The 243,747-nt window shown below is 54.0% G+C and overlaps 4 protein-coding genes across 7 annotated transcripts; 1 reads left to right on the top strand and 3 right to left on the bottom strand.

The window, feature by feature from the left end:
- Nucleotides 1–55,438: 55,438 nt before the first annotated feature.
- CD40 (CD40 molecule) lies at nt 55,439–64,689 on the bottom strand. The gene is made up of 9 exons (XM_020807036.3): nt 64,533–64,689; nt 62,663–62,756; nt 62,067–62,192; nt 61,822–61,968; nt 61,284–61,377; nt 60,621–60,682; nt 60,040–60,189; nt 57,442–57,467; nt 55,439–57,232 (listed from the first exon to the last, which is right to left on the bottom strand). Exons 1-9 carry the CDS (start codon nt 64,590–64,592, stop codon nt 57,077–57,079), a joined length of 915 nt encoding a protein of 304 aa, XP_020662695.2. The 5' UTR covers nt 64,593–64,689; the 3' UTR covers nt 55,439–57,076.
- A 10,731-nt stretch (nt 64,690–75,420) lies between these two features.
- Nucleotides 75,421–94,592, top strand: NCOA5 (nuclear receptor coactivator 5). Of its 2 annotated transcripts, none has more exons than XM_072996544.2 (8): nt 75,421–75,574; nt 86,675–86,741; nt 88,837–89,067; nt 89,195–89,310; nt 89,429–89,555; nt 90,285–90,484; nt 92,708–93,031; nt 93,229–94,592. In XM_072996544.2, the coding sequence occupies exons 2-8, from the start codon at nt 86,704–86,706 to the stop codon at nt 93,846–93,848; spliced, it is 1,656 nt and encodes a 551-aa protein (XP_072852645.1). In that variant the 5' UTR covers nt 75,421–75,574; nt 86,675–86,703; the 3' UTR covers nt 93,849–94,592. The 2 variants fall into 2 exon arrangements, with proteins under 2 accessions (XP_072852645.1, XP_078248353.1); XM_078392227.1 differs by lacking the exon at nt 75,421–75,574 and adding an exon at nt 86,007–86,157.
- A 4,864-nt stretch (nt 94,593–99,456) lies between these two features.
- On the bottom strand, nt 99,457–210,596 carry SLC12A5 (solute carrier family 12 member 5). Of its 3 annotated transcripts, none has more exons than XM_072996545.2 (26): nt 210,280–210,596; nt 134,570–134,664; nt 133,583–133,714; nt 132,986–133,132; nt 131,547–131,601; nt 130,935–131,065; nt 130,356–130,597; nt 127,689–127,900; nt 120,730–120,897; nt 120,020–120,118; nt 119,001–119,058; nt 117,924–118,098; nt 113,355–113,473; nt 112,733–112,831; nt 112,391–112,510; nt 111,530–111,634; nt 109,673–109,841; nt 109,004–109,199; nt 107,830–107,999; nt 107,458–107,589; nt 106,393–106,500; nt 105,484–105,606; nt 104,416–104,609; nt 104,192–104,206; nt 103,858–103,991; nt 99,457–103,097 (listed from the first exon to the last, which is right to left on the bottom strand). In XM_072996545.2, the coding sequence occupies exons 1-26, from the start codon at nt 210,446–210,448 to the stop codon at nt 103,006–103,008; spliced, it is 3,459 nt and encodes a 1,152-aa protein (XP_072852646.2). In that variant the 5' UTR covers nt 210,449–210,596; the 3' UTR covers nt 99,457–103,005. The 3 variants fall into 3 exon arrangements, with proteins under 3 accessions (XP_072852646.2, XP_072852648.2, XP_072852647.2); XM_072996547.2 differs by lacking the exon at nt 210,280–210,596 and adding an exon at nt 164,686–165,146; XM_072996546.2 differs by lacking the exon at nt 104,192–104,206.
- A 3,706-nt stretch (nt 210,597–214,302) lies between these two features.
- MMP9 (matrix metallopeptidase 9) lies at nt 214,303–224,328 on the bottom strand. Its single transcript, XM_072996548.2, has 13 exons — nt 224,076–224,328; nt 222,623–222,855; nt 222,170–222,318; nt 221,765–221,896; nt 221,501–221,674; nt 220,165–220,338; nt 219,772–219,945; nt 219,266–219,421; nt 218,690–218,933; nt 218,074–218,213; nt 217,116–217,266; nt 216,503–216,606; nt 214,303–214,939 (listed from the first exon to the last, which is right to left on the bottom strand). The coding sequence occupies exons 1-13, from the start codon at nt 224,223–224,225 to the stop codon at nt 214,830–214,832; spliced, it is 2,091 nt and encodes a 696-aa protein (XP_072852649.2). The 5' UTR covers nt 224,226–224,328; the 3' UTR covers nt 214,303–214,829.
- Between the last annotated feature and the right edge of the window lie 19,419 nt (nt 224,329–243,747).

Consider the following 243,747-nt stretch of genomic DNA (forward strand, 5'->3'; position numbering starts at 1 on the left):
TTACGGAGCAGAGAGGAGCCCATTCATTTGAATAGAAAACATTTCATCTTATCTGGTGCCTCTCCCCAGCGCGAGCCCTCGCTTTTTAACCTTGGACAACCAGGCGCTCATAATTTCCTCCCTGACACCCGATAAGAAACTTACTTCTGAATCCGGCTTTCTTTGGCATTTTAAGCACCTGCGCAAGGAAAACCTCAGCAGCCACTCTATACTAGGCAGCCCCGGCCTGGCTCTGCTCCCTGGGTGGGGTGGGGTGGAGTGGAGTGGGGGGGGGGTTTCCTCTTCCTTTCTGCTGGCCCACTTTTCAGGCTTTGGAACCGACCTTCGCCCTCCGCCCCGTCCACACACCCGCAACAGAAACCTGGAAGGCTCCACCCCGGCTGAAATCTCGAAGGTGAGAAGGATCAGTATCTGGGGAGGCTGGAACGAAGGAAAGAGATTTGCCTCAGATCAGAGCGGGGAGCGCCCGTCCTTGCCCTGGGCCAGATCGGAACCCGCTCGGCCCCCGCAATGGGGCTGGCCCTCCACCCCTCCTGGCATGCAGGCACTCACACTGACCCCCCTCCCAAACCTTTCCAAGGCCCACAGGGTTTTGCAGCAACGTGGCCGTTCTGGCCCGCCTTCACATTCCACTTGACGAAGAGTCCTGTGTCGTTCAGAAGTTCGCCAAGGCAGCAGCAAGCTCCCTCCCTCCCTCCCTCCCTCCGCCCCACCCGGGCCGAGCCCCGCGGCTCCTCCCGTCCGGGCACCCGAGACCACCTCCTTCGGCGCTTCCAGGCGGCGGGCAGAGCGCGCCCATCCGAAGCCGCCCCGGCCCTTGGACGCAATTGCCGGCCCGGCTGGCGCTAGGAGGCCGTCCGGAGGCTTTCCCCCCGGAGATGGCTTTCCGATCCGACGGAAGGCCCTGGTGGAGATAAGACGCTCCTTTCCAAGGCCCCGGCTGGAAATGCGGGGGCTCGGCGGGGAGGCGCAAATGGAGATAAATGAGCGGCCGGCGGCGACAGGCGGCAGCGGCGGCCTTTTCCCTGGCTGCCCAGAGGCCGGGTGTGTGTGTGGGGGGGGGAGCAGGCCCTGGAGGCACGGGGGTTCACAGAAGAGAGGTCTGGGAAAGTTGCGGGGCCGGGGGGAAGTCGGGCGGAGAGGAGAAGCCCTCTCCCAAGGGGGCGGGCATCAGCAGATCCCCCTCCTGTCGGAGGCGCCCTTCTCCTTCTCCTCCTCTAGCAGGCCCGGCTCAGAGCCTGCGAGGAACCCGGACGCCGAAGACATCGCCGCCCGGGAAGTCGGCCCGCATGCCCGCTTTGCCAGACCTGGAGGAGCCAGGCTCTGCGGCAGGCGCCCGGAAGGAAGGGCGCCGGACCTTCCCCGCTCGGCGTGGCTCTCTTCAGACGACCACAGACGCGTCTGATTTCACCTCAGGACAACGAAAGGCGCACGTGCGCAGTTTCCTTTCAGTGTCTGTCCTCCTTCATCCCTCTTTCGGGTGGAGAAGCAGTGGCCCCTTCGCTCCCCGCACAACCGCCTCTGGGGGTGACTGGGCGGGACTCCTGGGGCAGGAACAAGCCCTCCCCCGGGCGTGCGGGGGGGGCGGCGGCTGCTGAGTCCTGGCTAGCCGGAGCCTTCTCCCTTCCTTCTGCTTCCCCCCCCCCCCCAATCTCCCCATTGGGAGCAACCTCAGGCGCCTATTCCGCCCGCCCGTCCGCCTGCCTTTAGCCTGGCTCCCTCTCGCCCCTGGCTCTGCCTGGCAGGAATTGATGACCCCTTCTGCTCCCTGGTGCCCCCCTCCCGCCACCATTGTTGCCTGCCTGCCTGCCTGCCTCCCTCTTCTCCTTCCCCCCCCCACCCCGCTTCTTGGAGCCAGGGACCAGGGAGACTTAACACAGAAAAGTGGAGGGAGGAGGGGCTGCCTTTTCCTCCCCGGCTTGCCCAGGCCCTGCACACCAACACTCCAGGTCACCCCGGTGTATCACTCAATTCCTGAAGGGGTCTGACTTGGCCACCTGACACAGGCCTTAGTTACATCCCAGCTGCACTACTGTAACGCCCTTCACATGGGGCTGCCTTTGGAAAGGATAGGAAAACCTCAGCAGATCCAAACTGCCGCAGCTGACTGGGGCTGATTACAGGAATCACATGACCCACCCACCCTTTGTTACAGCAGCTCCACTGGCTGCCAACCGACTCCCAGGCGCAGTCTGAAGTGATGGTTCTAACTTATAAAGTCCTAAACAGCTTGGGTCCAAGCTATCTCAAGGACCATGTCTCCCATTATGAGCCTCCTCGGGGGCTAAGAAACTCAAGAGTGGCCTTCCTCTCAGTCCCATCATCCCCACAGGTGGGGACGCAGGAGATGGAGTCTCTGTGGCTGCTCCCAGACTCCGGAACTGCCTCCCACTGGAGGCCAGGAAGGCAACTTTTCCCTGAGTGGCTTCCATGAGTTCGATTTTTAAATGGATTTTTGTACTTTAGTGCTTTGAATGTGTTTTGGTTTTGCCTCTATTTTTTGTATGGTATTTGTTTGATCCTTTTCAGTATTTGTATACACACCGTTGTTATCTTTTATATTATGTTTTAATGATGTAAGCCGCCTTGGGTCCTTTTAAAGCCAAAAGGTAGGGTAAACATATTTAAAATAAATACTGTATAAATAAAATGAATTGTCTACCCAGAAACAAGAGGCTGCTGCAAATCCTTCTACATCAGGCTGTTTCTAAAGATGTTTTGGAAGCATTGGCTTCCCAGTGGCCCTGTTGGTTCCCGTTGCACCTGAACTGTGCCAGGTGGACTAAAGCCAGCATAAAGTCTCTCTCTCCCCTCCCTCCCTCCCCTCCCCTCCCCCTCCTTCCCTCCTTCCCCCCCCCCTCTCTCTGTCTGTGTGTGCATGTGTGTGTGTGTGTTGGGGAGCCAAATGACCTCCAGATATGCCTCCACCCAGGCCAGGCGGGCTGCTCTTTAAGAGCCTTCTGAGAGCAGTCATGTTGGATGTGTGTGTGTGTGTGTGTGCAAAGGTTCCCAGAGGGGCCCCTCATCGCTGGGAAGGGTTTTGAATGGAAGTCATTGAGAAACACCCCCATCACCCCCCACAGGCTGTCAGGAAAACTCTCCAGAGACTTGTTTTCCGCCAGGATGTCTTGAGTTGTGGGTTTCGCAGAAGCACTCCTGGCTCCGGGTGCAGTGTCGCCATTTATGTTTCCTGTTCTGTCCTGGTTGTTAGCTTCCTTCCGTGCATGGCTATGTTTATTGTTGTTTTTTCCATGAAAGTCCTTGAGAGGATGTTCTGTTCTGAAAGTTGGCCTGACAATTAAACAAATAAACAGATGACACACCTTCATCCTCTCGGGCACTAGATGGAAATGGAGCCCTGGCACATGTTCCCCCACCAAAGCAGGGGATTCGATATATGTATATTTCCCTCCCTGTACACATGCACCCACAGAGACAATCCCACTAGACTTGGAGACTTGCCGCTGGGCCGTGAAGAGGAGCTTCTCTGCTGTCAGTTTGTGGGCCAGGCCTGAGCCCTTCCTGGGAGGGAAACAGGGCTCTCCTGGGAAGAGCAGGTAGAATGCCAGCCCACCACTAAGGGAGGCCCACCAAGGGCGGCCTGGCCTGCCAGTGTATGCTTGGATTGGGATAGGGAAGGTTTCCTGGGCATATGGAGGATGTTGATCAGTCTCAGGCACTCGCCCTTTTTAAAGGAGCCAGCCAGTGTCAGGGCAGACCCTCCCCTCCATTCTTCCAGGCCCCTCAAACTGGGTACCACTATGCAGAGCGAGTGGGTGGGCTCTGCAGCACCGTCCGTCCCTTCTCCCCCTTCTCCCCCTCCCGCTCCTCTCTGTCTTGTCAGCATGACTTTGAAGCCCCACTTCTAGAGGATCCCAGTGACCAGCATGGCGGAATCAGTGGAGAGGGCTCTTCAGAGGCTGATCCAGCTTCAGGGCTCTTCTGATGGATGGCCCTCCTCCATGCCCACGCATTCTTAATGGGATCCTTCCAGCTTCGTGAACACCCTGCAGAGGCTCGGCTGGCAGGGTTCGGGGCATGTCTGCCCTGTCCTTGGGAGTCCCGCTGAACCCCTCGAGCGAGCTGGCCGGCCGAGAAAGGGGACACAAAGAACCCATTTCCTTGGGCCTCTGCCGAGGAGGGAGGGGGCTGTGCCGGCCTCTGGAAAGCCCGGCCCCTCTCCTCGGTCCGCAGCCTCTGTGGAAAGAAGGCAAAGCCCTTTCCTTCCATCGCCCTTCACAGCAAGGAAAAGCAGATCTGATTCGGAATTAGCCTGCAAGGGCCGTGTTCCCTTCCCTCTTATCTGAGTCGCTGTAACAAGTGCTTTGCATTTATTCCACCCAATGTGCTGCAGAACTGCGTTACAGCTCATGGCTGCGAGCCATCTGCGGAGAGAAATCCAGTTATACCTTGTATAATAAGTTCCTGACAATCTTGCGGAAGACTCCGGGTCATAAAAGTCTCCTGGTTTTATCGCCAGTAACAGACACGGAGAGAAATTAAGTTGTCTTATCAAATTTAGATAATATATATCCCTCTGGAGTGGAAGGTTCCTGATGGATCTTTTTCAGCCTGGGGGGAGAGAGGGAGGGAGGGAGGGAGAGAGGAAGAGGGGGAATACCCCCCCCGCGCACCACAACCTTAGGGGTTCTGAGGTATCCAGCCTCAAAGAGTAGCTCTGAGTGGAGAAGCAAGGGGCTTTCTGGCCATGGAAAGAGGCAGAGACCACGTTTCCAGTGAGGAATGAATGAGCAGGCCTGGCACTTCCCCCCTAACCCTCCAGCCATGGCTTCATCCCTCCGTATGATGAGCATCTGAGCCTCCAACCTCATTCTCTGATGCACAAGCTCTTTCTTTTTTCCTCCCGGGGCCTTTGTGAGCTTGGCTAATCCGAGAGTTTTGCAGCCAAGGTGGCCGGATGGCTTTCTGTGCTGGTGCCCAGCTCTGGAGCGGAGAGTGATGGATGCCCTGAGAGTAGACAAGTGAGGGATGGAGGGAGAAAGTGTGTGTGTGTGTGAGAGAGAGGGGGGGGGGGTTGAGATAGCACAGCTCTTGCTGGTAACTGGGGTGGGATTTGCGAGAGAATAACCAAGGCCGTCGGCTGGATTTTGCTCCCCAACAGAGCTTTGATCCTTGCCACCACTCATGACCCGGATTTAGGTCCCTGGCCTGCAAGGCCCCTGCCTGTTGGGGAGAGAGGGAGAGGCTGCCAAAATGCACCCCACACATGCCTGGCCCGGAGGAATGCTCTTTCTGGCCAAGAAGGCTGCTACGGCTCGGCTCGCTGGGACAGAACAGGCACCTGCCCGGTCAAGGTCTGGTGGCCCTGCAAGCCCTCTGTCACTGCGAGGAGGTGAGCACTAGAGCCCTAATTAGATGCGTTAGGGGGTGGTTAAACAGAGGCGTGATTAACAGAATTTAGGAGGCCAGATTGGATGATTGAAAAAGGCAGGTGGGCAGGTCACGTGGGGCCAAAGCAGAAGAACGTTGTCTTTGCTATTTCTTCTTTCTGTATCTATCTGAAACCTTCTGAATGATTATCCATGTGAGCAGAATATAGAATTCTTTAATACAATAATAATAATAATAATAATAATAATAAAAAAGGCCTCCTGGGTGTTATTTTTAAGTGCTAGTGTTTGGTGAGGGGCGGGTACAAAAGGGAACTTCTAGCTAATTCTATCCAACCGGCTGGCACTTCTTGCTGTGCATTTTTGTGGAATTCAAATGAGTTTCCATAACTCTCAACAGTTCTGACTATGTTCAGGTGCCTCCAGGTCCTGTCCTGAATGAGGGGAGGCCAAGGGCTAGCTGTGAGCTGGGCAGGTCTGCTGGAGACCACAAGTTATTGGGAGGGGGCTAGAATAAAAATGGCTTTTGTAAAACAAAGGATCTCTTGAAATGATGGCATTAAAAGGCCAAATGAGGTCCTGCATAAGCAAGTGTAAGCCTTGATCCCAGCATTGCTGTTCCCCAGTCCCTGAGGCCGAGGGCCACCCTCCCTGTTGCTGGGGAGCGCAAGATGGAGGGCGCACAGCTGCACCGCCTCTGTTCTGGCCTCTGGACCTCCTGGAGGCATCTGTCCAGCGGCTCTGGGAAAAACATGGGAGACAAGGAAGGCCCAGGGACTCTGGCCCAGCTTCAGGACTGTTCTGACCTTTGCCTGTTCAGACCAGGGAGAAGGAAATGTGTCAGGCCTCAGCAAGGACAAGGGCTGTGGGAGAAGGCCAAGGAGCCAGCCACGCTGTCAGGAAAAAGGCCCCTCTCCTCCTCCTGGCAGCCCCAGGACACTCAGTCAGGGTGGGGAGACAAAGGGGGTCCTTCCACTTTGTCTCCTTCCACTTCTACTTGTAGCCCATTATTAGAACTCAGCAAAAGTATTCAGAAAAAGTGAAACCAGGGCATTCTGTCCTCCACTCAGAATGCATCCCCCCAAACTGTGTGTGTGTGTGTGTGTGTGTGCGCGCGCACACACACACACGAGAGAGCGAGAGCAAGCAGTTGAGATTTCGATGGTTGCTGTACGTTTTTCGGGCTGTCCCAAGAGCCGAGGTCTCCAGTCTTTCGGGCAGTGGCCATTTCACACAATCTGCAAGCAAAGCATCTGAAAGGTCCGTGGGTTTGTTTGTGTCAGGGGTTTTTTTTTGCCAGGCAGGCAGTGGTGGGGTGGAGGACTTAATCCCTGGTACCGGGGGGGGGGGGGGGGGGGAGGGGGTAATATTTGCCGGAAGAATCTACATGGGAGAGTGAAGCCCTCTCCTCCTTCCTCCACTGATTCTCCCCTGAAGATGCTGCCTTGTTACATGATTGTATGATTTCAGCAGATTTGCATGTGAGAATGTGCCTTAACATGCCTCAGACATGGCATGGGGCAATGTTTGTGAGGAAGAATCAGCAGGTGTCCAGTGAACCCGTTCACCTTTGGTAACCTGGCAGGTAGTGCAAGGATGGGTCTCTGGCAGGCTCTGGCCGGGTTCAGTGGCCCTTCAGCCCTGAAACTGACCAAGTCCCCTTCGGCCGCTTGGAGTGGCATCTTCCCTCTGGAGAATCAAGTTTATAATCTGGGTGTGTTTCTGGATCAAGCCGTCTCGATCTTGGGTTGTGACCAGGTCTAACTTTTTGCAACTTAGGTTGATGGCACACCGTCATCCCTATCTTGACTGGAAGTCCCTAATAACGCCAGTTCATGTGCTGGTAATCCTTTCGGATGACCACTGAAATGCTCTCTATGTGGGGCTACCCTGGAAGGCGGTTCGTAAGCCGCAGCAGGTGCAAAACACGTCAGCCAGGATTGTATTGGGAATCTCGAAATAGGATCATGTTTCATTATCATCCTCTTAGAACTGCAGAGCTGGAAGGGACCCCATGGATGATTGAGACCCGCTCCTGTCTACCTGGCAGAGCAGCTCTCCCTCCCAACAACCATCCTCCCACGCTCCCTGATGGAGGGAGGCCTCGATGCCTCCCAGGAGCAACAAGGCCTTCTCAGGGGTGGCCCCCTTTCCTGTGGAATTCTCTGCCCGTGGAAGTGCACCAAGCCCCCACCCTCCTAGTGTTTAGAGGGAAATTAAAAAACTTTGCTCTTCAGTCAGGCTTTGAGAATCTTCTCCCTGTTTAATTATCTGACTGTGTGATTTTGCTTAATTTAACACTATTGTTGCTATTTTGAGATTTGTGTTTTTGATGCGGGTGGGCTATAGGTGGTTGCCCCCCCCTTTTTCTCTTTGATGCTTTTATTCTGTGTACATATTTTCTTCTAAGCCACCCCTGCTTTCTCTTCCTGGCTTTCCTCCTCCTCCTCCTCCTCCTCCTCCTCCTCCTCCTCCTCCTCCTCGTGTGCCAGGGAAGGAGGAAGAGCCTCGTGGGTGGGTGGGTGGCCTTCCAGCACCTGCTTTTTGTTTTTTCTCCGTGCAGGAACTGCCGTTGTCATAGAAATGGGGGAGCCGTCAGAGCTGGCCGAGTCGCACGGGAGCCTGCCTGCCTGCCAGCCTGCCTTTCGAAGAGCCGGCCGGGCTCCCTGCCTCGCCTCGCCTCGCCTTCGCTTGCAGGCGCTGGAAGCTGCCCTGCCGCTCCGGACCCCGCTCCCCCCCCCCCACAAACACCTCTCCCCCCCCCCCCGCGCTGCCCTCGACCTTCCCCTCCCCCACCCCGTCGGGGCTGCAGGGCTCGGCTCAGACCTCCTCTTTTCTCTGGGGAGGGCTCCGAGGGAGGGAGGGAGGGAGGGGGTGAAGGGGAATGGGCCCAGAGGGGTCGGCCGGGGAGGCGCCCCTTCGCAGACCCACAGACCTGACAATGCCATTCCTGGGCAAACCCTCGAGATCTCCGGCTCAGGCAGGCAAGGGCTGGTTGGCTGGCTGGATACACACACACACGTGTGTGTGTGTGTGTGTGTGTGTATTGGCTGGCTGGACGCGCGTGTGTGTGTGCGTGGGCGTGGGCGCGCGCGCCTGGCGGGAGAAGATGAGACTTCCCAAAATAATTGGGGGGGGGGGAGAGGCCAGGTGGCGGCTGCGCCTTTGCGCGCTCCCTGCCCGCCGCGCCTCCTGTGGTCACCCAGGAGTGTGGGTGAGGAGCAAAGGGGACGGGGGGGGCTGGCTTGAAAGGGGTCACTTTGGCAGCAGGCTGGAAAAGGCAGGGAGGGGCGCCTCCGGAGGGCTAAGTTGGAGGGGGCAGGTGGCCTTTAAAGCGGGGCCTTTTGCGAAGGGGGAAGGGGCTGGGGCTGGCCCTTGAAGGCCACCCACCGCCTTCCCGGGGGGGGGGGAATGCTCAGGCTGTGCCTTGTGTGCCTCGTGAAACAACCCCAGGTATTCCGGCGCGCAAGTGGGGCAGGGTTAGGCCTCTGGCGACTTCTTTTCATCCGTTTCCTCCTTCCCTCGGGCAAGCGGATCCATCTCTCTGAGAGGTAATGAGGCTTGCAGGGAAGGCGCTTAGGGGGACACTCTGCCCTTCGGGAAGCGCCCGGAGATGCTGAGGGATGGAGAGGGGTGTGCCTGAGCGCCTGCGGGTGCCCACATCGACTTTTCGCCCTGGTCCTTGTCCCTCTGCCTTTCACTCCCTCCCCTGCAACCACCCCTTGCCAAGAGGACCCCAGCCTCCGAGGAGAGGCAAAGGGTTCTTCTCTTGGGCTCCGCGGCGCTAGAAAGGTGATGTCTTCAGAAACTTTAGAGGGAGGGACAGTATTTTTCTGAATTTTTTTTTCAAACAGTAGAAATTGAAGGGATAAAAGGCTAAGCAACCCATATTTTTAGGATCTTTACATGTCTGAAGTTGTGTTCTTATTTTCCAAGATATCACATTTTAGAACCTGGGTCCTTTTTGAAATCATGCAGCACATGCCCGGTCAGAGCAGGAGGAGAACAGACAGGCGGGTGGAGCCCTGCGATTATCTCAGACCTCTCAGGGGTAGGGAGGTGGGGGGTGGTTGTGGTTTCCCTCATGAAACACTCTGCTCGGAACCAGGAGGCACCCTCAGGAGGCTGATATGCCTCCTGCCAGGTCTCCTCATTTATTTATTTATTTATTTATTTATTTATTTATTTATTTATTTATTTATTTATTTATTTATTTATTTATTTATTTACACTTCTATACCACCTCACTAGAGTTATCACTCTCTGGGCGGTTCACAACACACAATAAAACCACACAATAAAAAGCTCAGTGCAACAAATACAATAAAAATACAATAAAGTACTGTACTGCAAAAATCACTTCAGAATCACTTGCACAGCAGTTCATTAACAATCATGAATTCTGCCAACAAGATTCTAGCCACTGTATACAGCCTGCTTTGCTCATCAAATGACAGTGTGTTCCAGTATATTAGATTTGGAAATGAGGTGTTTCCAGACAATGAATTGTTTATTTATAAAATTTACAATATGTTAAAACTACCTGGTCCAGGAGGCAAGAGAGGCACCTGTGCCGTCAGGACCGGACTGGGATTATGTGGCTGAATATGTTCACTCTGGTAATTAACTGAGCCACGGCATTCGGTGCCTTCTGCAGTCGCTGGGCCAGCTTCAAGAGAAGCCCCACATGGAGAACAGGGCGGTAGCTGATCTGTGAGAGAACCAAAGATGAACCGGTGTGGTCAGAGACTCCCCATCGAGTGGGAGGGGGGAGATGCCACTGTGCCATCTGCTGCCACTGACCAAAGGCAGATCTAACTATGGCTGAAATGTGACGCTCTGTTGGTAAGAGCCAGGTGTAGGTTGACTCCCGATTTGCACACATGGACCCTACTAGGGTGGAGGGATGACCTCATCCAGCCTAGCGACCCTTTCACCTAACGGTTCAGGGGATCCTCCCAACAGAAGGATCTCCCTCTTGCCCAGGTTCTGTTTCAGCCCGCTAGACTTTGTCTACTCCAGAACTGTGGGCCACACAACACTCCAGGGGCCGGAAGGGTCCATGGTGTCACACCATCTTCCCCAAGCTGCACCCGTGAACACAGCTGTCGAGGAAGGAACAGGAGCCAGCCCAGCGCGGAGCCTCTGATCCCTAACCTGGAGGTCCTGTTCACGAGGAGACCAATGCCAACGGTCTGAAAGGCCACCGAGAGATCCAGGAGGGCCAAGAGCGTCGATGCCCCCGTCAGCCTTCCTTAAAAGGTCAGGGCTATCGTGGTGTCATGGCACAGCCAGAACCCTGAATGGAATGGATTAAGGCAGTTTGTCTCATCCACGAATGCCTGTATTTGCTCCACCACCACCAGATTAGATTTACTTGCCAATTTGACTTTTCATTAGCTGGTGTCCTACTGCAAGTTCCCACCAGAGTAGACTCATTGGGGAACTGGGATTCACAGAAGTACCAACTGACCCTTGAAGAGTTGGTTGGCTGGATCAACTCTTTATGATGTGTCCATACGGTACAGTTATGGTGGTGTGATTGCACTCAAACTCTCCTGGGATCCGTCACCATTTGGTGAGCAGCTTAGAATTCTCTGCCAGGAGAGGCTCCGTGGCCCTTTCCTGAAAGGCCAGGTCCCCGGATCCCACAGGATTGGGCCAAGATATTGTTAAGGCAGAATCAATGTGTAGTGGAGATGAACACTTAGTAGAGATCAGCAACAGGAGGAGATTGACCAAGTTGTTTCTAGTTACTTTACAGTTACTAACTGAGCTAATCACAGCTTCCAACAAATCTACCCTCTGTACATTTTCTACTGTTTGTACGAACCCTAAGAAACCACCAACATGAAAGGAAACACAGATAGTTGTTTTTCTGCACTTCAAACAAATAGTGCACTCCTAACTCAAAGTGCAGCCACTGCAGGGGTTTTGGACTGGACACAAGACCATCCCACCCTCGGAACCCACCACCACCAGCACCATGGAGCAATCCAGAGGCAGAAAGGACCTAAGGCCACAGACACCCCCCCCCAAAAAAAAGTGAATTAGAGGAGTTGAGCTATGCCTGTCTAACCCTCCTCCTCCAGCCCAGGGATGTAGCCAGTGAGTAAGGTGGGGGGGAGGGGGAGAGGGATGGGCTGTCCCTAATGGAATTCCAGCAGCCTAACTTGTTGGAGTTTTGAATCAGCAGCACCTCATCTGGCATGGTGTCAGGTTGATGGGGTTCTGCTCTTAATCATCTGGCACAGGGTCAGACAGGCATGGAAAGCACTCCCTTGCAGACAAAGAGCTAGGGAGGAAGGCTGGCTGTGTGCACACGCTCCACTCATCTTCCACCAAACCTGCTTGCCATCCCCTCCCCAGCTGGAAGAGGGGAGTTGTTGCTTTGAGGACAAGCCAGGAATCTGGTCTTGTCCTCCTTGGAGGAAAGGTGGGGAAGGTTAGGGTAAGTAATCAAGGCACCTCCGTTGCTGAAAAGCCGCAATCCACTGCCCTTCCTCACATCTTTCTTCTTTACTTTCCAGACCCTTCATCCAGACCCTCTGCCTTATAGGTGGGTCCACACTGACCACTCAGCCCCTGCTGGGTGAGGAGTCGCAGAGGGAGGGGGAACCAGGATGGCCACCCCTGAGCTGGGGTTTGAAGAGGAGGGAGACCTATGTCTCTGCCCCCCCCCCCGGTATTCCAGCCTCCCCCAGAAAACACCCTGTTCAGCAGCCTCTTTATTTATTTTTTGTGCAGGAATTGTGTCTAATGAATTAGCCATGAATTGGAGCCAGGCACAAGGGGTAATTTAAACTGAACACTCATTCAGAATCATCCATCAGTTTCTTAGCACATTACCGTCGACAATCAGCTCTGTCGGCATGACATGCCTGAGAATGCAGCAGCAGCAGCAGCAGCAGCTGGGGGAGGGGGCCCCCCGCAAGTGCTTCCCTCCTGCCCAACACAGACCTTGCGGGAGCAACCGGGTGGTCCGAAACGGGGCACAAGGCACAGACCAGGCTGAGCATCTCCACCCCTCAAGGGCTTCCTATGTGGACCCCTGCCTGGTGCGTCTCCGGACAGCGATCTCAGGGGAGTGACCTGCTTGGCCAGGGTTCGGCCTTTGCCACCCCTCTCTCCCTGCTTTGGTCCAGACAGACCTCCGAGCTAGCCCGGGGACGACGGGAGGCCTCAGTGGATTCTCCAGGTGGTTTCTGAATGGGTTATTGCTGCCCCTGTGTTTCCTCTGCTGCTTCCTTGACATTTGAATGCTGCCGTGTTCCTGTATTTTGATGTCCAAAACCAAATGTGAGCAATATCTCTGTGTTCACCCCGCTTCTGCCCCACGTTCCTGGGGTGTAGCCTTTTTCCTTGGAGAAAGGTCATGAGGGGCATCTGAGAAAGAAGCGGGCACTGCCTGCAGGCTGCCCTGAGCTCTTCAACCCCCCTCCCTCCCATGGCCTTCACTCCCAGCAGCAACCTCGCTCTGACCCACCAGGTACATCTCCTAAACTAACACAGGGTCTGAATCCCTCCGGGGTGCTTTTAGGACGAACTGATGTATTGTAAGCTATGGTGCTTCCACGGACACCCAGCCCACTCCTTCAGGCCTCTTGTGCCAGCTTCTTTCCCTCCTCAGTCGCCTCCGTCCTTTCTGGGAAGGAGAAAACATGGACCGACCCCCTTCTAAGCACATCTGCAAGCTTCCTTCTAGGGAGACGGTTCAGCCCTTTGTGCTCTTCCCATAGCATTTGCAACAGGTATTGCTGCCCTTCATTTGTTTGCTTCTGAAGCACCTGCTTGTAAATTGGTTTGTAAAATGAACAGTGGGGTGAAAATCATAAACTAAACTCAGACTAACAGTTCTGTCAAGTCAGTTCCAAACTGGCTGGGTGGGCTGGAGCTCTGGATACCGTAGCAGCATTCAGGTGTTCAGTTCCTCACTAGGTCTCCCAGAAGAAAAAAGCCAGCCTGGGTGGCCTTGGGCAAGCTGCACGGTGGTCCCAGGGCACCCTTGGAAGAAGGGAAAGGGAAATTACCTCTAATTTAAAAACCCTGGAAAGGGTTGCCATAAGTCAAAATCAACCTGATGGCATGCACTTACTACTACTATTAAAACCAAACTAAACAGCATTCTGGGATCCCAGCTGAGGTGCAGGGTTGCTCATACGTTCTGATCCCTGACATGAAAGCTGAGATAGCCCAGTGGTCCAGACCTATAACCTGGGTCCAGGCAGAAAACCAGCATCTCAATGAGAGTTCTGGGCGAGAACCCCTTTCATGTGGCATGCTGGGTTTTTGCAGGCAAAGACTGATTTCATTTCATTTCATTTCGTCTCTCCTTTCCTTTCCACTTTGTGATGATGGACCACCCTGTGAGTCCCCCCCCCACCTGTGGTCTGGAGAAGCATAGACACAGCTTGCCCACTCACCAATTACTTGCCAGACCGCCCTTTGTGCCCAGTGGGTCAGGAGTGGAATGTGGCCATCAATGGCTGTCCGGGCCAGAAGGTGCTCCCTGACCACCGGCCCATCCCGCCGGACCACCCTGGGCTAGCTGTGTGAGCCGCAAACCCAGTGTAGATCTGAACACGTCCTTGCAGAGATAGCCATGGTGTGGGTCCATCGCTGGTCCCATCTCATTCCTGATTCACTGGGTGCTTGTCTCTGACCAGCGTTCCCACACCCCTTCCCACTCAGCGGCAGGCGGGGCCTGAGCAAAACCAAGATTCAGCTGCTGGGGATCCCAGTCTATGCCCTGGGAAGTCATCCTGATGTGGGGAGCACCCACTCCACAGAGCCCCTTCCTCCTGGCTGTGCTGTGACTCAGGCATCCTGCTTCTGTGCTCCAGAGACAATAAAAGAAGGAAGCGGAGGGTCCACCTGGAAGAGTGAGGGCGGTGTTTCCACAGCCATGCACAGCCGTACATCAGGGGAATTAATGAGGGCACCGATCTGCTGACTCCAGGAAGCGGCCGCTGAGTGTGTTCGCCTGGGGAGCAAGCGCTGACTCGGCGCAAGAGCTTCTGCGCTTGGGTCTCCTCAGCCGGCAGATTCCTCTGCAGCAGGGCATGCATGAACCTCATCTGGGCTTTAGCCTGAGGGATGCTCACAGGGGAAGGATTAGGGAGGAGGAGGAAAGTATCCGAGCCAGCGTAATTGCGGCACTCGCTGCTGAATGTTCAGTTTGCAGAGACAAAGAAGAATGGCTGGGGTCAGTCACAACGGGTAAATATTTGTCTATCTAATCAAAAGGCCTTTTAATTAACACATTTGTCCCTTGCAACTGGTTTCCTTTCAAGTCTGCAGGAAGTCAATTACACCCCAGCAGATGGCCAGCAGCATTCCCACGTCAGCTTGGCCAGACATCTGCCTTGGTCCATGTGGGCTGCCTTTGGTGGGACGGGGGCTCCAGATTAGACAAGCCACCACTGGTCACCAGGAATACCTCACGAGAAGAGCAGCAGCCCTGCCGGAAGTGCCCATCGGCGCCCCCTCTCGGGGGGGGGAGGAGAGAGAGGAGTCCTGGAATCCCCCAGAATGGATGCCTAGGCAGCTGGGAGGACAGGGGTGCAGGTGGCGGGTGCGAGGCAGCCATAATAGGACAGCCCAAGAGTGTATGTTGGCCCCACAGGAAGCAGAGAGAATGTGGGCAGTGGCAGCCACAAATCTGGTTCTGGTCCCAGAGAACGGACCTCAGTGCTTGGCACCTACTGGTGCCAAGCAGGGCTGGTTCACCAAGCATGGCTGGGCTCCCTCCCACCCCTCCCGGATCCAGGTGAAGATGGGAAGAGGAGCCTCAACAGAGAAACACCTCGGCATCCCCCCACCTCTTCACAGACACACACCAGGAAGGCCGAAGGCTGCCCTTTCCCACGGCCTCTGGAGACCCCGGGGTCTTTGCTACCTTGGCCCCCAGTTGGCAATGCTAATACCTTTGGGCTCTTCCTTTCCTGTCCAGCCTGGGGACACAGCTAGAGATTGAAGCTGGAATCTTTTAGGTGGCAGGATCAGTCTTTGTCCCTTCCTCCAGATGAAAGAGAACCACCCTGGCTGGTGGACCCATGAGCGCCAGGTGCAGGGAACGCCAGTCCCCATCCAGTCAGACTTTATTGTGCCTTAAACAGGAGGATCTCTGGCCGCCCGCCTGCCCGGCTTACCTGCCTTCCCCTTCTCACCTGCCCCTCCTGCTGCTTAATGAAGCCACGCGGCCCCTTAAGGAGGCTGCACCCAGGAGGAGAACTGCCTCTTCCTCAATCAGGGCCTCTTCACACCCAGCTCCGCGCCACTCACTGCTGATTGCCCCTTTGTCTCCTCTTCAGCAACCTCAGCACTTCCCACAGCAGGCAGGCAGCCAGGCAGGTGACTCTCTCCTGGGCTCAGGCAAGGGAGCAGCTTAAAACTCCTCCATCGCTCCCAGGGCCCTTTGGCAGGCAGGCTCACCCTCAGCTCCATGCAGGAGAAGAAGCCGGAGTGGTGGGGACATCTTCCTCCCCTCCCCTTCCACAGCACCAAAAGGTAGATAGCTGGTGGCAATGGACAGAGGCCACCATGCCTCCTCCAGGTGTTGCCAGGTGGTGCCAGGGACTGCTGCAGGAGCAGAGGCTCCACCCCGGATGGGTCTCCTGGGCACTGATCCAGAGGTTCCAGGTGGAAGGAAGAAGGGTGGTTGGGTGCTACTAGGCAAGGGCCTTCTGGTGAGGCAAGGGAGTGGCCGTTATGGGGCAAGATCCTGGGAAGAAGGCTTTCCTTCTCGTGCAGAAGGAGCTGGGCTGTCCTCCTCAATGTGACCACTGGTCATGTGCTACGTCGTGCTGAGTCCCAGCTTTGAACGCAGGGTCCCGGCTCACACTGAACCCTGCTCAGCCTGCCTTTTCGCAGCATCTTTTAGCTTTTCTCCTGTGGATTGTGCTGAGCAGGACATGACCCTGTGGTGCTGAGTGCCACTCTCAGCCAGCCAGCCTGACAAATGATGAGCAGCACTGCCCCACAGATCAGGGACCCAGTTCTCCCAAACCCCCACAACCCCAGTCACCAGGAAGCAATGCCCAGGGAGGCTCTCCCTCCACTTGCCCTTTGGGGTCCTGGAGGGCTGGGTTGGGGAGTTGTGCTGGGGGGGGCTCCCTTCTGCCAGAGAAAACCAACCAGGTGGCCCCCGCCTGCTGGAAGACAAACCCACCCCAGGCTCTCCTTGCAGCAGGAGGCTGGATGTTCCCACTCCCGGTCCCTGCTTCCCCTCCTCTTCCTCCTTCCTTGGCAACAGCAGAGAGCAGGCATCCCAGGGAAATCTCCCCCCAACACCTAGGGGTGGCACTGGTTGATTCCCTCCCACAAGCGCAAGCGGAGGGAGCGTACAAGTGGCGGGCTCTCCTCGGTTTGCTTAACTGAGCACCCCAAAACAGGTGCTCTGCGTGTGGAGCTGAGCTGCGTTGAGGCCGTGCCAGGCCCTGCTGCTCCAGCCAGGAAGAGGGACAGAGACTGGCAGGGAGGGAAGAGCTGCTGCAAACCAGCAACAGATTTGGTCTTGTGCCCCTTCGACCTCGGCCTTCTGGCCCCAAGACACCTGAGCTCTCCATCGTGTTCCTGTGGCTCCATGACACTCTGCATCCTCATCTCTTGCCCCCCCACCTGCACACCCATGCAGGTGTGCCCCAAAGAGCCCATGAGACTTTGGGGGAGACCCCTGATCTACATGCCTGATGTTTGGGTGGGGGGGAGGAAGGGGAGGCACTGCAGCCCATCAGATCCATCTGGAAGGGTTTTGCTGAATTATACTTCCCTACACACAGAGAGAGGGAACTTTGTGGGTCCAGAGGGGATCCATAGCTGGGCAGTGGTGGCAGGGAAGAGGCAAACCAGGGCTCAGAGGCTGGACGAAGGTCTGGGCCTTCCCTCCTGCCCAGAGTTTCCCCACACCATGGACTTCTCCCCCAACACCCAGGCTGTCTCTCTGGGAGGCGATGCACTAGGAGGCTGCACCAAGAGAGTTAACTTTGCTCCTTCAGAGTCTCTCTCTCTCCCTCTCCCTCTCTCTTTCTCAGGTTGCTCCTTTTATGATCATTCCAGGGGATGGGAAGGAAAGCAGCCGCAGCAAGAAGCAAAACCAGGTTTCCACTTGGCTGAGCACAAATAAAACCCTGAAACTTCCTATTTTCAGAACAAAGTGGAAGGTTCCCAAACGCCCCAGTCTGGTTTAAAAATACCCATTGCCAGCTGGCACGTGTTCCCCGCCCAATCGATTCCAGGAGACAAGATTTCATGCTTGTCTGAGACCCCCTTCTTTCAGCAGGGAAGAAGAGGTGCCCCCCAAGGGTGCCCAGCTCTTAGATGACCAGCCAGAGGGACATCCAGTTCCACCACAGCCTCCACCCTGGAATTGAGTGAAGGGAGCTGGAAGCAAAGGCCGCCAGAGGGGCAGGTGGGAGAGCTGGTGGGCCAGTCAGCGGGCTGGATGCCCTCTGCAGCTCTGGGCTGGCGTAGCTCCTTGCCAAGAGGATGCCACCTCCGACCGTGGTGGCAGTGGGGAGGCCTCTCCACTGAGCCTCAGACTGAGACTAGGAAGGAGGTCTGTGCTCTCCGCCATTTTCCTGGAGGCTGCAGGAGATGGGTCTCATCCTGCTGGGGCTGGAACCAAGTGTGAGAACTGCAGATTTCAGTGCAGATGCTGCAGATGAAAGACTGGATGGGAGCTGTTCTCCTTCAGTCTGAGTTTTAGCTCTGTAAAATGGGGATAAGAACACACCACCTGGCCATCGAAGACCACGGGGAGGAAGCAAGCAAGCTGGGGTGCGGTGGGAGCTCCACTGGCATTCATAGAAGGCCAGGGCAGAAAGGGATTCCAGGGGCCTTCCAGCCCAGCCCCCTGGTGCCAGTGCAGGTGAGCCCCACCTGAAGCCTCTCTGACAGGTGCTTCCACACCCCTCCCGAAACTCTGCTTAAGAACCTCCAGCAAAGGAAGAGCTCGCCAGCCTCCAAAGGAGTCCTTTCCTTTGTCAAACCTCCCTTGGTCAGGTTGAGGCGAAATCTCCTTCCCTGTGATTTCAACCTATTATCTGGGGTCCTGTCTTGTGGATGATGGAGCCGCGCAAGACATGCTGGCTCCATCATCCACGTGACAACCCTACAAATATTTGAAGATGGCTGTGATCTTCATTCTCTTTACCAGACTAAGCATACCCAGCTGCAACAGCCCTTCCTCAAAGGGCTTGGTCTCCAAACCCTTCAACCTCCTGGCCAACCTCCCCCCCCCTCCTCCTCCAGACACATTCCAGCATCCTACCAGCTCCTCTGCTATCTCACCCCACTTCCTTGACCCGTTTCTGGGCAGGATGGGTGCCCCGTTCCTTTCTCCACTGCCCTGCTCGCATCTCTCCTGGGAGGCCTGACTTCCTGCCGGCAGAACCTCAAAGGGAGACCTGCTTAGCAAAGCCACGGGACCTGCATGGGGTGGTTGCCCTGTGGCTGATGGCCTCTTGAGGCCCCACAGCAAGGCCACAAATCACGGCTTCTTCAGACATTCTTTGGCATTCCCTGGATTTGGCAGCCACTCGTAACCTGAGACCCCAAACTAGAGCTCTCTTTGCTTGTGCTGAAATCTGGCCCTTTGGCTGAGACAGCTCCTGAGCATGCGCAGAAGGGTGCATGCACATGTGGTTGCATACATGCTCATGGACGTGTCCACCATTGACATCTCACAGGCAGGCAGGAAGCCCTACCACTTTCCTTGGTTCATAGTGCCAACTGGATGCGGACAATCACAGCTTGTGCTCAGCCAGCTGCTGGGCCCTGCCAGGTATGCCCCAAGAGAGCCTCATGGTGGCACAAGGGTGAGTGAAAACTCTGCTCGCAGCCTGAGTTCGATCCTGACAGGCTCAGGTAGCTGGCTCGAAGCTGACTCAGCTGCCAATCCTTCTGGGGCTGGTAAATTGAGTACCCAGCTCAATGTCAGGGGGAGAGGGGGATGTGTGGCCTGCATAATTACATTCTGAATGCCCAGAGAGAACTTTAAGCACTATAGGGTGGTATATAAGCAGAGCACACTTTGTTCATCATCATCATCATCATCATCTTCTTCTTCTTCTTCTTCTTCTTCTTCTTCTTCTTCTTCTTCTTCTTCTTCTTCTTCTTCTTGGCTTCCTCTTTGGGAGTCATGAGCAGAGTCAGAGTCAGAGAGAGAGAGAGAGAGAGAGAGACTGTGGGGAACAGTGGCCTCCCTCTGCTCTCGTGGGTGGGGATCCCTGATGCCAACGATTTCTGGTGCCAACCACTTGGCAAAGCAGAGGCTTGCTCTTCCACAGGGGCCAGCTTGCCTTCTTCCCAGCCTTGAGGGGGCTTGGGTCCCATCCAGGAGAGGACAGAGACCAACCCTCCTCCTGCACAGGCACTACCAAGGCCTTGCTGCCCGCTCCCACCACCGGCTGCCAAGCACAGCTGTGGTCAGCCAGCTGCTGAGCTTTGCCAGGCATGCCCAAGGAGTGCTGAGTCAAGAAATCTCTCCCTCTCCCTTTCTCTGTGCCGCCCTGCACTCTGACTGGGGCTGAGCAATGCTCGGCAACACCCGGGACTAACCATTGTATATGACAAAACTGCCCTGCCTGAGTTTTGCCCCTATTCTTCCCCACCCCATCAAGCCAGAGCCCAGGCGCCCTCAGAAGGCCAGTCCATGTGTGAATGATGGGACAGCCGCATGGCGAAGGTGTCAAAGAGGCGACTCCGGGAGATCAGGCCTGATGTTCCACTGAGCCAGGCACCTAGGCTCTTGGAGGGAAGGCTCGCTCTGTAAGGCAGACTCCCCGGGGGACCCACCCCACTTGGGCTGCTCCTCGTCCCTCCCCCCCCCCCCAAGGTCAGTCCTGACCCTGCCATGATGAGCGATTTCAGCAGAGCCAGACAGGGCTAGGTTGCCTAGTCTTGTGGGGAAGGAGGGAAGGAGGGAGCGGGAGCCAGGCCTGGGGCTGGACCCATAATGACCACAGCATTTCTACCCTGACCCTGCTGGTTGTCTCTTTAGTTCTCCTGAGGGGAGGAGAGCAGCTGGAGCTGGTGCCTGCATCCATCCTTGGGGTGGGCAGCCCCCAGAGGCTATCCAGGTCCAGGTGGTGCAGGACCCCCCCCTCCTGCCCTTGTAGGGGTTCCTTGAATGGAGAAACCTCTGCTCTGAAACAAGAATGAATGGGAGGGTTGAATTGCCAAAGAATCTTTTCTTGTGGTTATTGTGGGTCTTTCGGGCTCTTTGGCCGTGTTCTAAAGGTTATTCTTCCTGACGTTTCACTAGTCTCTGTGGCCGGCATCTTCAGAGGACTGGAATAGGAACTCTGTCCATGCTCTGTTGCTGTTTGTTGGATAGTTGAGTATTTATAGCTGTGGGAACAGCTTTTGTCCTTTTCAGGAGATAGGGTGATGATGGTGATCAGTGTGTTTTTGTTGTGGATGTATTGTTGTGATAAGGGGGAGAGATTATCTGTCACTGTGATTTATGGGTATCTTTAGCTGGTCTTTTGTGTGCAATGATCCCCGGTCCTTGTGGCTGGGTAGAGTTTATTGACCTTTTGCAGGCTGTATTTTTCAGTGCTGGAAGGCGGGCCTTGTTAAGTTTTAGACTTTCCTCTTTTTTGTTGAAGCTCTGCTGGTGTTTATGGATTTTAATGGCTTCCCTGTGCAGTCTAACGTAATGATTGCTGGTGCTGTCCAGTACTTCAGTATTTTGAAATAGAATTTCATGTCCAGCTTGTTTTAGGGCATGTTCAGCTACTGCTGATTTTTCCGGTTCTTTTAGTCTGCAATGTCTCTCATGGTCTTTGATTCTGATGTGAATGCTGCATTTTGTGGTTCCAATATATACCTGTCCACAACTGCAGGATATCCGGTATACTCCTGCGGTGGTGAGGGGGTCCTTTTTGTCCTTTGCTGACTGTAACATTTGTTGTATTTTTGTGGTGGGTCTGAATACTGTTTGTAGGTTCTTTTCTTGGTTTGAGGGAAAGAAAGTCAAGGGCCTCTTAATGGCTCCAGAGGGGCACATTGGGAGGCCAGTTCACCCCTGGAGGAGCCTGTGGGTCTTGGGGTGGGGAGTGAGCAGGACAGAGTCCTTGCACTGGAGCATGGAAGGAGGGGCAGAGACCATTGGGGGAGGATGGATGGAAGGTGAAACCCCCTCTCTTGGGGAGGGAACTCCCCCCCCCTTTGCTTTCCTGGCTGAGCCAGCGCCCTCCGGCTCTCCTCAATTGCTTCTCAGAAGCCTCCAGCTACTGCTGCCCCCGTGGCTGAGGGGCCTCTGGCTGGACACCGGCTCCCTCCCTCTCTCTTGCAGGAGCTTCCTGCTGAGCCAGCCTCCCCTCCTCCTGCTTCTGGGCCTCTCCAGCCAGGATTAGCATCTTCATTGACAGGATCTCACCAGAGCAGGAGCAGCAAAACAGCACTTAGCATGGCCAGCCTAGCAATCATCAGCTTAACAGTCTGGATCGATGGACCGCTTGGCCTCCTGGAGAACGGAAGGCCAGGGCCGCTCCTTCTGGCACGCTGCTTGCCTCTGTCCCAAGCAGGCTCCTAGCCAAGGGAGCAGCCGGGCAGGGCAGGGCAGGGCAGGGCAGGGCAGGGCAGGGCAGGGCAGGGCAGGGCAGGGCAGGGCAGGGCGGCAGGGGGAGGGCATGGCGCCGCTCTGCCAAGACCCGCCAGGAGGGGACCCTCCAGGGGTAGTTGTCCCTCAAATGGCCAAGCTGGCTGTTCCTCGCTAGCCTCGGCACCCCTTTGATGCTGAGAGCTGCCCTCAGCCTCCTGAGGTTCACAGAACCCCCTCGTAGTGGAACTGGGGCCCTAGCCCGGGTGGGGCCACCGGGGTTTTGATGCAAGGGGCCAAAACTTAAAAGAATGCACAATTATACTGACCCCCGAGGGGGGCATCTCCCTGTGTCTCCCTCCCCTTCCTGCCTTCGCAACTTGTCGGCGACTCCAGCGCATGCCCTGGGTGTCAGAATTGCTAGTTCCAGACCCGTTCCCTGCTTGACCTCCCACCCCCACGCCCCACCCCCGCCAGCCCTGATCCCAGCGTTGTGGGCGTTTTTGTGACGACGGGGGGGGGGACTCTGGGCTCCGCCTGCCTCCGCTCTTCCCACTGCTTTGCGGATCCTGAGGGAAGTCCAGGCAAGAAAACAAGTTGGGGGGGGGGGCGGCAGGGTTGTCTCGTGAGCTCTGGCCAGGAAGGGAGCATGGCTGCTTCCTCAGGGAGGGAGGGGGCACACGGCTGAAGGCCGTTTCTCTTCGTGACTGGAGTCTTGATCCCCCCAGCCACGCCCGCCCACCTTCCAGATTGACTCATATTGATGTCCGTCGGCCCCCTTCCCCGGCCCACGTGTTCCCAGGCGGGCAGGGTCTTCCTCCCTTTAACTTACTCTGAGCTGCTCCTGCACACACACACACACACACACACACACGCCTAGTAGCTGGAGGGGGGGGACGTGTGGAGGGCTTCCCGAGCCACGGTGCCTGATGCGGCCGCAAGTCCATCTGTCAGCCCCCCCTCGTGCTGCCCGACACTCTTTCCATCATTTTTACAGATTTATTTTACAATAATTTAATTCCATCCTCAGCGCCAAGAAGACGGATTGGCCCGCGATGGGACTGGGGATTCAGAGCTGGCCTCATAAATTTCCTGTATCTCCGCGCCTTGTTCTCCGCGAAGTCCGCCGCCGCCGCCGCCGCCGCGCAGCCCCGGCCGAGAGTCTTTAAAGGCGGAGAGAAGGGCCGTAAATCTCCCCGCCCGTCTCCCGCGGCGGCGGCGGCGGCGGCAGTGGAAGGGGCCGCGAGCAGCCCGGAGCCGGCAAGGAGCGCTTCTGCCCCGGCTCTTCCCTCCGCCGGCCTCCGCCGCCGCCTCCATCCCGGCCCTTCCGAGCCTCCCGGAGCTGCACGTGCGCCGTCAGCCCAGCCCAGCCCAGGGGGCCACGGGGCCCGGCCGGATCAGCCCCTGGGAGGCTTGGAGGCGGTCCCGGGAGGGGGGAGACGGGGACAGGGAGGGGGCGCCGCCGCGGGGCACCCGGCAGGCAGGCGTTTGGGGGGGGGCTGCCGGCTGCTTCCTCTGAGGGCTTCCCGGGGGGAGGGGGACCCACAGCAACCTCAGCTCCCCCCCCCCCCCGCTGCAGCTCTTCCTCTGGAGAAGGCGGGGAAAGTGCGATGAAAAGTTTCAAAGGAAGTGAGCTTTCGAGTTCCTCGGCAGGAAGACTTCTTCCGACTTCAGAGGGAGAAGAATGCTGGAGAGCAGCTGTGGCCAGGGCTTAAGGAGGAGAGGGTTTCCCCCTCCCCGCTCGGGGAGAAGGAGCAGGGGAGGAGAGGAAGCGCAGGGCAGCGGGGAGATCGCCCAACGGCGGGGTCACGGGAAAGGGGCGTGGGTGTGCCGGCAAGCCCAGAGGACCCCTCTAGCAGCTCTCTAGGCAAGCCGGGTTGCGCCCCGGGCCCCCAGGTTCGGTAGCCAAGCCAGGCCGCCCAACAGCAAGAGGCGGTGAGGAGGAACATCCAACGGGGCCCCGTCTCGCCTGCCTCGCGTTGGGAGGCCGGAGGCCCATTTCAGCCTTGGGAGACCCCAGGCAGAGGGGGAGCAGCCACGGGCGGGACTGCTCCGGGGTGAGGGCAGGGCAAGGCAGGGCAGGCAGCTCATGCTGGCTGCTCTCCTGGCGGGCCGGAGCCCCACGACGGGCCGGAACCTCGAGCATCCTTTTCTTCTCCTGGAGGTCAGCCCTCCTGACCGTTATCGCCGGAAATGGCTCCGGTCTCGCCAGCAGCCCAAGGCACCGGAGAATGGGCTGGGCTCCGACGGGGCAGCAGGAGGCGTGGAGAGAGAGGCTGCCTTCTTTCCTTCCTCCTCTTGGCCCCAATCCTCGAGAGCCTTCGAGGCCCGCGGTGAAGAGAGCAGCCGGCGCCGCCCGCCCCCAGCCCCATCCTCGATCCTCAGAAGAGCCGGGATTTGCGCGCCTTTGTCCAGCTTCGCCCCTCTGTGCCCGCGCAGGCCTGGGAGCTGCTTCCTCGGTCTCTGCCCGGGATGGGGAGTCGCGGAGAGGCCTGCTTCTCTTCCAGGGCGAAGCTGTTCAGCTCCTTCCCTTCTAACCCCTGCCCAGCCTTCGCAGAGTTTGAACCCCCGGCAGGAGTGGGAGGGCGGCGGCCCCCCCCCCCCGGTGGTGTCTCTTTCTTTCCCCGCGGCATTTCCTTCGCAGCAGCAGAAGAGGAGGAGAAGGAGGAGGCAGCGGCGGGTCGGACGGGGAGGGAGCCTTGGCCGCCCCCACCCCGGTGACACCAGCTGGGCTGAAAAGCCTGCGGGCAGGACAGCCATTGCCCCCACCCCTCCGCACTTCAGGGAAGCTGCCATTCCCAGGGCCGGAGGCCGAGAGGCCCCCGTCCGCTCTTCCAAGGTCACTGCCTCCTTCCCCGGCTCCTCCAACCGCCAGGCCGGTGATGGATCGCTTTCCGCTGGAGGGCCGGCAGTTCAGGGCCGCGCCGCGGGGCTCCGGCCGCAGCAGCACGCCCTTCGCTCCTCTGCTTCAGGGACTCGGCGGATCTCCCGCCACCAAACACCCTCCCCCCCTCAAACACAGGGAAGGCGAGAGGGAGCTACGAAACGCCACGGGAGGGGGGGTGAAATGGGAGGGGGCGGCCGATGGTCAAGAGGCGCCTCTTTGGCACCAGGAGACAAAGAAAGAGATTTCCCCCCCCAAGGCATTTAGCTGCCGGAGGCGAGACAACACGTGGTGACCCTCCCCTCTCAAAATGCCTGGGATTCCAAGACAGTCCGCCGCCTCTTTGCCTCTCAGCCGACCTTCCGCAGGTCCTCTGGCGTCTGTGGTGCCCCCTAGGCCACCATGGGGCAAGCGAAGAAGACCACAAAGGCCGTGGGGACAGGGGGTGGGGTGAGGTGAGGTGGGGGAGGACCTGTTTTGCGCTTTTTCCTGTGTGGAGGTGGGTGGGGCTGCTGCCCTCCCACAGGCCTCCTTGAAGGGGAAGGCGTGCGAGGGCTCTGGATGGGGAGAAGGGGTGGGGAGTGGCAAGGAGAGGGCCATGTGCTTAAAGGAATGGGGGGCGGTTGGGGGGCTAGTTAGTAGTCCTCACCTGCCCCCTGGACCCTGGCCACTCCTCCCCCCTCCTGGAGGTGTTGGCACTGCCCCTCTTCTACCCCTTCCACCTCCAGGATCCACCCCCCCCCACCTGTGCAAATCCACAAGGCAGAACTGCTGCGTTAGGTCGGCTGCTTCAGCCCACCCCCATGACAGGCACACCCCGCCAATGCCCGAAGGGGGGGGGAGGTCCTGCTGTCAAGGCTGAGACTGGGACAATTTATTTGGCCAAGTGAAGAAAAAGGGCAGCAAAGGTGATTGGGGAGGGGTGGGGTATGGGGGGGGTGGAGAGACAAGAGGAGGGAATTGCTGCACTTGTTCCACAAAGGGAGGAAGGAGAGGAAGGCGGGGAGATTCTGGGCACCAGGAGCAGATGGGCCGCAGAGATCATGGCTAGGAAGAGCAGGAGGGGGGCAGAGTCACGGCAGAGTCACCCCTTGGTCCCAGTGATGCCAGCCAGCCCCTGGCAGCAGAGCCCCCCCCCTTGCAGAGCAGGGGCTCTACTGTTGTGCCACGTGCCGTGCGAAGCAAAAAAACAGTAACGACTGTTCCCACAGGACGCTGAAGGCTGGTCCCTTTGGCTGGGCACAAGTTTTCACGGATGGCATCGCCTTCATCCAGGGCGCCAAGCGTTGATGCCTTGGTTGGCAGAGAGCAACTCCCACAGCTTCAGAGTGGCTGATGCCACGGAAACCATCAGACTATAAAAACCCCAACAGTCGAGATGGTAAAAGCTTGCTTCTGGGAGGCTACAAGGTCAATAATCTTCAGGCCAAAAAGAACTTTTCCCATCTCTGCCTTATTTAACCAGCAGGATTGGGATTGGGCAGGAGGGCTCAATCCTGCACTATGGGGAATGCATCCCACTCATGCTGGTGCTAAGGTGGTCAAAGAGCCAAGCCACAGGGGTGGAGGGCGGGTCTGTTCACCTCAAACCTGGCGCCAGATGCCAATACAGCAAGGTTCAAGTGTTGGAGGTGAGGACACTTCCCCAAGTGAGAGAACATGCGCGCGCACACCCCTGGCATGTATATGGAGGAGGAGGGGAGGGAGCGGTCCAGCGACGTGGGGTTTGTCTTGTCTAGGCTTTGGCTCTGGATGGGAAGGGGGGGGGAAGGGGAGGCACAAAACCCAGCAGGAAATAGCTGATAATGGCCAATCTTCGAAGGCACGGCCTCTCCCCTGAGGCTCACTTGGAAAAGGGGACGGCCTTCCCCATAGATCCCACCAGGTCTTGATTCCAGGTCACCCAGGTTTAAGGTTCATGGCCAGAAGGGGCCCCATTCTGGTCAGTGACCCCCATCCCTGTGTGTGTAAGAAAGGGAAAGGTTTCATACCTGTCTGGGGTGGTGATGGCAAAAACACTAGAAGACAGGACTGGATATTCAGGATGACCCAAAGTGGTGTAAGAAATGGACCAAAACAAAGCAAGATTCAATTGGAGGTGGTGGTGGGGATTCTGCACTGAGGCAGAAAATCCCTCACAGATACATAGACATAAATAGCATAGCAGGCTTGGCAGTCGGACCTGTGAAAATGATACAGAGGTCTTGGTAGATCACAAGCTAAACAGGAGGCAAGAGTGTGACCCGGCTCCAGGCCCCCCCAAAAAACCCCCCACAAACAAAAAAAGGGTGGGCGGGGGACCATGTCAGAGTCGGCTGCATCGAGAGAAGTCCAGCGTCCAGATCCAGAGGTGGGATAGTATCGATGGCTTTGCTCTGCTTTGGTCAGGCCTCCCCTGGAATCCTGAGTCCAGTTCGGAGTGTCCGGAGGAGGACGAGGAAGAGGAGGAGGAAGGTGGCGGCCAGGAGGAGGATGGGTCTGGAGACCAAGCCCCGTGAGGAAGGGCTGAGGGAGCTTGGAGTGCTTAGCGGGGTGAAGGGGAGACAGAGATGACAGCCGGCTTCAAATATCTGAAGGGCCCTCACCTGGAAGAGGGAGCAGGCCTGTCTCCAGAGGGAAAGGAGGGCTTTTGTTTGTTTGTTTGTTTGCTTTTTCCCTAAATGTTAGGAAGAACGTCTGACCAGGAGAGATGTCCTTGGACAGAGGAAAGGATGGCCTCAGGGCTGGGGTGGCTTTTCCTTACTTTTAGAGTTTTTTTTTATGGAGGTTAATGAGCCACTTGTCAGGGAGGCTTTTGGGGGGGGGTCCCTGCTTCATCAGGCGGCTTGGGTTGGATGCTGCTTGGGGCCCCTTCCAGCCTTAGATGCACCTCTTGCCATCGTATTGTGGCAAGATATGTGAATGTGTGAACACTTTCTGAATGTGCCCAGTTCAGGACACACAACACATGCCTACATCCTCCAGAATGGTGCAGGGCCTGGCATCTGAGGTTACTTGGCAGGACCCTCTGGGGCTTCCCCGGCCCTGAGTCAGCTCTAAACATGCCATGCTCCTAGACACCCCTGTGGTGCTGCGTGAGTGGGTCTGGACATGAGTGGGCATTGGACATGATGAAGAAAGGGGTTCGGGGGGGGGGGAGATAGTCTTCTTCATGTTGCCCTAAATTGGTTCTCTTTCCTTAGACAGGGAGAACAGATGGAACCCAATGGAAGTGGCTCGTCAGCAGCAGGATTTATTTATTTCTTGAGGCACATTGTGCAGGGCTGGGAAGTTGCCCTGCGCAGATTTAGACTGAGGCCTTTCTGAACTCGAATGCAGGCTAGAAATGAAATTGCTTTTAAATCTACAAGGCGCCCAGATTAGCTGCATTCTGCTCTTGCAGAAGAGATTGCCAGCGTAACCGGATAAAGCGCCGTCTTAATCGGAGCAAGAGGGAAAAGTGGGGAGCTCACCAGGAATGGGGAGGGGTGGGAATTGCAGAAGAAATCTGTCTGGCCTGGAAAAGCTCTCAGGGGTAAGAAGCCTGGGAGAGGGAGTCCCATCCCGTGGCCAAGAAGAGGTGGGTTCTAGCCCTCTCCTCCCGGTTTCAAATGCGAACTTTGGCAGGGCCTGGGCTAGAGTTTTCCAGGACACCTGGCATGCTGAAGGGTGTGTGTATGTATGAAAGGGACCCAGGTCAGCAGCCTGACCTCACACCATCACCAGAAAATTCTCTACACCTTGTGGCCATCCTGCCAGGGCTCCGGGAACACAGGGCTGAGCCCAGCAGGATGGTGCGGAGGGGCAGGATGGAGGCCCAAAGATAACAAAGATGAATAGGGCACCTCTGGTCTTGAAGGCAGCAGAGGCAGCCATCTTCCACAGGCCTGCCAGGGAGGGAGCCCCTCCCAGCAGTCGCTTCGGGGTCCATATCCATACATAAGACGCACGGTGAAGCCCGCCTGCCCTACCTGCTTGCGCAGCCCCCCAACCCCGCGCCCGCCCGGAGGAGCGGCTCTCCTGTGCCTCCTCCTGGCAACATATCCAAGGAAAGGGCAGCCGTTCTTCTTTGTCATTTACAGTAAATGCAATCCTGGGGGGGGGGGGGGGACGGGAAAGAAAAGAGCCATTCAAGCGAGGGAGGAAAGAGGCTGGCGGTGGAGCCCCGGGGCTCGGTGGACTCCGGGAAAGTCGGCTCTGACAGCTGGAGAGGGGCGACGCCTTTAAGCGGTGGAAGGAAACTCCTTCCCGGACAAAAGTGATCTCGTCGGTTCGGATGTCAGCAAAGCATTTGATACAGTCCCACCTGGGAAATTACTCCTGAAATTGGAAAAGATGAGCTTTTAATGTAGCTCCTGCACAGCGGATAAAGGAGCGGGTGGGGAGGGACAGCACTGAAGGGCCGGCCTGGAGGGAGGGGCGCGCGGAAAGGAGGCGGGGAGGGGAGAGAGGGGGGAAAAGAGCGGGGGGGGGAGAGATGTCGGGGTGCTCCGCTATTAAGCCCCCACCCTCCGCGCGCATGCCTTGGGAAGGTGGGCCTGCCTGAGCTCCTGCTTCCCAACCCAAAGACCTGGCCAGCCGCCCTCTTTGGACTTGCTGCTCCCTCCCTTTCCTCCACCCGCTCCCACGTCCCGCACCTGCGGACCTTCCTGGGCGGCGGCGGGGGTGTTTTTTCACGACGGGGGTGTCTCTGGGCAGAGGTTGTAAAAGGAGAGCAAATGCCGGCGGAGCGCCTCCTCTCTGGCTCAAGGGCGCCCTCCAGCGTCCATCCACACCAAAAACACCGGGGCTGGCCTAGCGGAAGGCTGACTGCGCCGGGCGACTCTGGCTCGGAGCCCCTAACTTCTTGCTGACCCCCACCTCACCCCGCCCCCGGTTCCACCCCGCCCGGCTTTCTTCACAGCTGCCAGGACACGAGCTTCTTCCTGCAAAAGAGGTCTCTCTGCCAGGAGGTTCCAGCACAGCAGTCCGTTTGACGGAGAGCAGCCGGGGTGCTTGGTCCTGGGGGGAGTGCGTGTGTTTGTGTGTCCGACCGTGCGTGGCCATAACAGGTGTGGAGCTGGAGCTGATAAGGCTTCCTGGCTGGCAGGGCTGCTGAGCTTGGTACGAACGCTCTTGATAAATCCATGGAGGGGTGCAGCCTTTTAAAAATGGCTGAGTTGGAGGCGGTAGACCACCCCTCTTATTCTGAAAGGGGAAAAGGAGGAAGAGACCCCTTTGGCAGCACCCCCCTCCCCAGGCGACAGAAGCCGCCTTCCACCAAAGGGCACCCCGTGGGCGCTGCTCCCTCCGCCTCAGGGCCTCCGCCAAGCCTTCCTTCTGCTCTGGCCCTTGGTGAGCCGTCGAACGTGGGACGCCTTCTCCAAGAGCACAGCCCGGCGGAGGAAGCAGGGGCGCGACTGGCACTCTCCCACTTGGCTCGAACTGGGCCTCTTTCCGGGCCCGGCTGTCCATGACCGACCCACCCCGGTCCCAGCCACAGCGCCCTCCCCTCCCCTCCTCTCCCCGCCTCGGCGTGGCGCAAAGGGTTCTTCCCCACCAGTGGGGGGCGGGCGAACCGCCGCCCTCCTCCGCCCGGCTGGGATTCCCAGGGCCCCGGCAGCTTCGGCAGTCTTCAGCCGCTTCACACGCGCGCGCCGCCGCCGCCGCCGCTGCCTCTGCTCGCCCCCTCCCCCTTCCTCCCCCCTCCCCTCCCCCCTCGAGACCTGGATTAGAGGCGGCTCTAATTTGCTGATGACAAATATCCCCAGCAGTAAATATTTCCCCCCTCCCGCTCCGCCTCCTCCCGGCAGATAAGGCGGCAATTCAGGGAGCAACTCTTCGGCGGCCCTAAAAGCCTTTTGTGTCCCGCCAATTATTTACAGATAAACAGAAGAAAGCCAATAAGCAAAGAATGAGCCGCCGCGGCTGCTCGTGTTATAGCTTACGAGGCGGCGATGCTATCGCCGGAGCCGCGCCAGCGCTCGGGAAATCGGGACTCACTGGCGCGGCGGCCAACAATGGCGCTCCATTGTCCCGGCGCGGAGCCGGCGAGGCGAAGTCGGCAGCCTGAGCTCCCGCCGCCGGGCCCAGCCACGCTCCGGCCCCCCCCCCCCTCGCTGCGCCGGCGAAGAAAGGCCCTGACGTTCGGCGGGCGAGGGACACACACACACACACACACCCCCGGCGCCCCTCCACCCCCGGCCGGCTCTGGTCCCTGCAGCCGGCGGGACCCTCTCCCTGCTCTACACACACGCACAAAGTGAGCGCAGCGCTGGCGAGGCAAGGCTTTGGATCGGGCCGGGGTAGGGTGGGGGGGTCAGTCCTGGCTGATTCACAGCTGTCCTTCGGTGAAACCTCTCCTGGTGGGGAGAGGCGCACACACACACACACACGGAGAGAGAGAGAGAGAGAGAGACTGCGCTCACAGTCACTTTCCCAAAACATCGCCCCCCCCCCCGATTCTGGTTCGCCCTGAAGCCTAAGGCGTCTGCTCGGGAAAGGCGGGCACTACTCGAGGGAGGACTCTTTCCCAGATGGCCCTTGGCTGGCCTGCCTCAGGATCAGGGGAAGCGATAGGATTTCTCTCTTTCACTTCCACCCGACCTCACCTGGAACCCTGCTTCGAATTTCGAGGTATGGACAAGGTGGAACCTGTCCGTAGAAGGGCAGCCAGGAGGGAAACCAACCCCCCCCCCCGGAAGGACGACCAACGCCTACCGGGCAAGGCCGAAGAGGGGGCGATGGTCCTCTTTGGATATCGGGGGGGGGCGGGGGGGGGCGGGGCCCAGGGGCTGCCAAGGAGGTGATGCGGAAAGGTTGCCTTCTGTAGCTCCGGAGCAAGGCCCGAAGTCAAGGATTCGAACGAGTAGAAAAAGGGGAGGAGAACCTTCCCTCAACCTGAGGAAAAACGGTCTGGTCGGAAAAGCGGTTTGACCGCCCGGAGTGGACTCCCCAGGTGGCCCCTTCCTTCCTGGGAGGTTTTCAAGCAGGGGGGGGAGGGGGGGCACCGGTCGGGGTGGCTTCCCTGTGGGTTTCCTGCTTCACCAGAGGGTTTGACTTGGATAATCCATGGCATTCCTTCTGGCTCTAAAATTCTGTATTTCTTTGGTCATTCAGGCCCCAAGACTGTCAGCTCCAGGACCCCAAGCATTTTAGAGAGGCCGGATGACAGGAACTAATATGGCTGTCCTGTAATGCCATGGCAACCACCACGGCTGCTCCCTTCTGAGTATTAGTCCTGGAGGTGGAGGGAAAGCCCTCCTTGTCTTTACATTTGTTGTTGTTGTTTAGTCGTTAAGTCGTGTCTGACTCTTCTTTACCTCATGGAGAAGAGCAAGCCAGGCCCTCCTGTCTTCCACTGCCTCCCAGAGTTGGGTCAGATTCATGTTGGTCCCTTCGGTGACACCGTCCAGCCATCTACTCCTCGGTCGTCCCCTTCTCCTCCTGCCTTCACACTTTCCTAACATCAAGGTCTTTTCCAAGGAGTCTTCTCTTCTCATGAGATGGCCAAAGGACTGGAGCCTCAGCTTCAGGATCTGTCCTTCCAGTGAGCACTCAGGGTTGATTTCCTTTAGAACTGATAGGTTTGTTCTCCTTGCAGTCCAGGGGATTCTCAAGAGCCTCCTCCAGCACCACAATTCAAAAGCGTCAATTCTTTGATGGTCAGCCTTCTTTATGGTCCAGCTCTCACTTCCATACATCGCTACTGGAAAAACCATAGCTTTGACTATGCGGAACTTTGTTGGCAAGGTGATGTCTCTGCTTTTTAAGATGCTGTCGAGGTTTGTCATTACTTTCCTCCCAAGAAGCAGGCGTCTTTTAATTTCATGGCTGCTGTCACCATCTGCAGTGATCATGGAGCCCAGGAAAATAAAATCTGTCACTGCCTCCATATCTTCCCCTTCTATTTCCCAGGAGGTGATGGGACCAGTGGCCATGATCTTAGTTTTTTTGATGTTGAGCTTTAGACCATTTTTTGCGCTCTCCTCTTTCACCCTCATTAAGAGGTTCTTTAATTCCTCCTCACTTTCTGCCATCAGAGTGGTATCATCTGCATATCTGAGGTTCTTGATATTTTTTCTGGCAATCTTAATTCCGGCTTGGGATTCCTCCAGTCCAGCCTTTCACATGATGTATTCTGCATATAAGTTAAATAAGCAGGGGGACAATATACAGCCTTGTCAATACTCCTTTCCCAATTTTGAACCAATCAGTTATTCCATATCCAGTTCTCACTGTTGCTTCCTATCCCACATATAAATTTCTCAGGAGAAAGATAAGGTGGTCAGGCACTCCCATTTCTTTAAGGACATGCCATAGTTTGCTGTGGTCCACACAGTCAAAGGCTTTTGCATAGTCAATGAAGCAGAAGTCGATGTTTTTTCTGGAACTCTCTGGGTTTCTCCATAATCCAGCACATGTTAGCAATTTGGTCTCGAGTTCCTCTGCCCCTTCACAATGCAGCTTGTACTTCTGGGAGTTCTCAGTCCACATACTGCTGAAGCCTACCTTGGAGGATTTTGAGCATAACCTTGCAAGTGTGTGAAATCAGTTGCTTTACGATACCTGCTGCCAGATCATCTCTGCAGCCTACCCACCCCAGCAGCCTGAGAAACCAAACAAACCTACCTTGAGTCAGTCCCTTTCCCACTGAGGTTGCCATCTTGTGCCCTGGACCGGGACAGCCAGGGTGGCCTTCTCTCTGCCTTCCCTAGCAGCCTCTTAAATGCCGAGGTGGAAATGGGCACAAGCTGTAGCTGCAGCTCCCTGGACCTGGTTTGCACCCGCCGGGAAGTGTGGGCAGAAAACATCCTGAGATGCCCTGCTCTGCACCAGGCTCCCAACCGAAAGTGCAATTTCCAGGCTCCCTGTTTTTGAAACAGTTGACACTCCCTCCCCACCAGTGACTGGGCACAACAACAGCTCCTGCTGGGTGCATGTGCCAGCAGGGATTTTCCCTCTGCTGGTCTCTGGTTGGATTTAAGCCTTTTGGCAGAGTTTTCCTTTAACTCGTGTTTGATTGATCACATAATAGTAGCCATGTTACTTGCTTGTATTGATTATGGATTATATTTATTATGCATTTCCTTGTTACACTGAAGGCTGATTCTTGTCAGCTCTCCCCACACCCAGTGACTCTGAAGCTTCCTTGGTAGAGGGAAGCAGCAGGTAAATTTAATGGATGAAGGGATGACGACCTGCCCAGAAACAGAGGTGGTGGCTCCACCAGCTAAAGCTACAAAAGACAAAGGGGGACCCCCCCCACAAACCCCCAGGATGTGCGCCTGGTCTTTTAGGGGGAGGGCAATCCCTCTGCATTTAAGGTGGCACATCCATCCCCTGGGTTGGCCGGGTGGGGCCCTCACCCCCCCCCCCGAAGTGCCTCCTTCTTCTCAGCTTTCTCAGCTTTAGTTTATTGGCCAGGCCTCTGCCCTCCCCCTTTACTGAATCCAGGCACCGGTTTGGGGTCTTGCGTGGGGCTCCTAAAGCGCCCCCTTTGTGCTTCCGAGTTCTTTTTCTGACCCAGGCCAAGGCAGAGCCCCCTCCCCACAAGCCCCCTTTCATGGCCAAGGTGGGGGGGACTGGCCTGTGAGCCAAGGACGGAGGAGAACAGGGCTAGGGTCTCTCTCTCTCTGACGTGGGGAGGGAAGGAGGGGGGGGCTTTCCCCTCTCCCTCCACCTGTCCCTCTGTTCCTGGCTCTCTTGGAGATTTCTCCCCAAAGGCCGAGTCCTGGCTCTGGCCCTCCTCTGCAGGAAGCTACCTCGCCACCTTCATCGCGATGGGAGCAGCGAGGCCTGGGGGGGGGGCTGGGGAGGACCATGCAAGGCCTGCCCTGCCTCTCCCTCCCCCCCCTCCAGAGGTGAACGAAGATGGCTTTGAAAAGCAGTTCTTTTTTTTTTTTAAGAGGAAAGCATTTGGTTTAAGAAAAACAAGGTGTTTTTCTGGAAGAGCGGTTGGGTAGAAGCCCCCCCCCGCACGCGCCCCCACCCGTCTTGCTCTAGTTGACCTTCCCCCCCCCAGCATCCGTTTTTTTATGGTCCAAGAGGCGCTTCTTATTTTCTGCTGCCATAAAATCGCGCTGCTCTGTCTGCTTCCTTCGTCTGAGGACTTCTTCTCTCCCCTCAGCTCTTGGCAGAACCTCACCGAGCATAGTGTTACGAGTTCTGGTACTGTACTGAATTCCAGTACAAATGCACAGCAGAAGCGCCAGCCGGTTCAGGCAGAATTAGCTAGAAGTTTCCCTTTGTACCCGCCCCTCACCAAACACTAGCACTCAAGAATAACACTCAGGAGGCCTTTTTGTATAAAAGAAAGAAATCTATATTGTACTCACGAAGATAAGCATTTAGAAGGTTTCAGGTAGATACAAGAATAAAAATAGCGAATACAATGTTCTTCTGTTCTGGCCCCACGTGGCTGGAGGGGTCTCCAGGCTCAGTGGGCCGGCATGGAACCTTTACATCTTTCCAGGTGAAGAGCGTGTGCAGGAATGGTGACCAACAATGGTGGTTGAATCACCTCATGGCCAGGAGGGCCGGAAACAGGGGTGGGGCCTCCCTACCCGGGAACAACAAACTTTCTAATTGGTCAGCATGTAAACAAACAAGCAAACAAGTTAGTTTGTGTTGCAGGCCCTTCCCCTTTGAAATTTACATCTAGATTGCTTGACCATCCAACACCCCTTCTCAATCTAGCATGCTAAATTTCAACAAGTCCCATCATGCTTCGCAGGTTCTGGAAGCGATCTCTTGGTAGAGGTTTTGTCAGGATGTCTGCTGTCATCTCCGTGGACGGACAGTAGGTCATCTGAATGGTACCCCTCTGGACCAGGTCTCGCGCTAACTCATGTCTCACACTAATGTGCTTGGTGCGCGCGTTCATCTTTTCTGCATGCGATAGCCTGATGCAGCTTTGATTGTCCTCCATCATCTGGAACGGTGTTCCTCCTTCTATCTCGAAGTCCGTCAGCAGCTTCTCCAGCCATAGCAGTTCTCTGCATGCTTCTGCCGCTGCAATGAACTCTGCTTCTGTGGAAGACAAAGCTACAACATCCTGTTTACGACTGCCCCATGAGATAGGACCATCCCCATACATAAAGAGGAAACCACTAGTGGATTTACGATCTTCTGGATCCTCAGCCCAGTCCGAATCTACCATTCCCACAAGTTTTGGGGTGTCACTAGCTGGCAGTCTTAGCTTAAAGTCCATGGTCCCTTTCAAGTATCTAACTACTCTTTTTACTGCTGTCCAATCACTCTGTGTCGGTGAGCTGACTTTTCTGCTCAATATTCCTACTGCAGTGGCAATATCAGGTCTTGCAGTAGTTGTCAAGTATAAGAGCTTCCCTATAGCTGCTCTATACTGGTTATTGTCGGGCAAAGGTTCTCCTTCCTCTTTACTTTTGTAAAAATCTGTAGTCATTGGTGTAGCAGCACCATGGGCATCCTGCATACCTAGCATATCTAACAGTTCAAGTATCTTTTGTTTCTGACTCAGTAAATATGAGCCATCTGCTGCTTTCTCAATTTGAATACCCAAATAATATGTCGCATTTCCCAGCTCCTTTATTTCTACCTCTTTGCTCAGATTCTGTACTATACCTCTGTACTCCCCTTCTTCATGGGTTGCTACTATGAGGTCATCAACATAGGCTAGAATATATGTGTAGTGTCCATTCCTGTTCCTAGTATACAGGCACTGATCTGCTCTTCCTTGCGTGAAGCCTTGCTGAAGTAGCATTTTGTTCAACTTCTCATTCCAGGCTCTGGCTGCCTGTTTCAGTCCATAAAGGCCTTTCTTCAGTTTGCAGACAAAGTCGGGGTGCTTCTTGTCAATGAAGCCTGGTGGTTGTCGCATGTAGAGGTCTTCTTCAATTTCGCCATGAAGAAATGCAGTTTTGACATCTAGATGCTTGACTAGCATCTGTCTGGATGCTGCAATACTCAGGAGCATTCTTATAGTGCTGTGTTTCACAACTGGAGCAAAGGTTTCATCAAAGTCTTCTCCATACTTTTGAAGAAATCCTTTGGCAACTAATCTTGCTTTGTAGCGTTCCACTTGTCCATCTGCTCCCTTTTTCTCTTTGAATACCCATTTGCATCCGATTGCTTTCTTTCCTGCTGGTAACTTTGTCAATGTCCATGTTTCATTCTTGTGTAGGGCTTCTATCTCCTCTTTCGCAGCTTGTTTCCATTTGGCACCTTCTTGTGCTGGCATTTGTTCAACTTCTTCCCAGGTCGCTGGCTCATCTGTCTGCGACGCCCTTGCAAGGTAGGACAGGCGAAGCGACGGCACACCTCTGTTGGACCGTGATGAGCGTCTGACCTCTGGTTCTGGAACCTCTGGTAGTGTGGTGCCATCCTCTGGTTCTGCAGAGTTGTCAACTGCTCCATCCGTATCCCCTTCTGTTGGTGTACTGCTCTCATTCTTCATCTCATCGTCATCTTCCTCTTCCTCTGGTTCGTTTTGTGAGGGCACTGGGATAGGTATGTCTAGGAGAGGTTGGCTGTATTGATTCTGTTCATCAGAGTTGTCTAGCACAGTCCCTCTCTTGTCAGCCTTCCTTTGTTCATCAAAGTGAACCACGTGCCTTGTACTGACCTCACCAGTTCTCAGATTCATGACTCTGTAACCCTTGACACCTGAATCATACCCAATAAGAATTGTTTGTTCAGTTCTAGAGTCCAACTTATGCCTTTTCTCTTTGGGAATGTAAGAGTATGCAATGCTTCCAAAAACTCTAATGTGTGAGATGTTTGGGACTCTACCATGCCAAAGTTCAAAGGGTGTTTTTGTGGTAGCTTTTGTTGGTAGTCTGTTCTGAAGGTAAGTAGCAGTTATAATAGCTTTACCCCACATCCTGGTGGGTAGCTCTGCATCTGCAAGCATGCATCTAGTCATCTCCAGAAGAGACCTTAGTTTTCTCTCAGCTACTCCATTTTGTTCTGGTGTGTATGGAACGGTCCTTCTGTGTAGGATACCTTGTTCCTCAAAGAATGTCTGTGTGTGGTTTGAAATGTACTCACCACCATTATCTGACTGAAAAACCTTAGGTTTTCTTTCAAATTTGTTGCTCACCATGGCCACGTATTTCCTCAGAAGGTTGTGGGTTTCACTCTTGTCCTTCAGTAGGTAGGTGACACAGTACCTTGAAAAATCATCCAGAAAAAATAGAATATATCTGTTGCCTCCCATCGATGGTACATTAATTGGTCCACATAAGTCAGTGTGAATCAAGTCTAACACTTTTGTGCTTCTTTGTTCAGTACTTGATTGAAATGAGGGTCTGACCCCTTTTTCTGTAAGGCAACTTACGCACCTGGATGTCTTGTTTGTGTCATGTGGCTTTACCTCAAGTCCTTTGACCAGGTTCCTTTTGTGCAGTTCCAGGATTGCACTTGTGTCTCTATGAGCAAATCTGCGATGCCACAGGTCCAGGCTGCTCACTTCTTCTTGCACCGTCTGCGCTGTGTTGATCTGCACCTGTTCATCTAAGAGACTGACTTTATATATGCCATTAGATTCATAAGCTTCCAAATATATTTCATTGTCCTTTTCAACTGTGCATTTTTCACCATAAAAATGTACATCAAAACCCTTTTTCGCGAGACTTGACACACTGAGCATATTGCAGTCAAGGTTGGGAACATAGACCACGTCACTTACAGTAGTTTCATAGACTGCATTTGGTGTTAGACACATCAAAGTTCCAGACCCCTTGCCTTGCACCTCCACACAGTTCCCATCAGCCACCTTAATTTGCCCATTGGCTGATGAATCAAAAGTTTTAAAAAATGTTTTGTCATGAGTGGCATGCTGTGAACATCCACTGTCAATAATCCATGAGTCTCTATTTCTCTGGTAGCTCGGTGTAACTTCATAAGCTATAAATGCACTCTGTTTAGTTTCTTTCTTTGGCCTTTCTGTAGCTCTGTCCCTCTTGTGACCAGAAGCTGCATTCTTGCCTTTGCTAGCTCTTTGTTCAACTTGGTGAGAGCTCCCATTGGCTGGAGCCTCCTTGTGGGCGTCACAGTCCCTTGATTTATGTCCTTTCCTCCCACAAGACCAGCAGCTGATACGTGATTGGTCGTGGGGCGGAGCCTTTCTATGGCTCCTGTTTTGAATCAGGTAATTTGATCCACTTGCCTCTTGGGAACTGAAATAGCCTCCTGCCTGGTTTCTGCATTCATCTCTCAGAGCCTTAACACTGGCATCAAAAGACAACTGTTGTGTATTTACAACTGAGGCAAAAGCATCAAAACGTTCTCCTAGGGATGCTAGCAGAAATCCCCTTTTCATCCTATCAGGCATTTGATGACCAGATGCAATCAGATTATCTGTAATATTTAAAAATTCAGATATGTGTTTTTCACAATCCTTCTTATTATTTAAGCGGATCCTGGTTAAATCCTTAATTAATGCTGCCTCAGTTTGGTGGCTTGCAATCCCAAAAGATTCCTCCAGATTTTTAAGCATTTCTTTTGCTGTTTCACAATTTGCAACATAGGCCAATTGTTCATCAGTTAAGTTGCGAAAAATTATTGTTTGTGCAGTTATATCTTTCTTTTCCCATTCTACTTTAGCTTTGCTTTCTTCTGGTTTGTCTGAATTTAAGCAATCATTGAGCTCCATGCCCTTAAATTCCAGTAATAGTCTTTGTTTCCATCTCACAAAATTAAATGAGGTTAAGGCTGGCAATTTAACTTCCTTCTTTTCTGCCATTCCTGCCTCCTTTTCAGCACAAAATCAACAAGCAAACAATAGCAAACTCTCTTCAGCTAGTTTGGTATATTGAGGGGGGGGGGAGAAAAAGAAACGCAAGATACACTTGGAAAACAACAAACGCCCGAAAAATACTTCTTAGCTAATCTTTTCCTTTTTGCTGGCTGTTTAGTCACTCTGGGCCCATAACCTGTTACGAGTTCTGGTACTGTACTGAATTCCAGTACAAATGCACAGCAGAAGTGCCAGCCGGTTCAGGCAGAATTAGCTAGAAGTTTCCCTTTGTACCCGCCCCTCACCAAACACTAGCACTCAAGAATAACACTCAGGAGGCCTTTTTGTATAAAAGAAAGAAATCTATATTGTACTCACGAAGATAAGCATTTAGAAGGTTTCAGGTAGATACAAGAATAAAAATAGCGAATACAATGTTCTTCTGTTCTGGCCCCACGTGGCTGGAGGGGTCTCCAGGCTCAGTGGGCCGGCATGGAACCTTTACATCTTTCCAGGTGAAGAGCGTGTGCAGGAATGGTGACCAACAATGGTGGTTGAATCACCTCATGGCCAGGAGGGCCGGAAACAGGGGTGGGGCCTCCCTACCCGGGAACAACAAACTTTCTAATTGGTCAGCATGTAAACAAACAAGCAAACAAGTTAGTTTGTGTTGCAGGCCCTTCCCCTTTGAAATTTACATCTAGATTGCTTGACCATCCAACACATAGAAGAGCAAAGAGTCTGGGAGCACCTGCAACACCACACGGCGAAGGCTTCCACGGACCGGAACCCACCTCCTCAGATTCCTAACTCTGCAGGTCTGTATGGCTCTTGTGCGATATGCAGGTTGTGTGGGTGGGTGGGTGGGTGGGGGCGAGATTGGACGGTAAACTGCAAGGCCAGAGGCCAAAGGAAGTCCGGATCCTGGCCATTACGTGGGGCACACACCACTCAAAAAGGAGGCAGGCGGACCACACCCGCCCTCTGGCGCCGGAGAGGCCCCACAGCCCGCCGCCCAGTTCAGTCCGCGGGTAAGACAGCTGGAGGCCCTCAGCGCCCAGCAGGTTCCCGCTGGAGCCTCCCAATGAGGTCCCTTTCTTAAAGTAGGGCCACCAGAAGCACGTAGACGAGGCGTCCCCCCCCCAATTTCGAGGTTGCCACTTGGGGTGGTGCCTTCCTCTCCGTTGACCAGTGACCTGCCCTCCCCCGCCCCCTCCCCTCGGAGAGCACAGAAGGGCACCTGCCGGCGAAGCAACGGGCCTCTGCGGCCCTGAAAGAGGGGCGGGTGCGTGAAGACGGTGGGGCCGCGCTGCCCCGGCAGGGCCAGAGCCACAGGGGGCGGGGGAGAGGGCGAGAGTGGGGGGGGGCGCCCGGCTTTGGGGTGAGCCTCGGCCCCTGCCTTTTTGCCTCCATCACAGAACCGTGGAGAACCTGGAGGGCAGGGGCCGCACACAGCCCTTCCCTCTTCCACGGACAGCTGCCCGCTGGACGGGAGTGGCAAGAGGGAAGCAGCCCCGCGCGCAACAGCCAGGGCAGACCAGGAGCTGAGCGGAGCGGAGCGGAGCGCAGAAGTGATGGAGGAGCAAGGGTCCCGGCTGGGCTCGCCCTTGGCGCTGGCTTACAGCCACTCTTCCCTCCAGGGCAGTTGGGAGGAGAAGCAGGCATGGCTGCGGGGCGGGGGGGGGGAGTGAGGATCCCCTTGGAGAAAGAGACCAAGGCAACCAACGAGCGAACCAGCACGCCCATGGGGAGTCCGCCCTGCCGCCCCTATTAGAGCGCCCGTGGACGGGCGGCTAACGGGGCTGGGAGGTAGCAGCCGGTCCCAAGGCCCGCGGGTGGGGAGGAGGCGGCTGGCAGGCAGCCCGGAGGTTCGGAAGCCGGGGGGGCGGGTGGGGGCGGGTGGAGGGAAGCAAGGGCGGCCGCCTTCTCATCAGTCTCCTGCAGTTGGCGGCGGGGCGGGGGCGGACGAGTGGCCCTTGACCTTGCGTCCGTCTTTACCGCTGGCTGACTCGTCTAGCACTCCTTGACGCACCAGGCGCTCCACCCGGGCCTCGAGGTGTCCCCGATGGGACTGAGAGGGCAGCGGGCCCGTTGCGCCTCCGGAACGCCTTTGGGCCAGGATCAGTCGCCTCCCGCCAGCCCCCGCCGGCCGTGGCCCCCTGCTTTCTGGCCGCCCTGCCGCCCGGCCCTCCCTCTTGACTCCACGCCCGGGAGCCCAGCTGCGGAGGGTGAGGGTGGGGAAGTGGACGGACGGAGGGAGGCACGGGGGGGCCTCATCTTTCGTCGCCCCCTAATCCGAGCCGGACAGTCGGAGGCGCCGGGCGCGGCCCCTTCTTTCCGCTAAGACTTCTCCAATCCTTTTATCCGGCAATTGGCATTCCGGGGAGCGGCAGCGCCGCCGCGGCACGATCCGGCTCTATTTGTTTTCTCCCCGCCTGCCCCTTTCTCGGAATGAGCGGCCCGGTCCCCTGCAATCCCATTTAAACTGAGCGTTCGCGGAGCGAATAATTAGTGACATTCTATTAGGGCTTCCGGCGGCTTGCCGGCTTCGAGGGAGGTGCGCACTAACGAGGCCCTGCCCGCAGCAGCCGCCCCAGCCGCCTGGCCGAGCCCGAGGCCGCCCCCGCCCGCCCTGCTCTCCCATGCGGGTGTGTGTGTGTGTGTGTGTGTGTGGACGCGGGCCGCCGGCTCCCTTCTTGCTCCCCCTCCTCCGGCCGAAGAGGAGGGGGAGGGGAGGCCGGAGTGGCGCTGCCCAGTGTAACTGTCCCGGGCAAACCGGGCTGGCTGCTGCTCCGTGGGCTGCCCGGCTGCGGTAGCGGACGGAGATGACGCCTTGCCAGCCCGGCCCCGCGGGTGTTGCTCCGGGCCTTCAGCGAAGCAAGGCAATACGTCTTCCAGGGTTGGTCCCCAATGGGAGAGGAAGGAAGCGGAGATCCCTTCCGGCCTCCAAGAGAGCAGTTGGTGGGGCTGGAGCTCAGCTCTGGGACTTGGAAGCCCCCCTCAACTCAGCCGAACGGGTCGTGCAGGAGAGCAGCATTTGCACCCGTCTCCAGCCACCGGCCAGCCACAGAGTCTCGGCTGAAGGAGCGCCTGGAAACAGGACCTGTGCTTATAATACCCGTCCCCACACCGGGGGGGGGGGCCCTTCAACCGCCGCCACCTGCTGGACCAGCGAAAGGGCTGGTAGGGTTCTGACACACTTTCATGGCGCCCAGAGTTTGTCCAGGGAGGACCCTCTGGCCTGTCCTAAGGTCCGGACAGTGGCGAGGGGATGATGAGTCCAGCAGAGTCTTCCAATGAGGCATCCGTCCGCTGGAGACCCCTGGCTGACCCCTTGAGCAGGGTGCGTCCCACCAGAGAGGCTGGTCTGATTCAGCACCCATCCTTTCCCCTTTTCTTGAGATCCCCCCACCTTAAGAAAAGCCCATTTCAAGCTGGAGAAAGAGCACCAGGATCCCCGCCTTCTCAGCCCAGGCCTTGGGCTTCTCTCTGGGGCGGATGGCGTCGCAAAGCACACCCAGCCGCCCTTCTGCCCCTGGAGCCGAGGCCTCAGGATGGGCTCCTGCTGGCTGAGGGGCTTCAGAAGCGGGAGGGGCAGGGGATGCTTATTTTAGGTATTATTAATCCATTGTCCTGCCCATCTAGTGGCCCCGCACTACAACGGAAATAAAAGGTGATGTGCTTTTAATTTTTGCGGTGCATGCGGAAAGAGACTCTCAAGGCTGCCTCGTGGGAAATGTCCTTCTGTTGCTTGCAGCACAAGATTTAGTTTGTTTTCTTCTAAAACCAGGAAGGGTATTATTTCTGCTAAACTGTCGTTTGAGGCTTGGCTTTTCTGTCTGGATATTTTATTATACCGTGAGGTAGTTTGCATGTTACCATTTTATTGGTTTTACCTGTATTTCCTCCATAAATCTTCATGTTTAAGCCCTAATGTGTTATGACCTAAGGTTGTCATAAGGAGTAGCTACATAACAGTCATGAGTCCAAAGGGATGCCAGCACGGCTAACGAGAAGAGTCAAGGAAGGAGCCACAACCATTGGCTCAGGGAGGAGGAGGAGGAGGAGAAAACGTCGGCCACAAGAGAAAAGCTAGGGAGCATGAAAGTGCAGGCAGAGAACCTGTGGAAGGTATTCCTGTTTAGCCATTTAGCCCAGTAAGGAAATGTTTATGCTGTCCTCGGAAGAGGCCCATGGCCACAGAGACTTGAGAAATGTTAGGAAGAACCACCTTCAGAACAAAGAGCCAAAGAGCCTGGAAAACCCACAACAACCAAATGTTTATGCTCATCAGTCGTGGAGAGCCAGGTGGGCAAGACGAGGTGAGCTTGGGTGGGTGACGAGGCATCTCCGAAGGAAGGTGGTGGAGGAAGAGGAGGAGGTCACAACGGCGCTGTTGCCATTGTACTGGGCTTCACTGCAGACAGTGGAAGGCAGACACGGCGTTTTGGAAACAGGCTTCTATAGAACTGAAGCAAAAAATTGTGACAAGGATACTTTTTAAAAATCAACACATGATCTGATCCCTTCTTGACATCCTCCGAGAACTAAAACATGAAGCTGCTGATGTTCTAAAAAGAAAATATAGCAAGCCTGTAACACAAGAGCCTTTGCACTTGAACACAAAACATAGCCGATATAATTTCATATTTAAAAAAATAGAACAACCCAGGAACTGCACCAGGGAGCCACTACTCACAAGGACTGGATGCAGAGACAGCTCTCTCTCTCTCTCTCTCTCTCTCTCTCTCTCTCTCTCTCTCTCTCTCTCTCTCTCTCTCTGTGAGTGTGTGAGACCCTCTGTGGGGGGTGGGTGGGAGGGAACTGCCCTGGGACTGTGGGGCTCCCCTTTCCCAGCAGAGGCTGGGGTAGGGGTGCTGGGTGGAACACCTGAGGCCAGGAGGGGGCCTCCAGACTGGTGGTGGCTGGAAAGAGCAAGCCGGCCACCCAGGTGAGTGTGTACAGATGCTTTGCACCTTCAACATGCCGGCACTGTCCGGACTTTCTAGATTCTACAACAGGCACTGACAACACCCAAAGAGTTCACATCTACAAGATCTTGCTCTCTCTCTTGTGATGATTTGTGTTTTTATGTGTATTAGAATGGGATATGTAGTCCTAAGATTGTCCCAATAGCATCCATTTTGATTTAAAGTCTGTTCTGTAGTAGGAAAGTTTTACATGCTGTTTCAGAGAAGCTTCGCTCTCTGGTTATCTCGTTGCTAAGCTGAGTAGAGAGCAGAGACTTTCGTAGTCAAAATAATTCTGCCACAAAGAATGATAACAACTGAAGCTCCATGAGAAAGTTAGGCGGGACAACAAGACCCAGGAGGCATTCTGGGAAGAAGAAGAGTGAGGAGAAGAGGAGGAAAGATGGAGTTTGCCTGAGAAAGGGGCAGACACGTGCTCTTCCCTAAATGGACTATTTTTCCTACCTTGGACTGGTTTTCATCTAGCATCAGCCTTTGAAGACTCAAGACACGTGAGATGGACTATGTTATCCTTTATATTAGTTAGCATAGTTTCATTTCTTTATTTTTTCAGCTGGAGTGGGGGGAGTGGAGTGTTCCGTTGGTCTTGAATGAAAATGTACCTACTAAACTATTTTACTATCAACTGAAATCTTTTCTAAAACAAATCTTTTCAATAAAGCAGTAATGTTTGAAACTGCAGGTGTTAGTCCTTGCACAGACGGGCTGAATGTCTAATTGGCCACGTGTGTTTGCTACCCTAAGTTCTAGAGCCAGATTGTTCTGAGTATGTGTCTGTGTGTGTTGCTTTCTTAATAAGGAGATTGGCCTCTGAGGAAGAAAATTTAGACAGAACCCGGCTGAGTTTCAAGTGGCTCTGCTCAGCAGTTAGAGGTTTGTCTGGTTTTCGTACTCGTCCCAATTTCCGGCACCCCCATAAATCTTCTTGGAGATACGGGGCTGCTTACATGTTTGGCAGCGGTGTCACGAAACACGGGCTTTGATTTATTGTGTTTACTTTGGCTTAAGTTGAAAGCAGCAAGCATCTCGATGCATGTGCTTTTCACAGAGGAAACTTCCAAGCTTTGGCAAAGGGGTTTCTTCCACGCTATTTACTTTGAAGAGCTATAAACTAGCCAAATTGCATTTTTCTTTTAAGCTAAGGGTCTTAATGGAAAGACTTAGCTTTAAGCCAAGTCTGTAAGAACTAATACTTTGTTTATGTAATTGGGCTGTTTAATGAGTGGACATTTTCATGCAAGTAAACGGTCGCCCTTCTTAAGCTCCAGTTTAGGGCTGTTTCCTGCCAGAATGTTTTATGGCTTGCCCACACCCTACAGTTTAGGCTGCAGGAGTGGGGAGAAGATTTTTCCTTTTGGGTCGGATTGGCGTTTGCGTTAGTTGCGGCTTATATGGAGCAACAATTAGCAGGAGAAGAATTTTTGGAATTGCCTGGAGAGCTGTTTGTGACTCAGAGGAAAGTTAAGATTGGTAGTGCATCTGCTAAGCTGCCTTTGGTTAGTACAGATACGAAGCCCTGGCACCAAGAGCTTTTGGAGGCTCTTGAGCACGACGTCTTGACTCCAAGTGGAGCTAAGCAAAGGATTACTTATGATTCTTCACAACTGAGAAGGGAATTACAAAAGGGAGATATAATGGCTAAACTCCCAGAACAGGACGTCCAGGATCTACTTAGATCTGATTCAGATCAGACTTGGACTAAGTTGCAACAGATGGATCAGGCAGAGGAAATGGCGGGTGCCAGCACTCCAGTAGGGAGGGGAGTGCCAGGCAGAGGCATTTCTGATGGGACAGCAGGAGCAGCAGCAGCAGCAGCAGCCGGTGCTGAGCGCCCTGATCCTAACAAGAGTTTATCACCAGTGGATAAGTTAGCAATGATGTTTGCTGATTTTGTTGCTTGTCACACTCAAACTATTCGTAATCAGAGCATGGCTGATGAGTTATTGAAGCAGTACAGAGAGGCAAAGGTGGAGCGTTTGGTTAATGAGCTGAAGGAAAAAGAGGAGTTTAAGAACTCAATAGCCAGTGTTGATAGAAGCAATCTACCTTACTACCATGATGGCGATGATATCTTATCATTTTTATCGATATTTGAACAAGCGTGTCGAGATCTTAAGATACCGGAGGCCTGGCACCTCAAGCTACTGCGTACTCAGTGTTCTGGGCAACTTGCCAACTTGGTAGCCAAATTATCTGATGAGGACCCTGACTGGCCTACTTTTAAAGAGGTGGTAAAGAGAAAATTTGGTTTCACTTCGGAAATACTGAGGCAGAACTTTAGAAAACTGAAAAAGCAGCCTAATGAGTGTTATTCTGCACTAGCTGACAAAATAGAACATCTAGGTGATCAGTGGTTGAGCTCCTTGGGCGCCAGTACTTTTGAGGATTTAAGAACTGTGTTGTACATGGAGCATTTTCTTAATTTAGTGCCTTCAGAAATAAGGAGTACTTTGTTGGAGAGAGGATACAAAGACTTGCAAACCCTTGCTTTAAAGACTGATGAAATTCTCTCCTTTAAAACGCATGAACCTGCTGTTAGACCAAAAACTGCACCAGTAGCGCCTAAGAGACAGAGTCAGCCTGAATTTAGAAAGTCTTTTCCTCAAGAGCCCAGGCAAAGTTCATTTGAGCAACGCAGGAGTCTAGCTCCTAGCCAGAGTAAAACGCCTCTTAAATGTTTTGAATGTGGTGGCTCTCATCTGCGACGAGATTGCCCAAAGTTGAATGTGCCAGCTAGCCAAGTTAAGGAGCCAGCTAGGAAAACACCTGTGCCAGCTCCACGCAGATCTAAAGCAGGCACACCCAAGATGGCGTATGTAAGTTCTGTGCCAGCAGGAACTCAGCAAGTGCCAGCTGCCAGTAATGCAGTTTCTGTGCCTCACCAGTCAAGCATTGTGCCTTCACAGAGTCATGAAGGAGTTAACCTAACTGTAACCCCTTCGCAAGCCAGTGGAATGCAGGCAGCAGTAAACCAATATGTGCCTAGAGTTTTGGACTTACAAATTGCTTCAATTTCCTCAGAAATTGTAAAAGAGACTGCATCAGGAGAGAGGTTTTCTGTTATGGATCCTGATTGCATAGTACCAACTGCGCAAAGGGACTGGGCAACCCGCACATTTTCTGAGGTGGTTTTTCTTCACACACCTGGAGGTGATATGGCTTTAAGTGCTTTTCGTGACTCGGGTGCCGACATTTCTTCGATAAGCAAACGTTTTCTAGACCCCACCTTAATCTTGAACAACCTGAGGTGTCCAGTAAAAACTTATGGATCTATAGAGACTGATCAGCGTTTCATTCCCCTAGCTTATGTCAAAATTTCCTATAAGAGCTGGTCAGGTGCAAAACATATTTTAACCCATGAGGGAAAACCTGATTTTCTTCTTGGAAATGATCTTGCTTTTTTGGATCACATGCAGAGTCAAAATGCAACTTCAATGTCGGTAGTTACGCGTTCTCAAAGTAGGGAGATGCATGATCCTGAACGGGAGCAGGAATCCACTGAGGATAGCTCAGATGGAGACCTTACCCAACAGCAGCCTCTTGTGACCGAACCTGATAATGCAGAGACAACAGAAACTAAAATGGAGGAGGTGATACCTAAGGGATCAGAGGACTTTAGACTGAAGCAACTTAATGATCCCTCTCTAGCTTCTTTGAGGTCACAAGCAGACAACTATGCTGAACGTCCTGCGCATCAGCAAGTTAGTTTCCTGTGGGGAGAAAATGGACTTTTGTACAGAGAATATTTCCCCAAATCCAACTTGGATGCCCAACCTGTTCAACAGTTAGTCGTGCCTACTGAATATAGACTGAGAATACTAGAAATGGCTCATGACCATCCAAGTAGTGGGCACCAGGGAATACAAAAAACCCTAAAGAGGATTTCTCAACATTTTTACTGGCCTGGTATTTCAAAAACTGTAAAGGACTATGTCAGTTCTTGTGACTATTGCCAACGCACAGGCCATCAAACTGACAAGGTAAAGGCCGAAATGCAGATTATGGAAATTCCTGACCAAGTGTTCCAGTGTTTGCAAATGGATGTGCTAGGACCTTTTGTTCCTACTAAATCTAAGAAGAAATACATCATTTCTTTCATCTGTTCTGCCAGTAGGTGGATCGAGGCTTACGCTATTAGCAACCTGACAGCTACCACCATAGCTAGAATTATTGTGGACTTGTGCTCGCGTATTGGAGTACCATCCAAAATAATTTGTGATCAAGCAGGAGCCTTTACAAGTGAACTTATGCGTAAGATCTGCGAGATAAGTGGAATAACCATCAGTTTTAGCACGGCTCATCATCCTCAATCTCATGGTATGGTGGAAAGAGGTCAACAAACTTTGCTTAGGATGATTAAAACTTTGACCCAAGAATATGGAAACATTTGGGATGAGCTTTTGCCTTTTGCTTTGTTTGCTTACCGTAGCTCAGCTCATTCTTCACTAGGTGGCTTTTCTCCAAGTGAGGTGGTGTTTGGAAGAAATCTACAAGGACCATTGGACTTCCTGAAATCCGATTGGGAAGGTGTGGTTAAAAGTAGTACTGTGCCAGTTGCTGATTTTGTTAGAAAACTTCAAGAGAAACTCTTGGCTGTCCAGGAGTTAGCCAGAGACAATTTGTTGGACGCTCAAGCAAGTCAGAAGTTCTTCCACGACAAGAGATCCAGACACAGGGAATTTTCTGTGGGTGATTTGGTACTTGTTCTGAACCCACTCAGACCTTCTAAGCTAGAAGTTGTCTGGGAAGGTCCAGGTGAAATTGTTCAAAAATTGGGAAATGTCAATTATCTTGTCAAAATGTTGGATTCTAATAAGAAACCTGTTCTTTACCATGTCAATAGTTTGAAACTGTACAAAGATAGATCTGCAATGGTTTTTCAATGTCATGCTGAATATTTTCATGCTGCAAATGAACCTATTGATATGTTATCTGAATTGCAAGATGCAGGTACATGGTCTGATAATCTTGTTTTAACAGGTACCGTTGATCAGAAAGAAAGGTTGTTTCAAATTTTAGAACAATACCAAGATGTGTTTTCAGATAAACCAGGTTACACCAAATTGATCAGTCATGTGATAACTACTGAGAACAACGCCCAGCCCATACGGTCTAGCCCATATAGAGCAATTGGTAATCATGCTATCCAAATTGAACAAGAGATACAAAAGATGTTATCTTTGGGGGTGATTGAACCGTCATTCTCCCCTTGGGCTTCTCCGGTGGTTCTGGTGCCAAAACGTAACGCTTTGGGTGAAATTCTCGAGGAAGTAAGATTTTGTGTTGATTACAGAAAGTTAAACAGTGTTACTGTTCCAGATCCATACCCATTGCCTAGAATGGATGATTTAATTGAACATCTTTCAAAGGCTAAGTTTATCAGCATTCTCGATCTAAAGAATGCTTATTGGCAGCTTGATTTAGCTGAAGATTCACGAGATAAGACCGCTTTCATCACTCACGTGGGAACTTTCCGTTTCCGCAGATTGCCATTTGGTTTGAAGAATGCAGGTGCGTCATTTCAAAGGATGATAGACAAACTTTTACAAGGTTTACCTTTTGCAAGTGCTTATCTTGATGATGTTGCCATTTTCAGTTCTGATTTTGATTCTCACATGTCTCACATTGAAACTGTTTTGTCCAGACTTCAACAAGCAGGACTGACAGTCAAAGCCAGCAAGTGTCAGTGGATGCAAGGAAAAGTCATGTACTTAGGTCATTTGATTGGGCAAGGAGAAATTCAGACTTTGCAAGCTAAAGTACAATCTATTAATGATTGGCCTATTCCAAAAACTAAGAAACAGGTACGCTCGTTTTTGGGCCTAGTTGGCTACTACAGAAAATTCATTCCTGATTTCAGTCATTTGGCTTCACCTCTGACAGAGCTCACTAGGAAGAGACAGCCTGTCAAGGTAAAGTGGACACCAGAGTGTCAAGGTGCCTTTGAAGCTTTAAAAGCTAAGATTATGGATGCACCTATACTGAAATCCCCTGATTTTGACAAACCATTCATTTTACAAACTGATGCTTCTGAATTAGGACTGGGAGCTGTTTTGTTACAGCAAGGAGAAGATGGGAACCTTTACCCTATCTCATACTTCTCTAGAAAACTCTTGGATAGAGAGAGAAGTTACGCAGTACCTGAAAAAGAAGCTCTTTCTATATTTTGGTCTCTCAATTTACTTAGACCTTACCTATGGGGTCGTAAGTTTACACTCCAAACAGATCACAGAGCTTTAGTTTGGTTGCAGAAGATGAAATCTCACAACCAAAAATTGTTGAGATGGAGTCTAGCATTGCAAGATTTTGATTTTGAAGTTCAACACATTCCTGGAAAATTGAATGTAGTGGCAGATGGTCTTTCTAGAATGTACTGTGAAGATTCTTATGAACCTGAACGTTGAAACGATGTATTCAACAGTGTGCTATGTTTCAGTATTGTAATAGTTAATCTGTAGTTGAATTTTGAGATATAACCAGTTGAATTACTTTTTAGTTACTTTTACTTGATTTCTTAAAATTAGATCAGATTTACTGCTCTGAATTTTAACGATAATCAGGGGGGGCATGTGATGATTTGTGTTTTTATGTGTATTAGAATGGGATATGTAGTCCTAAGATTGTCCCAATAGCATCCATTTTGATTTAAAGTCTGTTCTGTAGTAGGAAAGTTTTACATGCTGTTTCAGAGAAGCTTCGCTCTCTGGTTATCTCGTTGCTAAGCTGAGTAGAGAGCAGAGACTTTCGTAGTCAAAATAATTCTGCCACAAAGAATGATAACAACTGAAGCTCCATGAGAAAGTTAGGCGGGACAACAAGACCCAGGAGGCATTCTGGGAAGAAGAAGAGTGAAGAGAAGAGGAGGAAAGATGGAGTTTGCCTGAGAAAGGGGCAGACACGTGCTCTTCCCTAAATGGACTATTTTTCCTACCTTGGACTGGTTTTCATCTAGCATCAGCCTTTGAAGACTCAAGACACGTGAGATGGACTATGTTATCCTTTATATTAGTTAGCATAGTTTCATTTCTTTATTTTTTCAGCTGGAGTGGGGGGAGTGGAGTGTTCCGTTGGTCTTGAATGAAAATGTACCTACTAAACTATTTTACTATCAACTGAAATCTTTTCTAAAACAAATCTTTTCAATAAAGCAGTAATGTTTGAAACTGCAGGTGTTAGTCCTTGCACAGACGGGCTGAATGTCTAATTGGCCACGTGTGTTTGCTACCCTAAGTTCTAGAGCCAGATTGTTCTGAGTATGTGTCTGTGTGTGTTGCTTTCTTAATAAGGAGATTGGCCTCTGAGGAAGAAAATTTAGACAGAACCCGGCTGAGTTTCAAGTGGCTCTGCTCAGCAGTTAGAGGTTTGTCTGGTTTTCGTACTCGTCCCAATTTCCGGCACCCCCATAAATCTTCTTGGAGATACGGGGCTGCTTACATCTCTCTCTCTCTCTTTATATATATGTGTGGGGGGGGGGGCGTGAGCCATAGCTCAGCCCCAAGGAATGCAAGAGCCAAGGATGCACTTCTAGAGGGGGGAGGGGGGCACCAATGACCTCAGCGACTTTGTGGGGCTAGTCAGCTGCAGTTGGTGTGTGTGTGTGTGGGGGGGGGAAGGATTGTGTTCTAATTGTCCTGCCTGTTGAGCCTGGGGGCGGGAAAAGCCTGCAGGCCTGGAGCCATCAAGGCTTAAGGACCAAGTATTGTTGCCAAGCAGGGCAGAACGAGGCCGCTCTTGGGCCCCTTATTGATGATGGACAAAAGCAGGAAAGGGCGGGGGGGGCTCACTTGCCAAGGGGCAGTGAGTGCATCTCTTTCCTCCTCTCCCTCAGATCCCCAAGGGGCAGGGAGGCTCAGCTCAGCTCCCTGAGCCAGGCATATGCCCTTCCTTGGCCTCTCCTGACCACAGATTGGAGCCTGTCCTGGGCTCCCAGCCATGACTTGCTTTGCCCCCCCCCCTTTATGGAAAATGCCACCTTGGCAAGGAGGGTTTTCGGTCCCGTGGCCGTGACCTCGGGGCCCCATGAAGCTCCTACTGGCGCCTGCACTGCGTTCCTCCCGCCAAGAGTTCAGCCCCTCCAACCCCGAAGCCTTGGAACCGGAGGGGAAGGCCCGCCGATGTCCGACTGGCTTCCCAGCGCGCTGCTCCCGCACTTGCGAATTGTCTTGGGGTCAACCGGGTCCGGGACGGAGGGAGGTTTAAAACGGCTTTAAGGAACTCAATAAAGGAACGGCGAAAGAAGCGCCGCACCACTGAAGGGTTTCCCTCCTTGCGGCACGGAGGGAGATGCTTAAGGATGCGCGCTCGCATCCACACGCACGCGTAAGACGAACCCTCAGGTGGGTGCCCAATTCACATCGCCCCGTCCCTCGCCCGCCACGGCTGCGCAGGTTTGACGATCCGCTCCCGCAGGAAAACCTGGGGAAATTCAGACAGGCGGCCAGGCGAGGCGTTCTTAAAAGCTGGCCGAGTTCCGGGCCCCTCATGGCCACCGGTTGCCGGGGGTGGGGGAGCGCTCCCTCCTTTCCTTTCCAACCCTCCCCTGCCAAAGGGCCTGGGCCGTCTCTTCTCTCCCCCCCCCCTCCACGCCATCCCAGCACCTTGCAAGGCGCGGAAGGAAGAGAAAGGAGGACGTTCGCGCAGCGTAGCGGAAAACTCCGCGCCCTGAGCATCGCCGATCCTTGCGCGTGGCTGGGGCGCCACCTGGTGGGAGGAAGGAGTCTTGGCGCCTGGCGGTCGACACGGAAAACGCCCTGTACGTCAGGAAGGTGTCGCGAGGCGCCTGCCCAGAAGTGGGCCTTTTGTTGGGCTGGATGTACGAGCAGGCATTGCGCGCCCGCCCCGTCCCAGCCCGCCAAAGAAGCGCTCACGAAGCGCCTTCTGCGCTAGCTGTCCTGTTAGTCGGAGACGCGGGATCGCTCCCACAGGGAAGCAGGAGGGGCTCCGAGGCTGCCGCGCCAAAGCCCTTCCTATGCAACAGCCCTGAAAGGTAGGACGAGGTTACATCTGGCTACTCAAGAGGAGCCGGATGCCTGTGGCTGGCGGGAAAGGGGGTCTGGGGGATCCCCCGGAGGGTGGAACGGAAGGGGGCAGAGTTAAAGCCCCCCCGTGCTTCTCTTAAGAATTTATTATTATTATTATTATTATTATTATTATTATTATTATTATTATTATTATTATTATTATTATTATTATTATTATTATTATTATTATTATTATTATTATTATTACTACTACTACTACTACTACTACTACTACTACTACTACTATAGGGGAGCGCTTCGATTGATGTCTCGTCCTGGTTCCCTTTCTAGAATTAGTTTTGTTTCTATTTCAGTTCTTTCTCCCCCCCCTCCTTGGGCGAAATCCACCCCCCCCCCGGGAAAGTCTGCGGAGGGGCGGGACGGAAGAGGGTGACGGGCGGGTGGCCGGGTGGGGTGGCCAGAACCTCTTTCAGCCGAATTCCGTTTCAGAGAAAGGGAGGTGGGGGAGCAGCAGGAGGGAGGAGGAAAGGGAACGTCTTTTAACTGCAAGCTCTTCCTGGGAGGGGAATTTCGGCCGTTTGCAACGGGGGAAGCCCCCCCCCAGGGGCGAGCCACGGAGGAGCGGGAAGGGCTGGGGAAAGTCCAGCGGAGCAGACGGGTCTTCCAGGAAGGCGAAAGGAGGGAAGAGCCGGAGACGCGGGGAAAGCCCGGAGAACGGTCCTTCTCCCCAGGCGCCCCCCCACCGCCCCCCCCACTGGACATGTTTTGCCCCTCAAGAAAGAGAGTTCGTCAATTGGCCAAAGAGGGGTGGGGTGGGGGAATTCGGCCTAGCTATCCATCATCAGCGTGTTAGTAAAGGAACACTCCCTTCCTCCCAGGCGATCAGGCACTAATTTGCATGTTGAGTTGTTAGTTAGTTACCGCAGAGGCAGGATGATGCCCCCCCCCCCAATCCTGTGGGCTCCTCTTGGTGCATGCCTTTCTTTCTTTCTTTCTTTCAGCGTCTCTTCACAGGGGCCAGGAGTGTCTCCTTTCCCCCCCGACCAACATTCACCATCTTCATGCACTCCCACCTCCATCCTGGCTTTCCCTTAAAGCAGGGGCCGGGGGGGGGCGGGGGGGGAGGTTCCTTCCTTCCTTCCTTCCCAGGCGGGGAGGGCCTTTTGCCCGGATAATTCAGGGATGTGGCCACGCAGGCAGTGGTGGCTCAGAGGTGCTAGCAGGACCCGGCTGCTCTTCTGCTTGCCAAGGCACAGGGCAACACCGGTTGACCCTCCAGCCCCTCCTCACAGCCCCCCCCCTCCCTGGGAAGAGCAGCCTGGCCCGATCCAGCCAGGGGTTCATTCGTTCAGGAGCTCCTCCTCACATCCACTGTGCTGTGTCGGAAGTGGCTCCCCGGATCAGCTTCGGCATAAATCAAGTCAAGCAGCAGGCCGGCCATTTCCATGCTTCTGACTAGGGACCCCCAGGGAGTCCCACACACAATGGGCTGATACCTCTAAATGTTGAAGGCAAAGAAGTCGGATTTCTCAGCAAAAGGGTGTCACCAACGGCAAGCTGCAGAGCCTCTGGACACCCCCAGAAGAAAAGGATCAAGTGCTTCTTCTGGGCATCCTCAGGATGCACCTAGAAGATTCTGGAAATGGACTCCGTGGGGCACAATTATTATTGTGATGAATTGTTGTTATTATTGTTCCCAGTAAGTTAAGGACTGTGGAGAAGAGCTCTGTCCCAGGGCACGCCTCCCCAGCCCCCCCAGCCCCCCCCCCCCTTAGGAGGCTTCCAGACAAGGCCTCCTGGGCTGGTCTTCCTGCTTTGTCCCCTAGCTGTGTTTTCCCCCTTTCAAGGGAGAAAGTGTCAGAGGGTTAGGGTTAGAAGCTGAGCGAAGGCCACGATGTGGGCACCCCGGTGCCTTTGTCTCCTCAGCCCCAGGCCTCCAGGAGCTATTTGGCTAGTGGGAGGGCTTAGCTCTGAGTTACCAAAAGCAAAACGCACCAGATAACTTCACCAAAGTACAAAAATAATTTATTTAATACACAACACAAAAGACACAGAGGCGTGGATAAATAACCAGGCACTGCCAGAAAGAACATGGAAAAGGCTGCATGGCCCCCAAGATTACACAAATGTAAGGGTGATACTTTTTATCGGACCACTAGAAAACCAAACACATTGCAAGCTTTCGTGGAGAAAATTCCACTCTGTCACACGTAGCACCTTTCATGGACAGCACAGAAAAATTGTACACAAGGGTCCAAAAACGGGCGGTACATGTCCGGAAGAACTGAGATCTGTGAGGCTGCGACCCGAAGCCTCTTGGCAGCAGAGGAACCGTGGAATTTCAGCTCCCCTCTCTTAAAAAGGCTCCGAGACCCTGCCAGAAGCTCCTCCCGAGAGCCAGTCTTTGCCCCCTGGGCTCAACAGGCACACGGACTCCTCTTTCGCTGAGGTACGGGCAGGATCCACAGGCAAAAACACTGGGTTGGTTTTCCTTGGGCTCAGGATGGAAAAGTGGCGGCTCTGGGTCCTGTGGCCTCTCACGGGTTAGGTTTAGGGCGAGATCCTCTGGGCCTCACTCGTGGGAGGGGGATACGGAGCCCGACCCCTCAGTCCTCCTGCTACCCTACTTGTGGGCCTCCCAGGGCATCATTTTGGCCACTGTTGGGGGTCGTACTAGACTGGCCTTTGGCTTGATGGCCTAAGGCACCCTCCCTCTTGCTCTCTGACAGTCCCGGAGCCCCGACTGCCCCGTGACCAGAAACCTGGCAGGGCTGTGAGCCAGAGGGGGGGGCAGCCCCAGGACGGATGAGCCAGCCCCCTGCTGCAGTGCAAGGCAGACTTCGGCTCATCCTCACCCAGAGATGCACGTCCTCCCTCGCGGCCCATCCACAGCCGGGGATGAGGCATGAATGACAGAGACATCCCCCCCACACACACACACGTCCCTTCCCACTTGGAAGGCTTCCTACTTTTTGCCCTGGCCAAGCCCTCCCTGTGTGCACACTTTAACGGCTCTCAGATCCTGCCAGTCTGGCATGTGTTCTGGGGTGCAGGAAAAAAGGCCAGTACATCAAGGCCAAGCTGGGTAGGACTCTGGGCCATGCAATGGTGGTGGTGGTGGGAGGCTTGATAGGAGAAGAGATAGCCCCCCCCCCCCGTGTGCAAAGAGAGAGAGAGAGAGAGATTGCTCCAGGAGAGCCCCCAAAGGGTGGGAGAAAGTGGGGTGGAGGGGTGGGGAATCTTCCTCCCCCTGCCCACGTGCAAGGGGGCCTTCCTTGCAATTCCTTTGCCACTCTCCAGGCCTGCTGCCTGACGGGGAGGTCCAACACGACTAGGGCAGAAGGGAGCAGATCAGAACAGCCCTCCCTCCCCCCTAGCAGCTGCCCAGCTCCCCCTCGATGTGGGTCAGACCACAGTACGAGGCCGTACTGCAGGGGAGAGACAGCAACAGCAACTCTCTCTTTCTCTGGCAGCTTTGCAAGAGAAATCCCCAGGTTGGCAGAGGGGGGGGGAATGGAGAGAGAAAAAGATCCAGCCTTAGAAACAGTTGTAGTAGCTGCACGAGTGAGGGGGGGCATGGGATGGGACAGGAAGGGGGCGGCAGGAGACCTGGGACGGGTGGCCCTCCCTGCAGCCCATCGTCGCTTCAGACTTGCTCCTGTGCCGCAAAGCCACTCTCCTTGCTGTCTTCCGGGGTGAGGTGCTGCTCCCCTCGCAGCGTCTCTTGGATGGGTAAGGCCGGGCACAGCTGATCATCAAAGGCCATCTCAGCCGGCTGCTGCCTCCCGTTGGGGCGGTGGCCCTGCAGAGGCAACAGGCACAAAGAGGTCACTGCCTGGCAGAGATGGGCCAGAGGCCGGTGGGAGCCCCTGTTCAGCCTCAGCCCCACCAGGAGCAGAGAAGGGGGGCTTCCCCTGCCAGAGGCAGACCCTCGACTGTGTCTGGCACCCCCCACGGCCACCACCTCCCCTCTCCCGGCCCCAAAGAGAGACAGACGTCTGCAGCACCTACCTGGTCATGGGGCTCCTTCTGGCCACCTGGGCAGAAAGAAAAGGAAGAGTCAATCTGGGAGAAACCCCTGGGCTTCCTGGCCCTTTCTTCAGGGGTGCCTCCACTCTGACCCACAGATGAAAGAGGTGGAGGGCCAGGGAAAGGAAGGGGGAGCGGGTTCTGCAGGGCACCAGGGGAGGCCGGAGCAAGGCTTCCTCCTTGTGCCGCAGCCGAATGACCAAGGGAGCCTTCGGGGACTGCCGAAGCCCCGGTGGCTGGGAGAGGAGACCAGAAGCCCCTGGTGAAACCTGTGTCGGGGCTAGAAGGGAACGCCTTCATGGATGACATGGCAGGGTGGCAAAGGACTCCTGTGGGGCTAATGGTGCCACAGCTAAAAGTGAGGAAACGGTGCCTGCAGGCCTCTCCCCCACCCCACCCTAAAAGAGAGAGAGAAAGAGAAAAAATACCCATCCTGGCCCCGAGACAAGCAGGGAGGGGGGCAACAACCCCGGGGCCAGAAGCGTTCCTGGGCCTTCTCCCTAGCAACCCCCAAGGAGACCTTCTCCTGCCCTTTCTTCTGTCCATGTTTGTCAAGAGATGTTTGGATTAATTAAACAGACTGTCATTCCTCTGAAAGGAAGGGAAGAAGTGGGCCAGTTCAGCAGAAGGCATCCGTCCTTTTCATCTTGGGACTTTGATGAAAAGGGCCCTTTGAAGTCAAGGAAGCCTCTCTTGCATAAACCAAGGTTACCTTCCAGGTGCATCTTGAAGAGAATCTGCTTTTTGTTAGGTGTTGTGCAGGTTCTCCCCTCCAAGCTGGGTTCAAAAGGGGATTACAAGTAATTACTGAAATGGCCCATTCTTTTTAGGGACTGAGGGATCCATATTCTCTCTGGTTCTCCTGGTCTCTCAGAGGATGAGCTGGGGGGGGGGGGCGGTGCGAAGGGGAAATCCAGGCTTGTTCAGACAACCAGGGAAAACCTTATTTCTCTAAGACAGTGTAATGTGTAATCTGTAGGGTTTTCTTTCCTGTACAGAAATCTATAACCACAACATTGTGATTCTGGAACTATTCTTTTTAATTGGCATCAACCAGTTTTGATCTTTTATTTTTCTTTCAATATTTCTTTAGTTAAACCTCAGGAAGTAAATGAAAACATGGCTTTTTACTCTGGCCTTTTAAAGCCTTAACACTACTTAAATACTTACTTATTTGTATTGAAACCCCATGTCTATTGTTACTGTAATTGATACTGCTGTTACCACCATCCTACAAGTTAGTTAGTGTCTTTTACCTAGATATAGTTAGGTTTGGGAGGATTTCTTTTCTGTTATTTTATGTTTATTGCTTAAATTTTGTGCTTATATTTATTTATATTGTAAGTGGTCCAAAGCTGTGGCTTGCCACTAGGTGGGCAAGGTAGAAGTGCAATAAATAAAACAAAAAAAACTTGCAAGCCTGGTCTGCAAGGTAACAATGGGAGGGGGCACAATTCTGTCCATATTTTTTTTAAAATGAGTTTAAGATGTTAAGAAATGATTAAGGAAAGTGCCTGAAAGAAGGGATTTTAAAATGCTTTAAAGTGAAAGTACGGTTGAAAGAGTGCCTTGTGAAGCGATCGCTTACGTTAGTTCTAACTGTTTTCTGAATACTTCCGTTAACTTCCAAAACAACTAGCATGTTTGGGAACAGAGTCGCTGCTGCTAAGAGAGCGTGACAGAAGTGTCTCATTCACAGTGTGCCGGCTCCCATGAGAAAGAGTAGACCATGCTGTAATGGGATCAAGGGGTAAAAATGGAGCATATTTTAAAATGAGGCTTAGGTTGTGTTTTTCTTACTTAAGCAATTTTTGAAGCCCCCCCCCCCCAATAAAATAAAACAGAATAAAGAGGGATGGTGACAATGAAACAGGGTACAGTCTGTCTGAGACTCTTCCGCAATTCGGCCCTTAGGCAGAACTTCATATCCTCCTGAGACCGGGTGGGCAATCAGGAGTCATCACCCACTTCGGCCTCGCCCTCGGCCCCTGCCATCTCCTCCTGCCTTTTAACCCACCCGCCTCAGCTGGGAAGAGCCCCTCCTCCCTTGCACGCTTCTTCCCCTGCAGCAGCCACAGAAGGAGAACTAAGCCTGGGTGTCCGTAGAAGAGCCCTTAGCCTTTGGGGCCCGTGCAGGGGCAAAAGGCAGGCGGTCAGGCGGGCGGGCGGGCAAGCAGGCAAGCAGGCAGGCAGGCTTGCCTGCCCACCTGCCCTCCTTCCTTCTGCTTTGAGCTCAGGGCAACCGCCACCTGGGAGAGGCCCAGGTGGGCCAGCTTCCCTGTGTTTGCTTGGCCGGGGGAGGCCCTGACACACTCTCTGAGGCCCAGTGGGATACTCCCAGTGCGATACGACCAGCCTGCGAGGGCTGGCTTCCCCCCCCCCATGAGCAAGTGGCGGATGGGCCCAGTTCCAGGGTCTCTTGCGTTGGCCCTGCCACAGCTGCTAGAAGGGCAGCCAGAGATGCCCAGGATGCCCCACCCCCAAAGAGGATGGAGCTGGCACCTTCCTCCCCTCTGCAAAGACCTCAGGGGCCGGGCCAACCCCTCCCCCCGGCCAACGACAGGACCCCAGCCAACTCACCCTTGCACTTCTGATGCCGGATAACAAAGGCGGCCCCCATCGTCACCAGCGCGCCAAGTGGGAGCAGCACCAGGGCGAGCAAATGGGTGCGCCCAGCTTCCCTGTTGGGGGCAGATGTCGGGGGAGGGCGTGTGGCGGCCCGGACCTCTTCTGGGTGGGGAAGGAAGCCAAGAAGGATGCGACCGGGAAAAAGAAACCACCACCACCACCACCCCCTCCCAGGGTGCCCAGCACAAGCAGGATGTGTGCCTTTCGCCCTCGGACAGTGTCCCCCTTCCAAAGGACAGCGACAGCAGCAACCCTGCTTTCCCTTCCACTCATCAACCATCCAGGGCTAAGTCTTCTCCTTGGGTGGCCCCCACAAGACCCCCTTAACCCCCCCCCCACTGCCCCCCCACTCTGTAAGGATGCCACCAGGCAGCTCTCGGGGGGGGGGCACCACAAAAGCCAAAGCTTAGGTCACACCAGGCACGGCATTCCCCTCCCATTCCCCCCTCCCACCCTGTGCCCCAGAAAGGACTCATTGAGCCTCTCCCCCTCACTTTACGGGTTTCATATTGTTCTCGGGAGCTCAGACTTACCACAGGTGACATCCGAATGGCGGGTTCCATTTGCCTTCTGGACAAGGTTTCTGTCTACACATCTGGAGGGAGAGAAAGGGAGGGAAAGAGGCTAGAAGAGCAGCTGCTTCCTCCTGTTTTACCCCCACACACACACATGTCAGCGAGGCCACAAAGTACTTGGGACAGAGAAACAGCTGCCAGAGAGCTGACAACGGGGTGGGAGGGGCACCAGCCTTGGCGGCAGCGGAGTTCCAGACGAGTAGCTTTTGCTGCAAATCCACCCCCACCAAACACACCCCCTCCACACACACACACCCCCTCCACACACACACACACACACACACACACACACACACACACACACACACACACACACACACACACACACACACACACACACACACTCCCTGCCACCAGCTGCTTTGCTCAGGAGGGCACCTGGGCTCAGCTGCACACATTTGCATGTCCTGTGTGGTTCGTCTTGCAGCCTGCACATGTGTAGGACCCCTGACAAGCCCTTCTCAAAACCCCCAGCAGCAGCAGCAGCAGCAGCAGCAGCCAAGCTGGGCCTTCCAGCTCTGCAGCCCTAAAAATGATTGTTTGTGTGTGTAGGTGTGCATGCACGCATAGATACATAACATTACATACACACGCGCACACAGCCAAGCTGTCTTGCTTTACCTGCTCCAGGGCTGGCAGGGAGCTGTAGCAGAGACGACACTGGAGAAGAAGCCTTCCGGGCACTCCACACAGACGGTGTCCTCCAGGTGGCTGGCTGCAAGACGGGAGAGAGCAGCTGTGTCAGGCACCAGTGGTTCCCAGAACCCACATCCTCTGGGGCAGTAGCTGGATTCTAGGCCCTGGGAGTGGGGACCCCTCTGTGGGGCTGCCTGCTGGAAGGAAGAGTCCCACTGGCCAGGAAGGGCTGGCTGATCCTAACCCCTTCCTCCCCCTCCAACCCTGTTCTGCAGCAGGTGGTGGGTGCAGGTCTCCTTCGTCATGACTAACACCCAGCACGGATCCATCAGAACCAGGCTGCTGCCTGGGCCCTAGACACAGCGACCAGATAGTTTCTGTACATGTGCAGAGAACCCATTTGGCTGCTGTGGGGGAAGGGCAGCTCAAAGCAAGCCACGGGAGGCTGGCGCTCCACTGCCCTTCGCCTCCCTTCTTCAAAGGACCCTCGCTCGCCTCCCAGGGAGCAGACACCACTCCCCACCTTCCTTCTGGACACCTTCGCCCGGCCCACACGGCTTGCTGGGCCGGCAGACCTGGCACTCGGGACTGGAGCAATGGGTGCCATTACGGCACCGGCACTCGGCGTCCCTCGTGGCAGTCCCCGGGACGTGAAGCAGGAAGCCGGCATCTGGAAGGGGAAGAGAGGGCAATGAGGCTGGGGGCCAGCCCGCCCACCGTCACAGCTCCCCGCCCGTCACAAGCAGACCAGGTAGTCCCCTGGCTTACTCGGGTCACAGTAGGTGTGTGGCGTGCAGTGCTTCTCCTTGGTCCAGCCGGCCTGGAAGTGCTCAGTCTCGCATGGCTGACAAACGGTGTCGGACTCCCCGTCGCAGGGCGTTTTGACCTTCTGGCCTGGAAGACCGCATGGAAACCAGTGAGGCTGCCCTGCGGGCGGGGGAGTGCCCTGAAGGGGCTGGTCCCCCACAAGGTGCCTCTGGCCAAGGGCCCACTTTGGGACAGGCAGGAGGGAGAGACCTGCTGGGACCGGCTGGCCCTTCCACAGTCCCCCCCTGCCCCCGTCCAAGGAGGTGATGATCCCCAAGAGGTCAGAGGGGTGGGAGGGGGGGGACTCTTGCCCCAGCGGGCTCTTCTGGAGCTCTTTTTGGGTCACTGTCTTTGGTCAAGGTGGCGCAGCATCAGAGAGGAGCTTCCAGCAGCCAGCAGGGCAGCCCACGGGACCCGGGCGACCTGAGCAAGCCTGGAAGGGACTTTCTTCCTCCCCTGTGGGCCGCTCAGGAGTCACGCCCACAGAGAGGTGTTCTGCTCTCACACAAACAGGGCAGGGACCAGATGGATCCCGGAGTGCCAGGCTGGGTTCCTACCTGGCGGGCATCTGCTACAACACCAGTCCCCACTGGGCATTTGCTGCAGGTACTGCGTGGCGTTGCAGTTCGGCCCCTGCTCCAGAGCCAGGCACTGGGGGGGGGGGGAAGAGAGAGAGTGTTTGAGGGAGGGGTGGGGAGAAGTTTAGCACAGCCAGATCACCACAGCCTCCCTCCGCCATACAAACCGCAAAGCCACGGTAGAGCTGCGTCTGGGGCCCCCAACTTCCTTCCTGGGGTTTTGGGTGAGATGATAAGCAGGCGCTTATCTGGCACCATCTCGTTTTCTTCGGGGCTGTCCTTCTGCCTGAAGTGGAAGCACAGCCGTTCCCACCGGCCCCAGAATTCCGGCAAGGCTCTCCTCTGAATGGTCCCAAAGAGCCTGAAGACTCTCAGCACACATCCAGCTGGTGGCAGAAAGACCCCAGCCCTAATTCTGCAGCAGAGGCAGACCACGTGCTCAGGAACAACGGAAACTGTAGAGCAACACGGTGGTGATCTATCGGCTCTTCTGCACTGGGCGGCTGATACTACAAAGCAACCCTGAATTCTTGCCAGTGGTCCCTCTCTTTCCCTCTCTCTCCCCTCTTGCCTCTGACTCAAGCCCACCTCCCCCATCAGCTCACCTGCAGAGACCCCAGCGGAGCCCTTTGCAGGCTGGGTGGCAAAGGCTGGTCTAGGGAGACTGGGAGGCCAGAGAGCTCGCTGCAGGTGAAGGTGCGATGGGGAGGGGCCACCCCACCCCCACCCCCACCCCCACCCCCACGCTGGATTGGAGCTCTCAGCTGGGGACCTGTTGGGGGCGTTGCAGACGCCGACCATCCTGCCTGCTGTATGTCCAGCACGGAATCTCCTTTCTACCACAAGGAAACTCCCGAAGCCAAGAGACCAACAGACTCGCCCAAGGTCCCCTTAGGGGCCCATCAGCCCCCAATGCTTGGCACTGCTGTGGCTCCGAGAAATGGGGGAAAGGAACTTCTGAGGTTGGTTTGTTTGTTGAAGGCGCCTGAGTGGGGCAATCCTGACAGAGGCTCCAGAGGGGCCTTGGGGAGGCCAGGAGGTCACCTGAGGAAATGAAGAGGGTGGTTGGCTTGTCCGGTGCTTGGCTGGAGCTTCCCTTGGCAGCTGAACTCTGGAGCATGTCCTCTTCTCCACCCATTTACCCCCCCCCAAGTCGGCAAGGCAGCTGCAGGGGTACGGGGGGGGAGGAGGGGGGAGGGAGGGAGGGACAACCTCTGGGGCACCCTCTTGTGTAAGCCCAATTGTAGTTTGGGAGTGCCCGAACTGGACAGAGGGTCAAAACTCCTGTAGGTCTCAGACCTGTTTGTGAAAACTGGGAAAGACCCCCAGTGGAACCCAAACCGGGCCAGACAAGGGGGGGGGTGCAGCTCATTGAAGCAAGGGCGGGGGGTGGTGGTGGCTAGCCTTGCCTGCGATTAAAGAAGTCCCCGAAGGAGCAAGGGGGGCGGGGAAAGAGACCGGCAGGGGCTCTCCTGGATGGGGCTTCCGTCCGAGCGCTCAGCGCGCCTCTTCTCGGCCCCCCTCCCGGATTTGCCCGCACCTCCCTTCGCAGCTCGGACGTCGGGGCAGAGGTGGGGGATTCCTGGGCCCGAAAGAGGAACCAGAGCCCTTCGCGGGGGCGGGCGGCGCCTGGGGCGAGCGGCGGGGGGGGGAGGGAGAAGGCAGCGGGCGAGGCCCTCCAGCGGCGAGTCGGCTCTCCGGGAGGGGCCGCTTGCCCCGCGATCCCCTTTGAGCGCCGGCCGAGACCGCGAGGGGGGCGGCCGGGCCAGGCTGACCCCCGGGGGGCCGTCAGTCGAGGGGGGCCGCCCTCCCCCGCCCCAAGCCTCCGGGAATCGAAAGCAAAACTCACCGCGAGGAGGGCCCCGCTGCCCCACGCCGCCGCCAGCCAGATGGCCAACAGCCGCCCCATCGCCGCTTTCCCTACGGCCGGGCGCCGTCGGCGGCTCGCCTTATAGGCCGCGAGCGGAGGCGGGAAGGAGGGCGACGCGCCTAGTGGGGCGAGCAGCCAATCCAGCGGTGCAAAGCCCCTCCGAGGGGGCGGCCCGTGGTCAAGCCAGCCCCCCGGAGGCCGGGCTTAGGCGGGGCGCTTCGGCCCGCCCGCGATCGCGTGACAGGGCGAGCGGCGGCCGCGGCAGCAGGTAAGCAGCGGCGCGGATGCCTCTGAGCGTGGGCAGAGCGCCCTTCTGCCGCGCCTCTGGGAGTCTCCCCTCCTTTCCAGAGGGTTTCGGTTCTGGGCGGCCACAAAAACCCCTCCTTGGGCTTTGGGGGGCCGCTGGGGAGGTCTGCCCGCTCCCCCGAGGGCGGAGGCGCCGCCTGGACGGAACGCGCCCCGCTGGCTGGTCCTTCTCGGCGCCTTCGTCTCTCCCAGGGCAGGACAGGGCCTTTCCCGGCCGAGCTCCGGGTGCTCCTGGGAAGAGCCGCGCCTGGCTCCTCGGAGGAACTCCCCCCCCCCCGGCCTTGGCACTGCCTGGCCCTCGTGCGGGGCGGCGGGGCCTCCGCGGGACTCGCGGCCGTCGACGCGGGGCAGGGGCGGTTTCCAGAGCAGTCGCCCCGGCCGTCGGTCTCAGCAGGCGGTGGAATTAACGCGGGGCGGCGGTGGGCGGGGGGGGGGAGCCGGAGGGAAGGGGGCGGCGTGTCTTGGCCCCTTAGGGACTCCCGGGTGGCCTTCGGCGGGAGCCTTTTCGCCTCGGAGCCCGCTTTGTCCGGCCCCAGGAGCGCCAGCGCTCAGTCCCGGGCTTGTGAGGAGAGAGCGAGCGGTGGGGGGGGGGACTCCGGGTGCTTCCGTCAGTGAGCGGAGAGGCCCCCGCCTGGGGCAGCCGGAGCAAGTCCCGCGGATGGATGGCGAGCCGCTCGCTCAGGGTGTTCGGGAGCCCCAGGGAAGGGCGGCTTCCTCACGGCCCCATCGCGCCAAGTCTCCCCTAGGACGTGAAGGGGCCGAAGGCCTGCCGGTGGACCGTTTGAAGCGCGGGGGTCGGGGGGTCGGGGGGGCGCCGCCCGCGGTGCTTCTCTGCCGCGGGGGGGGGGAGGCGTGCCTCTGTTTCTGGCGAGGCCCCAAATAAGGGCTGGTCCCGCAGGGCAGCCAAGGAAGCAGGTGCGGCCCCAGGGGTGAAGCCAGGGATAAGGGGGCGGGGGGGGGGGCGCCGGCAAGAGACAGCTCCTCTCCTGGAAGCAGCCCCCAGGCCCCGCGGCATCTGCCCCAGAGACCGGCGCCTCTCCTCCCGCGCCGGGTCCGCTCCGGGGACCCCTCTGGCGGAGGAGCTGAGCACCGGCCCGCCGGCCCGAGATTCAAGAAAGACGAAAGGACCCTGCCAGCTCTCTCCCTGCGCTCTGGATTGCAGGCGAGGGGGGTATCCCGCCTGGCACCGCGGGTCCCCTTGTGCCCAAGGTCTGGGTGGAAGGCAGGCATGCTTTTTCCCATGGGGAGGTGAGCCTTGTCAGGCAGCCTCGGCCAGACAGGGCAGGAGGAGGCTGGAAGGCCCGGCCCGGCCCGGCTGCTTGGCAGGAGGCAGGCGTGCTTGCCAGCGCTCCTTCAGCCCAGGACCTAGGAGGGGCTACCTCCCGCTCTGCCTTTCTCATTCCCCCCCCACACACACACATGCACTCCAAAACAAGGATGGCCTCAGCTGATGAGGATTAGTCCGTGGCTGCTTGGGCTACCTCAGAAAGGGGGCTGGTTCTGGGACACCCCCCCCCCCCGTCGCCTGCGTCCTCCAGCTGTCCTTCCTCAGCCAGACTGGGCTCCCCCATTTGGAAGGCTGGCAGTCCCTTCCTCCTGCCTGCTGCAGCTCCTGCTTTTCACAGCCGCCACCCCCCTCCCCGCATCTGATTTCAGTATTTAAGCTCAGCTGGTCCTCGTAATTAGGCAGCTCAGAGAAAAGACACAGAAGGATTTCCCACTATACATTTTAATTGGCTTGGCTGGGTAAGAATATGATTAAGCAATTTTATATGTATGTGTAATAATATGTTTAGAGGCTAAGGAAGTAGTTTTCTTTAATATCTGTTAGCAACTTTGATTTTTTTTCTTTTAAAATAAGGCTTTTAAAGGCCTTTAAAGTCAAAACTTTAAAGTTAAAACTCATAAAGACAGGAGGGCCTGGCGTGCTCTGGTCCATGGGGTCACGAAGAGTCGGACACGACTTAACAATTAAACAACAACAGAGTACAGTAGTTGAATGACTAGATGGGCAAGATATAAATATAATAAATAAATAAACAACAAAAAGTTAAAACATGTGTTTTGATCTTTTATTGTACTTTTGTGCCTGTATTTTATATTCAGTTATGCTTACCACTTAAGTTCTAACACCTGAATCTTTTCATAAGTTGCAAAGATGTATTTTTAAGTATTTGTGCGTCATTTTTCTCACAACTGTAAGACTGTATTCAATATATTTTAAACTTTTCATGTGGCTCTGTGCATGTGGAACAGAAATGTAAAAACAGGCAAGCTAATGTTGTCTGAAATTGTTGTAGCAAAGACTGATTGATACTCAGGCAAATTTTGATGTGATTGTCTGTGATTGTTTTCTTTCTGAAATTATATAAGAACATCAGAAGAGCCCTGCTGGAAATAGGCCAAGGGCCCATCTAGTCCAGCTCCCTGTATCTCAGATGCCTCTGGGAGCACACGAGGCCACGAGAGACCCATCTCCTGATACCCCTTCCCCTTCCCCTGCATCTGTCATTTGGAGGTACCTTCCTTTGAAGCCTGGACAACCCCATCGTGGCTTGTCACCTGCAATGGACTTTTCTTCCAGGAATCCCCTTTTAAAGGCATCTAGATGCCAGATGCCATCACCACATCCTGTGGCAAAGAGTTCCACAGACTAACAATACACTGGGGGAAGAAATATTTTCTTTTGTCTGTTCTCAGTCTCCCAACATTCTGTCTGAGTGGATGTCCCCTGATTAAATTAATCTTTTGTTAGGGGAAATGCCTGCTGTGATGAACACAGGCTTCTAGTGTTGTTTTTGCTTTTCCTGGGAGGTCTTTGAAAATTTTGTATGCCCCCTGGGGGTGTTCAGGCATTAGCTGAACTAATATGGCAATGTCTACAGAATACTTTCCTTTTGGGGGGGGGGGATATCCAGGCCATTAAAGGAAGCCACAGACTAAAATGTTGCACAGGGCTGATAATAATAAGCAGCAGCACCTTGGAGATCCCTCATGCATAGGGTGGCTGTGGGTCAGAAGTGGCGTGGGCTGCCCCATTGTCTGAGAAGGGCTCTTTCTTGCCTTCCCACTTGGCTCAGAGAGAAGCTGCCCTGAGAGCCTCAGAAGTCCTGCAAAGGGGGGGGGGCTCTTCCCCTCCCTTTGTCAGCCTCTTCCCTGCTGAAGGTGCCTGCCCATGAGACCCAGAGGCCACCCCCCCGACCCTCGCATGGGGAAGGTTGCCCTGGCCGGACCCTGTTCAGGCTGTGTGGTGTGACGCGGGACTTGGATTTACCCAGAGAGACGAACCTTAGGAATCCCCCGCTGGCTGCCCCCCCCCCGGGTCTCTGAGGAAGGGAAACCAAAACCTCTTGGGAGAGCCCCCCCCCCGCCCCAGGCTGGGATATTCCGTGTGATGACCTCTCAGGCTGGAGGCCTACCTGGCCGCTCCATCAGACGCAACAGCTGTTCAGGGGAAACACCTCTTAGGAATAACCCTCTTTCCTGCCCCAGAGAGCAGCATTAGCAGGGTGCTGAGTTCCACTTCCCCATGTGCGGCATGGCCTGTTGGGGCTAGAAGGGGAGGGGTGACCCTGCCCCAGAGGGGCCTGCCCGAAGGAGGCGTTTGCTCCCTGGCACTTCAGGAGACAACAACTGCACAGGGAAGGAGTTGATTCCTCCTAGCAGGCTGCTTTATGGCCAGGGCCTTCCCGGCAGGTGAAAATCTCCCTCTGTGTAGGTGGGGGGGGGGGGCGCGCGCGCACACACACACGGATTGCACAAGGAGCAAAGAGTTTTTGGAGGGCGTGCTTTGCCTCCCCCCCCCCCCAAGTAGAACAACAAGCTTCTTCAAGGCTTCTAGGCTGGAACTCTAGGTTGGTGCCAGCTGAGTTGATGATCAACAGCGCCGGGAAGAGGCATCTGCCTGTCAGGAGGAGATCTCCCCAAACCGGCCTCCCCAAACCAAATCTCCCCTCCCCTCTCCCCCCCTTCCAACAGCCGCCTTGGCACGAAGAGACAGGGAGGCCCTTTGCAAGGTCTGATGATGAGGATCCCTCCGTGCACGCGCATCCCCGCCTCAAGGCGCCTCAGGCTGCCGGCGGCCGGAGCACGAGGAGAGCCGCCGGAGACGGCAGAGGCTGGGGCCGGCCGGCGGGCCAGCTGGGAGGGGGCGAGGACGAGAGCCCCGGCCTCCAGAGGAGCCACCCGTGGGCAAGCGTGACCGGCTGCTGCCTGGCTTCTGCCTGGCCTCGAGGGAGGCGGCAGCGGGGGCGGCTTCCTGCCTTTCCGCGGGGACTGGAGTGCCTCGAACAAGCGCTAGGAAGGCGGGGGCGGCAAGCGAGCCCTCGCTTTCCAGCTGGCGGGGGCTTGGGTGCAAGAAGCCAGCGCCCGCCCCCCCGGCTCGTCCGAAGCCGCCCGGCAGACCGAGGGCCGGACGGCCGCCGCCACCAGCAGCAGCCCCCCTCCTCGAGAAAGGCTGCGGACGGCCAGCGCGGCTCCGCTCCGGTGCCTCGCGCCTGAATAACAACGGATTTGCCGTTCAGGCAACCGAATGCAAAAAAAAGGCGTTTACCCCACCAGGAGCAAGGAAGGCCGGGCGTCCTGTTGGCCTGGAATCTTGCAAGCATCCTCCCTTCCCACCGCTGCGTCCCAAGTACCAGGACGTGGGGTTTGGGAGCTGGTATCCATCTCTCTATCCGCTGCTACACCACACGGGTAGCAGCCTGCCTTCTCTATAGCCAGGGAGAGGAATCAAAGCAAAAAGTGACGGAAAAGCTAAAGTAGGGAAGCTCTGGTATTTGAGGGGGAGAAATACAGCTCAGCTGGCTAGACCGTGTTCAAGTTTAGCCACCTTTGCACGCTGCCTTTAAGTGGTTTCGGCTGGGAGCCGCCTCTCTGGGCTGCAGTGACTGGCCATCAGCTCAGCAGGCGACCGATTGTTCCCTCTCTGACTCAGATTTCCCAGAGAGCCACCAACCACCCCTTGGCCAAGCTGGGCAGTAGTCGCAGAGCCCCCCCCCCCGAAGAAGGAACGGGCGAACACCTCTGAATACTTTATACCTAGGAGACCTTGAAAAGGGAATCAAATTGATGGCATGTTATTAATTAAATAGGGTTTTTATATTCTGTGAAATATTTAAGGAGCTGCTTCACCAGTTATGCTCCCCTGGTGAGCTTCCATAGCTGACTTGAAACACCTCCCGGTAAAGATAAAAGTGCAAAAGTAGGATTGTTGTTGTTATGTGCTGTCAAGTCACCTCTGCTGCATGGCGACTCTTATGGATGAGTCATTTTCCAAAATCTCCTGTCCTCAACACCCCCTGCTCAGCTCTTGCAAACTAAAAGCCTGTGGCTTCCTTGAGGGAGTCAGTCCATCTTGTACGTATTTGGCCCTTTTCCTTTCCTGCTGCCTTCCACCTTTCCCAGCATTTGTGTATTTTCCAGAGAGTCCTGCCTTCTCATGCTGTGTCCAAAATGGAACAGTCTCAGTTTCAACATTTTTGCCTCCAGAGATAATTCAGGCTGGATTTGACCTAGAATCTACTTGTTGGTCTTCCCATTGGCCCAAGGTGTCCACAAAGCTTTCCTCCAGCACTGTTTTTCAAACCATTGTTTTCTTCCTGCCAGCTTTCTTCACTGTCCAGCTTTCACATTCACACACACAAAGTGGAGACATAATAGTGTGGACGATCTTGGTCTTGGCCTCCAGTGAGACGTCCTTGCACTTGATGATATTTTCTAGCACCTTCATTGCTGCCCTTAATGGGTCTTCTCAGTTTTTCCAATTTCTTGACTGCCGTCTCCCTTTGGATTGATGGCTGAGTGAAGATATACAAAACCTTTACCAATTTCCGTTTCTTCTGAGATCTGAATATTTTTGTCTTCCTACCGTTGAGCTGCAGTTCTGCTTTCACAAGTTCCTCCTTCACTTTCATCAGAAGTCACTTCAAGAGGTAGGCAAGATGTAGCTTAGTCTATGAGACTGGAATGTAACAATCACACCCAGGAGAAAGAAGAAATAACCAAATTATTTATTTCGACGTGCCAACACTACAATTAATCCTGAATACAGTACTGAGGTTTTTAGAAAAAAACAACTCATACAGTTGTCTGAACTAATCAACACCTTTTGTCTTAAAAGAAAAACACAATAACAGAGAATTCCAATGATGCAAACACTTTTTTATTGAAAAATAACCATCAACTCTAGTAAATGTAAAAAATTATTACACATAGCCTGAAGCCAGGTAATGTATACAAACTTTTTAAAATAATTATGTGCATGTATTTTTTTGATAAGGGATACTCAACTTGTAATATGATTATATGCCAGACTGTAATTGTATGTGGCAGGCCTTACTCCAGGTCCTTTCCCTGCTTCTACAGGTGTTGGATTAGTAAAAGTAAAAATCAACCTGTATTAGGATGAGCAAGATAAGCAAGAAAACTAAACTTGCTTAACACACTTTAAAAAATTCCTAAACCAGTGTCCTGGACTGCATACACTGCATTAAGTAAAATTTTGAATTTGGCATGCTTTTGCACAATTAATGTGATTCTTGATGTTGCATGCATGCTGATAATTTGTCAAACCTTGGCTCATACGCCGTTAGTTTGAGAGCAACACATGCAGCACTCAGGTCATATGTCAGTCTGTTTCTGGTATCAGATTTGATATACTGTAATTCAAAGCAGAAATCAGCTGCTCACATGCATAAGATGATCCAAACAAAGTAAGAAGAGCAATCACAAGTGCTTTCATTGACTTAAAATTATTTGGCAGAGAATTCCACACTTTAAGGATTTAGTTTTCAGAACTACCAACTGTGCTGTCCTTTGTCATCCCTTCGCACTCTATTTTCTCCAGTGTTGCACGCAGGTCATAGAATTAATTTTTCCAGATAGAACTATCTTGAAATTCCAATAGCTCCATTTCCAGATTTCCAAAATCTAACCAGTGTAAGCAGGAAAGATCAAATTCTTCAAATTTGGCTTTATCTGGAGAAGTAAGAAAACACAGGGTTGTCTCCATCTTACAGAACTGTAAAAATCTGTTAGTAAAATTCTCCTTTGCAGCTGCTACAATGCTAGAAAATTCCTTGCAGATTTCCTGGTGGCTTGTAGGATTGTCCATAAATGTTGTAGAATTTTTCAGCTACCCACTTTCAAGGTCTCTCTCAAAAACCTGCAGTTTTCTCTCAAATGTTCTGATCTCACAAAACATCCTTTCTACTGTTTTCCCTAAACCTTGCAGTATTTTGTTCAGTACCTGTACATTGAAGTGTGCTGTAAAATCTGTAAAAAACATGAGGTTGGCCATATCAGTGAGCTGTGGACATTCTTGCTCCATTTCATTCATAGGTAAAGGGTAAAAGTTCCCCTTGGCAAATTGTCCAGTCCTGTCCAACTCTAGGGGGCAGTGCTCATCCCTGTTTTCAAGCCATAGAGCCAGCAATTGTCTGTAGACAGTTTGCGTGGTCACATGGCTAGCAAGACTAGACACTGAATGCTGTGACCTTCCCACCAAGGTGGTATGTATTTATCTACTTGCATTTTTACATGCTTTCAAACTGCCAGGTTGGCAAGAGCTGGGACAAGCAATGGGAGCTCACTCCATCATGTGGATTCGATCTTACGACTGCTGGTCTTCTGACCTTGCAGCACAGAGGCTTCTGCGGTTTGACCCAGAGTGCCACCACATGCCCCTTTTCAGTCATAAACAGCCTAATTTCATCCAACCAGGCTACAAATCTCTCCAGGACTCGTCCTCTGCTCAGCCACCGGACATTACTGTACAAAAGTAAAGTACAGTATTATCCTCTGCCTGAACGTCACTGAGGAGGGCTTGAAACTGTTGAAAATTAAGAGCATGATTCACAATTTTTCTGACATCTTTGAGGATGTTGTCTAATGTTTTGCTACTTTCCCTGGCACAAAGAGCTTCTTGATGTATAATACAATGAAACTGAATGACCAGATGTTTTGCTTCTTTAAGAAAGTCTGAAACCAGATGTTACCCACACCGTGCAAGGTGCCCCATCACTAGTAACTGAAACTGCTTTTTCTGCTCTTATGTCTTGTGCCAAAAAAGCCTCAATCACAGCAATGACCAGATAGGCGGGGTATAAATAAAATAAATAATAAACAAATAAATTGTAGATATCTCTCCCTTGTGTTCTTCCGCGCAACAGTTTCACCAGCTCTTCTCCTCTGATGTAATTTGCACATTTTGTCTGTTTGGTTCTTTATTGATTCCTCCAACTGACAGCTCTTTTAGAAAAAAGTCAAGTGCAAAATGCTACACTGAATTAAATGCACGGTATTTAAAAGGCTTATTAAGTACATTGAAATCCTGGACCTGTTTCCTCCAAAGTAAGCCACTCTCAGAGAAGCAGCTATATACATAAGGTGTATACACACATTTCACTTATTTGAAATGTAATGTTGGAAAAGGGTTTTACAGATATCATGACATGTAAGCAAAGCAAATTAAGTTTGGACTCTCACTAGAAGCTAAAATAACCAAACGAAGGGTATTGTATTACAGTGACATCATGAGAAGACAAGCTCACTGGAAAAGGCAGCAATGCAGGAAAAAGTGCAATGCAGTAGGAAAAGAGGAAGACAGCACATGAGATGGATTGATTCAATAAAGAAAACCACAGTATTTTGTTTGTAAGTCGCAATCTGGCGACTTCTGGCTCTTGTGCCCACGGAGAGGTCTCTGCATGCCTGCTCTGTGTGGCATGCGTGCCATAGGTTCACCATGGTTTAGGCTGAAGAATCTCATCGGGTTTGTGTAGGAGGAGCCCTGGATGGCTGAATCCACCTTGGGATTCCATGTCGTATTTTGTGAGGCTTCAAAGAAATCAAGAGATTTTTGTTGTTTGGAAACAGGTGAAATATTTATTGGAGTGTTTAACAAATAGCCAGCGCCCATAACATGATTCCATCACCTTTCTCCTTCCGCCAACGGGTCTTGAAGGGGTTTCCAATTGTCTACCAAGAATGGGTTTCTCTCACTGGAATTCTAGGGACCCGGCCAGTTTGTAAAGATATTGGTGGCTATCGCCTGTCCCGCTTCTCTTTCCAACAAGGGCACGGTCTCATCATGCCGGCCGTCATTCCACACGGGACATTCTTCTGATGTAGGATCCTTCCAGGGTCCTCTCTGAACCCTTCCTCCTCATCTGGCTTATCCCCCATTCCAATCTCTCTCTCTCCTCCTTCTCCTCTCTAAGCTTCCTTCTCCACTCTTTTTAGCCTCCGCCTCTCCCCAGTAGGATGGTCTGGGTGGAATCTCCCTTCTTCTCCTATAATTGGCTTCTTCCTTGGGTACTCTCAGCCTCTCCCAAGCCCCATTCTGGGGTGTGTGTGTGTGTGTTCCATCCATACCCAATCCCAGCCTGGTGGGAACTGGCCTTCCCTTCTTTTGATCCCTGCCCTTCCCACCTCTATCTCCACCCTCTTCTTCCCCTCCTTTCCCACCCTTTCTCCCTGAGCCTTTCCAAGTGTCAGTCTCTCCCCTTCTAGCTCATCTGTCTTGGTCCCTCCACTGGGCGGCCTTCAGTCTCCAGAGACAGTCTCCAGAGATTATGGCAACGTGCTCAGAATAGAGGACTTGGTGCAGCGTCTAGTGTGGCTGAGAAGGCCAATTCGAGAGGGACCATCCCTTCCACACTGAGGACAAATGTACTGTAATCTGTCCCCTGTCCAGCTCCCTGATTTGGCTGGTTTCGGGACTGCCTCTTTGCCTCAGCCTGCTGGACAAGGGTCTCTTCCAATTGGGAGAGGCCGTGATGCAATGCCTGCCTCCAGGCTGAACGCTCAGAGGTCAGGGTTTCCCATCGGTTGAGGTCCATTTCTAAAGCCTTCAGATCCCGCCTGCAGATCTCTTTGTATCGCAGCTGTGGTCTCCCTCGGGGGCGGCTTCCCTGCATTAATTCTCCATATAGGAGATCTTTTGGAATCCGACCATCAGCCATTCTCACGACATGCCCAAGCCAGCGTAGGCGTCGCTGTTTCAGTACATGCTGGAAATTCCCTCACTGCTGCTGCTCGATCTTTTTAAAGTGTTGGGAGAGGCTGGGTTTGCACCTCCTCCTCTTCAGTTCGGAGGAAGGGACGCCCCTCTCGCCTCCTGTCTCCTCACCTATTTGCATTGGAGTTTGCCTTCTATTTTAAGGCTTTAAAAACTCTCTAAGAAGACGATTGATCATCGAAAGCGGTTTTCGCCCCCACTGCCACCGCCACCGCCACGCACGGGCCCTCGGACGCACTACAACTCCCAGAAACCCTCGGCGTCCAGGGGAGGGAGGCCTGCTGGCTGAGGGATTCTGGGAGTTGTGGTCCCTTTGGTCCTCGGGCGCCAAGAAAGCGACCACGCAGCGCCCGCTTTTCCCCCTTGGCCCGGGAGGGGGCGCTCCTGCGTGGACCAGGAAGCTCGCCATCGTCCTTCCCCGGAGGGAAAGGGGTCGCCGCGCGATTGGCCGAGGCGCGCGAAGCCCGGGAAGCTCGAACCGGCGATTGGCTGCCGCCGGAGAAGAGGGCGGGCCGACGCGGAAACTATAAGTTCCGGCGCCGCGGAGCTGGGCACGTCGCCGTACGCACGTCGGCCCCGCCCACTTTCTCGCGCGTCGCGCCTGAGGAGAGAGTCCGTTGCCTGCGCTCGGCGCCTTTTGTCGTTCTTCGCCGCCGCCGCCGCCGCTGTCTCGGAGGATCCCGGCCGGGCCCCGGTGAGTGCGGCGCCGCCCGCCCCGGCCCGTCTCTCGGCCTCCTCCCCTCCCACGGCCCGTCGCCCCGGCCTCGGTTTCTCCCGCTGGCTCATGTAGGCCTGAGGGAGGGAGGGAGGGGGGAAGGAGGGAGGGGGCGCTCGTCCTCTCGTGCGCGCGCTCCGGCCTCTCCTCGCGCGCGGTTCGGCTCTGCGCCTGCGCACTTCGCAGGGAGGGCGGGGGGAGGCGGTCCCTTTGGTCGCCGGGGTGTCTGTATGTGCGTGCTGTGGTGTGGTGGTGGTGGTGGGGGGCGGCGGAGGGGGCTGGGGTGCGCGCGGCTCCTCTCGCTTCCCCGGGGAGGGGCTGGGCGTCCGGGGTCCCTCCGCCTGGTGGCCCCTTTCCTCCGGCCTCTCCCCCGGGGGGGGGCAGCCTTGGGCCGAGGGCGTCGCGGGGAGCCCGGGGGGGGGGAGTTTAGCTCTCTCACTCGCCCGCCCGCCCCTCACTCCCTCCCTCCCTTCCCCCCCCCCCGGGCCCTGCCTGTGGTTCCCAAGAAAGGACTTCCGCGCCCCTGCCAGAGAAAAGGCCCTTCTTACAGCGTCCCCCCTCCCCCGCTTTTTTGCCGCCTACCTCTTTTAGGGTCAGCCTCCGTCCCGGCCCCCCCCCCCCCGACCTGACGCCTCCCCTCTCGGGATCACCCTGCTCGGAATCCATTTGAGGGAATAAACCCCAAATCCCACCCCCTCCTTCGCAGCTCTTGCTCACCTTTTAGTCTTCTAGGCTTTCTGGTGGGTTTTTTAAAAAACGAAAAATGAAAAAAAAAAGGTCCCCTCTCACTAGAAAATTTTGCAAAAGGTGTTAATGCTTTCAGTAGTCCAGCATGTCTTGAAGTTTTTTGTTAGATTCCCACCTCCACTCCCATCTCCAGTTAATAGCCAGGAAAAGAGTTCCTCCTTTGGCTTCCTTCACCTCCAAGGTCTGAGTGTATGTATGTGCCTTTTTGAGATCTCGCAGAAAATCCGAGATTAGTTATACTTTGCAACTAATACATTCATTAGGTTGTATTATTCAGTTCTGAATAAAATGGGTGCTGGAGCTGTTTTAGAATTGAGGCCACTCAGAAGATAGTTAGTGTAAAGAAATGGAACTTTTCCTTTTCGGGGGGAAAAAAGATCTCTGAGCCTTCACGCCCAACAAGCATTTCTGCAGATTTCCCAAATGCTCTGCATTCCTTCCTCCTGTTGGTTGTCAAGCAGCCCCTGCTGTCGGGTAGCGTCAGGTTTTGCAGCAGACAGAGGGTCCCTTGGAGTTGAAGTGGAAGGAGGGGTTCCTAAGGCGAGCTTCCAAAGAAGGTTACTGCCTTATTCCATTGCTTGGAAGCCAGCTAGAGATGATGATGGTAATCTATGAATGCATCTGTATTTTGGGTTTTAGAAGTAGTATCCCTCTCTCTGAGGTTGAGGGAAGGGGCTAGATTGATGTCTCTGGGGGAATTAGCCTTTCTCAACCTGTTATTTGTGCATGAAAGTCAAAGGAGACACATCACACACACACCTCTGTCATGTCTTATTAAGTCTCTCAGCCTCTTGGCAGAAATACTGCAGATCACTGGGAAGAGATTTGGCAAAAACGGACTGACATGGAGTATTTTCTCTTACGCGTGTCACCAGCTGTTCTGAAAAAACAAAACTGTTCCATGAGGCTGCTTTTTATGGTTTCTGCCCAGTTTCCCAAACTGGGGAAGGGTGGTGTTTTCCTTTCCTGGTATTTACAACTTGATGAATGGGTTCTGGAGGCTATGCTGTGCCACTTGGAGGCTGTCCGCAGAGCCCATCTGAGTGCAGCACCAGATCTCCTGTTCTGGAGTCGTTCACTGCCAGGATAGCCATAGGCAAACGGTGCTGCTTTATATCTGGACACGACCCAGATTGCTTGGATTTCCTCTCGTCGTTCCAGGCACTTGGGCAGCTGACTGTGCTAGACTGCTGTCCTCCCCAGCCCAAGTTAATCCGTTGAGCAGTGCTGCCAAAGGTGTGAAGGCCACACTGTGTGTGTGGTGGTGCTTTCCTTATGTCAGGCCCATGCGTGAATGCCTCCTGGTATTGGATGACACATAATAAAGTATGTTTTAGACCTTGATTCTGCAAGTGTTTTTTCTTGTTCTCCCTGGGTTGTCATCTAGCTGTTTTTCTGTCTCTCTTGGTCTTCAGATGTTTTTAGCTGTGTTATATTTATTTTTATGTATTTAAAATATTTTTATCCCACCTTTCTCCTTAAAAAGGAACTATGTTTACAGTTTGTGTTTAACCCTTACCCTAAGCGATTGCTGTACTTCCTGATGTTCTGCTTACATCATTTCCCTGCCATGGGCCTAGTTTTTTATTTGCCAGCCCGCCACAGACCACCATGACCATTTTTGACTGAAGAGTGAGATATTCAGCGCTTCCAGTGGAATGTCCAGGCAGGAAAATATTAATGGGAAACAATAAGTTTCTTCCCAAGGAATCTGAGAGATTGCAGAGAAACATAATACTTCTAAGCCTGCCTTGAATTGGGAGTGCTTTGGACCCCATCTTTCAGGTATGAAAGATGGGGTCCAACAAGTGGCCATTGCAAGAACTGTGGAAGATGCGGCTGGCACATAGTGTCACTGAAATTGGGTGACAGTGATCTGAGAACGTTGACACAACATAAACATGAAAGCTGCCATTGTGGGTCTGGTGTGAAGAATGGATTGCTGATAGCACCTCAAGAGAATTTCAGAGGCCCTGTAAAACTGTAGACCTTGGGCTGAGCCGTGTTGCAGAGCCAGGTGGCAGAAGTTCTGAAAGAGCAAGAGCTAGGAAGAAACAAAGTAGAACATCTGTCAAGGCTGCTTCACAAGTGCTGAGAAGTTAACAGTTGTTTCATCTTGGCTAATGTCTTTTATCCTTCTGTATTTCAAACTCATGCAAATACAAGCTTTTGGGCAGGTCACTTTTGCAAAGCTCCACAACAACAAAAAAAGAAAACAAGGTATACTAAAAAAAGAAGGGAACAATGTCATGTTTAAGAAGTTTTATTGCAAATGTCAAGTTTAAGACGTTTTATTGCAAATAATAAGCAGGAGAGGAGTGTAAACAGCAGAAGACCATGGCATCATTTCAAGCCTGAAAGGAAGGTTCCGTAGGATGGGGACAGCTGGCAGTCAGAGGGAACATGGATGGCCTGTCACCCTTCCTGTGGCAGTGGGGTCTCTGTAGCCTCGAGGCTTCACTGATGCTGCCATTCATTCAGGGAAACGCCCAGCTCCTTCTGTTCGTACTTCTGATTAATGCTGTTTTGGGAACATGTGCTCCTAGCCCTCACTGCTTCGGTGCCAAAGAGCAAGGTACGGACTTCCTTGTATTCTAGTCAGTTTAGAGTTAGGTTCCAGGCCTGTGGGGGCTGCATCTTCTCCTGACGTCTGACTTTTCCCACCTGATTGTGTGTGTGTGGGGGCCTTCAGAGGGCAAGATCAGGGCACCATTTCTCAGATGCTGCACATGATTGACAGTTGTGCAAAAGGTTTCACACAGTGAGAGAGTATAATTCTTGCCAATAAATAATGGATAACAGAATAAATAAAAGAACAGTTTCTAGTTGTCTCTTTAATAATTTCACATTCCAAGGTGGAAAAAACAGCTGCTTTGGGGTTGTAAGATTTCTTCCCCTCCCCCTTTTTTAAAAAAAAAAACAGTGTGGAGAATTCAGAGGAGCAGCTCCTGCTGTCACCTACCTTTCCAAGGCCAAGGTGCAAATCCTTTTTGCACAGATATGTGCCTGTTACCAGCTGAAGTCCTGCTGCTGCTTAGCATAAGAAAATTCATAACTTTAAGACTGCTCTGAACTGGCAAATAAAAAGGCCTCGCTGTGATTCTTGGGTTGAGGAAACAGTCCTAAATCTAGGTCTGGAGTCGCTCGCTTGTAGCATTGCCAGTGCAGAAGGGTTATGGGAGGCAGCCTTTTCTCATGGCTGCCAGTCAGAGTGGAGCTCCTTGAATGTGTTCTGGGGAAATAGCCTGGCCTGTCAAAGGCAGTGTTGCTGTGCGGGTGTGAGTGTGCTGGTTCCTTTCTAACATACGTTGTTACCCTCCGTCCAATCTTCGAGGCTTTTCTTTTTCCTCCAGAACTTGGCATTGTGTAGCCAGGAGCATGTTGTGTAAGAAGAACAGGCAGAAGTGGAGAAAAGTCGATCACAGCCTGAACATAAATTTGCAAGGTGAAGCAGCTGCATACAAGGCTAATACAATACAATTTTAGTGCCTGAGGTAATCGGTCTGTGCTGTTCTGGAGTACTCAAGCCTCCTGTACAGGACTCTGTCCAGTTCTGACTGCTGCAGGAGGAAGGATATAGTCAAAAATGGAAAGTAATCCAAAGACAATAATGAAAAACAGGTCCTCGATTGTGCTGGTTCTTATTCTTAGTCTCCACATCCAACGACACTCCTGCTCATTGATGTTTTGCAGTGCTATCTCCTAGACTCCCTGATTGCAGGGTGTTCAGGGGCTTGTTGGACCTCAGGTCTGAAACATCTATAATACAGTAGGTTGGGTGTCACTGCTTTGGAATACAATTGAGAGAAATTAATTATAGAATCCTACAATAATGGAGTTGGAAGGGGCCTAAAAGGCCATCAAGTCCATTCTTCTGCTCAAGGCAGGAATCGAAATCAGATGACTCCATCACTGAAGCACTCGCCACCTCCTCTCGAGGTCCTGGGTTTCATTGTTATACTGCTCTAACAGGAAGTTTTTCCTGATAGTCACTTGAAATCTGGCATCCTGTGAGCTTACATGTCCTTCACTATGGCGTGATAGAGGACACAATACTCAAGGTGAGGTCTAACTAGTGTTGAATAGAGAGCAACTAGTATCTCAAAGGATCTGGCGATTAATCCTTCTGTTAATGCAGCCTAAAATAGCATTTGCCTTTTTTGTAGCCACATCGCCTGTTGGCTCATGTTCAGCTTGTGATCTATAAGAATTCCAAGATCCTTCTCCCTCATAGTATTGCTGAGCCATATGCTCCCCATCTTCTTCTTTTTTCTTTTCTTTAATTTTTTAATTATACAATCTACATTTATTCAAATACAGTCATGTCATCTTCTTCTGGTTGCTGCACAGTGGTGAAGGGTGGGGTTTCACTTAACTAGGGCTTATTTTTGGGGTAGGGCTTATATTATGAGCATCCTGAAAAATCCTACTAGGGCTTATTTTCAGGTTTCGGAGAAATAGGGTACACATAAAACACCAGTGTCACTTTCACCATCAGGGCTGGTATTAACTATATACTATATATATAATTCATTCAGTCCATTTTCTCTCCAGAACTTCATTGTTTTTCTCTCGGTGTATGTCCCTTCCCTCTCTGAAATACATATTCCAAGAATATACTCCATATTTTTTTAAAAAATCATTATATTTTGATAGGCCTTATTTTCATATCACATGCCAATTTATCATTAATTGCCATATCCCATAATTCTCTGTACTATTCCTCTAAATTAAATTGGTTATCATTTTTCCAGTTTCCTGCAAGGATTAACCTTGCTACTGTAACTATTATTACAATTAAATCCTTATTTTCTTTCAACATTTGATCTTTCATAACCATGTTCAATAAAGTCATTGACGGGGACCTTTGAATATTTAATCCAGTTACAGTATTTCCCTTATTTCTTTAAAAATTTGCATCCATTCTTTCTTCCTTACTTCACGTAACCACTACATATGTAAATACATCCCCTTCTCTTTTTTGCACCTCCAATATAGTGATGATACATTTTTATTTATTATATTCAGTTTTACTGGTGCTAAATACCATCTCCATATTACCTTATAACAACTTTCCTTTATCCTTACAGGCATGTTCCTCATAATTCTTTGGTCCCGCATTTTATCCCACTCTTCTCCTACTGCTTCTTTATCCAAATCATATTGCCACTGTGCTTTTAATCCTTGTGTATCCTGTTCGGCCTGCATCAATAATTTATATATTTGACTTACAGTTCCCTTTCTTTCTGTCTTTTCATCTAATTTCAATCTTTTTTCAATGATCTCTTCAAATTTTGTCATTTTTCTACTTTTCCCTTCCTTCCTTTTCCATTCCCTTGTCCACCTTTCTATTTGAATCAAATTAAACCAGGAAGTCCTCTCTCTCCTCCCAATATCTCTTTTATATTTCCTTTATCTTTCATCTTTTCATCTAATCTTTTATCCTATTTATCCCTTTATCTTTTAATTTATTCTTAAAAGTTTTTCTAAGATTTTCTGGAAAATTCTTTAAATCCACAACCTGGGATAAGGGAGAGATTGGTGGACTCAATATACCTCTAAACTTTTTCCAATTTTCTAACATATTTTAAAGGAAGGGGTTAGTAGTTTTTTAAATCACTTCTATCTTTTCTTTAAACAATATACTTTCAATTTTTTCTTCCTTATTCTGCATTTCTATTTCTGTCCAGATTAAGTTTTTATTACCTTTAATAATATCTGGGATATGTTTAAGTTGGTTTGCTATATAATATAATTTTAAATTGGGTAATCCAAGACCTCCCTTTTTTGTGTTATATACCATAATTTCTTATTAATACTCACTTGTTTATTTCCATTACAGTAACAATTTATCATTATCTGCCATTCTTTCAATTATTTTTCTGTAATCTTTATAGGAAGCATCCAAAATACAAAGTTTAATTTAGAAATAATATTCATTTTACATAATGCTACTTTACCAAACCAGGAAATCTTTAATTTCTGATAATCTTTTATCCTTCCAATTATCTCTTTTTTCAATCTATCCAAATTTATTTTCATTATATCCTGTAATTCCAGGTAATATTAATCCCTGCATATTTAATAACGTTTTCCATTTTTCCTTTGTGAAGGTTTGTTATTAAGGGGGTCAGTCACTTTCAATAAAGACCGAGACGTGGTAAACTTTCCAGCTGGTTCTGCATTTATTCGGACATCAACATCAATGGGAACATTATGAGTAACAATTTCTCAGGCTCTTGTTCCCTCAATCCGGGGCGCAAGGGTGTCCATAAACTCCCCACAAAGGGGTTGCTGTCCTCCATAGTCCAAGGGCCAGTTAAACCTTTCACTGGAATCTGGGTTTCTGGAGCTTCTTCTTCTGGAGGGATTAGGGGAAGGGTCTCCTCGTCGCCGCTCCACCCCCATAAGGACGAGCCTTCTCCGAGGTCTGCCATCCATGGCCCGGGTAAACCCCCATCTTCTGTAACTCCGCCAAATGCCATGCTTTCTTTCGTTCAATCTCTTTAGCTACCGCCTCCCTCTCTTTATTTATTTATTTATTTATTTATTTATTTATTTATTTATTTATTTATTTATTTATTTATTTATTTATTTATTTATTTAATATCCCGCCTATCTAGTCAACTCAGGACCACTCTAGGCGGCTAAAAAGCAAAAAATAACGAAAGAAAACATATATAAGACAGCATAAATAATAAAAACCTACAAAGATAAAAACTAGTGGAGAGGGGAGGAAAGGAGCGTCAGGAATTGTCTGGAGGGAAGGCCTGCCGAAACATCCATGTCTTCAATTGCTTCTTAAAGACACCCAGTGAGGGAGCCCCGCGAATCCCAGGAGGGAGATTGTTCCAGAGGCGAGGAGCCACCGCCAAGAAGGCCCGATTTCTTGTCTTTTCCTTCTGGGGCTCCCTCGGTGTTAGGCTCCTCAGCCTCACCTCCTGACTCGCACGAGTGACACGGGTAGATCTTGGTGGGAGTAGGCGTTCCGCCAGATAACGAGGCCCTAAACAGTTTAGGGCTTTATACATGAGCATCAACACTTTGAAGTTGATGCGGAAACGGATGGGCAGCCAATGCAATGCGGCCAGAGTGGGCGAAATATGTTGGAATTTTTTCACTCCACTGAGTAATCCGGCCGCCGCGTTCTGCACCACCTGTAGTTTCCGCAGCGGCCTCAAAGGAAGCCCCACGTAGAGCGCATTACCTTGCATCTCCATTCTTTTTCCTCTGTTTCTCCCCAGTATGAGGGACGGGGTTTCAAACCTTGTTTCCTCCGTCTCTCAGCCTCCTCATGAGGCACCCGCATCTGCTCCCATCTTCCGGTCCACGGATCCTATAGCCAGATCCATTCCCAACCTCCTGGGATCTCCTCCCATTTTCCTTTTATATCCCCAGCTGCCGCCTCTACCTCCTCCTTCCCTTTTCCTGCCAAATCTTTCCCCGGCCCTGATGACAAGGTTAACCCCTTCAAGGTCTGTATCAGGTCACTGGTGTCGATACCCACATCCTTTGGCCCCCTATCTTCCTGCATTTCCCCCAACTCGCGAGTGTCCACCTGCTTGTCTTCGCGACGGGGTGGTGAAGGAGGGGGAGAGGTTTGGGTTTTTTGGGTCCGCGATGGGAGCTACAGCACTCCTACATAGGCCTCCTGCTTGGGGCCCTCACATCCTTCAAATAGTGTTTTCATTCTTCCTTTCTCCTCATCTGAGTGGTTTAACAATAAACATTCTGCCTTCCCCAATTTACTTTTAATCCCGTTATATCCTTGAATTCCTCCAAATGTGATTTAAGCCTCTCTGTTGTTCCTATTGGATTTTTAAACTATTCATAATGTATCATTCATCAGCAAACAAGTTTATCTTTCCATTCTTTTTATGTTCAATCCCTATAATCTGTTTATCATCTCTTATTATCTATGCCATTAATTCTATTATCAATGTAAATAATACTGGCGATAAAGGTGCTCCCCATTTTCTATCTGTGTATTTGGTTTCTTTTTTTCCTAGGTATAGAACTTTACACTTATCTCTTAAATGTCATTCTGTTGTTTTTGGTCCAGTGCACAAGGTTATCAAGATCTTTTTGAATGTTGTCCCTGTCTTCCAAGGTATTAGTTATTCCAGCCAATTTGGTGTCATCCGCTAAGTAGATAAGTTGTTAGCTCCTCGCAGTTTGAGAAGGAGCCATTGATAAGCACTCTCCGAGTACAATTCCCTAACCAACTGTGAATCCACCTGACACTTGTTCTATCCAGCCCACAGCTGGCTAGCTTGCTTATCAGAATATCATGGGCCACTTTTGTCAAATGCTTTGCTGAAATCAAGATATGCTACATCTACAGCATTTTCTCTGTCTGTCAGGGAGGTTATCTGATCAAAAAATGAGATCAGATTAGTTTGGCAGGATTTGCTCTTGACAAACCTATGTTGGCTTCTAGTTATTACTGCATTGTGTTCAAGGTGCTTGGAGAGTGACTGCTTTATGATCTGCTCTAGTGTGTTTAGGGTGGGAAAGAAAAGGCAAGAGACACGTGGTAGCACTTTTGAGGTACCTGAACCACTTTCTTCCATCCTCCCCACTAGAAAATATGAGAGCTGGTCTTCTCGGGGCCGTTGGGTTCCTTGTGCTGCAGGAACCCTGGAGTCCCTGCCCCTCAGATGTCGTTTGTGGCCTATTCGGTTTGGAACTGCCAGAGTGTCACAGTTCCTCCATTTGAAATGGCCAGGCTTCCAAAGACTTTGTTCCACGTTAAGGTCTATGTTTACAGTGATGGCAGCTTGTGGATGTTTGAATAGAACAGTTACAAATGGTTGAGGATCCTGTGAAGCATCGTCTGTCCTTGTTGTGGCAGAAGAGCGGAGCCTCAAGGGAGGAGCTTATTTTGGACAAGTCCAGATGGTGTTGCAGGTTCAGCCCCTCTAGCATGCCATGTCGGCTGGGGGTGGGCAAGATGTGGTTGGGTTGCAGCCCCCACCCTTGGCCCTACCTAGCATAGCCAGCGGTGAGCACGGCAGCCTCAAGGCCCCGGGTGGGCTGTGCCTCCCCTTCCTACACAGGAGGGTGCAGACAGGTGGTCCCTGAAATGTCTGGATAGCTCAGAAACGGGGGCTCCCTGGATGGTTTCCAGGTGGGAATAAATGTACCAGAAAGTTGCCATGCAGAGCAGACAGGCTCCCTCTTGTCGTCTGGCTTTGCATTTTGGTTCTTTATGCCTCATTTTATCTCTCTTGCCTTCACTGCTCACTTTGAAAACATACCACCAACTGTTGGGAGCCTCCCCTTGGCCTGAGTTCTGTCTGCCTGATGGGCGAGGCTGCTGGTTTTGCTGTGGCTTCTTTCACTGTGTGACCAAAGCCTGTGTCTGGGAGCCAAACCCTGGAGCCAGATGGGTAGGATGATGGCCAAGGTCTGGAAGAAGGCCCCTTCCCCCTTGTAACACTCCTGCACCCTGTTTCTCTCCAGGGCTCCTTCACTGAATGGGTGCTCCCAACGAGTCATTTTTTAAAAAACCTCTGTAGGTGATGAGTTGCCTTTCATATATGTATTGGCAGGTGTCTTCTGGGAGAAGGGAGTGCTTTTCTTTCCCACCTTACCCCCCTCCCCCTGAACGGTTCTTTCGTTCATGTGTTTATTCCCCCCTCCCCCATTTGTTTTGTTCGAGGTGTGCCTTGTCATCAGAGAGAGAGAGAGAGAGAGAGAGAGTTTTCAGCACAGTTCTAGGAGGCAACCAGTTATATCCAGCACAGTTCTGGGTCAAGTCATCCCTCCAGAGTGCATATGAGTTGGGTGCTGGGTGACGGCACAAGGGCCAGGTCTGTCTTTTAAAATATATATATATATATATATATATATATATATATATATATATATATATATATATATATATATATATATATATATATATATATATATATATATATATATATATATATATATATTACTAAAATGAATTGCATAACATAAACCTACTCCCACACAGAAAAAATAAAAAATAAAACACAATAAAATAAAATACAATTACATATTGTATTGTCTCTCTCCAATTTTGCCTTGCCTTTACCTATCTTTAGAATCCAGGAGAAAGCATCTCTTTTCTCAGGGGCAACATGAGAAAAAAGCCCTTGCTTCCTGGAGTTTTCTTGAAGGAATTGTTCTGCGAACGGTTTGTACTGTATTATTGATGCAATAAAGGTTGTCAAAGCGACGGTGCCTCACTGAATTCCTTGCTCCATCTGGTGGACTTTGAACCTTGCTACTTTCTTTTCAGTATATTGATGATCTTTTCTTTGTTTCGTAGCATTGAACAGACGGGTTGATTATTCTTTTCAGATATTAATAAAGCAGCGGAAAGAAGAAATATGAATAAGGCTCCCGCAAGGTCCAGCCCAGGACGAAGGTAAAGTACCATCAAGCTACAGGTTCTCCTAAGAGACGGCAAAGAAGGTGCCTGCTTCTGTCGGTGGTGCCTTGGAAGGGAGTCCCAAGGGGACTTCTTGGTCCTGCTTGGCAGCAGCGGCAGCCGCCGCCTCCCTGGCAGAACGTGGCCTCGACTTGCTCGCTCCGGGGCTCCTCCAGCCGTCTGCACGCATGAGTGCCGCTGCCTGTCTGACTCTGGAGCATCCCTTGGGAATGCCTGGGAGTCAAGAGCGTCTTTCGTCTTTGTGCTGGAGAGGAGAGAAGCAACCCTGGTTGCGCCCACGGCTGAAGCTGCAAGGGAGCGCTCTGCTCTCCCTCAGGCAAGCGCCTATTCTTTCCCCAGAAGACTGGGGCAGACTTCTACCTTGGAAGAGGACCCGCCTCTCCTCGGACGCGGCATCAGCATGTCTGAGCTCATCACACACACAGGCGCTCCTGTGGGCCTTGGTCCAGAGCTCCACACAAAGCTTGGATCGCACCTGCTGCCCGTTCCAAGAGGATCTGGGGCCTCACCAGGGGTGCCAGAGGCCAGAGCGCAAGCGGATGCCCGGACATCACTCCTGATGACGGTGGCTAGAGCGCATGCGAGCGCCAGGGCATTGCCTTGCCCTGGGCAGAGCGCGTGCGGGTGCTCGGGCATTGCTTTGCCTTGTCTGCCGGCGGCCAGAGTGCAAATGGGGGGAGGGGGAGAATTGAGGGTGGGGTCTGGTCAACACATTCGCTGAGCTGCTCCCTGGAAGCCTACGCTGGTGTGCCTGGGCCTGAGTGAGTTCAGCTGGCCAGTCTTCCGTCAAGAACAGTTGCCAGGTGGGGGAGGGCCATGTTCTTGCCCCACGCTCCTGTTTTCCCAGATTTCTTGGATTGCTCATCTGGCCAATGTTAGGCATTTCTTCCAACTCTTAGTGCGTTCTTACCGGTATAGCTCTTACCGATTCATCTTTCAAGCGTGCAGTTCTGTTGAACTGGTGAAATCTGTTTTGGACTTCATTTGTAAGATGCCCAAAGCGAACTCAAATGGGTGATTTTGTACGCTGAGCCTGGGGAGAGGGTTAGGGTTAGCAAATAAAAAGAAGCTTCCAGCACTATCAGAGTAGCGGAGACATCGTTCTTGGTCTTGATCGCGTTGTGTATGGGATCTGCTTCGTGGTCAAAGGAGGACTAGCTTCTTCCGTTCACATTTCTGGGCCTTCTGGAAGGAGGAAGTGGGCGGATCTCCACGGGACCCACAGCCCTTCCTCCAGGAGGTTTGCTGTTTTCCAGGTTACAGGAGTGGTTATGTGCCAGTGAAAGAAGAGGCTCATGTTTCAAGAGGGAGAGTTTCAGTCCTATCCGCCCTGCTGTGTGTGGAGCCCTGGAAGGCCGTCCTTCCTCAAGCCATCCGTTCACGTTCTTGAGACGATTGTTCCTCAGGCATAGGACTGGGCATGCTTAATGGGCTGGGAGATGCCTGCCTCTTAGTGAGCATGTGGCACGATCCCTTTCTGACAGGTTCTCAGCTCTTGTATGATTTTGTGGATCCCTTTATTGTGAAAAAGCTGCTACACCCCCCCCCAAAAAAAAAACTGCACAAAAAGAAGGGTGGGTTTGAGTGATGGTCTGCTTTGTGGGGCATCCAGGGGGGTCCTGGCCTTCCATGAGGTGAGATGTGTCCTGTGGGTGGGTGATTCCCCATAGCTAAATGCTTCTTCCTTGCCAGGTAAAAAGCCAGCCCTTGGGAAGAAAGCTTTTTAGCCCAGTCTTTTTCTCCCTGGGGTGAAAACCAGTGAGGCCACCTGAGACGCAACAGGAGGTCTAGATGGAGAAGCCTTTGGCCCTCCTGGTACTTTGTGCGACACCTCTGGCAGTCCTTTGTCTTTGGCCAGGGAGCCTCCTGGGGCTTCTGGGATTTTCGATCCAAAACCTTCAGAGCTCCAGGCGTTCCTGGCCCTTGAACGTGATGCACAGGGATCTCGTCATCTCTCGGGTGGTCCTAGATTGGCTCAAGATCTTTGTCCTTGGGAAGAGGGCATTGGTTACCCATGTTGGGCTGGCCCTCAAGTAGCGCATGTCTCAAGGACTTTTCTTGGTCCTTGCAGGGAGCCCTTGCCTTATGGAGAGAGGGAGGCAAGGCGTGACCGCTCTCCAAACCATGGCAGTCCGCGGAGAGATGGCAGGAACGGCCGGGACTCCAGGGACCTCCGTGTGAGAGATGCCCGTGGGCCCAGGGAGCAAAGAGACCCCAGAGACTTCAGGGACCATAGAGATGCGAAGGATCCCCGGGACCCACTCTACGACCGCTATAGGGATGCTCGGGACCCCACCTACAGGTAGGAAGTGGTGGAGGGAGAGTGCGCTAGCCCTTCTCCACATCGAGGGAGGGAGGGAGAGGCAGGGAGCGTGGTGCTGTGCTCCATGTGTGCCAGCGCAAGGCTGTCTGCTGTGTCTGGTCTGCAGGAGAGAAGAGGGCTATGACCGCTACACACGCCCTGAAGACGGTTACCGGAGAAGGGAAGAGCCGTATTACGATCGTTACCGAGATCACATGGACAGACCCCCCTTGAGTTCTGAAGGTCAGTGGCTGGCCCATTGGGCACAGGCTGGGAAGGTGAGGCCAAGAGAAAGGGGGGCACGGGAGAGACACCTGGCTTCAATTCTGAAGGCTTTCTCTGCTCAATCCCCCACCCCCAGAACGTATGAAGCGTGAGGAGCGGCGTCGGGAAGAGCTTTACCGCCAGTATTTTGAGGACATCAAGAGGCGCATTGATGCAGAGCGGCCTGTGGACTGTTCAGTGATTGTGGTCAACAAGCAGACCAAGTAAGGGCGAGCCGGGCATTTGGTTGGCTGGCTGGTGGCGGCGGCATGTGCTTTGGAACAGCCATAGGGCCCCATGCTTCTCCCCGTTGATGTTGCTGTTGATGTTGCTGGCCTGGCTGGAGGAGCCTGCAGTACCTTCTCTTAGCAGAGAGCGGGTGGCTCAGAGCCTGGGCAGGAAGAGGTTCAGAGGATCAGGGTCCAGGTGGCACCAGGGAGTAAAGGCCAAAGGGAGGAGGGGGTGGGGAGAAAGTGGGGGCTGAAGCTAAAACTCATCACTGGGGACTCTCTTTTGCTTTTTTTTTTAAAAAAAGCAAGTTCATCCCTGCTTGTTGTTTGTGTCTAATGAGTTTCTTGATATCAAGAAGTTACTTTTATTGCTTTTGGTGTTAGGAAATCACTTAGCCATCTCAAAAGTAGGCAAAGGTTTTCCAGAGTGACTCCCTCACCTAGTAAGTAGTCAAGGTTACTTGTCACCCATGTACATACAAAACTGTGGTGAGGTTAGCAGTCATACATTCTGCTGTGTTCCAGAGCAGTGGATCTGTCTCTCATTGCCTGCAAACAACATGTTCCAAGGAGTGGAGTCAATGGTAGCCTCTTAGTTCCCAGCTGAGGTTTATAGGGAAAGGGCATGGGGTGTTGCCTCCCACTCAGCCTGCCCCTTGCTTTCAGCAACAACCGTTTTGGAGGGTCCCGTAGTCTTCCTCAGCCAGGCTGTTTCTCGTGCAGGGAGTACGCAGAGTCGGTGGGGCGGAAGGTCCGTGATCTTGGCATGATGGTGGACCTCATCTTCCTCAATTCAGAGATGTCTTTGCAGCAAGCCCTGGATGATGTGAGCCAAGGGGGCTCTGCCTTTGCCATTGTCATCACCCCGCAGCACCAGGTTCACCACTCCTGCACAGTCAACATCATGTTTGGCACCCCACAAGGTATGTGGGTCATTCTGTGGACTGCAGGATCTGTTTCTTTGAGGGAGCCAGATGGCGCCGTTGATTGGAGTATGTCTAGCTATGAGCAGTGGGGGTCTGGGTGGGAGCTTCTCTCCCAGGCTGACCCTGGTCAGAAGGGGGCCCAGGAGCAAATCACGTCTGGGCGTTGGAGGGTGGCGTCTGTTAACGTTTGTTTGTTTGTTTGATTGATTGATTGATTGATTGATTGATTGATTGATTGATTGATTGATTTATACCCCGCCCGCCCATCTGGTCTATTAGACTACTCTAGGCGGCTAGGTTATGTTTCTTCCCTATCTTTTTTTTAACTTTTTAACTTTTATTAGATTTTTACCCCACCCCCCTAGATAAAGTACTCGGGGCGGCTTACACACATAATAAAAACATTGCAATATAACAAATATCATAAAATCATTTAAAACATCATAATTTGACACTTAATTTAAATCATAGCTAAGATGAAATAGTTTTAAAAGAAAAAGACTAAAGATCAGTTAATTGACTGGAGGGAAGGCCTGCCTACATAGCCAAGTTTAAATGGCTTTTAAAAAGACCCATCGAGGGTGCCAGACGAATTTCTGTTGTGAGGCTGTTCCAGAGCCAAGGGGCCACTGCCGAGAAGTCCCAGTTTCTTGTTCTTTCTTTCCGGGCCTCTCTTGGCATTAGGCCCCTCAGCCATCCTTGCTGGCTATGCTGGGTGATTCGGGTAGACCTTGGTGGGAGAAGACGATCTGCCAAGTATCGAGGTCCCAAACTGTTTAGGGCTTTATACATGATCATTAGCTCATTGAAGTCAATGCGGAAACGAATGGGCAGCCAATGCAAAGCAGCCAGAGTTGGGGAGATATGCTGACATTTCCTCACCCCACTAAGAAGCCTGGCTGCCGCATTCTGCACCATTTGAAGTTTCCGCATCAACCTCAAAGACAGCCCCACGTAGAGTGTGTTACAATGGTCTGATCTCGAGATTACGAGCGCATGGACAAGAGTAGTGACGGCCCCCCCCCATCAAGATATGGTTGCAGCTGGGCAATCCGCCATAGACGAAAATAGGTGGAGCGGGCCACGGACGCCACCTAGCTTTCCATGGTAAGCGCTGGGTCCAGATGTATCCCCAAGTTGCGAGCCTCGCTCTTTGCGGTGAGAGTTGTCCTCCCAAAAGAAAGGGAGTCACCCAAACCGCTAATGGACCCACCCTCAGAACCTCGTCTTGTCCGGGTTCAGCCTTAACCCATTCAACTGCATCCATTGCAGTACAGTCTCCAGGCAGCGCTGAAGGGACAAGACGGCATCCACTGAAGTAGGTGAAAAGGAGATGTCATTTGTCCCGAGAATATGAGCTTCCGTGTACAATCGAGGGCGGCTCCATACTTAAGGCCCCTAGTCTTTGTCTCTCCTCCCATCAACACCTCAGGAGGAAGGCCACTGGATCAGCTTTCTTACCCCAGATTAGTCCCCATGGATCAGGTTGAAGTGGGTTTATTTATTTGAGCTGCTGAACCTTTGACTCTCCGGTTGGAGCACTGGGGGTGTGTGCAGGGGGTGTATCCAGAGACATAGTGCCTGCAAGAAATATCACTGGGCTTGACAAAGTGCTTGAATTGTTCAGGATGCTGCGCGACGGCTAAGAAAATAATGTGATGCCTTCCCAAAGATTTTCAGTTTGATGGTCAGGTACAGAAAGAAGAAGCGATGGGGAAGAGAAGGAACTGGAACAGGATCAGGCACCACTTTGTTCTTTGTGAGGATACCTAAATGTTTCCTTAATCCTTGAGAGAGGCTGAAAGCCTGGGAGTAGAACGCAGAGGTGTCCCTTTGCTTGGCAGGATCAGAAAGCTTTTGTGTGTGTGTTTGTGTGTCCCCTTCTGGGTTGGTGGCCTCTCTAGGAGTTTTGAGACGAAGATGAGTCCCTGCTTGAAGAGCTCAGACCGGTGTATGTGTGTGTCTCACTCTGTGGCAAAGAGCGTTGTGTGTCCGGCTGGGCTTCTGCTGAGTGAGGTTCTCCTGCAGCCTTGCACAGCCTTCGTTCGGGTTGTGCAGGTGCCCGGAGTCCTCCAGAGCACCAGGGAGGCTTTGAACTGGCAAGGCTTTGGCTTTCTGGTGCGCCTGGCCCTGCTTTCCCTCCTGTTTGGGACGTCCTGTGTAGATCAGGCAGCTGCCCACATGGACCCATGCCAGTCAGGCCCTCTTTTCTGCCCACAGAGCACCGAAACATGCCACAGGCTGATGCCATGGTGCTGGTGGCGAAGAACTACGAGCGCCTCAAGATGGAGGTGCGGGAGAAGGAGCGGGAGGAAATTGCCAGGCAGGCGGCCAAGATGGCGGACGAAACCATTTTGCAGGAGAGAGAGCGCCCCCCGCCGGCCGAGGAGGGCTCCCGTGGGGGCCACCCTCCAGGCATCCAGGCTCTCCTGAACCTGCTGGCAGACAATCGCTACTTGACTGCAGAAGAGACGGACAAGATCATCAACTACCTGAGGGAGCGCAAAGAACGGCAATTGCGAGGCAGTGGGGAAGCCCTCCCCGGTGAGTGCTCGGCCCAGTCGGGAAGGTGGGACCCAAGGGGCGGGGGGGGGGGCTTTTCCCTGCCTAGATGCCTCCCACATTTCTGTTCCCAGGAAAATTGATGGGGGGGGGAGGGTTGCCTGATGTTTGCAGGCTAGCTCTGCAGCGGAGGTGGGTGGTGGAGGACGTGACCCAGCTTTCTTTCTCTCTTCCTGCAGTGTCTCATCCCAGGCAAGCCCTGGGTGCACCTTCTGGCTCCTCTCTGTCCAGCCTGCCAAGCTCCCAGACGCACCCGAGCAGCCAGCCTCTGCCGCCGGCGCAGGCATCGACCGCCGCGGCCTCCAATCCACAGCAGGAGCTGCAGGCCAAGATCCTCAGCCTCTTCAACACAGGAGCTGCTGCCGCCGCGGTGGCTGCAGTGGCCGGCACAGCCGCGGGGTCTTCTCCAAACCAGGGCTTTGCCTCCGGGTCCAGCGCCCAAGGCCGGGCCGGGCCGCTCAGTAATACTGGGTTGCCCCAGCCCCAGCCGCGGGCCCCAGGCCAGGGCCCCCAGTTCCCAAACCATCCCAGTTCTGCCCGTAGCGCTGGGCCAAGAGCCGCAGCTCCCCAGCCGTCCCAGCCACCGTATCAGAACCGGCCCCCTGCTCCCAGCGGTGCTCCAGCCTCAAGGCCGGCTCCGTCCTCTGGCATCAACTTTGACAATCCAAGTGTACAGAAGGCCCTTGACACGTTGATCCAGAGCGGCCCAGCCCTCACCCATTTGGTGAACCAGACGGTCAGCCAAGCCCGGGCTCCTCCTGCCCAGCAGCCCCTGAGCTCTTACCAGCGGCATTACTAAGGCCCCCGCAGCTCCCCTCACTCCTCTCTCCTCCGTCCCCTTAACGGTGCATGTCCCTACCCTGTCCTCGCCTGGCCCGGGAGTGGAGGGATCTCTTCCCTGGCTGGAGACGTCTGCAGAGGGTCTGTGCCCCATCACCCCACCCTGTTGCCAGAGCACCTCCGCCTGCTTCCCTCACAGCCGTTCTGCGCTGCCAGTGGTCTCCCCAGGTATGGGGGGGGGGAGTGCTGAGGTGCAGGTAGAGGAGCCAATCTTACTTTATACCTTCAGAAATCGAATGCTGACCCAGGGCTGGCAGGGATGGGCGCCTGCGGGGCTTCCGTTGTGGGTTGAGATCTCTTGTTATGGGACCTCTGCCAAAGGTCAGAGGATCCTTATCCAGGGCTGCTTTATCTGTTAAGGAATGGCTTCTGCCAGCAGGTGGGTCCCACTCGGCTCTGCCATGCCCTTGGTCCTCGTTCGAAAGGTTGCCCAGGAGGTTCTTGGTGTTGACCCGGGCCGAGCCGTTGGGTGCTGCGGCAGCCCTGGGGTTGAATGCTGTGCAAGTGTACCCGTTGGTTTTGAACATCCAAGGGCACTTTCTTTGCAGGCTGCCTTGGCCTCCTCAGTGGCTGTCCTGGGGCCAGCTGCTGAGCCTCATTCCTGGAGCTGTAAATGTTCTGTTCTTGAATGGTTTTGTCATGTAGATACCTCTGAACTATTAAAAAGAGGACACAACTTTTTAATTAAAAAATTAGATCTGTACACCGTTGTATGTTTGTGAAGTTGAGTGCAGCGCTTCCTCAGCTGTTTTCAGGACCTTAGAGGATCAGAGAAGACTATGCCTGTTAGGGAGTCCATCCGTCACCATAACATCATGCTCTTCTGACACCCCTCTGAACTTGGCCTGAGGAGAAGTCACAACTTTTGAGATGAGGGTGTTTGTGAACCTACGTTTAGACCATCCAGATCACGCCTGGCTTGTTACAGTTTACCACAACCTTTTTGCTTTCCACTTTGATGGGAAAGGTCAAAATCTTTGGAAATAAATAGTAGAGGGGTAAAACAGCCGCCGCCTACAGAGAACATACCTTGAGGTGTGCAAGGCTGTGCATAATATTTTAAATACTTACATAATGTTCTTTAAAACTAGGTTTTAAAATGAGAGGTTTCTAAGAAAAAAACCATCCACCAAGTTAGAGTGCTAACAATTTCTTTCTTTATCCAAAATCTTTGATTCTGTCTTCTGTGAACTTCTGCTATACAAAATTACTTTATTGATTTTGCTATTTTTACGCACTGTCTTTTCCCCCCTAACACACTCAAGTGGTTTACAGTCTAATGGATAGGATGGAAAAAGGACAGAAGCAGAAGGGTGAAAGTAAGTTAACACAGATGCTGGCCCTTTCGTAACAATGCACAGGGAGACGTGCCAGGGGCTGCCTCACCCACCGGGGGGGGGGGTCCTTCTGCCTCGGCCTCTTCTGCAGAGAGGATAGAGGTGCACTGTTTGAAAGACGTCGGCCTGGACCTTGCTAGTTTCAGGGCCCTGAACTTCACCCAGCTTGCCCTTCCTCCTGGTAAACCTTTTGCCAGCTTCTCCTTTGTGTTATGATCACAAGGAGAAAGGTTTGAATTTGGGGATGGCCTGTTGTGTGGCAGTAGAGCATGTGGTTTACCTGTGAGGTCTCCTCATTGTCTCCTCAGACTGTCAAAATGGGATCTGTTTGAGGTCTTGCAGTGCTGCTGTTCCTCCCCACCTCCTGCCCCCAATCAGAGGGGCTGGTCCAGGGCCCAATGAGCTGGTCCTCTGGCTTTCTTGGCAACTCCATATTTGGGGGTGGGGTGGGGAATGATCCCATTTCAACCATGAGCCCTTGAGATACTTGCACCTGCCTCCGTCTAGGGAGCCAGCCTGTGGTCATCACCTTCCTAGATAAGGAGTATCTTGCCAGCACAGGATTTCCTTGGGAAGGGAGAGAGCTCTCGGGAAGAAAGGGCTGGATTCTGGTAGAGATTTATTTGGATTTGTTGCCTGGTAGAGTCCAGAGGCATATGGGTTCAGATAGATCCCAACTGCAGACAGGTTCAGGGCTTGGAGGAGGAGGAATATGGGAGACCTCTGGCTGAGTGCTTAAAGGTGGCCTTTCAAACACATGGTCTCTTAAATAGCTTGCAAAGTGTTGGAAAACACGATTCAGTTGTCACTCCGTGTCTTCCAGTGCTACCTTCAGCGCTGCCTGGGGACCATATTGCAATGGATGCAGGAGAACGGGCTGAGGCTGAACCCGGACAAGACGGAGGTACTGAGGGTGGGCGCCCCCACAGCTGGGGGTTTGGGAAGCTCCCTCTCTTTTGCGGGGGTGACCCTGCCAAGGACAGGGTTCGCAGCTTGGGGATCCATCTGGACCCGGCGCTCGCTATGGAAACCCAGGTAGCGGTGCTCCGAACCGCTTTTTACCATCTTGGGCGGATAGCCCAGCTGCGGCCCTATCTCAATGTGGGGGTGCTCACTACCTTGGTGCATGCGCTCGTAATCTCAAGATTAGACCACTGCAATGCGCTCTACGTGGGGCTTCCTTTGAGGCTGCTGCGGAAACTACAGGTGGTGCAGAATGCGGCGGCCAGACTCCTAACCGGAGTGGGAAAATACCAACATATCTCACCTACTCTGGCTGCATTGCATTGGCTGCCCATCTGCTTCCGCATCGACTTCAAAGTGTTGATGCTTACGTATAAAGCCCTAAACGGCTTAGGGCCTCAATACTTGGTGGAACGCCTACTCCCACCAAGATCTACCCGTGTCACTCGTGCGAGTCAGGAGGTGAGGCTGAGGAGCCTAACACCGAGGGAGCCCCAGAAGGAAAAGACAAGAAATCGGGCCTTCTTGGCGGTGGCTCCTCGCCTCTGGAATAATGTACCTCCTGATATTCGTGCGGCTCCCTTGCTGGGTATTTTTAAAAAGCAACTAAAAACATTGATGTTCCGGCAGGCCTTCCCCTCAGCTAATTCCTTACCTCCCCTTCCTCTCCTCTCCCTACTCTTTGTCCTAATTTGTTGAAAGTTTTTTCTTTATATAGAATTGATTTTATATAGCTGTATGTTTTCTGTAAGCCGCCTAGAGTGGTCTTAACCAGCTAGATAGGCGGGATATAAATTAAATAAATAAATAAATAAATAATAATATAAAATACCATGTGGGGGAAAAGGTCTTGGAGCCCCTAGAAGTCCACGCTTGGATTGCTTCATGCCAGACCATGTAGCTGTTCTCGAACGATACCTCCACGACAGCCCTGTGCCAAATCAGGCACCAAAGTGCAGGTGCTCTCCTGCCAGGCCATGTGCCTCAGGAGCAGGTGGCCCACTGTGCAACACACACACACACACACACCCTGGGCTTGCACTGCTCATCTGGTCATCTTGACTTGAGTTGTGCTTGTCCTCTCCTGCCCAGTCTACTACGGCAGTCCCCGCTCTGCCTCATTCCAGATTGTGGGGCAAGCATGAAGAAGGCGAGAGTGGCATCTTCCCCTCATAGCCCTCCTCCCTGAGTTTGAGGGGGCAGGACTGAGTCTTGTCAGTTCCCATGGCCTGCAGCAGTGGGATGACGAGCAAGCCGCTGGGTGCTGCCTGCAAGGAGAGAGATTCGTGGTCCCATTTCCTTTTTAGGGAGACTCCCCATTGGTCGTAGGCACGTGCAGGTCTTGCTCACCTCTGGCCATTGAAAGGCACAGAGAGAGGTGGTTGGTGAGGTGCTTGCAAAGGCAGACGTAGGGCGGACAGGCTGGCCACAGCTGGGCCCTGGAACTCGGTGAAAGAGCTCAGTGGACATCCTGGGGAGCCCAGGGGCACCCTATTCCCTGCTCCCGGCCAGTGGCAGAGAGGAACTTGGTGTCCTCCCGGCAGCGAAAGGGACATGACCTCGTCCTCCGCTGTGAGCCTCTGAACTCCCCGCGATCTTTGTGTGGCTGGAAGCTGTCTCCTCACCAGGTTTCTTGTCACCTGCCCCTGGGAGAGTTTTAAACTGAGCTCGGGGAGGCAGTGAAATGCTATTCCAAAGGACAGAGGACAAGGGTGTCACTGGGGCATTGGGAGTGGACGGGAACAGCCCCCTGCCGGTGGGGGGCCCTTCAAGCAGTAGCAGCTCTCTGCCTGCTCTGCCGCTGTGTGCACAGACCACGCCAGCCATGCAGGGGAGGAGAGGTGCCAGCAGGCTTGGGAGAAAGGGAAGGCTGGTGGCGGGACATGTCGTTTTTAATGGGGAGCAAACAACCTGAGTCTAGAGGGCAGTCTGCCCCCTTCCCCCCAGTGTCTAGTGGAAGCTGAGCTTGCTCCCTGGCCAAAGAAGGCTTCTGGAGTGTTGGTGGGCCCTGAAGAAGCAGACCAGGGGGTGGGGGTTTAGAGGGCACCGCACTGGCAGCTTCTCACGGCAGGTCCCACCTGGCATCTTTCAAAACAATGGGCTGTCGTCATACCTCATGACAGTAAGATGCAGGGAGACACTTTCCAGCTTTTCCCCTCTGTTGGGGGAGCTTGCAAGGTGGTCTTCCATCCGGGCCCGAGGTGGGCCCAGAGCCGCCTCGGGGGCTTTCTGCCAGAGCCTTCAGGGCTGGTCAGGCAGAGTCGGCTGCCCTGGCTTTGCAGGCCCGCAGGCCTTTAGAGTCGCGTCCCCAGCCCTCCGGCCCCAGCAGCCATCTCCTCTCGTGGTGTCTCCTTGTGCGCTAGCTGAGCCCCGTTTCCCTTTCAGGAGAAGAACAAAGCAAAGCCGAGGCTTGGCAGCAACACCTGTCATCGAGTCATGAAGTCACAGAACTGTCGAGCTGCCGGAAGGGACCCCGGGGGTGGTCATGGCCACCTCCCTGATGACACACACGAGTGCGGGGGGGGGCCTCCCCTCCCTGTATTTTTCCTTCCATTTCTTTGCTGTTTGTCCTTCTATCTATATATCCCATTCCTGTTACTTTGAACCTGCCTTGGCAGTCTCAGCTTTAGCCATCCTGATTTTCTCTCTCTAACTTTTGGCTACTTGTGTGTCGTCTTGCGCTGGGATCTGCCCCTCCTTCCTACTTCCCCTTGATGTTCCCCTTTTAAGGCTTGGCTCCTCTGAAAACTCTTTGTGCCGCCTGCTCTCCCCTTGGCTTTCTCACAGGAGCCTTTGTGTGGGGGCAGTCTTGCACCACACAGAGATGTCTTGTGAAGGATTGAGCCCACTCACATGGCCGTGGGCAACAGCCTGCCGTGCACTCAATCCATCACTACCACCGTCGGCCCTGGTGGGTCCACCAGGTGCGGATTCAGAGCTACCTGCTCTGTGGGAGCCGGGACTGCCTTGGGTGTGAGTTACCAAACGCCCTGCCTAGACGTCGTCGGGGCTGCGAGAGGGTGCGATTGTCCGGAGCAGTGAGCAGTCCTTGAAGGCGGGGGATGCAGAACAAGCCCCCGTGGCTTGTTCCACAGGCTCACCACGGCCACCGCCACCACCACCATTATCCCCGTGGGTCTCAGGCATGGAACTTTCTGCTCCGGGGTGCCTGCCTTCTACGAGGCAGATGGTCAGCTGAGGGAGCAAGCAGCTCCAGGGGTGGTATTTTTCTCAGTGGGGACAAAAAAGAGCCTTGCCCACTTAGTGTGAAGGGTGTAATAAAATCCTTTTTTATTGCATTTTGTGCAGACAGGAGTCTAAAAAAATAATAAAATAAAAATACATTAGAAGCATCAACACAAGCAATCAAAGGAGGAGCCACAACCCCAAGGATATCTATCAGCACAGAGAACAGCGGGGTGGGGGTGGGGTGGGGGTGGGGGTGGGGGGGGAACGGGACAGGATTTTGGGGGGGAGGGGTTCTATCCAGGCAGCCTCTGGCAGGCCATGGAGACGCTGGCACAAAGTAAAGGCAAGCCTAATGCAAGGAGGGGGGGGTCCTTTGGATGTGCCACTGGGTTTATTTACAGGGAGTAAACTTACTGGCATCGCTTGGCAGCACAGAGATTTTCCTAGAACACAAAGCCTATGAACGAGCTCACAAAAGCAGTCGAAATATTGCACTTGAATCAAAGTCACTTGGATGGACATAAAACAGATTAGCTACAGTGACGGATTATAAAGGTGACTTAATGAGCTGACTGGTGGGAACATTCATAACGAGGATATTGCACTGGAGCACAGAAAAGAAAGAAAGAAAAAGAAGTGTGTGGAACTAACACAAACGTGAGCCTCTGGGTCCTTCCCTTGGTGGGGGTCCAATCATGCACAGGAGGAACGCAGGTGGAGCGCTTGGCCCTTCATCCCTACAGAACGGAGGTTGCCAGCTCCAAGGGGAGCCTGTGCTTGCTCAGAGGGAGGACTGGGGAACTCCACGGACCACGCAAGGCGATCACTCACACGCACGCACGCACGCACACGCACAAAGGGCTGGAGCATCTACCTGTTCTCCCAGCCCATCCTCTCTCTCTCTCTCTCCTCCCGGCCGGCCACCAGACTCTCCTGTCCTTCTGCAAAGTCCCTCTTCCGCCCTGGACTCACGGGATCGCGCGCGGGTGGGTGGGTGGATAGGTGGGGGGCTGGGCGTTCCTCGCAGGGGGACCGGCTCAAGGAGGCCCCGGAGGGGGGGGGAAGGAGGAGAACGGCACACACTCTCACAGGGGCCAAACGTGCGGGGTCAGAACGGGGTGTAAACTAGCATGCAGTGCCACCTGCTAACCCTGGCCCTCTCCGGGAAGGGGGGAGGGGGGCTGCTGGGAGGGGAGGGGAGGGGAGGGGCCGGCCATGAAGCCCTCTGCACAGGCAGCACCGGCCGGGAAAGAGGAAGGAGGCGCTGCCCGGGCCGCGTGGCTGCGGGATGGGTGGGGGTGGCTGCCGGCTGCGGAGAGGTCCCTCTTTCGTCACTTGATCTCTCTCTCTCGCTCTCGAGGTGGCAATAACCACCACTTACGAGGATGGGACCCCCTCCCACACACCGCTCCTGCGAGGGGCGGGAGACCCGGTCAGTGGCTCAGGAAGGGCTGTGGGTGGATGGATGCCCGGCGAGCGGAGAGCCGCTTTGCCTGCTCAGGCAGGACCAGCAGGGTGACTGGGGGGGGGGGGGGGTGAGGACCCTCCTCTTGAAGGGGAGTGTGTGTGTGTGTGTGTGAATAAGCTAAGGTGGATGAGTGAGAGACCCTCCCTCCCTCCCTCCCTCCCACGCTGGAGGACAAGCCGCGGTGTGCCTTGCTCCAGGATGCTAGATACAGGAGGCCGGGCGGGGGGGGGGCGCGGGGGCGGGCGGATGCCTGCCCCTCCCCGCCCCGGATGGTGGCCACAGGCCCGGGCTGTGATGCCGGCTGCGCGGCGGCGGCGGCGGGTCCGGGTTGCGCGCGCGGGGCGGAGAGGTGGAAGCTTAGCAGGTTGCACTCAGAGTGGAAGCTCAGATCTGCTGCGCAAGAAATAGGTTCAGGTGGTTCTGGCCCTTTTCCCTGATAAGAACCCTAAGAAGCAAAGTAGAGAAAGAAGTGCAGGGGGGGGGGGAGGAGGGGGCCAGGCAAGGAGGGGGGGAGGGAGAGACCCCGGCGGCGCTGCGGCTGCCCCCCCCCCCTTTCCGCACCAGCGCAAAGTCTCTGGGAATTCGCCGGCCTCCCAGGCGTGCCGGAGGGACCGCTCAGGAATGGCTGCGCCCCCCCCACTTGCCCCGGAGGCATCGCCCCCACACCCCACCCCACCCCTCCCCACAAGCCCGGAGCATCTGCCCCCGGGGGGGGGGGGGAGAGGCTCCTGTCCTGTTTCTACATATATCTCTCTGTAGATATAGTCTTCCTCTGGTATTTTTTTTTTCACATAAATATGACCACTTTAAAAATACATGTCCTGTGCTAATTTACAGTATATACAGCCCCGCCGCAGGGGAGCGTCCTACCGGTTTCCGAGAACGAGTATTCACATTGGTTAAAAGCGCCACCGATTGCCCTGGGGAAGGGCCGGGGTCCCCACCGCCTCCTCGGCAGCAGCCCGGGTTTGGTACGAGCAGGGAAGGGAGGCGAGGCGAGGCGTGGGTTTCGGGGGGGGGGGGTGTCGAGTGGAGGTGGGGGGGGGCGCGTGAGAGGCAAGGGTCGGAGGCGGCGGGAATCCCAAAGAGCCTCTCGGGCCCTTTCTGGGACTCCCGGAGGGATCGTCCCGAGGGAAGCGGACTGAGGGACGGGGCTTCCCCTATGGACTGGGGGGGGGGAAGAGAGAAAGGGGAGGGGAGGTGCTCTCTTCTGAGGGGCACTTGGGGGGGGGCTCGGGCAACTGCTCCCTCCGCCGCCCCCGCCCCTCCGCTGCCTGAGGCCGAAGGAGAGCATTTGCCAGCACAAACGGGGGCGGGGGGGGGGGGGCGCGGCGGGACACCCAGCCCTAAAGTGCGAAGGTGCTGCAGACCAGGCGGGGCCTCCAGCCTGGAATTTGGGTGGGAAGAGGTGGCTTTTTTGGGGGGGGGGATCTGGGGAAGAGGGGGCTCTGGCGACAGAGTGCAAAACAGCAGAAGAATCGGGGGGGGGGGGAGGACGCTGGGCGTGGGTTCCCCCCCCCCGAGTCGGACAGGCGAACCCTGGGCCTCGGGCGCCGCGGGAGGCGAAGGCGGCCCGGACACCCACGCCCAGGCTCGGCCATGCTGCCGGGACCTCGTGGGCAATAAGGGGCAGAGGGACCCCCCCTCCGACCCCAGCCCGTTCCCTCTCCCAAGGAGAACCACGGATCACATCCAGACAAAAAGGGGGGGTGGGGGTGGGGGGGCTGGCCCCAGCCGTCGCCTCAAGCAAGGCACGGGAGGCAGAATACGGCGGTCGGGGCGCCGGGACCGGGGGCGGGTTGGGGAGCGGTGAGCGTCGGCAGGGAAAGCATGCTGGTCGCCTCGGCTGGCACCGTCTCGCCACCCGGGGAAGGGGCTCGGGGTCAGGAGGGAGCGGCGACCTCCGCCCAAGGCAGGCGGGCCGGCCCCACGGAGCCTCGCCAGCCTGCGGAGGGAGCGCCAGTCCGAGAGCCGAGGCTGCGGCCGTTGCCCTGGAGCGCCGGGACGCGCCGGGCGCCGCCGTCCGGAGGGGCAGCACAGCGGGGAGGGGGGCGCCGGCAGGCGGGCAGTCCTCTCTGGCTTTCCGGGAGGCGGGTGCAAAGGGGCGGGCGGGGCTCTTGGGGGGCGCAGGTCTTCAGGCAAGGGCCACGGCCAGCTGTTCAGGAGTAAATGGTGATCACTTCCCGGCCGCCGCCGCGCACCAGCAGGACCCGGTCCAGGTGCTCCGTCAGCACCTCCAAGAATTCCATATCTGGGTCAAGCGGTCAAGGACAGGCCAGAGGGCAAGATTTATCCGTCATTCGCTCACTCGCTCCTTCCTTCCTTCCTTCCTTCCTTCCTTCCTTCCTTCCTTCCTTCCTTCCTTCCTTCCTTCCTTCCTTCCTTCCTTCCTTCCTTCCTTCCTTCCTTCCTTCTATCCATCATCAGCTCCTTCCTTCCTTCCTTCCTTCCTTCCTTCCTTCCTTCCTTCCTTCCTTCCTTCCTTCCTTCCTTCCTTCCTTCCTTCTATCCATCATCAGCTCCTTCCTTCCTTCCTTCCTTCCTTCCTTCCTTCCTTCCTTCCTTCCTTCCTTCCTTCCTTCCTTCCTTCCTTCCTTCCTTCTATCCATCATCAGCTCCTTCCTTCCTTCCTTCCTTCCTTCCTTCCTTCCTTCCTTCCTTCCTTCCTTCCTTCCTTCCTTCCTTCCTTCCTTCCTTCCTTCCTTCTATCCATCATCAGCTCCTTCCTTCCTTCCTTCCTTCCTTCCTTCCTTCCTTCCTTCCTTCCTTCCTTCCTTCCTTCCTTCCTTCCTTCCTTCCTTCCTTCCTTCCTTCCTTCCTTCCTTCCTTCCTTCCTTCCTTCCTCAAATCCAACAACACACAAATGCTTTCTAACAATGCCTTTGGCTCCCAGAAGCCAACTTGCCTCGCCAGTCATGTCCTATGCCAGTCCATGCCCATCACAGTGCAGAAACAGCGTCCCCCGCCCCGCCCCCCCCCCCCTGCCTCAGCACGCAGGGCAGGAAGGATACAGTTCTCATCGCCCTTGCGATTCCGAGGGGGCCCCGGCATGTTGAGCAACACGAGTTTGGCCTCCTGGGACTTCTTCACGATCGCCTCGTTCAGTCGGATCGCCGTGTGCATCCGCCGTACGTTGGACTGATTCCTGTGGGAAAGGGTCCAGGGTAGGTGAAGAGAGGGGGGCTAGGCTCCCCTCTCCCCACGAAGCCCCCTGCTCCCCCCCAGGCTCCTGACCTGCCACTTCCCTCCCCCCCCACCATCACCGGAGCCGCCCCCTCCCTCCCTCCCCTTCCTGGACAACGTTCTCCTCTGGAAGCACCACTAGGGTGCAAAGGAAAGACTTACAGGGTCTCCCACTCTCTGGTGGCAGCAGGCAAAGGGAGGAAGAGAAAGGAGGTCATTCAGTGCACCATCTGGCCCTGCCCTCACCCCCACCCCCCGGGCCCCCTCCGCCCAGAAGCCCCACACCCACCTGCCACCTGCACCCCAGACATCCCCTGTGTGTGACCTGGGCCAGGGGTCACGCTGGCTGGCAGGGGCTGCTCTCGCGCACCCCGGGGAGGACTCACGGCTTCATGCTGAAGAAATCTTTGATGCTTTCCGGGCTGATGGGGCTCTTGGCGGCCTTGTTCTTCTCGGCCACCTTGTCCTTGGTCCACGTGAGGTGGACCTTCTCGGGGGCCGCTTCGGTCTCCGCCTCTGTTTCCTCCCCGGGCGACTGAGGGCTGCTCGAGGTGGCGTTTTTGTCATGGATCAGCTGCACCTGTTGTGATGGAAGGGGGTTGGGATCGGGCCGGCCTCTCTGCTCCTCCAGCTGCTCCGGCCCACCCCCACCCCCACCCCCACCCCCCGGGCGGCTGTCGTTCTGGGGCCCGAACCCTCCTCCCTCCGCTTTGGCTGGACACCCGTCACCTCTTGCCTCCCCTCTGCTCTTTGAGTCTGCTGGCTTAGTCGTCCCTCGTCAGTCAGGGAGAACTTCCCGCTGAGCTCCTTCTAAGGCAGGAGAGACGCCCCTCCCTTCCTGCTGCCCCATCTCAGTGGGGTGCTGCTTGCTCTGAGGGCACCGGTGAAGAGCACATTCCCGCGCTCTGCCTGAATGGATCCAGCAGGTTCCAAGGAGGAGGGGGGGGGGGAGAAGGGGGCTCGAGGCCTCAGGTTCCAGTTCACTGGGGCGCTTGACAGACTGATGGGCCAGGCAGGAGGGCCTCAGCGAGAGGGACAAGAGACCCAGCCGCAGCCACGGCTGTCAGGAAGGGCGGGGGCTGTGGTGTGCCTGCACGCGCGCACACCCGTCAGGAGCAGCAGACCCCCCTCCAACGCAGCAGTCAGCCCGGGGGTGGGGGGAGCCTCTTCCCCACTGATGTTGCACCATGACTTGTGGACCCCCCCATGCCCAGGGAGCTCTAGCTAGCACCCTCGAAGGGCAGGATGATGGCCAAGAACAGCAGGTCGGAGAGGGCTACCAGGTCAGGAAGTGGGCCAGCTCTCACCTCGCCTTCCTTGCCCACAGTCTGTTGCCTAAGGGCTGGGATTCCTTGCCTCCACCGACTGATGGCCACTGCACCCCTCCTGCTTTCCCTCTGAGCCCAGGTATTTGGGCAAATCCCTCCCCCCCCCCGGTCCCTCTGTCTCCTTACCTCTTCTTCAGGCTTCTCCTCATTGTCGCCCACCTGCTCATCTGGGACGCTGAGTCGGAGGTGCGTGTTGGCTGGGTTCTTGCGCCGAATGGAGCCTCGAGACTCATCTGTAATGCTCTGGATCTGGGGCGGGGGGGGGGAAGAAGAGGAAAGCTATGAGGGCCGCGGGGAAACAGACAGGTGGGCTGTGCCAGGGACTCTTCTGCTTGCGCCTGGCTTGGATGCCCACGAGGGCGTGGCTCGCTAGAGGGCCAGCTCCCATGGCCTCACGGCTTCTGCTCGGCGTTAGGAGCGGCACAGGTTGAGAGCCTCGGCTCAGCCTCCCTGGTGCCGCCCCAGCTTTCCTCTGTTTTGCACCCAAGACAGGCTCAGAATCCCTGGGGTCTCCAAAGCCATTTTTCACACCCTCAGATCCTTCTCCAGGAGTCACGGTTCCTATTAAAAGAAAGCTGGAAGCAAACCTCCCACAACCTTGTGTCTTCATTTTTCTTTTTTACTGGTTGTCGTGGCAGGCGCAACCTCCCCCCCGCCCCCCCCCGGGGAATGGTGGTGTGAAAAGTGGAGACTTGGAATTAATTGATATAATTGTAATTTTTATAATTTTATATATGTTATATTGCCGTGTTTTTATCTATGTAAGCCGCCCCAAGTAGACATTGTCTAGAGGGGCGGGGTAAAAATCTAATAAATAAATAAATAAATTGCATACACCTGCCCCTGACCCAGCACAGAGGAGGAGAAACAGGAGCCCCCACACCCCCCACACACACCCCAGCAGCCAAGGGTCAAGATCTCCTTCTCCTTCATGCCTGAGTGGTGGAAAGGAAGGTGCGCCTTATGCAGGAGGAGTGCTCTCCCCGCACTCCTTCAGAACTTCCCTCGGCTGTCTGTCGCAAAGCCGGGCCTTACCTCCCGCTCCCGCTCTGTCTTGGTGAGGTGCATCTGCTTGAGGATCTGGGACCTCTGCTCCATGACCAGCGTCTTCTCATAGGTGTAGGCGGAGATGTCGCTCTCATGCTGGGGGTCAAAGGAGGAAGAGGAGGGCGGTCAGAGCCTGTGCTTGGCCAGGGCAGGCTGGAAGGTGGCCAGAGAGCCAGTGATGTGGGTTGGAGGCGGAGGTTTATATATGTATTTAATTTGTGGAGCATCTGGTGGAGAGGGTGGGTGATGTTTGGTAAAGGCTCTGTGACAAGTACCACAGTTCCAAACCATGGAGGGCTTTCAATGTGGGCATCTAAACCTTGAACCTGATGCAGGACACAAAAGGCAACCATTGCAGGTGGGCCAGAAGGAGGGAGATGCGATCACACCTGCTCACACCAGCCACCAGCATGGCCGCCTCACTCTGGACCTGATTTCATCTCTGGGTCAGCCTCAAGGGACACCCCACATATACAGCACTGCAGTAGTCAATCTGGTAGAGACCTTTGGCAGGAGAAGAGTTTCTTTCCTTTGAGGAATGGGGAGATTTCACTCTCAATAACGTTGTGCCCCTTCCTGATATGCTTTTCAGTTTTCTCATCTTTTCCCCTCTTTCCTCCTGCAGTATTTTGTAACTAAACACACTGCTGTCACATGCTAAGAGAACACTGCCCCCCCCCCCAAAGTATAGCTTCCATCGTCATCTTAAGCAGCTCCTGGAAATGGGTCAGCAATTTCTGAGTGTGTTGTTTCACAACAGCTGAAAAGTGTTTGTATGTGTGTCGTTCGGGTGTGGTATCTCACACACACACACACACAGGCACATTTTCACGTTTGCCATGCAAGGCAGTGGGGGCGGGAAGGGGGAGGGATGGCAAAGCAAGGTGTGATTCCACTGACTCTTCTCTGGCAGGGACAGGGAGACACGGATCACCTTCCCCCCCCCCAGAATTCTCCCCACTCACAGGAGGCTTGGGGGGGATGGGGGATGCCCCTGTGCCTGAAACGTGCGCCCCGCCAGCACAAAGCCCCCCCCTCCCCACGGCCTCTCACCATCTCCACCACTTCCACTTCAGCATTGATGCGCAGGTGGTACAGGAAAGTGGTCAGATCCTTCTTCATCTGGATGCTGTTGTCGTCCATCTGGGCTACGGTGAAGATCCGCATCTTGCATTTGCGCCAAACCTGCATGGGAGGAAAAGGGGCAGGCGCGGCTGTCAAAGGCTGAGGAGATGCCAAACGGAAGGTGTGTTCCTGCCTCAGGGCCGCAGGACACGCTGGCTTTCGAAAGCTGGCCACGGAGGCCCTTCGGGTTTGGAGCCAGCAGCTGCTTCCCGGGTGGATGTGTTCCAGGACACCCAACGCACGAGGGGCCCGAGTGTCCGGCTGCCTCCTCTCCCCCCCCCCCAACCCTCCCGAATGTACCTTGTGCTGGCGCAGGAGGAAAGGGAGCAGCATCAGCATCCCTCCATCGTGGACAATCCACCAGACGTCAATGTGGCCCTCGGAGAAGCGCTCTGTGTTGGCGGGGAACATGGCCACATTCTTCGCCACCAGCAACGCCATGTGACCAGCCGTGGTCTCGCGCACCAGTTCTGCGGGGCAGACACAAAGAAGCATCGGACTCAAGATCGGGACCAGGGACGGTGACCATCAAAAAGGAGCAAAGACCCCAAGATGCCACCGAGGCCCAGACGCAGACCAGCGTCCCTGTGGAGACTCCGCTGAGCCGAAAGTCCTGCCCACCCCAGTCATGCGGGATGGTACAAATGACCCCCTCCCACGGCACAAACGGTGAGCATCCTGATGAAAACCCACCCTCCGCTTGCACGGTGGCAACTCTTAGGCAAGTGGACTGAATTGTGATCCCAGAGTGGTAAATGGGGGGGGGAGGGGGCTTTTGTGTTCAGCAGGGAGGGGCTCAAGGGGCTACCGGCCACGGAGGGTGGCCTAGACTCCATGGACGGCGGCCCCCTCCTTGTACGCATGGAATCACAGCACCCTAGACTGTGAGTCTGGATGGAGCCCCGAGGGCCGCCACCACATCCAACCTGCTGGTGAAGCTGGAAATCCCCAGCTAAGACCCTTCTCCCCCCCCCAGCCCCGAGCAGGGGAGGGTCACCCAGCTCCCTGTGTCCAGTGAAGGAAAGGTCACGGCTCTCCAGACATGGCCATGTGTGTGTGTGTGTGTGTGTCCTGTTTCCCCTCAGTCCCATTTATGATTCCATTTGTGGCACCTCCAGGATCCGTGCAAAGAGCTCAGGAGGATGCCATGGAAGGTCGTCAAGGGGATGGACAGAAGAAGGGGAGTGGAGGGCGGTTCCCGTTCCCGTCTGCCCCACAGCTTCAGGGGGTCCTGGGACTGCCTCCATCTTCCTGTTCAGCTCCAGAGAAGCCCCAAAGGTAGGAAGGGGTGTTTGGGGGGGGGGAGGGCAAGACCATGTGGGACCTCTCCCCAGTCACCTCACAGACCCCCGTTTCTGGCGCAGAAGAGACCCTGTGCTGGGGGGGCTCCCCTTCCAGCCCCTCCCCATCCCCTCTTCCTGCCCCAGCGGCCACCCTCCCACCCGCCTCCCCCAGCGGCAGGAGCATCCCCTACCGATGAAGTTCCTCCAGGTCTGGTGGTCCTCCTTGGTGCGCCAGTTGCGGGGCCATCCCACAAGCACTGTGTTGTGCTGGAGGCCGCCGAGGCCGCTGGACTGCATGAGGTGGGAGAGGCCATCCCGGACGCTGGCGGAGGTCACCACTTGGCAGAAGCCCTTGACCTTCTCGGCCTCCATCAGCCGGCGGAGGGACTGCAGGCAGGCGGGCGGGGGGAGAGGGGGGAGTGCAGAGGACAGTCAGTTAGAGTGGAGGTCCCAAGAAAAATGACCCGACGCAGCGGGGGCCCACGGCCCAGTCCCTGCCCGATGGGTCCAGCCCCCATGGGCGTTTTCTCAGCAGGAGCCTGCACTTGCTCTCCCACCCCTGCCTTTTAAAAGGCCAGAGTTTGCTTCTTGGCAGGAAGAACTTTCAACTCAGAGAGGGCCCTATTTTTGGCCATTCCTTTGGCCCCGATGGTCACCCCATCGCCACAGCCCCAGGGAAAGTGAGCTGCAAGGGACCCCCTACCACCCACTTTGGGATGGAGCGTGGACTTTGCCCTGCCTGCCCGTGGCTGGCCTCAGCTTCACAAGAGCTCTGGAAGGTCAGCCCAGCTGTGAAAAGGGGGGGGGAAGAGAGAGAGAGAGAGAGAGCACTGCAGCTTCCCAGGGATGCCTCCACTGACCTCCTCGGCCCGCTGGACCTGCGGCTGGTTGTCCAGGAAGGTTCCTTCCAGCACCGAGCCCACGATGGTCAGGCCCTTGCCAGCCTTCAGCTGATTGGTGAATGACAGCAGCTGCGGGTGGACCACATTCTGGTCCTGATCCACGCGGACGAGAACCAGGATCTGTGGCCTGTGGAGGCGAGAGGAAGCCCTCTTTCCTCTGGGGTCTCCTTCCTTCCCCCATCTCCGCCCTGCCATGCTGTGTTGCCAATGGGGGTTTTTCCAGCACTTTGAAAATCTTCTCCCTGCCTGGTTCCCCCCCCCACTCCCCACCAGGCTCTGGAAAGTGAGTGGGACAGGGACACTGCAACTACCAAAAGCAGACCCCCCCCCTCCAAGCAGGGCCAGCAGCCATGTGAGCTGGGAGGTCTTGAGAACTGCCACCTCCCAACACACACAGAGATAGACGCCCCACACAAGGACACAACCTATCTGCGAAGATGCTCACTCCCCCAGGTGAGGTTATCTGGCAGGTGAGTCCTTGGCCTCTGGACGTCTTTCTTGAAAGGTTGAAACCTTCCTCTGCTTCTTCAGTCTGAGGAGAGTTGGTAGGAGACCCCGGACAGACCCTCCACCCTCCACGTTGGTTTCCCTTTCCCCTGGTGCCCTTTCATCCCTCCCCAGAAAGATCAGGACCACGCCCACCAGAAAGAGCAGGGTTAAGGGCCCATGAGAACAGGTAGGTGGAGAAGGCCTGCAGAAGTCCCTATTCAGACCAGGGGGAAGTGAAACCAACCTGGACCAGACATCCGGGGTCTCCGGCCGACTCTCCTCAGACTGAAGAAGCGAACAGGAAAGACGTCCAGTGGCCAAAGGCCCACCAACTTCCCCAAAGCCCTGCTCTTCCTCGCGGCTCCCTTCCTGGCCAGCCCTCGGCCCCTCTCCCTGTGCCCCTCAAAAAAGCTGAGCCCCCAAAAAGCTTCTGCTGGCCTCTTGTCCCTTCGTGCCTCCTCCTTTTCCACCACCACAAATGCATGGTACGTGCAGCTGAGCCCAGGGGCCATCTTGAGCAAAGCAGCAGGTGGTGGGGTGGCGAGGCGGGGGTTGGATTTGCCCTGGAAGTTACTCATCTGGAACTCCGTCTGGAACTCTGCTGCCGCCAAGGTTGGTGCCCCACCCGCACCCCCATGGCCTGCTCTCTGGCCGCTGCTTCTCTGTCCCAAGTGCCTTGTGGCGCGTGTGCATGCGTGCGTGCGTGCGTGCACCCTTGCCCTCATGCTCTATCTTCCTTGCAAGAGGGATCAAAGAAGCCCCATCTCCACTCTGACTTGTGCCCTGGATGTGACAGACTTTGCATGCGGATGTGATCTGGGACCTACTGTGGGAATCCCAGCAGCTGTTTCCAGATGGGAGGTGTCGGGAAGGGCCCGAACGAGGGCATTGGCAGAGTCCAGAGGGTGCCTAATTCGGAGCCCCCTGGGCACTGGCTGTGCGCTCCTTCCACTGGAGCAGAAGGTAAGTCCACGGCGCAGAGGCATCTCGTTTTCACCCGTCAGAGACTCCAGCTGCTTTTTGGCACCAGATTCTAAGACACGCCCGTCCCGGTGGAGACGCCCAGGAGCCCTCCTCCCCGTGCAAATGGTGAGCGCAGCAGAGGCAGAACCTGCCTCCTGTGACATGTGGCCCAAGGTGCCCAGGGTCACCCATCTCTGGTGCTCAGAGGCTGCCCCCTACCCCTGCTACTGTTGGCCCCCCCTTTCCACCCAGGTGTTCGCTCCTGTAGCTTGTGTCACCTGCTAAATATGCCCCACCCTCCAACACACACACACACAGAGGTGGGCACAAACACACACACACACATGAGGTCTCCGCACTCACCTCCAGTTCTTTGTGTGGGGGGGCCCTTCCTCCAGGCGTAAGAGCGCGTAACGGGCTGCGCTGAGTGAGAGGCCACGTATCCCATCTCCCCACTCCTTCTCTGCCCTGGAAGAGACCACGTGAAATATCAGGGAAAGCATCCACAATCACCCCCACCTCTTCTCCTACCCTGAGGTCCTGCAGACTGACCGCGTTGGGGGTGGGGAGGGAGAGAGAAAGATGCTGGAAGCCCCAGCTCCGCCTTTCTTGCTCTGGAGCGTCAGTGGAGGATGCGGGAGGGACACCCTGCCAGGAAGGGCCCCAGATTTATGCTCGAAGCAGGTGGACGAGCAGGGAGAGGGCAGCGAGATTCAGCCTGGCTCTGGTCAGGCTTCGGACCGTGCTTGGCACGCCCTCTGGCCAGAGTGGTGGTGGGGAGAGGTGACCCTCTTTGGGGTGGCAGCTTGAGATGTTTCTCTCCTTCCAACCCCCCTCCCCCCAATGAGATTGGCTGGTTTTGACCGCTGCCCGTAGGACAATCGCTTCCCTTTTCCGTCTCTTTAGATGATGGGGGAGGCAGTGGCAGGGGTGGGTGGCGGTGGGGGGGGGGTGTCCTTGTTTTATATCATGATAAGGCTCTATCTGGCTGTTTGGGCTTTGGATCTGGGAGAGAACCAGCCTTTCTGGGGGGAAAAAGCTCTGATGAAAAGGTAATGGACCTCCTTCTCCTCCACTCCCATCACCTGCTCTTTGCAGGTGGGGAAGGAACAGGGGCTGGGGGTGGCCGTCTTAGGCCTGGTTTTTTTTAAATGCCCCTCCCCCTCCACCCCAGGCAGGCACAGAGCTGTCTTTCCCTGCCTCTCCCCCCCCCCCCCCACTTACCCACGGTATTCAATATACTTGTAGATGAGTCCTGCAATCAGCATGGCCACCAGGGCGTAGTACCAGGAGCAGATGAACATCAGGGACAGGCACAGACTCATGCCCAGGAAGGAGAGGGTCCTGCAGTGAGAGGGTCCCCCGGAAACACCGCTGAGTGGGGAAGTGGGGGACACCTTCTGCTTGGCTTCCCGCACCCCACCCCATTCCCCCCCACTCCCTAACCCGGACCCACCCCCAAAGACCTCCCTCCCATCCCCTGGTGCCCCCCCTCCCCACACACACATCATGTAGCTCTCCCTCCTCCCTGACCTCCAGCCCAGCCCTCCGGCAGGGGACACCCACCAGTGGTAATAGCGAAACCGCGGGCGCCAGTTCGGGGTCCTCAGCAGGGTCTGCACCGCGCAGGCCAGGTTGACAAACATGTAGCACATCAGAAAGAACCTGTGGGAAACAGAGAGGGCCTGAGTGGGGGGTGGGGGCTGGGGGTGGGAAGGACGGAAGGAAGGAAGGAACGAAGGAAGGAAGGAAGGAAGGAAGGAGATGGAAAATGGAACAAGGAAGGAAGGAAGGAAGGAAGGAAGGAAGGAAGGAAGGAAGGAAGGAAGGAAGGAAGGAAGGGAGGAAGGAAGGAAGGAAGGGAGGAAGGAAGGAAGGAAGGAAGGAAGGAAGGAAGGAAGGAAGGAAGGAAGGAAGGGGCTTGACCTCTGTCCCCCCCCCCCTTGGCCCTTGGCAGGTCTCCTGGCTGGATGACCCCTGAGCTCTGGGGAGAGAGGGCTGTTGGACGGAGCCCCTTCCCAGCCAGGGCAGGAGTCCCTCAGGGGAGGGGCAGGAGCTGCACTTTTTTAGGGGGCGGGCTCCTGGAAAGGCCCTGCTCGGGTGAGGGGGGCCTCTGCGGTGTTCCCTCCTGTGCTGCCCCAGGCTGGCCTTTTCTGGGAGGCGGCGGCGGTGGTGGTGGGGGTCGTACATGGAGAGGATGGGGGCCACCTCGTCCAGGGAGGCAATGAGGATCCCGATTTCACAGATGCAGGCGGTCAGCAGAAGGGCCCACGTGGGCTCCCCGTTGGCCTTCCCGTGGCCAAAGACCTGCAGGAACACAGGAGAGAGGAGGAGGAGAGACTCAAGAGAGTGGCCAGAGGGGACGCGCAGGTCACACTGCCCTTGGCACCTGCCCCCCCACCCCCCCGATGCCACTGAAGGGCTTTTGAAGAACAGGCACCAACCTTCCCCGGGTTGAGCGAAACCCTGGCCGGGCTCCTCCGCTGGGCTCCCTGCCTGCCTGCCCCACCCCACCCTCCTTCACGGGCCGAGGCTTGGAGAGCATCCCACGGCAGAACCCCCAGGATGTGCCCGGATCGCGGGGACCTGGGAAGAACTGGCGAGGGCCCCAAGCCCCACAGCGGTGCTGGCATTGGGAGGAATTTGGGTCACACAGCCTAGCCAGGGACAGAGGGGCCTCGGGGGAAGCAGGAGAGGGGAGCTCCGGGCGCACACATGCCAGTGGGCTTCGGCCGCCTTCTCTGCGGCCGCTCCCTCCTCAGCCCCCCCCCGGGCCCTCCATGCCACCACCGTGGTTCAGGAAGCCACTTGGGCAGAGGGTGAGCCTCCCAGCATCTCAGGAGAAGCGTGAGAGTCTGGAAACACCTGGGGGGGGGGAGAAAGGAGCTTGTGAATCCACTTGTGACTGAGGAGGGGGCACTTTGCAGGAAATGCTGAGAAGTGGGGGGGAGGCGGCTCCAGCATCTGCTGACCAGTCCAGCTACTTCCAGTGGACACCTGAAGGGCAGCCGGCCGGCCCAGGACTGGACTGCCTCGGAGAGGACACTCAAGAGGAGTTCAGTTGCCAGGAGCAAGAGCGGGGAGGGTTGGGTTCCAGCCTGCTGGAAGGTGGAGGCAGAGGACCCCCCCCCCCCCTGGGCCGGGCCCCAGCTTGCCCTCAGGAAGCCGGCATCAGTAGCCAAACGCTTCGTTCAGTGTGCAATGGGGGCAAAGTGGCACCTCACTGCTGCACCTCTCCTGGGCATCCAGGCCTGTCAATATAGGAGGTCCAGGGTACGTGGGTGTGGGTATGGTGTGTGTGGGTCCATTGCTATTGGCCTGGCTCCTTGTGAGTTCCTGGGTCCTCATCGAGAACAAGACCCCCCCAGGCTCTGCAAAGCTCTCGTGATGCTCCTTCTAAAGCTTTGCTTTGGCCCTGGCAATGCTCAGTTTTGGCACCCTCCCGCTAAACCACAAGGGCCGAAAGGAGAGCGAGGACAGGCCGGACCCTCAAGAAAGGAGTGAAGGGGCAGAGGAAGGAAGCCCCCCAAAGCAAGAGGGGGCCGTCCTGCTTTCGCTGCCTTCCTAGCTCTGGAGCAAGAGGTGGCGAGGCAGCCGGGCTCAATCAGCACCATCGGGGATGCAGCCTGGCCCGAGAGATGCCCGCCAGAGAAAGTCCTGGTCTGACTTGTTCTAGAGGCAAAAGACGGAAAGGGCCGAGCAGAGGCGATCAAGACCGCCGTGATTTCCTTACAGAACAACCACTGCCTGGGCTTGGTGGCAGCCCACCTCGCAGGGCTCTGGGAAGGCCAATTGTTGCTCTTCGGCAGATGTGGAGACAAAGAGGGAGCTCCGGCAGGTAAGAGGAATGCCCGAAGGACGTGGCAGGCTTCACCCACGCACCGTCAGGGTGGCTGCCCATGCCTGGAAGGCACCAGAGCTTTGCCAGGGTTGTTGGGGGGGGGGAGGAAACAGGGAAGAATGAGAGCAAGAGTCGAACCCTGAGCCTTCAAGGAAGAGCAGCCCAAAGGTGCCCATGGCGGGAGACGCTGCCCTCCCCCATCCCCAGGGCCTGATGGGCCGTAACGTCCTGGGGAGACGCGAGGGCTACAGAAGAGAAAAGAAAGAGAAACGGGAGCAGCCGCCAGGGCAAAGACGGACGAGAGGAATCTTTTCTGGCTCTGTGGCAACCACCCAGCAGAGCGAGCGGTGTAGCTCCTGGAGGAAGAAAATCAGGTCAGGAGCCTGCTGGGCATAACCGTGCATCGGAAGGCAGGCAGGCTGCTGTCATCATCAGATCAGCAACCAAAAGCAACAGAGAATAAAAAAATCTCCATCTCTCTCTCTCTCTCTCTCTCTCTCTGCTGGTGGATCCCAGAGAACCGCTCGCAAGGGGCTGATGACCTCCCTGCCTTCGGCTCCTTTTCTCGAGTTCTGCCCTCCTGCCTGAAGCTGCCCAAGGGGGGGGGTGTCCCTGTAGGCTGGCTCCAGAACGAGGGGCCCCCTTACCTGCCCCCCCACCTGCCCAACAGCCCTGGCGGCTCTTCCTCCCAGCAAACGAATGAGGGGGGCTCTGGTGGATGGGTGGGTGGTGGGTGGTAGAACAAGAGCACAGCCAGAGAAAGGATCCCGGCAGGGATCTCCGCATCTCCTCCACCCGGTCCCTGGAGGTTTCAGGGAGTCAGGGTGCATGGCTCCCTCGGATCCCTTTCCAGAAGGCAGGTCCTCGGCTCCCAATGGCCCCAGAAGGGCTGGGCGAGTGGGTGAGTCATGGAGGTAGGAGTTGCCCCAAAAGGTGTCCCCAAAGGGCTTGGCCTCCCCCTCCAGGAGCCAGCGAAGAGCCTGTGGCTGGCTCGGATCAGAGGAGCCGGTCCCTCTGATGGCTGATGGGAAAGGTGAGAGGAGAGGGCAGGTGGGGGGGCACCTGTGTTCTGCTTGTGGGAGTCCCTCTCTCTGGCGCATCTGGTTCGCTGTGCGGCAGTCAGGACGCTGGCCTGGCCCAGAGCCCACCCTCTTGGGGTCTTCTTCAGAGAGAGAGAGAGAAGTGATGGAGCCCCAAGATGGAGGGGGAAGCAAGCACCTCCGAGGGGGGGGGGGAGGGGGGCAGGGGCAGCACAGAATTGGGATCCAGGCAGGCCTAAACCTGGAAGCCCCTCCAATCCAGTTCCTTGGCAGGATGGCCCTCGAATTTCTCCTGAAACTTTCTTGGGGGCGGGGGGGGGGGCGGAAATGTCTGCCTGGTTGTTGCCTCTTTGTGCCAGCCTTCCTTGCAGGAGGGGGAGGCCCTTACAGAGTTGGGAGGCTCCCCAGCGGCCATCAGGTCCACCTCCTCCCAGAGAGGCAGGATCTGAGCCGCTGGCCTCTGAACCCCTGAGGAAAAGGGATCTCCGTGGCAATAGCAGGCAGATTTGGGAGGGGGGACTTCCGAAAGGTTGGCTGTGGGAGTCTCAGGACTCAGAAGAGAAAGCCAGCTGCTTTGGCCAGGGTCTCGAGGGCGGAACAGCCTCCCCTGGCTTCAGCGCCCCCCCCCATCTGTGCAGGATCAGAACCACAAGGGCTGATTGTGCAACAGCCCTTGGCTGAAAAGAGATCCAGAGCCCAAGAGCTAACAAGGAGGCCAGGGATCCCCCATGGGGAAGTGGGACAGCTTCTGGAAATAGCCTGAGGGCTGCCTGGAGGCACCTCCTTACCCCCTCCCCCAGGGAAGCTGGCGTCTGGGCTACAAGACCCCTGCCTCCTCACATCTGATGGAAGGGCAGGCCTCTTCTGAAGGGGCAGTGAGGGAAGGTCCCACACAGCTGGCCCAGAGGAGCCCCCCACCCTGCCCCCAGCAGCCCTCTCAGGCCAGCTCAGCATCTCATGCAAGAGACTGTGCGGATGATGGGCACAAGGAGATGGCAGCTGAGCTCGCTTGCGGCATCCAAACCTATGGAGTTGTCCTGCCTTGTTTGAGACCCGGCCAGCCGACCTGAGCTTTGGCAGAGGGCAGCCGGACCCTTCTGTCGCGTCGTGCTCTCTCGGAAAGGCACCCCGTCCGGCTTAGGGGTCCTGGAGGGCAGTTGCTGGACTCCTGGCTGTTGTTGGTGAGGTGCCGTTTCTAGGCTGAGGAGCCGTTCCCCCTCCTGCCCGCCCGCCCGCCCGCCCGCCTGCCTGCCGGTCTCCTGAGCACATCTGAGGCAGGACTGCAGGCAAGGGAAGGCACATCGCCTCCGATTACCTGGCGCGGCTCTTTCTTTTGGTGGAGAGAACAAAGCACAGGCGCCCGACCGAACGACTGCCCAGGAAAGTTTGGGAGTGAGATTCAAAATTAGCCGCTGGTCCCTCTGGGGGAGGGGGAGGGGGGAGCTGTCAGTTCCAATTGGAGGAGATGTGCCTTAGTGCTTGTGTGTTGTGGGGCCATGCTGCATGCACACACGCACACGCACACGCACATGCAAACGCACACACACACACACCCCACACACAAAGCCAAGGGCTAATCCAAGCAGGTTTTTGACCCAACTCTGGGAGGCCAGGGAAGACAGGAGGGCCTGGCGTGCTCTCTAGTCCGTGGGGTCATGAAGAGTCGGACACGACTAAACAACAAGCCAGGCAGGACCAGCTTTGTACAGCAGGGCCAGGCTCCAGCCCCCCCCCACCTTTCAGGGCTCTGGAGAGGGAGGGGCCTGAAAGGTCACAAGGGGAGGTGGCCCCTTGGGGGGGGGTTCCCTCCGTGGAGAGACATCCCTTCCTCTCCCCACCCCGACCACAAGGCAGCAAGTAACCAGCATAGCCTCACCCGCAGGAAGGGCACAATGCCATCCCGGGAGATGGCCTGCAGGAGGCGAGGGGCTCCGGTCAGACTTTGCAGCCCGGCCCCGCAGGTGGAGAAGAAGGAGCCAAAGACGATGACCCAGGGGGACGGCCAGGCCAGGGTGCCCACCACCAGGTTCCCGTTCACGGCCTCACCAAACCTGCAAAGAGAAAGAGGCGGTGTCACATACCAGACTTTGGGGGGGGGGACACGGCACCTCACCTGGCCAAACTCTCCCCAACTCCCTCCTTGGCCCCTCTGTTGCTCCAAAGAGCCAGGGAGTGCCACCTTTTTTTGGGGGGGGGAAGAAGATGCTCTCATTTGTTGTCCATGTGGAGCCTGGGGAGGGAGGACTTCTCCTGACCCCGCTGTTCACACAGGCACCCCACAGAGGCCAGTCACCCCCTCCCCCAGGCTCTCCTCCTCCTCCCCCCACAGCCGCTAAAGTTTCTTTGCAAAGCACCACGACCCCAAAACGTCAGTGGCACCAGCAGCGGCACCCGGGTGGCCTAGATAGAGGGAAGCGGGCGGCAGGTTGCTCTGCTGGCAGGAGGTGTCATGGGCAAGGCAGGCAGGCAGGCAGGCAGGCAGGCAGCTCCCCCCCGCCCCCCCGCCCTGCCACCAGGAAGGAGGGCATGGGCGCCAGGCATGTGAGCCACGTGGGGGGGGAGGGGGGAGGGAAGCGCCCTGGTTTCCCAGTTGTGCTGCTTTTAGGAAAAGCATTAAAAAGAAAAGAAAACCTCCCTGTTCCATGGTGCCCATTGCCTTTTTGCGATTTCTACGGGCTGCTTTCCAGTTTTAAGGTTTGTAATCATTTCTGTGGGTCTTACGCAAACCTGTACAGCGGTTTGGGAACAAGGAACTCCAGAAGGGAAGGGGCCGGCCGGCAGTTCCTCATTGTCTCTCCCCTGCCCCAAAAGGCCGACTATGGAAGTCCCCGAACTGGGCTCAGGGCTGGAGTCCCCAAGGGAGAGGAACCTCAGACATACAGGGATCTTCCCCCCCCCGATGGCCCCCACCCTCCCAAGAGAGCCCTGTCCCCCTCGGCAGAAACACACTCACTTGTCCCGGAGCACCACCCCTTCGATGCAGGCCCCAAAGAGGATCACCGAGCTGATGTCTGGGAGAGGGTTAAGGAAACAGGGAGGGAGGGAGGCAGGGAGGGGGGTTGGCTGGGGGGGGTTGGCAGGGCCGGCGGCAGGAGCAGCGAGAGGCCCGCCCTCCTAGACCTGTTCCTCTTCCCACCCCAAGGGGCTCAGAAGAAATGGGCTTTCCCAAAAACAGGACATTCTGGCCAGCTGCCCCTATGGTTATGCAAAGCTTTTGACACTCGTTTCGTTTTGCTTGGGTAATTCAGAGCCATTAACTCTGCAAAAGACCCATGGAGTGATGGCCACTGTCCTCATTTCAGGACCCTCTGAGGTGGGGTGGGGAGGCAAGCTATGGGGAAGGCCATGATGAACTCTGGCACCACTGCCCCACAGCACCCATTCCAGATCTACAGTTCCACGATTCTATGCATTTCCAGGGTTGGGAGGTTCGTAATGTCTCCGTGTGCAAATGCAGCTGTGGTGCGTATGCCTCAGGGAAGAGGGCTGACGGCGTGCCACCCCCAAGTCACTTGCCCCCTGGCTCCTCGAGCACCCCTTGACGCCACCATCCTGTTCACCAATTTCTGTATTCTCAAAGGCTTTCACGGCCAGGATCCGATGGTTGTTGTAGGTTTTTCGGGCTGTCTGGCCGTGTTCTTGAGGCTTTTCTTCCTCACGTTTCACCAGTCTCCGTGGCCAGCATCTTCAGAGGACAGGAGCCAAGACTTTGAAGATGCCCATGGCCATAGAGACTGGTGAAACGTGAGGAAGACAAACCTCCAGAACACAGCCGGATCGCCTGAAAAACCTACAGCGACTATGCTCTCTATGGGTTTGTGTGTGAGAGAGAGAGCAGGGAGGGGCGTGTGCTGATGGCTTTGCCATGGCAGGGCACGGGAGCAACAGTGGCCTCCATTACCCCCCCCAGCCTCTCTCCCTCCCCTGGTCTGCCTCTCGCCCTGGGAGGCTCTTTCTCCCCAGAAAGGATACAGACGGCTGAGGTGGTGGCGATGGCCAGGATGGTGCCCGTGGGGATCGACTTCTGAGCATCCCGCAGATCTCCAGACCTGTTGGAACCGGCCATGATCCCTGGGAGGCGGGCCGGGGGGGGAGGCAAACAGAAAGGTGAGCTGGTGGAGGAGGAGGAAAAGCCGCCCAGCGGGCCATTCCCTGCTCAACCGGCAGAGGCCAACTAGCCTGGATGGGGGTGAGTGGCGCTCTGTCGCCATGCCCAAGCTGGAGCCCCTGCCCCCCCCCAGAGAGGAAAGTCGGGCCCCAGGAGATAGGGAGGGGGGGCCTGCTTGCTTGGTGGCCTCCCTTCATGGCCAGCTGAGCGCCACCTGCAGGGCTTCTTCCCCCCCCTCCCCCCGGCAAGGCTCAGCCAGCCGAGATCCCGACCACCTCCCACGGGATCAGAGCTGGCTCAGGGCCACACACCCCAAGCTCTTTGGCAGGGAAGGCGAGAGGGCCTTGGGTGGGCCCCCTCCCCCAAATAAGGACCCCACAGCCCCTTCCCTGCCCCACCCTCAGGTCCTGGGGCTCCTGGGCAGGGCTGGGGTCGAGAGTGACCCCTGGCCTCTCGGCTTTGGCTCTGGGCAAATGCAAGAACGGCCCCGAGCCAGGAGACCTCGAATCCCGCCCGGACCCCCACCACGCCACCCTGCCTGGGGCCCCACGGACGGCACAGAAGGCCCCCCTACCTGTGACGGAGGGGAAGTAGATGCCCACCAGGAGGGTGAAGTACGAGGTCATGTCGCTGAAGACGTACGGCTGGTCCATGTCCAAGAGGCCGTCCGAGGGGGGCACGGAGGTCAGGCCCGCTTTCTCGATAATCACCCCTTTGGGCAAGTAGGAGCTCCAGAGGTTTTCTGCGGCCAGAGAGAGAGAGAGAGAGAGCAAGAGAGAGAGAGAGAGTCACAGACCGGGAGGGTGGCTGGGGTGTCCGCTCTTCCCTTCCTGACCATCCCTGTCCTTCTCGTCCTGGACAGAGAGAGAAAACCTCCCTCTCCCAGAGAGCCTCCCCTCCGTCACTTTCCACTGGCTGGCCCCGGAGACCCTAGGGCAGCCCCCCTCCGTCCAGCTGCTTTGGGGCTGCCTCAAAGCATGGATACCCCCCACACACACACACAGACACACACACAGACCCACAGGCACTGCTTTGAACCCTTGGCTACCTGGAGGAGAAAGGAAAGGGGCCGGCCAGGATCGACCCGGTGGCTTTGGCCGGAACCTTTTGGCAGTACATTCCTTGGAGCCCAATGAACAGGAGAGACCACCCTTACCAAAAATAGACTGGACTGTTTACGATCTAGATAAAATACATAGAGTGGGCCCCAAACGCAGAGATCAACCCCGTCATATTTTAATTAGATTTTCAAGCTTGAGAAAAAAAGAGGAGTTAATGAAAGCGTTATGGGAGAATCCAGGAAGCTTGGTGATTGCTAAATATCCAGTACAGATTTTTAATGATTTTTCGCATGAGACAATGCAATTTCGCAGAAAAATGAGAGTTATCACATCTATTCTGCAAAAAAAAAAGAGTGAAATACAGTTGGGGATACCCTTTGTTCCTAAAGATTCATCACGATGGAAAATTTAACAAAGTTATATCCGTCCAAATGGCTTTAGACTTCTTAAAGGATTCTGGAATATTAACAAGAAAAGAGTGGGAGGAACAGATGAGGCTGATGAAGAAATCAGGGTCAAATCAGAAATCTGAGGAAGATGAAACAATGGAGCGCGATTCAATTGAGAGCGACAAGGGCGAGGGAGAACAAGAACAAGATCAAGAAGAAGAGGAACGACAACTAGAAGAAGAACAGGAAAAGGAAAAACAAGGAGCAATTCCAAAACAACCAAGGAAGACTAGGGGACGTGGAAAATCAAAGGAGTAAAAGTTTTTAGGCATAATTTAAAATGTAATTGAGATAAATGGAGAGGGTCTGGTAGGATGAATTCTTAGTAGAAAAAAAAAAGATAAGAATCAATGGGTAAACCAGAAAGAAAAGGAGGGAAGAAGGGATGAGAAGGGAATGATATCGTAAGGAGAAGATACAATGGGACTTAAAGGGAAATACCCAGTGAGGGTAAATTTAAGTGGTGGGAAAAAAAAGAGAAGGGGAGGAACAATCGGGAATAAATAAGAGCAAATGAGACATAAAAAGGAGAAAACCGAATATAGAGGAACAATATGGAAATAGATGTATAGATTTAGATGGGAAAAATCTGGGAAGAAATATTTATTTAAAAAAAAAATTCTACGAAAGTTAGATAGTGACATTCCCTTCTCATCCTATGTTTTAAAATAATGTTTTGATTATTATTATTAGTTACATTGCCTTTCCTGTTTATGTGATAACAGTACATATTATGAAATGTATACGAGTGTATGGGTAAGGATATATATATATACATATATGTGTGTATGTGTATATATATATGCATATGTGTGTGCGTATGTAAGTATATAAATATATAAAATATGGATTCAAATAATAATATAAAGCGAGAGAGGGAGAGAGCCGCGGTGGAGGAGACAGACATGTCCCCCCCCCCAGGGTCAGTAGAAAAGACCGGAAGAAATTTTGCGAAGTATGGGGGGGAGAAATATTAGTAGTGGGGAAGCACGGGGTAGGTAAAGGTAGTAGGATTTTATGTTTATGCTTATTTTTGTGTTTAGTTTTTTGTTTCGTAATAAGGGGAGCAAGGGTACACCAATCAGGACTAGTATTAGTAAAAAAAATAGTAACAAGTAAATTGAAATATGGTTAAATATTTAAATTTTCTTACATGGAATGTAAAAGGCCTTGGATCTAACTCAAAGAGGGCCAAGATACAGAGTGTTTTGAATAAAAGTAATAATGATATTGTATTTCTGCAAGAAACTCATCAAAAACAGGAAGGTGTCAATGAATTGAAAGGTAAATGGATTCAAATTTATGAAAAATCATTTGGAACCTCTAAATCTCGAGGCGTGGCAATATTAATTTCAAAAAAGTGTGAATTTCAGATTGAAAAAATAGAAAAAGATACTCAAGGAAGATATTTGATAATACAAGGGAAAGTGAGAGGGGAAGAGATTATGCTTGTAAATGTGTATGCACCTAATGAGCGACAAGAAGAATTTTTAGAAAATATATTGGGAAAGTTGGATAAATTGAGAAAAGGGTCAGTAATATTAGCAGGAGATTTCAATATGGTAATGGATTTGGCGAAAGATAAATCAAAGCTGCAGACTGGGGAAAGGAAATCTAAAATTACAGGTTTTAATAGATTAACAAGTAGAACTGATTTGAAAGATGTATGGAGAGAGTTAAAAGGGGATGAAAGAAGATTTTCTTTTAGCTCACAGGTGCACAACACATATTCAAGGATAGATTATATATTTGTGTCTAATGACTTGTTTCCTAGAGTAAATGAAACAGTAATTGATGTTATACAAATTTCAGACCACGCCAGAGTGAAAATGGAGTTGATGATTAAATGTGATTATAAAGTGGCAAATAGGTGGAAAATGGATACGAGTATATTTAGAAATCCAAACCTAATTGAAAAATTTCAAAAGGATCTATATGAAACATGGGAAATAAATGAGAAAGGGGGAAGTCAAACTAAGGTAATATGGGATGCAATGAAATCTGTGGCAAGAGGGTATGCATGTAAAATGTCATACATGATAAAGAAAAATCAGGGGGAAAGAATACAGGAATTAGAAGATAATATAAAGGAATTAGAAAAGACAGTTATAAAAACTAGGGATAAAAAAGCAATAATAGAATTACAAGCAAAGAGAAAGGAACTGGAAGGAATTCATTTAGAAAAGGTACAAAGAAATTTAATATATTTAAAAAGAAATTATTTTGAATTTAGTAATAAGAATTCTAAATTATTAGCTAATGCGTCTTCTAAAAAAAAGAATAAAAGTAATATAGGAGTAATACAAGATATGAAGGGGGAAAGATGTAATAAAACAAAGGAGAAGCTTGAAGCTTTTCAAATGTTTTACAAAACTTTATATAGCAGTAAAAATCCTTCCACTATAAAAATTGAAGAGTATATTAAAAACAATTTTAATAAAAAAATCTCAGAAGATGATAAAAATGTCATGGAGCAGATGATTACGGAAAAGGAAATAGAGGAAATTATAAACAGTTTAAAAGTAGGAAAGACCCCTGGAACAGACGGATTAGGCCCAGAGTATTATAAAGTATTTAAAAAGATCCTTATACCAAAATTAAAAGAGTTATTTAATAAGATATTAAAGGGAGAAGAAATCCCACTTTCATGGAGAGAATCACTCATAGTTTTAATACTGAAACCAGATAAAAACCCTGCAAACATGGATGCATATAGGCCAATATCATTGATAAATCAGGATGCTAAGATATTTACGGCAATAATGGCAAAAAGATTGAATAGTTTTATGTGGAAATATATTGAAAAAGACCAAAATGGATTTATACTTGGTAGGCAAATGTCTGATTTAATGAGGAGGGTACTTAATGTAATGAACTTGGCGAAAGAAAGTAATTCTAAGGCGGGAGTAATATCACTAGATATATTTAAAGCTTTTGATTCAGTGGAATGGGAGTCATTGAAGACATTAATTAAGTATTTAGGGTTTGGATCTAATTTCAATCATATAATTCACCAACTTTATTCTCAGAATACAGCTAAGGTTATAGTGAACGATGGTATCACTGAAACAATATACTTAGGTCGGGGCACTAGACAAGGTTGCCCCCTATCTCCAGTACTTTTTACAATGATAATTGAAATTTTGGCACAGATAATTAGAGAAGATAAACAAATTAGAGGGGTAGATAATAAAGAGAATGGTAAGATAAATTTATTTGCCGATGACACATTATTAATAATTAATAATCCATCTGAAACAATTGAAAGGTTGAAAATACATTTGAAGGAATTTGAGAGTATAATGGGATTAAGGATAAACTGGGGGAAGTCCGAATGTTTATTGTTAAACCATTCAGAAGAAGAGGAAAATAAAGTGAAAATAATATTTGAAGGTAAAATAGGAAAGGTTATGAAATATTTGGGGATTAATATAACTTGGAACCTACAAGAAATAATCAAAATAAATGTGGATAGATTAAAAACAGAGATAACTGGAAGGATAAAGAAATATCAGAAATTAAAAATTTCATGGTTTGGTAGAGTCGCATTATGTAAAATGAAAATAATCCCTAAATTAAATTTTATATTTTGGATGCTCCCTATAAAGATTACAGAAAAACAATTAAAAGAATGGCAGACAATGATAAATTGTTATTGCAATGGAAATAAACGAGGGAGGATTAATAAAAAACTATGGTATGTCGCACAAAAAAAGGGAGGTCTTGGATTACCTAATATAAAATTATACTATGTAGCGAATCAGCTTAGACATATCCCAGATATAATTAAGGATAATAAAAATTTAATTTGGATGGATATTGAGATGGAAGGAATACAAGAAACAGTGGAAAGTATCTTGTTTAAAAAAAAAATTGCAGAAGGGATAAAAAAGATTAAAAATCCGTTTTTAAGAAACATGTTGGAAAATTGGAAGGAATTTAGAGAGGTATTGAGTCCACAGATATCTCCTTTATCTCAGGTAGTTGATTTAAGCAATTTTCCAGAAAATTTAAAAAATTTAAAGAATGTATTAAAAAGCAAACAGATAAGTAGATTAAAAGACTGGACAGAGAAGATAAAAGAAAAAGGGGATATAAAAAAGATATTAGGGGGAGAAGGGTATTCATGGTTAAATCTAATTCAATTAGAAAAGTGGACAAGAGAATGGTATACTAAAGAAGGGAAAGGTAGAAAAATGACAAAATTTGAAGAAATTATAGAAAAAAGATTGAAATCAGAGGAAAAAACAGAAAGAAAAGGAACTGTAAGTCAAATATATAAATTATTAAATCAAGTAGAACAGGGTACTGTAGGGTTAAAAATGCAATGGCAAAATGATTTGGATGAAGAAGTAATAGGAGAAGAATGGGATAAAATATGGGATCAGAGAATTATGAAGCACATGTCAGTAAGGATAAAAGAAAACTGCTATAAAGCAATATGGAGGTGGTATTTAACGCCGGTCAAAATGAATATGATGGATAAAACTGTGTCATCATTATGTTGGAGTTGTAAAAAAGAGAAGGGGACATATTTACATATGTGGTGGCTATGTGAAAAAAGAAAGAAAGAATGGAAAGTAATATTTAGGGAAATAACTGAAATTATGGGATTGAATATTTCAATGTCCCCAATAACAGCCTTATTGAATTTGAGTAAAGAGCAATTGGTGAATGAAAATAAGGATTTAATAATAATAATGATTACGGCTGCAAGGATAATTATGGCAAGGAATTGGAGAAATGAAAATCAATTTAACCTTGAGGAATGGTATAGAGAATTGTGGGATATGGCTATTAGTGATAAACTGACATGCGATATGAAAATAAGCAGGGGCCAAATGAAAAATAATGACTTTAAAAAAATATGGAACGTATTTTTAGAACATGTATTTCGGAGAGGGAGGGGGTATACACCAAGTGAAGAAACATTGAAATTTTGGAATGAAAATGGATGGAAAGAAGTGTAATGCTAGTCCTGAGGGTGATGGGTTCACTGTTATGTTTTGTAATTTATAGTCTCGTAATTTACAGTTTGTTTTTTTGTAGTAGTAGGTATTTTGTATTTTTCGGGTTTTTTTATTATTATTATTTGTACTTTTTAATTAAAATTTATAAAAATAAAATATAAAAAAAAAAAAAAGGAGAGACCACCCTAACCCTAGCCCCTGGCCCATCCACCTCCTGCAGTCCTCCCCACGTCCTATCAGTGTAGTCGTCGTCATCATCATCATCATCATCATCATCATCATCATCATCATCATCATCATCATTATCGAGCCCGGCCCCTGTCAAAGAGGTACCATGGGGGAATCGAACTCCCCGCCTCTGGCTCCACAGCCTGGTGCCTAAACTCTGGAGCTCTGCAGCTAGTCCTCTTTAAGAATGCTGTCCCTCATCCCCCCCCCAAGCTTGTGGGTTGTTCCTTCTCCCTTCCAGATGGGATGGGGCGGGGCGGGGCGGAAAGCCTCCCTCCCTCCCTGTGGCCTGGTTCCATTATTCAGGCTGCATGGCCAGGCCAGAGGCCCCTTCCTGCTTCCCCCCCACCGCACTCCCAGTGTGGACAAGCTGCAGCCTGGTCTCCAAACCCCCCCCCCCCAATTCTCCAACATATGTGGAGGGAGGGTGACCTGTGCCAGCTGCTTGTAGGCCTCTCACAATTGCCAGGGTGCCCGGCCCCTGCCTGGCATCTGGTCGGATCCACCAGATCTTCTTTCTAACACCCCACCATCTCACCCTCCAGCCTAAACAGGTATCTCCCTGAACGGCCCAGAAGCTTCCTTGACCTCAGTGTGAGGCTCCGGCTCCTGGGAGAAATGTTCATGCTGCTGGGGTTCCTCGTGAGGTGCCAGGGTCACGCAGGACTAGCTGGCCCTGGGAGGGAGAGGACGGGGCAGAAGAGCACCCGTGTCCTCGCTCAGCCCTTCCGGGCGAGAGGGGAACCCTTCCGCTCTGCCTCTAGCCGAGGTGCTGCTCCTTTCTCAGCCCCCCCTCCCGAGAATCTGGGAGCCCCACAAGGTTACCTTGGATGAGTCCTGACGCTGCTCCAGGGATGCCCTCGATTTCCGTGACGTTGTTCTGCTCAAAATACTCATCACAGGTGGCATTGAGGAAGCGGGAGGTGCAGAACAGTTCCCACAGCTGGGAGCCAATGGTCTCGTTGCCCACTTGGACCACCTTGGCACACACGTCGAAGCCATGGCGGGACAGGGTCCGATTCCCCAGCAGGCAGATCCTAGAAGGGGGGGAGATGGTTAGCCAATGGGGGTGGGTGAGTGGGTCCCACAAAGGGCATGGCATCTTCCCCCCCCCCCAAGGATGGGAGCTGGCTAGCCTCCCCACCCAAGGGGGACTGTGGCTCTTCTTGTTGGCCAAGGGCAAGCTTTCCTAGGTTGCCAGAGAAACGGGTCCTGGCCAGACCCCATGTGGCTGGGCTGCCTGCCCCGCCCCAGTTTGAGCACCTCCTGAGGCAGGTCCCCCCCCCGCCCTGCCACCAACCAACATCGATGTAAGTTAGCCACCGAGGAGTGTCAGTGACAACGATGGCTTGGCAATGAGTGGCTCCACTCAATACTTGCGGTTTGCCTCTATATAACCACACTGTATCATTCTTCTTGTTTGTTAGTTCTGAATCTCATTATTATTAGGTAAAGGTAAAGGTGCCCCTTTACAATTGTTGTCCAGTCGTGTTCGACTCTAGGGGGCGGTGCTCATCCCCGTTTCCAAGCCATAGAGCCAGCGTTTTGTCCGAAGACAATCTTCCGTGGTCACATGGCCAGTGCGACTTAGACACGGAACGCTGTTACCTTCCCACCAAAGTGGTCCCTATTTATCTACTTTGCATGCTTTCGAACCGCTAGGTTGGCAGGAGCTGGGAAAAGCGACGGGAGCTCACTCCGTCATGTGGATTCGATCTTACGACTGCTTGGTCTTCTGACCCTGCAGCACAGGCTTCTGCAGTTTAGCCTGCAGCGCCACCACGTCCCTTCTCATTATTATTATTATTATTATTATTATTATTATTATTATTATTATTATTATTATTATTATTATTATTATTATTATTATTATTATTATTATTATTATTATTATTATTATTATTATTATTATTATTATTATTACACCCTTTCCCATTTAAAAAAGAGAGAGAATTAGGTTAAGCCAGCCTAGCCTTACTCCTGCCTTTTTCAGATAAGCTTACGAGCTGGGTAGATTGTCAGAGGGCCACGCATGTAGTAGAACCTGATCTCAGCAAAGGTTTGGACACGCCACCTGCCACGTTCATGTGGACAACATGGGTGAAATGTGGGTTAGCGGATGCCACCGATCAATGGATCCAGAACTGCCTTGGGTTGTTGTTTTTTTGTTTTTTTAAGGACCCGCTCTGGTCCAGTAGTTTAATACTGAGGTCCTAGAAAGGGCTGGTTTCCAAGTTTGCAAAGGATGTGAGGCTGGGAGGGAGAATAACACCCAGGACTCTAGAATCAAGACTTTGGCAGGTAAACCTTCCTGCACTCAGGTGCCAAAAACAAGCAAACACCAAAGACAAAGAGGGCAGGAAGGAGGAAGACTTGGCTTGCCAAAAGGACCCACGAAAAGGATCTCAGCCTCTTAGCAGACCACCAGTTGAACCCAAGCCAGGGGCGTGATCTGTGGGCTGCGACCTGGGGTCCACCACCTGGAAAACCTCGTTGCTTTGCTGCATTCCATGGACTGTGCGCCCTCTCCAGTCTCTCCCGAGTTACGGCAACCCTTGCCAGGGTTTCCTGGCCATAGCATTCTCACAAGCGGGTTACCAGGCTCTGATCGTTAGAAAATTTTAAGAACTGTACTCTGCATGTTTGTTTTTTATGTTGGCGTGGGCTGCTGAGGTGTGTGCTTTCTTTATGCTAGAGTCCAGCGGCTTGCAGCCATTCAGGTTTTTGAGGGAACAAAGTTGCGATTTTAGCTAGAACTATAAGTTCAACACAGGAAGTAACTGTTTAGGGGCCACTGGGTCTATAACTGTGACCAATTACTTTTTAAAACTAATTTCTCTCACACTCGAGGACGCTCACAGAAGTGGGCTGTGTGGCAACAAGGAATGCGCTGAAAGGCGAGGATGGACTCAGGGGGAGGACGAGCCACGAAACCAGTCCTTGGGGACCGCCGCTTCTCTCTCTCTCTCTCTCTCTCTCTCTCTCTCATTTCTATGCCACCCAGTCAGTGGATTCACAAGACCCTGGGCAGTGAACAAAGAAGCAAAAACCCCACCCCCACCCACTCACCCACTTCCTGCCCATAATGACAACCAAAATCATGCTATATAACCAACTTGAGTGTGGTCATCAACTGAAAAAGCTGAAATTCAAACATTAAAATCAAAATCATTTGAGGGCATGATGTTCTGAAACCGTTCTTAAATATGATGCCATTTTGAGTAATTTCTTGGATCCTGGGAGGGGTGCAGCTTGGCACACCTCAGCTGGCGGTTTGTTCCCCAAGATTAAGAGACGGGGGGCGGGAGGGAGGGAGGTCAGTGTCATCACGTCTGAAAGGAAAGGGCTTTGCTAGAACCCCTTGGCAACTGTGGAGCCTCACAAAGTGAGGAGGGTCACGCGATATGGATCCTCCCGTGCGCTTCCCTTCCCTTCTGCCTCCTCAGACACCTGCCCCCAGCCCCCCCCCGGTCCCTTCTGGCAGGCCCTTACGGGAAGGAGGGTGGGTCGATGGCAGATTTGATGACGCCGGCATAGATGGCCAGGATGGAGAGGATGACGCAGCCCAGGAAGACCAGGGCAAACTTGTTCACGTATTTGACTCCCACGAAGACCACGGTGGCCATGCACGTGAGCACGCACGTTCCGTAGACCCGCATGTTGTTCAGCAAAGCAGCCGCCTCCCCGCTGGCATCCTCAGCCTTGAAGATGGCCATGGGAGGGAAGATGTAGGCCTGAAGGGGAGGCAGGAGACCTGGCGTCAGAGACGGTCCACCCCACCCCAGACCCACAGGACCAGTGCCGCCACCCCCCCCCGGCCCTCTCCGCATGCCTATCCCCAAGGGACCTCGGTGGAAAATTCACAAACGGAGGAAGCTCTGAGGAAGGGGACTAAAGAGCAGAGGGCGCAGGCAAGAAGACGGCTACGCTGGATGGGTGGGTTCACAGGAACGCAAGGGAAGACGAAGCCCTTCTGGCTGGGTGAAAAGGGCAAGCCTTGTGCCAAACTGAGGGGGCACACTCCCCCCTTTCCCATCCCTACTTGGGGCATGGCTGCCCCTCAGCACTCACCAGCAGGATCTCGATGGTGCCCAGGATGTACATGGCACCTGCAAAAGTGGTGCCCAGGTAGAAGCAGAGCCCCACGGCACCTCCAAACTCTGGGCCCAGCGAGCGTGAGATCATGTAGTAGGATCCACCGGCTGGAAGGACGCACACAAGACAGAGGAGGGTGAGGGGCCGGGGAGACAGGGGCCTAAGCATAGCCCCATGGCATGGAATTCCCCCCTCCCCCCTCAGCCCCACTGGGTGTGCCCTGGCCAGCTCCCAGAGCCCCACCTCTGGCCGAAAGGGCCTTCTCCATTCTCAGGTGGCAGAGGTACCGGTACGGATCCTGCTCTTGTTGTTGTGAGGGGCACATTGCTCTGAAAGCCACAGGCTGGCTGTGGCTGATGCTTACGGGGCAGGAACGAAACCCAAGGAAGGTGGGGGAGAGGCCCCTGGTCTTTCTCCCCTCCTGGTCTCTCTCTGGCCATGGACGGCTGGCCCTTGGCGCTGGCTGGTGGGGCGCCTGGTCCCCTCAGCCAAAGCCCCGACCAGCCCCACAGATTCCAGACTCACCCCCTAAGACCCTACCACCCACCCACCCACCCGACCGCCGCGCCCCCGCCACCATCCACACACCTGGCACCACTCCGTTGGTAGCAATAGCACTCATGGAGATGGCCGTCAGCATCGTCTGTGGGGAGAAGAGGGAGGGAGGGAGGGGCCTCAGAGGGGCCTGGGAATGGGCCAGGGCACCAGGTGGGTGTGGGTGTGGGTGCAAAGCCCCCCCGGGTGCCCACAGCTGCCCAAGTTCCCTTCTCTCTCCCACCGCCACCCTCAATCCCAGCTCATGGCACACCATCCACGATCGGAGAAGGGGGCGCCCAGCTGCCTGCTGCCCTCCTCGGCCTGGTGCTTTTGTCAGGAAAAATGAGAGGAGACTCAGGAAGGCCGTCCCCGTGGAGGGACGGGGCACGGGTGCAAAGAAGGGAAACCACTGGAAGCCCCACCCCACCCCCCACCACAAAGCCACCAGCCACCAAGGCGGATGGAGTGGCATGCCTCCAGGCAAGGGAGGAGCCCGGCTGGTGCACGGTGCCCTTCTCTGCCCCTGGGCCGGCCCCTGGGGAGTGAGGGGCAGGGGGCACTCCAGATCCCAGCAGCCCCCCTAGCAGTGCTGCTGCAGGTCCTTCCCAGCACCTCCCAGTAGCCAGGCCCATGGCGGTGGAGGCAGCCGCGATGGCCCGAGTCCAGCCCACAAGGAAGGGGCGGGGCGGGGGGGGAGCCAGAGGGCTCCGTCTCCATCTGGGCTTTTCCCCCACCCAGCCGTCTTTAGCCAGGAGCTGACCGGTGGCCCGACGTGGCCAACAAGGAATCCGCTCTTCTTCGGAGGTCCACGCTGTTGACGCTTGCTGAAGCCCTGCTCTCCCTATTGGGCAGGATGAGGGCAAGCCCAGCTGGGATGCCTCCCCACCCAGCTGGTGCCACCCCCGCTCAAGCCCCCTGCGGACCTAGCAGCACCCGAGCCCCTACCCAAAGGGCCTGCCCCCCCCCTTGGGCTCCCGGGCCCGCCCTGAGGCGACTGGGTCTCTGGGGCGCAGACCGTGTCCTTCCAGAGGAAGGGCAGGCAAGGGGGTCTGGGGGCCCCACCTCCGGCTCCTCCCAGGAAAAGCCGCCCAGCCTCTTGTGGGACCGGCCACCAAGACGGACGGGCGGACGGACGGACGGACGGAGAGGTGGAGGGATGGGGAGCTGCGCTGGGGGGCCAGGAGGCGCCCGGAGCGCTCAGGCAACGGACCGGGATTCATCAGCCACTGGAGCTCAGCCTTCCCGCATCGCTGCCCGCCCAGGCAGGTGCATCCATCCTCGGCCGAGGCAGCAGATGCCTTCCGCGGCACCCCTCTGCCGTTGCCGGGCCTGGCCCGCGGGGCCGTGGAGAGCTCCCGGGGCAGCCCGCGTCCAAGGCTCGGCCCGGCCCGGCCGCCCAGGAGCCTCCTCCCGTGCTCCGGGAGAGGGGTCTCCGGGAGGACCCTCTCTTCGCTCCCCGGCAGGTCGCGGCGGGAGCCCGAGCGACTCACGCAGGAGCAGCAGAGGAAGACCATGCAGAAGGACTCCAGGATGCCGGAGATGCCCACGACCCACGTCAGGCGAAGGAAGAGGATCACGCCGAAGATGTTCTGCAGGCAGGGCAGGTAGACGCCCATGAAGGTGCCCATGCGGGGAGCCTGCGTCGTCGTCGTCGTGGCCGTCGGAAGGAAGGAAGGAAGGAAGGAAGGAAGGAAGGAAGGAAGGAAGGAAGGAAGGAAGGAAGGAAGGAAGGAAGGAAGGAAGGAAGGAACGCTGAGCGGAGCTGCCCCGGCCGGCCGGCCCTTCTTCCCCTCGCCCCCCCCCAGCTCCCTGCCGCCACGCGGCTCCCGATCCCCAAAGAAGCCTTCGCTTCGTCCCTCTGCGCCCCCCCCAAACGTCCCTGGTGCTCGGGGAAGAGGGGCAAAGGTGTGTGTGTGTGGGGGGGGACGGACTCCCAAGCCTGACAGAGGAAGAGGGTCATTTTGCCCCGAACCTAGCGGCCACGGGCGAGAGCTCTGCCGCCTCCCAGGGCAGAAGGGTGGGGGGCTTTGGGACCCAGCCTCCTCCCTCCCTCCCTCCCTGCCCCCTCCCTCTCCCCACCCACCGACCTTGACCGGCTTCTTCTTGGCCCCGTCGTTGTTCTCGGCCTCCTCGTGCTCCCGGCTGCCCTGCGGCAGGTTGGTGTAGTTGGCCAGGCCGCTGAGCAGGGAGGACACCATGGGGCTGGTGTCCATTTCCTCCTGGGGAGCAGAAGGCATGTGTGGGGGGGGAGGGCAGAGACGAGCAGGCCCCCAGGTCAGCACCCAGGCAGGCAAGCATGAGCATCCCTCCCTCCCTCCCTAGCACACACACACACACACACACACATCACAGACTGACACCACGGGGCTCCAACCCCATCTGTCCCTCATGGGTTTCCTTCCACCCCAGGCAGGCAGCTGGCTGAGGCCTGGTGACAGATGGGCATCTGACTTTGCTTTCTGCTTTCACTTTGCCTCCCGGTCCAAAGTCAGGGGGATTCATCACTGCAACCCTAAGTCCCCGTCACTCCTCTTGTGCTTAGGGTGGCGTGGTGATTTAAAATGGGAGACGGTGCAAGCTCAGAGCATCCCTTCCAAAAATGAGGGTCAGAAAAAAACCTTGTCTCCCTTTGCAGTGAAGAAACTGCCACCTGGGAGTGGAGAGACAAGGAAGGGGGTGACTTTTGCAGCTGACCAAAAGAAGAGGGGAAAGGTGGAGAAAAGCCCCATGGCCCTCCTACAGGATCCAAAGGGGAAGTTAGGGGGTCCCTCTCGTGGGCCACGAAACCATGGTGAACTGAAGCTTGCGTTTGCTCCCTGCGAGCCTTCCGGAGGTCTGTGTAGAGGACGCAGAAGAAACCCAAACATTCCCGAAAGTGTGGCAAGATGTGCACGGCCGGGCCCTTCCTAGCCCAGCTGCTCAGGCCAAGAAGGCTCTTCCTGGGTGCCGGGCACTGGAGCCGCCCCCTCCTGCTCGGGAAGCAGATGCCGTGTGACTGAAGAAGGGACCCGACCCCACCTTCCGCCCGGGCTCCCACCATCTGGTGTCCCATGCTCCCCACCCCACCAGCTGACCTCAAAAAGGGCCATGTTCTTCCCGTCATATTCCTTCCCTTTCTCCAGGTCAGTGCTGTTGATGAAAGGACTGCTTTCCTTGGGGTTTCCATCACCTGAGAGAGAGAGAGAGAAAGAGAAAGAGAGAGAGAGAGAGAGAGATGGACCTGTGGCAGCCCTTCTCATCTTTGGCGAACCCCCATTCCTTACCTCTGCCGGCCTGAAACCAAGCCGAAGCCCCATTCCTTCCAGGCCCAACTTGCTTCTTGGCTCAGAGGCACCCAGCAATCTGCCCTAGGCTGCCCACCCCAAGTCACCAGAAATCCTCAGAGGGAGATCTTGTGGGAGACGACAGCTCCTGCACTATCGCATACACACACACGCAAACAGAAGGTGATGGCGAGGGGAGGGTTGCCCCTGGGAGCCCGCAGGTCCGAGAGTCCCCGGCCATTTAGGCAGACCGGCCAAAGTTGCCGCGGCCAAGGATGGGCCGGGGGTGTCGGGGATACACAGGTACAGAGTTCAGGCTAAATAGTACGGTTCCTTACTGTTGCCCATCAACTCAAGTCCCTTGTACCCTGGTGGGGGAAACCAGGGTACAAATCTGATTTACGAACAATAATACCCCAAATGCAACTGTTTTTCTCAATCAGAATGGAGCCACAGAATTAGATGTTGAGTGAGAAGTCAACGCTGATGTTAGTCACGTGGATTCACTGGTTCTGCTCGGAAGTGGAAACTCTTCTTCTGCCTGAACACGCACGCAGCCAATAAGATTCCCCATTTGAATGCGCTGATGCCCACCATTTGCTAAATGTCCTGAGAAGCTGTTTCTCTGTCCACAGCCAGAAAGCACCTGTACTGGCCTTGTGTGTGTGTGTGTGTGTTTGTCTGTGTGTGTGTGTGTGTGTGTGTGTGTGTGTGTCTCCCCTTGTGTGTGTGTGTGTGTGTGTGCGCGCGTGCTCTGCTCAGCCCCCCCTAAACAGATTCAGTGCGACAGCTAAGGACATTCTCTTTGCTCCTCCCAGTCAGGGTCTGATGGGGTGCCTGTGGCTTCCTCACGAGCTCTTTCCCCCTAATATTTACACCACTGCTTCCCAACCTTTTTTGAGTCATGACCCCATTTTATAAAGTAACGTGCAATTCCCCACCGTCACATTTCCACAAAAATGTATTCTCAATGGAGTAAAGAAAACACATTAAAATAGATTTTTCAGAATATAACTCTAACCTAATCTTCCACGCGACGGTTGTGCTAGCGCCTGAGCAATAAATCAGTGTTGAAAAGCTTCATGGTGAAAATGTTCTACAGACAACACTTTGCCACGACCCCCCCCACACACTTGGGGGTCACAACCTCCAGGTTGGGAGAACCCATGATCTCCTTCCCCATGTGCTCCTTCCCCAAAGAAGGGGTCCTCAAGCTGTTTCACCTCCATGTCGTTTAACGATTGAAAAGTTATTGCTAGCGGTTGGTGGTCTTTTTAATGGTTCCACCTGAAGGGCAGCATCAGCGATTGTTTGAAAGTCAGCGACAGGAGATTTTGTTAAGGGGAGAAAGGAGAGTGGCTGGGCCGAGCCTGCTCAGCACAACCGCATGCGGTCTGAAAAGGTGGCCCATTGCTCAGGGTGGAGGCGGGCGGCTCTTCTTCCTCCGGAAGTGTCCCTCAGCCAGGACCTGCGCTGCATGCGCCCCGTCTGGTTGCCCCAGGCCAGAGGTTTGGCAGAAGGGGGGGGGAGCATTGCTCACAGCTGGGCAAAGGATTGGGGTGGGTGGGGGGGTGGGCTCCAGGGTTTTGGCCTTCAGGTCTGGGTTAAGATTCCTCTTCTGGGAAGGGGCTGCAGAAGGAGCACGAAATACGTCTCCCACCCCACCCCGAGCAAACAGGCTGAAACACTGTCCATGAAAGTGGCCCAAATGTCTCAAGCCAGAACCGACTCATAGCCAGGCCCTCGTAGGGCTTTCAGGGTAAGTGAGAGAAGTGGCTTGGCCCCCTTCCACACCCCTCGCCCCTTGTAAGACTCCATGGCCAAATGGGGATTTGAACCCAGGTGTCCTGAGTCCCTAGTTTGTCACGCTATGCGCTGCACCATGGAGGGACCTGGCTAACCTAGATCCCGTTTAATAGGAAATCAAAGAGGGATGCAATTAAAATGCAAAAGAAGATCAGCTGTTAGAATTAAATTTGGAAGGTATTAAAAATCTGCATGGAAAATGTATCCCTAAGAAAAGTACAGCACTCAGCTGGTAGATTACAAGTCGCCTCCTTACCAGCTGGTTAGTTGCCAAAACCAGCCTGAGTTGTTGTTGGTTTTTTTTAATGACTCTCCCCCCCCCCCCCATTGCTATCGAAAAGACAACCAGGAAGGGTCTTCCGTCCAGGGAGCTCTGGACTCTGGGGAGGGCCCCCGAGGAACCCTTTGATTCCATCTCTTCCCTCTGGGCAGCTTCTTCCAGGTCCAACCACTGTACCTCCTTTAATATTACAGAATTCCTTATATTTGAACACAGGGGTTGCCTGGATCCAGACCCTCCATCCTCAAATGGATGCACACCCTTGTTCAGGGCTGTTCCCGTCCCCATCTTCCTTCTGCAGCCTCTCCCCTTCCTGCCTCCCTCCTCAAAAAATACTGTTATGGACTAGGAGCTTGTTGGGAACAATGGTAGCAGCTGGGAGAGATCAGCCCTACTTCCACGCACAGCACAGAAGCCAATATGGATCCATGCCCCTGTTTTGTGAGATCCCGAGGTGTGGCACAAGGGCTGCCGGATGTCCCAGGGTGCCCACTGGGTTCTGCTCCCCCAGCTCTCCAGGCAGGAGGAGAAACCAGGGGACATGGAGGAGGGCCGGCGCCTGCAGGTCAGGAGGCCTAGAAGCCTGGGCTACCGTTTCTGGCCATCGCCCACCGAAGCCAGGGCTCCCTCGTTCCAGGTGGAGAGTCTTTACGTGACCAAATGCTTGTGGCCGCTAACCCAGGTGGGGAACCCCAGCCCCCAAATGGGCTTAGCACCCTAGGCAGCTCCTGGGAAGTGCGGACTGAAACCCAGAGTGGACTCACACAGGCCTTGATTTGCTTCTGCCCAGACATCCCTGACAACGCCCCCCCCTCCTCAAGCCCTCCTCCAGGAAGGGGTGCCCTTCTTCTCCAGGGCCCGAACATAGGCCTCATGTAGGCATCAGTCAGGAAAGAAGTCGGCCGTTGTCCTTCCAACAGCAGGCACTGAAAGGCAGCCCACATGGCTCCTTGTCTCTCTTCTTGCTTTGGGGATTTTCTTTTTTTGCAGGGGGGGGCTTAAGGGGAGGCTGGAGGAGGAGGAGGAAGAGAGCTCAGGCCTTCAGGGGCCCTCCAGTCGTCGCTCTCCCAGAGGACCTTGTGCTGCTGGGCACCTGAGCACACCTCCTTCTCTGGCAAAAGTCTCCCGTCCCCCCCCCCCCCAAGCTCGGAAGGCCCAACGCGTAGGACGGGCCTCTCCCATTCCAAGGTTGGCATGACCCCCTGCTCTGCAAGATTTGGGCCAGGAGGCCATGGCAGGACAGGCAAAGATCTAGCCCCCCCTGCCCCGCCCCAGGCCAACCACGGCCCCTCAAGCCTCTTTTTCTACCCACATACCAGGAGGCCTCCCACCGAAAAACAAATCAGCGAAGACATCCCTCTTCTGCTACTGCAAGCCTCCAGGAAAAGCTGTGTTTGAAAAAACGGGGCCAAAGTGCTTCACAACAGACCCCAAATTCACAAGGAATTCACAGCTTCTTGGGCTCCTGGCACCGCTCCCTTTGATGGATGGACTGATGGATAGATTGACATTTTGGGTCCTTATTGCTCCTTCAGGAGGCCTGGTGCAGCCCCAGCAGGTGCCAGGGGTGGGGGTGGTGGGAAATCAGTCCCTCTGTCTTGGGCAGGGGTTCCAGCAGGCAGGCGGCAGGACTCGGGGGCCGCTTTGCCTTGAACGACAAGTGGACTTAGAATTCCAGCAGGTTCTGGGCTGGGGGTGGGGGTGGGGGGAGGCAGGCCCAGAGATGCCTCGGGAGCTGCTGCCTTCAGCCTTCCCTGAAAAGGCAATGCTCCTTCCTACAGTGGCAGGGCAGGCTGAGGGTGTCTTGAGTTTCACAACCTGAGAAGTGATCCTGAGGGCTCCCAAACCCACCCACGAAGGTCTTCTGCATGCAGATCTGTCACCTGGCAGATGAGGGACACCCTGTCCTGGGAAATCGGCAAGGAACCCTGGGGCAGGAGGCAAAGGGTAACCCAGAATCTCACCCCAGGAGTTCACACGAGACCAAAAAAATGCACCAAAAAAAACCAAAACACAAACGCTAACCCCCAGAAGGATTAGGCTGTTGAAAAGGGTGGGCATCAGTCCAGAACTAACCAGCAGATCCAGGTGCAAAACGGAGAAATCCTTTGAATCAATGATTCTGAGCCCAGGAATCTGAATCCCTGAACCGAACCGAATGTCATTCACCGTCATGCGGCAGAATCGAAAGTCCATTTGCTGCAAAGCAGAAACGAGCCTTCGCCATGCCTCCTGGCCCCTCTTCTGCTGCAGACCCTTTATCCTATTTGCCTGAAGCTCTCCTGCAAATGTGGATCAGCATCCTAACTGAACTGTGGACGGACGGACAGAGAATTACCGTTTTCAGGGCTTAGGGAGACATCCACTCCAATTGAGTGTTGAGAAAGTGAGAACAGAACAAAGAAAATGTTAGTCTGTGGAACTCCTTGCCAGAGGATGTGGGGATGGCATCTGGCCTAGATGCCTTTGAAAGGGGATTCCTGGAAGAAATGTCCATCACAGGTTACAAGCCATGATGGGGAGGAGGTGGTATCATCTCCAGATTTCAAAGGAAGGGACCTCCAAGTGTCAGATGCAGGGGAGGGGTATCAGGAGACAGGTCTCTCGTGGTCTCTCCTGTGCTCCCAGGGGCATTTGGTGGAAGCGCCGTGAGATCCAGGAAGCTGGACTAGTGGGGCCCTTGGCCTGATCCAGCCGGGCTCTCCTGAGTCCAGGCGGCTACTGCCCTTCAGGTCCCTGTTCCCTGAACGGTTTGGGACAGGATTGAACAACCAGCACGCGTCCTCTGCCCCCATCCCAGCCTCAGAATTGGCTGAATCCAGAGGAACAGACAAGGCCCTGCCCAGAGCCAACCTCTGCCTTGACAGGAAGGGCATCACTGGTGGATGAGGGTCTGAGGGTAACCCCAAGTTCAAAGGGAACGGGTCTGCAGGCATTTAAAACAATGCTCTTGTAAACCTAAAGCAAGCACATATAAACATTTGAGATGACAAGAATGGAGACAAAAAGCTGACAGTTTGTTGGGTCGATGCAGGTGTAATGTAGGAATTACAGGGGTATGTGTGTCTTTTCAGAACACCCCCCCCCCCAAATCCCGGTGCATGTTGCAGAGGCCAAGGGAACGGGTGGGGGAAACCCTTGGCCCTCCATCAGGGACACTTGAACCTGCTCTGGCCTAACATGCCGACTGCTCGTTTTAATATTCTATTTGCTGAAGCTTTTTTTTCTACAGAGAATAACATTTATTGTTTTAGATTTTTATACTGTTCGTGTATTTATTTTTCAATACTGCAAGCCATGTTGGGTCCTCTTTAGGAGAAAGGTAGGGTACAGGTTTTTCAAATAACACAGATAAATAGGTGCCCCAGAGATAATCACAGCTTTCAAATCACACAGAGCTCTGAGTTGGCAGGTTCAGAAAGATCAAGGGGAGAAATGTATGGAAATGAACTAACAAGTACAGTGGTGCCTCGCTTAGTGATTTTAATTGGTGCAAAAAAATTGCTATGCGAAAACATCGCCAAGCGAAACACGTTTTCCCATAGAGATGCATTGAAAACCGGATAATCCGTTCCAATGGGAACGGATTGCTGTCCTTAAGCGAAAATCGCCATAGGAAAAATCGCTAAGCGAAACGCGGTTCCCCCATTGAAATGCATTGAAACCTATTCAATGCATTTCAATGGGGGAAAAAAATTACAAACAATTCAAAAAGAGTCAGAACGAAGCCAAATTAGTTTAACAAAGGGTTTATTAAGTGCACTAACGATTTCAAGCACTCTAAATTCTTTTAAAACATTTTAAAACCTTTAAAAAACAGCAAACACGGGGCTGTCAAAACCATCGTTAAGCAAAACAGGGGGACCTAAACTGTCATCGCTAAGCAAAGCAAGGTCCCAAACATCGCTATGCGAAATTCACCCATAGAAAACATCACTAAACGGAGCGCAAGATTGCTCCAAAAACCTCATTGCTAAGCGAATACATCGTTACATGAGGCAATCGCTAAGCGAGGCACCACTGTAATTTAAACTGATTTCCTTAAAAATAAATCATCAGCAGATGCATTTTCAACTTTAAAAAGTAACAAATTGCGACTAACAAGTGTTTGAAGGAAGCTCTGGTCATTTTGCTGAATTTTGGACGGACACCCACTTTGGTTTAGCCAGTGCCTCTCTTGGGGACCCGATTCACACCCTAGCAAGGGCCTATGTGCCCGAACAGATGGGACAGCTAGGCCAAAACAAACAAAATGAATTCCAATGGGGGGAGGGAGTAAAGTTCTACATTTAGGTAGGAAAAACCAGATGCATCAAGGTAAGGTGGGGAGCAGGGGTGGGTAGGGGTGGGGGCAGCTGGCTTGGTAGGTGTAAAGGATATTGGGGCTCTTCTTAGCCCACATGTGCAACCTGAGCCAACCGCCTGACGTGGTGGAGGCAAAAAAAAAAAGAAGAAGAAGAAGACAGTGCAGTATGGCCTCAAGATGCGTACGGCGTCCAAACCGAGGAAAGGATGGCGGTTGTCACATGCCACCAAGTTGCATCCAACATCTAGCAATCCTGGTAGGGCGAGATATTCAAGGAGCATTTTTACCACTGCCCTCCTGGCCCGCCCGCCCCAATGAGTTCTCATGGCTGAGTGGGGTTTCGAGCCAGAGTCCTGGTCCAGCGCCCTCATCTCTGCACCCCACTAACAGCTCAAGGGAAGTAACAGCATCCCTCTAGCCTGCTTCGGCCATGACTCACCTGGAATCCTGTTCTGGGCGCTACGGTTTAAACAGGGGGTTGAGGAGCTAAGAGGCCTGCAGGGAAGGGTGACCAAGAGGGGAAAAGGTCCCGAAACCATAGTCCTGTGTGGAAAGATCGGGGAGGTTGGGCCACGCTGAGAGGTGACCCGAGAGCCACCCTGATCTCAACGGCTGTCAGATGGAAGTTTATTTTTGTGGCTCTGATGGGTAAGTCGCACAGTTCTGGATTTGAATTATGGGAAAGTGGTTGACGCTCCTTCCTTGGAGGTTTTTAAAGAGAGTTTTTAAAAACAAAGAGTTTTTAAGAGCCAACTTAAGACCTGGCTCTTTAAGCAGGCCTTCCCTCCTGTCAATACATGATCTTTACTTTTCTATTTTAATTTTCGTCTATACTTTCTCCATCTTCAATGATATTAAACAAACACAGTACAAACACACACACACACACACCCCATGTGCAGCAGCACAGATTTCTTGGAACCTGGCACAGCATGTGGCTCAGTGCTTAATTTCTATAAAGGTAGTTCTTTGGAGCAAAACAAAAGGACTGCAGAGATGGCCTCCTCAGATCTGGGCAACTTTCCCCCTTGGCATATTTTGGGCTCAGCCAGAAAGGAGATGGGGGTTCCCCCCTCCCCGTGGAAGAGCTGGCACCGGCAAGGAGGGCCACAGACTGGAAGCAACAACAGGTAACAAGGGAGAAATATTTTTAAACATTTCGACACCCATGGAAGGATTTCTGCAGGAGAGTAACTTGGACCTCCTAGTTCAGAGACATTCCTAAGAGGTAGAATAAAAAGAGACAGGAGGCCAACCGGGGGGGTGGGGGTGGGGGTGGGGGGTGGGGGTGTTTGAGGCAGCTCCCCACCCACCCCCACCTCTGGCTCCACCGAACTCTGAAGCTTTGCATCCTTCTTTCTCCACTTTAAACCCTCTGCCCTTGCTCATCCCGGCCAAAGCAGCTTGCCCCTTTCCCCCTGTGCCCTCTGCCCCTTTCTTGGAGACAGGGTTGGAACCATCGAGTTGGAAAGAGAGCCTCTGTGGGGTCCGGACTCGGCGGCGATGGCCGGCCCTCCGCAGCTCAAGGCTCCCTGGAGGAGCCAGGGAAGGCAAGGGGGCTCCTCCGTCTTCCATGGAACGGCCCTGCAGAGGCCTCTGGACGGCGCAGCCCCTCCACCATCCCAGTCTTCTCTTCTCTTCTCCAAACTGAACAGACTCCACGCTTCCATCCCATGCTCCTCACAGGGCTTCGTTTCCAGATCCTTCTGTGAAAGCCCTTTGCAGGTTGAACCAGGGCTCCCTTCATTCTGAGCACAAGATCTGGTTCGGAAGGGCTGCTTACTCACTGAAGAGGAAGGCTGGAGAGGAGGAGGAGGAGGAGGAGGAGGAGGAAAGGGAAAACCTTACTGGGTCACATTCCCCATAATCCCCAGCTAGTAGCATGAGAGATGTAATCTATAGCAGTCCCAGCAAATGCAGGCAGGTGGAGGTCTTTTCAGGAAGGGACTGCTGGGCCACAGGGGAGAAAAGCTCAGCTCCGCTGCATGGAGTGTGAAGGCGGGGGGGGGGGGCGGCCCCTGGAAAAGCTTGGCCTGCCCACATTCCCACTAGAGAAGCAGCAACAGCAGTAGCAGGAGTATTTTGCCCTTGGCTCCGATTGCCCCCACCCCGCATTGCCCCCACCCCGCCCCCGGGGGCATCTTCCTTTTTGCAGGGAGAATTTTCAGTTTGAATAGGAGGGAGGGAGCCACCCAGAAAGGTGATTCCCGACCCCCTCCCCACTCCCAACCCCAGCTGTCCAGCCTGAAGTCACGCTTGCCCCTTCGGCCCCCTCTTCCTCATCTCATTCCCTGCATGAAATTTCCTGATCCTCTTATAAAGTCATTCAAGCTGGCGGCTGTGTCATCACGTCTCCTCGGGCAGTGAATCCCATAAATGAATTATGCCCTCAGGGAAAAAGAAACACTTTCTTTTCCCTGTCCAGAATATCTCCTGCCATTTACTTCCCGATGTGACCTCATGGCCTGTCTAGATTTTGGAAGGAAGGAAGGAAGGAAGGAGGTGATGAATTAAAGGAAGGAAGGAAGGAAGGAAGGAAGGAAGGAAGGAAGGAAGGAAGGAAGGAAGGAAGGAAGGAAGGAAGGAAGGAAGGAAGGAAGGAAGGAAGGAAGGAAGGAAGGAAGGAAGATCTCTCCACTCAGTAGTGCAACCAGGTCAGAACCTCATGCCAAGGTTTCAGGTCCCACCACAGAAAGGGACATGAAGTGGGGAGGGGGCCAACTCTATAAGAGGCAGCATCCCTCCCTCCCTCCCTCCCTCCCTCCCGTATTGCTATGACTTAAATGAGTTCACAGTGTGAAGCTGCAAATGCTCAGAGCCTTCCTGTTCTTTTTGTCTGTTCTTCTTCTTCTTCTTCTTTAAATAGGGGGTTGGCATATCATGGGTTGGAGGTGGGGGGGGAGGTCTACTCTTTTCTTTTGCTCCCAGGTATCAGGAATGTGGAAGCGACTGTAATGCACAGAATGGCAGGAGAAGAAGAGAAGCCTTAACTGGGTTCTTCTTCTTCACAGCTGGAGGATTTGTAATGAACTCCTTAAAAGCAGGCTCCGTCATGTATCAAGAAGTGCAGCAGGGTTCTGATTCCTGGGCTGCGGCGCATCTCTGCACCCAGGGAGTGTTTTACGTAGGAACATCCCTCTGGTTCTCCCCTAGCTGTGCGTTTCCTCCAGAGTGCCAAGCCGAAACCCTCTAAGGTCTCTCCTCCCTGCAAAGGTGCCCCCAAGGTCTCCTCCCGAGTCTCCTCTGAGTTTCCACTGGACCGACCCATTCTCTTCTGCTGATGTGGCCGTTACACCTGGCGAGAGTGGATGCCTCTTTGTCTGGGGCCTCGGCCATGACCATTCCACCTTGGTTGACCCTGCCAGGAGTCCAGGCTCATGACAGGAGTCTAGCCTGCTGATGGCACTGCTCTTGATTTCTCTGACACACTCAGACCCTTCTCAGCATGTTAAGGTATGCAACCAAGAAGTGAGTGCGGGTGGAGAAGTGAATTCCCTACTAGGGATTCTTAAGAAGAAAGGAGCTGGAAGCAGGAGGCCACATGTAAACCCAAAGTCTAGTTGCAGTCACAAGACTATAAATCTGAACCTTTTGTGGCCCCTAACTCAGCAGCTGGGACAGCACTGAGTGGCAGTGGAGAAACTGCTAGAGGGCAGCTACTGGGCAGCAGAAGTAGCTGAAAGTGACACTGGCAGAGCATTTTTCACAGAAAATGGCCGTGACACTGAAGCTAACTCTTGTTAGTATTACGCAGAAGGTGGCAATGGTAAACCCCTGCTGAACTTTGTGTATCTTGAAAACCCTATGATAAGACAGTCCAAAATGAATCAAACTATAGTGTCGGAAGATGAGACTCCAAAGTCAGAAAGCACTCAATCAGCTACTGAGGAAGAGCAAAGGAGCAGCATAAACAGAGCCATTGCTAATGGATGCAGCTAGATGGATGCAGGGACTGACATGCACAGAGGTGAAAGGAAAGTCCTAAGCTGTACCACAAACACAGTTGGAATATGGAACATGAGAAGAAGGCATTAAGGTAAACTGGAAACCATAACACAAGAAATTGTATATTTAAACATTACAGTGCATCAGGTCAGTGAACTAAAGTGGACTGGACTGGGACATTTTCAGTCAGAAAACTACAAAGTGTTTTACTCTGAAAATGACAAACTCAGAAGAAATGGATTAGCTCTAATATGGAAGAAAGATGTAGCACAGGCAGTTAGGGGCTATAATGTAAGATCTGTTTGAATAATATCCATCAGACATGTGTGAAAACCCAACAACATAAACATAATTCAAGCTACAACTGCAGAAAATAAAACTGAAAGCCTTTATGCTCCTATACAGGAGACAACTGATCACACACCAGAACAAGGCATGCTTATAATCATAGGTGGCTAAAATGCAAAAGTAGAAAACAAAGCAGAACCAAATGTTGTTGGAAATTTTGATCTAGGGTCAGAAATGAAACAGGGGACTGACTCATAGAGTTCTATGAAGCCTACAATCTTTTAAATCACAAATACATGCATCAAACAACTGAACAGATAACTGTTCTAATGGACACAATTAGAAGGCCAATATAGACATCAAATAGATTATGTAACTGGAAGCAGGAAATGGAGAAGCTGTATTCTCTCTGCTACTGATCATAGACTGTTAATATTAGAGTAAAGCTGAAGAAGACAGCTAAAAGGATCCAAATGCCCAAAGATAATCTAAACAACAGTTCTGATTAATTTAAAGTCCACATAATCAGTTTGTATAAGTGAACTCAAGTGAGCATGAACCAGAAGCACTATGAATTGAAACCAAAGATATTATTAGAGAAGAGAGAAGAAAGCAAAAAGACAATTTCTGAAGTAAAAAAGAAAAGAAAAACCCAGATGGATGACAGAAGAATTCTGAATGTCACTTTTCAGCCTCTATCATGTAGTCACAAAGAGCACTATTATACAGTAATGGTGAGTGCAAAGAAATAGAAGAGAAACACAAGAGGAAAAACAAGGGATCTTTTCCAAAAGATCCAAGAAATTAAAGGGAAATTTAAAACCAGATTAGGAATGCTGAATAACCAACAGGAAAGTACACTCTCTGATCAGAGTAAAATAAAGGGAAGGTGCAAACAGTATGTTGTGTTGTTGTTATGTGACATCAAGTCAGAACTGACTTATAGTAACCCTAACAGGGCTTTCAAGGTATGTGAAATATTTAGGGAGTGGTTTGACCAGTTCCACTTCTCCAAGTGGGGATTTGAACCCAGGTCTCCTGAATCCTAGTCTATCACTCTATCCACTACACTGGGTATCTGGATACAGTACACTGAAGAATTATACAGAAGAGATAAAAGGATGTCGGATTTCTTTGAAGAATAATCATATGATGAAGAATCAGCTATTCCAAAAAGTGAAGTGAAAGCTGAAATTAAATTACCAGGAAGAAATAAATCACCAGGGAATATGGAATACCAATGGAACTCTTTCAAGCCACAGAGAGACTGAATTTGTTTAAATCCTAACAAAATAATACTGGCAAATATGAGGAACAAAACAATGGCCCACAAACTTGCAAATTTCAATAGACATTCCAATCCCCATGAAATTAGATACAAAAGAGTGGAGCAACTATAGATCCATTCCTCTAATTTCCCATGCAAGCAAAGTGATGCTCATGGTGTTGCAACAAAGGCTTTTACTTTATATGGAGCCAGAAATGCTGACGTTCAAGCTGGATTTCCAAAAAAGAAGAGGCACGTGAGACGATATTGCAAATATGTGACGGCTCCTGGAGCACACCAAAGAGCTTTGGAAGAAGTTCTAGTCTTTATAGGCTAGACCAGTGGTTCTGAACTTTAGGCAATCCATGTGCTCTTGGACGGCAAGTCCCAGAAGCCTTTGCCACTAGCTGTGCTGGCCAGGGTTTCTGGGAGCTGGAGTGCAAGAACACTTGGGTTACCCCAGGCTGGGAACCACTGGACCAGAGCAAAGCCTTTGATTCTGTGGATCGTGTGAAGCTATGGATTGTTCTGGAAGAAATGGGTGCTTCTCAGTACTTGATTGTCCTGATACATAAACTGAAACGTGGTCAAGAAGCTACCATGAGGACAGAATCTGGAGAGGCAGAAGGGTTTCTTCTAGGCAAAGGAGTCAGAGAAGGCTGCATTTTATCCCCTTGTCTGTTCTGCCTGTCTGCAGAACGTATTGTACGGGAAAACTGGACTAGATTCAGATGAAGGAAGGGTGGAAATGGGTGGAAGAAACATCAGTAATGTCCAGACATGCAGGTGACACCGTCTTACTGGCTGAAAGCAGCAATGGCTCGAAACAACTTTTATTGAAAGTGAGAAAAGAAAGTGCCAAAGCAGGACTCCAGTTGAACCTTAAGAAGACCAAAATTGAAAAACTACACAATTTCAAGGTTGACAAAGAAGAAACTGAAATAGTTAAAGAGATTTTGTACAGCCTGGTTCCATCATCAATCCAAAGGGAGACGGCAGCCAAGAAACTGGAAGACGGAGACTCGGAAGGGCAGCAAGGAAAGAACTGGAAAATCATCCTCAAGGGGAAGGACGTCTCACTGGAGACCAAGACCAGGATCATCCACACTCTTGTGTTCCCGATCCCCATGTGCGTACGGGTGTGAAAGCTGGACAGTTAAGAAAGCCGAGAGGAAAAACATTGGTCCGTTTGAAAGGCAGAGCTCTGCAGATACCCTGGGCTGTCAGAAAAACGAACAAAGTGGGTCCCAGAGCAAATCAAGCCTGAACTCTCTCTGGAGGCAGAAATGTTGAAGGTGAGGCTGTCCTCCTTCGAGCATATCATGAGAAGGCAAGAGGATTCTCTGGAAAAGACAGAATAATGCTGAGAAAGGCTAAAGGCAGCAGGAAAAGAGGAAGACCAGACATGAGATGGACAGACCCCCCTAAAGGAAGCTGCAGACTTGAGTTTGCAAGAGCTGAGCAGAGTTGTGGAGATCCCTCATTCACAAGTTCGCCAGAAGTCAGCACAAAGTGACAACAGTGACTACCACCGCTAACAGGAGGGCTCCGTCCTCATTAATTTGGGCCCATTTGTCCTTTACACCTCTCTTCTCCTCAGACTGAACCCTTTGTGCTAAATTACTGTATTTCAAAACCTCAGATACACACACCCCAAAATATGCCTCCACCTAGTCTGCATGGGACCTTTCCTTCTCCATGAGTTTTAGCTTGCAGCATTTTGAGGGTGAAGGGCCAGAGACACATCCCGGCACAGGGTCGGCATGGACTCAGTGTCGGCAGAGCGTTAGAGGGGAAAGTCCATCCAGTTCTGCCTAAAACAGAACATCTTTCTTGGATGCAAGATTTCTCATGAGAGATAAAAGGGAAAAAATACACAGAGTTGCTAAGCACTGTGCGAATCCATATGTTGAATGGAAGCCCATCCGTTTGGAGAAGGCAGTGCTACCCACACTGACTGAAATAGGGCTTTGCCACTGGCCCAAGGCCACCCAGGTTGGCTTTTTCCCCAGGAGGCCCAGTGGGGAACTGAATTCCAAAACTCTGGCTACCCAGTCAGATACCAACACCACTGAGCTATCTAGCCAGCTACTCTCACAGACTAGCAGACCCCACGAGAAGTCCTAGGAGGCGTGCATGGGATTCCTGAGTCCTCTGGTAGCCAGGGTGCAGTTTGGGTGGCCAGAAGGGAGTGGGGGTTGGCTTTTGCCCTTGTAGTGGTTGGGTACGCTATAGGCAAGCAACCCAAGGGCTGCCAGCTGGCCAAAGGCTATTCCCAAGACCCACAAATGCCTGTAGCCCAGGCCTATGGGGGAGGCCAGGCCACTGAGGTGAGGCTAGCCACAGCTCTCTGGTGGCTGCCTTGGGAAGCAGGGAGCCCACCAGAAAAGCCCCCCCCCCCCGTTGCTTCGAGAGCAGAGGCAGAAGGTGCTTGGTGAGAGTGGGCTTCTGTACAGGGACCGTGAGGGACCCTCGCAGGCTCAGCCATGGGGGACCTTTCTTGGCTTGCTCCTCTGCTGAAGAATAGCTGGTCGCACCATATTCCAAGATCTGAGGGAAAGGTAAGGATTAAATGAGAACCTTCCTTCTATGCAACAAATGGAAGGGCTGACTTATGAGGTCCTGAGCCACCATAAGAGAATCTCTCTCTCTTTCCTCCAGAGAAGTCAAGAGGCCTTCTCTGGCCAGGCCTAGAGGGACTCCACCGGTGCCACTTTAACGGATTTGCCTGTCGATTCACCAGGTAGAGCCAGAACAGGAGTCAGCTAAGGGCCACTCTCCCTCCTTGGGCGCAGGTCTCACCGCACCCAGTGGGCCTCCTTTTGAGGAAACCATGCCCAGGAGGGCCCTGGAATGAATGGTCTCCCCCATGCCCTGGGAAGCCCACCCGTTCCCCACCCCACCCCACCCCACCCCACCCCACCCGAGAGGACGTCTTTGACGGGCTTGATCCGAGCATGTGGAGGTGGAGGAGGCCCGGCTCTGCTCCCGGTTCCTGAACACCCACTAATCCTCCCGCGCCGGTCTAAAAATGGGCCCGCTGGAACTCTGCAGAAAGGCAGACGCGTGCGTAACGAAGGCGCATAGGCAGGATTCTCGTCCGCAAGAAGACGCTTCTCCCGCCCCCTTCCCTGCTGCCTCCGTGTGCGGTCATGAGTCTACCTCCCCTGCCTGTCCTCCCCCCCCCATGCAAGATGCAAGCACCCTCATCCCCCCAAGGCAAAGCAGAGCCGTGCTTTATATAGCTGGAGCTGCTGTACACAGAAAGGGAGCGCGGGGGGGGGGAGGCGGGCGGTCGGCGGTAAGAGAGAGAAAGAGAAAGAGAGAGAGAGAGCGAGCGAGCGCGCCAGCCACCCGGACACTAATGGGCAGACCTCTGAAGAGCCGATTGCCCAGCCAAAGACAGGTAGTTCTCTGCCCCCCCCCCCGTCCCTTTGAACAGAGGCCGAGGAGGAGGAGGAGGAGGAAGAGGCAAGCAGAAAGGGGGCTGCTGTGGAGGGGCGTCCGTCAGCCCTCCTGGCATCCCTCCCACCCCCTCGACGGGATCTAGTGGGAGCTTTTCGCCTGCGTGTTCCTCGGTCTCCTCCTGCCTGTTCAGCCTGGGATGAGAGCAACCCATGCCCCCCCCCCCCGTCCATCCAGGAACGAGGGTCTCTGAGACAAAAGCAAACCCACTTTGGCCTGGAGGAAGGCGATGCAGTCCCAAGTCCTACCTCCCTAACCATGGCTCAGCTTGGCTGGGCACAACCACAGCCTCTTGCACTGCAGGGGGAGAGGGCAGCTCTCCGTGTCTCCCAGTCCCAGGAAGGATAAGAGGGGGGGGGGGAGGCCTCAGGCAGGGCTGGGGTCTTGAGGGAGGAGGGCTGTGGGGCTGGCAGGGAGGGTGGCCGCCTCCCACCCATCCCCAACAATGAATGGGTCACCCGAGAGAGGAGAGAGCCACACACAGCGGCCTTCTGCCTTCCTCCCACGTCATCCTCTCTGCATCCCTCTAGCCAAGTCTAGCCATCTCAGACTAGCAGCCATGCCTGTCTCCCGGCTCTCAAAGCAGGATCCTTCCCTGGCTGTCTCGGGAGATGCCACCTGGGACTTTCTGCATACGTACAAACCAGTGGCTCCAGCCATGGGCTTTTCTGCCTGGCTTAGGGTCCTCTTCAAACACACACATGAAACAAGGTGGACGTGGGGGGGGGGGAATTGGTTCCTTTGAAATGTAGTGCTGGAGGAGAGCTTTGTGGATATCCTGAACTGCCAGACAGACAAACAAGCGGGTCCAAGATCAAATGAAGCCTGAACTCTCTCAAAGAAAGCAAAAATGTTGAAACGAGGGCTGTCCTGCTCTGAGTTTATCCTGAGAAGGCAGGATTCTCTGGGAGAGACAATAATGCTGGGAAAGGTAGAAAGGAACAGGAAAAGAGGAAGGCCAAATACAAGATGGATTGAATCCCTAAAGGAAGCCACAGCCTTGAGCCGCTTTCGGAGGCTGCAGCTCCATCTGCTGTCCACCCTGCCCAAATTTATTCGCCTGCTCCAGTATGTTTCTTTAATTCACAACAAATGAACCCCGCGTGTAGGGCGATGTCTGGATGGAAAGCTGAAGCAAAGGCTTCAGTGAGGGGCTCTCCAGAGACAGGGGCCCTCTAAGGATGTCTTCTTAGTCTCTCCCAGAAGCAGGGAGGGTCAAGGCCAGGCATGCGTCTGCAAGAGCCGCTCGGCTCCCAAGTCACTGGCTGGCAGCCAGAGCAGCTGGCCCAGCACCTCCCGACACAGCACCCTGGAGGGGCGAGGCAGGTGCCCACTTGGGGGGGGGGGAATGCCTAGGCTGAGCAGTAGGGCACATGGGTGGCCACATAGAGCTCCATAAGGAGGAAGAGCTAGAGGGGAGCTTGGCTAAGCACTGGAAGCCTCAGGAGCCACCCAGGCTCGGGAGAAGACAGGCATGCATGCATGGGAACAGCCTTGCAGAAGGAGCTTGGTCACAGCCCAGAGCCCCAGCCATTCCTGTCTGGAAGGCTGGAAACTGCCCTGCCCTGCCCTGCCCTGCCCTGCCGCCTTCTTCTTCTTCTTCTTCTTCTTCTGCTGCTGCTGCTGCTGCTACCACTACTGAAGGCCAGAGGCAGGTCAGGCTGCCACCCTAGGAGTCAAAGGAGGCCCAGGGAGCAGAAGTAGCTGGAGCTCTGCCTCAAACTTGGAAGGACGTTATCTCTGCAGGCACAAGACAATACAGCATCTCTCTCTCTCTCTCTCTCTCTCTCTTTCTCTCTCTCTCTCTCTCTCTCTCTCTGTATGTGTGTGTGTGTGTGTGTGTGTGTGTGTGTGTGTGTGTGTCTGTCTCTCTCTCTCTCTCTCTCTCTCTCTCACACACACACACACACACACACACACACACACACACACACACACACACACACACACACACACACACACACACAGGCAGGCAGGCAGGCAGGCAGGCAGGCAGTGCACCCTTTTTCCAGTGGAGACTGGGCAGCCAGACCCTTTCCCCATCCGATTGGCTCCCTCCTTCATCTCAGGAGGTCCTTTTAGACTCACTCACAGAGTGGCCATTCGTGGGCTCATTTTTTCTTCAATGACCCCTGGGGAACCTGAAGGCCATAAGGATGGTGCCAGATCTGGTGCAGCTGAAAAAAGGCCCTCTAGTCCAGAATGCCTTTTTCTACAGCCCCTGGAGAGACCCCTCTGGGACACAGCCTCTCCCCCTCCCCCCCCAGGCGGCTGAAGGAGCAACTGCAGAGTGCGTGGTGGCCCCTGAGGACCGAGGGAAGGTGTAGCCGTCACAACTGGGGAACTGGAAGGAACACCTCCATGCAAGGAGGACCGACAGAGGCAGAGCCTGCTTGTGAAGCTGTGCCTTCACAACAGCCCCTTTCCTCATCCAAGTTGCAGGAGAGAAGTTGCAGCTCATGGAATTCTCTCTCTGGAAGCCACTGGGTGCCTGCGGCTCTGTTGCATGAATCCACCAAGAGGGGATTAAGACCACCCTGCTAATTAGGCCCAGATAATCATCAGCCCTCTGCCTTCCGCAGCAGGCCCTTTTCAAGGGCTGCCTCACATAGCAATCATTACAGCAGTCCTGACAAGAGTTTAACAGAGCATGAATGACAGAAGCCAGACCGCTAGTCCAGTTTCAACACACGCTATTTTAGAAAGCGCTAATATGGGACAAAACGAAGGCACTCAGGCTGATCCAGCCCCTGTGGTTACGGCTCCCTAATTCTCGTGTCCTCTTTCTCCCTCTCTTTCTCTCTCTGCGGCACATACTTGAACCCCTACGACAGAAGGCTGCAGGCAGGACCCATAACAGTGGTGTGTCATAGGTTTCTTTTTTTAAAAAAATCAGATGAATTGAATTGGACAGATGTGTATTGTAAATCTGGTAAAGCGACACCATACAAGATCTTCGGAAGGAGTCCCTGGAAGGGCCCGTTTTCCCAGCTATCGGCTAGATCTAAATCAATGTGGTGTGCCCATTTCACCAACTCCGGATGCAGCTGCCTCTTCGGAGCCCATGTGCCCCCTTCAGGCTTCCCAATTTCAGAGTGTTTGGCTCCCCACTGATTCATCAGGGGCACATTTAATCTGCAATTAAAGCATTAGTTGGGCCAATCATACTGATAAACTGATTAAGGCTTTTGGCTCTAATAAACAGAACTTCCTCCGGGTGGGGGTGGGGGGTGGAGAGGTGCAGCTGTGTGAGAGAGCCCCCTCCCCAAGTGAGACTCGGGGTTGAACTGGGTGTCTCTCCTGCTGAAGCGGGGTGGGGGGCAGCCAATTCCAGGGACCCATGTGTGCTAGCAGAAAATTGGGATCCTTTCCCAGCAGAGAAAGTGAGCAGGAATGGAAGGTGGGGGGGGGGGGGAGGAGGTGGGGTGGCGGGCGGCAGTGGCAGCATGTCCGGGAGTGGCTCAGAAAGACAAAGGTCTCAACCAACCTGAAGAGGCTGCCATGGATCAGCCTCCTGATGCTCCCCTCCTCGGATGCAGGCCACGGCCATCCTCATGACTGGGCCAGTTGCCATGGCAACTCAGAAGAGGAGCCTTGGTTCCCAAGGAAGGCTGTTATGTAATAGCACAGCTGGCCTGGCCTGGCCAGTGGTGGGGGGCCTAGGCGCCGCACTCTCCTTCCCCACGGGTAGAAGAATGAGGGGTGTACAGGCGGGGGCAGCCCGTGGTTCTCCCCACCCCCTCCTCCCAAAGCTGGAGAGAGGAACTGCTCCCCTGCCTGACTGCCTGCCTGCCTGCCTCCAGCCCAGCAATGCCGGACGGTGACCTTTGCCTGTCTGGTGTGGATCGGTGCCTGCTCGACCTCAGGGATGGCAAGAAGGCGGTGGTGGAGCTCCCCTTCCAGGGCCCGGTGGGCAGGCGGGCGGGCGGGCCGAGCTGCCTTTCGCCCACTGGAGGAGCGCCCTGGAGCCCAACGCCACCCTTCCAGCCATGCTGGGGTCTGGCAGGGCTAAGACGGAGCTTGCTCTTCAGTCCTCACCGTGAGGGAGGGGGAGGGAAAGGGACTGCAGATATTCTTTGCACATGCTCAGAGACGCTGGGCTTTATTACTGCAGCACATCCCAGAGTCCTCCTCTGAGCCTGAAACAAGCCGGAGCTCTGGATGATGTTAGGCTGGTGTCAGTCAAGGGTGAGGCGATAGGGTTTGTTACCTCAGAAACAGAATTCGTATCACGCTGCTTGTAAATATGGTCCACCATTTCAAAGGAGAGTCAGAAATGATGCCTGCAGCCTTCTTGCCAGGTAGGCCAGTGGCCTTCTCAGCCGATCTGCCTACTGAAGGGAGAGGGTTGCCTGGAAAGGCCTCCTTTTGGCACGGTCAGCTTTTACCCTCCCCTCACTCCTTGGCCAAGGAGTCGGTGAGCAGGCGAGCAGGTGCTGCGCTTCAGCCGTCCTTCTGCCTTGGTTCCCCTCCCCGGCTTGCCCTTCCCACTCCATTTGGACCCCTTCCCTGAACTGGTGCCACTGGCTGGCTGGGGGATCCCAGGCAGAAGGCCCCCCCTGCTCAGCTGACTCCCACGCTCCTCTGTACACACGCGCACACACACACACACACACAGAGAGAGAGAGAGAGAGAGGGAGAGGGAGAGGGAGGGAGAGAGAGAGAGAGAGAGCTGATCTCAGTAACTCAACTCTCTCCGCGGGGAAGACTTTTCCTTCCTTCCTTCCTTCCTTCCTTCCTTCCTTCCTTCCTTCCTTCCTTCCTTCCTTCCTTCCTTCCTTCCTTCCTTCCTTCCTTCCTTCCTTCCTTCCTCTTTAACCCTTCCTTCCTTCCTTCCTTCCTTCCTTCCTTCCTTCCTTCCTTCCTTCCTTCCTTCCTTCCTTCCTTCCTTCCTTCCTACATTTTCCATCTCCTTCCTTCCTTCCTTCCTTCCTTCCTTCCTTCCTTCCTTCCTTCCTTCCTTCCTTCCTTCCTTCCTTCCTTCCTTCCTTCCTTCCTTCCTTCCTTCCTTCCTTCCTTCCTTCCTTCCTTCCTTCCTACATTTTCCATCTCCTTCCTTCCTTCCTTCCTTCCTTCTTTCCTTCCTTCCTTCCTTCCTTCCTTCCTTCCTTCCTTCCTTCCTTCCTTCCTTCCTTCCTACATTTTCCATCTCCTTCCTTCCTTCCTTCCTTCCTTCCTACATTTTCCATCTCCTTCCTTCCTTCCTTCCTTCCTTCCTTCCTTCCTTCCTTCCTTCCTTCCTTCCTTCCTTCCTTCCTTCCTTCCTTCCTTCCTTCCTACATTTTCCATCTCCTTCCTTCCTTCCTTCCTTCCTTCCTTCCTTCCTTCCTTCCTTCCTTCCTTCCTTCCTTCCTTCCTTCCTTCCTTCCTTCCTTCCTTCCTTCCTTCCTTCCTTCCTTCCTTCCTACATTTTCCATCTCCTTCCTTCCTTCCTTCCTTCCTTCCTTCCTTCCTTCCTTCCTTCCTTCCTTCCTTCCTTCCTTCCTTCCTTCCTTCCATCCATCCATCCATCCATCCATCCATCCATCCATCCATCCATCACCCCTGCTCCATGACTAGGAAGGTTCAAGCTGACGGTGTGGACTCAGAACGAGCCAACCTTCTGTTCCGTTGGAGAGCTGTTGCCAAGGGTCTGTCCTGCAGCCTCCTGGCTCAGGGAGAAGAAGGAGCAAAGCCAGAAGGGGCCCCACTCCGCTTCCGGTTGGGGCTGGGAGCCCCTTCCTCTGGCCTTTTAGCCCTCCCATTCCTGACTGGCACCACCTGCCGGGGGCCCTGCCCTTGGCCCATCCCAGACCAAGCTAAGGAACCTGTCTTCACTCATGCTGGGGTCCAGAACGGAAGGGGCAATCCCTTCAAGGGGCTTTGAGGGCCACATCTCGACACCCCTCCAAAAAGCCTACCGTAGTCTCAACATCCTTCTCCCCCTCCCCTGATCATAGTCACCACCCAAACCCCCACAGAGCATTCAGGTGCCCGTTTTGTGGAACCCTAACCCCCCCCCCCCACACACATCTTTAAGGGTTCTTGTGTTCCCTTGAATGGGAACACAAAATAAAATAAAATCAGGGCACTGGAAGAGATAGAGAGGCAGAGGGGGTTCCGGGATGATTCTCCCCCCCCCCAGGCTCTTTGGGGACACCAGATGGCCCCCCTGGGTGGGAGAGTGAGAGAGGGAACAGCTTGGTTGAGGTATTTTATTTTATTTTATTTATTTGATTTATATCCCGCCCATCTGGTATATTCTAACACACTGGACGGCAGGTAGGGCAATAAATAAATAAATAAATAAATTGTGAAATAAAAAAGGGCTGACTTTTTGCTTTTTATCATTATTATTATTTTCAAAGTTTATTTTATTTTATTTTGCACTTCTGGGGACAGAATTCTGGCAGACAGAATGCCAGTTCTCCCTGTGAAACCCCCACGTCTAAACGTACCGGCCACCCGGGCACAGAAGCCCACCTGTCCATGCCTGGAGAGCTGGGCAGGGAAGTCAAATGGAGAGGGAGCGAGGGTGGGGAGGGAGGGGGTCCTTTGCTGACCCCTCTGGCTGCCACCAGTAAATAAATGTTGGGATTTCTCTTCCTCATCTCCTCTGGGCCTGGAATGACGCTGAGAACATTTCCTGTGTGGAAATTTCAGAGAGGGCTAGAAGTCCCGGCCTCCCTGCAGTGACCCTTTGGCTACGTGGGGGGCTCGGGGCTCCTTCCTCTGCTCCTCCTCCTCCTCACCGCCTATCTCTTGCTCTCTCCTCATCTGGGAAGACCAGAAGCCAAGCTCTCAATCTGGTGGCCCCTGTTTCTTTGGCCCTGCCAAGGGCCACCCCCACCCCAGACTGGTCAGGAGCACTCAGTCCCCATCTGCGGTGTGACCCACGTGAGCAGGATGTGTGCAGCCTGAGTAGGTCAGCCATGGGGCCGTTTCCTACCATCTCTGTGGCAGCCCCAAAGGGTCTGGAAATCTCAACAGCACAACTGGAATGGCCACTTCTTTTGGTGAGGAGGGGGGCAAATCTCAATTTCCATCACTGACTACCTGAAAGGGAAAGCTGACCGAAGCAGGAAAGGGTCAGAACTAATTCCAGGAGAGGAGGAAAGGTACAACCTCTGCCCCAAGGGGGAGGAAGAGGAGGGGTGGGTGGCTTCTCTCCCCCCCCCCCACATTCCCCCATGGAATAGCCAGAGCAGTCAGCCCGAGAAGTTGAATGATGGGAGATTCAGGGGAGAGAAAGGAAGCCCTTGGTCACACAGGCCCTTGTTGAACCACGCAAATCCTCTGACGCAGCTGGGAAGATGACCGGAGGCCAGCCTGGAGGAAAGGGGCCATCAGCAGCCACTGGGCACAGGGGAACAGAGATCCCCACCCCCACCCCACCCAGTTCGCCTCCTGATGGCTGGGAAGCCCAGGTGGGAAGCATGGCGCTCACGTCTCTGCTCTGGACTTTCCAGCGGGGCCTCTCATTGACTCCTGTGGGGCCAAAGCGGGCTGGGTCAGAAGGGGCCTCTCTCCACTGTGAAGAGCTCTGGAACGCTTCTGCCATCCCTGTGCCCTTAAACGGGGCAACCTACTTTATCCTTGCCTTCTCTCTCTCTCTCTCTCTCTCTCTCTCTCTCTCTCTCTCTCTCTCTCTCTGCACCAGTTTCCCCTATTGGTGCTCCCATTTGTTTTCTACCACTGCAGGTAAAACGCAGCTCACAGCCTGTGGGGCAGAGGTGGGGAGAGGCATTGCATGGAGACAACAGCCTCGTTGACAATTCCCTTTTCCCATCAGAAGCATATAGAAATGGGATGCGCTTTCGAAAGAAGACCTGGGTCCTGAAGTTCACACAGAAGCCATGACAAAGTGTGTGAGAAAGAATGTTCTATTCTGGAGCATTCCTCTCTCTCTCCCTCTCTCTCTCTCTCTCTCTCTCTCTCTCTCTCTCTCTCACACACACACACACACACACACACACACACACACAGAGAGACACAGAGGGGAGGGAGAGGGGGAGGGCACCTCTCTGCCAGCATCTCTTCCCGAAGGCCTTTCCCTCACATTGGCCAGATGGACACCCCACGGAGCAGGCAGTCCTGCAGCTGTGTCTGAGGCGTATCCTGTGGACATAGGCCCGGCAGCACCGGGACCACTTGTGCTGTGTGGGGGTGTGTGTTTTTGTGTGTGCACCCAAAGTATGGATGACGAGGGGACCTTCCACTGGGGCTTGGAGGGCAGTGTAGAGTAGCAGCGCTAGGGGTGAGGAAGGTTTCAGCTCTGGCCCCTCTTACACTCGTAGGCATTCACACAACCAACTGCCTGCTTCCACTTTCCTCTGCCAGTCCTCAACTTAGGTGCCTGAAAGGCCCAGCTGCAGCCCTGGGTGCAAGAATCCAGAGCTGGACCCTCTCCAGCCCTTACTGCCTACAAGCACATGGAAAGAGGGGGGTGGGTGGGCGGGAGGGTGGGTGGGCGGGGCGACTGCTTTAGGGGTAAGCATGGACTTTGCCCTGGCGGGAGGTGGACCCACAAGTGGGGCCCTGGGATCTCTGGGTGAGGCACCAGGAAGCCCCAGCCGCCTTCCCGACAGGAAGGAGTTAAGCCCCGCTGGCCCACGGTGGGGTCCTGCATGATGGATGACTCCTGGCTTGGTCAGGGAGACGGCTCCGGCATCCCAGCTTGAGATCCACGGGCGGGAGGGGGGCACCTGGAGGGCGTTGGGCTCCGAGAACGGAATGGCCAGACTAAAGCCCAGCGGAAAGTGGCCCAGGGTCCCAGTGGTGAAAAGCAAGGCCTAGGGCTGTGTGGCTCCAGTGGCCTCTCCTTCCACTGGCCAGCTTTTCGCCCACTGCCCATGAGAGCCTCCGGTCCCGCACTCCAGAGGAGAAAAGGGGGTCAAGGAAGAGGCAAAGACTGGAGCTGCCCCCAAATCCTTGAAGAAGCCCCTTGGCCACAGGGGAGCCCCAGCAGCGGCAGAAGCAGACTGGATTCAGCGGGGATGCTCCCCGAAGAAGGGGGAGGAAAGGGCCTCTCCCTCCTGGGAGGGAGGGGGGCAGCTGAATGGCAGCTGATGCCCATTGGGGCTGGTGGGAGGGAGGAGGGTGGGGCCACTGGCTGCAACACCAAGAATGCCTGGATCTCACCCTCAACCTCTTTTCTTGCTGGCTCTGGCTCCAGGTGGGTCCAGCTGCCTGGGGGCGGGGATGGGGGGGCAGCATCTCAAACAGCCCAGCCAGGGAGATGAGATCCCTGCAGGCAGGAGGAGTCGCCTACCACTGCTGATGGAGAGTGGGCTGCGTCCAGGCAGCTGCGAAAGAGGGCTTTGCAGGGAACAGAGTCAGCCTGGCTCCTCGGCAGCATGACTGTCTCTTCAATTCATGCTCAGAGAGAGCTGCTTCCTCCTCTCTCCCTCCCCCCCACCTCCCTCCCCAGGGATCACTCAACATGAACCGGCCTTTTAATTTTCTGCGGTGGCTGGCTGGCAACGCTGGCTGGCCGCTGGATCGCTGGCAGGGAAACAACAGCCCCAGTGTGAAGATCAGATAATCCTCAAACCCAAGATGGGAGGGAGGGAGGGAGGGAGGGAGGGCATGGAGGCTGTAGGCAACAAGCAAGCGGCACTGCCCGACACCCCCCCCCATCTCCTCTTATATCTCCTACGCCTGGAGCATCATTCTCTTCACTGGGCAGCACAGCTGGGGGCTGCTCCCTTCTCCCCCCTCCACATTGAATCCCACCTTGGGGACCACCCCCTCTTATTGGCTCCCCCCCTCCCCTTGCATATTAATCTGTTGCCACAGGGCTAACTCCCTTCACTCAGAAGCAATGTCAGCCAGGTTACCTGCAGCCAGGAGGACCTCTGACCTCTCCTTAAGGCCAAGGTCTCCCTTCCTGACTCCTGGCCAGCTCAGGCTTGGCCCCAACATGGGCAGCCCAGAGGTGCTGCTGAGGATTTGCCACAACAGAACAGGCACGGGCCAAGGGGTCCCACTGATGATCAGCTGGAAACATCCCCTGGCCTCTGTGACGGCCTTTCCCAGTCCTCCCCAACTCCCTTGGTCCTTCCTCCACCAAACCGAGCAGTGGTTCGCCCCCCACCCCACCCCCGTCGCCCACCTGATGAGCTTCTCCTTTCCTTCTTGGGGGCCTTTGGGTGAGCAGGAGAGAGGCCTCTCATGGAAAGAGCAGTGGGACAACGGATGGAAGGAACTGCTCTCTCTCTCTCTCTCTCTCTCTCTCTGAGCAGCCTCCTGGCTGAAGGGCCCACCTGCCTCAGCCCCAAAGGCATCTCCAGCCAGTTTGTTTGTTTGTTTGTTTGTTTGCTACACTTCTATCCCACCCTTTTAGACAAAGCCTACTCCAGGCAGGTTCCATTAAACACTGTAAATTAAAACGGTTAAAAACAATTCAAAACAATAGTGATTAGTAATGCTCAAAATGGGAAAACAGAAAATTATAATAAAAATAAAATCAAGTATTGACCGGAGGGAAGGCCTGCCTAAAGAGCCAGGTTTTTAATTGGCTCTTAAAAACACCCACCCAGGGAACCAGGTGGATATCTGTTGGAAGGCTATTCCATAGTCGAGGAGCCACTGCCGAGAAGGCCCGGTTTCTTTCCGGTCCTTTCTTGGCATCAGGCCCTCAGCCAGCCCTCTTGGCTAGGGCAAGTGATTTGGGTAGATCTAGGTGGGAGAAGGTGATCTGGCAGGCATCGAGGTCTTAAACCGTTTAGGGCTTTATACGTCATCATCAGCACTTTGCAGTCAATGCGAAAGCGAATGGGCAGCCAATGCCCATGTCTCTTCAAGGCCGTGAAGAGGGACCCCTGGAGTGGGACCTCCTGCCTTTGGCCCCACATTTTGCCCCTTCTCCTGATGCCAGCCTCATGTGGTGAATCATCTGCTCCCAGGTGACTCTGGGGAGAAGGTGGCTTCCGTGGGGTTGCCCAACAGTGGCATTCTGTGCCAGGTGGGTGAGAGAGGCTGGCCCAACCAGATTGGGGGGCGAGGGAGAGAATCTTGTCCATTGTGTGTGCGTGTGTTTGTGAGGGAGAGAGAGATCATTCCCCTGACCCCTGACCCTGTCCCAGCTGTGAGAGATGGGGCAGAAAGAGGAACGCTAGCCTGCCAGGCACCGCAGTAACACGCTTCATTTTCTCACTAGGTTTGCTCCTTCTTTACCTCTTTTAATTGCTTTCTATAAAAATACTAGAGGTGACGTACAATCTTGGTGGACTGTGAAGAACATCAGCCTGGCTCAGCTTGCAGGCTCCAGATCAGCCTCCTTCTCCCCTCCCAGCAGCTACACGCACAAAACCCAACCCTCCACAGCTCCAGGGACCGGCGCCCCAGTCCCCCACCCGGGAAAACAGCCTCTGCTGCTCAAGGCTTCAGCAGGTTTTCCAGATCTGTCCCTCCCCCCCTCCCTCCCCCCCCAGCCCACATTCCTGAGCATACGAGGAAGGTATTGGGCCTGCAAAGCCGCTGCTCCTCCTCCTCCTCCTCCTCCTCCACCAATTAATGTCTCTCCATTACACAAGTTTCCCCTGCCTACTCCTCTACTCCCCCTTCGCACGCTAAGTCCCAAACACAGGTGTCTCCCCCCCCCCTCCTCCTTGTAGGAAAACATCTAGGGGCAACATGGGGGGGGCAGGAGGAGGAGGAGGAGGAGGCAACTCTCAGGCCTTGAGCCAGCCAGGCTAGTCTGCTCTGGTCCTCCTTGCGTGGTGCTGCTGACTAGGCAGGATGGGAGCTGTAGTTAAGCACAACTGGAGGAACCTGGCATGGGGAAGGCTGGGCCAGGGACCTGCCATGAAAGAGAGGGAGGAGGGCAGTTGCAATGTACACAAGCCACAAGCATTCGATTGCACAAGGTTTTTGCGGTGCCCTTGCAGGGGGACTACTCTTTAATTATTATTCGAGCATATGAGGAGCCAAGAAATCTGTTCCTCACCTCTAGCAAGGATCTCCCCTGCATTCCACCCCCCCCCCGGTGCACGCTGCTGGCTCCCAGCTGATTCCAAGCCCAGACAGAACAAACCACAGGCAGGGCGGAGGCTGGTTGCTCTCCAGGGCCACCAGCTGCCACCCTGACCATCCATCCCATGTTCCATCTGTTGCCCCGCAAGGGACTCCCAGGGCCCCAGCAAGAAAGGGCCAAGAATCCCCCTGGCCCTTCTTCCTGGTGGCAACTGCCATCAGGAGGAGGAGGGAAGGAGGACACTTACAGCAGTGCAGGGGGGTGCGGTGGGGGGGCTCATTGCTCCCCCTCCAGCAGCCCCTCTTGGCACACACCCCTAAAAGTGACCTGGTTGTTTTGTCCCCCTCTTTGAGTCTCATCCATTAGTCCTTTAATCCACAAAGCAATCTCCCTCAGGGAGGGGTCGGGGCTCTGCAGGTACTCGGGGGGGGGGTCCCTGTGAGAATAACTGAAGCCGCCGCCGCCACTCTGCTTTGTCCAGCGGTGGCCTTTCATGACCAACCCAAGCCACAGCCATTCCACTGCACAACGCTTCTGTGGCTCTCCACTTCCCTGGCCTCCAGAGAAGGTCCTGCACACACCTGCCTTTATCGCGGCCAACCAGGGTCTTGCTTAGGTGGCTCTCAACTGCTGCTCAGCATTGCCGAAATCAGGCTTCTAACTGCGCAGGATCTGACCAGCTACACTGGCCTCTGCCACAAGCAATTAGTGTCTCCCCCCCCCAAAGGTGGTCCTCCTCCTCCAGGCAGCCCAGGGAGTGGTCAGTGTGGGGGAGCTGCCACGTTCAGGGCCAGCCACTTGCTAAATGCTGAAGGTGGTCCGGCATCCGGTGCTTCCTGGGAGTTTGGCATGTCGACAACATTGGATCAAGTGCCACCGTCCTGCACTGGGGCAGCCCCAGACATCCCTGTCAGGGCCCACAACACACCCTCGGCTGGTTGGAGCAGTTGGGGCTCAACTCTGCCAGGCCGGCTCACTGCAGTGCTGCACCCAAGGCAGGTGCCCCGTGGGGCAGTAAGACAAGACCCACCTAATCGGAGACCTAGCCAGCGCAGGGCCCAGCGGCTTGGCAACGCCGCCCTTCAGCAGAAGGGCTCTACGCAGGAGGGTCTCCAGCGATTCCTGGCCCAAATGAGCACCGACCGACTGGCAAAGAGAATTTCTGCCCAGAAGCTTCTCCTCCCTCCCAACTCCCCACCTCACACACCAGATTCCTGCTGCAGTTCTGGCCCCCAAACTCTGCGGCAGCCAGCCATCCTGAGTGGGAGCTCAGCACCCTCCCCCCTTCAAAAAGCAGAGAGCGTTGCTTCGTGGGAGGGGGGCTCCAGCGTCGGAAAGGGGCAGGGCTGACGAACTCCTTGCAAGGAAGAAACTGGAGCAAGGCCATGGACGTGCCCGCCCTCCCTTCCCCCCATCAGCTGGTGACATCCTGGCACATTCCCATGCAGAGACCTGCAGACCATTACTCTGCACTGTGCCCAGCGCTGCCAACGGTGAGCATGTACACACACACACAGACAGACAGACAGACAGACAGACAGACAGACACCGCATTAGGCTGGCATGGGGCAGCCTCACCAATTCCCCAGTTAGCCATCAAAACTCCCAGACAACCACTCACTCCGTACCCCAGGGATTAGGGGAGAGGGACCACTGCCAGGGAGCACTAGTGCTGGGATGAGGAAGGGGGACCGCCGGGGGTGTGTGGAATCCCTCCAAACGCCAAGAGGCGCGATGCTGCTGCTGCTGCTGCTGCTGCTGCTGCTGCTGCTCCTGGCGCATTGAGCCTGCAGTAGGGGGTCCTTCGCGAAAGCAGCGGGCAGGCGGGCGGGCAGGCGGCCGAACAAGGAAGAGATCTCCCAGCCTCGCTCGGCGAACCTAGCCCGGCCGCGTCAGGGACCCAGCGGGCAGTGCCGCCGACGCAGCGCCACGGGGCCCGCCACTTTGGGCCTGAGAACTGGAGGCGCTCCTGGCGTGGAAGCGGCTCTCCAGCCGGCAGACAGGCAGGCAGGCAGCTCAGCCCGCCCGCCAAGTCGCGGCACGCTGGGAAAGTTCAGCACCGCGGACAGGGGCATCGGGCGGGCCGAAGAGGGAGGCGGCGGCGGCGGCGGCGGCGGCGGGGACTGGAGGAGATGCCGGCGGCGGATCGGGAGCCCGCGCCGCCCGCGCAGGTGCCTTCCAGGCAAGCCCTAGGAAGCGTCGCCCGTGTCCTCCTCCCGCAACGCCAGCGTCGGCGACCCCAGCTAGGGACCCCGGCCGTTCCTCGTTCCCCGCTCGCTCGCTCGCTCGCTCACTCGCTCTTCCTGCGCATCGTCGCCAAAATGTCTCCCGAGCGAGTTGCCATTTTCTGGCAAAGGCACCGGCGGGCGGAGGGGGGGGGGAGAGGGAAGCGGGGAAATAACGACGGCCGGACTGGGACGGGGCGCTGCTCCAGGCGGGACGGCGGCCGCATTCCAGCACCCTGGACAGCGCCGGGAGACGCGCGGCGGGGGGGGGCGCATGCCGGCGCGCTGCCGCTCCAGTCTCACCGGCGAAAACAGCCGCAGCCGCCGCCGTTGGCGGGCCGCAAGATGCGCGGGTCCCCCCGGGAGCGGGGGCGAGCCCCCGGGCTTACCTTGGCTGGCCCCCCCGTCGCCGTCCTCGCAGTCCGTCAGGTTGTTCAGCATGGCGCCTGTCGCCGGCCGAGGCTGCGCTCGCCCGGGCTGGGCTGGGCTGGGCTTCGCTCTGGCGCTCCTCCGCTGCCTCGCCGGCCGGCCGCGACTTGGTCTCCTCCGCGGCTTCTTCGGGGCGGCGGCGGCTGCTCCGCTGTCTCTCCGCCTGCCTCGCCTCGCCTCCCGCGTCGCTGCAGTGCAGAGCCGAGCGGAGAGGAGCGCGAGAGCCGGCGCCTCCTCCTCCTCCTCCTCCTCTTCCTCCTCCTCCTCCTCCTTGTGCAGCCGCCGGTGCCGCGCAGCCCCTCTCCCTCACTTCATCGCGTATTCCGGCGGCATCTCCCGAAGGGCGGGGGGCGCAGTGGTGTAAGCGAGCCGGGGAAGGAGGGGCCAGTCCGAGCCTCCGCCGATCCACCCGCCACCCCCGAGGGCAGCGCAGCTCCGAGCTTGGCGGCGGCGGGGACTGCAAGAGGGGGGCAGGAGGGAGAACTAGGGCATCGGGGGGGGGGGCTGGCACTGCGGCTTTGCAGACCTCGCCCCCTGCCCCCCAGCAATCCGCCTGCGCCGGTAGCCCCCGCCACCCAACGCAAGACGGAGGGAAGGGGGCTATCAGCCCAAGTTTACTTCTCCCCCCACTCCAAAAAGTGGGGCGATCCTTGCGGCACAAGTCAATGCAGGCACACACTTTGAAGGCAGGATGGTGCAAAACTAGCCCTAGAAAACGGGATGCCCCCCTTTTTCTGGCACACGCACATGGAACTCGGGCAGTGTGGCCTGGTATTGAGTCCGGACCTCCAGCAGCCCCCCTCCTGTCCACGCAAGTCCCCCCCCCCGCTAGGAAAAAGCGTTTGACTCCATCCCTGTGCAGGCATGGCAGAACTGGAACCTAGACCTCTCGCATGGCAGCCCCTCCTTGCTGTCCTGGGGAGAGGTGTTGGCCAGGACCTGCCAGAGGGAAAGAGCCCCCTCCCCAACCACCATCTTCCTCCCCACCTAGAACAGGGGCAGGGGTAGTTGCTGGTCCCCAGGCTGCTGGAGACCAAGGTGTTGGAAATGTTGAGGATGGTGATGGAGGAAGAGAAGGGGGTGGAGGGCGATTCACCCCCTATGTTCTGTGCCTCCCTTGGGGCTGAGCATCTCTCCATCTCCATGGGAATGATGAGGTGCTGTCAAGCGGCATCAGACTTATGGCAACCCTAGTAAGGTTTCTTCCAGGTGTGTGGTTTGAGTCATGACATCCTTCGGTGAGATTCCATGGGTGAGAGGGGATTTGAACCCAGATCTCCTCAGCTCTAGTCTGATGCTCTGCCCACTGCACAACATTGGCTCTCATAGAACCACAACTACCTCCAAATGCCAGATGCAAGGGAGGTGTATCAGGAGACAGGGATCTCGTGGCCTCGTGTGCTCCTGGAGGCATCAGGTGGAGCCACTGGGAGAGACAGGGAGCTGGACCAGAGGGGCCTTTGGCCTGATCCAGCACAGAGCTCTTCTCAGGTTCTTATGTTATGTAACTATACCCCCAAAATCTCCTGAACACAATGTCAGGCTTTGAGTGCCTCTGAACATTGCAGGAGGGGGAGGGCAGGCTTCCCGTTCCGATGGCCTCTTGCCTCAGCAGCACCTCCCCTGTGTTAAACCAGCCACTTCTGGGACCTCATCTGGTCCTTTGCACCCACTGGAGCATGTACCCTGATCTCCCCCCCACCCCCCAGGCTGAAGGGGACTGACTGCCAGCATGGCCTTCGGTGCTGCCCTCCCGCCCCTGGCTTAGGGCCGGCAAGTCAGATGCCCCCCCTCTCCCTCACCAGCCCTGTTCTGGACAGGCCCACTGATGGCTCGGGGCAGGTGTGTGTGTGTGTGTGTGTGTGTGTGTGTGTGTGTGTGTGTGTGTGTGTGTGTGTCTGTGTCTGTGTCTGTGTCTGTGTCTGTGTCTGTGTCTGTGTCTGTGCCTGTGCCTGTGTCTGTGTCTGTCTGTCTGTCTGTCTCTCTCTCTTTCTCTGTGTGTGTGTGTGTGTGTGTGCATGTGTGTGAGAGAGAGGCTGCCAGCCATGGTGGAAGCAGCCAAAACTCTCTGCTGTCTCCCCTGCCTTCTGGCCATGCCCAGCTTGGCATGGAGGGTGGCCATGGCCAAGCTCCTGCAGGGAGCCAACAGACATAGGGTGCATCTCAGTTTGACTCCAAGGCTGCTGAAGTGATGATTCCTTCTGCTAGCCTTGACTGCCTCTGTAGGGGAGTGGGGAGGGAGGCCGGGCCCTCCCCTTTCAGCCTCGGATCTCAGCCTGATCATGGCTGAGGCTGGCTCTCATTACTCCTTGACCGCTGTAATTAATTGTTCACTTCCTCTTGGGCCTTGGCCAGCTGCTCTGCATTACTGCCTGCAGCTCCTCTCCTTAGTGCTGCAAGCAGGGCTAAGCTCTGATCAGTGGGCCGTCCAGCCAGTCTTCTGGGGAGGGATGAGGACCAAAGGGAAGGGCATGGCTGGCAAACTGGCAAAGGGTAGCTTTGTGGGCCTCCTAGAAATACTGGGCATGCCAAGAGGTGCCCACCTGGGACTCTCCCCTTGGGACTCTCTTTGGCCGTACCTGCACCCCTTCATGGTTCACTCCCTAAGCAGCTTGTAGGAAGCTGTTCTGTACAGGAGGGTACAGATCCCAGTATATCCAAAGGGACACAACACGCAACAAAACAAAACTCACAAGGCATTCAAATTAAATATACTGTTATATCACATAGCAAAAAAAGTGAAAATACAACTGGCTAATCTCTACAGGAACAGCAACATGGCCTCCTAACAAAATAAGGCCAGTGTGCTCCGAGGAACTCTCAGGCAGTCGTGCCGGACCAGCCAGGTCCACCTTCTAGTTCTCAGGGAGCCGCGAAGCTCTCTGGGCGGTGCTTGGCCCCGTCCCTCTCTCCCAGTCTGGCCTCCCTCGCAGCACCGTTGCGAGGACAGAGCTGTGTGAAAGAGGATAGCCGTTAGCTGCCATGAGCTCTTTGGAGGGAAGGTGGGATAGAAATGGAATACCAAAGTGACTGATAATTAAATGATCAGAATTCTATTGGGTGGGCACAACATAAACCCCACGTTGTGTAACTGCTACCCGTGATCAGTCTGTCCAGTTGTTGTTCACTTGGACACACCCACTTCATGCACTTCATGGTGCACTCAGTCACACACCAGGCAATGGAGAAATGTCCAGAAAAAACTGCAAAAATGGTGTGCAGTGTTTCCTTACATCTATACTATTTTGCAGTAGGACCTTGAGCAGTAGATATTAAAACCAAAAGCTTGGGCCAAACGGAATAGTATTTCAAAGTCATTTAAAGCACACATACAAAGAAGGAACTGAATCAGCCTCCCACTGGTGTTGGGGCCACCCAGCAAAGGCCCCGTTTCCTGTGTCTGCCAACTGGGCCGACTCGTTAGATGGCCTCTGAGAACTGGACAGAGGCTCACATTGGTGTGGGCTCTCTGGGAAACTATATGGTGCTTTCATGGTTAGATAACCAGTAACCAAACCAGTACCTACAGAGCTGGCGTTCTATGCGCCAACTGATTCACTTCCACAAGTGACTGGGCAGTTGTTTTCTGCAGCAGCTACACCTTCCAGGTGACCTTCGAGGCCAGCTGTACGTACACGGCACAGGAGCAGCCACGCCTGCATGTAAAGGGTCTGTGGCAGGTTCTGCCTTCTCCAGGTAGCCAGGGGGGCAGGGGTGAATCAGGCAAAGATCTTTCTGCCCACGGACCCCATTTGCGCCTCCACTGAGTCCATGAAAAGCCCCCGCCCCCAGTGGCACTGCTGATCCTTGCCTAGGGGTGGGCGATGCCACCCAGACCTGGAGACAGACCCGGGGTGGGTGTCTCGCCATCACACCACAAGACATGCCCGCCTGCCGTCCACCACAGCCAAGGGGCCCAGAAAGGTGCCACAGGCAGGAGCCGGGAAGGCGAGCCAAAAGAATTCAGTCTGCCTTGTCCTCCACCCACCTGGACCACTCGATGGAGAAACCCGCAAGAACTACCAGGGCCGTCTCTGTCACCAGAACGGGCTAGGAAAAAAAAACTGAGAACAGTTCCCAATTGTCCGTCTCACTCGGAGGGCGTCCAGAGGCCACCAACACTCGGCCACACTGGGTCCGGTTTTGTGTTTTCCAAATAGTGATCTGGCCACAGGTGGAACAACACCCCCCCTCCCTTTGGGCCACGATGAGCCCCCTTGGAATGAGACATTGCCTCCTCAAGATCCCTTGGCCACAAAATCCATGCCGCCCTCCCCCCTCCCCCCCCCACCCTGAATGCCATGGCTGCTGTCTGGGAGGTCCAGAGGACAAGGTCTAAACTGCCAGATATTTATAACCGGGGGTGGGGGGTGGGGGGTGGGTTTCCTGAGCTTGAAAGGCTAGTGGCGATCCTCTTTCTCCAGGAAGCTGATCCACATCACCCACACGCATTCCCCGGAACATGGTTAGTTGAGGAGGCATCTCCGCATGGCACTCCAGCTACATCCCACCCACCTTGTCTCTGCTAAAGCTACAGCAGGCAAAGCTAAAGTAAGACAAGTGGGTTTGCCTATAAAATGTGAGGCATCTGGGTTTCAGCCAGCTCCTGCTTCTAACCACCAGCCTGAAGCCATTTCTTTGGTCATCCAGCAGAGTAATTAGCTACTGGCGAGAGGATCTCTCTCACCCCTACGCGGAACAGTCAGGGTGATCTTGAGATCGGCCATGAAGTCCAAGAGAGACATGGTAGTAGCAAGGGGTGCCTCGGACAAACTCTCTCTCTCTCCCCCCCCCACCCTTGATTGCAGGAATGCACATTCCAGTCATGACATGGGGGGCGGGGGCTACATTTTCTGATGCCTGGGACATCTGGCCACAACAACCGCTCTGGCTTTCGCCTTCCACGGCACCAAGGACGGACCGAGTGTGAGATGTGCTGATGAGCTGACTGGAAACAGTGCCTGAAGCAACCCGCAGTTCCATTTATATGCAGCTGTGAAGTTGCCAAGGAGGTCTAACACCCTGGACTTCAAAAGCGGAAGGCTTTAAAAAGGAGAGTAAAAATGAAGATGAAAGAAAAGATCAAAACAGCGAGACTCGTGTTCTTATTCCCCCCGGAGGATTGGCAGCCATTCAAAACCACAGCAATGGAGGCTCAGTTGGCTATCACAGGTCAGGAAAGGCATCACGAAGTCTGAGAGGTCGCCAGCATCGTTAACCAGCAGAGTAGAGGAAGCTATCAGAGAGAGGAAAGGTTCCTTCAGATTTAGAAACCAGAATCTTCACCCAAATGAACAGAACAAAAAGGTACGCAGAGTTGCACGGAAGAAATGGAACTGGATAAGAAAAGAAGGATGCAAAAGAAGGGTTTAGACTGCCTGGATGCCAAAGGTAGCTAAATGGATAGCTCAGTAAGAGGGAGCAGCAGAACCAGAGGTCAGGGATTCAGTTTCTCACTGTGCCTCCCAGCAGGACAGCCTGCCTCAGGTGAGCTGCACAGGGGTCCCAGAGCACCACACACCGCAGGAGAAGGGAAGGGCAAACCACTTCTGGGGACCTATATAGAGGTTTTCTTCTCCTCTAAGCATTATATAGAGAGAGGCCCCCACAGAAATCTCAATATAAACCACAAAGAACAAATATTTTCATAGAGTGAAGGCAGCACTCAGAACAGAACTCAGTGCAAAAAGAAAAAAAACGTTGCTATTAATAGCTGGGAAACTCCAACATTAACATATTCATTTGGAATGGTTGACTGGAAGTACACTGATCTTAATTATTTAAATGGGGAAACCTGAGTCCTATCAAAATACTGGTGCCATCATCCAAAGGCATGTATGGAGTGCTTTTATTCATCACAGAACACAGTGTAGATGTTTGTATTCTTAGTGGGCAGTTTTTAGTGGGTGGGGAGTGTTTGGGGAATTTTTATGTATGTGCATGTGGGTTTGGTCTCTGGGTGCCTGTGTGAATTTCGTTGTATGGGTGTACCATGTATATACTTACAATGACAATAAATAAATTATTTATAAGAGCATGGGTGGGTGCAGGCTTGCTGATCTCAAGAGTCTTGGTGTATATATATAGGTTTTCTTCTCCTTTAAGCATTCAATTAAAGTGTCCATTAATGAACCTATACTTGCTGCTCTCTGAGAATTTGCCTCTTCTCATGTGGATAATGGTACATTTATCAATAGCCAGATTAATTTTGGTATCTGTAATGTAAGACTTGGTGACATTTAAGAGACTATTCAGTTTATCAGTTTATCAGAGCTAGCAAATTATATCATCTATTTATATTGTGAAACAGGATTTTTCTCTTAGATTTGTAGCTTTTAGTGGTTTTTAGTGGGTTTAGAGCCAGAGAGAACCAGAAAGAGCTCAGAGAATCACCCTGAAAAATAGCTAGTCTGATAAGGGCATTTTGTCCTCCACTTTGATAGTAATGATCCTGTTATCTCTTTTGTAAATACTCAAAATGTCAACAAGCTGTAAGTGGGGCACAGAATCAAATGTCTTTGGGTAATCAATACAAGCAAATGATAAGTTGCTAGAGTTCATTTGAGTCTGATTCATTGGCCAAAATCCTGTTGCTTAGCATAATAAATTACACTAGAGCAGGCCCATTGAATCAGTGGAAGTTTGCTGAGTCAGTGTGTCCATAGATTCAATGGATTTAAATGGGCTTACTCTATGCAACTTACTTTAGCATACTAAATCACAGTTTGAATCAATGGGACTTAAAGAGGAGCTGACACATTAAAACCCCATTGAATCAATGGGCTTATTCTAGTGAGCTTTACTAGGCTAACAGGATTTGGGCCACAGAAGAAGGGGCCAATAATGAGCACATTCTCACAATGGCAGAATCTCTTAATACTGCTCCTCTGTTGGTTGGTGAGGATGTGGCCACATTTGAGAAACTATATATATTTTGGGAAATAATTGATGTAAATAAACTTGTAAACTGTTGGTAGACAGGCAAATAGGTCAGCAATTATTAGGATCAGAATAACTGCTAAATTTATAAAAGGGGTTACTTCTTGTGCAAAGAATTCTGGAATAAAATCTGGATTGCCAAGTGCTTTGTTAAAAATGGGGAAAGGTTAATGTTCTTCCATTAAAGGTAATAGATGCTATCCACTCTGAGGGCGTTCCAGATTTTTGTTTTTGCTTGACATGTGTATCTTTTATTTCGCAGAGGACCATAAGTGGCAGGAAACTGTAGGCATCATGTTTGTATTGAAGCCAGGGGCGACGGTTGTATCCAGGGGCCCCAAGGCGACAGATTTGCCCTGGACATCTCCAAACCCTCCTTAGGCGGTACAGTGGCTTCCAATTTCAATCCTGTTCAGAACTGTTCCCAGTTTGTTCAGAAGATTCGTTCGTTCGTTTCATCGTTTAGTCGTGTCCGACTCTTCATGACCCCATGGACCAGAGCACGCCAGGCCCTCCTATCTTCCACTGCCTCCCGGAGTTGGGTCAGATTCATGTTGGTTGCTTCAATGATACCGTCCAACCATCTCATCCTCTGTCATCCCCTTCTCCTCTTGCCTTCACACTTTCCCAACATTAAGGTCTTTTCCAGGGAGTCCTCTCTTCTCATGAGATGGCCAAAGTATTGGAGCCTCAGCTTCAGGATCTGTCCTTCCAGTGAGCACTCAGGGTTGATTTCCTTTAGAAGTGATAGGTTTGTTCTCCTTGCAGTCCAGGGATTCTCAAGAGCTCCTCCAGCACCACAATTCAAAGGCATCAATTCTTCGGCGGTCAGCTTTCTTTATGGTCCAGCTCTCACTTCCATACATCACGACAGGAAAAACCATAGCTTTGACTATTCGGACTTTTGTTGGCAAGGTGATATCTCTACTTTTTAAGATGCTGTCAAGGTTTGTCATCACTTTCCTCCCAAGAAGCAGGCATCTTTTAATTTCGTGGCTGCTGTCACCATCTGCAGTGATCATGGACTCCAAGAAAGTAAACTCTGTCACTGCCTCCATATCTTCCCCTTCTATTTGCCAGGATGTGATGGGGCCAGTGGCCATGATCTTAGTTTTTCTGATGTTGAGTTTAAGACCGTTTTTTGCACTCTCCTCTTTCACCCTCATTACAAGGTTCTTTAGTTCCTCCTCACTTTCTTCTGTTCAAAAGATACAGTTTTACAACTTCCTCTCAGGGGTCTTCACAAAGCTAGGCAATCTGGCTGCACTCACCTCCACCTTCTGTTTCAGCAAGTCAACTTAGTCAGCAAGTTTAAGATCCTGGACTTCATTCAGCTGTGTGTTTTTGTTGTTGTTGTTAATTTATTTACTAAAAATATTGGCCATTATCCTCTTATGCCTTGCAGTTGTGGAAGGGCAAGAGTGAAGGAGTCCCACCTCTCTGATAGGCTCCTCTTTTGTGCCCCTGATCCCCCACGGCATGCAAGAGTGGGTGCCCAAGGTATTGGATGAGCAGACATGGAAGTGGTGGCCATACACGGCCACCCTTACAGTCCAGAGAGGATACTTCCCATGAAGAAGGAGAACCAAATACTGTTTCCCATGCCTCAGAAAGAGAGAAGAGGCACAGCGGGTTGACCTATGAAATGACAGGAAAGTTAAAGGAATACGAGGGAAAGGCTGAAGGCAGCAGGTAAAGAGGGAGACCAAATACCAGACGGACTGATCTCTAAAGTCAGTCTCTCTCACCTATTTTATCACTTTTTAAAAATAATTTCTCTGTGCTTAATGTTATTGTGCTTTTAAGGATCATGTTTACTATGGCCCCTTTTCTGAATTTTATAATTCTTCTGAATTTTGTTGTTCTTGTTGGTTTTATTCATTCTTATGATTATGTTATTTTGATGTTGCTCTTTTGGTCACCCAGAGTAGTGGCTCTACTATTAGCTGGGTGGGATAGAAATAGGAAGGAAAGAAGGATAGGGAGAAAACAAGGAAGGAAGGAAGGAAGGAAGGAAGGAAGGAAGGAAGGAAGGAAGGAAGGAAGGAAGGAAGGAAGGAAGGAAGGAAGGAAGGAAGGAAAGAAGGATAGGGAGAAAACAAGGAAGGAAGGAAGGAAGGAAGGAAGGAAGGAAGGAAGGAAGGAAGGAAGGAAGGAAGGAAGGAAGGAAGGAAGGAAGGAAGGAAGGAAGGAAGGAAGGAAGGAAGGAAACCACAGGCTCGAGTTTGCAAGAGTTGAGCAGGGCGTCTGAGGACAAGACATTTTCAAGATGTCTCATTCGTAGCATCACCATAAGTCAGAGGTCACTTGACGGCACATAACAGAAACAACAACAGAAGTAGTTAAGGAGATGGCAGGGAAGTTGACCAGGTTCCTTGAGTCTGTCCCTTTCGTGGAAGATGAAGGGTAGACACCTCCACCTTTTCGGAAGGGAGTCTAAGGAAGAAAGCCAAACTTTGCTGGCAAGAAATGAGGTTCTAGATCTTACTAGTAACTGAAATCAAAAACAACTAAGCAAACACAGAGAAAGTCTTTAATAGGAACACCACCTCAAGTGAGCAACTACAGGTCTTCCAAAAAACCAAGCCAAACCAAGCCCGTAACATGTCCCTAACATCAGCCTGTGGAAAACAAGAGTCGGAGAATTAGATAATTGTAGAGATGAAAGGCAGCCTGAGAGTGGGGGAGTCTGAACTCCACTTCCCTTGAAGCCGGAGACCCACAGCTCGCGGTTGGGATAGCTGCTGTCATGCTACTAGTATTTCAAAAAGAACTCATGTGTCACCCAGGAAATTACAGGCTGGTTAGTTAACCATCTGTGCCAAGTGAAGACATGAAAATCACTCCTGAGGGTGAAATCATGAAGCAGACAGCAAGACCGGTCTTACTGGAAAAGAATCAATGCGGTTTTGCCACGGCAAGACATCGCAAACGCTTAGTTAGACCTCTTTGAGTTTGAGATGGTCCAACAGATACTGTTCTCCTGGGCTTTCAAAAGGGTTTCACAAGGTCTCTCATCAAACACTCCTACGCAGTCTTATGGATCAGCACCCAATTAAAAGTAGTGACTTCAGGTGTTTAAAAAAACACCACAGCACTCTGTCCAGGAGCCTGAGTAGCACCATTACAGAAAGAGAAAGTCCACTGTTGCTGAGAAGGACACCTTCACAAGAACGTTGCTATCATGTTTATTGTTTACAGTACGACAATGGCAAGAGGGAACGACGGTTAAGGATTAAAAACCAATCAGTGTCAAAAGGTCCCACCAGCATGCCCGAAATCACAGGCAGAAACTCTGTGAATGGGTTTGTGGCTGGAAATGCCCTTCATGGCAACATGAGAGCTGCGGCAGAGTGGACTGCAGGCCATTCTTACTTCTAAAAACCCTTGTGTCCCACTACGTGTCTCGCCGACAGTAACTGTCCCACAAGCTGAGATTCTTTGGGAACCAAACCAGAGAGTGAGCCTGAATCGCTGCCTCTCACAACGGAGGGAGGTGAACGGCACACCTGTCCTGGGAAGACCTGCGCTTCCTCGCTTGTTCATAAATGATCTAGACCAAAGGAACCAAGTTATTGAGAGTCTCTAAAACAAAAAGAGAAAGAGCCAAGAGCTCCCGAACGACCTCTCCGAATGGGAGGAACTGACATGAAAGGTTGATGCGGAAACTGCAAGTGGTGCAGAATGCGACGGCCAGGCTCCTTAGTGGAGCGAGAAAACACCATCATATTTCTCCTATTCTGGCCGCATTGCATTGGCTGCCCATTCGGTTCTGCATTGACTTCAAAGTCTTGATGCTTACGTACAAAGCCCTAAACAGTTTAGGGCCTCGATATCTGGTGGAACGCCTACTCCCACCAAGATCTACCCATGTCACTCGATCGAGTCAGGAGGTGAGGTTGAGGGGCCTGACACCAAGGGAGGCCTGGAAGGAAAAAACAAGAAACCGGGCCTTCTCAGCAGTAGCCCCTCGCCTCTGGAACAATCTTCCTCCGGAGATTTGTGCGGCCCCGTCGCTGGGTATCTTTAAAAAAACAACTAAAAACATGGATTTTCATGCAGGCCTTCCCTCCAGTCAATACTTGATCTTTTTTCTTTACTTAGTTTATTTGTTTTTATTCTTTCCATCTTTTAGAATCTGTTATTTAAGGTAATAACTTTTTGTGTAATATTTATTTGTCATTTTATGTATGTATCTGAAAGCCTCCTAGAGTGGTCGAAAGACCAGATAGGCGGGATAATTAATTAATTAATTAATTACATTTCAATTGAGGCAAATGAAAAACAGACTGCACTGGGGCAAAAGAAATCACACCCTTCACAATGGCTTGGAGCTGCTGGCGGCTGACCAGGAAAAAAAAATGTGAGGTTGTAGGTCCACAGATAAGCACTCAGTTGCTGTAAGAAAAGTAGATTCCATGTCAGGGATGAGGCAGATCCGTGGTTTTCTTCAAATGTATGGTTCAGTTCATACCAACTCCAGCTTGCAAAACTATGTCTTGTACATATCACCGCCCCTCCCCCTCAAAAAAAGGCATGGAGCAGAAAAGGGTGCAGAAAAGGGAAAAGTGCAAATATTGAGTGGGGAAAACTCTTTGGAGGCTTTCCAGTCTGGGGGGGGGAAAGGTGGGGGACATGATAAAACTCTGCCTAAGGAGGGGCTTTCCTCCCTCCCCCCCCCAAAAGCCTTAAGCCAAATAGGTCCCAACTCTTAACCTGTGAAGAGTGGGGGATTCAGGACATCACAAAGCAAAGACTGTTCCTCAAAGTGCAGAGCTGCCATGGAACTCCCTGCTACAAGACACTGCGATGGGCTGCCAACACGGGCCGCTTCAAAAGTGGATTCAGCAGACTCGAGGAGGAGAGCGGCATGAGTGGTCACGGCTCAAGATGGTTATATCTCACCCCCAGCGGAGGCGGTGGCCAAGGGCCTCTGAATGCCAACGGCTGGGGAAGGCAAACCGACTCTCTCCCCCCCTGCTTTCAAAGCCTATGAGACTCAAGAAAGGTGTGGACTGGAGAGCCTTTTTTTGGGAGCAGCTCCTGGCCATGAGGGCTCAACAGGATGTCTGTGTCCAGACCCAGAATGCCAGCAAGGGAAGGTGCCAAGAGGCCAAGAGGGAGGGGAGGGTTTGGGGTCCGGCCCTGCTGACCCACCACTGCAGGAACAGAGACCTGAACGAACCAGCGCTTTTTTGCTTTGAGCTAGCCTCCGGGCTGCTTGTTCGATCTTCTCTTAAAGAGGGGCAGAGGAAACTCGGAAGGGGGGGGCAATGGCAGTTTCCCCCGCCCACAAGCAATTATTAAATAAATGGTTACATAATGATAAATATGCCAGGCGGCACAGAGCAGCAAAGGCAGCCCGAACAGAGTGCAGGGGCCCCTCCGGCCAAAGCACTGTCTGTCCCTCCTGGTTGCATCTCCAGCAGCTCAGCAGGAACCCCTCTTTCCCTGCCTGTCATAAGCAGCCCCCACTCTCCTGGCTGCCCCCCACCCCCCACTAAGAAGAGTGAAAGTGCAAAGAAAGATCCACTTGTTCAGAAAGGGGGGGCACACGCGTAGAGGCAGGGAATGAGAGGCGCACGTGAAAAACACCTAATCCTATAATCCCAGGATTAGGGCTCCATTTCCAAAGGCCTTCCTTTCTGCTGGCCGAGAATGGGCACCTCCCCCCCCTTGATGCCTCCTTCCCGTGTGCCAGCGTGGGCGCTCTTCAGTTTCCTCTGCTGAGCCAAGGGCAGCATGCGGGGGGGGGGGCTGAACACCCTTTGAGTGATGGGTCTCCAGCCTCCCTCTGGCTCTGGACGGTCAGAGCCACCAGGTCTGCCCCAACCTCCATGGCCCATCCATGGGCGCGACACAGAACAGCCCTAATGACGTGCATGCACACAGCGCTGCCCCCCCACTGACACCAGAGATGCCAAGGGCCTGTGAGGGTGTTGGGGTGGCACGTGGGAAAGGCAGTGCCAGGAGGGGGCCCTGGTAGAGAGACTGACTCTGCGGGGGGGGGAGAGAGAGAGAAACAGCCCCTCCACTCAGAGTGCTGATTTGCCCACGGCACCCTTGTCTTTTGGGCCACGTGCCCGAGCCAGACCCTTGTGTGGTTCTCTGTGGGCCTGCCATGCCATCGCCCTGTCTGTCAAGGACTGGCTACCTTCTTCCCAGCCTGCAAGGTTGATGACGCACCCCATACCATTCGCCCGGCGGCCCCAACAGCAGGGGGCATGGGCCTGGCCAAGGCCATCATGGCACTTATTCTGCCCTGGACAATGGACCCTGTGCCCACGCCGTGTCCATGTGTGCCTGTCCTTGGCTGGGAAAGGCTCGGCCAGTGTGATGATGACAAAACTGATGGAGCATTTACAAGCCAGGGAAGAGAAGACAGATGCTGAAGAGTTTGTGCAGCTGAACAGCCTGGAAATCCACAGCCTTGGGTTCAGCCAAGGTAGAGCCACTCTGGCTGAACCCAAGGGAAAGGGCCCCCAAAGAAGACAGCCTCTAGATCAGGGATTCCCAACGTTGGATCCCCAGATGCACAGGCAGTGGCCAAGCAAGGCTTCTGGGGATTTTAGTCCCAGCACATCTGGAAACCCAAGGTGATATTTATTACTTATTTATTTATTTGATTTTTACCCCGCCCCTCTAGACCATGTCTACTCGTGAGAAACCACCCATGCAAGGAAGTGTTTGGCCCAACAACTGATCTGCAAATGGCTTTGTTAATTTAAGGTAACTGCCAGTCAGGGTGTTTGCATCACCACCAACCAAAAGAAACGGGCCTGGATAGCAGGGGAACCTTCCACCCAGAAGGTTCTCCAGAAGGAGGGCTGCCGCCTTCTGCTAGTTTTTAAGCTAGTCAGAGACTTCCAAGGCTGTCTGTGTGGGCAAAGATTCGGTCTCAGGGCCAAGGAGAGGAAGGAAGGGACGAATATCCAAATAGCCTTCTGGCTGGTCTCCACTGCTTGCTTGGCTCTCAGCACCTGGTTTTCAGACTTCATCCAAACACAGAGGCTCCTCTTAAATATTGCAGCTGGTTGCCATAAACATGCGTCTAACAATGGTCCCTTCCTCCTGGTTGTCCCATTCAGTTCCATAGTGTGCTTTTTGAGATGAAGTTGAAACTGCACACAGAATTCCAAGCTCCAGTCTTCCTGCCACAGCTGTACAGAAAACGAGGCGGAAGACTCTCTGCCTTCACTTCTCATTCCCTTTCCCGCAGGAGCCTGAGCACAGAACGGCCAGCCTTTTCCCCAGGAGCGGCTTTCCCCATCCTTCCTGCAGCTGCGTCTCCACCAAGGATATCTTCACTTTGACTTCCAACAAAGCACAACCAAGGTCAGGTTCCTCTCCTCTCCTGGGTGCTGGACAATGAAGAGAAAAGGGTCTCCTTGAGCTCCCGGGGGCCCATCACTCTCCACGGGCCTGGCCCTCTTTCTTTGACTTGTCTAAGCTGCAGCCGGTCCAGGGCAGCAGCACACGGAGAGCACACAGGCCATCAGTTAAATTACAAGCTTGCATTCAGGATTTGTGCTTGCCAGTTTGGCAGTTCCAGCCAAACAGCGCTTTGGAATGATGACTCCAGCCAAGGGAACATGGGCTAGGATGAAGCCAGGGGTGACCTCAGACCAGCAGCTCTGATGCACTCAGAGCCCTGGGCAGTTGGTTGAAAGGCGGGGTCGCTGCCTCTTGACCTCCATGCCATTGGAGAGGTGCTGGTTGCTCCAGCTGGAGGCAGCAAGGGGCTGGTGCTAGCCCCAAGGCAGGGAGGTGCAGTTTTGAAAGCATCCAACAATCCAAGGTGGGAAACGGGGCTGGAAACTGTGGCCCGTTTGGCCCCTGGAACTCTGATGGGACAGACAGAGGCCATTTGACCCTTTCTCCCTGGGAGAAACGCCACTGTGCTGCTCACCCCGCCCCCTCTCAAAAGAAAGTGCCATGCAAGAGAAGCAAACCGAAGCTGGCTCAGGTGTGCAATAGCCCTCCGATGTCCCTCTGGTTCAGAAGCTGCCAGCATCTCAGCAGCATCCACTCGCAGAGGGGCATATACATGCAGCCACACACACTCACTTGCACACCGATGGACACATGCACACACTGCCCCTCACCTACTCACACCTGAATGGCCGCTTTCCTCAGCTCAGGCCTGACCACCCAGAAGCCGCCTAGAGTGGTCCAGTGGGCCAGATAGGCGGGGTATAAGTTAAATAAATAAATAAATAAATAAATAAATAAATAAATAAATAAATAAATAAATAAATAAATAATAATAATAATAATAATAATAATAATAATAATAATAATAATAATAATAATAATAATAATAATAATAATAATAATAATAATAATAATAATAATAATAATAATAATAATAATAATAATAATAATAATAATAATTCTGTGACTCAGAGCATCTCTTCCTCAAAGAGGGCACCCCCAGCCCGGCATCCCGGACCCTTCAGGCGACGGTGGTGCCACACGGTGGGACATTCAGAGAGCTGCCCTCCAGCAGCTGGCTTCCCTCTTGGGTTCGCTATTGCCTGGGGTGGTGGGGCTGGGGCCGGTGTACTCTACTCTGCCTTTTTGCCACCCCCAGGCAAGGAGGAGGAGGAAGAGGAAGAGGAGGCAGGGTGGTGGGTGGCAGTGGCGGCAGTGCAGGGTGGAAGGCTGCCGCCCAGCAGGCCCACGAGGGGAAGGGTGGCCTCCTTCTATCAGGTGAGACTAAGCACACACACACACACACACACCCCAGGCCGGCTGCCTTCTCTGCCCCTCGTCTCCAGGTCAGGTGCTCTCTCCCCCCCCCCCAGGGGCACCTAGGCAGCAGCCCTGTTTGATCCAAAGCCCCCCCCCCCGCCTCGCTGCTCCCTTTGCCCACCAGGCTCCTCCTTGGCTGCTACTGGCTCACAGCTCAGGCCCCTGGGCCCCTGGGTGGGGTCGGGGCTGCCCCCGCAGAGGCCTGCCTGTCGCTGACCTCTTCCAGCCCTTGGCCAGGCCTCTGGGCAGCAGCTGTCCCCCTCCCAGCTCCTGGAACGGGCTCGCCAGCCCGTTGCCACCCCTCACCCCCCCACACACACACACCCAGGCCGTCACCTGGGAGAAGCTTCCGCTCACACTTCATCAGAGGTGCTGCCACACCATTCACAGCTCCTTCAGCCAGAGCCCCAGGCAGGCACACACCTACACACACACACACATATACAGAGAGAGAGAGAGATGGGGCCGGCGCCAGCAGCGCAACCTCCTCCTGCCGGAGAAGGATCGCCTCTGGTGGCCGGCAGTGGGGGCTGCTCCCTCCCTCCCTCCCTCCCTCCTGTCCCGCCGCTGGACTCCGCTGAAGGCTGGGCTTCAGAGCTTCACAGGAAAGTGTGAATTAAGGCAGGAAAAGAGCTTCTAGTCCTCCCGGCGGGGGCGGGGGGGGCGCGGGAGGATCTCCCGGGAGCCCGTCCTGCTTCGGCCTGACACCTGAAATCACAACTCACCGGTGCAGCTGAACGAGGCGGCCCTGGGGGTTCCTCGCCCCTCCCCGCCCACGCGCCCACACCGCCTCTCCAACCAAGCGGCCTCCCCTTTGGGCTCTGCTTGGGGCACTGCGGGCCGAGAGGGATGCTTTTCCACCTCGGAGGTGAGAGAGAGGCCGGGCGCTCCGGGCCCCCTCTAGCCCCCCTCTTAGGAACCTCCTCCTCTTTTCCTCCGGCGGCTGGGCTGCGTTTCAGAGTTTCCCACAGGGAGGGACCTGGGAAGGAGGAAGCCCCTCCGGCACTGCCGGTCCCTCTCCCCCGGCCCGCCCCGCTCCTCGGCCCAGCGACGACCTTGCAGAGGAGACTCACACCGTCCGGGACGTGGCTGAGAAGGCGCCCCAGCAGCAAAGCCCTCGCCTCCGGCCTCCTGCACCCCCCCTCAACTATAGCCGGACCTCCCGCCGCGGGCGCAAGCAATGCGCGGAGCCTCTCTCACGCATGCACGCGCGCGGGCGCAGAGAGAAAGTGACAGGGAGAGAGGTGGCAGGGCAGGGCAGGGCCGTCCCCAGGGCCAGGGGGTGGGGAGGGGGAGTTCCGCGCCCCATCGCGCAAAACTCCTTCGCGTGGCCCGATGCGCCTGTAGGTGAGCGCCCGCTCGCGGCGAGGGGCGGTCCACCCCCCCCAGTGCGGCGCCATCGCTCCTGTTCCAAAGGGACGCGTGCATGCTGGAAGCGGTGGGGAGGAGCTTTTTAATGAGCAAAAGGGGGCTTCAGCCCGTTTGAGGCTCAGTCCCTCTGGAGCGCAAGACTTTCTCCCCCACACCCAGCTCGGCTCCCCACCCGCTTCCGCCACCCCCACCCCCATCCCCGCGGCAGGCAGAGGTCTCGCCCCTCTTCGGGCCTGCCTCGGCCAACTTTTGCCTTGGCTTCAGCAGCGGCGCCCAAGAGCACTTCTGCGGACGTGCAGAGCGTCACGCCCCACTGCCGAGTACCGGGGCACTTCTTTCGGGCGGGGGCTCAAGCCTTTATGAAGGCCAGATCCTTCTCTGGGAAGCTCCGGGCGCAGATACGGGGGGGGGGGGAGGCTCCACAGGCGAAGGAAAGGCGCTCTGCATCTGCTCAGAGGGAAACCGCCCTTCTCCGTTGTCCTGCCCCGAGAACTGAACCTCGACGAGGCGGCCGGTGAGTTTCCCCGCCGCTCCCCCGCGCCAAGCCCCTGCAAGTCCGCTGGCGGCGGAGACGGGGAGAAGGAGACCCCCCCCCCCCAGGAGGAGGAGGGCGCCTTCCTTCAGGCCCCAGTGGGGCCAAGAGCACGAACCGGCAGCCTTGGAGGCGGCCCAGCGCGTGGGCCGGAGGTCGGCCGGCCGCCCCACCTGCGCCCACCGGCCCACCTGCGCTGCTCCACCGGCCCCGTCCCTCCTCTGCGCTTCCCCGGAAAGAAAGATGGGGGAGCCATCCAGCAGAAAACGAGGGAAGGCAGGCGGCCTCGTTGCCCTGGAAACGAGAGGGCCTCCTTGAGCAGCTGGTTGCCATGGAGATGGCAGATGGGGATACGCGCGCACACGCGCGCTCACATGCACGAACACCCGGAGTCCAGAAATGCCAAGCGCTCAGCGGCTGAAGCGGGTCGTTTCCGGACCGAGAGGGCGAGAGAGATTACCGTATTCCCTTCGGTCTTGCAGTGCCCCTCCACGCACTGTACGTGTGTATATGCACACAAACGCACGCATGAAGGCGCCCCGCCCCACAAAAAGGCCTTTCTCTTCGCCGCACAGCCCCCGCGGGAGAGGAGGGGAGAGGGCGCCCCCTGCCGCCGGGGGCCGGGCTCGCCGGGGCGGACGAGGCGCGCACTTCGCCTTGGCCGCAGAGCTGCGGACAGCTCGCTCGCGCGCGCGCGCGCCCGCCTCCCCCCACCCCCACCCCGGCGCGCTCCGCCCCGAGACGCGCGGTGCCATCCTGCCGGCTCTGAGCCAAAGCTGCGGTTGCCATGGCAGCTGCGTCCGGGCCGGTCTCGATCAGGGTTTATTTTAAGAAACGCGTTGGCTCCCGGAGGCTCCCCCGGGCTCGGAGGGGCCGCCGTCACCGCCTCCTGTGGGCCCCGTCCCCGCGGCAAGGCGGAGGTCCAGACGGCGGGCGGGCGGGCAGAGGGTCCTGCTCTCCCCCCTCCGGCCGCCGCCCCCGGAGCCCTTTGGGGCCCCAAACGCCCGCTCGGGCAGAGCTGCGTCTCTTGGGGGGGGGGAGAGGGCGCCCCTGCCCACCCCCAGTGCGGAGGGACCCACGCACCAGCCTCCGCCCCCCCCCCCCCGCCGGCCCTGATTCCGGAGGGCGCTCGGTGCACGCGCGCAGCCTTCTGCGACGCCTTGGGCTCCAAAAGCGTCCCGGGGCCGGCCGGGGCCGAAAGGAGGTCCTCAAGGAGCTGGGGCTGCAGGTCAGGATGGTGAGGGGGGGCGGGGGTAGCTTGCAGGTCGGGATTAAGACTGGCACGAAAGGGAGGCGGTTGCAGGAAGGAGGGGGGGGTCAAGCCTTGCAGATGCGTTGGGAGTCCACGAAGCCTGGTGCTTTGTTCTTTCTTTCTCTCTCTCTCTCTCTCACACAAACACAACACACACCCTGTGGGGTGGGCGCAGGGCCGTGGCAGGTTTGGCTCTGACCACGAGAGGCCATCCCACCCATTCGGTCTCAAGGTGTTCTTGCCACGGGGCGGCCCAACTCCCCTTGGCAGGATCCGGGGCGGGCGGGCGGCGCGGGGGGGGGAGTCTCTCTCCGTCTCCCCAGCGGCCGCGACCGGAGCCGGCGCGCCCCGCCAGGGTGTCCAGGGGCCTGATCGGTGGCCCCGGCCGAAGGAAGGACAGGGGCTCGGAGGACAGGGGGCGAGAAAGGAGGCCAGGCCCGGGGGTGCCCCGGACGGGAAGCGGGCGCCGCTCACGGGCCGCACAATTCAGCCCGAGCAGGAGGGGAGCACGGGGCCGGGGCCGGGGCCCAGGGCCTGGCTCCCGTGACAGGGGCCCCCTTCCCTTGCAAGAGAAGCTGGGGCAGGAACCCAGACAGGCGCCCCCCCCCGATCTACGGGTTCCCGTGATCAGAAGCCCCAGAAGTGCTGCTGCCCTCGCTGGCCCCGACGCCCACCCCGCCCGCACCCGGCTCCGCTCAAAACTCCCGGTGGGACGCCAGGAGTGGGGTCCGGTGGGGTGCGTGGGTGGGTGGGTTGAGGAGGGCGCGACGGCTGCGCGGAGCCCAATTGCCGCACTCGCTCACACACGCACCCCCGCGCAAGGCGCGCTGCCCCTCTCGTGGACCCCTTGTGGCATTACACGCCAGAGGGACTCTGCCCGGGACGGCTGCCACGTGGGGCCCGGGGGGGGCGCTCCCGGGGTGGGCGCCCCCCGCTCCCCGCTCCCCTCGCTTGCTCCGAAGGGAGGCCAGCAGTCCTGCCAGCGACCGACTCTCCGGCTGCCCGCCGCCGGGGCTGGGCGCGGCGGGGAGGAATCTTGAGCTCCAGTATCTCAGGTGGAAATACAGCGGTCCGTTTACAGCGATGATCATCCCTCTTTGAACAACTTGTTAGTCGATGGAAATTAAGTAGCAATCGTCAACTGCCGTCCAATCAATTCTGACTTCCTTATGGCAACCCTTTTCGGGGTTTTCTAGGTAGAGACCATGCAGAAGTGGTTTTCCCTTCCCTTCCTCCGGGACGGGGTGCAGCTCTCCCCGAAGGCCACCCTCCCCAGGCTGGCCCTCCTCCCACGAGGCACCACCGTGAGGAACCGACCAAGCCTGCCCCAAACCTCAGCACACCTGCCTTTTTTGGGGAAACTGATGGAAATACAGGCTAGCCTGATGCTTTGAGTTGTCACTGTATTTTTTTTCCAAATGGGACCACCAGCGGTTTTAAGAAAGATTATTCATATACAGACTTTGGAACTGCCTCCCACTGGAGGCCAGGCTGGCCGCACCGTTGCTGTCCTCCTTCCACAAGCAGACCTTTCTCTTCAGGCAAGATTTCCCTGAGTGACTTGCAGTTTAAAAGTGGTTTTTAAATGGTTTGGTGTGCATTTTTGTTGCTTTTAAATCTGTTTTAGCAATGCTTTGAGCTGTCATTTTAAATATGTTTATTTAATTAATTTTAAAATATTTGAGTAATTTACTTTTTAAAGCTTTTAATAGTGTTTTTAACGATGTAGGCCACATTGGGTCCTTTTTTAAAAAGAAGAAAGACAGGGTAAAATGCTTTAAATAAATAAATTAAATTAATAGTAAAAATAGATAAAATACAGTGGTCACCTCAGCCTTTTCCTCATTCCTAAACAAAATGAGCTGGCAATTCTCAGCCCCACCAATTCCTCAACTGAACTGTGAGCTGTTTTACCTTCAGATCAAATGGCTTCAAACTGGTCGCTCAGTTCCTTCAGGGCCCAGAAGGTTCGGGAAGAAGGGGAGGGGAAGGTGGCTTGTGCTCGCGACAGAAACCCCAGCTCTAAACAGGGCGCCCGGGGCAAAGGCTCCGCGGAGTCTCCCGGGCTCCCTGCATAAAACCCTCCAGCCACAAGAGGGAGCACCGCGCCTGGCCTTGTGCGGAGCTGGCTAGATTAGACGAGGGAAGGAAAGAGAGCCCCGGGAGCGAGCAGGCGGCGGGGGGGGGGGGTCGGTGCGCGCGCGCGCGCTTCTGGGGTGGGGGTGTCCTTGCAATAGGGCGCATATATTTCTAACGCTTGCCATGTAATCTGATGAAGGGGGGGGAAAGCCCGCACAAACAGGGCGCGCAGAAAATGTTATATGTCCAAAAATAAAAAATAAAAATCACATGAATATATACCTGGAACGGTGTCTATTTGAAAGACTCCCCCAGAAGTGCTTCATTTGATGGGATGGGAAAGTGTAAATAATAATAATAATAATAATTTAAAAAGCACACATTAGCAGAATGGGATAGAAAAATCCATGCATTGATTAGTCAAAATATGTATGAAAATACCCATGGATTTCCAGTCACAAAAGCAGTGGGGGGGGGGGAGCCTCACAATCCAGCCAAACTCAATGAAGGGCCCAGAGAAGGAGAGCGGAAGAGATTTTCACATCTGCACGGAGGGCCGCCTCTTACCAGCTGTTGCCAAGCAAAGGGGGGGGCATCAGCCCACCCTGGGAGAGGACAATGCCTGGGGACAAGGCAGGAAGGTGTTACATACAGCACTGATGTTACCTGTCTGTCATGGGTTGGAGGGAAAGTTCCATCCTATGGGGAGTGGAAGGCGGGACATCAGGAGGAGGGGCTGTACTGTATATATATGTGGAGCTTGTGTGGAGAAGCAGGAGAAGCTGGGAGAGAAGCTGTGAAGAAGAAGCTGGTGTGGGAGTCTGTGTGTCAGACAGGGTACTACTGTGTGTCAGTCAGTACCAACCTGATAGGTTCAGGTGTCTTTATGGGTAGCCAGAACTGATAGGTTCAGGGTCTGTGCTTTATTTAAAGGTGTTCTGTGTGAACCAACCTGGTGTATGTATGATTGAGACTAAGCCACGTTACTGTATCTTATTCACTTGATCATTTTATTTTTCCCTGTGTGTTATTTAAATAAACCTTATTCTTTTATTTGTTAAAAATCCATCCCTGGTCTGTGTGACTTCTTACAGGGAATGGTTGGTGGCAGCTTAGTGAAACTGTGGCATATCCCAGTAGGTCTGGGGTTGTCACATTGATTGGTGTCCAGCGTGTGGGATACGACTGGTCCAGTTGTCCAGTGGTCCAGCAAAGCCTTGGCAAGTGTGCCCAGAGCAAGGGGGGTCTAGTCAGGGACAATCTGAGAGCGCGTAGGTAATCTTCTAGGCTTACCTCACGGGGAGGTAGGCTAGTGGAAGAACGTGTGACCTCAGATTGGTGGGACTAGATTAGGGAGCTCTGAGGCAACCTGTTTTGGCGGGAAAAAGGCTGAGGCAAAGCTGAGTGAAGTAGCAGTGATCTAGCCTGTCTGCTGAGAGGCCTAGCAGAGGGGGGTGGACTCTGGCTGGCAACAGTTGCAAGTTAGTGCTGAAGAACAGCAGCAATCTATAGAAGGCTGGTTCTGAGGCAAAAGAGAAAAAAAAAGTGGTCGCTTTATTTTGAGGCTTGACTTTTGAAAGCAGCCTGTTCTGGGGGGGGGATTATGCCCTTGACTCGAAGCCAAATGGCAGAAATGGGTGAAGTGAGGGAACCCCAGGTAGACCAAGGTTCTGAGGATGAATTTGGCTCAGTGCAGGATGAGAGCACGGGAGAACTGACCTCAGAACTTAGAAAAATGCTCCTAGCCCAACAGCATGAATTTAGGATGAAACAATTGGAAAGGGAGGCCAGAGAAAGAGCTGAAATCCGTCAGGCAGAGGCAGATGCCAAGAAAAGGGGAATGGCCATGAGGATAAAAGAGATGGAACTGAAACACCAAATTAGAATGGTACAATTGGAATTGGATTTCCTAAATAAGTTTATTAACAATTTATCAGTTGAAGAAATGTCAAAGAAAGAAAAGTATGAGGCTCAGGTCAGACAAAGTGAGCAAGATCTTGAAAAATATAATCAGCAAAAAGACATTAAATTAAAAGAAATCAGAGATAAGACTGAAGAAAAAGTAAAAGAGATAAAAGCTAGGGCTGAGGAAGAACTTTTACAGATCAGGGCTGAGTTTGAGGCTAAGCAAAAGGAGCTGGATTTGAGAATAAAAGAGAAGGAATTGCAGCTAGAAAAGAAACCAAAAGAAGGCACACAGGTTAAGGCACAACATCAAAACCTGAATTATTCTGAAGAAAACATGAGGGAAACATGGGACCCTAAGTACTCCAAAGGGTTAGTTCAGAGCCCGCCAAAAATGGGCGGCCATTTTGTTGATAAAACTTCTGGGCAGAGCCAGTCCAGGAACCAGATTTTGGAGGGAAAACCAAAACCAGATGAGAAAGACTCCAAGTACAGCAGAAAATGTTATTTCTGTCAGGGAAAGGGCCATCTAATCTCAGAGTGTGAGAAATGGAAGCAGCTAAAGGGAAATGTGCCTCATGATTTGAGTGGAACCAAGCCAAAAGCTGTGTTCTGTGTCCAGAAAGAGCAAAGCTCCTTGCCACTGAGGGAGCCTGTTGCCATGGCTACTCAATCTGGAACAGATACATCTGCTGATCAGGCTGGGGAGAATGGTCCTCTTGTGGAGGTCAAGCGCTGCTTGCTAGTGAGAACAGATTCACAGTTGTTTGAAACCGCAGGGGTGGACGTAGGAATACTTGACCATCAGTATAGGGGGCTAAGGGATACTTGTTCCCAGGTGACCCTGTGCCATCCAGATATTATTCCTAGGGAGTATATAATCCCGAATGAGAGCATGAAGGTGGCAGGGATTGAGGGACAGGTGATCTCGCTGCCAGTAGCTGAGGTACCTGTGAACTTTCAAGGCTGGAGGGGAGTTTGGCGGCTAGCGATTTCATCGACTCTGCCAGCAGCCATGCTCGTGGGAAATGACCTGGCTGAACATGTGAAACGGGTGCTAGTGATTACACGCTCACAAGCCACCACGGGGACAGTTCAGGGGGGTACTGATGAGCCCGAGACGGAAGCAGAGGGGAGTTCCGAGGCTGTGGTGGAAACCTTAACCACAGACAGCCGATTTGGCCAAGAGCAAAAGGCAGACGCCACTCTCCAAAAGTGTTTTGAGCAGGTGACAGACGCCCAGCTAACACCTGAAACCCCAGTGAGATTTCGAGAGGAAAAGGGGATTTTATATAGAGAGACCCTGAGGAATATCTCAAAAGGGGGAGATGGGATCAGAAGTCAGCTAGTGGTACCTGAAAAGTATCGCCCCATGATCTTACAAAGGGGGCACTCTGACATGTTTGCTGCGCACTTAGGGGTGAACAAAACACAACAGAGAATTACACAGAATTTTTACTGGCCTGAAATAGGGAAGCAGATCAAGGAGTTCTGTAAACAATGTGATGTGTGTCAGAGGCAGGGGAATAACCGTGACAGGACCAAAGCAAAGTTGTGCCCTTTGCCTGTGATTGACACTCCGTTCAAATGCATAGGGGTGGATATTGTGGGACCTTTGCCCAAGGCCACAAAGAGGGGGAACAGGTTCATTCTCACCATTGTGGACCATGCCACGAGGTACCCTGAAGCCATACCCTTGACTAACATTGAAACTAACACAGTGGCAGATGCCTTGGTGGGGTATATGTCCAGGATGGGATTTGCCTCAGAAATAATCACAGATTTGGGCACATCGTTTACATCGAAGCTCATGAAACGGTTGTGGCAAATCTGTGGAATTAAACACAAGGAAACCACTGCCTATCACCCCGAAAGTAATGGGTTAACGGAGAAGTTCAATGGGACTCTAATGCGCATGATTAGGGCTTACTTGGCAGAGAATCCAAACAATTGGGACCAGAAGCTGCAATCCCTTTTGTTTGCTTATCGATCAGTGCCACAAGCCAGTACCGGGTTCAGTCCGTTTGAACTTTTGTTTGGGAGAAGGGTGAAAGGGCCACTTGATTTAATCAAGCAAAATTGGGAGCAGATCACCCAGGATGACCCACAAGATGTTGTGACATATATAGACTCTTTAATGAATGACCTAAAGAGAAACCTAGAGCTAGCAGCAGAGAACCTGCAAGCTCAGAAGGTCAGACAGAAAACCTGGTATGATCAGAAAGCCAGGGAGAGGCACTTTAACCCAGGGGAGGAAGTGCTTTGGCCTAGGCCCTGCAAAGAGAACAAACTGCAGCTGGGTAGCCCAGAAACAAAATACTTGGGTCACATAGTAGGGGGAGGAGTGATCAAACCCCTAGAGGCCAAGATAGAAGCAGTTCGTGATTGGCCTAGACCCAACACCAAGAAAAAGGTCAAATCATTTCTTGGGTTGGTGGGCTACTACAGGAAGTTCATCCCGAGGTTTAGCGAGATTGCGGCTCCGCTGACCGATCTGACGAGGAAGAAGACTGATGACCGCATCCCGTGGACCAGCGACTGTGAGGAGGCGTTCCAGAGGTTGAAGGAGGCCCTCATCAACTATCCAGTGCTGCGTGCTCCAGACTTCGACCGGGAGTTCATCATCTACACCGATGCGTCTAACAGCGGGGTAGGAGCAGTTCTTTGCCAGGAGGATGAAAATGGTGACCAGCATCCAGTGTCCTACCTGAGTTGGAAACTCCAAAAAGGTGAGAGACATTTGGCAACTGTGGAAAAGGAGTGCCTGGCCATAGTCTACGCGATCCAGAAGGCCAAGCCTTACATCTGGGGAAGACATTTTATTCTGTGCACTGACCATTCACCACTGCAATGGTTAAAGACAATGAAAACCCACAATAGTAAATTTATGAGGTGGGCTTTAAACCTGCAGGACTATGACTTTGAAGTGAAGGTGGTCAGAGGGTCAGTGAACTGTGTTGCTGACGCCTTGTCAAGAAGACCTGAAGAATGAAGACGGCGAAAGAAACATGGACTATGTATATATTTTGGTGACCAAAGGTTAAATGTACTTGTTTATTAAACATGTTTGGTTTGTATGAATAAAAGTAACTGGATGTATTGTAAATGGTAAATTTTTAAATGCCTAATTGATATGTTTATCCTAGAGTAAGTATGGTATCTTATTGTATAACTGTTTTTGTATGTTTTGGATCCAGGTTGTTTTTTGGAGAAAAGCACTTTAGCTTTCCCCCTACAAAACAACTTATAAAGAGGGGAGGTGTTACATACAGCACTGATGTTACCTGTCTGTCATGGGTTGGAGGGAAAGTTCCATCCTATGGGGAGTGGAAGGCGGGACATCAGGAGGAGGGGCTGTACTGTATATATATGTGGAGCTTGTGTGGAGAAGCAGGAGAAGCTGGGAGAGAAGCTGTGAAGAAGAAGCTGGTGTGGGAGTCTGTGTGTCAGACAGGGTACTACTGTGTGTCAGGCAGTACCAACCTGATAGGTTCAGGTGTCTTTATGGGTAGCCAGAACTGATAGGTTCAGGGTCTGTGCTTTATTTAAAGATGTTCTGTGTGAACCAACCTGGTGTATGTATGATTGAGACTAAGCCACGTTATAGTATCTTATTTACTTGATCTTTTTATTTACCCTGTTTGTTATTTAAATAAACCTTATTCCTTTGTTTGTTAAAAATCCATTCCTGGTCTGTGTGACTTCTTATAGGGAATGGTTGGTGGCAGCTTAGTGAAACTGTGGCATATCCCAGTAGGTCTGGGGTTGTCACAGAAGGATGCCCAGACCAGCCTATTTTAGTGACAGGTGGATGTTTCTACCCCATATTTCTGTTTTACAAGAAGTGGCTTACACTGAGAATAGGAACAAGTGGGGGCTCTAAGAACAAAAGAGCCAGTTTGTAAGGAGCGCAGAGCAGCCCTGGAGAGACTGGCCAGGGAGGGCAGTCCAAAGCCGGAAGCTCCAGCCACCAGCCCTGAAGGGGAGGGCTGGGAGCCCAGGGGGGAGGAGGAGGAGGAGGAGGAGGCAGACCAGCAGGGGTGGGGGGGTTGGTGGGGAGAGATGCAAGCAACAGGGAGTTCCATCCCCTGCCCAGTTCACCACCTGCACACATTTAGCGGGGGGGGGGAGAGGCCGTCTGGCCCTTCTCTGCCACTGGCATCAGCTGAGTCTGCATCCCAGGTAAAGCAAGGCAAGGCACAGGAACAGCCAAAGAGGCAGGGCACCAGCACCAGCACGGTCTCCCTAGGGCCTCCCCTGCCAGGGGGCTCTTCCAGACAGACACCCCGGGGGGGGGTGTCGCAAAGCAAGGGGTTTCTGGTGCTCAGAAAACTACGTGGGTATCCAGCAGCTGGGCTGGAGATACAGAGGAGGGCAAGGCTGTGGGGGATGGACAAGAAGGCCTGAACTCAGGCGGGCAAAGAGTGGTCCGTCCTCCCTCCACATGGGTGTCAGGCTGCCACTCTCATCAGCTTCTGGCCAGCACGGCCATGAGGGGAGAGGATGCTGGAAATGCTGGTCCACCACCAGGCCCATTTGTTCTATCTCTTATTTGAGAGAGAGAGAGAGAGAGAGAGAGAGAGAGAGAACTCAGCTAGATTTCTGAAACAGTTATTAACAGATCAGCACTAGCCTTATACATTTATGGAGAAAGGAAACGCTTTGATCAACTGGTTAACCCCGTCCTCCCAGGCCTTCCTCTTGAGGGCTTTTGCCTCGGGAGAAATAAAGAAAAATGTGACCAGCGGCCAGGCATTTTCGGGAGTGGCTCCGTCTTTGTGGAACAGACTTCCTTTGGAAGCAAGACAGGTCTCCTCCCTCCAAAGTTTTAGAAAACGTGTTAAAATCAAATAGTTCTTATAGTTGATTTATAGGGGAGGGGAAACAATGAGAAGTGTATTCTTGCTTGGTTCTAATTTTGGTTTGTTTCATGTAAACTGCCACAAGTAGTAATTTCACTCAGTCACTTGGTATATAAGCTGGCTGGCTGGATGGATGGACGGATGGACGGACAGACAGACCGATGGATGGATGGACGGACAGACGGACCAATGGATGTATGCTTGCTTTGAATTGCTTGGCTATCACACAGTGGTTTTTAAATCCATGATTTTACAAAGTTTCACTTCTCCTTTTAAAACTTCCCTTGCTGGCCCCACACAAGCTGATCCTCAGACAGCAGCTAACAGAACCCTCTCCTCGAGCCACCGGACACCCAGGGTGCCAACACTGGCCTTTTCCTCTCAGCCCATTTCTTTAAATCTTATTTTTGAGTTCCTGCCAAGTGACACAGTCTTCCCCCTCGTATAGCTGATAAACCACGATGCTTTCTTTCTACACCTGAGATCTTCTCGTGATCAGTTTATCTGTTAAAGGTGAGACACCAGTTTTACAGAAATGATAAGAGGGGTCCAGATGTGTTGTTCTGGGCAACAACAACCCCCAGAATGCCACCAGAGGCACCACTAGTCACTGCCTTCAACGGTTACCAGTTGATGACTCGGGACGGATACATAACATTTATTTATTTATTTATTTATTTATTTATTTATTTATTTATTTATTTATTTATTTATTTATTTATTTATTTATTTACTTACTTACTTACTTACTTACTTACTTACTTACTTACTTACTTATTTATTTATTTATTTATTTATTTATTTATATCCCGCCTGTCACATACAGCACTGATGGTACCTGTCTGTCATGGGTTTGGAGGGAAAGTTCCATCCTATGGGGAGTGGAAGGCGGGACATCAGGGGGGAGGAGCTGTACTGTATATATATTTGGAGCTGGTGTGGAGAAGTAAGAGTTGGAGTCTGTGTGTCAGACTGGGTACAACTGTTTGTCAGTTAGTACATACCTGATAGGTTCAGGTTTCTATCTAGGTAGCCAGAACTGATAGGTTCAGGGTCTGTGCGTTACCTTAAAGTGTTCCGTGAGAACCAATCTGTTGTATGTGTATGATTGGGACTACACCAAGTTCCAGTATCCTATTTACCTGATCCTTTTATTTACCCTGTTTGTTTTTTCAATAAACCTTGTTCTTTTGTTTATTAAAATCCATTCCTGGTCTGGGTGACTTGGTAGAGCGAATGGTTGGTGGCAGCCTAACTACAGGGTGGGATACTCCAGTAGGTCTGGGGTTGCTACATTTATTGGTGTCCAGCGTGTGGGATACGACTGGTCCAGTTGTCCAGTGGTCCAGCAAAGCCTTGGCAAGTGGGCCCAGAGCAAGGGGGGTCTAGTCAGGGAAAATCTGAGGGCACGTAGGTAATCTTCTAGGCTTACCTCACGGGGAGGTAGGCTAGTGGAAGAACGTGCAAACTCAGATTGGGGGACTAGATTAGGGAGCTCTGTGGCAACCCGTTTGGCGGGAAAGGGCTGAGGCAAAGCTGCGTGAAGTAACAGTGATCTAGCCTGTCTGCTGAGAGGCCTAGCAGAGGGGGTGGATTCTGCCTGGCAACAGTTGCAAGTTGGTGCTGGAGGGACAGCAGCAGTCTATAGAAGGCTGTTTCTGAGGCAAAAGGGAAAAAAGTCGTCATTTTATTTTGAGGCGTGACTTTTGAAGGCAACCTGTTCTGGGGGGATTATGCCCTTGACTCGAAGCCAAATGGCAGAAATGGGGGAAGTGAGAGAACCACAGGGAGACCAAGGTTCTGAGGAGGAATTTGGCTCAGTGCAGGATGAGAGCACGGGAGAACTGACCTCAGAACTCAGAAGAATGCTCCTAGCCCAACAGCATGAACTGAGGGTGAAGGAAATGGAGGGAAAGGACAGGGAGAAACAAAGACAATTTGAGTTAGAAAGAATGGCGTTTGAAAGGGAAGAGAAACAGAGACAGTTGGAGTTAGAAAGAATGGCGTTTGAAAGGGAAGAGAAACAGAGACAGTTGGAGTTAGAAAAAATGGCGTTTGAGCTGAAGAAGATGGAAATAATGAGCAGAAATAGGAATAACAATAATAATGAGGGGAACCCAGGGAATGGGGAAGGCAGCCTGTCTAAAACTGACCTGAAGAAATTCCCTGTGTACAACAAGGGAGATTGCCCTGAGGTGTTCTTTTCCCTCGTGGAAAGAGCGTTTGTGGACTTCTCAGTAAGGGAAACTGAGAAGATGACCATTATGCGATCTTTAATCAGTGGCAGCCTGGCAGAAGTCTATGCAGAGATGCCAGTGGAACTGCTGAAGGACTTCGCTGAGTTTAAAAAACTGGTGTTTGCCCGGCATGGGATAAATGCTGAACAGCTGAGGCAAAAATTCAGGTCACTCACAAAAAAACCAGAGCAGACTTTTACCCAAGTGGGGGCCCAACTGGTGAGGTTGCTAGAGAAATGGCTGTCTCAGGAGGGGACAGAGACCTTCCAGCAGCTCAAAGACCTGATAGCGCTGGAACAGTTTTATTCAGTCCTGCATGGGGAACTAAAGTTCCATGTGAGGGAGAGGAAACCTAAATCGGTGACAGAAGCGGCAGAGATCGCAGATTTTATTTCCCAAATAAGGAAGCCCTTAGGTGCTGAGGGGAGAACTGTGGGTAAGCCCAAAGAAACCTACAGCAGGTACTCTCAGGGACCAGGGAAAAACCAGCAAGGGGGAGGGGCCCATGTTGAAGGGAAGCCCTCAGACATGAAACCACCAAGACCTCAGATTTTGGAGGGAAAACCAAAACCAGATGAGAAAGACTCCAAGTACAGCAGAAAATGTTATTTCTGTCAAGGAAAGGGCCATCTAATCTCAGAGTGTGAGAAATTAAAGCAGCTAAAGGGAAATTTGCCTCATGATTTGAGTGGAACCAAGCCAAAAGCTGTGTTCTGTGTCCAGACAGAGCAAAGCTCCTTGCCATTGAGGGAGCCTGTTACCATGGCTACTCACTCTGAACCAGTTACATCTGCTGATCAGGCTGGGGAAAGTGGTCCTCTTGTGGAGGTCAAGCGCTGCTTACTAGTGAGGACAGATTCGCAATTGTTTGAGACCGCAGGGGTGGACGTAGGAATACTTGACCATCAGTATAGGGGGCTAAGGGATACATGTTCCCAGGTGACCCTGTGCCATCCAGACATTATTCCTAGGAAGTATATAATCCCAAATGAGAGCCTGAAGGTGGCAGGGATTGAGGGGCAGGTGATCTCACTGCCAGTAGCTGAGGTGCCTGTGAGCTTTCAAGGCTGGAGGGGAGTTTGGCGGCTAGCGATTTCATCGACTCTGCCAGCAGCCGTGCTCGTGGGAAATGACCTGGCTGAACATGTGAAACGGGTGCTAGTGATTACACGCTCACAAGCTACCACGGGGACAGTTCAGGGGGGTACTGAAGAGCCCGAGGCTGAAGCAGATGAGGGTAGTCCCGAAGCTGTGGCAGAAACCTTAACCACAGACAGCAAATTTGGCCAAGAGCAAAAGGCAGATGCCACTCTCCGAAAGTGTTTTGAAAAGGTGACAGACACCCAGCTAACACCTGAAACCCCAGCGAGATTTCACGAGAAAAAGGGAATTTTATATAGAGAGACCCTGATGAATATCTCAAAAGGGGGAGATGGGATCAGAAGTCAGCTAGTGGTACCTGAAAAGTATCGCCCCATGATCTTACAAAGGGGGCACTCTGACATGTTTGCTGCGCACTTGGGGGTGAACAAAACACAGCAGAGAATCACACAAAATTTTTATTGGCCTGAAATAGGGAAGCAGATCAAGGAGTTCTGTAAACAATGTGATGTGTGTCAGAGGCAGGGGAATAACCGTGACAGGACCAAAGCGAAGTTGTGCCCTTTGCCTGTGATTGACACCCCGTTCAAATGTATAGGAATGGATATTGTGGGACCTTTGCCCAAGGCCACAAAGAGGGGGAACCGGTTCATTCTCACCATTGTGGACCATGCCACGAGGTACCCCGAAGCCATTCCCTTGACTAACATCGAAACTAACACAGTGGCAGATGCCTTGGTGGGGTATATGTCCAGGATGGGATTTGCCTCAGAAATAATCACAGATTTGGGCACATCGTTTACATCAAAGCTCATGAAACGGTTATGGCAAATCTGTGGAATTAAACACAAGGAAACCACTGCCTATCACCCCGAAAGTAATGGGTTAACGGAGAAGTTCAATGGGACTCTGATGCGCATGATTAGGGCTTACTTGGCAGAGAATTGGGACCAGAAGCTGCAATCCCTTTTGTTTGCTTACCGATCAGTGCCCCAAGCCAGTACCGGGTTCAGTCCGTTTGAACTTTTGTTTGGGAGAAAAGTAAAAGGTCCACTTGATTTAATCAAACAGAATTGGGAGCAGATCACCCAGGATGACCCACAAGATGTTGTGACGTATATAGACACTTTAATGAATGACCTGAAGAGAAACCTAGAGCTAGCAGCAGAAAACCTGCAAGCTCAGAAGGTCAGACAGAAAACCTGGTATGACCAGAAAGCCAGGGAGAGGCACTTTAACCCAGGGGAGGAAGTGCTTTGGCTTAGGCCCTGCAAAGAGAACAAACTGCAGCTCAAATGGGCAGGACCATACAGGGTCATTTCCAAGATGTCGGACCGGAACTACCTTATAGAACAGGAGGAACACCAAGCACGGAGGGTGGTACATGTGAATGCCCTGAAACCCTACTACAGAGGGGAACAGAGGGTTTTATTTGCCATAAAAGCAGCTGAGAGTGAGGAAGCTGAATTGCCCTTCTGGGAGGGTAGAGGGGAAGTGAAATACAACCCAGATGAGGTGAAGATCAGTCCTGCACTCACCCAAGACCAGCAGCAAGAACTAAAAGTGCTGCTCACTAAATATCATAAGGTTTTTTCAAATAAGCCGGGGATAGTGAAGGGAGTGATGCATCGGATCCACACAGGGGATGCAACCCCGCAAGCAGTATCCCCGTACCGAGTGACGGGACCCTATAGGGACAAGGTGCGGAAGGAGCTGGACGAGATGCTTAGGGAGAACATAATCGTCCCCTCTTCTAGTCCATGGTCCTCTCCGATAGTCCTGGTGGACAAGCCTGATGGGAGCATTAGATTTTGTGTAGATTACCGGAAATTAAACCGCGTAACCACTCCTGATGCCTACCCAATGCCCAGGCTAGACAACCTGATTGAAACCATAGGGGGTTGTCGGTTCATTTCATCGTTGGACCTAGTAAAGGGTTACTGGCAATTAAGGATTGATCCCAAGGATCAGGAAAAGACCGCATTTTGCAGCCCTTTCGGTCTATATGAGTTTAGAGTCCTTAGTTTTGGTCTCAGAAATGCACCAGCCACATTCCAAAGGCTGATGGACCAGACCTTAGCAGGGCTCAGTGACTTTACTGTGGCCTACATTGACGATATAGGGATCTTCAGCAATACCTGGGAAGATCACCTGAAACACCTGGAGATAGTGCTGCAGAGGTTAAGTGCAGCAGGGCTAACAGTAAAGGCAAGCAAGTGTCAGCTGGGTAGCCCAGAAATAAAATACTTGGGTCACATAGTAGGGGGAGGAGTGATCAAACCCCTAGAGGCCAAGATAGAAGCCGTTCGTGATTGGCCCAGACCCAACACCAAGAAAAAAGTCAAATCATTTCTTGGGTTGGTGGGCTACTACAGAAAGTTCATCCCGAGGTTTAGCGAGATGGCGACTCCGCTGACCGATCTGACGCGGAAGAAGACTGATGACCGCATCCCGTGGACCAGCGACTGTGAGGAGGCGTTCCAGAGGTTGAAGGAGGCGCTCATCCATTATCCAGTGCTGCGTGCTCCCGACTTCGACCGGGAGTTCATCATCTACACCGATGCGTCTAACAGCGGGGTAGGAGCAGTTCTTTGCCAGGAGGATGAAAATGGTGACCAGCATCCAGTGTCCTACCTGAGTAGGAAACTCCAGAAAGGTGAGAGACATTTGGCAACCGTGGAAAAGGAGTGCCTGGCCATAGTATACGCGATTCAGAAGGCCAAACCTTACATCTGGGGAAGACATTTTGTTCTGTGCACTGACCACTCACCACTGCAGTGGTTAAAGACAATGAAAACCCATAATAGTAAACTTATGAGGTGGGCTTTAAACCTGCAAGATTTTGACTTTGAAGTGAAGGTGGTCAGAGGGTCAATGAACTGTGTTGCTGACGCCTTGTCAAGAAGACCCGACGAGTGAAGACGGCGAAGAAACCATGGACTGTGTATATTTTGGTGACCAAAAGTTAAATGTACCTGTTTATTGAACAGGCTTGGTTTGTATTAATAAAGGTAACTTAATGTATTGCAAATATTAATGTTTAAATGCATAAGTGATATGTTTGACCTAGAATGGGTTATGGGATTGTATGATATTGTATAACTGTTTTGTTTTTTGATCCTGGTTGTTTTTTTGGAGAAAAGCACTTTAGCTTTTCCCCCGCAAAATAACTTATAAAGAGGGGAGGTGTCACATACAGCACTGATGGTACCTGTCTGTCATGGGTTTGGAGGGAAAGTTCCATCCTATGGGGAGTGGAAGGCGGGACATCAGGGGGGAGGAGCTGTACTGTATATATATTTGGAGCTGGTGTGGAGAAGTAAGAGTTGGAGTCTGTGTGTCAGACTGGGTACAACTGTTTGTCAGTTAGTACATACCTGATAGGTTCAGGTTTCTATCTAGGTAGCCAGAACTGATAGGTTCAGGGTCTGTGCGTTACCTTAAAGTGTTCCGTGAGAACCAATCTGTTGTATGTGTATGATTGGGACTACACCAAGTTCCAGTATCCTATTTACCTGATCCTTTTATTTACCCTGTTTGTTTTTTCAATAAACCTTGTTCTTTTGTTTATTAAAATCCATTCCTGGTCTGGGTGACTTGGTAGAGCGAATGGTTGGTGGCAGCCTAACTACAGGGTGGGATACTCCAGTAGGCCTGGGGTTGCTACACCACCTATCTGGTCAGTTAAGACCACTCTAGGCGGCTAGATCCAATTTAAATAGAGAAGATAGGTGCCAATTTTAAAAGGAGAGCACGAAGAAATAACTAACGCTTTTCATCCAGTGATAAGCCAATGCGAAACCAAACTTCAGTCAGGATAAATTCCGTTCAGGCCAAGAGATGAGGACAACCATGGACACCAGGAAGGAGCCGAAAAGCTTGGCTGCTGGTGCCTTTCAGTCTTGCTTGGGTGTCAGGCTCTGGGCCAGGCGAGACGGCTCTCCGGATGGAGGGAAAGGCCGTTTATTCCTTGAGCTGGTGGCCTGGGAGCTCCTCTTTCTTTTTCTTTTTCTTTTCTTTTCTTTTTCCTTTTGCTTTTTCACTGGCAATGTTCCTTCCTAAAGCACTGGAGGATATTGCCTTCTTTAATAAAATAAGGAAAATCTTCCTTGCTTTGTTGCTAGTTTTCATGACAAGCCTTTATTATTTTTGCATTCTTGTTTTTTTTCCCCCCTCCATTTTTGTGTGTTGTTTTCAAGCACTTGTAAAATTTTTGCTTGGAGAATCCTTTTGGGAACCTTGAAATTTCCACTGATGTGGTAGTAGAGATACCTTTCCTCAGTTTTTTCACAGGGAATTTAAAATATGTAGGTTGTTAGTCTGTACGAAGAAGATCTGCATTGGGTGCTTTCCATGTCAGGCTGGTATAAGTTTTGGCTGTGTTCTGGCCGGATGGTCACTTCCCATCGCTAGAGTGGAGACAAAGAGGGGCATAAAAGGCCACCTCTTCTTCCATCTGCAGAAGGGCAGGTCATCCATGCCTGATCTAAGCCTTTCTGACCGACTTAAAACAGGCAGATGGCTGGGCCACAAGAGGGATGGGTGTGAAGGGGGGGATTGTTGTTAATGGTGGGGGTGGGAGTGGCAGTGATTTCTCCTGTTCTTGGTCATTCATCTCTTAAAGAGATGGTCAGGGCATCAGAAATGAGAGATATAAACGTTCAAGGCAATGAAAGCACTCCTCCTCACACAACACACAACATTAACAATGGGGGGGGGCTTCCCAATTATCTCAACTGTGGAACGGAACCATTGGTTAGATCGAAGCTGACAGTTCAGAAATGCTGGACAGCAACACAGAGAGTCAAATGCCTGAGATGGGTTTGCATCGGTGAGCTTTTTTAAATAACCCACAGGCAAAACGACCCGCAACGGAAAAATGTGACACATCTCTAGGACTGGCCTCCTGGATTCTGGTCAAATTCATGTTGGTAGCTTTCGTGACACTGTCTAACCATCTCGCCCTCGGTCATCCCCTTCTCCTCTTGCCTTCACCCTTTCCCGACATCAGGGTCTTTTCTAGGGAATCTTCTCATGAAATGGCCAAAGTATTGGAGCCTCAGCTTCAGGATCTGTCCTTCTGAAGGGTTGATTTCCTTCAGAATGGATAGGTTTGATCTCCTTGCAGTCCAGGGGACTCTCAAGAGCCTCCTCCAGTACTACAACTCCAAAGCATTAATTCTTTGACAGTCAGCCTTCTTTATGGTCCAGCTCTCACTTCCATACATCGCTACTGAAAGAACCATAGCTATGACTTATGTGGACTTTTGTCAGCAAGGTGATATCTCTGCTTTTTAAGATGCTGCCTAGGTTTGTCATTGCTTTCCTCCCAAGAAGCAGGAGTCTTTTAATTTCATGGCTGCTTTCACCCGCTGCATGGAGCCCAAGAAGGTGAAATCTGTCACTGCCTCCATATCTTCCCCTTCTATTTGCCAGGAGGTGATGGGACCAGTGGCCATGATCTTAGTTTTTTTGATGTTGAGCTTCAGACCGTTTTTTGCACTCTCCTCTTTCACCCTCATTACAAGGTTCCTTAATTCCTCCTCACTTTCTGCCATCAGAGTGGGATTATCTGCATATCGGAGGTTGTTGATATTTCTTCCGGCAATCTTGATTCTGGCTTGGGATTCCTCCAGTCCAGCCTTCCGCATGATGTATTCTGCATATAAGTTAAATAAGCAGGGAGACAATATACAGCCTTGTCGTACTCCTTTCCCAATTTTGAACCAATCAGTTGTTCCATATCCAGTTCTAACTGTTGCTTCCTGTCCCACATATAGGTTTCTCAGTAGATAGATAAGGCGGTCAGGCACTCCCATTTCTTTTAGGACTTGCCATAGTTTGTTGTGGACAGCAGATACCGAGGGTAAGTTCAGCAACCAGGTCTGCTGCAGCAGATTTTGTTCCTACCTGGGACGTGGGGCCAATCACAGAGGACCTGCTGACCTAGACATGAGCCAGAAGGACACTTTGCACCGTCCCCACTGCCCCCTTCTGCCCAATCCGCAAACTCATGGAATGAAAACTCACACTGATGTCTTGACACTTTGGCCTCTGAAATCAGATATTGAGAAGGAGGCTTTATGAGAACAGGGATCCTTGCTCATCACTCTGAGAGGCATTTCTGCCTGTGCAACAGGATGCACACCCGCTCAGAGAACAGCCCCCTCCAGGGGCTACGGCTCATGGCCACTGGCAAGCAAGGAAGACGCCCCAGGGACCTTACTGGCAGCAAGCTCTTTTTGCCAAAAGTCTGCATCCATTCCTCCCTCTGCACACACACACACCCCGCCCTGCTGCCCTCTTTGTCTCCAGAAACCAACCCTCCCTCCCTCCCTCCCTCCTGGGCCTGCAGCGAAAGCTCTATTCCTTCTCTCTCCCTCCCCAAACCCTTATAGGCTTCTGGGCCCCCATCACTCCCCACACACCCAATGGCCTTATTCTTGCTTTCCACCCACCCAACACATCAGGAATGCTCAGGGGGTACCAGAGGCGAGGCGCTGGCCCCCTCCCCGCTGCCGCAAGGCCCCGTTGGTGTTGAAGCCTCAGAAAGTGCATGAGAAGGAGGCCGAGCAGGGCTGGGGGGTTGGGGTGGGCAGGTCAAATGGAAGAGACTGCCACCTGCAAGAGAGCTGGCAGCCTCCTCCTGCCTTGGGCAGTCTGCAGGGAAGGGTGGCTGGCAGGCAGCAGCGTTTATTCACGCCCAAACGGAAGGCAAAGGATTATCACGGATGCCTCTAGCAGATGCACTGTGACAACCGATAAATAATATCAAAGGAAGCTCAATTGCCATGATGGAGAATTGACTCTGCAGTACCAGAAACCTCTACAGTTGAAATGAGGATTTTTATTTCGTGATTTGCAAGCCGGCTTTTGTGAATACCGGAGCCTCGGACCCGAAGGGCCAGGGCTCCTCGGGCAGCTGTTCTGGTCAGAGCTGCTGCCTCTCTCAGCCACCTGCCCTTGACCGGCCTGGCCGACCCCCGCAGCGGAGGCCAGGGGTCTCCCAGGCTATCCAAGCCACCCTTGCCCCAGAGAAAGGGCCGGAGTGTCATCAGCCCACGCCCTCACCTGCCCACCTGCCTGCCTTCCCCCCACAAACGTCCAGGCTGGTAGGTATGCACCGTTTGGGCCAACGACAGAAGCCAACCAGAGCTGGCGACGCCAGGCTAGATTGTCTGACTCCATGAATTGCTGCAAATGCCCCAGGATCTTTCTCCTCACCACCTCTGTTCGTTCATTCGTTTAGTCATTTCGTCGTGTCCGACTCTTTGAGACCCCCTGGACTGGAGCACGCCCTCCTGTCTTCCACTGCCTCCCAGAGTTTGGTCGAATTCATGTTGCTCACTTCGATGACCCTGTCCAGCCATCTCGTCCTCTGTCGTCCTCTTCTCCTCTTGCCTTCACACTTTCCCAACATCAGGGTCTTTTCCAGGGAAAGCCAGTTTTAACCCATCTTATATTTGTGCACCTGGTTTTCCCCTCCTAGACGCAGCAAACGTACATTCCTCCCTGATGAAACGCATCTTGTTGCTTTTGGCCCGGTTCTCCGGCCTGTTGAGGTCCTCGGGAATGCTGACTCTGCCTTCAGCCTTCCCTCCAGGCTTTGTGTCACCTGACTCAGACTGGGAGGGGGGGTTGTTTGCTTTTTCCAAGACTCAGGCTCGACTTGAGACTCAGAACCAATTCCGAAGTCGTTTTTTCAAGTCTCAATACAGAGAGGAGGAGAACGGCTCTTTGGTGCAAATCTGTGCTGCCTCCCACCGTCTCTGGGAGCCACCACAGGGAAGGCTCTCCTCTCCGAGCACACCTGTGAAGGTGGTGGGACTGAGGGAACGGCCACGCACAGGCATGGGGGGGCCTGAGGACCAGCTCCTCAGAGACACACAGACCTCTACCTCCCACTGTCAGGAGGCAAGGGGCCATCTGTATCCTGTCTCGTATTTCTCCCCCTCCCCACATACACACACTTTTTAAAGCTGGCAAAATGCCTTCAGTTTTGCACCCTTGCACCGGGGAAAGGGGAAGGGAGAAGCCAAAGGGGCAGACCTTACTGACTGGTTTGCAAGGGGGCCTCTCCGTAGCCCTTTGAACGTGAGAAAAGCAGACCTGGGAAGGAGGGCCTGGCGGCCGAGGGACCGCCATAGGGGGCGCAAGGGTCCCTTTGACCCCTTCCTCTCCCTGTTCCCCCTGGAAGGGGCAGGCAGGGGAGGGCAGCAGAGGCACCGCTAGCTGGGAGGGCCGCTGGGCAGCTGCAGGAGGTGGAGGGGTGCCTGGTCTGGTGCTTTGGGGCCCCGCGACGGATGCCCTGACTTGATGGTTGATCCTCTCAAGCAGAGAAGACCGAGTGGGGGAAGGAGGAAGTATAAGGACCAAGCAGAAAACGGGGGGCACCTCTTGCGGGGGGGGGCACTAAAAGGGGCCCTGATTCTTGCCTTGTTGTTTGTCACTTTGTGAGGCCCGGCCGAGAGGAAAAGGTTTTGTATCTCCGGGAGAACAACAACAGCACCTTCCAAATGTAAAAACCCATTTCACTGTGAGCGGGTGGGCCAAGGGCGCATGTCCCCCCCGCGCGACATTTTGCCAAAGGACAGGATGGACAACACAAGGCTCTCAGCTGGGACTTTGTGCCCACGATCAGTCTCGACAGCCAGGGGGGAAAGATGGAGGCTATAATCCTTCGCAACACCTACAAAGCACCTGGCTGGGGAAGGCTGGGGGGCACAGGAGGTGTCCTCAAAGGCCCACCTGCAAGCGTGGGCTGACCAGGGCCCTCCCCCTTCCCAGGCCTCACCAAAAGTCACCTGGGACCCCACCTGCTTCTTCTGCACCTGCTGGTGTGATGTGCCATCCCTTTCACCCCCAGGGGTTCCAGAAGGAACTGCCAGGGTGGGGCCACCGGCAACTGTGACCTCTGGGAACTGGGAGGCTTTGAGTGCTCAGGACCGTCCACCCCGTACATCGCTCTTCTCCAGAACAGACACAGTGCGTGCGACTGAAGTAACTGCTTCAGGATGCAAGAATTACCCAACCCCGCCAGCTGCTCCCCTATAAGAAAACCCACACCTGGAGCCTGTAACTCGGATGACAGAGTGAGTGCCATGGGAGGAAAAGTGTATGGGTGTGGGGTTTTTTTTGGGGGGGGGTTTGGGGAAGCTCACTTGGAGAACGATCGATCGGGCCAGACACACACACACACACACACACACACGGCACAAGACAGGGCTGCACAGCTCTCACACGTTGCTCCCCAGAAACCCATCAGGAGCTTACCGGGGGGGGGGAGGAGGGGGGAATCGGCACTGGACTGTGGGTGCCTTTTTCTGCCAGCAGTGGGAAAACCATCATCTCACAACTTGAGCCTGAGACGCTTCCCAACAGTCCCAGAAAGGTGTATCTGAAGACGGGGTGCAAGAGGAAGGGGCAAGACAGCAAAGGGGCAGACGTTCTGCCACAGCCCCCCCTGCCAACACTGGGGGGGGCTGATGGGTGCATAAGCAGCACCGCTCCTAGCGTGAGCAGGACGGGCAAGGACCACATCTCCGGGGACCCTCCCCGGAAGGGATGGCGATCACGAGAGCAGCAATGCACTGCTTCCCACACTGTGCCTGGTGAGGCCGAACCAAGAGCCCCCGTGGCCGCAGGACGTTCTGTCCATCACATCTGGAATGGAGAGGCAGGAACTACAGAGGCTGAATAATTAGTAAACCTTCAGTGATTCTGGAGACTTTTCCATCTAATAACATCTGCTATGGATACCTGCTTCCTTAAATAAGAGTGCCACTCACATGCCGTGTGCTTTCCCCCCCCCCCAGATGTCCTGCAAATGTTTATTTAAAGGTGTAAGGTGTACATCGTCAAACCTACCCTCTGCAGGCACTTTCCTTAATTCGTTTAAAATATTTATATCTTGCCTTTCTCCTAAAAGGACCCAAAGTGGCTAGAGTCTCAGGCGCAAATAATCTGCCGCAAGCCCCAGTTCCTCACAGTGCCTGACGGATGCAGGGAAGGGGGACAGCCCTTCGAGAAAGTGCTGACACCCACCGTCCGCCTCTCCTTCCTCTCTTCCTTGGACGGAGGGACGGAAGGGGCCGCCCGGCCTCCACCCAGGTTGGGCATGGCCTGAACATGGGCAGCTCCTGCTCTGCGTCGTCCCCTCCTTCCTCTGGCAGAATAACTGCTCATCTCTTGCTTATTTATAAGATTCATACAACCCATTTTCCCACTGAACAGTTCAAGTACAGAACAAATTGCAAGGTTGCAATGAAACTTTTAGAAATCATTAAGATAAGAACACAACGAAAAAAGATGAACAAGGAAAATAAATAAAAGGCAAGGAGACCATCCTGGAATTTCTTAGCTACTGGGCAGGAGCTGAAGTACCCCAGTGGGCAGGAGCTCCTGGCTGCAAAGCAGAGGACTTGGAGTTCAAACCCCAGCACGCCTCTCGGGGGAGGAGGGGCCAGCCAAGAATCCCCTACTGAGGGCATGAGGCCAAGCAGGTTCCATGCTGTCATACCTTGGGCAAGTTCCATGGGCCCAAAGGCTCGCCAGAAGGGGGGGGGGCTGACAAGCCACTTCAGTTGATACAGCTGATACAGCAGCCAAAACTGTGCTCACGACCTGGGGTTCAACCCCAGGTAGCAGCTCAAGGTTGACTCAGCCTTCCATCCTTCCGAGGTCGGTAAAATGAGTACCCAGCTTGCTGGGGGGGGGGGCAATGTGTAGCCTGCATAATTAACTTGTAAATCGCCCAGAGAGTGCACAAAGTGCTATGGGGCTGTATATAAGCAGCACACTTTGCTTTTGCTTTGCTTTGATACCTAGAAATCTCTGGGAGGAATGTACTTGACAGCATGATACTATTAGTTATGATGATGGTTATTATTCACCAAATTTTTTTAAAAAAATTACACTGCACATTCCCAAAACGGTGAATTTGTGTGAATAAGCAAGCAAGCCCTCAGTTTTGTTCCTTTCTCTTGCTTGACACACATGGACTTCACACCTGTCCCAACTTCTATGTAAATGTCACCACCTGGGTTTTCCATGGTGACATTTCCATCCCTCGCCTCCAGGCCTGCCAGCTTCAGGTGAGACTTCCTGCACCCGACCCAGCAGACTGGCATTCCTGAAAGCAAGTGTCTTCAAGACACAGGCACGAGGGCTGCCTCCGGAAAGGGAAGGGAGCCAGGCCAGAACTGAGCAGGGCAGGAGGGGTCCCCGGCCATGCAATGGTGGCTCAGTGACCCTCCAGGACTGGGGCTGGACATGGCATGGCCCAGGCAGCTGCCACGGCGAGGTTTGTAGGTCTGCCCCATCAGAGGTCTTCAGACGCACACCCACACCCAGGCACACCCCATTTTTTCCTTGCAGGAAGGCTGGATTGCTGCTCACGGAAACGTCCAGTAATGCTGATTTACCTTTCACACAGGTCTTGCCCCCAAAACGCGCACACCTTTTCCAAACTATTTGCTTATTTGTTTTCTTTCTTTACTTATTTTAAAGGAGGCTGGTGCAACGCCTGCCCCCCCCCAGCCATGATGGATTGGAAAAGTGGGCAATAGCCCAGGCACTGAACCCAGGTGGGCGAAGGGCCACACACTCTCCAAGCAGTGGTGGACGACAACTCCCATCATCCCAGCCAATAGCAAGGAAGGCTGAGATTTGCAGCCCAACATAATCTGAAGGATGGGTTGCATTTTATTGACCCTCTGCCTCCCCCCCCCCCGGTTGCCCCAGTCACTGGCAGTCTCATGGTTAGGCAGGTGATGCTCTGAGGCTGTCCCGGCCACACCGACTGAACTTCTGGGCATTCGTGGTTAACCCAAAGAGAGGAAAAGAGAGAAATGGGACGTCCGCAATCATCTTGGTCTCCCTGTCAGGTTGGAGGCACTCGGCCATGAACTGACATGGCAGAAAAACTAGCCAGAAACTCTCCTTGGCTCTGCAGTGGGTCACCTTTCTGGGTTTGAGGTTGTTCCTCCCCCTCTCCCCCCCCCGGTCCTGCTCAAGTTGCTCCCAAGTTCAGGCTTCAGGAAGTGTCTCCTTCCTGAGAGACACACGGAAAGGGGGCCCCAGGAGCACCAAGGCAAACCCTCTGCCCACCCCCTTTTATGATAGCAGTTCATTGGGGATCCTCTCTGCCATGGCATCCCCTCTTGAACCCCTGAGCACTTCCCTGCCAGTAAAGGCCCCACAGGCGGGACGTCTTCCCTGGGGTGGGAAGTGGGGGTTAAAAGGGCATTCCCCCCCGCAAAAAAAAGAGGCACCAATGCAAGGTCAGACCAGCGGCCCCTCTCCTCCAGCGTCCCACTGGGGGTGACTAGTTAGTATCTGGGGTGTGGGCTCAACAGCCCCCACCTCCTGGTCTTCCCCAGGAGTTGTTGTGGACAGCTACACCGCCTCTGACACAGGATGTCTGTTAAAGCCATGCATTTGTTTCTTTATTTAGCCTGTCAGTCAATCAGTTAGTTATATGCTGCCTTTCTATAAAACAAAGACAGTTTTTAAATACTATATAAGTATCATATTTAAAAACAATTAAACTTATATTCAGATTTTAAAAATCAAGATTAAAACCAATGTAAAAGAATTAAAAATCTCTAAGTTTAATAAGCAATGCATTCCTGAGACGACGTACTGCTTAAAGGCCTGCCTGAAACGGAAGGTCTTGGTCTGACAACGGAAGGACAAGGGGGGGGGGGACACCTTGGCTTCTCCGGGCAGTGCATCCCAAAGCCTGGGAGCCACCCCTGAGAAGGCCTTCCTTCGTCTCCTTGAAAAAGGAGCTTGGGAAGGTGGTGGGACTGAGAGAAGGGCTTAGGGCGGCTTAGGGCTTTGCAGGTCACCACCAGCAATCCGGCCCGCAGTCTGGCGGCAGCCTTCTGAAACCGCTGAAGTTTCTGAACACTCTTCAAAGGCAGACCCACGTAGAGTGCCTTGCAGTAGTCCAAACAGACCGAAGGCCATCCTGAGGAGCAGCCCTGAGGGATTCATTTCCCCTCCATTGTATTTGTGTCTTATCTTTTTCTTTTGAAAACATCCAAGTTTATTGGGGGGGGGTGACCCCACTCTGCTTTGGGGCACAAAATTCCACCTGGGGGGAAAAGAGAGGCTTCCTTCTCGGCTTCAGAGATTTCCTTGCTACTCAGTTTCACGGAGGACCCCACCCGGTTCTAGTTTCACGGAGCCAGGGAGGAAAAAAACACACCACCCTCCTTATCCACTTGAGTCACACAGACACTTTAGACGTCTCCATCATCATCTCCTCCCACCCCACCCCACCCCAGACCTATGTGTTTCGGGGGGGGGGGGTTAAAAGGCTCAAGAGTAGCAGCTTCCCTGAGACGGGAGCTGCTCCGCCCGGCCTGCCCTTCTCTGCCCCCCTTTCCGGCTCCACCAGGCCCTTTTCCAGATGCAGCCATAATCACCTGCCCTGCACACACATCGGGGGGGGGGGCACAGATCCGAGGAAAGGCACTCAATGCCACCCAGCGGTCTATCGCACAACCCCAAGGCTCCCCCCTCCCGCGAGCGCTTTTTTGCCCCCCCCCGCAGCCCCGATCCCACCTGGCTCCACCTGAGCTTGGGAGGGTCGCCTGCTGCAGGCACCCCTGTATGCTGCCTTGTTCGGAAGCTCCGCCCCGCCCCCCCCTCTGTAGTCGGGGAGGGCCGCCGGGAGCTGTCCAGCGATGCTCTGCCGCTCCCCTGAACGGTCTGCCCTTTCAGGGACAGCGTGCCTCTGAGCACAGGCAGAGCGCCTTTCGCGACCCCATCTGAGCCGCGCGCCCCCCCCCTTTCTGGGAGCCACCTCCGCCCGGCCTCTCAGCGGCCACCAGCCCCGGGCCGGGGCTCCCCTCCCCTCGGCTCCCCTCCCTCCAGGCAGCGGCCGACCTTCCCCTTTCCCGGGGGAAAGAAGGTCGGGGCCAGGAAGCGCTGAGGCGGCTGCGGGCTCCGGTTTCCACTACGATCAATACGGCTCCGGTAACGGGACCGGACCGGACCGGCTGCCCGGGGCAGGACAAGGGGCCGCTCCGGGGAGGGACGGTCGGGGCTGCCGCCTCCTCGGAACAAAGCCGGCGCGCGGCTCCTCCCGCGTGGCGTCCGGCCGGCCGGTCCGGGGCCCCGGCAGGAGGCGAGCAAGCGGGCGGCCAGCGGGGCGGCTCGCCCCTTCCACGGCCCGCCCGACGGCCCCCGCCCCCCCCCCCAGGCCGGGCGTCGGCGTCTGCCCGCCTCTCCCGGCCACCCCGGCGCCCAGCCCGCTCCGCCAGTGCCGCCCACCACCTGCGCCCCCCCACCCCCGGGGGAGGGACGCGGACTCCCCGCGCGGGGCGAGCAGGGACGAGGAGGGGAGGGGAGGGGAGGAGGGGGCGTCCGCCGAGGCCGGGAGGGGAGGGGGGCTTCGCGGAGGACCGAGCCGGAGCGCCGGAGGGCGGAGGCAGGAGAGAAGGGTCGAGGAGGAGCCGCGCGGGGCCGGTGGGCGGGAGGGCGGTCGGTCGGTCGGTCGGTCGCGCCCTTACCTGGCACCTGCGAGGGGGACCCTCCTCCTCCTCCCCCGCCACCGCTTCCCGTTGCTGCTGCTGCCGCCGCCGCTGCTCCTCTCCCCGGCGGGGTGGCGGCGGCGTTGGCGGCGTTGGCGTTGCCCGGGCGCGGCTCCTCGCCGGCGGTGACCGTGAAGCGGCGGCTCATGCTCGCCTGCGGGCGCTGCCCTGGCCACCACGCGCGGGCGAGGAGGGCGGCGGCTGGGGCCGGGGCTGCCCGGGACGGCCACCGAGGCGGAGGCTGAGGCTGAGGCTGCTGCTCCCGCGGCGGAGGCTCAGCCCGAGGCGAAGGGCTACTCAGGGCGCCGCGCGGTCCTAGCGCCGCCCGGCCCCACCGCCTAGCCCCCCCCCCCGGCGCCGCCGCCGCCCACCGAGCCGGAGAACCTGAGAGGGGGAAAAAGAGGAGGAGCGGCTGGGGCCGCTGAGCGGAGCCGAGCCGTGGCGCGTGGAAGGCTCTGCCCTTATCCCCGGAGAAAGGAGCCCTCTCTCGACCTGCGGAACTCCCCTCCACAGGATGTCGCGGGCAAGGCGGGCGGGCCGCGCTTTTTTATAGTCGACCTCCGTGCTTCGTAGGTTTGCGGGTGACACAAGTGGGGGGGGTCAAGAAAGCGGGGGAGGGAATTTAGTACCACCTCCCAGAATGCCGAGCCACCCAACCCTGGGACGAAGCCAACAAGGGAAAGCTGCCCAGAGGGTTGTTTCCTTGTTTGTAAAGCACGGAAGAAAGAGGAGGGCACAGATCTGTGTGTCTTGGTGGGTCCCAAGCAGAGCAGCAGCCAAGATGCGACTGGGCTCCCCTGAAAGACAAGCGCCAGCTAGGCTGCAGGAACAACAACGGGCGGGGGCGGGCCCTCCCCCCCTCCCTGGTCAGAGGAAGTGACATCAAGTCCCAGGACTGTTTGGAGTGCCCCATAAAAAAAATTAAATAAAAATAGAAAGAGGGTCGAGAACTATCCTGGAAGGGAACGTTCTTGATAGAAAGCATGATCATAACTGAAAATGGGCCTGGCTAAAACTGGGGACCCTTAAGAAAGAGAGAAACTCAAGACTCGGTTTTTGCTGCACAAGAACAAACACTCCAAACCAACGAGATGAAAGCTAAGATCCAAGGAATTAGTGCTAACAGCACATGTCCATTCTGCCAAGAAAAAGATGAAACTGTATCACACCTCATCAGCGATTGTCCAGAGGTTGCACAGACAGATTACAAAATTATACTTCATCAAGTGGCAAAATTAGTGCACTGGTCATTATGCAAAAAATACAACTTGCTAGCCTCCAGAAACCCATGGGAACATCAGGTAGAGAAGGTGTCAGAAAATGAGGAAGTCAAGGGTTAGGGTTAGGGAAAACTTGTGGGATTTCTGGATCCAAATGGATAGGCACCTTGAATATAACACACCATAGTAATAGAACAAAGAAAAGTCTGGATCATTGCCATTGCAATTCCAGGGGATGCCAAAGTTGAAAACAAAGAATTGGAAAAACATCCTGCTTGTGGACGAAACACACTTCTGTGGTCCCCGTCGTCATTGGGCCTTTGGGAACAATATCAAGAAATTTCATATAGTACTATAAGCAGTAGCAGATCTCAGAAATCACACCACCAGAGTTACAAAAACTGGCAATACTGTATTAGGAACACCATACATACTGTGATGATATTTAACAGATGCTTAGATTTTCGGTTAAAACTTGTATCTGTTACATAATATCAGTCAATGTTTTTATAGTTTTGATTGACTGTGTGTGGTGTTTTTGCCTCGCTTAACGATGTTAATTGGTTCCAAAAAAACACTGCTATGGGAAAACATTGCTAAGTGAAACACCATTTCCCATAGGAATGCATTGAAAAGCGGTTAATCCGTTCCAATGGGAACGGATTGCCGTCCTTAAGTGAAAATCGCCATGGGAAACATCGGTCAGCGAAACAATGTTTTCCCCATTCGAATGCATTGAAGCCTATTCAATGCATTCCAATGGTTTTGCGATGTCCGTTTTCGCTATTTTTAAAGTGTCTTAAAATGTTCAAAAACTGTTTTAAATGCTTGGAATCGTTAGTACACCTTGTAAAACCTTTGAAAACTTAATTTGGCTTTGTTCTGACTCTTTGTTAATTTTTGGTGAATTTTTTTCTCCCCCATTGGAATGCATTGAGCTGTAGGTTTGACAGCTGTCAGAGTCAGAACAAAGCCAAATTAAGTTTGCAAAGGTTTTACAAGGTGCATTAACAATCCCAAGCATTTAAAACAGTTTTTGAACATTTTAAGACACTTTTAAATTAGCGAAAACAGACATCGTTAAGCGAAGCAAGGTCCCGAAATCACTAAGCGAAAATCGCCCATAGAGAACATCGTTAAACGATGTGGAAAATTCCTCAAAAAAACCATCGCTAAGCGAACACATCATTAAATTAGGGAATCGCTAAGTGAGGCACCACTAGTAATAATAACCACCTTTGAACTGCAAGGGCCCCAATGAATCATGGAGTGCAGCCCTTGTTAAGGAGGCACTGTAGGGAATTGAACTTTCAACTGCTGACTCTACAGCCAGAGACCTCAACCACGGGACCATCTAGCAGTTCAAGACTGAGCCAGGTGGGCCACCCAAGGGCTGATGCAGGGGAAATGCCCCCTCCCTGGTCTTCCTTCCCTGTGTCAGAGGAGGCGTGTCTAGAGGAAAGCAACCAGGGTGGTGAAGGATCTGGAAACCAAGAGCGGGTGAAAGGATGATCCCCGAAACTTCTCTTGGCCGAGCAAAGTGGGGGAGCCACAGGCATATCCTCAGTGTTCAGAGTTCAGAAAGGGCGGGTCGTCATGTGCGAGACGGAGCAGACCTTTTCTCCGTCACTGCCCAGAGGGACAGGCCTGACTTCTCTGTGACTTATGCCCTTTTTGGCTCCCCATTCGCAGAGGTTTCCTGGCCGCTGGAGGTCAAGACCTGGAGGGGCCGGGGGTGGGGGGGCGCCGGGGCTGGAGCCGTGCCCTGCCTTCCGGAGGCTGGACCTTGCGGGCGATCCACACAGTCCCTCTTCCAGCAGCTCAGCATCACCACCCTCCCCATGGGTAGTATTCTGAGCCAGAGGAGTAGGGCACATGAGAGCATGGTGAAATTTTGTGTGTGGAAGGATTCCTGCCGCATCCGAAATGAGGCAGGGTTGGGGAGACGTGGGACTCCCCCTGAGCGGGACAGTGTTTGCTCTCTCCTTGGTGTGTGGAACCAGGGTGCAACAGGGAGCTGGCCGGAGTCACCTGTCCCTCTCGGCATCCCCCCCCCCTTCCTCCTGAGCCAGGCAGAAACAGGCCCTTCTGTCCAGCTCAAAGCTCTCCCACAGCCCTTTGGGAATCCCTCCAACCCACCGAGTCTCTGCCGTTGGCCCTCCGGATGCCTTGGTTGTCAAGTCTGAGAATCTCTGACCGTTGCCCATGTCATGCCGGACTTTCGGGAGGCCAACGGATGAGGACCACTAAACTAGAACACAGACTGATAGAGGAAGCTGACCTCTCAAAGCGGGCCGAGTGCCCCTGCCCCGTGACGTCCCCTGAGAAGTAGCTCTGTGGCACTTCTGGCACGATGAGACCATCCTGCCCCCCCCCCTGAAAAGGCTGCTTGGGATGAGGGCTGGCTGCTGCTGGGGCTCTGCCACTTGGGCACACCTCTCCCCCCCCCCGGGCTGCCCCCAGGGACTGCCTGTCCTAAGGAATCTCCCCTCTCTGCTAAGCTCTCTGGCCCCATGGGAACAGCTCCCGGACAGCTCCGTCCGTGGTGGCAAATGGGGACGAAGCACCAAATCCTTCCACGGTCAGGTCAAAACACACACAGACACAGACACTTGCGTCCTAAACAAAGCACAGCATCCATTTTAAAGATACTATATAACTGTTATATTGGGATGGGTCCTTATTGTTCCTGGGAGAGCCTCCCCCATCCATCCCCACCCCCACTTTTCAGAAGCCCCCCCCCAGCCCACTCCCCCTGTTCCCCAAAGAGACAAGAGGCTGCTCAGGCTCCAGGGTTAACCTTTATTACTGGTGTGTGCAAAGTGTGGCGGCTGCCACTGAGGTGCCGTGCAAGGGAGACAAGGAGGCGAGCGGAGGTGGGGGGGGGGGAGAACAGGATGTGCTGTGGGTGTTGAGGAGCCTCCTTCTGCCTCTGGCATGGGTGGTGGTGGTGGAGGAGGAGGAGGAGGCCTTGCAGAAGTCAAAGACGCCACCCCTGCCCCCTGCGGGCGATTCCACGGCAGACGCCATCTGACCCTTTCCAACAGCGAAGCCGTTCGCAAGGGGCTCGTCTCCAGGGCAGGGTGCCCAGCTGGGGCAGGCGGCGAGGGGGGCAAAGGTGCCCTCGGGCACAGGGTGGCTGGAGAATCCCCTCTTGGCCCCAAGTGGGCCAGCCGGCTCCAAATGCCAGCCCAGGCGAGGGGGCAAAAGCTACAGCCGCTGGTCACCTCAGAGGAGTTCCTGCTGAGCCACACAGCCCAGCGCAAGAGGTCCGGGGAGGTCCCGCCTGCTTCTGACCGATGGGGGTCCCTACTGTTCGGGGCACTTTAGGACGTCATACTTCAGGTAGCCCACCTTATCCACCTGGTAGCGTGGGGTCATTTGCCAGCAGAAGGGGTCCCGGCAGAAGTGGTATTTTCCTGGGGAGAAGGGGGTGGGCGGTTAGCTCAAGAGAGAGAAGCGCGTAGAGACCGGGGGGGGGGGACACAGAGGCAGGAAGGAGGATTCTGGAGGGCCGATCCTGCCCGATGGGCCTCCCCAGCTGGTTCTGGACAGCCGCAGGAAGCCAGACGGGGAATCAGGCTGGGGCTGCCGGGAGATTGGGGGTCCATCACCTCAGCCATTTGCCCAATTTAAACCATCAACACCCCCACATGCCGTGCTATTTATTCAACTCAGGAGAACATGGATATATCACATGGGTACCTCGATTCTTCTCTTGCGGACAAAATGAACAGCCTTGTCGAGAGAGGCGTGATTTCATTTTTTGACAAACTAACTGGGGGGCCAGTTTTAGGAAGCCTCTCCCACGCCCTGCTAAAACAAGTCCACAGGCTGCCGGTCCTTTCCTGGGCCCAGTTCAAAGTCCTGGTCATGACCTATAAAGCCCTGTATACGGCTTTCGTCCAGGCTCCCTGAAGGCCCGCACCTCCCCATATGTGCCCCTTCTTGGCACTTCAGATCCCCCAAGGAGACCCTCCTCTTGGTCCCATGGCTAGCGCAGGCAGGGCTGAGGGGGCCACGAAAGAGGGCCTTCTCCGTGGCTGCTCCCAGGTGGAGGGATGTTCTCCCTCGGGAGGCCAGGTGGGTCCTTCTTATCTCGCCCTTCCACTGACAGATGAAGATGATCTTGTTCAGACAAGCTATTAGTAACTGAATAGGGTGAGACTCCATGCTTTTAAAGCTTTTAAATGATTGGATAACCCTATTCATTACTGTATGTTGGATTGTTCTTTAACTCTGGAAAGGACTGGCTGAAATTCCCTTGCATCGCTTTATGCTGTGCAGTGAGGGTGATGTTGGCAGCCCTAATGATTTGGGGGCGATGAAAAGCTTTCTGGAGCCCCCCCCCCCGAGGCTTTGGGGATCCCCTTCATCCTGGGGAATCCTTTGGGAACTGCAGAATGGGAGTAAAGAGGATTTAAAGCCAGAGGATTGCCCTGTTCAGTCCTGGTCCCCATCCCCCCCCAGGACTGTCCGCTTCTGTTTCGGCTGCAAATGGCTTCCCCTCCCATCATCCTCAATGCACAACATACAATTAAAAAGACAAACAAATGAAAGGGAAGAGAGTGTTAAACTCCTCCCTTCACTGATGGCATGGTCCTGATCGCATTTATCCACCATGAGAAAGAACACATGCAACTCTCCTCCCACTGCGCTCGTGTACACCTCCCGTGAATGCCCCAAGCGCTAGGCATGGTCCAGAACCAGAGGCCAGATGTGGGGCTGGGGAGGAGAAATATGGGGTAGATGCCTGTCTGGGCCCAGGGCCACTGGAAGCAAGGGGGAGACCCCAGGCCGCCAGGCTTGGGGAGGGGTGTTGCTGCTGAAGAGTGTTTGAGGCATGGCTGAGGTCAAGACGGCTGTCCCCCCACAGGAGCCCAGCGGGGGCTGGGGGTGTCCCTCTTGAGCCCTTCCCTATCTGTGCCCTGCTTGGAAGGAGGCCTTCCGCCTCCTCCAGTCCCGATCCCAGCCTCCCTCACCTTTGTAGAGGAAGATGTTGTCAGAATCCAGAGGGACCCCTCCGAAGACGTTCTCGGTGCGGCGAGGAAAGCCTTTGTCCACCCGCTCAGCTTTCACGTCCAGCCTGAAAGGGAAAAGGGAGGCTGAGCCAGGCCTGTGCCACCCCCACCCCCCGCTCTGATTCCTTCTCTCCTCCCTGGATCCTGAGCCCTGAGATCTCCAGGAGGTACAGACGTTCCGCAAGCTCCAGGCAGACCCAGCCCTGGGCCTCTGGGTGTCGGAGGGCCCCCCCCAGCCCCACTTGGCAGATGGAGGCCCCTCTGCTTCTTCTGGAGTTGGCCTGGGGACCTCCCCACCACCACCCACTTTGTGCCCTCCTGAGGTGGAGGCGGGTTCCAGTCTGCCTCGGGAAGAGCCACCCCCGCTCCCCCCACCCTCACCTTGCCCATGTCATGGGGACCAGCTGATGGCCCTGGGCAAGGACCGCCTTCCCTCTGACACTGGCTTGCTCTGCTGGCTAGCGGAAGCTCCCTGCTGCTGCTTCTGGCTGGCCACACGCCTTCTGCTGGTGGGATCCTGCGCATGCCAAGGCTGAAGGCTTGGCCGGCCAGCCTCCTGTTTTTGCCTCCTTACCTCCAGAACTCTTCTCCGCTGAAGAGCAGCACCTTCCCGTTCTTCCTCTGCAGGGAGCCGGCAATCTTGGGCACGTCTCTTCGGATGCCCAGCTTCTCGATGCTGCGCGGGCCCAGGAACCTTGTCCCTTGGTACACCCAGAAGTGCTGGCCTACAGAGCACACAGAGAGTGGTGGGACCCAGAGGTTCTACCCCTCGGCCTGCACAGAAGCACTCCGCTCTCCTCCCTGGGCGCAGGTGGGCAGGGACTCCCAACCCACCCTCCTGGGGCCCAGCTTGAGTTCCAGTCATTCGGACTCTGGGGGCCCGGCCTGCTGAGCAGGGTCAGGGCCGGCCTTCTGGGGGCTACCACTGGCCTGCACGGGGCCCTGAAAGGCAGCAGCTGTGAGCAGGGTAGCCGTGGGCATCTGGGTGTGGAGGGCCGAGAGTCAGCCAACACGCCGAGCTGCACTTCCACTCCCTCCTCCCTCCTTTGTTTGCGTCTCGCCATGTTTGGGGAGTGAAGAGCAGTGGGGACCCTCTCACTCCTAGTCCTTAGTCTTCCTCGGAATTCAGATGGGAAATCCTTTGCCAGTTTGGGCTGTCGAGCCGAGGCCCCTGAGGTGGCTCAGTGGTGGCTTTTTTCTAGCTGAATTGGTCAGGGGGGGTGGTGGGGCATTTGAAGCTGAAAGCAGAGAAAGTTGTCTTTTCTCTTGCCTCCCCTGCTGATGCTTAGCTTCAGGAAGATTCCTGTGCAATTCAAAAGCTTGCACAGTGTCTCTGAGTGCTAGCAAAGCCCAGTGAAAGTCAGCAGTATTGATCTGTCCATCTGTCTGTTACCAGTCCCTTACAAATTGTTACCACTAGACACACACACACACACAGAGAGAGATAGAGAGATGGCTGGTGAACCTGAAATACCTTTGAGGGAAGGAACCCGGACGTCTAGGGTGGCGGAAGGGTGGAGGGAGCCACTCACCAGCAAAGAAGAAAACCTTCTTGGTCAGCTGGTCCTGGAAAGCGGCATCAATCACATCGGGGAGGGCCGGCCACGTGTCTTGGATCCTGAGGGGGCCCTCAATGGGCTCCGATCCTGAGCCCAGCTTCCTCCAGTACTGCCTGGGAGAGGAGAGCAAGGTCTCGGTCAGGGAGACGGAGTGATTCTGCAACCTCTCTTTATTATTTCCTGCTTAACCACTTGATGTCTCCTCCTCCGTGCTTCAGCCTCACAACAGCCCCGTGAGGTAGACCAAGTGGAGAAGGAGTAACTGCCCCAAGGTCCCTCCCTGAGTCCTGCAGCCCCGGGGGGGGGACTGGCCCCAGTCAGGGGAGCCCTCTAAACACACCCGCCCTCTGCGTGCTGGGGAACTGAAAGTGTGTGTGGGGGGGACAGGGCCACAGCCTCCTCGGAGGGAACCCCAGGAGCTGAGTTGCTGAGCTCTGGGGGGGGGGATCCTGGGGGGTGCAAGAAAAGGGGGCCGGAAGCAGAGAGGGTCCCTCTCCTAGGCTTCACAGCTCTGTGCAGAAAAATCCACACCTTCATTCCCCCACCACCCTGTTTTTGGTTGGCTGCCCCCTCATCCCTCCCTGCTCACCCGTTCTTGAAGAGGTGAAGTTCTTTCTTGATCTCACCGATGGCGTCAAAGCGGCCAACTTTGCAGGCGTCCCCCGGGTGCTGCGTGGGGGTGGTCTCGGTCACCGAGGAGCCCTCCTCATCTGTGGTGGAGGCACCGTCCGATTCTGTGGGGTTCTGGTCCGGCAGGTCATCCTCATCACCACGATCATCTGGGCTTTCAGTGGGGAGGCTGGGCACCGTGGGCTGAGGGCCTGATCCTTTTCCTGATGGCCAGGGACAGGGCAAGGCATGGCGAGAGGTGAGACTCCCTCCCAGGCAGGCCAGAAGCTCAGAACCGCTCAGCATCCCTAAATCCGGCCCCACAAAGCCCTGACCCGCCCTCTGCACCTGGGGACATCCCCACTGAGGGGTGGCCCAGAGGGGAGGGGGGAAGTGCTTGTCCCTCTCCCCCTGCTATAGGATGAAGGGAAACGGCAAGAGGTCAGCTATGGGGCACAGCGAGACCCCCGCCCCTCATGCCCAGCTTCTGGGGCTGGTGAGGAACCCATCCTCATGGGGTGGGGCGGGCTGGGCTGGCCACCCAGCTTCCACTCACCGTAGAGGTACTGGATCCCAGCCACGTCGTCCGGGTGGAGGTGGAAATCCTCCAGGTAGGTGTACATGGGGTACATGAGCGCCTCGCGCACGCTGGAGTGCTCCAGGCCCAGGGAGTGGCCGAACTCGTGGGCCGCCACCAGGAAGATGCTGTAACCTGGAAGGGACAAGATGCCTCCTGGGGGTGCGGTCGGTGGGAGGAGCGGGGGGGAGGACGACGACGACAAGGGTCTCTCCCCTCTCCTCGGGCCACGCTGGGGCCCACCCAGCACCTCGTCAGAAGCACGCGGAGCCCCACGTCGTCTGGGAAGCTCAGCGGGAAGCGGGGTCAGGCCAGTGGCTGGACGGTACAGCCACCGAGGGCGTTGCTGGGGTGGACGGTGGGCACTCCACTGGGCGTCTCCAGCAGGCATGGGGGACCCCCCCACCCGCCCGCCTGCCCTCCCCTCTCCAGAGGTGGACCCGCTGACTCGCCGCCGGCTTGCATCCCGCAGACCCTGGTGGTACCTTTATCGGGGCAGAGCCCCCACTTCTTGTCCGCGTCGTAGTTGCTGGTGGTGGCACACCAGAGCCTCCCGTCTTCACGCCCGTCGGAGGTGCAGGCGCTGTACGTCTTCCCCAGGAACGTGAAGGGGAAGGTGCACGGCTCGCCCTGGGAGTTCCCGCCAATCACCGCCGTGTCTGTAGACGAAATAGGGGGGTGGGATGGGGGCAGTGGTTTATAAGCACTCAGCCCCACAGAGGGCCGGTGTGGGGCCCACGACTGTAAACCCCTCCCACCCCCCGACGTCCTTCCCCTTCGGCCCTCCATGCAAGCACCTCCTGCTCCCCGGGACCCCCTGTCCCTGCAGCCCCCCCCCCGGCCTGCTGTCTTGAAAGGCTCCATAGGTTGCCCCCTACCTCGGTTGGGGCAGAATCCGTACTTCTTGTCCTGATCAAAGTTGGCGGTGGTGGCGCACCAGCGGTAGCCGTCGTCCCGCCCGTCGGTGGTGCAGCCGTCGTAGGACTTCCCGCTAAAGACGAAAGGGAAGACGCACTTCTCGCCCCCGCCGTTGCCGCCGTAGGTGAAGAGCACTGGTGGGGAGGAAGGGAGGGCAGGCATGGGCTGGGCCCTCGGTGTGGCCCCACACATCAGGGGAGGGCCCGTGGTGGGAGCCAAACCGAACGGGCACCCTCTCCTCCCCTTCCCTCCCCCCCTCTAGCACTGCAGCGCCCCTTGATCCGGCCCTGCAGAGGGACCGCCGGTCAGCATCGGCCAAAGGAGGGGAGAGGGCCTCCCGCGTGCTTGAGAAGTGGGGACTGAGCAGCAGATGCACACACATGCACGCACATGCACGGGGATTCTTTCACTGCCACCTCCACACTGTCCCCCTGTGTTCCTTCTGGTTCGTGTGTTGTTAATCTTGACTACTACAATGCTCTGTATGTGGGGCGACCTTTGAAGACGGTTCAGAAGCTGCAACAGGTGCAAAGCACGTTGGCCAAGATTGTATTGGGAATCTTGAAATAGGAGCCTATTTCCCCCATCCTGGCCCGTTCACGTGGGCTGCCTGTAGGCTGCTGGGCCAAGTTCAAGGGGGGCAATGCTGACATACAAAGCTCTGAAAGAACGCCTCCCCCTCCGAACGACCACCCTCCCACGCTCCCGGATGTTCTGGGTGGCCACCTGGAGGGAGGCCTGGAAACCTCTCACCAGCAGCAGGGCCTTCTCTGGGGTGGCCCCTTTCCTGTGGAATTCTCTGCCCGTGGAGGGGCGCCAGCTTTCTCAACCCACCTAGGCTTTAGAAAGCTTGCAAGGTGTGGCTTTTTGCCCAACTCTTTGAAAGTCTGGCCCTTACTTAATCCTGAACTGCTTTGAATGTCTGATCACCCGATGTTTCTGGCTCAATGGATAGCGCTCTTGTGACCCTCATTTGTATCCGTTTATGTCTTTAAAGACAGCTGTATTTAGGGTTAGGGTCTCTTTTTTGTTTGCTGTTTTATCTTTTGTTGATTGCGGAATGTCATGTCATCTGGATGTTTATTTTGTTTGTAAGCTGCCCAGAGTGGGGGCTTGCCACAAACCAACAAGTACAGGGGTGGGTACAGCTATGCTGAGGAAGGGGCTGGAGAGGCCCCCACCTGCTCGGTCAGCAAAAGCCGCCGGGCACCTCCGGAGCCTGGCCGGCAGAAGCAGCCCCAGTGCCCCATTTCCCGGGACCCCTCCCCTCCCCCAGTGCCCCCCCTCGCCACTCACATTCACTGGGGCAGAAGCCGTAGGTCTTGTCCTGGTCGAAGCTGGGGGTCGTGGCACACCAGGAGAGCCCGTCTTCCCGCCCATCGGTGGTGCAGGTGGAATAGGAGCGGCCCTCGAAGATGAAGGGGAAATGGCAGGAGGCCCCCTTGGCGTTCCCGTAGTAGGTCTTCACCACTGCCCGGGAAAAGGGGAGACACAGGTCAGAGGCTGGGGTGGGGGCGGGGCCTTCAGTGGCAAAGGGCCACCTGGGAGGGGGCTACTCACCGATCCCGGTGCCCAGCGTCCAGAACTCATCATCGTCAAAGTGGGCATCGCCGCTGTAGAAATCTTTGCCCGGAGGGAAGGCGTGAGCCAGGAGACCATCCTTGCCATCGAAGGGGTAGCCGTCACCGTGATCTGGGAGTCGCAGGGGAAGCGGGGAGAGGCGGGCAAACGGGTGAGCGGCACAGCCTTCTTGGGGTTCAGGATTGACAGAGAACCGCCCCCCTTCCCCCCCATCTTCTTCTTCTTCTGGCCCTTCGAAGCAAGCCACCCCCACCCCCCAAGTGGCTGCTCTTCACCCACCCACCCCTCCGAAAGAAGCCCTCCCCCCCACCCCAGCCCCCACCCTGCCTCAGGTGGCACAAAAGCTTTGTCTTCCTCTGGCAGGCGGGGGGGGGGAAAACTCACCTCCCGTGCCAAACTGGATGAGGATGTCGACATCCCCGCTGGTCTTGTGTTCGAAGGTCAGGGGGGTCACGTCGCTCCACACCTTGAAGGCCCTCGCAAAGGCGTCCTTAATGATGTCGGCGTCCAGGTCCGGGGAGTAATTCACCACCCTAGAGAGAAGCCGGACAGCCCGACGACGTCAGCAGAGCCCCGGAGCTCGGCCAGGCCAGCCGATGGGAAGCCCCCGCTCTGCCCCGGCACTCGCGGGCCCCGCCACCCCCCACCCGCGGCCCACCGGAGGCCCCGACGGGGCACCCCTCCGGCAGGACCACACCGCCTGACCCCTGGCGTCCCCCAGACGAGGATGCCAACGGTCAGGGGCGCCGGGGCCGCTTCTGGCGCAGGAGGGGGCAAGCAGCCGCCTCGGCCCCTTGTTCGTGCCGGGCAGAGGCGCGGCCGGGGCCGCGGTCTCACCGGTAAGTGAGGTCCGTGTGGTCCCACTTGAGGTCTCCCTGGAAAGTCTGGAAGGTGCCGACATCGGGGACCCCGCAGCGGGGGGCGCGGATGGCCTCGAGGGTGGCGGCGTCCAGCTCCCCGCTCTCCGGCAGGCCCAGGCGCCTCTGCATCCTCCGGAGCGCAGAGTCCAGCGTCAGCTGGCCGGCCACCGGCCCCTCCTCGTCCAGGTACCCGAAGCGCTGGAGGTAGTGCTGCGGGAGGAGCGAAGGCAGGGGAAGGGGTTCAGTGGGCGGAAGAGAAGGGGGGGGGAGGAGGAGGAAGGAGGAAGGGGGTCTCTCCGGCCAGCTGGAGGCCAGGCCGGTGCGAACACAGACCCCGTTCCAGGGGACACTTTGGACACAAGACAGAGAGAGAGAGAGAGAGAGAGAGAAGCTGCAGTCTTTGGACTGGCCCCACAGATTCTGGCCCCACCCGGCAATCAATACACTGGGGAGATTAAAGGAGTGCGCCCTAATTAGGAGCAAGAGTGTTGTTAATGAGAAGCTGAACCTGCAAATGGGTTGCTCCGCTGGCAGCTGACATCATTTCGGGGTCTCTGTCAGCATCCCTAGGAGGGGGTGATAGGTTTGAAAACAGTAGATTTTACAGCCTGTGTGATGAGTAGCAGAGGCTCTTCCGACGAAGAGGAAACGCAGAAAGCCCTGTTGGAAGCGCACCCGAGGACTAGGTCCAAGCAATCAGCAGCCGATGGCCAAGAAAGGTGGGAAGGAGGCGGCCGCTCGCTCCCGGGGTCTCCCACCGGGCTCCTTAGCGGCCTCTGCCCGACCGGGCTTGGCCCACAGCTGCCTGCTGGATTCCCCTTTGGGGTCTGGCTCTCTGTGGGTGGTATCTCTCCATGCAGAACCCACAACCTTGTGTGCTGAGCCCCCCTTCCTGGGCCCACCGAGCCCTCCTCTTGCCCACAGACCCTTTGAGGGAACAAAGCGGATGGCCTGGATCTTACCCATTGGGAGGCACTGGGAGCTGCGACGCTCCAGTTTCTCTTGCAAGCCACTTCTCCTGTTAAGCACCCCAAACCAGACTTGTAGGGGAAGGGACTCCCCCACCCCCCCCCCCCTGGAAACCCTGCCGGAGCAGAGAATACATTGCGTGCAGCCCCTTCGTCCGGTGCAATTTTGAAGCCATTTCCTCCCGCAACCCCCCTCTTCCTCTCTCTGGGGTCCTCCTTTCTCTGGGCACACCCCTCCTTTCCCTCCACCGCTGCTGGACCCCCTCGCAGCCAGCCTGGTGCCCAAGGAGGTCAGGCCCCCCCTCTCAGCCCCAAGTGGGGTAGGGGCTTCCAGACCAGCTCCTTTGGAAGCCAGCCCTGGTGGACCCCCCAAGCGCCCCAGCCCAGAGAGCTGTGGGGGTCTAAGGGCCATCGTGCCGAGGGCAGGGGAGCCCGGCCAGCCCATCAACCCCACAAACTGACCTTTGCCAGGTCTTGTTCCGACTGATTGCGGACCATCTCGCCGGGAAAGGTGATGACCAGCGGCCCCTTTTCCTGCAGAGGGGCTGCCCAAGTGCAGCTTAGGGAGAGCAACCCAAAGAGCAAGGCCGCCGGGGCGGCCGAGGGACCCATAGCTGGTCAGGCGCTGGAGGGCGAGAGGCTCTCTGGGGCGAGGGTGCGAATGCTGGGGTTGCTCAGCCTTCTCTGCTTCAGCCTCGCTGTGCCTGAACCAGCAGCCCTGCCTGGCCCATTTATAGCCTGGCGTGTGGGCAGGAAGGGGGTGAGTCACCCTCCACCCCTCCAAATCACTCACTGGGCTGGCCAGGGGAGGAAACACACAGAGCCAGGGTGCCTGGCCCTGCAGAGCGGGGGTGGGGGTGGGGGTGGGGGGGGAAGGAGGGGGGGCAACCACTTCCTGGGGCTGCTGTCTCAACACTTTGTTTACGGAGCCCCGCAGGAAGTGTGAAATCCAGCACGCAACAGCAGTGCGGTCGGTGGTGGTGGTGGTGAGATTGGACCGTGCCTAGCCTCAGCACCATCACGGTCAGCATCATCATCATCATCATAACCTTGGGGAGAGGTCAGACTCTCCTCCTCCCTCACCCCAACCCAAGTCCTGCTGAACGAGCAGCCCCTGAATTGGGTTCCTTTGCCAGCTTCTTCCTCTAGCTTCCTGCCACCATCGCTGCCAGGTTTCCTTAAACCCACCTAGAGTGTGTGTGTGTGTGTGTGTGTACGGGGGGGGGGGGAACCCATGCCCCTCATGGCGACTTCGCCAACCCCACCTCAGGCTCAACCTGGGCAGGGGCCCCCACCCATTGCCCTTCGAGGGGCATCCGAGCGAAGGAAGAAGGGCAGGCAAAAGGGAAGCAGGGAAGAGAGGCAGACGGGAGCATGCCCTGTTTCACCCGGCGCTGGCATAGGCCCAGAGACACCCAGCGTGCCAGGGCGGCAGGACCCGGAGAGCTCTCTCTCACACACACACCCTTTCCCCTCAGCCCCATTGCCGGGGAATGAGGCTGGACCTCTTCGCTCCGAGGAGCCATCCCCACTTCAGGAAGGCGGCCACCAGGATCCCCCCCCCGTGGCCCCCGGCCCATCCCTCTCCATCTTCCAGGCGGACCCCAGGACCTTCCAGCGGCTGGTGATGGTGCCCCTCGAGTGGCACTCCCCAAATTCCCGCAGGCACTGAAGCAGGCCCAGCGGAGAGGGTTGCCTGTCAGGGACGGCTAGAAGGAGCCGTTCTACGGTTTTTGCTCTGATTTTAGTTGGTGCCAAATTCCTTGAGATTCTGGCCGGTGAAGGAGGACAGATATCCCGAAACACACCAGTGAGAAGGGAAAAAACTAGGAGCCGTTTCCCCCTCATGGAGCCCTGGATGTTTTGGATGTTTTGTCCTTCTCTCGGCTTGTGTCCTCAGATGCCCCCCCACCCTCCTCCAGGCAGTTCTGATCTGTAGACAGAAACCATCCTGCAACCCTGCTCTGTGGAGGTCCGGATCTGGTGACTCGCACCCACTTGAGGCCTGAGGCCTGGGGTACCCCCAGAGGGTTCACAACATCGGCAGCACCAGAGCTGGGTGGGCCCCATCCCAGAGACAGGTTTCCTTGGCCCAGATCCATGGAAAAGTGATGCAGAAGTGGTGGCATAAGACCGGCACTGCCCCACCCTATGCAGGTAAAAGGCTGTCCTGCAGACGAGTGGACACAGCTGAAGGAACCTTTCCTCCCAGAGCCCTTTCTGAATGAGAGGCTGTAAGGGACGAGCTGGAGCAGACCTCTTTTCTGTGGCTGTAGAAAATAGGACTCTAAGGGATGGGGTCAACATCCAAGAAATGGGGTCCCAACTAAACCTTAGGATTAACAAAAACAAAGCAGCAGAAAACAAAAGCAGGAAGGACTCCCTGCCTGGAGGATAAGATCAGAGCTGCTCAAGGGTACAAGGGACAGGTGAGCGGGGTTAGGGTGGAGGCCTCCTTGCTGGAGGTTTTCCTGCAGAGGTCCGAGAAGCCCTTGTCCAGGATCCTGAATTTCCACCACCGTGGGCTAATCTTGGCGAGCCTTGGTGGTGGTGAAAAGCAGAGGGAAAGACCAGTGGACCCCCATGAAACTCAAGATAGGGGTCAGGACAGGATGGCCTGCGCCCTCCCCCCCCACAGCAACCTCTGGCGGGCTTTCCAGCCAGGGAGCCAGACTTCCCCTCCGCCTAGACACCTAGACTGCCGAGTGAGGGAGGAGGGGGTTTCCCTGCCCGTGCCAGGACTTGTCCTCTCCCAGGTCTCGATCTGAGTCCACTGCCGGAAATCCCCAGGTGGGAAGAGAGCAGGAGGAGGCACACCTGGGCGAGCCTCGCCCTCTTCCTTGCCAGCAGCTGACAAGGTAGCCTGGAGTGGGTGGAGGGCGAGAGTCTCCTGGGGAGGGTGGGGCCAGGGAGCTTAGAGGGCCCCCCCGCCTCTCCATGGAGGGGCTCGGTGCCAGCAATGGGGGGGCACTTGGTGGCATCCGACCTGGCCCAGGGCTGCCACCTCCCAGCTTGCCAGGGAATGCCAGGTCCTTTTCACCCCGGTGGGGAGGAGAACATGGCCAGAAATGACAGGAGGCCGCGGGCAGGGGCCACCAACGGGGAGATTCATTCAAGTTTAACACAGAGAACAGAGAGCGGTTCGTTTGTTTGTGCAGAAAAGATGAAACCTTTTCAAGCAAAAATCGGACCAGCAACATTCCATGAACAATAATAGTCACAAAAATCAAACCCATTGTTACAGGGATTTTCCCGTGCATAACAGACTATGATTCCATTTTCATTAAAACCACTTGAATCATACAGTCCTGAACAAACCAGTTTAACTGTTTGAATGAAACCTGTGGCATAAACAACGGAGGCCTCTGAAAGGAGCAGGGCGGCTTGAAGGACTATTGTTCATTACCCACTAAAACTCCCTCCAGCCCTGACTTTTACAAGCAAACCTAAACTTTCCTGACCTGGTGTTTGTTCATTAAGTCATGTCTCACTCTTTGTGACCCCATGGACCAGAGCATGCCAGGCCCTCCTGTCTTCCACTGCCTCCCGGAGTTGGGTCAAATTCATGCTGGTCGCTTCGATGACCCTGTCCAGCCATCTCATCCTCTGTCGTCCCCTTCTTCTCCTCTTGCCTTCACTCTTTCCCAACATCAGGGTCTCTTTTTTTACATCTTTTTTTAATCAACTACAAACAAATATACAATATAAAATACAATATAAAATAAAATAGGAAGGAAAGAGAAGAAATGAAAATAAAATGACGGAGGAAGAAAGAAAGAAAAATCCCAAACCCTCCCCCCCCCCTTTGGGGACAGAGAATCAGACCTCATTGCATCCCAAATTTCCCAAGTTTTCAGAGAGCATTGAAAGCGAGACAGGAGAAACAAAGCCCATCAGTCATTTTGCCCTTTCCTCAGATCTGTCTCTGGACCCAAACATATATTAAGTTCCATCTTTATTTTGCATAGTCTCTTGGTTGTTCTCGTAGTGCTTCTGAAAGTGTATCTAGTTCTGTAATGTCCAACAGCTTCTTCAGGAGCTCCTCCATTGTAGGCACGTCTTCACTTTTCCATTTTTGGGCCCAGAGTAACCTAGCCGCTATAAATATATAGATCAAACAGCATTTAATTTTTCTTATCAGTAATTTCTGGCATAATATTTAATAGTGCTATTTCGGGTTTGAAATTTAATTTATTTTGGGTGATTCCTTTTATTATTTCCCACTAATGTAACCAATAACCCCTGGCTTTTTCACATGTCCACCACATATGGTAATAAGTTCCTACTTTTTTTTTTAACATTTCCAACAGATATTGCTGCTACCTTCTGACATTTTTGCCAGTTTTGCAGGAGTGTAGTGCCATCTGTAAAACATTTTGAGGATATTTTCTCTTAAATTTACTGGCTTAATCATTTTATAGCAATCTTTCCACATCATTGTCCAGTGATCAATGTCAATATTATAACTGAAATTACTTGCCCATTTTATCATCGTCTTCTTTACCCTCTCATCCTCCAGTTCATATTCCAGTAAGTATGTATATATTTTCTTTATTATTTTCTCATCAGTGTAAATCCACAGTTTATCTACCTGGACTTCACCTTCAAAAAAGCCCAAATTTCTATCTTTTCTATATCTTGATTCTAATTTATTCAATGACCACCAATCTGTTGCCACCCCTAGTTCCTCTAATTCTTGCTTACTTTTATATTTTGTTCTCTGTTAAGTAATTCTTTATAAGTTAACAACATCCCTTTCTGATTCAACACTTTCAACATAAAGGCTTCTATAGGAGCTACCCATAATGGAATTTTCTTATAGGTTTGTGCTTGAAACTAGACCCAATGCTTTCCTTACAATATGTTCCGTAAAGTGTGATTGTTCCTTTTATTTCCCATACCACACATATGCGTGCCAGCCCGTGCTTAAGTCATGCCCTTCTAGTTTCAGTAATCTTTGTTTTACCAAAATTATCCATTCTTTTATCCATGTCATAGCACATGCCTTATAATATAATAACCAGTTTGGTAGTCCTGCAAACCCCCTTTCTTGCAAGTCCTGCAATAGCTTACGTTTTATTCTTGGTTTCTTAGTCTTCCATACAAATTTTGTTGTCAGGCGATCCAGTACTTTGAGGTATTTAAAATTTAATAATATTGGTAGATTTTGAAAGAGAAATAAAAGTTTAGGCAAGATCACCATTTTTATCATTGCAATTCTTCCCATCAATGACAGTTGTAGCTTACTCCATTCTTCCAGGTTCTTCTGAGTTTCCTTCTGTATTCTCCATAGTCTTCTATGATTCTCAATACTTCCTCTAGGCCTCCCTGAGGATTTTCCAGTATTATCACCAGATCATCTGCACAAGCTTGTACCTTAAGTTCTTCACCTCTAATTTTTAGCCCTTTAACTCTTTCATTAGCTCTTATCTGTCTATTTAGGATTTCCAAAGTTAATATAAATAAAAGAGGGGATAGCGGACAACCCTGTCTTTTTATTATTATTATTATTATTTAATATATATGCTGCCCACACTACCCAAAGGTCTCTTGTGTCTTGTTCAATTGGTATGCTCTCCGTTAAATTCCCATTGACCTTAATCTTGGCTTCCTGCTTGGAGTATATTGCTTTGATTATTTGTAGAAATTTTCCTTCCACTCCCATTTTCCTTAGTTGTAACGTCATAAATTCCCAGTTGACATTATCGAAGGCTTTTTCTGCCTCTAAAAAGATTAGCACCATCTGCTTTTCTGGATGTAATTCATAATATTCTAAGATGTCTATTATTGTCCTTATGTTTGATGACAATTTCCTTTTGGGGAGGAAACCTGTTTGGTCTTTATGTATTGTTTCTCCCAATATTTCCTTTAGTCTTGAGGCCCAGATGGTTGTGAAGATCTTATAATCTTATAAACGTTTAGGAGAGAGATTGGTCTGTAATTCTTGATTTTGTTCTTTTTGGTCCTCTCTTTATGTATTAATGAGATATGTGCCTCTTTTCATGTATTTGGTATTACCCCCTTAGACTCGATATCTTCTTAAATTGAGGACTTAAGATTTCTTCAAACGCCTTGTAATATTCAGCTGGTAATCCGTCTGGTCCAGGGGATTTCCCACTTTTCCAGGGAGTCTTCTCTGAAATGTTCCCGACTATAGGGCAGCAAAACTGGCAAATCAAAATAGGACTGCAACTGAAACTAAAAAAAACCCTATATCTACTACTCTACTACAGGGGGTGGAAGCCGCTGGTCCCGTCAGGCCAGGTAGGTGAGCCAGAGGGAGGACCCTTCTCAGGAGCCTGGGGGAGGGGGACTTTTGTTCCACAGTCACCCCTAAAGTTTCCTGCTTTCTGGTTGGTTTCCTTGCCTTCCAATTGCAAACCACAACATAGCCCCTCATTGGTGAAGAATACGGTGGGGCCAGAACAACCGGCGGTAACGTTCTCTAGCCTCTCGTGGTACAAGGAGCATCCGGGGCTCATTGGGGTGGCGGCTTTTCCAGGGATCCCTGCATCACATGTCCATCGCCATCCTGGCCCCTTTGTTTGGTGCTCAAAAAGTTGTGTCAGCCCCAAGAAGTTGATTGATTGATTGATTGATTGATTGATTGATTGATTGATTGATTGATTGATTGATTGATTGATTGATTGATTGATTGATTGATTGATTGATTGATTGATTGATTGATTGATTGATTGATTGATTGATTGATTGGATTTCTATCCCACCCATCTAGACCAAAGGTCTACTCTGGGCGGCTTACAAATTTAAAAACAATAAAATCAAAAATATATATTATAGGTCCAAGATGGTGAAGTATAAGAAATTAAGACATGGCAGGAGGGAAAGCCTGCCCAAACAGCCAGGTTTTAGGTCTGTTCCTGAAAACACCCGAGGGAGCCTGGCGGATCTCCAGGGGCAAGTTGTTCCAGAGGCAAGGGGCCACTGCCGAGAAGGCCCGGTTCCTCGTTCTCTCCTTCTGGACCTCCCTCAGCGTGAGGCCCCTCAGCCGCCCAGCCTGCCTGGAACAAGTGACTCTGGCAGAACTGGGTAGGAGAAGGCGCTCTGCCAGATATAAGTTGTTGGCAGCCTCCCCTTTTCTGGGCAGCCTCCCGAGAGCTCCTGCCCGAGAGGGGAGCCAGTCCTGCCCCTGAGCCGTCTCCTTGCCCCTTCTTCCACCTCGTTCCCCTTTTGAGCCCCCCACCCCGGTTCCTGGCACACAGGGGCTTCCCAGGTAACAGCCAGTCCCACAACAGGCAGGCCCCACCTCTGCAGCTGGGTTGGGGGTGGGTCTCCCCATCTGCCCCCTCCCCAGCCTGAAAGGGGGCTCTTCCCTCCAGGCCGCAGCTGCCCAGGTGCCCAAGGCGGCCTCCTTCTTGCCATGGGCCTCCCACGCTCTTCTCTTGCTTTTGTGGCCAGACTGACACGGCTTCTGTTCGGAAGCGAAGGGGCGCCAAGAAAGATGCCCCCCCTTTTACGTGATCCTGCGCCCTGGGGCACAACGTCTCCTTTCCTGGAACTCCCGCGGAGCCGCCGGCCACTCCAAGCGGTCCTCGGTCCTCGTGCCAACCTTGGAGCCCGAGAGGCACCCTGGGGCCCCTTTGCCTTCAGCAGAACCGGGCTTGGAGGCCATCGCTGGGATGACTCCTCCGTTCACTTCCTCTGTGAGGAGATCACCTCCCCCACGGCCCCTCGCCGTCCTGAAAGTCTATATATGGGATGAAGAAGAGAGCGTGGCTTGCTCGGAGCCCTGCTTAGCTCATCTTTGCCCACATCCCCTATAATCACCCTCCAAGGTTCCTGGGAACAGCCTCTTGGCTGGGAGGGAGAGGGAAGGAAGGACCCCCCCGGTGAGGGCATGGGGGGGCAGGAGCAGCCTGGAAGAGGCCAGGGGAGGCCCTCCGAGGCAGCCTCCGGATCAGTCCCGTTGGGGGATGGGACCAGGGGGCCATTGATGGCATGCCCCTCATCCCCACCTCCGCCCCCACCCACCCAACCCCCTAAGGCCTGGCATGAGTGTGCAGGTTCCCAGAGCCTGAAAGGGGAAGCAGCCGCGAACATCAGCCCCGGCGGGTCCTTGAGTCACAGCCTCCTCCTCCTCTGACACATGAATGTTCATGGGGGGAATCCCACCTCCTCCCCCAGCTGTTGGGGGAGCAGAAGCTGGAGAGGAGACAGGGCGGGCAGGGCGGGCGGCCCTCTCGTTTGCTAAAGTGACTCTGAGGTGTGCCAAGTGTGCTAAAGCCAGAGCTGGCACCTGCCTGGTTGCAGCCAACAGCTCCCCAGGCAGGGCAAGGCAGGAAGGCTGGCCGGCGAAGGAGAAGGCAGAGGACAGGCAGAAGAACGTGGGCCAAGTGTTGGGCGGGGTGGGGTGGGATGGGGGATGGATGGCACCTTTCTTGGGAGCGCCAGCTCAAAAGGGAGCCACCGGCGAAGGCAGGCAGTGTAAGGATTCAGTGAGACCTGGAGCTACACAAAGCAAGGTAAACGATCTCATAATCCTGGCCCTGAACGAAAGGGCATCAGGCCAGCTGTGTGACCGTCCGGGAGCCATTCCCCTCCAGGTGAGGGGCAGGAGGGGAGAGTCAGAGGAGGGGGCCTTTTGAATGACCCCTAAACACACATTGGCCGGCTCATGTCCTCCACAGCAGTCCTGATCCCGGCTGGTCCCTCTGGGTGGCAGGGACAGAGGGAAGGATCGCTCTCGGAGGCCTTGTGAAGACACACTCTGTGTGTGAGTGAGTGAGTGTGTGAGTGTGTGTCTGTGTGTCTGTGTCTGTGTGTCTGTGAGACAGGAGGAAGGAGAGAGAGAGAGAGATGGCAGTTCTTTCTCCAGCTCCACTTCTTCTCTCTCACACATCTAGGACTTCTGAACAGGATGCCACGAAGGCCAAGATGCCGATGGATGCTTATTTATTTCCCATGCCACCTTTCACCCCATAGGTTGCTCACAGTATGTTACATTTTATTTGCTTGTCTATTTAAAATACATATGGTAAATATTCATTCATTCATTCATTCACTCACTCACTCACTCACTCACTCACTCACTCACTCACTCACTCACTCACTCACTCACTCACTTACTTACTTGAAATATATATACCCTAACCCTTCCTGGAGGACCCAAGGTAGTGTACAATGTTGCACAAAAATAATAAAAAATATGGAAAGAGGAGGAAAATCAACACACCAACTACTCTTAGGCAGCCAGTCACGGAGGGAAAACTAGCCTGAAGAGAAAAATCTTTGCCTGCTGGCTGAAGACGGGGCCAGGCTCACTTCCCCTGGCAGGGAGTTCCACAGCTTGGGAGCAGGAACAGAGACAGCCCGCTCTCTGGTCCTCCCCCAAAGCACCTCTGAAGGTGGTGAGGTGGGGGGGGGGGAGAAGCCTCCCCAGCCAGGCTTGTAAAGGCAGATGTGGTCTTCCAAAGAGCTTGGTCCCGAGTGGTTTAGGTGGACTTTGTAAGTCAAAACCAGCACTTTGAACTGTGCCCAGAAACAGACCGACAGCCAGTGGAGCTGTTGTAACAGAAGACTTACTTGACCTTTGTAACTGACCCCAGTCAGCAACCTCACGGCAGCATTTTGGAGCCGCTGAAGTCTCCAAACACTTTCCAGAGGCAGCCCCACGTAGAGTGTGTTACAGTAATCCAGCCGGGATGTAACTCAGGCTTGTGTCGCCGTGGCCAGCTGGCCCACTGGTTTTAATAGTGCAAATGCTCACCGGGCCTGCCTTAAAACAGCCTGGGGGGGGGGAACCCCCTTCTTCTTTTGCATTTACTAGACTCCCTGAATGCTTTTCCCATCCTCTTTTCCTTCCCTCAGAGGGTGGAAATGCACATGGCCAGGAAAGGCCATTCCAGTCCAGGAAGCTTTTTGCCCCCCCCCCCCGGTACCTGCCCATCTTGGTCTCCTCCAAGACCTGAGCCGGTGGGTGCAAATGGCCAGAAACTGGACTCCAAATATAGGACCAACCTCAGCTGCTGAGCAGACTGCCTGGCACCGGGATTCGGGATGGGGGTGGGCCACCTGCCGGGGTGCTGTCCCTGTGGATTTCCAGCTTCATCAGGTGCTGGACGAAATTGCCCTCGGGTCCCCTTCCGGCTCTCTAATTCTGTGCTTCCATCCCTTCGCTGATACACCATTGCACCTTTGAGAGAGGGCTGGATCCGATGGCTTGACCCATGTGGGTGGGGTGGACAGGAGGGAAACTGCGTGAGACCTGGAGCTACACCAAGCTAGACAAACAATCTCAAAATCCTGGCCTTGAACGAAAGGGAGTCGGGAGGACCCCACCCGCCCCTGGACCCAAGCAGGGCCAGCTGTGTGGCCGTCCGTTTCCAACAGGACCAGCAGAAAGTCAAGGTGCCAGAGCGACATCTCTCCACCCCACCCCATCCCACCCCACTCCCCTATGGTTCTACATGCCTCTCGGTAAAGAACAGAGATTAATATGTATAATGCAATAAGCCACCAACGTGTCCAACATGCCTCCCTGCTCTACACGTAGACATGCACACACAGAGGTCAGACCCTTTGTAAAGCTCTTCTGAAGCCTTTCAGTGCGGAACATCTGAACTCTCCACAGTTACTTTGGGTGGACGTTCACTTCAAGAGGTAGGGTGCACGCTCCCCTCATGGAAGACCCACTCAGAAAAATGAAGACAGCGTCGGAAAATCCACCTCCTAAGAGCGGGAGGGGAACGAGGAGACCCTGGGAGGGAGGGAGGGAAGGAGGAAGAAGCCGCAAGGGGCACGTGTGCCTGTCACAGCAAGAGAAGGGAAAATCAGGGGAGGGACAGTGGCAGCCCCCTGGGGAGGGAGGGAGGGAGGGGGCCTCTTTCCTGGCAGGCGGTGGACCTGATTCCCAGCCAGGACTGGGCCACAGCCAAGCCGAGAGGAAGTCAGCACCTCTTCCAGATGTGACGCCAGCCTGCCCAGGAAGCGCATAGCTCAGGTTGCCACATCAAAGCAGGGCTGGGTATCGGGAAGGGCATCGCTCCAAGGCCGAGCTCTGGCCCCTCTTCAGCACCGATCAGCAAGAAGCCCCGTCCAGGGGAGAACGGCAGGGCGCCTCTGCATCGCAGCCTCCTCCAGCGCTCTGGAACCCACGGCCCGTTCCCAACGCAAGACTCTCCCTGGGCTCCAGGAAAAGCCAAGAGAGCCAGCTAGGGTTTGTAGACCCCACACAGAACTTGATTCGTTTTATTTGGGGAGGGCACGGGGTCTCCTTGTCAGGCTACACAGAACGATGGGTCCACATTAGGCTCAGCCTAAGCAAGAAAGATGCCGACAGCACTGGCCGAATGTGCCTCGGCCACTGGGAAGAGGTTCTGTGGTCTCAAAACGGGGAGGATTAGGGTTTCCACTGGCACAGACATCCCAGCATTGCTGGCAAAGGCTGGCTGGCAGGGGCCACAGTTTCTGAAGCAACACCACCTCTCTCTTGCTGGGGACCGGAAGAGTGGGAAGAAGCAGGCAAGTAGAAAAACAGGCCAGACGATTGGGCTTGGATCCCCCACTGGATTGGGGCCCAACCAAGAGAGTTTGCCTACTGAAATGCCCCATTTCCCCCAACACACACAGTTGCCAAAGAGGAACATGGGCAGGTGCCCTTTTCCGAGCCACACCTTCCATCCCAGTTAGACCCAGACGGTCACTTCCTACTGGCAGAAACAGCTGCTCTCCATGGTTTTGGCTCAGAGTCGATCCCATCTGCACTCTGAGGCGTCCCGGATTGAACCAGGGACCTTCCAGTTGCAACTATGGGTGCTCTGACACCGACTTACGGCCCTCCCCTTTAGGGGCAAAGAGATCTTCTTGAGGGCACAGACGAGCAGGGCATAAAAGGCCTTCTCTTCCCTGGAGAAAACCAGCAGCTGCCGTCCTTCACTTCTCCCAGTTGTGGATCTTTTCTTCTCTCACTCTCTCTCTTAAAAACAACAACAACCACCCCTTGTGACTCTCCCTTTTTTGGTAGATCAGCATCCCTGTAGCACCACAACAAACCTGCATGCTTTTCTGCTGCAACCCGACCATCTCTGAGAGCTTCTTTGCAACCCAAGAAGTGTCCTTGAAAGGGGCCCTTACCCGAGGGAAGGAGTTGCAGAGCTCATAACCTCACCCCACTTCTCCATGGTGCAGAGAGCATTTTGTAGCATGTGAGTTTATTTACAGATATGCAAGTCCAGCAGAAGCGGAGGCAACCAACCTCAACCCTTCCAGCAAAGCACATTCAGCCGCCATTCCTAAGGTGTCCAGAGCTGCCCCCTCCCCCGTGAACCTAGAAGGAAGCCCCCCCCCCTTCAGACTTGGTCCAGCAGCTCTTCTACTCTGGCACCCCAGAGTGAAGGTGCCAGGGGCTTTCTTTTCAGTTCCAGATCTAGGTTATGGACAGCCTGAGCTGGAAGACTCGTCTTCAATCTTTGTTTCCTCCTGCGGTCTTCTGGCCACTAGCTGGCCCCGAGAGTCAGGATGACCTGACCTTGGTCAGCTCCAAGATTCTGGCCAGACGCTGTCCTGAGGCAACCCCAGCCAGGAGGAGAGTTGGGGTCCCGGCAGAAGAGGGATTCCCTTGCTCGGCATGATGTTCAGGCAGCAGGAAGGGGGCAGCCCCTGGTTCGGTGCTCTGTAAGTGTTTGCACTACAGGTGTCTCTGCCACATGGGGTCACAGACGAGGCGCTTCTCCTCACCTGAAAAGCCTTCCCTGCCACTGAGAGGCTCCTGTGAAATCTCAAGCTTGCATTTGGAGATGGGGAGCTGCAGGATGGGAGTTCTGCCACTTCTCCTCCAAGTCACGCAAAGAAAGAGGAACGCCTGTGAAGGCAGCAGTCACGGGGCTGGACAGACATGGGGAGGGATGGCCTGAGACAAAGGAACCACCCCCAGGGAGAGCGGAGCAGGGGGATTTTGGAGGAGACGGTTCCCTTGGCCAAAATTCTCACCCTTCCCCCCCACCCCCCAAATTCACAATTGCAAAAGCAGAAGCAACAGAGGCCTCTGTTCGCTTCCGACTTATGGCACCCCGGAGAAGATTTTCCAAGGCATGTGAGAGGCTGAAGGGATGCGTGACTGTTTGCGTCCACCTCTGCTTCAGCACCTGCCAGGGGATTTGAACACGGGTCTGCCGCGTCCTAGCCTAACACACTCTCTGCCAAACCTCAGTGGCTCCTGTGAGGCCTCTGATCATCCTAAAACTTCCCTGCAGAGAGACATCATCAACGGACGCTGGCCAGTATAACGTGGGTAGACCTCAGATGATGAACCTCCCGCACTTCCACGTTGCAGGACGGGGACGCTAGCCGTTGCGGGGTCGCAAAGGCAGACTTCTCCAGGTTGACTGCAGGGGCTCTGCTGGTGTGTCCCCCCCTCCCAAAAAAGAAAAAGCCATGGCTCTTCTCGCATCCTTCTGCGGCCTTCGTGGTGGGGCCCTGGGGTTGCAAACCAGCAGGCACATTGTAGATCAATTTAGAACAGGAGGCAAGGGGCAGTTAGGAAACACTAACCCCCCCCCAAAGCAATGTGATCAGGAGCCTCTGCTCCGGTTCCTGAGGGTGGGGGTGGAGAGGCAGGTGGGAAGCACCTTCGGTGCTGTGTGATCCAAAGCATGACCAGATCTCTCACACACCAATGCAGCCCAAGCGGTGGGAGAGGGCAGGGGGCGGTTTGCTGCTGCTCGAGTGGGGCTCCCGGGCTGGCTGTTGTTCTCCCGTGACCCAGACTGGCCCGGCCCCGGTGGCTCCAGCTGAGCTGAGCTGAGCTGAGCTGTTTTGGCTTGTTTTTTCACCCTCTGTGCCGATGTCTTCACTTTGTAAAGGAATCCGAGTGATGAATCAGCAGCATCTCCTCCCCCCCCTTCCTCTCCCCTGCCCCAGGTGGGCAGGAAGCCAGAAACCTCATCTGCTAAGGGCAGCCAAAGGCCAAGCAAGGAGACTCAAGGGAGAGGAGGAAGAGCAAGGAGCCAAGAGGACACCTCTCCCCACCCCCCCCACCCCCCCTCACCACCCACCCCGCCTGCCCACTGAGGGTCAGGGAGAGGACTCAGCTCAGCCTCAGGTTCTGGGGGCTGACAAACAGGGGGGTGGGGGTGGGGTGGAGGAAAAGTCCAGGGAGCCCCTCCCTCCTTCTTCAGCTCCCCGGCTGGCCTTCCTCGTGGGTCGGACGGTGGCACAGGGTATGTGAACACCTCCTGCGGTCATCCAGTCTGACCTGCCTCCTGGGTGGAAACCGAGGCTGCCGTGCCCCAAATTTTAAACTCCTGCTGGTTGGACGCTCTTGAACTCCCTTGATCAGGCAGCGGAAGAGCCAGAAGGGCGAGCACCTCCGGCTCCTTGCAGAACTGCCCCCTTCTCACTAGCCAGCCCGGCGTGCCAGGAAGGTGATGCTGCTTCTTTTGGGGAGGCCATTTCTCACTGCTCCGGAACACCTGGAGCCACTTTGAAGAGGCCGGATCACCGACAAGGTATCAGAAGAACAGACACCCAGCAGAGCAATAAGCAGAGGAGCAAAAGGCAGCGGCTCAACTGGGTGTGGGTGACCCAGAGTTGCCAAAGTGCCGCCCAGAGGTCCCTGCCTTCTCCTCCATCAGGTCCCCAGAAGGGATTTTGCTGCTGATTTGGGAGGGTTCCTAGGAAGACCCCAGCAGGCAGTCTGAGCGACTGATTCCCCATCCCAGCGGGGGGGGGGGGCGGAGGTGGAGAGAGCAGCCGGGCTTCCCACTCCTACTTCTGGGTTTGTGCCCAAGCAAGAAGCACCTGGTCCCCCACCCCGCCCCCGCCCCTGGCTGGTGCTCCTTCCTATGGGGAAGAGGGGCCCCCTCCCCTGCCAGCCCCTTCCACTAGAGGGCAGCAGGAGGGGGGCAGAGGAACCCCTGGCACGAGAGCAGTGGGACTTTGGGGGGGGAGGCGCCTCCCCCTCTGTGCTCCTTGCTTTGCTCAGGAGATCTCATGCGGTCACACACACACACACACACACACACACACACACACGGAGAACCCCTGGAAGGGAGGACATAGCCATGGGCTATGCAGCCCGGCCCTCTGCCAGGGCACGGGGCCCAAGGCTAGCACATCCCCCTGGAAAGGAAGAGCCACGCCGGTCTCTGCCCAAAACTTTTCCACCGAGGCTCCTGGTCGTGGCTGGCCAAGCGGGTCTGCCTGCAGGGGTCATTTCGGAAATCTCCCGATGCCCCCAGTGGAACGGCTGGCTGTGGGGGCAAGCCAGCCATCTCCCAACCCTACCCCACCAGCTCTGAGGAGGGGGGGAGGCTGTGTCTGTAGGACGCGGTTAAGAAGGGCAGCCCCACCCCTGCCAGTCTCCTCGCTGGCCACGGGGTGCCACCGAATTTGCTGGCTCAGGGCTGAGTCCAGGCCAGGGAGAGCCAGCAAGGGATGGAAGGAGGGAGGGAGGGAGGGAGGGAGGGGGCCGGCGCCCCTCTCTCCTGCTGAGTCAAGCACTGCCCGTCCTGGAGGAAGAGGCTAGACAGACAGTGGAGCAACAGCTGTGAAGTAAGGCCAGTTTCAGGCAGCTGTGGTTGCTTTGCTCAACATCCGAAAACATCACTACTGATGCAAGGGCCCCCATCCGTCCTCACGGGAGGGAAGGAGGGAGGGAGGGAGGGAGAGGGAGGGAGGTGGCTTCTGTGTTTGCAGAGCTCCTTGGCATCCCTCCACGGGCTCCGAACAAGGAGCTCCACGCAGCCAGAAAGGAAGGATGCCCTTGAAGGGCTCACCTATGGGACTGACCTGGCCATCAGGACACCTGGAGAAAGGAGCAACGCTGGGCCAAAGGCTAGCAAGTCGGTCCGCCTGTCCACAGAGCAGCCATGCAGATGCCTCTGAAAAGCCCACAGAGGAATCACGCACACCAGCTCAGCACCACTTGTTCCCCAGCAAATGGCACCAAAAGGCACGGAGTCTAGAAACGTGGAATTAACAGCCGCTGAGACAGAGATGTGCCTAGTCCCCCTTTAAAGCTCGACAAGAGAGAGCCACTATGTTTATTTATTGCAAATGTGTGTGTGTGTGTGGGGGGGGGTCAGGCAACCCAACAGACAACCACACATACAGATAACACCAGATAAGAAGCACAGAAACGAAGCACTCTGCAACATAATCAGAAGGAAAATATGCAAAAGCTTTATTCTCCCTGCCGGGCCAAGACCAGGGGCAGAGAAAAGCACACACCCCCATGGACTGCTAATATAAAAAATTAGAATAAAGAACATTCCTAATGAATGTGAAGTCCATATAAAGAACAGATATGCATTTCTAAACTCAGCTGACCTCAAACCAAATGACTGAAACCAGAGATGTTTTCAGAGAAGATTGCAAAGAGTGTCGCCTGAAGAAAAGAAAAGCTTCAGCGGAAGGCTGGTGAAGCGCTGGAAATGGCTAGGGGACAAAACAGCCACCGACAGGAGAGGGGGACAGAAAGAGGACTGGGCTCCTGAAGGCAGTTTTGCAACCGGTGGCATTTCAGGGACCATTCCAGAAATCAGCCCAGAGAAAGGGCAGAGTGCCCCCTTTCCCCCAGGACCCCCTCTTCCGGGGGGGTCTCCTTGGCCCAACGACTGGTGGGCCCCTCTTCTTGAGCGTCTCCCCAGCCATGTCTCCCGAGGGTTCCCTCTCAGCCCTTCCAGCTCCTGAGCCTTCCAGGTTGGTTCTCAGCCTCCTGGGCAAGAGGGCCGGTGGGTTGTGCTCTCGCTCTCTCGCTCTCTCGGGCACTGCCCTCTCGGTTTGAAGAGCCGCCTCTTGCCTCTGTGTCACCCCTTCTGAGGCTGAGGTCTCTGCTTTTCAGCCTGGCATTGCGGCTCCAGCCTCCTCCACCCCCTCCCCCTCCCACCTCCTGCTTCTGGGTCGGGGGGGGGGGAACCGGCCTTCCCCAGGAGTCTGCTGCCTTCTCTGCTCCTCCTGATGGTAAAGCTCCTTTAATATCTCCCGTCTGCCAGGGATAGACTTGCTGTGGTTGTCACGTGCTGTCAAGTCACTCCCAACTTAGGGTGACCAAATAAATGTCCGGTCCTCAACAACTCTGCTCAGCTCTTGCAAACTCAAGCCTGTGGCTTCCTTTAGGGGGGGTCTGTCCATCTCATGTCTGGTCTTCCTCTTTTCCTGCTGCCTTTAGCCTTTCTCAGCATTATTCTGTCTTTTCCAGAGAATCCTCTTGCCTTCTCATGCTCGAAGGAGGACAGCTTCACCTTCAACATTTCTGCCTCCAGAAAGAGTTCAGGCTTGATTTGATCTGGGACCCACTTTGTTCGTTTTTCTGACAGCCCAGGGTATCTGCAGAGCTCCACCTTTCAAACGGACCAATGTTTTTCCTGTCTGCTTCCTTAACTGTCCAGCTTTCACACCTGTACGCACATGGGGATCGGGAACACAAGAGTGTGGATGATCCTGGTCTTGGTCTCCAGTGAGACGTCCTTCCCCTTGAGGATGATTTTCCAGTTCTTTCCTTCCTTGCTGCCCTCTCGAGTCTTCCAGTTTCTTGGCTGCCGTCTCCCTTTGGATTGATGATGGAACCCGGCTGTACAAAATCTCTTAACTATTTCAGTTTCTTCTTTGTCAACCTTGAAATTGTGTAGTTTTTCAATTTTGGTCTTCTTAAGGTTCAGCTGGAGTCCTGCTTTGTCACTTTCTTTTCTCACTTTCACTAAAAGTTGTTTCGAGCCATTGCTGCTTTCAGCCAGTAAGACGGTGTCATCTGCATGTCTGGACATTACTGATGTTTCTTCCACCCATTTCCACCCTTCCTTCATCTGAATCTTGTCCAGTTTTTCCATACAGTATCTTCTGCAGACAGGCAGAAGGGGGATAAAATGCAGCCTTCTCTGACTCCTTTGCCTAGAAGAAACCCTTCTGCCTCTCCAGACTCTGTCCTCATGGTAGCTGCTTCATCATGTTTCAGACGGAGTGCTGCCAATTCCCTAGGAATTGTCCTACAATTGATGGGATCACTGTGGCCTCAATTTGTGTTCCTGCCTCTCAGCGTGGGCCACACGGAGATGCCACGCTGTTTGCAAACGTGCAGCAATCGCTGGAGTACGGTGGGAGGGCGTTGTCTGGGTATGGATCTCGGGTCCGAGAGCTAGTCAGAGAGCGATGGAACACCAGCAGAGGCATCTAGGACCCTTTCCTCTTCCCGGTCTACCAAGGAACTTCGAAGACCATCAATCTGTGCTTTATATCATAAGGCTGGTTTTAGACCAGGAAAAAAAAGGTACAGCACAAATCTTACATTTAACAACATACTGAGGGCGATTTTGAGGATGCAACACGTTGAGGATGGGTTTGAATTAGAAGGAGGAGGAGGAAGCTTTTGTTGACTTAGTCATCTGTGACCCTGCTCATCATCAAGTATTACTGCAGAAATTATTTTATTTAACTGAAGATTGTAAATTAACTGAAGCAATAGCAAAATTGTAGGCTTGTCATTAACTTTCCAGGACAACCCAGCTGGTGGGAGAATCCAGAGAATGGTCTGCTCCAGAGCAGCGCATCGGCCCACTTTGTTGACTGTCCACACCAAGGGCCAACCACTTCCTCAAGGCGCAGCTTCCTCTTGTGCAGTTCACCTGTCCTGGAACAGCAGAAGGTGTTTTTTTCCAGGGGTGCAGAAGAGGGAGGGGGCCCTTCCGGATCTAACCCTAACCCTGAGATGAGCCCTCTGATCCCATTTCCGATGAGGGTGACAAGCGCCCCCTCCTGCTTTTCCTCCCCCGTTAAGCCTGGCCATAGGAATGGACCTCCACAGATGGGAAACCTTGACCTCTGAGCGTTCAGCCTGGAGGCAGGCGTTGCATCACGGCCTCTCCCAATTTGAAGAGACCCTTGTCCAGCAGGCCGAGGCAAAGAGGCAGTCCAGAAAGGAACAAAATCAGGGAGCTGGACAGGGGACAAGATATGTATTTGTCTTCAAGGTGGAAAGGATGGGCACTCTCGAATCGACCTTCTCAGCCACACTAGACGCTGTTCCAAGTGCTCCATGCAGAGCACGTTACCAAAGTCTCTCAAGACCGAAGGAGGCCTAATCTAAATCTGGCACCCTCCCTTCTATCCCACCTGTGGCCTCCCCTTCTCTTCCTGCCTCCCAGCTGTGAAGCCACTTGCACCGTCCACACCCTTAGACCACTCTGATCTTGAGGTCTCTGAGTAATCTGCTGGGGATGAGGCGTATGACCCACAGGGGACCCTTGAGACACCCCTCCCCCCGGGAGTGTGCTATCCTTACCTCAAGAAGAGGGTGAGAAGGGGAGGCAGCCCCCTTTCCCCCACCAGAGGGGCTGAAATGCCGACCCAGTTCCCCAGTCGGGTCACAGCCTGGGAGGCCCCCGCCAACCCCAAAGGGGCACCAGAGCAGGAAGAGATGCCACCAGTGCCGGCTCCAGTTGGTCCCATAGAGGGACAGGCTGCTGGGGCCGAGGGACCTCCACGACTAGCCCTCACCGAGCGGTCTAGGGCGCCTGGGGTCAGCCATGCAAACTCCACCCCAGCCCAGTGTGGCAAACTCTGACACGTCAGCCATGGAAACAGGGCCACAAACATGGAAGGTGGGCAACGTGGGAGGTGAACAGGTAAGTGAAAAGAAGAAACCAATCCCACCCACGTAGACACGTGAGATGGGGGGCTCAAGGCATCCCATTTGACCACGAACGTGCGGTGTTCACGCAGCTAGCTAGCCAGCCCTCGCTTCAGATCCTATGACAATAGCACTAGAGAGACAAACAGGCGCCTCAGGTCCAAACTCTGCCAAGGCTAGAAGTCCACAGCGAAAGCATAACCACCTCCAACGTACCTCTGAGCTCAAGGATGTGTCTCTCCCACAAAGGAGAGCCTCCCTCCTGAGGCAACCCCTTCTACTCTCCAGTTCTTCTTTCTCTCGGGGAGGTTCTCCTAGCATGTCACCCTCATTCTCTCCTCCCTGGGACTCTGAGTCTGTTTGGGTCCTGCCCTTTGGAGTGGCAAAAAAAAACAAGGGTTCTCCCTACAACAGCCCTTGACCTGTATGGAGACCACGGTCATCCTCACCTCTCAGCCCTCAGCCGACCCTCACAAGGCCTTCTTAAAAGACCTCTTATTCTCCGGGATCAACCTTCCAACTTCTCAGGAAACCCTCCAACTTCTGAGCATC

The sequence above is a fragment of the Pogona vitticeps genome, chromosome 4 (assembly GCF_051106095.1).
Source record: "Pogona vitticeps strain Pit_001003342236 chromosome 4, PviZW2.1, whole genome shotgun sequence".
Taxonomy (NCBI): Eukaryota; Metazoa; Chordata; class Lepidosauria; order Squamata; family Agamidae; genus Pogona; species Pogona vitticeps.

Excerpts from the sequence above, each read along its gene's own strand:
- SLC12A5 (XM_072996545.2), bottom strand. The coding sequence starts at position 210,448 with ATGAGCCGCCGCTTCACGGTCACCGCCGGCGAGGAGCCGCGCCCGGGC. Across the intron at positions 130,598-130,934 it reads GCACCATCGAGATCCTGCTG|GCCTACATCTTCCCTCCCAT; the intron begins GTGAGTGCTGAG and ends CCTCCCCTTCAG. Across the intron at positions 109,200-109,672 it reads AGGTCCAGCGGGCCGAGGAG|TCCCTCCGCCGGCTGATGGA; the intron begins GTCAGTGGAGGC and ends GCCTGCCTGCAG.
- MMP9 (XM_072996548.2), bottom strand. The coding sequence starts at position 224,225 with ATGGGTCCCTCGGCCGCCCCGGCGGCCTTGCTCTTTGGGTTGCTCTCC. Across the intron at positions 222,856-224,075 it reads CGGAACAAGACCTGGCAAAG|CACTACCTCCAGCGCTTCGG; the intron begins GTCAGTTTGTGG and ends CTCCTCCCGCAG. Across the intron at positions 219,422-219,771 it reads GGGGCTCTGCCCCGATAAAG|GTTACAGCATCTTCCTGGTG; the intron begins GTACCACCAGGG and ends TGTCCCTTCCAG.
- CD40 (XM_020807036.3), bottom strand. The coding sequence starts at position 64,592 with ATGGGGCGGCTGTTGGCCATCTGGCTGGCGGCGGCGTGGGGCAGCGGG. Across the intron at positions 62,757-64,532 it reads GCAGCGGGGCCCTCCTCGCG|TGCCTGGCTCTGGAGCAGGG; the intron begins GTGAGTTTTGCT and ends CCCCCCCCCCAG. Across the intron at positions 60,190-60,620 it reads CCATTCGGATGTCACCTGTG|AAGAGGTCCGGGCCGCCACA; the intron begins GTAAGTCTGAGC and ends TTCCCCACCCAG.
- NCOA5 (XM_072996544.2), top strand. The coding sequence starts at position 86,704 with ATGAATAAGGCTCCCGCAAGGTCCAGCCCAGGACGAAG. Across the intron at positions 89,311-89,428 it reads ACCCCCCTTGAGTTCTGAAG|AACGTATGAAGCGTGAGGAG; the intron begins GTCAGTGGCTGG and ends CCCCACCCCCAG. Across the intron at positions 93,032-93,228 it reads CAGTGGGGAAGCCCTCCCCG|TGTCTCATCCCAGGCAAGCC; the intron begins GTGAGTGCTCGG and ends CTCTTCCTGCAG.